The sequence below is a fragment of the Pseudonaja textilis genome, chromosome 5 (assembly GCF_049901715.1).
Source record: "Pseudonaja textilis isolate UNSWEBS1 chromosome 5, rPseTex1.2, whole genome shotgun sequence".
NCBI lineage: Eukaryota > Metazoa > Chordata > Lepidosauria > Squamata > Elapidae > Pseudonaja > Pseudonaja textilis.
In genome coordinates, this window is record NC_141994.1 from 36037042 (window position 1) to 36281934 (window position 244893).

General features: G+C 37.2%; 3 protein-coding genes and 2 long non-coding RNA genes across 10 annotated transcripts; 2 read left to right on the plus strand and 3 right to left on the minus strand.

Annotated features, from left to right (window-relative positions):
* Positions 1 to 376: 376 nt before the first annotated feature.
* PAWR (pro-apoptotic WT1 regulator) lies at positions 377 to 35695 on the minus strand. The gene is made up of 7 exons (XM_026699209.2): positions 35551 to 35695; positions 34408 to 35020; positions 14182 to 14310; positions 11905 to 11939; positions 4713 to 4854; positions 4520 to 4624; positions 377 to 1647 (listed from the first exon to the last, which is right to left on the minus strand). The coding sequence occupies exons 2-7, from the start codon at positions 34864 to 34866 to the stop codon at positions 1561 to 1563; spliced, it is 957 nt and encodes a 318-aa protein (XP_026554994.1). The 5' UTR covers positions 34867 to 35020; positions 35551 to 35695; the 3' UTR covers positions 377 to 1560.
* A 94-nt stretch (positions 35696 to 35789) lies between these two features.
* LOC148125598 (uncharacterized) lies at positions 35790 to 86832 on the plus strand. 2 transcript variants are annotated; one of them, XR_015743830.1, is made up of 3 exons: positions 35790 to 35947; positions 80609 to 80722; positions 86752 to 86832. It is a non-coding gene; the product is annotated as an uncharacterized LOC148125598 (long non-coding RNA). The 2 variants fall into 2 exon arrangements; XR_015743831.1 differs by lacking the exon at positions 86752 to 86832 and adding an exon at positions 81372 to 82785.
* On the minus strand, positions 56908 to 181522 carry PPP1R12A (protein phosphatase 1 regulatory subunit 12A). Of its 4 annotated transcripts, XM_087934504.1 has the most exons (25): positions 181049 to 181511; positions 145311 to 145441; positions 115153 to 115271; positions 112211 to 112370; positions 110183 to 110327; positions 108001 to 108075; positions 106985 to 107073; positions 106665 to 106822; positions 100504 to 100622; positions 90524 to 90640; positions 88666 to 88878; positions 86670 to 86887; positions 85081 to 85248; positions 82660 to 82833; positions 80091 to 80181; positions 77596 to 77793; positions 77318 to 77471; positions 76189 to 76307; positions 74526 to 74591; positions 72186 to 72202; positions 67957 to 68083; positions 67449 to 67553; positions 64404 to 64451; positions 61398 to 61448; positions 56908 to 59020 (listed from the first exon to the last, which is right to left on the minus strand). In XM_087934504.1, the coding sequence occupies exons 1-25, from the start codon at positions 181283 to 181285 to the stop codon at positions 58934 to 58936; spliced, it is 3186 nt and encodes a 1061-aa protein (XP_087790630.1). In that variant the 5' UTR covers positions 181286 to 181511; the 3' UTR covers positions 56908 to 58933. The 4 variants fall into 4 exon arrangements, with proteins under 4 accessions (XP_087790630.1, XP_087790628.1, XP_026554980.1 ...); XM_087934502.1 differs by lacking the exon at positions 90524 to 90640 and having other exon boundaries at positions 85081 to 85245; positions 181049 to 181522; XM_026699195.2 differs by lacking the exon at positions 90524 to 90640 and having other exon boundaries at positions 181049 to 181522.
* Positions 181523 to 205817: 24295 nt separating this feature from the next.
* On the minus strand, positions 205818 to 234402 carry LOC148125599 (uncharacterized). Its single transcript, XR_015743832.1, has 5 exons — positions 234214 to 234402; positions 223899 to 224028; positions 216906 to 216990; positions 209187 to 209296; positions 205818 to 208159 (listed from the first exon to the last, which is right to left on the minus strand). It is a non-coding gene; the product is annotated as an uncharacterized LOC148125599 (long non-coding RNA).
* Positions 234315 to 239770, plus strand: RPS16 (ribosomal protein S16). Of its 2 annotated transcripts, none has more exons than XM_026699169.2 (6): positions 234315 to 234569; positions 234672 to 234724; positions 235551 to 235652; positions 236415 to 236511; positions 237133 to 237180; positions 239558 to 239770. In XM_026699169.2, the coding sequence occupies exons 2-6, from the start codon at positions 234677 to 234679 to the stop codon at positions 239701 to 239703; spliced, it is 441 nt and encodes a 146-aa protein (XP_026554954.1). In that variant the 5' UTR covers positions 234315 to 234569; positions 234672 to 234676; the 3' UTR covers positions 239704 to 239770. The 2 variants fall into 2 exon arrangements, with proteins under 2 accessions (XP_026554954.1, XP_026554962.1); XM_026699177.2 differs by having other exon boundaries at positions 234512 to 234573.
* The last annotated feature ends 5123 nt before the right edge of the window (positions 239771 to 244893 follow it).

Here is a 244893-nt window from a genome sequence, read left to right on the forward strand (position 1 = left end):
GCTAGGCCATTAAAAACACAAATTTTTCAAGCAAAAAGAAAGGTAGCTGTGTTATTCAAAAGAAAAACATCCAGGGTCCCAGAGTAAGACTATCTGTAGTAAGACTATCTGAAAAATCAGAAAGAATCTGTTGGTCTTGAGTTTTTCCGAGCTCATCAGGGAAGTTGATTCTTTTTCCACTTTTCTTTCCTGCTTTTTTTCTTATTTCCTATTTTCCTGATAAACCAGTGGAGGTATTTTGAAAGCTTAAATGCTATATTTAAGTTTCCATACTAAAAAAATATCCTTAAAATGCAACTTTGGATTTTTCTAGCTCATACAGAACAGACAATTGTTACACAACATTGACACAGGCAACTGACACTAGACTACAATAGAACATGCAACATACTTTATTTTAACAAGCATTGGTGTTATTCTAGATGTTTTCTATACTTTTAGAGGGGTGAATAATCATAAATTTCTTTTGTAAACTATATCAATTAAATCTTTTAGCACAATTCAAAAACCCCATGATTCATATAAGAGCTTGGTAGATCATAGTGTTGCAAAATGAATCCATTACTCATTTTGATGCTAACCTGATACATGTTGGATGAAGTCCATTCATATAGGCATGGTTTAGATAAACAGTTTTGGTCTATAGTTATTTGGCCGAGAACACTAATATTCCCCAACCAATGCAAAGATTATATGATTTGTTAAACCATTGCTAAGCAATGATTCCCACTGTATTTAGATCAGAAAACTGCAACTTTATACAAAATCAGAAAGACTTTTCTTAATCCAATAAACTGTGATTGTAATATTTGAAGTTTATAAATTTCAAAAAATGGCACCCTCTGAATTATTCTTCCTGTGGAAACATAAGCTCTGTGTGGTAGTATGCGGCATACAATTTTTTTCTAAAAACTACTTATTAGTTGTGATAATTATTGGTGATTTATTTATGATTTATAAAACATTTTTATCAAACAGCATCTGTACAAGAAATACTATCTACTACTGTCAGTACTTCAGATAAAGTATAAAATAAAATCACAACATACAAGATTTTTGCAGAGTAACACTCTGTAAAATGTTTTGTATCAGTAATGCACTTGCACTTGTTTTATACCTGTTCATATAAAGAACAAATATCTCCCAAAATAGCTATTTTGACCCTGTGTAAACAAATTTTATTCCTATTTCTTCTATTCATAGAGCAGGGGAAAAACCCTCTCCTACAAGTAATTTCCACATAGACTAACTGTGACCTTTGTCATCAGGAATTCTTTAAAAAGCATAACCGGGTCATATACAAAGAAAGACCTAATGCATCTCAATGAGCATCATTTGAATCACTTTGGGAAATTCAAAGGAATGAGCTTAGAAGTAACAGCATCATGTAAAACATTCATCATTTCTCCCTGCTCCTTAATAATAAATACAAAGACAGTTGTTTTCACATATTGCCACAAAGGAAGTATCTTAATCTTGACCCTTAAACATTCAAATCAGTAGTTTCGTATTTCCTTCCTCACTGAGGCTTCCATCTTTTATTTTGGCAGCTTCCATCTTCTACTTTGTCAGCTGTCCAACAACTTTTAACAGTGTCTTATTTTCCTGCTTTAATTGCTCATTTTCATCTTCTATATCATCTAGATCCTTTGAGAAAGAATAAAATAAGATATACTGCTATTGATTAATAAAAGTTCTTTTTAAACATTCAGTTAATAATTCATTCTACAATACATGATATAAATTTTAATTCATAAAACAAAAAAAAATGGTGAACTACAGACTGAGATGGCTAACAAACTGGTTGGGAGTTACTTAGTAAACTTATAATTTATATTCTGTAACAAACCTTTTACTCTGATATGAATGCTTTATATACTTTACTTAACTTTATTGTGGTTATTAACCAGCCCAGGAAAATTGGCATCCAAAGTACCCAACACTAAATTGACAATGTAAGGATAGTAAAGAAAAGTACACATAGACAAAACAAATGGGCTAAAAACCAATTTTTACATCAAAAATATGCTAAAGGACTTGGTCAGGCTACACATATGTAACAAGGAGAAAAAAGATTAAAATTAGCAAGATAAATTTTGAATTAGCCGTATAAAATACAAATATACTGTGAAACGGCTGTGAAAGTCTGACTCACAGACGAACACAATACAGAAGCCTGAGGATGGCAGATGAGATTCTGCCGAAACGTTGCTACAACTTTAAAAGCACAACTATAATGACATGGGAAAATACCCGAACAAAGCTGAATACCATACAAATATACTATATATACACAAACACAATATATAAAAGACTAAAATTAACAGAAGGGATTTAAGAATTATGAATTCTCTTACAGAAACCTGTCAAACCTGAGAAAGATATGGTACAATAACTGACATGGCATGTCCACCCCAAACCTAATGGTTAATGCAGAGCCTAGCTTCCAGGGATGCTGCTCTGGAGATAGCCATATGTAGGCCTTAGAAATCAGGTGGGTTATGGCTAGTGTACCAACCTCCCAGCTGCATAAATACTTTTTTACTGTGCCATTTTGATGGTTATGTGAGATGTGATTCTGCTTTCTCCCAGCTTGGGATCAAAGGCAGCTCAAGATATCTTTTATCACCATGGCAACTGTGAAGCTGATCCAGGATAGAGATGGTCTGACTCACTAAAAGGGTTTCTGCATAAGATCCATTTTCTCCCCCTCTTGAGGCAGTAGTGACATGATCTGAAGTTGGGGACATTGACATTAATCCATTCTCAAATACATATCTCTCTGTACTAGCCTTGATCCCATAGATCTTCAGGAAAGACTTGAAGATCCGGCTTTTCCCTCTCACCCTGGTATCAGGATGTTAGTAGATCCCAGTAGATGTGTTTTGCTCTAGATTACAAAGCAGTTTTGTGGAGCCTTGATTATTTTTAACTATGCATCATTTTATGGCTTTACTTTATGTATGTGCATTGTTAACAACTGTGGCTAAGATGGCAACTATATCTATTCCTAATTTATTGCCCCTTTCTTTTTGAATTGTTATCTTTGGTATTTGCTCTTTGCAGCAGACATTTTAGGCATCAGGATAAATTTTAAAAAAATCTTATTGGTTGTCGGAACTCATCTTACTGGTTGTGGGAACTTGTCTGAGAAATGCATGTTCAACAGCATTGTTTTTTACTGAGCAACACTGAACTTGTCAGCAGGATATTGTTTTATTATTTAAGCAATATAGACACTTCTCATTTAAAAAATGCAGTAGCAATGTCAGGATACAATTTTGAAGTTCACCACTGCTTTTATTTAATGTCTGAAAAAAGTATGCACCATATCTAGGATTCTCAAAAAACAATTTAATTTTACTTTTGTCTTTCTAGCGGGTCACAAAATATCAAAATAATTGTTTTAAAGCAGAGACAGAAACATCAAGATTTTATATAAACACATTCTGGAATGTTTATCTAGCACAAGAACATTCCAAAATGACTAAAAGTATGAGTTACTTGGACTAGGTCTGACCACAACCACTGGCTAAAATTTAAATATGCAAATATTTTTTTAAAAACCAAATTAATTGCATAGTGTGCAGGATTAGTCTCCCAATGAACCAAAATTCCTTTCCTAAATTACAAATCGCACTTTAAGAAGTAATGTCATGTAATATTCAATAAAATTCAAATAAGAAAACATTGGGCACCTAAAACAGCTACTCTGTTATAATTAAAGAACTCATGTTGCATTTCTCAAGAGCTGTTCTTAAGAATCCAGCTAGAATTGGCTATTTTTATTTAATATTTCTAACATGTTTCAAACTGCCTAACAATAAATCAGTAATAATTTATCCATTTGCATGCATATATTCATACTCATACTACTATTCCTTCTGACCATAGGAAACCTTAACCAACATGCAAAAACTAAGTAAGAGGTAATAAGCACAGGGGAAAAAAGGACATTAAAAAAGGAACTGCACCCACAGCTACTTTAACCCAAGAACACTCATTCGTTATGTTTCTCCATAACTTTCTATTCTTGCAAACATTCACATTTCTATCACCTCTGTGAACAACTCCACATATTGTTTTTCGTTAAATGATACTTTTGTGGTTCTCATTTCCATCCATAAATTTCTCACTCATTCCCTTCTTTTCAATCCATTCACTCTGTTTCCTTATTACAATTTGACCCTCATTTAATATCTCTATATAACCTAGCAATCTCAATATACTTCTTTCTGTTTTATACCAAGTCCATATTAATTAATTATAATTAGTTCTACCTCCTCTTGTTTTACCTTCCAATGAGTTCAATTAATCTTTTTTCCCAGTAAATTCAATTTTCAAGTTTAGACAATAAAATGGGCAAAACATATTCCTTTATACAGCCATTTACACTTATTTCATCATTCTTTATTCCCATTGTTTTCCCATGTTCAATTTTTGGGGGGAGGGTGAGGGAATGTATGACTTGTACAAAAATTCTAGGAAACACAGGTAGGTTGAAAAAGCACTTACTTACCCTATTTAATAAATCAATTTCCTCCTTTAATTTCCCAATCAACTCTTCTTTGTCTTGGGCTATCCTCACAAGTCTTAGGTTTTCTTGTCGCTCCTTTGCTAGATCCTTCAAAAAACAAAATTTAAAATATTTCATTTAAAAACAGTCACCCCAATAGACATTAGATTGCAACTTTTAGATTTATTATGCTTACCTTTTCAAGATCATCAATCTTCTTTTCCAAAGAATTAGTTGATACAAAGTTTCCGGAAGAGTTTGCATCCCTGTTGAACCTGCTATAACCTGTCCTGTCTGTACGTGAACATCTATTAGAAACTTCATCATCTGGTGTTGTACTATGAAAAAGTTCAATTTACAATTAACATATTTGATGCATAATAGAATTATCAAAATTATTTCTATATTTCCCATTTTAGTTGTGGCAATATCAATACTAAATTGCTGAAGGCAAATAGCTGCTGGTGTTAAGCTACTTAAAACAAGCCTTTGGAATGACTGTGCTAAATTATACCCATCTTCTTTATTGTATCATGCCGATAAAGCAATTCCACATTAGATCTGTTTTACAGATAAGCATCAATTAATCTGAACAGGCCATAAATATTTCAGTCTTCCAAATGTTCAACAATTTACATAGAAAATTCCCTACATCTCTGTTAGTTGCTATTTTTAGGATGGATATGTTACATTTGATGCATGGTACACGTGATTCTTTTATTTTTGTTTGCATTAAGTTAAACCAGGATACAGAGTATATGTAGGCTGCTAAGCCACAGTCTAAATATGGACTTCAAACAATATGCTACCCATTGGAATACTCTGACTTTTAAAAACACATTTAGTTTTAGGACCTTTATGTTGTGGGAAAGTGATTACCAGCTCTTTCTACAATCATTTTTCTCTTCCACTACCCAATGTATTAATTAAAATATAGGAAGTGGGTACTGTGAGGGACAGAATAAATAACTACAGAAGGTAAGAAAAATATGTCAGGAAGTAAACATTTTTCTGAATTCAAAAATCGTATTACATTCTGAAACAGAAATAAAACTTATGTTAAAATATCCCTATGTTCAATCTAATTCCTCAAAACTTCATAAATGCATACAGGCAGTATGTTCACAGTAAAACAGACAAAAAAATTATTTCAGTCACTGACCAGTAAAAATACATTCAGTAAAAAAAACAAAGCAAAGTTAGCCCCTATTGTCAATGACAACCATTTGTGAGCGAAGCTTATATATAACGTAGCAAAATATTACTCTTTTAGAGAAACAGATTTATCCTGGTTATTTAGCAAATACTTGCAAATAAAAATTATTGGAGCGCCTAGGAAATGTAGATGAAAAAGAAGTAATCTGCTGAATTCCCTGTAGAACTGGCAGTTCAAAAAAACATGGGCTATGGTTTCTATAACACCTGTGTCAGAGGGATAGTGCTGAGTTTCATAAGAAGTTATTCTATATTTCCCTTCCAAAATGGGGGCAGCGTTATACTAAGTTATATATAAAATTCTATTGAATTTTGAAACTGTGATTTAATATAAATACGAATCTGGTATGGAATTAAAATCTAGTTATTTTCAAATGTATTGTGAGGGAAAGCAACAATTACTGTTTGGCCTTCTATTTATGAAATCCTCTGCCTTAATATTGATCTACCTTGATCTAGCCCTAAAAGTCAAAACAGCCTCATTAGAAAAGCCATAGTGGCTCAACTTCTTTTGGATAGCTGTTTCCCAAGACAATTTAAAGTTGTTTGTCAATATTAGATAGTCAGTTCACTGGGCTATACTTTTTTTTTAAATAAAAGTTTTATTTAAGTTTTCACAAAACATACAAATACAAATAAAATATCTTTTTTTGAGAACAGTGTGGTCCCGGGTTATCACTTCTCCATACAGACATGAACTCAATACATATTTACCTTATACATTCTAATCCATATCTTATAACTATTTTCACAATTTTTTTCAATAGCGTTTCCCTTTCTTTACTTCCTATAGCCTTATTTTAAATTATCTCATAAAATTATCTCATAAAATTATCTTTCAAATTATCTTAATTCAATTACATATCTTTTTCTAATTTTTAAAATCTTTCTAATCAATGTTTTTATACTTTTGTCTGTCCTGTTTACAATTTCGTATTATCTTTTCTCATAAAACAAATTTTCCCCTGTAATTACTAGACTGGAGTGTAACATCTTTGTATCTTTTTTCAAATCTTATTTAATAATTTAAGTACATCCTTACAGTTATAACATTCATTTTTTAACCTCTATTTTATAACACATACCTATTTTCAATCGAATTCTGCTTGGTACATTCCCCTAAAATACACACTAAATTCTTAAAAGAAAAAAAGTATCTATGTATATATATCTATGTATATATGTATAACAATAGTAAATGGAATAATTATTCTATTCAAGTACAGTTCTGCCATTAATATTAACAATCTTTTACATTTCTATTTCTTTTAACAAACATTACCTAGTAATATCTTTTCAGTTTTTTTTAAACGTTCTTTTTAAATCATTGAGAGCCTTATTCTCTTTACAAATATTCCACTACACATCAATAGAAATTTTTCCTATCACTTTAATCATCTAACATATTATATAACAATGCTATCCCATGCACCTTTGCAGAATCCTCTCCTTAAGTTAAATTTTAACCATTGTCTCTGTCTCTTTTAAATAGTTTTATACCTTTAATTCTTGTACGTTTTTCCTGTACCTCTATATCTTTTTTCTGTCTTTTGTAGTTTCTTTTCCTTTCCCTCTTCCCTCTCTTCTTCTCCCTCCCCTTTTTATTCCCTTTTCTATCTGATTCTCCCTTCTGTGATCCTCCCTTCTGCTTCTTCCTGATATTATGATTACTTTTCAAATTACTCTTTTTTTTTGGTTGTTGCTTCAGTGCTTAAGTTTTTAACTCCCTTTCCCCCCCTCCCCCTTTCCCTTTTTCACCACTGGGCTATACTTTTTGTCAGTAGAGATATTTATCCAGCGATTGGATTCAGGTTTACTGACTCCTGCTTACCATGTTCTCAGCTCTAAAAGGGATAGAGCTCTCTGCTCCTTTGTTGCTAGTTACTGGCCTTTGGATTTTTGCAGCCCAGATATGATAGCAGTAATTACATAGTACAAATGATAGCACATTTAAGCTGGCTGCTGTTTGCTTCTGATTGCCCTATGCTGCTGTCCTCACTACATACATGCCAGAGATTGTGACCACCAAGTGGGGAGGGGGAATAGTGCTAGCACTAGCAGTGGTACAATTTTTACACTGCCAAGCTTACCTTTTTTTTCTCATAACTATCACAAAACATGGAGTGTTTTGGTTACAAGTTCTACCTAGACATTTTCTTATTTTTTTGAGATTTTTACCCAAGGATTCTCAGATTGCTGAACATTATTTCAAGGATTCCTCCAAGCTGAAGGACTGTCATAACATATTCCAGAGAGTCTATTTTATAATGAAAAACAAAAACAAAAACTAAACCCTATGTCTGAAGTAATACAGTGAATTGTTTTGTGGATGTAGCAAGCCATGGGTTGCAGGATTAACAAGATTCTTTCAAAGTAGCTTTATGCAATTTGGAACTCTTTTAAGATGGGCAACAACTTTTACTGCCCTCAGCCAATAATACCACCTTGGCTAGAAATAAAGGAAACTGAAGTCAATATATGTACAAGGATGAATGTCTGGGGAAGGCTGTTTTTAAAACATGATGACAAAACTGTAAGGAATTTTGCAGCTTAATACTATTACCATATTTGGCATTCCTTGTTCTGGGCTTTATTATCTACAAACAGGAAGTGTCTGTTGCAACACTAAACAAAAAGTTTGTAATTCAACTTTTGAAAGTTTACTGAATTCATATTTTGTAAAAGACCTGTTTAGTTGTTATATGCACTTTACATGGCTGAAGTTTCCCTGTAAAAAGTAAATGTCTTTTGCAGTTCTCTCCACAAGCAATCACATTTTTGCAAGTGTAACATTCTTGACTCACTTCTGTTGACTTGCATTTTGCAATAAAACCTAAAGAGGCAATAAGCACCTGAATCATCTAGAAAAATTAATGTTTTGTAAGTGGGTATACATGATTCTGGTATTTTATATGTGTTCATAATTAGCAAATTATAAGGATAAGTTTTTTTATCTGGCCAGATATTTGACACAAGGATATGTAGGACTTTCCTATTTAAAGGTGCTTTTTTTTAAAAAAAAAAAATCAAATATACACAAGAAAAGTACAATCCTTGGACTAAAGATGGGTCTGTGAAAAGCAGAACTGGTAACTGTGGCAGCATGAAGAGCCAGTGAGTAAACCAGCTCTTCTGTTATTCCTCTCTAGGCAAAGGAGAGGCCTTGAGATCACCCACCAGACAGCTATGAGCAGGGATCTCCAACCTTGGCAACTTTAAGCCTGGAGGACTTCAACTCCCAGAATTCTCCAGCCAGCAAAGGAGAGGCCTTGAGATCACCCACCAGACAGCTATGAGCAGGGATCTCCAACCTTGGCAACTTTAAGCCTGGAGGACTTCAACTCCCAGAATTCTCCAGCCAGCAAAGCTGCCAAGGTTGGAGATCCCTGATTTAGAGCTCTGGGAGATGGGGGAATAACCATCTTGCAGAAATCATGATCAACTCCTCTGAAAGGACACCAGGTTTACATAATTTCTAACTACTTTCAAAAATTGTTCACTAATTGCTTTTTAACTATTGGAAATTTTTATATTGTACTGAGAGATCTGACAGCACTAGGTAAGTATCCCTTCAATCCCGCCAAAGAAACTTTTAACTATAAGTTAAAATAAATAAAATTATTTATTTGAATAAACAGCAAAAAGATGATTAAAGCTTTGATTTCAGAAGTGTAGAAATGGACTAAGGGTCCAGATAAATTTCAAATGAGATGTCGGAGTTGATTATAAAGAACCCTTCCCATGGGAAAATGTTTTTGTTTTGAATTTTAAAAATCATGAAAGATTGTAAAAATTGAGCACTAGAGGGAACTAAAAATTACAAGAAGAGCACTTAAAGTGACCTTACAATTATAGGATGAAGCAAAGTGTTTTAACATTGGGCACACTGAAAGACATTTTTGAACAATGGATCCAGAAGTTAATTTTAATAGTACTTGCCTCTAGCTGATGTCTTAATAAATAAAAAGGATACAGACATAACAAATCAAGAGACAATGACCTGGGTCATTTACCCTATATTAGATTTAGAGAAAAGGCTTCTTAAAACTTTGAAAAAAAATTGTGAAAAGGGACAAAGGAAAAAATGAAAAGAAATCAAGTTTTATGATATTATTTGAAGGGACTAAAGATTAAGATTGTTAGAAATAAAAGGAATATAAAGTGGTGTACTTGATCAAAGTTAAAATTAATTATGGTAACCCTTAATGGACTTTTCCTGTCATCAGAACTGAAATGATAATGCTTTATGGATTTGTTTACAGTTAAGAGATAGAAGATGGGAAGATGATATTCATTTGTTGTTATTTTAAGAGAAAATGATGCATTACTAAAATTGTTTATAGTTGTGATGAATGTGGGAAATCACTTCTTCATAATTTTTTTACTACATTCTTTTCTTTTTTTGCACCTTTTCCATTTTTTCTAAACCTATTCTTTTTATTTATTCTAGTTTTTTTTTCTACTTGTACTAGTTTTGACTGTTGTAATTAGATTATTTAATACAAGTACTACATAAAAAAGGATACCATAGGCCAGTGGTGGCTAACCTTTTTGGGCTTGTGCCAAAAATTGTGCGTGCGGCAGCACCCAGAATACAATGCATGCGCCCCCTCCCCACGTTCCCTGCGCATGTGCATGCAATTCCCCCCCCCGCCACCCACTTACCTGCACTGCGCCTCACAGCTGATTTTTTTTCCGGTTGGTTTGAGGCCTTTTTCAGCCTCTCAGAGGCTTGGAAAAATCCTCTGCAAGGCTTTTCAGGTTGAATTATAGGCCCGTTCGGGCCAATAATTCATCCTGAAAAGCCTTGCAGAGACTTTTACCAAATCTCTGGAAGGCCGAAAAAGACCTCAAACCAACCGGAAAAAAAATCAGCTGTGAGGCGTGTGCATGCATAGTGAAGTAAGTTGGCTGCGGCTCGCTCGCATGCTAGCACAAATGGCTCTGCGTGCCACAGGTTTGCCATCACCACCTTAGGCAATTAATTGTATATCAAAAGCCACTACTAATACCAGGAAGGTCACACTTTCCCCATCCAAGTCATGATGCAGGTCATTCAGTAGAGTGACAGTGCAATCTCACAAAATCAGGCCTTAACCCTGACAGAAAAGAGCCCAGATAATGCACTTTTAGAATGCTGCAAAGTTGATCCATGCAAAATTTATTACTGAGATTCATTAAAACTTCTACTGATGGACAATGAGATGATCTACTTCAGAGCATGGCATACGATGTTCAACTTTCTAGAGCTAAAAAGGAGAATGTCCGATTTTTTGAGAATACTTAATTAAAGTGAAATGGAACAAAAGGAATACTCTGTCATGCTAATGTAATAAAACCATATATTTATAACTCTGAAAGTTATGCTTCTTGCAGATATTATGGACTCCTCTTAGGAAGGTAATACTATCATTATATATGGCTAAACTGTTCTTTTGCCCTTCCAAATAATTTGTTTAGATTGATTATTTTCAGAGTCATGGTTTCTTGGGCATTAGGTACCCCCAAAACAGAAGAAGATAAAAGGCTTTATTGCCATCACTTTGTCTTTATGTTTGAAAAAAATAAAGTTCACACTGTATTATGTAACATATTGTGCTAGTTTTCTCTCTTTTGGATGTCTTTTTGAGATTGTACCCAAGAAACATCTGCTCCCATAGAAGCAAGATTGCTTTAGTCACATTTATTATTACTTTATAATAAAAATAGTTATTGGAATGTTTAGCTCTTTAAAAAATACTAAATATAATTACACAATTACTGAAAAAATAGTGTGCATCAGTAAAAGTAGACTTTTTGTTCCTATGTTGAAGTGGCTTACAGTTTTGATACAGTGACTGTTGGGTGATAAGGTACAAATGAGTAATTAGGGAACAATAGATTAAGAAAGGTTTATTTAGTTGAATAGTAGCACTTAAAAGCAGTAGCATACATATTAGAAAGGTGACCCTATGTGTCCTGAACTGGATACGACTGGAATGCACCTGTATCTAGGGAAAGCTGTGTAATATATTGGTTCTTAGGTATTTACATCTAATATTCTATATTCTAACACAGATAGAGTTCAAAAGACATCTGTTATTAAACCGTTTTAGTACAAAATTTGAGTGTTTGCTTTCTATAGAGTTGTAGTTATATTTCAATGATCAATAACCTACTACGCAATTCCTTACCTTTTGTATCTGTTTCCAATTGTCCTAGAAGTGTCCTGTTAAAATATATTTTAAAAACACAATTAAGTATCTAATATTTATAATTGCTGATTTATGATTATAACTTAAAACAATTAGAGATGTGTGCTTGACATAATTCCAAATACCATTCTTTGATCAATATAAACATCCAGCAAAAAACAGTTTACAATGAGAAACTGCTTCACAATTCTGAAGATTTTTACAGTAGGATCCAGTACATTTGGGACCATGGAGCCCAATGGAAATTCTAAAATTTGCTGAGAATTGTATCTATAATTATTTATCCATAGTCAGATGACTATGTGCTAGAAATATAGAGAGCAATGAGCATAACTCATTTTGAGGCTTAGCTCTACAACAGCAGTTTTGAAAGTGGTGTTAGTGAGAAATGATATTGTATAAATAAAGAAAGGGAATAAATATAACTTATTATATCCCAACTTTGCCTTGAACTGCACTTAAAGTAACTTATGAAAACACCCCCAAATGAAAGATGTAGATAAGCAGAAATTAAAAGAACAAGAGAGCTGACATTTAAATACATCACGTAGTATTGATTATAGGAAGCCTTCCAATAGTTTAATTTCAACTCTGATCATCATTCCCCTGCCAACATGGCCACAGGACAAAGCTTCAAGGACTAGAAGAGATAACTATCATGCCTGATACAAATATTTACAAACTATTTTAGCTACTGTGTCACCATCTCACAAATGGTAACTCTCTTTCTGCAAATAGAAAAATGGGCAAAGAAGCCTATGTATCCGGTCTGTTCTAATATTCTTCACACTTCAGCAACTAGCAATTAGTTCTTTGACTCTTGTAATAACAGAACGAAACAGAAGTAGAGTCAATTTTAGACCTTTTCGTATAGTATCTGGTAATGCAAAGCCTTATGTAATGATGGAAGAACTCCAATCATTACATAGGCAAATCATTATTTATGAAAAGAAAAAAGATACTACTGTAATTAACTAACTAAACCCATCAGTTTTTACTCATTCGAAAACTTTTCCAAAGAAATAATTAAAATTAAAGATCAAAACAAGTTAAAAATATTAATTAGAAGGTATCAAAATTAGTTTGGATGACTATTTAATTTCAACAGATCAGTCACTGTCATTGGATATGTACTTGGTCAAACTATTTAAGATAGTCCTCAACTTACAACAGTTTGTTTAGTGACCATTCAAATTTATAATGGCACTTAAAAAAGGGACTTATGATTGTTTTTCAAACTTATGACCATTGCATCCCCGTGGTCACATAATCTAAATTCAAATCCTTGGCAGCTGACTCACATTTGTGACAATTGCAGTATCCCGGGGTCATCGCCTTTTTCCAACCTTCTGACAAACAAGATCAATGGGGAAGTCAGGTTCACTTAATAACCATGTTACTAACTTAACAACTGCAGTAATTCATTTAACAACTATGGCAAGAAAGGCCGTAAAATGGGGCAAAACTGACTTAGCAATTCTCTTAGTCACAGAAATTTTGGGCTCAATTATGGTCCTACCTTGAGGACTACAATATTAACAGATATAAATTCTGAGATTACAAACTGAAATGCAAAACAGTGAATGCTATCAATAAGGGGATGCTCTAGTAAGGTGGCTGTTCTGGGTTATAACAGTTAACAATTAATTCTGATTTTGATTCACATGAATTCTGTTAATTCATGCTGATTTGAATTTAATTAACATGATCAGAATATTCACAGACGACGCTAATAAATGTAATAGTTAAACCTTGGTCTAATACCACAACAACATTTGATTTTTTTTTTATTGATCCTATTAGAAAGTAGTTACAAGTCTGTATATCTGTGCATTATTTCCACCTCTACTTATATTTCAACCTTGACATCTCATTCAGTTTATTGGAAATTTCTCCAAGGTCTTAATGTTTTATGACCTAATCCTTAACAAATTTGCTTATTGGACATAGCATATGCCAAAAGTGTTGCTAGGTATGCCTGATTCATTCTATAATTATCAAACGCTATATACCATTTTATTTTATCCTTCATGACAGTACACAAATGGTTCTTTGGGTTTTACAAGAGTTGCTATAAAATAATCCAGAAGGCAGAGGCAATAGCCAAAGTTATGACTACAAAATAAATACAAGTTATGATTTCTGTATCATGTTATTCAAAGGCAATCTATAATGCCAGATCAATGTAACAGTGGCACTAAAATCTGTCAAAACAAAAATTAAAGGTATTTGTAGATATATATTACAACATCTCACCTGCAATATATATGAAGCGTTTGGATCCGAAACAGTGGATTCATTTTGTATTGTATTTTGTTGTGTGATTGCATCTTCTCTTTTACGTTCTTTTTGTCCTGCTTCATCATCATCATATTCATCCAAGCTCTAAAATTTAAAAAAAATCCATGTTTTCCAATTTTTACATTAAATCTGAAGTAACATATTCAACAGACTTTGCTATTGAAAAATTTATCTATACCGTACATCAGGGGTCCCCCACCCATGTTCCGTGGTCCACTAGTGGACTGCAGGCTAATCGCCACTGGGCCGCATGAGGGACTGGCTGGTATGCGTGTCCCTGCATGCACATGTGGGTGCTTGCAGCCCCACTCGCACAAGTGCCATAATGGGCACTCGCAGGTGCTTGTCGCCCCACTCACGCATCACCACAAATGTCATGGGTGCTTGTGCACATGCATGCATGTACACATGTGCTTGCCCCATCACAAAATCATCCCATTTTTCCCCTTTCCCCCCACTCCAGGCCACCAACCCAGAAAGGTTGGGGAACTCTGCCCTATATGGCCTTTTGCGTATTAACAGACACCATTCACCCCCATTAAGATGTGTACTATGGATTGGTCTAAAATTTGCGAATTAGTGGTTTGGTTAAATGCAATATAATATTTCAAAGGTAAACTGTATCTAGAAATGTGATCTAGATTCAATGTAAGAAAAGTTCTGAACATAAGTTTGAAAGAAAGGAATTATTAAAGTACAGACATTATAGAATCTTTTAATTAAAACTCCAATAGTTAATTTTAAAAATCATAACACCAATCCAAAAAAAAGGTCAGAGGAACAGCTGAAATCTCAAACTAATAATTAAGTTTTCATACTGGTATTCTGGTTGGATTGTGAAGATATCTAATGTAGTCTTTCCTAAGCTGATGACCTTCAATGTTTATTAAATCTAAGTTGTTATTAAAGTTATATAGACTACATAAAGTTATTAAGTTATTACATTTAAGTTGGTAACTCCAAATCCCACTATTTTCACAACAACATGTGCATGTTTCTGTCCAACATGCATGAAAAGCACCAGTATAATTGTAATTGTTTTACATAATGTTGCACCAATAAAATTATAACAAGTATTAAAAATACATTAAAAGGGCATTGAAATTGACATATCGCTTTAAAACAGTATTTCTATAATAGGAAAGCTGCTGTGATGACCCAGCAGATGGCACAAAGGCAACACCGTCACATGAGTATGAAGAGTCCCTTTAATACATCCAACTTTGCCCCTAATGTCCAGGTTACCTTCGGCTGGAGAAAAAACTCTTCCAAGAACAGTCTTTAAATGGAGTAAATTCAATCCAAAAACAAAGTACATACAAACTGAAAATAAAAATCCACACAAACCATGCTGCAGTAATTAACATATGTCCTACATTTGTATATTAAACAGTCCCATTCAAGTCAAAAATTGATTTCCCTCACAACTGAAAAACCAGTAGGCCAGGGATGGGGAAACTTTTATGGCTCCCTCAGGAATTCTGGGAGTTGAAGTCCATAAGTGATAGAAGAGCCAAGTTTCCCTACCCCTGCACTAGACCATGGTTAAGATCTATGCACGTTACTCTAATCACGTTGAATAAGGGGTGTGAATTAAACATCTAAAATAAAAGCCAGACTTCAAAGCATAAATAAATTATAACTATGAGCATTCAAATTTTTTCTTTACTTGTTGATATTTTTAAAAGCAAAAGTTATTTGTCTTTCTTTAAAAAATAAGATACTTCCAAGAATTTTATATATTTTCCAATTTGACAGGTAGGAAATGAGAGAGAAAGAGAGAATGCTAGGTGTAATAGGGCCAGTTTTGTTTCCCTAATATTGTGGTGTTTTCAAGGCCCATACTTTGTTTCCATATCAGCAAACAAAAGCATACATGACTTGAGGGAAACTAAAATTCAGAAACCTTTTTTAGCAAATGGATTGCACAGTATCGGTCATGCTGTAAGAAATAATCATTAAAGTAAAAACATAACTGAAACTTGACAAGATGAAAGAACATGTACCCTTCAAGATTTTAATCATTTTAAATAATTGTTAAAACTGATTTTAAAACTTCAGATTCATCCAGGATTGTTGCAGGTACAGTGCTGATTCCTACGCTAAACTTATTCCTAAACTGGTTTTCATCAGCAAGCTCTTCCCAAATGTGTAAAATTATTTCAAGTTGTTTTACTTTTGCTAAGAGCTCCTACTAATAGTTATTCCTATGAATTTTTGTTTATATTAAAGAATTATGAAAATATGAAATTGATTCAACTAGTTTTTATTCCATATGTACAGATTTTTCAGCTGCTGTTTTTCCAAACAATACTAAGTAGCAAAAGTTATATTTCTGGCCTCATACTGGGTTTCTTGACTGTAATAACTGTTCTAGCACTACATTTCTGGTTTGAATCAAATTGATGACATCTGATGGAAAACATTAGCAAAACTATGATACCAAAGAACAAAATTTCTTTTTTAATCAGTTACTTTTCATTTCTTTCCTACCTATTTTTATGAGATATTTCTGGCAGACCTCCAGGATAGAAGAGCTGGAGGCTTAATGTGGCTTACTAAAAGATTATCATTTATATTCCTGTCTGTATATAAAAAGATAAGACAAACTCAATATCTGATGTCTTCATGGACACAAACATATAGGGATTTTCTTTAGCAGCAACACTGAAATGATTTTCTATTGATTTCTTCCTCCCTCCACCTTCTAGTCTTAAAAAGCTTCAAGCTTACAGCCTTGTTATTTTCTGTAGGTTTTTCATCCAAGCACTAACCAGGCCTAACCCAGATTAATTTCTAAACACAGATAAAGTTGTTGCTACCTGGTGTCTGGTATAATATAGCTAAATTTCAATGGATTAACTCTATATCTATATACTGAAGATAAAATAATATGAATTCAACTATTGAGTCCAAGGTTCAATACTACTTTACAGCACCCACACCTCTGCAAATAAGCATAGTTAATGCAAAACAGTTTTAGAACCATCACTACAAAAGCACTGTGGTAATTAAAAGTACAATAGCAATGTTACATATTCCATAATAGTAAGTGCAATCAATTTTTTCTGTCTAGAGTACTAAAATACATGCTTAAATTTTTCAAATGTAGAGAATATACTGAAATAATTTATTTTAGAAGAAAGACAGCTGAACCAGCATCTGAGGGTGAAAAGGAATGTTTTCACAGGCAGAGTTAGTAAATACCACTGATTTTAACAGACATTCTTCCTTAAATGGAAGCTAACACTGACTAAGCTAAAAAATATATTTTCCTACAATAGATGTTGCAACCCAGTTATTAACCTTTGCAACACCTTCAGCCAGAATACATAAAAAGCTGAACACTTTATAATTTTTTCATAGTTTGAAATATTCTGTCATTTTTCATTTCTATATGACAAAGAAAAGCTATACTTAAATGTTATCATGGCAAAAACAGTACATAAATGGATTTACATAAGCACCAATCTTACACTCCTGTATGTATAAGCTATACATAATAAATGTATGAAAGAGAACACACAGTCCTTTAAACGTGACATCTCTAAGTGTTAAGAACATTTTCAAGGAATTGGAAATGAAAATTTAGAATATTAAAACCCAGTATTAATATACCTAATCCAGCTGCCTTTTAGTATTAGACTGTTTTAGGATAGCCATGTAATTCAAACCAGTAAAAGGCAGAGGTTTCCAAAACAAGTCTTATTGTTATTGTTTATATTTTTATATTGAAAGTGCCTTATTTAGGGTGACCCTCTGCTGCTGGAAGGTTCTTTAATCTGGCAATGGTTTATGTCAGTTGGATGGGGTGGGAATCTGCTACACTTTCCAATATACTAGCAAAAAAGTCTGTTCCACTCAGTGGATAGGATTGTGAAAGTTGCATATAAGGTAACGTAGGGGAAGTTTAAGCAAAGAGACAATCAAAAACAGGTTTTCCTTCCCCATTTTACTGGGAGAAGCTTCAAAAGGCCTCTCATTAATAATCTCCAGTACGAAGTACAGTTTATTGCTGTGTATTTCTTTACTGCACTACCAGTGACAAAAGGATTAAAATTTAATTGAAAGAATTTGGCAAAACATTATTATCTGAGTTTAGTTGCAATGGAATTCCCTAGGTTTGCAAGTTCTATCTTGCTTGGTGAAGCGGAAAGAAAAATGGAAATGTCTGCTTCCACTTTAGATTAAGTATAATTTAGCGTGTCAACAAAACCAGAAAATATTGTTCATCTTACATACTGTTAGACAAGAAAGGCCAGACTCAGCACCAATATTTAAATCCTTGACTTGCAACCACAGTTATGACCGAATTGCCATTATTGATGCAGTCATAAAGCAAGGTATCACACGACCACATTGACTTACAATGGAAATCCTGGCATTCCTCATTGCATTTGGGAGCAAACAAATGTTTGCTGGAGCTTGCTGGGCCAAGCTGGGGATCAATGTGGGCCTGGGGAGAGAAGGCAGCTGAGAGAATGAATCAATGGTGGCATTCAGCAGGTTCTGACCAGTTCTGGAGAACTGGTAGTGGAAATTTTGCGTAGTTCAAAGAACCGGCAAATACCATCTCTGACTGGTCCCACCCCCATCTATTCTCTGCCTCCTGAATCCTAGCTGATCGGCTGGGTCTACTTTGGTTGCCTTACATAGGAGAACAGAGCTGGAAAGCAGGTTAGTGGGGTGGGGAGGCAATTGGTTTTGCAGTAACCTTCAACCAGGAGTGGAGGGAATGGAGATTTTACAGTATCCTTCCTCTGCCACGCCCACCAAGCCACACCCACAGAACCAGTAGTAAGCAAATTTGAACCCCACCACTGGAATGAATGCTCTCTAGTACTTGCTACAACAGCTGATATTTCTCAGGGCATAGCAGGCTAACCCAGAGCCACAATTCTGGATCTGACTGGAACCCCACAAGGCAGTTAAAGGCAGTAAAAAGACATAAACAGCTAGGGGGAGATAGATGTGTGGGAATGGGAATGTCCCTTTAATTTAAGTATGAGCAGGCTGCCAAATGCCTGAATTTTAATCACGATTGTAAGAATGCTACAATGGACCTAACTTTGGGTATACATTGTACTGTATGCCCATTTTTTCAGCACCATTGTAACATCGAAGGGTCACTGAATAAATTATTGTAAATTAAGGCTCAGTTGTGGTCATACGTTGAAGATTACCTGTATCTGCAATGTACTGTGATAGTAAAAATATAGCTGAAATTCTTCTCAGTGCACATTTTTAGTGTGCAGGTAACATGCTTATAAATTTTTCCAGTTTTATTTGTTTTAATTTTTACTGTAAGACTCTCTTTCATCACTGGGCCTGCCACACCCAAATGGGACACTTAAGGTCAATTTTCACTTATTAAATTGCTTGTAGCAAATACAGATCATTAACTGGACCTAAACAGGATCCAATTTTATTGCCAGTGAATCCAGTAAGTACTCTGATTTTCCTGGGGCATACCTAACGTGAAGTCCCTAAAGACTGGAGCTTTTACCCTAACCTCAGCTTTCAAACTGATACAGGAAAATTCCTTACCCAGAAAGACAAATACCCCTGTGACTCTAGACACAAAAAACAAGGGAGCATGTGCTTCTCCAGAGACATCCATACTAGCCATATCTCATCATTACTGTATAAATACCCACAGCACACAAGACAATTCTACATCTCCCTGCTGTTTTCAGATATCAACTGTTCTACAACATACGATGTCGTTACTTGATACCAACATGGTGCAACGTGCAATGTTGCCAAGTTTATTTATTCATTAGATTTGTGCGCCACCAATCTTATCTAGAATCATGTACTGCAGTGCTCAAAATTCATCAGATCATATCAGTCTTAATATGAGCGCCTCAACTTAGCCCAAAATTTACGTTAAGTTAGAAATTTGATAAATAAGTTATGCCCCATTTTACAACTTTTCTTGCTACAGTTAAGTGAATCACTGCAGTTAAATTAGTAACACAGTGAATCTGGTTTCCCATCACTACATATTCCTACTGCTACATATTCCTACCGAGCAGTATTTCTACTTAAAACATATTAATTGTGCCGGTTTGTGTTCTGGGACTTAAATTCAATGTAGATATTAAGTAATCTAATTCCATGGCCATAATACTATTAGAGGAAAAATAACAGAGATTAAAAAAACTTAATGTATTATTCATCATAACCCACATATTATTCTAATATGATCACTGACTGAAGTAAGTAAAATCTAATCTAATCCACACATTATCACTGTTGGTCTTTTGTTCTAGTGCAAGGTAATGGTTTTAATCCCTCAGGTTTAGCAGGAATAGAAATTCATGAGATGCTGCCCTTTTCTATAGCATGTGATAAGATTTATTTTCAAGGGATCAAGCACTATACAAGAAATGGGAAGCAGAATCACCCCCACAGTTTTACCGATACCCAACTTAATTTGATCCCTCCTTTTCCTGGTTTCAGTTCTAATTTGTCATTAGAACAACTACTATGGATCTGGTATCTCTAAGATCTGGTATCTGAATTTATTTAGGAAAATAAAGAAATATACTGGAGCAGACCCAAGATCTATTTAGAGTGTTTATTGGTCTAGTGTTTCATTTCACAATTAACTAATCTGATATATGTGAGAAGACCACAAACATTATTTGAATACAATTCTGCTTGTATTACTGAAGACTGGCATCAGAGAACACAGTGCACCTGCTAATAGAAATTTGATTATGGTTCATCAAATCAGTTCAACTCTTAGTAATTACCTATATCTTCTACAGGATAATGTGTCCCCAACAACTTCCAATGGTGGACTTTCAATAGTGGATCACTGTAACTGACTCCACCAATCTTTCTTCTTGTTGTTCTTTTCCTTACTTTTCTAATATCTTTTCCTTGAGAACTACCTTATCTACGACTCAAGAGCTACCATGTTTCCCCCAAACTAAGACATGTCCCAAAATAAGCCCTAGCTTGATTTTTACCCGTGTCCAATGTAAGCATTACTCTGCAAAATAAGCCCTAGTTAAGACCCTTACCCACTCCATTGCACCTGGCTGCATGAGATGAGGAGAGGCACATGGGTAAAAATCAAGATAGGGTGGAAATGGGGGTGGGAACTGCCCCATGTGCCCTGTACCCACTTACCTTAGGACAGTTGCAGCCAGGCCTCCCACACCTGCCTGGCCGTCCCACTTCTTCTGCGGCCACTTGCTGAAGGCCTCTGACAGTGAAACAGAGACCAGCAGGTGGTACATGCAACAACCCAAAGCTTGTTTCTCAGCTGCAGAGGCCTTTCCTGAAGGCCTCTGATGGTGAAATGGAGGCTGGGGGGTGAGGTGAGACAGTGAAAGACCTTCCCTGAAAATAAGGCCTAATGCCTCTTTTGCAGGCAAAAAAAAAAAGACCAGGTCTTATTTTTGGGAAAACATGGTTGAACTGTGCATAATGTGTCCAAAATATCAACCGAGTACTATTGTTTTCTTCTATGATACATTTATTTTCAGAAGTCTTCTCATTTTTGAAGAATGTTGGTGGGTTGTACAAGGCTGCTTGATATAGATGCATCATGGCACCTGAGTATCTTTTCCCAGGCTTTCATTGCTACACCAACAAATGCAAATTTTACAGCTTATTTCTGCTGCTTTCTTTACTGTCTTCTTTACTATCAGCTAAACTATCAATAGTTAATCCTAAAAGACATAAGTGAACTACAACTTCTATATTTTTACTGCCAATTCTGGTTGCTCTACTTGTTGTCATTATCTTGACCTTATTTTCAATCTGAGTCACATTTTTCCCTATGTTCTCTGAATTTTCAGCTGTCAGAGTAGCATCATCATCACAGCACATCACTGATGTTTCCTTCATCGGTTTTAAAACCATTCTCATCTTCTTTCAATACCTCTTTCCTCAATACCTCTTTCCTCAATTTGTATTCAAGTATATAGTTAAATGAATGAGTGAACAGCCTTATTTGACTCCTCTGCCAATCTAAAGCCAGTTTTTTTTGCCATATGTTGTACAGACTGTGGCTTACTTGTATTTCTTTTGCTTTCTTAGTTATTCAACATGCATCAAGCAAAAGCTCATATTTTGAACATCTGGCATTGTTCTTTCCATGTAAAGTTCTAATAAATATATTTTGGATTACTCAAAAAATTATTTGCTAGCATATGGAATTAAGGATACTGTATGACAGTTTACACATTCAGTAAGTCTTCCTTTGGCATTGATATATGCTTTGAATCTGTTGGTCATGCTGTTGTTCTCTAGATTTCATGACACCGTTTAATTAGAAATTTTACTGATTCTTCTTATGTCTCTTTCCATATTTATGAAAACATCCATAAATTTCTAGTACCTTCCAATTTGGTAATGATTGGAGTGCTGCTTTAGGTTCTTTTTTTGTACTAGACATTATTGTAATCAGGAATATCTTTAAGTGTTCATTTGAAATCAACTCTCATGACTTCTGGCAATGTTTATACAGATTTTGCTAGTGTATTTAGCCATTGGAAAGAAAAAAACCTGGATCCTACATGCCTTCTATAGGCAGATGAAACTTACTAACTCAAAGTGAGAAGCAGCTGTTTAATAGCTGGCAGTACAGTTAAGAACAAAAAGCTCAATGTGACCCAAATAAACTAAACATTATCTATCTATCTATCTATCTATCTATCTATCTATCTATCTATCTATCTATCTATCTATCTATCTATCTATCTATCTATCTATCTACACACACACACACATACATACATACATACCCAGAATACTATTAATACAATTGAGGTTAATTGATCTAGAAGTTGATATAATAAGATATAGCCAACATGTAAGAAGTGACTACCAATTTGAAAATTATTAACCTTTCTTTCATTAATGCCTTGCTAAGTTTTTAAGAATGCAAATATTTCAACTATAGTAGCAGTGATGACAAAAATATGTTTTTCAAGTTGGATATTCTTAAAAATAAAGAGGCATCAAGCACTTTCCACATTTATAGCCAGGAAGAAAAACAAAGGCTGTATCATCAAGTTACCAGATTCCATGAATTTATCCTCTCAACAGTTCTGTAACACAGCTGTACTGTATTCTTTCCTCAAGATTTTCACCATGTAGTTAGATCACATTTGAAAAGGCACAAACATCTTGTTTTAAGTTCTTCAACCTACAGTGATAAAGTGTGATGTAATATTATAAAGTAGAATACAACACTATAGGGGACACCGGGGATGCCTCAGTGATATTTCAAAAATTAGATAAATATCAGAGTTTTACAAAACCATTTAAAGCTACTAACTTATTTCAGAATCTTAACATTCTGTCCTTATAGACATGCAATGACCAAAGTTTTTTTTAATGCATGTTTTTCTGACAATTCAAGACAAGAAAAATGTATAATGCAGAAAATGAGAAAACAACACCCTCCAAATTATTATCCTGGTAAGGATAAATGTAAAAACATTCATGGTTTCATTCTAGTCACAAATCTAATTTGTTACTCATGCATTTCATAAAACATTGCATTTTTCCAAAAATGACTATTATGAGTTGTTGGTCCTTGTGTCTTCATATTCACATAATAAAAACTCAAGAATTAGATTACAGGTAGTCCTTGTTTAAGATAATTGGGACCAGCGATTTGATCATTGAGCAAAGCAGTTACTAAGTTAAAAAAAAATCACATCATCAAAACTATACTTACTATTTTACTTCAGTTCTTTGCTTTATAGCATCAGAAAGATATAATCTCAAACAGCCAGATGAGCTCAAATAGTGGGGAAAGTTTCTGGAACTTGAGTCAAGAGGAAGCTAGATAAAAGGGCAAACCTTAGAACTCTTTTTCCCCACCCTTCCTCCATAATTATCCTAGCACTGGGATAATGAGCAACAAGCAAATTAATGTTTGTATTTACATTCATTGTAGAGGAAGGGATTTCAAGAGAGTAAGCGCATACACACAATTTTGTTAGCCTAGCCACTTAAGTGACAAAAAGGCCTGTAGTGTGAAATTGATTAGGGTTTTGTCATTGTCAGGCAGCAGCATAGCCTCTGGACTAATGAAAGTCACAGAGCACTTTTTAAGATAAGAGCAACTCAGGAAGAGATAGGTTGTTTAAGTAAACTCTTCACTCTGTGAGAATAAAAAACAGATCAGTACCAGGACAATGTGAGTACTGACTGTAACTGACTAATGTGATTGCAAAGGTCGGAAATGCATACATTAATCAGAAAGTTACTTTTTCATCACCATCATAATTGCAAACAGTCGCTCAACAGGGACTAACTACTGTATTTGAAAGTTTTCTATAATATCCATCAATTTAAAGAGTTTTTAAAGCTGTTTACAAGCAAAACAAAATATGGGTGGAAGCCATGACTCATAGGTATTAAACATAAAGTAGAATAAATATTATGTTCATAAAACATCAATATTTGTGTAACTCAATACAGTTTTCCCTACATATACAACTTGTTATTCTGTCCTATTAACAATCTTGTTATACATGCTCTCGTCTCTATTTCATCCTAAAAACTTGTGAGATTGACCACAATTCTCCTGCAAGTTTTATTTTTAGGTGGGAATTTGAGAGTAGGACTTCTTATATGTAAACAGCATTTTCTGCTTCTAACACAAAGAAAAATAGTCAAATATTTTACAATAGAATTCCATATCCTTTGAGAATGAAGCACTGTATCATTAGTAAAACTGATAACTAATTATCCAAATTTCTAACTTTAAACTAATCATCACAGACTTTCTACAGTAAAAACAAAATTGAACTATGAAGCCCATCATTTAAATGTTTTCAAATTAACATAGTGATGTTTCTTCAATTAATCCCATTAAACAAGATGACCCATTCTGCAAAATATAAAAAGTATCTTTCAGAAGCTGAATAAACTTATCAATACATTGTAATACTGAATCCCTGTAAAACATCATCACCCCAAATAACTTATACTTGGCATTCTTTATAAATGGCTACAGTTAGAACATGTATTCATTTAAATAAACAAGAGCATTATGACTTTAAAACAATATTTGATTTCATGCTTGAAAGAGAAATATGTCTAGTAAGAAATGTATTTCACTACTTTATTTTGAATTGTAAGTTTACTTTAAAATGCATTTTGAGGACATATTTATTTTAAAAAGTAGCATGGAGGAAAGAAAGATGCCTAGCTTTGATTAGAAGCTCACTGAACTGCTGATAAGGACAATTTCTCTCCCCCACTTCTCTCCCTCCCCCTCCCCCTCCCACTCCCCCCAGTGTGAATGTGTGTGCACATGCATTTTATAAATGAAAATATCAGTTATTAATATTTTATTATTATTTTGTTCTTATACCTCATAGGAACCCTACTTGAAAACACAACATTCAGAAGCACAGTAAACAAATAAAGTAGAAATAATCCATCTATTGGTCATTTTGAACAGAATGGATATGAAGTCAGCATTTTTTAATTTGACCTTAATTACAGTAAGGGTAGACATCTTTTTCAGGCATTATACAAAATGATGCAAGTGACACAAACCCTTTTTTAATATTAACTGAGTTCTTATAAAAATGAAAGATCCCTTCTATAAAATTAATAGCTTGAATTACACATCTCCTTGAGCCATGAGGGTCCAACCTTTTGGCTGGGTGAAGAGGAATTGTCTTGGGCTCCATATAAAATATATAATTAATGTATATACAGTAGATCACATAATGTTAGAAGTTTACAATCTTATAGGGCCAACATTACTAGCTTTCCAGGACCACATGCAATCCTTGGGTCAGAGTTTGACATGGCAACTTTAAACCAAATCAAACAATCATATTTAACAATAGCATTGTATATAGCACAAACCCATATAAAAATGAGCTGGCCAGTGAGAAAATTGCTTTTGTGATGTCCAACAACTGTCTGGGCAATAGCTGTTCTTATCAGCTAAATCTGTAGTTTCTCTATTTCACTTCATCTTGACCCATTGTTTCAGCAAGCCCTAAAATACCATAGACACTTACTTCCAGCCCCCATCCCTTCATGAAATACAATGATGTAGACTTCAATGAACAAAGGTGTTAAGGATGTCATAAGACAACTGCTTATAATAAAACAGACTAATATCACTATAGCTCTGGAAATTTATTTTTGTGTTGAGTTTGACAGCCATGCATGTTTGTTGACAGTTTTTAAGAGAAACTAATGCAGAGTCTTTTTGCACCTGCTACTTTAGTTCTTAATTCAAAATGCTGCCTTTGATCTCTGAGAAACAGAACAAAACCCATCTATCTTAAGAAATAATTATCCGATATACAGTAGGTGGCTGAATGTGCTTTTGTAGTAATTTATCATGTTGTTATGTTTTTCTGGTAATGTTCAATTACCTTACAGATCCTTTTGAACAAAAGAAACACAAGATATAAATATTTAGTTAATACTGTTTGCCTAACTAAACATTTGTTATAATTTTAGCACAAATGAATAAGCAATAAAAAGAGGAAAGAAATATGTCCATCCTACCAAAGGGGATGCGACTGAATCTTTATTTATTAAAGTTTAGGAAGCTAGCAAAATAAAGCAAAAGGTATTAATACCACCAGAATGAACTCTTGGTAGAATGATGGTTTGCCTCTTGAGTTATTTTTGACATTAAGAAAGCTCAGCTGATTATGTTATTTATTATGGTGCAGTGTTATTGAAAGAAAACATTTTCCACTCCTCAGGTGCCAAAATAAGCTGGCCAACTTTTAATATTATATTCACTGACAGAAAGTTATTTGTTATTGCTCTACTTTTTCTAAATCTTCCACTATTTTTTCTCATTATTTTTAATTAAATAACAGATATATAATCAAGACCTTCTCCACAAAGATATTAATATATTCCTTTTCATAAATAAAACGCAGATAGTTATGAAAAAAATTCTAGATTTTCAGTAAGAATTTGGCACTGTTTCATAAGATGTGTTTGTTTTTAGGCTAAATTTCTCATTCCTCCTAACAGAGATAATACTAAATGATCTCACATGTGGACAAACTGAGGAATGGATTCTATTCTTATTTATTTAGAAAATGTGATTGGACTTAAGTTGGATTCTCCTCTCATTTTTAAACCTACACTGGTTACCAGCTATTTTCTAGGTGCAATTCAACATGATGGTTGTTACCTTTAAAGCCCTACATATTGTAGGGCAGTTATTTGAGGGATCCTCAATCTCCTTTGTTTCTGTAAATAAATTTGACTCGCTTTAGGTCCCATCAATTAAGCAATGCCATCTAGTGTGAAACAGGCCTTTTCTCTCTCGGCACCTATCCCCCAGATACAGTTTCTTGGGGGAAGGAGGGGGAATTCATTATTATTCCTGCTTAAGAAGGGCACTAAAAACATGTATCTTTCCCCAGGCCAAAACTTAATATAAGCAAAGGATCTTTTTCGCTGTGGATTGGAGAGACCATTGATTATTTTATTATCACTGATGACACCATCTTTGGGGCTTTATTTTTTGTATATTTAAAGCTGTCAACAGAATTTGGTAGACTAGATATATGATTGATTGATAGACAGTCTGAACCCAGTGGCTGGTTTGCATATATTAAATTATTATAGATGGCAAAGGGCAGAAATACGACATTATTGGCTTTTTGTTTCGGGTGTTGATGGCTATCTATTATGTCATTGGCTGTTGTTTCCTTGTGCTGCCAAGTCCTCGGCTCCTAACTATCTGATAAGCTGATGGTAAAGCAGCACTCCTGTTGTCTGACAAGGGGCTCATTTCCCAGGCTTTAATCACTTCCCTGGCTGTCTTTGTACCCACTCAGCCAACAATCTTGTACCTGCTTAGCCAACAAGGCAAATTAAATGCTTTAATTTTAAAAGAATAAATAAATGTAAAGAATAAATTTAAATCTACAGTCCCAGAGTTAAAGTTTACATTTTCAATTAGCTTTCTCAAATCATCATCATAATTTTAGCCATTGTCTATCCACTGCAGAATGAAGGTCTCTTTTGCATGTTTCCAACCTATACGGTCCTGAGCTCTTTTGCCAATTGGGCCCGCAATACTTGCTGATGTCGTCAATCCATCTTCTTTTAGGTCACTTTCATGGATGCTTTTTATCAAATGGAATCTATTTTATTATTGCCTTGGTCCACCTGCCATCAGTTCTTGCTATGTGACCGGCCCATCTCCATTTCAATTCTTTTATTCTCTTGATGATATTGTACACTTTCCATGGCTCTTTCCACTAATCATAGCCAAAGCTTAAGCCTTCTCAAATAGGAGCCACGGTGGAGCAGTGGTTAGAGTGAAATACTGCAAGCTACTTCTGTAGCCAGCTGCCTACTATTTTGCAATTCAGAACCCACCAGGCTCAAGGTTGACTCAGCCTTCCATCCTTCTGAGGTGGGTAAAATGAGGACCCAAATTGTTGGCAGCAATATGCTGACTCCGTAAACTGCTTAAAGAGGACTGTAAAGCAATGTAAAGTGGTATATAAGTTTAAGTGCTATTGCTATCAAGTGCTAATTGATGTATCAAATGTATTTAGTGTTACCATGAGACTATATGGCTAAGCTCTACCTATGCTCTTAGTCAGAGGTGTCAAACTCAAGGCCAAGGGTTATTTCGTGCCCACCCCACCAATATTTCCACCCAAATATTAACCAGGCTTAACTCTGCATAGCTTCTAAATCCAGATAAGGAGTACCAGATGGTAAGCTTTGAACTATTGAGCTAAGTATTGTATCTAAACATTGAGACTCTGTCTCCTGAAGCTGATCTAATTTTTCACATTTGATTCACTTAACACTTGTTCTTTTTTCTCCTCAAAGATGGTGTCTAAATAATTTGGCATCAGCATGACATAAATACAGTTGTGTCAAAAATGACTGGTCCCCAGTACAGCAAGATATCTATATCTTTCAAATCATTTTCTAAATAGAAGCTCATTAGAAGATACATTAATTTCCACGGGCCGTTTTGGTGGGCAGAGTGCTGCAGGAAGCAGCACTTTCTTCACCTTGTCTTTAGCAGCATCTGCCAACTAGAACTAAGTACCCTCCAAGATCTGGATGGCTGTTGCTTAGAAGAGCCAAAAACATATGGCTCTTCACCTGGTCTTTGATGAGAGAGAGTGAGCCCCCTTGTATCACTGAGTTTGTCATCTTTTATCTTAATTTTTTACCTGTGATTGATTTAATTGTAAAAAAAATATTGTTGCGAGCCACCCAAAATTATTGAGAATTGGGTGGTATATCAATTTTGTAAATTATTACTAATATTAAGTCCTCCTCTAGGGCTGTTGGACAGACAATTTTTAGAGACATCTGAAGAAATTGTCAGTTCATTTATGCTCTGCTCCTATACAAGAGAGTCAAGCCCCATAGCAGCTGGGGACTCTACATGTCTTTAATCTCTACATTATGGAATTGAGACTATTTGTGCCAGAAAGTAAGTGTCCCTTTGTCTGGAATAGCTGTTTTTAATGCAAAGGGAAAAAATCCATCTTGAGCCTGTGTCAAATGCCCACCGGGGCCACCCCCACCCTGAGCCATGGCCACCTCGAGCCATGCTCCATCACTATCCCCAGCCCTTCGAGGTCAAACACAATCCTGATGCGGTCCTCAATGAAATCGAGTTTGACACCCCTGCTCTTAGTGGCATTTTCATTTATAATAGTGGGGATATATAAAATAAGCAGTTCAAAGTCAATGGCTGTTTTTTAGTTGTAATTTTATAATTTTATACAAGCAAATAAATAATCACATACACTTATGTGTATGTTCCTAAATAGTACTTTTAAAAACAATTAACAAATTGACAATAATAGAAATCATGTAGTAGCTCATGCCAATATCTGCTAATTATAACTGTTGAATCCCTGAAGACTAAATTATTTATTATTTTATTTATTAAATTTGTAGGCCATCCAGCTTTCTAACAAGCAATTTTAGATGACTAATTTAAAATAAATATGCATGATAAAGAGATAGACAACTTAAAAGAAACTTAGGAATAGTATGTCAGTAGCTATTAGTTGTATATGCAGCAAGAATGTATTAATGAAGCTCCCCGAGATGCTTGTATTTTCCCAGTCACCTAAAAGTTAAGGTATATGCCAACTAGTCTCTACTTAGCTTTAGCAAAAAGAAGTTGATTCATATGTCCTTATACCACCACATCATTGGATTTTCACATAGAAAACAGGTGGTGTTTTATAGAATTATGTTGTCAAAAACAACCAATAGCAGGTTATTTTAATTCACAAGGTGGAATTTCCCACTGTGATCCTGCTTCCCATGTAATAAATTAATACACGGAAAGTTGAACACAAAATATACACTGCTCAAAAAAATAAAGGGAACACTTAAACAACACAATGTAACTCCAAGTCAATCACACTTCTGTGAAATCAAACTGTCCACTTAGGTAGCAACACTGATTGACAATCATTTTCACATGCTGTTGTGCAAATGGAATAGACAACAGGTGGAAAGCAGAGGCAGTTAGCAAGACATCCCCAATAAAGGAGTGGTTCTGCAGGTGGTGACCACAGACCACTTCTCAGTTCCTATGCTTTCTGTCTGATAGTTTGGTCACTTTTGAATGCTGGCGGTGCTTTCACTTTAGTTGTAGCATGAGACGGAGTCTACAACCCACACAAGTGGCTCAGGTAGTGCAGCTCATCCAGGATGGCACATCAATATGAGCTGTGGCAAGGTTTGCTATGTCTGTCCAGGAATTGGGGGATGCTTTAGTCCAGGTGTGGGAGGAGATCCCACAGGAGACCATCCGCCACCTCATCAGGAGCATGCCCAGGCATTGTAGGAAAGCACGTGGAGGCCACACACACTACTGAGCCTCATTTTGGTTTGTTTTAAGGACATTATAACACAGTTGGATCAGACTGTAGTGTTTTTTTCCACTTTAATTTTGAGTGTAACTCCAAATCCAGACCTCCATGGGTTGCTAAATTTGATTTCCATTGATAATTTTTGTGTGATTTTGTTGTCAGCACATTCAACTATGTAATGAACAAAATATTTAGTAAGAATATTTCATTCATTCAGATCTAGGATGTCTTATTTTTGTGTTCACTTTATTTTTTTTGAGCAGTGTACAATATAATGTACTTTAAAATTCCATGTTGTTTGTACTACAGAACAATATCTAGAAGAATATACTGAAGCTTCTAAAACAGGGGTGTCAAACTCATGTTGACACAGTGCCTTCACGTGACATATTGGGACTTTTTTCTCCTTCACTAAACCGGGTGTGGTCAGCACATGACTCATCTGGCTCACAGGCTGGGAGTTTGACAGCCCTGTGCTAGAATATCTGGTTAAATCCATGGTTCTTATGTGTAAATAAAGATGTATGTTGAAAAAGTGTTCATAATCTACTTGTTAAAACATATTGCACAACATGAATTGCTTCCAAGAAGTGGTAATTAAATTCTACATAGAATATTTTTGTTTGTAAATATTTCAATTAATATTTTGAAATATATTAATACTTCAGATATATATAGTGAAAAAGTACATATAAACAAATATGCTTAATATGTATAGCTGCCAAGCAAGTTCATCATCCTTTATATAACCAGATATTACAGACTCATCTAACACATCCATTATTCATACTACAAGATGCTCTATAAGCAGTCTTCAGCTTCCATTCATCCATTCAGCCACAATTCCAAGTTACAGTGCTGCTGAAAAGATAAACATACAAACTGATCCTTGAAGTTCTGGCAATCATAGCACCCACGCAATCATGTGATCCCAATCTGGGCACTCAGCTCATGATTATGACATAGCAAGGAGCTATGATCGTCATTTGCAACCTTCCCTGCCAGCTTCCCACAAACTAAGTAATCATTACAGTAATTTGCTCCCACCCATAGCATACATACACCCGCCCATGCACTGCCTCTGCAGGTCCTCCCTAGTCCTCTACCATTCACCCTCTACTTGTGTACAGCTTTGCACTGGGTCTTCCAAATCCTTCCTGGCCTCCCTAGGGGCACTTTTGTGCTCATTACCACCCACTGTAACCTGAAATCAGAATCCTTTCTCTGGTTTTCTATACACCTTTGTGTTCAAGATCAAAGTCCACATTTTACTTCATCAATGCACCTATGTTTCCCTTTGCTAACCTTTCTATTGTATGCATTCCCATTCATGGCATTCAGTTCACCAATTCTACCTCCCGCAACTATATTAAAGCCTCTGATCTCATTATATAAAAAAAGGCTACTTCTCTCTATTAGAAATTATATTCAAAAGTGTATCTTTCCATATTTCACCTGTTTTGTTTCAAATGGAAGGAATGGAAGGGAGAAAAGAACTAATAAACAGGACAATGACAACAAAAATTGTTTTACCTAATTCAAGACTGGAAAAACTAGTTAGCGGTAGGCAAGAGAAAGTTATACCTAAGTCAAGCTGTTCAAATTATTCACGATCTGTAGATAATAAAAGACACAATGTAGCTATCTTCTAATTGCTATATCAGTATTTTCATAGTAATGAGGGGGGAAAACTCTGATATATCAAATATGCTGAAAAATACATAAAAGTGGGTTTGTGAAGTCATATATTCAAAGAAACCATGCCTTCTATCTTTCAAACTCAAGTCAAATCACATTAGAATAAATAACTAGTCGAAAAAATGACTTTTGGAGGATGGAGCTACTGAACAGTATGACTTATCCAATGGCAAAAAATGAATCAGTTTTCCTTTGAAAGAATTGCAGAAATAAGATGAACTTGGATTATGCCTATTTTCCCAACAGATTTCCTTAATCTAAAGATTCAAATAGATATTGAATTATTTTGCCCAAGATTGTTACAACTTCCTAGACAGCTGCTCTTAGCAGATGCTAGCATGAATATCATAAAAAGTCAAGACTGTTTTCATCAACAGCTCCTCTAAGATTCTCATTAAGTAGCTGTGAAATAATTAGACTGTTGTGAAATAAAGTATTAGATGATTTCAGATGTTATATTCCAGAAAAAAAGGACAGCGGTATTATTTTACATTATTGGAATACTAAAGAGAAAGGATTGTGAATACCGTTTTTTTTCTAAGTTTTCTGCTTTTCCTTTTAAAGATACTCATGTTATTGTCACATGTTTATAACTTTTGGCAGCTTTTTAAATTACTGCCAGAATACATGTAAGTTTTTAAAATAGACAGCTGTATTAGCTAACAAAAATGTTATTTTCTGCTTTTCAAGCCACTGCATACATTACTATTGTAGAGGAAAAAACTATTTTGAACACCGTACCATCTCTGTTTTTACATTGTCTTAAAAATGTTGGTCTCTGTTAAATATAAGATAGTAAGATGTTATAACCAATGCTTTGAAGAAGAAGAAAAGAGTTCAGTACCTGACAGTAACAATATTGGTTATAACATCTCTATTATCTGTTGTATTTTTTAAAAGACCAACATCTTTAAGACAATTTAAAAACAGAGATCAACATTTTTGAAACAATTTTAAAATTCCAAATAATTTTTTGGGGAAAATATTAATTCAGAACACAGTATATGGATTTCAATCATATTTTAGACTATTTTTCATGACTTTCTTAACACTTTACTAATCCATAATGAATTCTTTTAATTTCATTAGAAGTTATTTGTACTTTTAAAAACCTTCTATTGACTACCATGGTTTTTTAAAAAAATTTACCCAAACTCTACAGATCTATGGTCACTGTTGCAAGCCTGTGATATCTGCAAGCTGGTCAAGTAAGGCTGTTCCGGATCCAAGCAGTTTAAGTGACTTCATATAAACACAATAAAACCAAGGCTACCTTCTTTAACGGAAAACAACAGCCCCAACTTTAACAGGCGCGCTAAATCCAGTTCGATCCATTTAGGTTCAATTCTCAAGCCAAAAGGACACAACCACAGAAATGAATGAAGCGCTCTGTGGTTTTAGCGCCTTGAGCAGTTTCATTCCAGCGGCCTCCCGCTGCCCGCAAAGCAATTTGTAAGCAGCCACCCTCACGCACCACCGAGGCAGCCCATGCAGGCCCGAGAGACGGGGAGGGGCCGCCGTCTCGCAAGCCGCCAGGCTCCTCAGGTGCAGCCGAAGGGAGAGGCGTGGCTCTCCTCCCGGGCTGGGCCGCCCTTTCCTCCCCAGCACCGGCCCTCCTGACCCAGCGCCGACTCACCTCGGTGGCCGGGATGTTCACGACACCTGTCGAGCGTCTTTTCTCCCTCAGCTTCCTTTTCTCGATCTGCCCCTTTCCTTTCCGGGCGCTGGGGCCGGAGGAGCCTTTGCCCTTGGGAGCCACTTTCTCCTCCTCGGGAGAAGTTGGCGCCGCGCTGGTTCTGCTCCCCGGGGGCTCCGCGCCTCCTGCTCTGGTTCCGGCTGTCGGCTGGGGCTCCTTCGGAGTGTTTCTGGCCAGAGGGATGCAATTCATGCCGCTGCTGCCATTGTTGTTATTAAGTTCGGCGGCGGTCGCGGTGCTGCAGCCACCGCCGCTGGTGGCAGTATTGGGGGCAGTCTTGCCATCACTCCCCCCGGCCGGCGGTGCTTGCTTGGCCCGCATCTTCTCCCGCTTAGCTTTCCACTCTTCCAAGAAATCGGTCGTAGCGGCGCCGCTGCCCCGATAGCCCCCGGTGGCCATGTTTCAGGGAAGCTGCCGATTCCTTGGCGCCCTCTCAACGAGCCCCGACGTGGCTCCCGACCTTCCGAGGTTTACTAACCGAGCGGACTGGCAAAAGTTGCTGGCCGACAAAGGAGAGTCACCGAGCGGCCTGGGGAGGACTCCACGCAACCCTCTGCAGGAAACAAAAGGGAGCGAGTGAGGCGAGCGCGCTGTCTCCAGGGAGGTGCTCTTCCAGATCCCCAGGGCAGGCCCCCGATTGGGTCTCCCGCAGCCGCTCGAGCTCCGCTCCGCTTCTCTTTTGGCCCGCCCCCCATCTCCGTTTACCAGGAAATCTGGGCACTCTCGGCTACTCAAATCCCAGCCAATTTAATCACACGCTGGAATGGCTGTAGCTCTCACACTCTCTCTACGCGCACCACTCTTTTCTTTCTCACGCGCGAGAAATCTCTCCGGACCTCGGACCTCTCCGCTTTCCTCCCACACCAATGTGGACGGACGATGGGAAGCCTCGAAGACAGGCTTTCCATCCCTGTCTTAACCTAACTTTGTGGAACACGCGCGTTTCTCGCCTTCCCACGGCTTCCCACTTCCATAGCTCCCCCACAGAGCAGTTGTCTTTCCCCAACTCCCGGCTTCGACTAAGTTTTGCATTCATAGTGCCCCAACCAGCGCCGTTAAGCGCCGCAGCAGGCTCCAGCTTACCCTCTGATGGTGCCTCGTAAGAAGGCTGCGGAGGCTGAGGCTTCCCCCAGGTGAGTTGCCTGGTTGCGGCGCGGAACTCACGAAGCGAGTCCCAGAAGACTTAGCAGCGCTCCCGAAACTTTCCGACTTTCTCCCATAGGGCGGAGGGTAACCAGGCGAAAGGAGCCGAGGCGGGAGCGGAAACTGCCGAGGTGGCCCTGACAATGGGTAAAGGGGCGTGGAGAAGCCTCCCTAACCCTGAGTGCCTGGAGAAGTAACTCCCTCCGAGCCGGTTGTAAGTTGAGCGCAGCCGTCCCTGGTTGTTTTTACGACGCCCGGGATGCCTCCCATGACCGCCCAGGTGACAGGCAGTTAATACCTGCGTTCTTCTAGGATGGCATAATTTCTTCCTCTTGAAGTAAGACCAGTTCGGAGGAAATAGTTATCAGGAGTGCAAATATTAGCGTTTCGTTATTAAGACGAGTCCTGTACAAAGTCTGTTAGCAAACAGATCTGCCTCTCTCTCCATTTGCCACTTTAACATTTCGGTATTAACTTTTGGGGACAGGATTCTTATGCGAGCTAAATCTAATTGAAATTAGGCTTTCGATACAGCAGTTCACAGTAGGGGAACCCAGTCTTACTTTACATCTGGTTTTCCTAATTAGGTTTAACTGATAAAACCTTAACAACAGCAAAATATGCCCCATAACTATTTGTCACAGGTTGGATACTTATTTTATTGGAAATTGGTGAATAAAGGGGCATAATTACAATATTATGTACTCTTGAAACAAAATACTTTTCAGTATATTCTTTGCACATGTCATTAGATTTAGAAATGTTACAGTGAAATTAGAATGGATAATTGAGTACTTATTGGGGAAATCAAGCCAGACTTCAATAAATGCAGCTCAGCAAAAAGGTCCTGGTTAGCACTGATGATTGCCTTATCAATAAGAAGCAAATAAGTATCTGTTTGATTAATTAAAACTGAAATTTTATTTGTAAAAGTGTTCTCTTCTGATTAGTGATAGTGTATCATTAGTTTCACAGGCGAACTATAACTTTGTCCTATCTCAAAAGTTACATGGGAATTGATGCTGAAATGATTTTATAAACATTTACTAAAGTAAGATTGAAAATCCTATAGTCTTTGGATATTCCTCCTTGCTTGATTCTGTATCGTTTTGTAATTAAAAAAACACCCCAGTGTTCCATCCTTATATTTTTCCCACATCAGCATCCTTGTGAGGGGGGATTAGGATGAAAGTACTGGTGGTCCTCTGGTTGTAACTACTCAAAGTTCAGTGACTGTTCAAAGTTACAGTAATGCTGAAGGGGATCTTTAGATCCTATTGTGATACCCCATAGTTGTGTGATTGCGATCCAGGTTCTCAGCACCTTAGCTGCTTTTTCATAATTATGATGTTGAAGAAAGTCATATCATATTATCACAATTTCCAGTGTTCCTTGCTGGCTTCCCAAAAAGAAGGTCAGTGAGGAAGCCAATATGTGGTCCTAAGTTCCTGTTTTTCTTTTCTTTTTCTTTTTTTTGCATCTTTATATAGTGCCTACCCATTGCATTTCCACCAGCCATTAGCATCTGTGCACCCACCTATGCTTCTAGTGCCTGCTTACAGTACATTTTTGCAGTACCCACATACCTGCAGCTGTACTCCATAGCACCCACCCACTCATAATGCTCACCTGCAGTTATAACCTATCAACCTGCTTGCCTGGAATTCCTGTTTCTTCCTTCATGGACCTGGGAGTTTTGACAGCAACTCAGACTCAGGGATTGACATTGTACTCAGTTGTATTCCAATCCTGTTTTTCTTTTCTGTTCACAAAATAACTATTGTGTCATAGCAGTATAGCCCTACATATAGCTTCAGAAATCTATTCTATTGACTAAGTTCACATATCACAGAAGCCCAACAATACAGTATATTGCAACCATGGTGGGTATTAATAAAGCAATAAGAAATATTTCAATAAGAAAATGCCCAGCAGTATTCAGAAAGAGGAATTTCTGAAGCATAATAATAATGAGTAAAAACACAGTCTAGCCAAAATACATTATTGAGCACTTTATTTCCTACTTATGACTTTTGGAGAATAAACCACTAACTCTCTCCCTTTGATAGTCATCAGACTTAAAATTACTTCTTAAGCATCAATAGCTTTGAGGTGGCAATAATACATATTCATAGTTTCTTCATGGTATATTTTAAATGTATGTTCTAAGATATTTGTATATTCAATATTTTCTTCATAGTACTTTTACACAGAACAGGAATGCAAAATGTGTGGCTGCCTTTTGCAGCTTGGGAAGATTTAAGGGACAAAATTGAGTGATCAGGATCCTGGCTATTGGAGGAGATGAAGCCCAAATACATATTCTTCCCTGCCCTCTAAAATCAGACTGGTCATCTGGAATAGCCTTCCCTAGATAGTCCAATTAGTTTCATATGTACTCACCTTTCAGAAACTGCTAAAAACAGCTTTTCCAGAGGATACTTGTAGGCTGCTTACCAGAAGCTAGTAAGTTTTTGTATTTTTTAATTTTATCATTATGTGTTATAAGACATGAACTGCCAAGGATCTGCTTATGATTTTGGTATGATGTAAATAAAAAAAAACCTCTTCAAAGATATCAGCAGTAATTTGAATATAAAATTAAAATTACAGCCTCATATACATCCTAGGATTTTTTTTAATAAGCATGAATTAGATCAGATTTCACGATTCTTTCCTATATCTGAGCTCCATCATTACATCTGCATCCATCATTGTAGATCTTTCCCAACACTAAAAAACCAGCATATTTTAAATTCCAAAAACAGTCACTGACCCCATGGTCTGTTATTGATTAACTCAAATACTGTTGTGGTGAGATTGGTGAAGTGCCCATTGCAAAAATGCAGACATAAGATGTTTGCATTTCAATAGTGGTATCTCTTAACTGGAGCTTTTTGGATAACTTTTAAATAAATGTAAATAAATGTAGGTTTTCATGCTCTTTTCACCCACTTCTTGGAATAGTGGAATATAATTCCACGAACTCTTATTATATGTTTCCAGTTATACTAAGGAAACAGCTTGCCCATCAAAGGGGGAAACTCATTCCAAAAGAAAGACGCCATTACAGAGAAAGTGCACTTCCTGGGTCTTGAAAGATGACACTGTTTATCAAGGAGTCTTGAGTCTGCCAGATCATACCAAATAGGCAGAAACCACAGAAGACAATAATAAATCTTGAATCTGATCCAAATGCACAGTGGCAACCATAGGTGTACTCTGGCAAGTGTAATGGTAGAATTCAAAATCTTGTACTACCGGATTCTATGGGCATGGCTTGGTGGGCGCATCAGGGGAAGATTACTGCAAATTCTCTATTCCTTCCCCACCCCACCAACCTGCTTTCCAGCTCCATTCTCCTGTGCAGGGCAACAAAAGAAGACCTAGCCTGGGTATTGGGAGGCAGAGAATAGGTGGGGGCAGGACCAGTCAGAGATGGTATTTGCCGGTTCTCTGAACTACTCAAAATTTCCATTATCAGTTTTCCAGAACTGGTCAGAACCTGCAGAATACCACCTCTGGACAAGTCCATAACTCCACATACTGCTACATTCTGTACTAGTTGCATCTTCCAAGTGGTCTTCAAAGACAGCAATGTGCAGAGTGGGTTGAACCATGAGGTGACAAGGGTGTGAGTGATTATCTAGAAAGATCTCTAGGGAATGCACAAATTGCATATCGCTCCTAATTGGGGAAGTGCAACCCTATCCAGAAGTAATGTTGGAAAATCCCTAGGTCTGAGAGTTTCCAACTGTCTTAGTTGAAATTCAACTGGAAGCAGTTTCTCCCCATCTAGGCCTGTGTAGCTTCCAGGCATTGCAATATTGCATCAAAAGCCTTATTTGGTCAGCCTGGGATTGAAAGATACAATTGGCTATTACTGATGGAGAGTTGTAAGAAGAGCCTGCTTTGAGCTGTATTGATTTGAGATGAGAGATTTGATTGTATTTGTCCTCCAAATGGTAGCAATATAATCCATACATACATTATATAATATTACTATGCAGTATTGTTGATTTCTTAAAAAGCTAAATGCAGGTCTAAACTTTTTTCCAAAGACATAAGTGATACTAGTACAGAAAGTAGTGACATGATTTTTTTTATATTTAAGAAGACTGGATCATGATGGTTTTGTGTACTTTAATATCTTGCTTATTAGTTCCACATGAATATTGTACAAAACTGAACTGAAATTCTATATAATTTTCATGGAAATAAACCTCCCTTAAGCATCTATAGGATCACATACTATACTGTTCTTTTTTCTAGCTCTTAAGGCTACAATAGTAAATCTTGACATAAAATGTCACAAACAAAAGAACAGGCAAAAAAGACTGTTATACCCTTGTATTTGATTAGTGAATTAAATTTTATAAATCAATAAATATAGATAACTTTGTTTAATTTGCATAATGCTGATAACTTAAATAATTACCAAAATTCATTATTATTATAATTTCAAGATAGTCTTGGAGATTTTGAGGAAAATTTAACATAATTATGTAACTGAATGAACAAAAGATTCCTTATTAGAAGTAAATACCACTTTCAAGCAAATTAAAGGTTTTAATCTTTTAATTAATAGAATCAATTCAACTGAACAAAATAACTGTTTTAGGATTAATAATTCAGTTTCCTACTGCATTCCTTCCATTTTGTGTTCCTCCAAGTTGTCCAAGACTGTTCAAATGGCCTCGCAGCTTACATTTATCAGTATATAACTACAGTCTAAAAACCAAATTCTCCCTAATTGCATTTTCTGTGAAGCTATTGTTGGAATCGAAGAACCATATACAAATTTTTTGAAGAGTTTTTTTTCTGAAAATATTTTTGAGGCATTTCAACAGAATTCCTCTCAGAATATAAATTAGTTTGGGAGTAATATTTATTTTGAGAACATTCACCTTTTGACTTGCTGGTCCCAAATGTGGTTGTTCTGCAAGGACTACCTGTACTTCCTTACTCAGAAGTGGTCTAGAATTTGGGAGTTCTCTTAGACTCAGAGCTCCTGCTTGAAAAACAGGTGACATCTGTGGCTTGGGAGAGGAGTTTTGCAATTATATTTCATGTCTCAATAGTGATTTTTCCTGTGTCAGGAAGCCCTTCTCTCAGTCACTCATGGCCTGATCACAGGTTATATGAAGATCTTTCAGGAGAAGCTTCCATTGGTTCAGAATTGTGATAGCCCAAGCAATGATGGATATATTCTGAAAATATTTTGATGATATTACTGCTTTAGGAGATGCATTGGTTACCAGTAGGCTTCTGGATGCAATTAAAGGTGCTGGTTATTACCTTTAAGTCTGTACAAGTAGTCTTTGTTTAGTCAGTGCCTCATTTAGTGGCCATTCACAGTTACAGTGGTGATGAAAAATTAGCTTTACGACCATTTGGAGGAATTGATACATAAAATTAAAGTAACAAAAATAATAAATAATAAGCTAATAGTTCTGTTGTCTTTGCATTCATTTTAGTACTTTCCTTTGTATGGAGGAAATATAGTATTTTTCCAATTGGCAAGAACAGATGTAATGCAAACACATGCCTTAATTTCAAGGCCACTGCCTAACCAAATCACATCCATTTTTGATCCTCATCTATCTGTTAATTTCACCTATGATCATATACATTTTTTAATGGATTGGACTCAAACAGAATGTTGCAATTTTCCTCAGAACTCATTCTTGGGGCTTTCCTTATCATCATTCACTAGGGCATAACCTGGGAATTCCTATTTTCAGACATGGTCACAACCATCTAATGATACCACTTTATCCTTCGTTATAGCTTTTTCATTTATATTTAAACCTGCATTTTCATTTCCATGCATGTATTTATTAACTCTACAAGATCAGACCACCTTCATTCAGATCCAGTACATTTTTCACAAGTTTTTTTAGTTTCACAGAAATCAGTTTCTTATCATTCATCAATTCATACACTTTACTATTTTATCCTTTATATTCCAAATTTCCATCTTCCATATTCTTCAGTTTGTGAGTTAAACCCATACATATTGACGTCTTCTCCCCTTCATGATATTAGTTAATACCAGGCTTGCACATAGAGGGTTTTTTTTAATAAAATAGAAACATAGGCTTTATATAATAGAAACAACTTTATTGTTGCTTTATTCATTCCTGATAATTGAGATTTGGCACAATTTGGGCTGGTATGTTACTTTCCTGGTAAGGCTTGGATTGTTGCAGCATGTTTTTTTTCACAAGGTAGGATCTAGTTTAAGTTCATCTGCCCCATTATATGATTGTTTCCAGACAGCTCTGGAACAGTTTTTTTTCCCCTCCCAAACCTGGTAGATCATCTTCTTGCAACTGGGATGAGATTTGGAATAATCAGCATTAGATATTGTGGCTTTTAAGTGTTTTATGTCCCACAATAAAGCCTGTAGTGCTACATGGTACACAGAGTTTTTATAAAAGATGAAACATAAGATCAAGAATTTTGAACCATATCTATGTACACAGGGATGAATATGTCAGAATAGAGTGGAGATACCATTATACGGCTTATGCTAACAGTGACAGTAGTAAAAAAACAAATTCCTCCCTAGTTGCATTCATGGAGAACCATGAAAGAAAACCCTTCAGGTCTGTTGTGTGGGTGAAGTACTTGCAAAGCACTTCAATGCTATTTGAGCTCCACTGTGAGGCATATGATTGTCATTTTGGAAAACTTCATTTAGATTCATCCAGGGTTTTTAATCATATTGGGCAATAATATACTTAGAATGTATACAATTTAAATCTTGATTATGAATGATTCAGTATTTTCTTATTTACTCTGCTTCCTTAGTGTACTGTTTTCTGAATTTATTTATTTAAAGTGTTTTAATCATCCTCTTAAAAGAGTTTGAGTTACTCTGAAGAAAGCTATGGGTAAAAAAGTATATAGTTTCACCACCATTACTGTTATTAGGTAGGCCTGAACATGAACTACCCAATGAATCCCAAGTCCAGTTCACATATACAATCCAAAAGACCCTGAAGGGCTGTTGCGAATAGTGGGAGAGGCACTATACTGACAACAGACCAACTTGTTCCCGTGGCCAAATTCATATATAAATTCATATACTTGATTATTGCTAGAGTGTTCCTATTGGACACAAATTTCTTTTTCAATCTTAGGCTCATGGTTTCTGTAGTACCTGGAACCCTAAACAGATCGTCAAAGGGTCAGGCTCCCTATCTCTGCCTGATTAGAGTTCAATATTACATGCCAGGCAGGGGTGGGATTCTACAGGTTCGTACCTATTCACTAGAACCGGTTGTTAACATTCTAAGCAGTTCGGAGAACCGGTTATTAGAAGAAATTACTGGCCTAATCCTGTAAGGAAGGCAGGAAGGAAACATTCTGGTGTTGCTTACAGAAACTGCCTCTCCATTAACCCTTTTTACATTCTTGGCAAGACTAGACTTCCTGTCTCTGGAACTTCTCTATTTTGCTTGTGTGGAGTGACCATTTAAAGTTACAATGGCACTGAAAAAAGTGACTTACGACCGTTTTTCACACTTACCACTCTTGCGGCATCCCCAGTCATGAGGCCAGGCGAGGAGATGCGTGCCTCGATGTGAGTGAGGTTGATTTGGCCACACCCAGCCAGTCACATGACCACCAAGCTATGCCACCAACTAAGTCACGCCCATAGAACCGGTTGTTAAAAAATTTGAATCCCACCCCTGATGCCAGCTCTACTTGTTCCTCTTCTACCAAATTATAGATTTCATCTTACTCTTTATAGACTCAGTGTTCATCAGCAACCTGTTTTAGTTTTGCGTTTTGTAGCTGTCTTGCTTTCAGTGCTCCAGTATGTAGTTTTACTGCATCTTTATATTATGCCCAAACTCATTAAGGAGGAAGATGTCATATAGTGGCATATGAAAGTTTTTAGAAATAATATGTTTGTCATTCCGAGTTATTTTAAAAATAATAAGTGGGATTCGAATAATAAAATAACATATAAAGTAAAAAACATATCCTGTAAAAAGAAGTAATTATTTCCATATGTAAGGGTTATATTGTTTCTAACTTGGCAGGTAATTATTTTGCTCTGGATTATAGACCTAGTTATAGAACCTAAAAGCAATCTGGCCACATGTCAGCATTTCATTGCATTGTTTAAAGCCAAAATTAGTGCAGCCCAAATATCTGTTTTTGTGATATAGCTGTAACTATTCTTTTTAAAGACATAACTTTCTAAAAGAATTTGCTTGCATCAGTACCAAGCAAGGGAGCTATTATTTAGGTGTGTTCTAACTTGTTTAATTGCCTCAGCCTTAGACATCACATTCCAGCTGTTGCCACCTTCTAGCTTCAAAGATGAAAATGCCCATGATATTAATATCAATCCAACAGTTATTGGCTCATTTTCAATTTCCATTAGAATCTTGTTTTTACAAGTTTGTAAACACTAACTCATCCATCTCTTTTCACCCCCATTCCATTTCAGTTAACTGCTCTTGGAGCTTTCACATTTTTGTATTAGTTTTCTGGTAAATTTCTGGAATGTTGTTTTTGTATTAAGTTGTAACTAAAGGAACAGTTAAATTGATCTTGGCTAGATCTACCTTTTGTCCAGTTTGTAATGCTTAGCCATTAAACAATTTAAGCAAGATTGGCTAAAAATGAAAACAGTTTGCAACAAAAACACATAGACATGCTCTTAGTCAAACACATGTTTAAACAAAGCTAAAAATATAGACAGAAATGTGAAAGCTAGTTACTGCAAGATGCTTATTGTTAATTTTGAATCTTTAATATGAAAGAGTGTCACTTTATATTAAATAGGAAATTTGATACTGTAAGCTAATTATTTAAACTTTGCAATTATGGAAATGTGAAAAGTAGAAGAAATATAATACATGATTTCTTTTAGTCTAGCACCCCCAAGTTCCCTCTCTAAAGACTGGTTTATTAAATTACAATGGATAGCTTCATGTAACATTCTAAGCCCATACTATGCAACTCCATTATAATTCATCATGATATAAGAACCCAGATTTGGTCTTGGTATTATTACTTGATACTAGCAAAAAAAAAAATGGGTTTCTAAGCTTAGAACTATGCCAATTAAATAAGGCATGTGTAACCATCTAAAAGTCTTCTCAGAAACAAAGTCCAGATTCCATTTTAGATAATTATGGAAGGGGCGTTGGTTCTTACCTGATATGCTTCTTTTCGTAGAGCTGCATAGAGTGTCCAGGTTGGGAGGTGCTCCAGTCTCGGCTCTCACAGGCTGAGCTTGAAGTTGAGGAACGCCTCTCACCATCACGTGGTCCTCTGGGCGCTCCCCAGTTTTGCGAAGACGAGAAGGAAGGCCCTGTTCTCATCCTAACTAAAGAGTGTTAGTATGCTTGGCTGAACAGTGAGGTTCCCCACCAGACGGACTAATGGGTGGGGCTGGACACTCTATGCAGCTCTACGAAAAGAAGCGTATCAGGTAAGAACCAATGCCCCTTTTCCATAGAGCTGCTACGAGTGTCCAGGTTGGGACATACCAAAGCTTGGCGAGTCCTGCGGGCGGGCTCCCGTCTGGGGTGGAACCTCCCCTGGAACCTCGAGGACCCGCTGAAGTACCCACCTGCCAAAGGAAGCCTCGGCGGATGCAAATACATCAATCTTATAGTGCTTGATGAAGGGAGATGGGGATGCCCAGGTGGCAGCCCTACAGATGTCGATTATGGAGGCTTGTGTGGCCCATGTGGCAGTAGTAGCCGCACTTCTAGTGGAGTGGGCGGTGATGCCCGTGGGAACGGGGAGGGACTGAGCCTGGTAGGCTTTGGCAATGGCGGCCCTAATCCAGCGACCCACGGTTGTGGGCGTCACCTTGTGACCGAGAGAAGCAGGTTGGAAGGACACAAATAAGGCCTCTGACTTGCGAAAAGGCTGGGTGCATTTGATATACGCTCTCAAGGCGCGCCTTACATCAAGGGAATGCCACTGTCTCTCCCTCTCTCGAGAGGGATTGGGGCAGAAATTAGGAAGTATGAGCTCTTGAGCTCTGTGAAATGCTGAATTTATTTTAGGGAGGAAAGTGGGGTCGGGGCGGAGGACGACTCTATCAGAGTGAAATATACAAAGGTCCTGTCTGATGGAGAGGGCTGCTATCTCTGAGATCCGACGAGCGGATGTGATGGCCACAAGAAAAACAGTCTTGAGGGTGAGAAACTGTAAGGAAGCCTCCCTAATGGGCTCAAAGGGGGGCTTAGTAAGAGCGACCAGAACCTTATTGAGGTCCCAGGTCGGAAAACAGTGTATGGTCGGGGGGCGGAGATTGGAAGCTCCCCTGAGGAAAGTCCTAACAAGGGGATGATGGGAGATGGAACCCCCCGTGTCCGAGGAGACAACTGTTGCGAGGGCGGCGACCTGACGCCTTAGGGTGTTGGTAGACAGACCCTTGTTAAGGCCCACCTGAAGGAAATCCAGGATCTGAGAGATGGAAGGAGAAAGAGGGTTAATTTGAAGCTTGAGGGCCCAAGAACGGAAGGCGACCCACGTGGCATTATATATACGGGTGGTCGAGGGTCGTCTGGCTGCCAGGATGGTGTCTATAACCTGGCTGGAAATTTTCTGTGCCTTTAGGCGATTCCGCTCAACCTCCAGACGGCTAATTGGAGCCATTGGGGTTTCGGATGTAGCAGAGGGCCCTGGGACAGGGAGATCCTGTCTGGAGGAATCCTCCAGGGAGGGGCCACCGATAGGTTGCGGAGGTCCGCAAACCAAGGGCGTCTGGGCCAATAGGGGGCTACTAGAAGAATCTCTGCCCTTTCCAAGATCAACTTGTGTATCACCCTGGGGATGATGGAGAGGGGGGGAAAGGCATAAAGGAGCCCTGGAGGCCAAGGGCAACGGAGGGCATTGTGATTCTCCGCCCCGTGGGAGGGATATCTTGAAAAAAACCTCGGTAGTTGGGCGTTGAGGGGGGATGCGAAGAGATCCACCGTGGGGAGCCCGAAGATTGAGGCTGCCTCCCTGAAGAGAGAGGGGTGGAGGCGCCATTCTGCTTGGTCCAGAGTGACCCTGCTGAGCCAATCTGCTTGAATGTTTAGGGTCCCTGATATGTGATCTGCCCTGATGGAGGCCAGATTCGATTCCGCCCAGCGGCAAAGACGTTCGGCTTCTCTCATGAGCCTTGCTGACTGAGTGCCCCCCTGTCTGTTGATATGTGCCTTTGTGGTAATGTTGTCTGTGAGGATCAGGACATGCCGTCCGCGTACCTGGGGTAGGAAGCTGCGAAGCGCCAGGTAGACAGCGTGAAGCTCCAGCCAATTTATGGAGCAGAGTTGCTCTGTTGGCGACCATTTGCCCTGTGCCGAAATGGAGAGGATGTGAGCGCCCCAGCCGAGTAGGCTCGCGTCCGTGGTGACAGATAGCCTGTCGGGTTCCTTGAAGTAGTGGCCGTTGTTGATGGCCGGCCTGGTCCACCAAAGGAGGGACGTGAGAACTCTTGGAGGAACTCTGACCCGGAGTCGCGAGTTGCTCCTTCCTGAGCGTTGATACGGCAGCAGAAACCATTGTAGGGACCTGGTATGGAAACGGGCCCAGGGGATAATAGATATACATGAAACAAGCTTCCCCAACAGTTTAGACAATTCTAAAAGAGAAACTGCTCTTGCCCTCCTGACCTCTTTAATGGATTGTTGGATGCTAAGCCACCTGTCCGGAGACAGGAAAACCAATTCCCGGGCGGTGTCGATCACTGCCCCCAAGTGAGTGAGTCGGGTAGAGGGGGAAAGGTAACTTTTCCTCCAATTAATCATGAACCCATGATTTCGAAGGGTGTTAAGGGTCAGTTGGGTATCTCGTTGGGCAGAAGCCCTAGAAGAGGAGAGGATGAGTATGTCGTCCAGGTAACAGTGGAGCCGGACAGGGAAAGATCGCAAGTGGGTGGCAAGGGCCGCCAAAACCTTGGTGAACACCCTGGGGGCGGAGGACAGACCAAAGGGAAGCGCAACGTACTGAAAATGTTGTCTATTGTAAGAAAAGCGGAGAAACTTGTAGTGGGAGGGACGAATTACAATGTGTAAATATGCCTCGGAGAGGTCAATTGAGGTGAGCCAGTCCCCTCGCTGGGTTCCCGTAAGTATAGACTGCAAAGTGTGCATCTTGAATTTGCGGGGGGCAATGTAGCGGTTTAGTCTTTTTAGGTCTAGGATAGCCCTCCAACCCCCAGAATGCTTGGGCACTACGAACAGGTGTGAATAGAAGCCTCGCCCCCATTCAGCTGCGGGGACGGGCTGGATGGCCTTTATGTCAAGGAGGTGGCTAATGGCAGCCTCCATGAGGGCCCTTTTTGCAGGGTTCCTGGAAAGGGGGGAAGACATGAAGAATTCGGGAGGGGAAGATTGGAACTCGAGTGCCAGGCCGAGGCGAATGGTGTCCCTGACCCATGCGTCAGTAGTGATGGCTTCCCATCGATGGGCAAAGTGTTTGAGGCGGCCGCCTATGGGGAGATTTGCATTAACGAGATCGACGGAAAGGCCTGTTTCCGGATCCCCGGAAGGACTTCTTGAAGGAGGCACCTCTTCTGGACCTGTCGGACGGATCCGACCGGTCATGAGAGGGGGGGGTTCTGTAGGAGGGTTGGGAGTATCTGGGGGGAAAGTATGCACGGGGGGAGGGGCGAAAGGAGCCTCGGCGAAGGGAGGGGGAGGGACCTCTGGAGTCGGGCCTCCGAAAAAGAGAGGGGAGGTACTTGCGGTTGTTACGGGTCTCGGCCAGGAAGGGATCGAGAGCCGGTCCAAAAAGTTTCCCCCCAGAAATGGGAGCAGAGGCCAGCTTGGCCTTGTTTTTGACGTCCGCTTGCCAATGTCGGAGCCAGAGCAAGCGGCGAGCGGTGACCTGGGACGAAATGGCCCTGGTGGAGAATTTTGCGGCTTGGAATGTAGCGTCCGCCGAGAACTCGGCCGCGGCCATGAGCTTAGCGATGTCCTGCTGGGCTCTAAGGTTGGCTGCAGGGACATGCTGTTTGAGCTGTCGAAGCCACTTGATGGAAGATCTAATAAAGAAAGACGTGGCAGTGGATGCCCTGACTGCCCAAGCGTCAGAATGGTGAGCGCGGCGCAGGGCCAGCTCGGCTCGTTTGTCCTCGGGCTTGAGTTGAACGGGAAGCCAGGCCTACAATAGGCTCGTCCACGGGGGGGGTCTAGCAAGAGGGAGAACTGCAGATCAAGGTTGAAGAAACGCTTGTCCTGGGAGGTGGGAGGGGAGGGGGCCCTGAGGAGGCTAGCTGCCTGGAGACCATGTCGGAGAAGATAGGTGGAACGGGGATCACATCAGTTTCCACCACGGGTTGGGAAAAAATGGAATCGAGGGGTTCCCCCGATGCCGCTGGCTGGGATGGAGTGGGAGGGGTCAGGCCAGAGGTATTTTTGGCCTTAAATAGAATGGACCTAAACAGGTGCGGCTTGAAGAGCCCCACAAATGCGGGCTGGTCCGGAGTGAGGCCCTCGTCCTCCGACATGTCCCCCTCCAGTGGGTCTGCTCCCGAGAAGGGCTCACTGCCAGTGATGGACCCCAAGTCAAGATCCTCCTCTTCCCCAAAGTGGGTGGGGCCCCCGAGCTCCTGAGTCTCTATCTCCTCCATCCCCAAAGGCAAAGGCAAATCCCCGTGGGATGCTACCTGACCGTGCGAGACCTCTGATCCGCAGAATGATCGAACGGAGGGTGCCTGAACTTCAGGGGCCGCGGACCGTGGGGCCGGACCGGCCATGTGCTGAAGCTCTTGCGCTATCCCTTGCCGGATGGCCAGCTCCATCCATTGTTTCAGGTTCTCCGGAATCTCCACCGTGGGGGGTGGGAGAGGCTCCTCCGAGCGCAGGCCTGCAGCAGTGGGAGTAAAAGTGGCCTCAGGGGCCTGTCTAGGCTGTGAGGATGAGGAAGGAGCAGGGGAGGAGGGGAGAGGAGGGTGGGTGGAGGTTGAGGGAGTGGGGGCGGAAGGAGCCAGGGGCACGGAGCATAACTCTCTGGACCGCCTGTCAATTTCCCTCTCAAGTGCCCTGTGACGCCTGAGGGCATCCCTCTGGGAGGCTTTGGAAGCTTCCTGTGTTTGTTTGCGCAGGTGGTGGGATTTTGACTTGGCCTTCAAGGAAGAGCCACGAGATGTTTTGTCATCTGCCATCTGGAGAAGAGAAAAAAAGGATTTTGATTAATATGAGACGGTTGGCACGTCTGGATGCGGCCTACGGAAGGCCGGGGATCCCAGCGCCTGTTTCACACACCCCTTTGATCAAAAAATTTTTTTTTGTAAACTGCTATTAAAGCTGGGACCTAGCCCAGGAAACCAATCAGCCAGAAAGTGAACGCCCATGCAGCTACCCTCTCCGGGCGGACCGGGGGGGGGAATGACAATGCTGCTACCTCGCCTGCTGGGGGGGGGGGCTGCGGAGCCAACGGACCCTTGGTGTTCTAGAAAAAAACCTTTTGAATAAAGGCCTGAAGGTACCAGTTGAATGTAGGCAGTCCAGGGATCTGCCTAGTGATTCAGAATTGCACGCAGCCTACAATGAATGGCCTCTAACAATGGCGACGGCCATGCGGCCACACTCAAAATGGCGCCGACACCTGAGCGCACCCAAGATGGCGGACGCCATGCGGCGCCCCAAAATGGCGGCTGCAAACTGAGGCTACAGCCAGCGGCGGAACTCTCCCAGAGCAAAGAGAGAGGCAGGGAAGTAATTTTCCCTGAGCTAAGGGGCGTTTGTGGGGGGGAAACAGCGAACGAAGAACAAGGCAGGCAAAAACGAAGCGGCTTCGCACGGAGCGAAGAACGGCATGCGGAGGAGGGGGAGGTGGGGGGTGCAGCGCTCAAAGCGCTGGCTTCTATCCCTGGAAGAAGAAATAAAAACTCCCCCCTTGGAACAAGAAAGGCTCCCTGAGGAGTTCAAACCTTAAATCCACCACGCTGCTGAAGCAAAGGGTCCAATTTCAATGAGTATAACTGAGAAAATACTGATCAGCCAAGAGCTAAGGAACAAACAGCCTGACTACCACGAGGCTGAGCTAAAAACTGGGGAGCGCCCAGAGGACCACGTGATGGTGAGAGGCGTTCCTCAATTTCAAGCTCAGCCTGTGAGAGCCGAGACTGGAGCACCTCCCAACCTGGACACTCGTAGCAGCTCTATGGAAAATATCATGATTTATTCATTCTTAATGTTTATTTTTACTGAATTACAATTTCTTTCTGACTAATAATGCTACTTAACCTAATTGTGTATAATATGCACATACACACTTTATATGACTGAAAGGTTATAGTAAAACAAGTTCCCTTATTTTAGTCAGCTATCCCTCGCTTGTTATGAATAACTCCCTAATAAATTGGGCTAATTATTGCTTTGTCTTACCATTCACAAGTGAATCTTTTTATGTTTGGTTTCAGGGTAATATTTCAAGTGTAGTTATAGGCCTATTTTGTTTGGATTAAGCAAATATTTTCATCTATATCTATGGAAATAATCTATACTGCCTTAGATGTGAAAGGCTAACGGGGGGATTGTGTGTTCATGTGCAAGGGGCAGGGGGGGGTGCGCATTGCCTTCTAGGTGCTGGCATGCAAGCGCGTGAACGCAAGCGTGCACATAATTTTGGGCACAGGAGCCCAAAAAGGTTAGCCGCCACTGTTTTAGTGTATATGGTCCTGGATATATTTCCCATATTTTCCCTCTGAACTGTTACAACAAATCAGAAAACACAAGTTTTCTGATTAATTTTTCTGGCATGTACATATTTGGAGACATTGAAGACACACATAGATTTATCAAATCTTACTTCAATTGAAATCAGTCAAATTGCCATAAAGAATAACACTGTCCTGCCAAAAGAAACATTTAGTCCAGTAGTGATATCCAAATGAAAATGCCTCAAGAATGTACGAGCTTATGGCCACATAACCGGCTTTGTAAAGATCAGATGAAGCTACTTCAGAAGCAGAGGACCAAGTAATGAAAAGTAATGAAAACCAAATACTAACCTGATATTGGCAATCTCTTCTTGGATCTCTCATACCACAAAAATAGATATGAAGCCTGAACAAATAACTCCACTGTGTATTCTACCCAATCTTTTATAAATCTTCAGGGAATGAAGAGTTCAAGACAATTAAAAGACAGTAAAAAAGAAACTTCACAGAACTACAGCTAATTGATTCAACAAGTGTTTGGTGGAGAAAAAAATATTGTGCTAAAGATCCAGTTTATTACTATAAAATTACAATATTGATCTGCTTTCAAAGCATATAATTCATGAGAGAAACAAGCACAGGAGATAGAAACCTCCCAAAGATTTCTAAAAATAACTAGCCAAAAACCTCAGCATCCACAAAAGGTTTACATGGAGTTTATAAGCCATTTTGGATTCTCGTGGGGAATCCCAATTGACAATTAGAATGTTGGAATTTTCATTTGTAAGAAGTGATGACTGTCTAAATGGCTAAGAAAGTGAGCTCCTGAACAACAGCCCAGATCGAGAGAGAAATAACAAGTGTGGTGAACCAAAATCATAATGTCTTTTGAGCATCAATTAGTTGGACTGGCCAATCCTAAATTTGTAGAGGGAGCTAGAATATTTTTTAAAAGGCACATAACAAACATTTATGTTTCCAAACGTTTAATTCCCACATTAATATTCAACTGAAAATGTGAGTCACTTTGAGTTGGTTATAAGATGGCTGGCTATACAAATGTTTTAAATAAAATAAAATACATAATTATAAGTGCACATTCAAAATATCTGTACATATGTACTGCAAATCAATGTTAAAAAATAACCTGAATAAGAATACATGAATATTTGAATAGCCTCCCCTTCAAGAATGTTATCAGTAAATAAGAATCAGGAAGAGGAGCCTGGTGAACTTCAGAACTCACTAGACAACCTCCAGAGTGTCTAATGCCACTCTTCTGGCACCTCTTTGTATGTAGTACACTCAGCATATACTGTATCCAGAGGAGATAGCTCAAGGAAAGGTAGATTAGATTTAAGTGATGAAATAATCCAATACAGAATCATAGCTGCATTTGGAGTTTGTTAAGCATCTATTGTCAACCACAGTAAAAACAGATGACCAGGCACTTGAAATGAACATAAATATTTATTGCAAGTTTATGCTCTCTACCAGAATTTGAACTACTACCTGTCAAAGCAAATTGGTGGCAGAAAAGTGTCAATGGAATTCATGGTGGGCTGGGCTTAGAACTTGTGGGTGCGAAGGGACTCAGGATGGATGACACGTTGGACCTCTCCCTTGCAGTTGCCCTGCTCATCTCATGGCACTTCATGGATACAATAAGTAATTTGCAATTTTCTTCTTTGGTTCAAAAAAAATGCCAATTAACTTGCCCAATAGTGGTAGAAGGCAGCTATCAATGCCATAGGTGGAATTACTTTGGATAAGTAAAGGAATATGACATTGTGCTGCATGCTTCACCCCCCTTTAGTTATTCATGGATTGTTGCAGTACAGATAGAAAAGGAGCAAGGCTAGTGTCACAGCAATGCTTCTATCCGTTTGTCTCCACACACACACACACCCCTTTGCTCCCCATGTAGATGCCACTGTTTGGTAAATATTCACTACAAGTCAAGTAGTTACGGGGAAGGAGGAAAATCATATATCTTCACTATGGTTGAAAACAGTAACACAAACACCCACATCCAAATACTGTTGCTATAATGGTGGTTTGAACTGAAGCAAAATGTGAAATCATAGCCAAGAACATGCACAATGATAACTTCCTACCCAAAAATTTGTGCAGCACTAGGATTTTTGCTCTGTGCAGAAATGTGTGTGATGCAGCAAGATTATGAACTTAAACTTGTATGAATATTTGTTAGAATAAATGAACAATAATTAAGTGCATAGTTGAATGAAAGGTGAAAGAGGTGAATGCAGAGTTGAGAAGGATGGAATATTTTCGTAATACGCCAGTTTCTCTAAATTCTTGTTTCTTTCTTCCAACTTTATCCCATATTTCAAACATGCTTGAAAGGAAATAGTTTGCAGATAATTTGGATTGGAGAAAGGAGGGCAGGGAAGGGTGTGGGTAGCTTCTTCTCTAAGAGTTCTAACAATGATTTTTCCTTAAAAGAAAAAAAAGCCAGAAGACATATTTCACGTAATGTAGAATTAGGCCATAAGACTGAGGATAAGAAGAACTGTGCCAGTCTGGAAAAAGCCAAAAATATTCTGATACTTCAAAACAGTGAGTTTACAGAGACCTAAACTCTCTAACCTACGTCATTAAACACAAAATGGACTGAGTAGGAGAGTATAACATACACAAGCTGAAGTACTATTGGAAACAGCAAATAACTTTTTAGTGAAACACAAGTCATGCCAACTGGCAATTCTGGAAAATGTAGTCCTAACACCGGTGGAGAAACGTTTTTATTATGCATTACTAATTATTGCATCTACTCTTGAATCTGAAAACATGCTAAATTTCAGAACACATTCTGACTTAAAATGCTGTAAAAATGAACAGTTGTTTTTGAGGAAAAAATCCTATTTTGATATAGTATACATAAATACATTTGCTTATGGTACTCTGAAACATCTTTCTCTAGTGATAATGTAACTACTTTTTAAAAAGAAGTTCATGCATGCCACCTGCTGTCCCAGTTTTGAATACCTTTTTCTGCCACGATTTAAAGTTGCTGAAGGGAATGCTTGTTAGCAGCAGCAGTTACAAGAGCAATTTCATTTATTTGTTACAGGAACAGAAATGTATCAGTCTAAAAAAGTACTGCATGGAAAGTTCAAACTCTTCCAGAAATATCCAACTTCGATTAATTCATATACTTTTAATGATAATTATGTTCTTTAAGAACCGATCATTTATTTAAGACAGATTCTAAAGCAGAGGAAGAGCCCAGTTTTGGCAAGATATGATCCATATATTGGAATCATATACTTATATGAGGAGGGAAGGGTTTGTCACTCAAGGCCTGATTCATTTTAAAGAAATGCATATAATCATAGGGTATATAGCAAATTGTTAAAAGGCAAAGTCAGGATTACTCCACAGTCCATCAATGTCTGATGGTAGCCTTCTCTTTTGCTTGTTCAGAGGGCTTATAACACAACCATTTAGGTTAGTAAAACTGCTTCTGAACCAGATCTGACTTTATACCAATGACTCAGTTTAGACTGGGTTCATTTATTTAAGAAGATTTAAAAAGTCTGGGTAGCAGATGAAATTTATCTTCCATGAGTGTTGCATAAACTTTCAACGTAGGTAAAATTCCAGTAGGATACCCACAATTTGTAAATATCAGTTATGCAGTAAAGAAACATTATCCCACCAATCTCTTTCTTTGCTATGAGAAGAGTTGCAGTGCCAGAAGGCATTGAAATTATATTAAACAGATTACCAAATAGTTGTTGTTCCATACAACACTGATTCCTATTGAGCACAATATTAGCACAACTATATTTCAACTAATGGTATTCCTCCTTATCCTGTCAAACTGATAATTTTTGTAATAAGACTGAGGCGATAGGGATATGAAAAAGCATTTGTTTTGTGGATTGCAGGCAGTATAGCATTTATAAAATTATTTTACCTAAACCTAGAGTCAGGAAATTCAAAATACAGTAATTAAAAAACACTGTGCTAGATGGTTCTTCACATACTTACAGCAGAATCATGAATACATCAAATAAGTTTCCAAATCAAGTTGAACTTAAATGTCTGAAATTGTATCTGAACAGCAGGCATGCTTACATTTTTTTAGTATTAACTTGGTGTTTTTCTACTCTCACCAAGTCTGATAATATACAAATGCAAAAAACAATACAGTAGTAATACTAAAAAGTTTGCTTGTTATTGCTGATTTAACTTTTTGTTGCTGAAAAAAAACCCAGAATTTTTTTTGTTGTTTTGCTTTTTTAAAACAAAAATGCTTTGACTTTACTTAATTAAAAAAGGCCCACTCTGTAACTTGTGTTTTTAAAAGGACAATTTGTTTACTGCATACCACACATGTGCTGCTAAATTATACAGTACTCACAACTATGTCTTTTCCCCCTACTTAAGGGCAATTTTCCTCCAAAGCAAAGTTTCTGACCTTGTGTTCTGAGTACGGCATTTATCAGCAGGCGTATTGCCCAACATAACATTCCCACAACACAGGATTTGAGACTTATTCACTATTGCTTCTTTACAATACTCCACTTCTATTAGCTGATATATTAAGAAAACCAGTTTTCCCACTGAAATGATTATGAAATCCAATTCAGTGCAATTGCTATTCAATGTATAAGCTTTTTTTCCTATGCCATACAAGCTTTTTAAATAGTAACTACATGAAAAAAAATACTATTCACTATGTTTTTGGAAATATGCTACATAAATTATGTTTTTATTATTTAGGAATTAGAGATAGCAAAATATTATTTCCACTGAGAAATCCATCGTAATTATAGATTCAGCCTTTATTGATATGTTGGAATAGAATGGGTGCTTAGTGTAGATTAAAATAATCTATATAAAGCCTCTAATAAATTCATCTACAGAATTCAGTTACTTAATCAAGTACGAGTGCACATTTTTTACCATTAGAAAATATAGAAACTTCTTTGCATGTAGCTTGTGCATGCAGGCAGAATTATGTATAATTCTGTAAACCCTTTCTCCAATTGTGGCTTTACCTACATGCTTATCAGTGGTGGAATTCAATTTTTTTTACTACCGGTTCTGTGGGTGTGGCTAGGTGGGTGTGGCCATGTGATTGGGTGAGTGTGACTTTTTTGCAGCATCCCACCCCATTTTTTGGGCCTTCCTGGCCTCAGGGGAGACTCTGGAAGGCAAAAAATGGAGAGGCGGGGTGTGTGCTGCTGTGCCCCCTCCCTCCATTTTTTGCCTTCCTGGGCCTCAGGGAAGCCTGCTGGGCGAAGCAGTAAGAAGCGAGGGGAATCCCGGCACAGCTCTTCATAGGAACAGCTGATTGTCAGGAGGTTAAAAAAAACATTAAGAAGTGACTGGGTGGGCGCGCATCGGGCATCAAGCAGGTGAGGCAAGTGAGTGACTGAGCGACCTGGTTGGGGGCATGGCCAGCCAGAAGTTCCTACCAGTTCAGCGACCCACACCAAATCCTTGCTACCGGTTCGCAAGAACCGGTGTGAACCGGCTGAATACCACCACTGATGCCTATGGATGTGCAAATACATTCTCTAAAAAGTGAAACAGTGAAAAAATGCCCCCTGGTATTATAATGGTAAATAATATTAAACTCACATCTTTCAAATGTATTTTCATTAAAATTCACACATTTGAAATTATTTTATTCATTTTATTTGTATATGTCAAAATACATTTTTTTTTTTTGCAAAATAGTGGGTTTTGCAAAGTTTCATGCAGATGCAAGGTCTGCTCAATACTACCAATAAAATCAATGCAACACAGTAGCCAGTTTTGAAAGAATAAATAACCTATATATAAAAACACTAAAATATTAGAGACATATTTAATCATTCACAGGCATCCAAAACATTACCAAATATAATCCACAGTATGCCCAACCAATCCACAACATTTCTCAGCATGTTGCAGTTACTCAGAACAATTCTCTGCTTGGTTTGTTTATTAGCTTAAGAGCATGAAAGACCATGTCCATCTTTAAAGTTATAAAGATCTAACCTGTAACAAGATACCCCAGAACTATCCTCATACTGTACCTTAGAATCGAGAATCCTGAGCTTGGTAGTAAGAGCAAAATGTTACAACATCTTCAAAAAAAACCTCTTCCCATTCTCACATCTGCCCAGCCCACAAAGGGAACTTAGGTCAACCCGATCGTTCTTCTTTCCACCCCAAAATGAAATAGTTCCCCAAGAAGTAGGCAGTAGAACACAATGACCTTTTAAAATGAAGGGGTACAAATTCACATTTAATATAGTATACAATCAATAATACAATAGCTACTGTAAGCTTTACAATGTACAATTTATTTTAGCGGTAGAACTGTTCAGTGATTTTTAGGCATTAGTCTGTAGGCCAATAAGACAGCTGTATTTAATAGTTTTAAAGAACATATAAAAGCTGTTTCTTTTCTAACAAAAGCTATCTTCATTGGAATACTTTTTAGAAGGCCACTGAAATGTATAAAATGATCTAATTTGATGATGGTTTAAACCGAGGTCCTCTTCACATGGCAACAGCAGTGCAAGTATAAAATAAAAGGCTGGGCTTTCAAATGCCTTTGAAGTTTACTTTGACTAGCACAACAGGTTTGGATGTACTCAAAGATATGTGAAATATAATGAATATGTTCTATTTAAGTTTTATTAAAGTGAACACTATTCAAATGAAAATTGGGAAGGAAAAGGCTTTTTTATAATTAGACATATTTTTGAAGAGTGGTTCCGTAACTCATTTTTCTAAACTTTAAATCATAAAAATGAATATATATTCACTTAATTTGGGGTAGCCTAATTTACTGTATTTGCAAACAGAGAATTTTTATTCAAGCATATCTTGTGTGTCTGAAAAATCCAAACAATATATATTAATATATACAGCATCACTCAGTACCTACTAAAATTAATGTGAAGGTTACAGAATCTAATGTTTTGCACTACAGTCCATTTTCTTTTCTTTTAAAAAAGTGACCAATTGAGGCTAGAGACAAAAAATTTCAAATAATCTATTTTCAGTTGACTTTTTAAAGCATCTTTCATAGAAATAAATGCATATTGCACAACTGTGAAAGCAAAGGTTCCTTGAAACCGCTCTGGTTTTGGGGTGGATGACTGAAAAATACAGGATTAGTTAGTTACACTGTAGTATTTCTAAAGAATGTGTGTCTCTGTATATATAAAGCTGTGAGAATACTGTACAAAGAAAAAATCTGGTACATGAATAATTAGAAGGGAACACACAAATCCAAACTTAGATATTTTTTTAAAAAAAATCAAAATAAGGGAGAAAAACCAGAAACAGTGATGAAACAACAAAATAAAGTAACTGTGATAGCAGAAAGCTTTTTTTAAACATGTTTATGTACAACTAAGGCTTACTGGTTAAATATCTGAGGCTTATCAGGCCTTGAACACTTTCCTTATATGCAGTAGCTGTAAACAAGATTTTTCAGTCATTTTGTCTTCTCAGCAGCTGCTTTAACACATGAAAATATGATCCTGGTTTTAAAAAAAACACACCCAGGTAAAAGGGCTTTTGGCAGAATATCTGAAAACAACAGTTTCCAAGAAATTTTCCCAGGCATCCAGTGACTTCCATGCTATGGTCCACTGGAGTTACTGATTATGTGCAATCCCATGATTCTCTGATGAGAGTAAACAAATTCTATTTGGAAAGCTTGCTGATCACTCTGATCAAGGCCCCGTTTTCATCCTTTAGCCTCTGGTTATCAGCCTTCAGATCTGGTAGCATCTATAAAAGAAAAAAAATAGAACTGTGATATTTGACAAAAAACATTTTTTTCAGAAATAAGTATTTTTATAGATAAATATTATATAATCTGATCATCTAATAAAAGTTCAGAGGGGCCCTTGGTGTTATCTGAGCTTGGTTATTTCTTACACATGTTTCATTACTCAAACTAGGTAACACCATCAGTGCTGGGGTTTGCTCTAAGTTTATATTCTAGTATCTTGCCCTGCCAGTGTTGGTCTTGGGAGATTCTTTGGTAGGGCTGTTTATTATTAGCTTGTTTGACAATTCCTTGACTGGGGTATTGTTCACTTCTTGACTGTTGGTCTGATTATGCTAAATCAGCAGCCCCCAACCTTTTGGGCTTCAGAGACTGGTTCCATGGAGAAAGGTTTTTTTGCAGATTGAAAAAACCTGTTGTTAGCATGCCGTAGATTGGTGCTGGTCCACAGACCAGGGATTGGGGACCCCTGTGCTAAATAATCTATGTAAAATTTAAAAGGGCATTAGCAAAAGCTATGGTTTCTTAACAAATAGGTAGTTGGATGCAGTGTGAAATGAAAATTAATTTGTTCTTTGGGAGAGTTAGTTTGCTCTTTTGTTGAGAAGGCAAGGCTAAGAAGGTTCTGCCTTCTCAGAAATGATTAGGGCAAGGAAGGAATTAAATAACTAACCTCCTTTATATAACATATGCTGGATTTCTGCATAAATATGGGATTTTGTTTATTCTTAAATTAATGCATTTTAATTTATTTTCTGGTTTTGCCTTATTAATACTGAATTCCATCTATATTGAAAGCTTATTTGGAAGATTATGCCTCAAGCGGGCATTTAAATGCACAAGGCAGTAATTCAGATTTTGTGTGTGTGTGATTCAGGGTTTAAGGTTATTTGAGATAAACTGAAAGGCAATACAATTACTGTGGAGTATTGAAAGATATGTATTCATACATTGTTCTTTTAAATGAGGATTACTATTTACAATTTTGAATTCAATGTTGGGGCAATTATAGGAAGGTAACTTTGCCAACTGTATGACCTCTTCATATGACCTCTTTTCAACTTGTGGCCTTGGAGAATGTGAACAGAGTGAATGAAAAAATGAGTGTCCAGCATTTGCTTGCCTGATTTTTGCTCCTTCAGTCTGATTAAATTGTGAGAGTGGATCGCCCTATTGTTGAACAAAGGTACTTACTTTTTTGAAAAGTAATGTATTCTATCTAATTAAGAAGCCAATTATAAAATCTGAACTGAAAAAGCTTTCTATGGCCATATAATCTCTACCATTAAAGCTCAATCTTTATTTTAATCAGAAATTTTATCTGAAATGTGGCACTGAGAATGGTATGATCACCTTGGTAGATGATTGTTGGTTACTAGATGGGGGGTAGGGATGGAATACAAATCTCAGCAGCTTTCAATACTATTGACATGGTACCCTTCATGCTGCTTAGTAGTACTGGGTATTAAGAGCACTGCTTTACAATAGTTCTTGTCCTTTTATCAGTGTGTGTCCAGAAAACAGCTGGAAGACTATTCCTTGATACTCTGATCACTGATCTATGGTGTCTCACAGATTTCTATCTTGCTAATGCTCTTTAATATTTATGTGAAACCACTGAGAAAGTGAAAGAACTGAGGAAGGACACTGAGGACATCCAGCTTTACTGCTTCTTTAACTTGGAGGAAACATTCAGCTTCTTAGGCATTGCCTAACTGCAATACCAGCTGGATAAGGGGAGAATGAAATGCTCTCCAACAGGAGATGACTTTGTACTCCGCCTCTTCTATTATTTAGGAAAATGATAAGGATGCATCTCTTTAGTCAAGTTTTTAACTGTAATTGATGCTAATGTTATTGATTATAATTTCAATATTTTGCATTTTACATCCTGTTCTATTGTTCTAAATGAGAACTTATAGGAGTAGAAAAATGGGCTATACATTTAATAATAAATATAAAAATAGCTGAAATTATGATTCCTTTGTTTCCATAGGGGTAAGAGTGAAAGAAAGAGGAACGCAGAATATTCTTTTGAGTTTTCTTGGGAATATCTTTTTTCCCCCCACAAAGAAATAAATAAAAATGACTGACAACTGTCAACTAAATACCCCTTTTTGGTAGCTTTGGATTATATGGGGATTTCAGTATAGTCTCAAAGCAACATTACAAACTTAATGGCTTGTATTTTTCACAATGGGAATAAAACAAATCATTAATACTATTTTTAAACTAAGCTACAAGAATACTTTTAAAAACTGTAAGTCACAGTGCCATAAATGAATTTGTGTGGTACAATATGTCACTTTCTTTTACAAAAGCAAAATTATATTGGATTGCACTAATATTTTGAGGAATTTAAGAATGTACATTTACCTTGAGTTCTTCTTCCATTTCAGATATTCGCCTTTCTAGAGCTCTTCGTTCCTATAGTGAAACATTTGAAATAATGAATGTATCATTTTGATAGACAGCTCTCATTTTATTGTACTACAGTCCAAGATGTTCACATTTAACCAGAAGCACGGTGAGGGGAATTTGCAAGGCCAGTGATGTGTAAAAACTAATTCCACTTTAAAACTAAGAAAACATAACAAAATGTTGAACATAGTCTATGCATTCTATTCAAGAAGTTATTTGTATAAATGTATACAGGCAATAATTTTATATTGTAAGTCTACTATTATTCCTTTACCTAAATTTTAATTTATAGTTTAAAATACAATAGAGGTAAGAACTCAGTTAAAGGAAACACAAAGCATAAGCTACCACAGACAAGCGAATGTTAGTTCACACACTTTAGTGTACCAGTAATATTACATGTGAGTCCTTGACTTATTCTATTTGTACCAAAAAGCAAAAGCTTTTATAGCTCAAATTTTGGTTGACAATCTGCCAATGCTGTGAGCCCAGTTAAAAAGCATATGCTAAAATCTGTGTTTATCATTCATTTTCAAATGTGAAAGAGAAAAAGCAAGTTATTGCAAAGTGTACATGAACATCTGCATTCTACAGTGTTATGCAAAACAAGCAGCATCAGCTGAGTGTGTAAAACTCTGGTTAGATCATACCGCCCCGTGGATACTGACTCTTGTCGGTCACCTTTCAGATACAAATCATTTGAATTTAGTTTAATCATAGTTAAGTGAATTTGCTGGCATATTTTCCCCAGTTTTAGAAAATAACTTATGTAATACATTAATGATTCCCTGTTATTAGTTTCTAAATTTGCTGGTTACTTAACAAACCGGTAAAAAATGAGTTACTAAAATATGTTCATGTGTAGCAGTGATATGTTAAATAACTGTGAGTTAATTGGCATAAGCCTGAAAAAGGCTTATACTACCCACAGCTACCTTGGAAGAGAAACATAACAAACCCCGTATGAAAACCAATTCTACTCCTGTGATATGGGTACCATAGAAATTACAGCTCATGTTCTTTTTTATTTAAATCCTTTATTTAAATTTCTGGAGCTCTCTGGTAACTTTTATTTACACAAGTTAAACAATCAAGATAATTTATTTTTCTAAAAGTAGCAAAATTTTGCTACATAGGATATATATAAGCTTTGCCCACAAATAGTTGCTAATAGTTCTTGTTGTTAGGGGATAGTTTCTTGTTTGTTTTATTGAATATAATTGTATTGGTCAATGGCTGAAATAAAATGTCTGTCTGTCTAGTATTTTCTATATTAATACATATTATATGTATCTTGGAGGTATAAATGGAAAACATTTTTTAGGCTAAAAAGCTACCCTGTCAGCTAGGTGTATTGAACCTTACATACTGTACTGGAATTAATTTTTTTAAAGGTTCTATATTGTAATTATCTAATTCGGGATTTTCAAACTGGATTCACAGAGAACTTGATGGGTTCTACATGAGACTAAAGGAAAAATATGAAATATATACATTTGTGTAAATATAAACCACCACAAGCATAAGCTCTGCTTTATTGCCAGTTTCCTAACACTGGCCAATTGATCATGGGTCCTGTTTTATAACAAAAGGTGCTATAGACTGAAAAAGTTTTAAAATCCCTGGTCCAGCCCACTGTGCTTTTAAAAATCATGCTGGTGACTGCGACATCCCTGTATGATCCTAGCTGTGGTTCTATTTCTGCTGATATTGCTTCATAAGATTTATTAAATGTTAGTTGGCCAAAATCACTGTTCATATGAATTTTATCTAAGCATAAGCAATTGCTTATACAGTCTGTAGAACACAAATACAATTGACAAATTCTATAAATGAAAATCTTACATTAATCTATGTTCAGCGTATTTTATCACTCTGTTAATTATGGTAAGAAATACTTCATTGGGAAAGAAATATTTTTCACAAAGTTTCTAAAAAAACATTTTTTTAGAATTCTGACATAATAAATTCCTAACTAACATCATTACAAAATTATCTAGTTATGATATCTGAATAATTTCATATATTCTCTAGGGGAGTGAGCGAAACAGAAAAAAATCTGTTTTGAACTTGGAACAAATCTCCAGGTTCTAGAAGTTCTCCTAATGTCTTTCAAATCAGTTCATGATTCGGGAGAAGTGAATTATTTGGGGTTTCAGACAAAATGAAATCTGAATAGGGTGCATCATCTTCTCTCTCCCTTCAGAAGATGCCAAAATAGCATATGCCACAGGCCCACTAACTGCAACCCTCTTTTCCTGTGGCTATTGATATTCCAGTGCAGCATATTTTATCAGCTTATCATCATCATCTTCTTGTTATCTTTTCTTCCTCCCTCCCTCCATTGGTTTAGGATGGTATTGACCATACCATAGAATGTACTTTATATTCATTTCAGCTAATAAGAAAAGTCAACAGGAACATTCCAGGTTGAGAAGTACTTTCATGGAAAAGCTTCTAGGAATGTAGTGTGGATGGATAGGAGTTCCCAAAAATGCACTTGGACATCAGTGCTAGCCAAGGGGAGGAAAGGAGGGACTCTAAAAAAAGTGTGTTGACCATGTCGGTGAAATATTTTACATTGGGGTATCAGTGGTAGTGACAGATAAAGGGAAGGAAAGGGGGAATGTACTGAGAAGATGAGGGAATGGGAAAAAAAGGGGGAAATGTGAGCAGCATGTACTTTGTCTTTTTTTCCCCCTTATAACCATCTCAGCACTGCTGCTTGGGTTTTTCCTCTCCTTCCATTAACTGCCTCTGCCCAGGAACAGCCATGTTCTATTCCATGTATGAACCAAAACACCTAAAACTGCATGTTCAGTTCAGTCAAAGATCATCCAAAACCTGTTGTACAGTTGATGAATTTTGTACATCCCTATTCTTTTCCAATTCAAATTATTATTTTGTAACATTTACACTATAACAATAGTAAAGATAAAAAATAAAATTAAAAAAGCTTACCCTTTTTTCCATTTCTAGCAGAGATCTATCAGCAAATCTTTCCTGTCTCTGAAATACATAAGTGCATGCTTTCACAACAAATTTCATTTGAAGGGAAGTTAGGGAAAATTAAATAAGTTGTTGCATTACTATTATTTTTAACAACTTTTTGTGAGCAGTAGCATGGTCACCAGAATTCCAGGTGGACACTTCCCATATGGAGCACAAATCAGCATTAACTGCTGCTTAGGATCAAACAATGGCTTGGCCCTTGGAAGGAGAAGTAGGTTCAAATGCACTAGCAACAATGAACTTCCTCTCCTTCCAAAGGCCAATGTATGCTTATTTTTCTGAATGTAGAAACATTCTTATGTAGGTGAGCATTGAGTACTACTCATTCCTGTTAGTTTTGCACTCTGGAACAAGAGTTATCTACACAATTCTTACACTTTAACACCATGTCACTTGAAGCCCACAAAGATAAATTCTATCTGCTATGAGAATTACAAATGACTATTTTAATGTACTGATACAACATTTAAGATATATAAAATATTTTTTTTCATTTTCACATACAGAAAGAAGGTAATGCCACCCAAAACCCTTTCCCCATCAACTTCTTAAAAGAAGATACTGAAGAAATAATGTGAACAAGCTCAACTTAGAGAATTCTAGAAATACCTGGGAATTAAGCCACATAGGCTTTTACATACAGAATTTATACTTTTCTCTTTCTTAGCTGAAGTACAGCTACTTTGTTTAGAAGCTACTCATTTAGTGACTGTTTGCAAGTATAATAATACTAATACCCTATTACTATTGGTACCACCCTTGCTTGCCTTTGCCTTAGTCGTTCTATTTCTATTTGTAGGTCTTTGTATTTTGTTATTTTCTCCAATTCTTTCTCTTCTCTTCTGCTGTCTCCAGGCACTGCCACATCCACATCTACATTTTTTTTGTCTTTCTTATCAACAACTGTTAAGTCCAGGGTGTTATGTGGCAGGTGCCTGTCTGCCTGGATTCTGAAATCCCAGAGCAATTTAACTTTTTTATTTTCTATGACTTTTTCTATTTTATGTTCCCACCAGTTAGTACCAATAGTAATAGGCGCCTTGGGTGAAGTCCCAAAACAACTGGAGCACCACTTGAATACCATAGGCATTGACAAATTTGCTATCAATCTATTGTAGAAGGCAGCTTTACTTGGAGCAGCTTCCATCCTGCGGCGATATCTGTAACACCATCAAATATGCAGATTTGCCTATCCCAGGTCCTTGGTAAGAACTCTATAGGTAGACAAAAATGCCAAACCCATTCTGAACATCTGGCTGACTGTGCAATGAATAATAATAATCTGAAGAAACAGTGGACAAGAAGACTGCACAGACTGACTACAAACAAACACAAAATAGCAATAATGGTGCATTAGAACAGGAGTCTCCAACCTTGGCCACTTTAAAGACTTGTGGACCTCAGCTCCCAGAATTCCTCAGCCAGCTTTGCTTTGCTTTGCTGGCTGAGGAATTCTGGGAGTTGAAGTCCACAAGTCTTAAAGTGGCCAAGGTTGGAGACCCCTATATTAGAAGATCTGCAAAATACAATTTGCCTGCAAACAAGAAATGATGGCACCATAAAATAAAGTAATGAAAATGAAGACACTAAAGTGTTATGGGACTTTAGAATTCAGACAAGCACCTCTACCACCTAACAATCTAGACTTAACAATTGTTGATAAGAAAGACAAAAAAAAGCCTGGATAGTGGATGTGTTAATACCTAGAGACAGCAAAATAGTAGAGAAAGAACTGGAGAAGATAACAAAATACAAAGTTCTGCAAACAGAAACAGAACGACTGTGGCAAAAGAAAGCAAAAGGTAGTATCAACAGTAATAGGCACCTTGGGTGCAATCAAAAACCACCGGAGCACCACTTGAACTCCATCCACGTTGACAAATTCACCATCCATCAATTGCAAAAAGCAGCTTTACTCAGAACACCTTCTATCCTGCGACATACCTATAACACTATCAAACATCCATATCTGCCTATCTCACGTTCTTGGGAAGGACTTGATAGATGGATAAAAATGCCAAATCCAGTCTGATCATTTGGCTGACTGTGCAATGAACCATAATAATAGAAATCATTTTCCAAAAGACCACAATGTGCATATTAGGGCCAAATGTTGTGCATAACAAGAGCCTTCAGTGTAAAATTGACTACGGTCTAGTCAGTTTCAGGCAGAAGTACAAGCCCACTGGAGGGTTCTAATCAACTAAGATCACAGAACTGAATTTATTAACTTGCAGTTAGCACTTTTTCAGGAAACAGTGGGCTGTGGAAAAGAACGGCTCAGGACAAGATAGATTATTTAAACAATTTCTCCACCCTGGGAAGGGTAAAAAATGGGTTAGGTACAGAACACTGCATGAGAAAAGTTTATCTAAATGAAATGGCAGCAACCAGTGATCTTTGCAGCATGTCTTTCTTTGAGTCATATATTCACTTAGTAGCAACTAGTATCTGATTTAAGGAATGAATTGCCATCATTAAAGAAGGAGAGGGTTATTTCTCATCTTGTCTTCCATTTTTTCCCCAATTTTGTTTTTTTGAGATTACCAAAAAATGGTCTGTCCCAAGCATTCATCACCATGCATCCTTCATTAATTCCCTCTATCTTTAATCTGTAATAAACTCAATATATTTTCAGATTACATCCCTTCCTATGCCATGTGAATTTATAAACAGACTTATGAATAAATCACCTACATAAAAGTAAAGCCATTTATAAGATTGCCTAATCATAAAAGGTATTTAACTATTTGTGTATTTTGTTTCCAAACCAAACATTAAAAAGTTAGCATGGATATAACATACCATGCAAACAGAGTAAAGCTCACTTCAGCTTTTCTGATATGTTATATGTAATATACTGAATTACTCCTCCCTACCAAGCAAGCTTAAAGCAATACAGGATTTCATTAAAAATGTTGTTCATTGTACCGGTACTATTATATATTTGATTCTCTCCAATACATTTGCCAATGAAAGTTTAAATGTACAAACCTGGGTTGCCTTTTCCAATTGCAGCTTAAGGTCCGTTAATTCCATATTTGTATCATGCAACTGTGCTTTCAGTTTTTCATTTTCAGCTATAATCTGTTCATAAAGCTAAAAAGTATAGATTTTTAAATAAAGTATTGTTTCAAACTTGCAAGCTAATTCTATATTGCCTGAAACTAGAGGTTTTCCCAAAATAATTTACATAAAATACATTATTATTATGTAATAATAATTTAAATGGCAAGGACATTTTATATTAAGGATCCATAATTGGACCATATCATATTCTCTGCAATTCTCTTTATGATAAACAGTATGTGCAGTTCTCCCTTGTATCAAGTGAATGCTACCCCACCCCACAAATAACCAAATATTTTCCTTCCTCCAAATGTCCTTATTTTGATACAGTAATTTATTTAATTTGGAGACATATATGTGTATATCAAGTGATCTAGAAGTATTTCAAAACAATAGAAAAGTTATGATGTGTACTATTATCACAATCAAATACCTTTTTAAAGTCAGCTGTATCTTCTTTTTCTAGTTTACTGGTGTATAATTTGCGATCTTCCAAGTAACTATAACCGGTCCGTCCTAGTACTGAATCATAGCGATCTCCAGATGACCCTGTGTCATATCTTTGAAATGAAAAGAGACAGTTTTGGTTTAATGGTTAAGGCACCACACTAGAACCCCAGGAGACGGTGACTATGAAGACTCTCAGTCATCCAGGTCATGGTTTTTCAGAGTTGAAGAAGCTTCTTGGATGAGAAATAAAATGTCTTCAAAGAAAAACTGGAAAGTCCAGTAGTCTCTTGAAAAAAGCACCTTTGTGAAAGGAGACTGTGAGGTCTAGTCCATAGATAGATAGATAGATGTATGTATGTATATGTATATGTATATGTATATGTACATCTACATGTACATGTATATATATAATATGGCATTCAGCTTTGTTTGGGTATTTTCCCATGTCATTGTAGTTGTGCTTTTAAAGTTGTAGCAACGTTTCGGCAGAATCTCATCTGCCATCATCAGGCTTCTGTATAGTGTTCATCTGTATAGTGTTCATCTATACAGAAGCCTGATGATGGCAGATGAGATTCTGCCGAAACGTTGCTACAACTTTAAAAGCACAACTACAATGACGTGGGAAAATACCCAAACAAAGCTGAATGCCATACATGTAAGTACCCACGAAAACTTAAGAAAAAATAAATAAATATATATATATATACACACACACACACACACATATATAAAACAATAGTAAATAAAACATTCATTCCATTCCAATTCAATTCTAATTAAAAATTGTCCATCCTTTCCTAATTTCATTCTCTCATTCACTTTATTTCATTTATTTATTAACAAACATTCCACTGCATTACAATAAGTATTTTATCCATCATTTTAATCATAGATTGTTTCATATTTTTTTAAATTATTTCTATTTCTAATACAACAATACTATCATATGTACCTTTGCAGAATCCCTTTTTCAATTAAATTTTCACCCATTATCTCTAAATAGATTATACTTTCAATCCTTATAAATTTTCCCTGTTTCTCTATATATTGTTTCTATCTTTTATAACTTCTTTTCCTTTTCTTCTTCCCCATCTTCTTCTCCCTCTCCTTTTGGCCCCCTTGTCTCTCTACTTCTAATTCTCTCTTCTGTGATCCTCTCTTTTGTTGCTTCCTGATTTGTAATTATTTTTGAAAGTATTCTTTTTTTGGTTGTTTTTTCAAATTTTAAACTTTCCCCCCTTTCCTTTTTTTCCCCACATAAAATTACTTGATCATTAAAAATGCCTTCTTCTTTGTCCCAACCTTCTTGTTCTACAAGCGTTTCTTGTTGTATCTCATAGTTCCAGATCTCCATTTCTAAAAATTGAAATACGAAGCCAAAAGAACCTCTTCCTTTTTGTGCATCTTCTTTCTGTTTCTTAAGTTCCATTTTCAGTTCTTCTAAAAGTGATGCCATTTTAAATACTTTTAAAGCAACCACCCAATTGATTTTAGTCATTTAAATCCAATAGCCAAAAATCCAAAAATCACCAAGTAATCCAAATAATCCAAAGCTATTTCTTCATGCTTCTTTTTTCCACTTTCTCTTCCTGAGGATCTATTATTTTGTTACAAAGTTTCAGTTAGAATGTATCTTTTAGGAATCTTGTCAAGGTTTCACTGTAAATTCCTTTTAGTTCCAGGCAATTTCCTCCATTTTTCCAGATCCTTCCCTTTTATTCCTTCCTTTTCTTTCCTTTCCTGCTTTTAAAAGTTTTTGAGTATCCAAAAGTCTTTATTATCCCTTTGACATTTTATTTTCAGCTTAAATGCCTATTGATGTCAAAGTGGATTTTTGTCAATTTCTTACTTAAATCTCTTAGCTGTCAGTATAAGGAAGAGAAGGGGGAAAAAAAGCCAAATCCTTCCCCTTCCCTCTCTCCTTCGCTGCTTCAAAGTCTTCTTTGAGAACAATGTTATTTTTTATAGTTCAAATTCCAGGGTACCTTACGTTGTTGCTTTTTAAGTTTAACCCAGTCAACCAAAACTTTCTCTTCTTATCTTCCTCCTGCACATTCTTTTCTGGTCAAATTCTTCTTTGAGGTGGCCATTTCTGACCACCACTGCAACTGCCTTTGGGAAAGGGAGTAATGGCCAGCGGAGGAGGAGAGATGCAGCTCTCCTCGACCCTGCTGGCGGTCTCCGTCCTCCTCACCACCTCTACGGGATGGCTTAGCCCCGAATCCAGCTGGCTCGGGGAGCTCCGGAGGCAAGTACAGCTTGAAACCGTGCACGATTGCGGATTTTGGTCCGTCGCCGAATAAGCTCAAACCGGAAGTCCCATTATCACCAGCTTTTAAGAAAGCCATAAAGCCCTGCTCATTTACCAAATATGGCTCTTGAATGTGGCTTCCTGTACTTCTTGGGATACAAATCAAAATGGGAATTTATTTTAATTCTTATGTTTTTGCATTTAATTGTGTCAAAATAAAAATATTATGCTAATACCCACCTCAAGTCCTACAACCAAAAAAATTAATGTCATTATAAAACGGCTAATTCACTGCTCTGAATTAAGGATTGGATAAATTTAAATAATAAGATAGTAGTATTAGAGCAACATGATCTCCATAAAGGATGGCATGCTTTTTGTGGGACAAACATGAAAGGACCCATTCGTATTTTTACGGGCATCAAATTAGAGATTCATTAATAACAAATGGGGAAAAGTGAGGAAGAAGCGCTATATCAAATTACCAGACTGGATGTCACCAATGGAAGCAGTGAATTATTCCAATACAATAGAGAACAAAAAGAAGATTAGATACAAGGAACTATTGGACAATCAGGGGAATTTTCAAACAACTGAAAAATTAAAAGAACAAGGTATAATTGTGGATTGGTGGCCATACATGCAGATAAAAACTAGATATAAAAAAGATATGGAGGAATTTGGAATAGAAAGGGAACCCCACAAATTAGACCAAATTTAAATTGGTAAAGAAGAAAAATTTATCACTAGAACTTATAATTATTTATTCCAAGTAGAAATGGAGGAAGTAGTAGTTAAGGGCCCAATGATTGTCTGGGCATAAAATGTAGGTCATAGGATACAGCTAGAAGATAGGGAGAGAATTTGGACCAAGAACTGCAAATTAATGTTATCAACAGCATATAAAGAAAACCTACTTAAGATGTTTTATAGATGGCATTTGACACCGGCGAGATTGGCCAAAATATATCCTGATATGAAACCGCAATGCTGGAAATGTAAGCTCACAGATGGAACATGCTATCATATGTCGTGGAAATGCCCCAAAGTTAAAAAATATTGGGAAAAATTGAAAAAAATGGATAAGAGAAATTACAGGGATATTGAATTTAAGGCAGAAGCTTTTGTGTTAGGGATGATTACTGGAAACCCAAAGAAACATATCCAATACATTGTGCAACATATATTAACAGCAGCAAGAATTGCCTATGCCCAAAGTTGGAAAATGGATGATGTACCTTCAGAAAATATGATAATAAATAAAATACTTGATTGTGCCGAGATGGACAGACTGACGAGAAAACTAAAAGGGAAAGAAGAGTCTGAGTTCTATGAGGTTTGGGAAATGTTATATATATGGTTAGATAAGAGAAACAAGGTTTGATATGGAGAATTGTAAACATTGTATTTAAGTATATAAGTAAGGCTCGACACAGAACTGTTCAAATGTAAATTTTTATATGTATTTTGAAAATAAATAAATAAAAAACCAATTGCAACAACTCCCCTAAAAATCACGTTTTTTCTTATTACTTCTTCCTTTGCTTCGAAATTTCATAATGCAAAATGCAATCCATTATCTAAGACTAATTAAAGATATAAAGTATCCAAGTATGTGTTGTATCAGACAACTATAGGTCTGACAACATTTGATAGCAATAATTAAAATCTTGATGAATTATGTATAATAAACTACTGTTATCAGATTTAATTAATCATTTTGCTTGGTACTAATAAACATTTTATAATCCCTTGAAGATTATGGTCCTACAAGGCAAATGTCTGTATTAGAGCATAATAATATTGCCATGTTTAAATTAGATGGATTTATTATAATATGCATAATTAAAGTTTGATAGAGTATATTTGTTTCCTTAAAGCTTGTATAGCATTACAATACACATATAATAATTTTATGATACTATTTAATAAAGAAATCCAAATAGGAAAATGCATACCTTGAATGGCTGTCACTCTGAAAAATGAAGAAACAAATTAAGTTTAATATATTACACTTATATTTAATGAGAAAACATTAACATAGTGAAAAAACACAACTTCTGAACCAGTTGAAAAAAATATAGATTCTATTAAACGTACCATTTAAGTAAGATTAACAAGGACTGTTTGAATGGTGGAAGAAAGTCTCTGGGATGCCCACAATCTTTACTTAAAAAAATAATATAATAAAATACTTCTTGACTCAAGGCAAAGCATTTTTTTCAGTTTTCCAATCCAAAGTTAGTTCGTCATATAGCTCAGAAAGTTACTATTTAAAGGACCTAGGTCCAAAGCATCTTTAAAGATCCAGAACTCTAGTGAACATGAACCTGGTTAAATTCAACTCTGCATCTATTGTGATTTTTTTATTCATCTATTGTGATTTATTGTAGTACTAAATAGCAATCGACAGGACACATGCCTGGCATACCACAGTGTAGACAGGAAAACCCTGTATTTGAAGATGAATTACTGGCATAGATATCTTTCTAAAGATTGAAGGTTGATTAATTCCATGGTAGGGTTTGCATTTATAGTGTCTTGCTCCCATCTGTTTGGTATTTGCTCTTATGTCCAAATCAATGAATTAGCAAGCAGGGTTGCCACAGCAAAGAATCAGCCCCTGAATTAGTATTATTATTATATTTTTATCCTGTCTTTTAAAAATACATATTTTGATCAATTCAAGACAATAAATCTTCGTCATCAAATACAAATTGTTAAATTTTCTCTTGTCACAAGAAATGATTCTGGGTAGCATACATTCATTAATTAAAAGCTAGCTAGCTAGCTAGATGATATAAAAAAAACTAAAAATATAGGAAACAGGGAATATTAACTGCAATAGTAGAGCCCTACCCAAAACTCCTGCCTTTTGTGCAAGTTGAGCTGACAGAGAGTATCTGGCCCAAAGTCACCCATCTGGCTTTTATGTCTAAGATAGACCTACAAGTCATAATCTCCTGAGTTCTAGGCAGTACTTAAACCAAGCTGGCTCTGAATCCCGTTTTTTTTTTACTCATTTATATTCTTTGGCATCTTACCTAATTACATAAATTTGTGGTTTTAATTTAAATTTTATTTAGATTTTTTTGATGCTTTGGTACATTTCTTTCTAATATGTCCAGAAATACCACATGCTATTTCGACTATGATGATGTATATCCAGTAAAAGGAAAGAAGAGGCATATGCAGTATGTTTTGAATTTGAACTATCCACATTTCAGAGCCATCTTTATATTAAAAGTGCTTTGAACATGAAATTATTACATTTTAGTGTAATATTTGGTTTTAAACTTAAAATATTTTTCCAAGGCTTATTTTCTCTTCGACATTCAAAATTAGGAGTTTCAATTCTGAAATGGGATATTTTCAATTTCAAGTGATTCAGTTCAGAACATTTTGTACATCCCTAAAACCTCTTCACAAGCTGTTCTAAGACACTATAATTCTGGTCCAGATGGTATGATAAGGATTGCCAACAAAAAGAAACAGGATAGAAGTATGTGAACATTCCTCCTGGGTCTTATATAGCCAAAAAAAAAAAAAATCCCATTTAACTTTTATCCCAGTCACATTTGACAACACTATTGATAAAATACTGTAGCTAGATATTTTGGTTGCCTGATATATTTGTTTAATTATATTTTCTAATTTATGGGATATATATATAATCATAATAATTGACCTCAGTTAACTCATTATCAACAATAGTTAGATTAAAATTAATCAATTAACCAATTATTCATAATAAAATTAGATTAAAAGAAAAGCAGAATACACATAGTTCGACTTACAATCAAAACCAAAAATTTCTTTTCCTAATTGAGTTTTGCCCTATTTTACAATAGTTATTGCCACAATTGTTAAGTGAATCACTGCAGTTGTTAATAATATGGTTGTTAAGTGATCTGGCTTCCCCATTGACTTTGTTGTCAGGTCACAAAAGATGATCACATGACCCCAGGGCACTGTAAATGTCATAAATGAGTCAATTGCCAAGCGTGTGAATTTTGATCACATGACCAAGGGAATGCTACAATGGTTGCAAGTGTGAAAAACGGACTTAAGTCATTTTTTTCAGTTCCATTGTAACTTTTAAGAGTCATTAAGCAAACTGTTGTAAATCAAGGACCACCTGTACTTTATTTGCAGTGCAAAACAATGCAAGTATGTCTATTCTGTTCATATACTGGTTTTGGCACAAATCTAAATGCAGGAGGAACTTTATTTGACTAACACTTTTGGAAAAATACAGGATTTTTAATGTAATTTAATGTAAGGAGAATAAAAATTACCTGTGCTTCTTTTTTATTTGTTCCCTCTTCTGAATCAGACAAATGTTCTTGTTCGTTTTCATCACTCTAACAGAGAAAATTCATTGTGATTAATTCACATTTTATCAGAGAAGAGGCTACTAAAATGGCTTGTTGTAACCTTATTTGTAACTTTTTCTAATATATTTTATTTCTGAAAAAAAGTTTAAAATTTTCTCTTTTCTTGCTTGTAAGACAACTTTCAATATAATGTGCAAGCTTTTTAAAAATCTACACTCCCTTTTATGTACAGGTTGTGGGTATATTAGCACTATTCTAGATTTGCCATCTCACTTTCTTACAAGTCATATTTCTCCATTCTGACCAGAAACAATTATTTATCCTCATTATTATAACATTTGACATGATTTATTTTATCAGCCATCTATTTTATAATTTAAATCCATTTTAATAAAATATACAATGTTATTCACTATTCAGTGAATTCTTATTATTCAGATTTCATTAACATTAGGATGTATTGTGTTGATTATTAGCAGAGTGGACATTTCTGCATGTCTAAATTTAATGTTCCATGTAGTTTTCAATGTGTCATTCAAATCTGGTTCAGACTGTTGGAAGACTCTCCTGAGCAGATATTTGAGGCATAAGAGAAACACAGCTGAGAAAATTGTGACACATGAATGCAGGATTTGATAGAGCACATAATAAATGTATATAAATGTTAATGTGATCCAAACTCATATTTAGAATTTTTGTTAATACATTTATAAGCAGCTCAGTTCTGTCCAAAAATTCTCACTTAACTGAGGATTTTCTATTGCACATAAATTTACTATATGATCTATAATCCATAATGATGATAATGAATATAATGATTATATTCCATAATGAAAATAAATATCCTGTTTCTCCAACAATACGGCCTCCCCCAAGAGGAAGTCCCAGCATGTTTTATAGGCATGAAATGAAATTAAGCCCCTCCCCACAAATTAAGGCCTATATTAAAAAATGCAAAATGGGGGGAATGGTGGGGGGGGCTTGCCATTAGGAAGTACTTTTGTTGCACACCCGGATATGGTGCTGCCTGCGTTGACCCCGATACAAAGTGCCCCACCAACGCCGAGGTCAACATCCAAGCCATCGCCTCCCGCCCGAAGATGCAAGGGGGGAGAATTAAGTCACCCCCCAAAAGACAGCCTAGCCATTTTTTCGGGGCTCAAAAAAAAATAAGACCCGGCCTTATATGAGAAACATGGTATATGTTCTGCCTAAACTTCAATCCAATAATTTGCAACAATTCATTCTTACCATTCTTATGTTACAACTAATATCACACCCTTTAGAACAACTTTTTATATTCTAAATAATGTTTTAAAGTCACACTTATTTAAGGCAATGGCTATCAACCAAATTAAACATTGCTTGAAAAATTGTATAATTTACAGCTTTGCTCATATAAGAACTATCATTTGCAAATAGATTGATGATCAATAGCTAAACTACTGTATAGATAGGAAATTGCTTACAGGATATAACCATCTTACTCTGAATATGGACATGACTAGCATAATGAATATTACATACAATTTATCATGTTGTAACATTTACTATAAAACATCTTACTAAGTCTTCTAAATTGTTTCAAAATGCATATTTAAGGATTAGCTTAATATAATCTCACATCTTGAGTCCAAAAAGAAACTCCTGTTGATCTTCGTTTTTCTCTTGGCCGCCGTCTTTCTCTTATTGATTTTGTTTGTGATTTATCTTCTTCCTTTTCTTCTTCCTTCTTATCTGTTTCTAAATAAGCAGTAAACGTTAATGATTTAAAGACGTTCTGAAAGCATTCTGATATAACATATAACCTTCTATTGCAGTTCCTGAAACCAAGACAACATCCAATTTTATGAAAGAATATTTAAATGTTTTTGATAAAAGAATATATAGTTTTTAACACCACATTATTCTCATTATTTATAATTCTTCATTTCAGCCAATTCTATCTTCACAGTGAAATAATGTATATATTTAACCTTGGATATCAAAGTCTTAACATGTTTGCATACATCATGACATTTACAAACAAAAATTCATTAAAGCATCCAGAGCACACTTATTTAGATAAGTATTTGTTTAGCCAGAAGCATCAAGATTTAGCGTGCAACAGACTCTTTGGAGAAAGATTTGCATTTAAGCTAGTTAGATTTGCTTTCTTTTCTATGCGGTTTTCACAAAATAATAAATATCCATTGGTACAAATAAATTTAAGATAATAACAAAATCAAATCTTAACTTTCAAATTGATTGTTCAGCTTCAAAATGCTTTTATTAACTTGTACAATAATTATTAAGCATGGCTGCACAAAGCACATTACATTCCTTTGCCATCATGCATTTTATAAGTGTCTTTACCCTTGAATTAATTTAAGAAATGATAAACATCCAGGTACTTGTTTATTTCAGTGTTCCAGTCTTCAGGGCTGAAAAATGAATCTATGTTAAGGTGACACAATATTTAGCTTCAGCCACAATCTAAAATGCTTTTTTAAAAAAAGTTCCCACCACTCGCCTGAATTAAAGTATGAAACCTATGGCACTTGATGGAAACTAGGAATAAATTTATATTTGATCTATTTGGACCCAATTAAAAATATTTTAACGAAAAAAAGTATTTAGCCTGTAATGCTGTAAGAAGATTTCTATATGCTTTATTAGTTAATAATTCATTAACCTCTCCGATAAACTTTTGAAGGACAGTTTTTTATTGGTAATGAAAAGAAAGCAAGAAAAAGAAATAAAAGAAAATTTACCTCTCTCATTTTCTTTTGCTGTACTTCTTGAGTAAGCAGAAGTTATACCTATAATGCTATTTGGTCTATTCAATTGACTTGAAGAATTAGAAGAAGTAGCTAGTGAAGAAGTTGATGAAGCAGTTGAAGATGTAGTTCTATAACGATGATATGGCTTGTCAATAAAAAAAATCAACATCAGTTTTGAAAATCAGAATAGGCACATTTATCAAAATCATTATCATATTGTTTTAGAATCATCATAACATTTATTTACACATTTTTAAAATATAAAATACCTCCTCTAATGTTCGTGCGTATCTTTGCCTGTAATCATCATCTTTAGTTTCAGATTCTTTCTTTTCCTCCTGTTTTTCTTTGTCTTGTTTTTCTTTTTCTTCTTTTTCTTTTTCTTCATTTTCTTGTTCTCTAGTTCGTGTAGGACGATTTCTACCAATTGTTTTTTCAGCTTCCTGGAGATCAGTTAATGTAACACCCTAGAAAATAATCATCCTAATGTTAACTTATTGCCATTATACCATTTAATGTGTTTTGATTTTCAAGCATGATTATGAAGTTTTTAATTAATTAGTGACATTCCAGGGATCTCTGACAGAAATACTAAATACGCCTATATTGCATAACAATTAAGGATACACATTTCTGAAAAATAGTAGAATGTCATCAATGGTACAAGATTAAAATCCTTTTCCTATTTTAATATAATTCATAAATTTTCATCATTTGTGTTAATCCTATAATTTGTACACAGGCATATCTAGCTAAATTCAGAGAAACACTAATGTGAATATGAATAATGTTATTTAATTAGAACATCATGATTGATTTCACATGGCTTTTGTGATTTTTTATATTTTAATCTATTGTATTTACGCTGCTCATGAGTCCAGCAATCATAGAATACAAATCAGTTAAAAGAGAGGTGTGTGTCCTTAATCTAATTTTATGAGGGAAAACCCAAGGGAAGAGAAAAAAGTGGGTAGAAACTATGGAGGAGATCCCAATGAAAGACTGAAATATGCTTCTACCCCAGTAAAAAGTTTAATAAGATTAATAATATTTAATTAAGACTAATAGAGAGCCAGTTTGGTCTAGTGGCTATGGTATCAGGCTAAAACCCTGCCTTAGACATGAAAACAAGTTGTGTACTTTGAGCCAGTCACTTTCTCTTAGCCCAACTCATCTGACAAGATTATTGTGGGGAAAATAGGAGGAGGAAGTACTAGATATGATTGCCACATTGAGTTATTTATAAAAAATAATAAAAATGGGATAAATATAAGGAAACAAATAAACCTGAAGTGAACTTAAGAAAAAAATATTCCTTGTCTCTGTGCTAAATCACATTGAATTCCCTTCACCTTCCATAGCCTGCTTGCTGACTGGTAAGCAGAGAGAAGAGGTACATAAAACTTGGAGACTTAGGCCTTGGTAGTTACCACTAATTCTTTTCATGGCAAAGCTCCCTTGCTCTGTCAAGGGCTTCTAATATGGGGGACCAAAAGGCAACTTCGTTTCTTTACCTTATCTTCTAATTTTATCTAAAGGCTTTCAGTGGTTATGTGGCCAGGAAGCAAATCTCCAAATGTCATCATACAAAAAAAGCAAGTTTAATGAAATTACAGAAAATAAGCATAATTTTCCTGCTAATTTTAAAGAAAAGAAGGATCATATTAAAATTATTACAACCTCTCTTCAATGATACCCCTACCACAGGCAGCTGGTAAGAAAAGTAATTCAAACAGCAAAACAAACACAATACAAAATATTGACAAAATGGAGCGCAGCCAGGATACAAATCAAGTGTTTCAAAACACAATTATAACTATTTACTCTAGCTATTCCCTCCTGCTCCAAATTCCCTTATGAAGGTTTTTTTTTTAAACCACATCAGTACTTAGCCAATTTCTTTATTTTTTTTTTAGTTTGCAAATGCATCCTTTTCTATAATTGGGTAAAATATCAGCAACTATTGAAATTAAGGCAACATTTTAAAAAAAAGATGATTAAAATTTTGTTTAAAAAATGTGATTAATATGGTAAGACAAATACAGTAGGAGAGTATAAATGTAGCTGAGACTTGAACTATGGAGTCCTTGATGCTTTCTGAGCTTGTTTGTTAGCTTGCAGACTTTTTTGTGATCAGTCCAGACCAGGGATGTCAAACTCGATTTTAGTGAGGGCCGGATCAGGGTGTGTTTGACCTTGGAGGGCTGGGGATGGGAGTGACCTTGGTGGGCATGGCCAGTTTGACATCATTCATTTTAGGATGGGCAAGTGTTAAGGCAGGACTTCCCTGAGACTCTCCCTCACTCTCATTATAATCTCCTTCCTTCCCTTCTTTTTCCTTCCATCTTCATTCTTTCTTCTTCCTTCCCCCCTTCCTTATTTTTCCTTCCACGTGCGCCCCCCCGAGTTCCATTTTTGGTGGCAGAGGCACCGTGGGCCAATCCTTTGTTGTTTCCAGGACAGCCCCACGGGGCAGATCTGAGCACCTTGCGGCCCACATTCGGCCCACGGGCCTCGAGTTTGACACTCCTGGTCTAGACAGTATCTTCAGTGCTATGCAGTGTAATGAACACATTATCTATCCTGATAATGAAATGTCTATGGGAAAACAACAAAGTTCAGACAGCCTCAAGGACTTCACAAACAGCACATTTCAGATCACTATAAAATTCCATCACTTCTTTATATACTGTATATTTTGCCAGGAACTAAAAAATACAAATCACACAATACCACCATTTGTGAGACAGTTAGATTGCTGTACCTGTGTGGATCTTCTGGATTGCCTAGCTTGTCTTGATCTAGCTTTTCTTTGGGATTCTGATTCTTCATCCCGAACTGGAGTGAGGTATGACCTGAAATGAAAGATTAATTATAAAATAATTGAACTTTTAGATAACACACACATACAACACACACACAGATGCACAATTCCGTAAATTTCTTGGTTAAATAGTGCTAAGGCTGCAAATGCCTATGTTGCATTTCTAATTCTTTAATTAGACTTGAAAGGATGTTTGCATGATCATTAAGCACACACACTTAGCTCAACACACTATTTTTATTCCTAAGTACTATGAAAATAATCCACAGGTCCTCAACTTACAATCACAAATAAGACCAGAATTTCTATTGTTAAGTAACGCAATTGTTAAGTGAGTCACACCCAATTTTACTAACTTTTTGCCATAGTTGTTAAATGAGTCACCTGCAGTTAGTTAATAACATGGTTGTTAAGCGAATCTGATTCTCGGTTGACTTTATTTGTTGGAAACTGCCTAGGAAAGTCACAAATGGCGATCACATGACCTTGTGATACTGCAACCATGATAAGTACATGCCAATTGCCAAACACCTGAATTTTGAACACATGACCGTGGGGAAGCTGCAACAGTTGTAAGTATGTGTACCGGTTTTAAATGACTTTTTTCAGTGCTGTTTTGATTTCAAACAGTTAAATGAATGGTTATAAGTCAAGGTTATCTGGTATATATAATTACCACCTAACTTTAAATTGTGATATCATTGTTCAGTCTTATAAGACACCTACAACACATTATTTTTTTAAAAATAAAAAATACTTTGAAAATTAGAAACTTAAATTGGTTATTTGATTCGGTGAAATGTTCATGTGCATCTTGACATGCCAGTGAGAGTGATGAACAAATCAAATGCCTAGATTTTAAAGTTACTTGCTTTTTAAGCCCTTCTTTTACATTAACTGGCTTTTTACATATAAAAAGCTTTGAACAGAAACAGGCATTATATGCATCATGCACCTAATCTTACATGTATTTCATAACAATTGAGTTTCCGTTACCTTTTTTTAATGAAAGGTATTCCTTTGTAAGCTTTGTGCTGAGAAAAAACCCTTTAAGAATATTTATATTTACTATTTACTTCATCATTTTACATTCTTTATTTAGGCATGGATTCTATTGTAGAATGTTAAAAGTTAATTGTAGCTCCGAATATGTATTTGAAGTTTCAGCACATGCACACTCACACAATTTATATGCATACATGTATTTTTGTTGTACTTCAGAATGGTTCCACAGACTCACTGGATTGGATGGAACCTTAGAGATTGCCTTGTCTAACTTCCCAACACAGAACAGCAATTGTATGAAGATGATTGACTGACCCAGTCCAGAGGAAAGCTCTGGGAATGGGAGCTTTTTCTGGATTGAAGCTTTTTTAATTTAAAAACAAGGAAACTAAGTTCCATAAGTTTGTATGATTCTCCTGGGGTAGGAAGAGTCCCAGAATCACCCCACCAGATCCTCCACACAACTAAGTAGACTTGCAAGTAGACTTGGGGAGCAGCGCTCCAAAGTAGCCAGATGAACCGTTCAGCTAAAAGATGGGGCTATATCATTGTGGGCAGGTAACTTTTCAACCATCAGAAAATTTACCATCAGTTTCAAACATGATTTTGGTAAGTTATGTAAGTAGCAACTACACCATTTATTAGATTTTAATATTAATGTTTATTGATTAACACTGCTTATTTAAAAATATACTATGAACGTAGCTATTTAAACAAAATTCTTCCTTTAAACATTACTAATTCTCATCATCATAATCCTTTAATGACCCCATAATCCCTTGCTTTACTAATTTACTAATATAGTAATTAACTTTACTAATTCTAATATTCTTATACAATCTACAAAGTTAGCTCTGTACAGCTACCGTGACACTTTATGCCTTTTAATTGGAAATCACACACACACACATTTTCATTTCAAATGAATAGCAAATGAAGTAACATCATTATAAAAAATCACATATTTTAAGAACAAGGCTATGATATAATTTAATTCAACTTAAAAACCATTTATAAATAATAAAATATTATGATAGAAATGTATGCTTACAGTTTATGCTGACTTATTATTCATAATTTACCAGCCACTAGTTAATTTGTGAAATTTGATTGATATTAATAATAGTTTAATAATAGGATTGATTTAATACTACCTTGAAATGTTAGTTCAATTTATTACAGCTGGAGAATCTCTTTTTTTTTCTTTTTTTTTCATTTCTATTTCGTAGAATTTTTAAATAGCTACTAAATCAATCAAATGCTTATAAAGGAAAAATAAATTCTTCTCATGAAAATTCCTTTCAAAAATCTACAAATAATGAAAGACCATGACAATGGAAACATAAAACACCACTCATTATCTTAAATTTAAAATATCCACAAATAACATCTTATTTTAGAAAAGTACAGTATAACTGAAGAGTGATTTGTATGTATATTTAGCAAGAAGCATACTAATATCTATCTATACAAGAAAAGTAATATTTATATAATATTTACACACCTGCGTCTCTCCCTGACTTCTGAAGATGACACTGTACCAGTAGTAGTTGTAGTCAAGGCAGTAGTAGTAACCCCAGTATTTACAATTGAGGGTGCAACAGGAACAGTCAGTGCTGTAGAAACATTGTCTTTTTCTTTCTCAGTGCTATCGTCAGCCCATAAACGATTTGAGGTACTGCATGATCCCAACAAAAACAACAAAAGAAAGATTTTTAAAAAAATGCAAACTTGCTAAGCTGGGCTTTAAAATTATCCAAATGTTCCAAATGTATTTTACTGGACTATATTTTCACTTTATTTCTCAAGTACTGATATTATTATTATGCAATCATCATCATTATCATTTTTTAACAATCCCCATAATCCCATGCGGGCCAGAGTCTGGGCAACTGAGTGGAACTGAGTGTTTACTGACCAGATGCCCTTCCTGCCACCAATGCAGAATTATATTCAGCAGATATATTCTCATCGTGCGCAGAAAGAGAAATATCTCTCTCTATCTAGGATTGAACTCACAGCCTCCTGATTGTAAGGTGAGAGGTGCATCCCTAGGCCACTGCACCATTCATTTTTTTATTAGAATGCAATGATGCATTGCAATTCTTTTTATGTGAATATTATTTGGATTTTGAGCCAGGGATCATATATAAAATGATGCACTGAAATTTAAACATAATATGGCTAAAATAATACACTGAAAGAAATGTCAAATTATATTAACATGTAGTAATACTCTGCCAGTTGGAGATGCTTTAGATTGGAGGCGGTTGGTACAGTGACAAAGAAGACAATACCCTTCATGTTGCTTGAACCTGTGATTTTTAGTCTTAATCCTTGTAATTTCAATTATTCTTAAATTTATAATTGTTTTTATATTTCTATTTTTATTACACTGTAAGATGCCCAGAGCTTGGCTAGTCTAGTAAAGAGAAGGACCAGGGGAGACATGATAGCAGTCTTCCAATATTTGAGGGGCTGCCACAGGGAGGAAGGAGTCAATCTATTTTCTAAAGTGCCTGTAGGCCAGACAAGGAATAATGGATAGAAACTGAACAAGGAGAGATTTAACCTGGAAATAAGGAGAAACTTTCTGACAGTGAGAACAATCAACCAATGGAACAGCTTGCCCTCGGAAGCTGTGGGAGCGCCATCACTTGAGACTTTCAAGAAGAGATTGGACTGCCATCTGTCAGAAATGGTGTAGGGTCTCCCGCTTGGGTGGGGGGAGATTGAACTAGATGACCTACAAGGTCCCTTCCAACTCTGATTATCTGTTATCAGAGTTGCTTTTGATAGCAAATTGGGCCTCATATTTAATAGTTAAATAAATACTCCAGTTGAAGCTATGTTTAATTTCTATCATCTTCAGTGCAAAGAACTTAGATAAACTACATGAAATTTCCACTTCTTGGTAAGTGAATAAATATTAGTTATCCTCGATCATATCTAAATAATATTATCATAATTGAATATACACACATATTCCAAATAATGCTATGAAAGGGGCAGAAGAGCAGTATATAACCATGGTTTTTATTTTCCCTAATCACAAGCACATACAAGGACCTCCTTCAAATTACATTTACTCATCCTATCAAGTCCTGCAAGAGAGGCATGCTCTGAGTTCCATATACCAAGAAATGTCATCTGAAAGAGCACTTTTTCTATCATGTCTCTGGAACATGATCACCCGCACCCCACCCAGGAAATCAGAATAGCTACGACCCTGCTGTTTTCATAAAGCCCCGAAACATGGTTTTGCCATCAGAGGTGAGGACTTAGAAGTGGGGCAAAGCCTGTGCAGTAGCCTTATTGATGTTTTTATGCGTATGAGAACACCTCTGCTATGGATTTTGTTGGATGGTCTTTTAAAAATATTTTATGGCTCTGAATTTGTAGTTACTCTATTGTTTTGGTGTAGTTTTTTTGTTTTTATTTTTTGTGAGCCACCCAGAGTGAGAGATATGAGATGGGAGGCAATATAAATTGATTAATTAAATACATACACACACACAGGGTTTTTTTAAGGAATATCCCCCCCCCAAAAAAAAAAAGCAGATATGGGAATTACAATGGGTTAATTTAAAAGCTTTTTTCTGGTCTCTCAGGTAGTAAGGTGAAGACTGCCAGAAATCATCCTGGAGATCAATATCTCTGGCAACTCACTTAAGGAATGTTCAAAACCCATAGAAACCAGTGTATTAAATCCATAATATCTTAAGGTACAAATACGTGAATTACACCAAGAAAACAAGAATTTATCTTAGAATCCGAGCACTACTTCAACTTGAGTTGAAAATTGGTTTGAGTGTACATGTGGTATTACTCTGGCCTCAAATGCTTTTAATCCACTTGTAAGGACAAAATCAGCACAAGATTGCAGGCCCAGTATCTTATGCACGAAAGCTCACATTAATCTCACCTGCTTTGCATGGCTGATGTTGCTGAACCTGTTGTGGCCTTTGCAGCAGTGCTTGTACTAGAAAGCAGATTTTTCTGAAGACCAGTGAGAGAGGTAACAGTTGATATAGATGTAGTATTTGGAACACTAGTATTAATCAAGTCATCTTGTCTTCTACCAAAGGAACTGCTACCAAATAAAAAAAATATATTTTTACGCTGATGATTTTTTGACCAAATGCCAATTAAATCCACTAAAAGGAAAAATGATAATTGTAATATATTACTACTACTTTTCCCCTCTTCTAGATGATTACACAGTCTTACCCCAATAAAACAACATGCTTGCATATATCAATGCAATATTGTGGCATATTTATCAATGATATAATTATTAATACTATTTTATATATTTAGTAATAAATATAATTACAACTATGCAGGTAAAAGCAAGCAAATGAAATCCATTAAAGGCATGTTTTAAGAAACCAAAAATTAGTAACTTATATAGTGGTTATAAAGTAATAAAAATTATAAAACAAACTCATTAGTGAAGAACTGATACCTACCTAAAACATTCATATCAATGAAAGGCAATCCTATTTCTATTGTTGCTTCCAGTAACAGGAAAGACAATATTCTTACATTTATTTAGTTCAAAGGTCTCCAAACTTGGCAACTTTAAGACTTGTGGACTTCAACTCCCAGAATTCTGGAAGTTGAAGTTCACAAGTCTTAAAGTTGCCAAGTTTGAGGACCCCTGATTTAGTTCATTACATTATGGAAGACTATTTTTTAAAAAAACCAGTGAATTACATAAAATGTGCCTTTTAGTTATTAATATCAAAAGAAAGACAACTCTAAATTTAATATGATTCCTGACAAAAGAAAAGAAAAAAAAATACAAACCCAGAGAAACACCTTAGAGAGAATAATACCTCCACCCCAACATCTCATATGTGAATATGCTGATACCAAAAGATGGGGGATAAGACCAAAATCAACTTACAGAAATCACTGTAGTAATGAAGTAATTATTATTTTTCATTTATGGAAAACTATTCTTTTTATGTATTCAGTATATATTCCATATATTAAATATATTATTCAATGGTATATTGAAATATATTAAAATAGTTAAATGTTGCTGTTCTTTAAATTTCTCTTTTGTTAAATTATACTCAAAATTATACACTCACTATATAGCGCCGTGATGGCGAACCTGTGGCACACGTGGCACAGGTGGCACGCAGAGCCATTTGTGCGGGCATGTGAGCTCAGACAAACTTATCTCACTGCGCATGCCTCCCAGCTGATTTTCAGGCCTTTTTCAGGGAAGCCTCTGCAGCCTTTGAGGGAAGCCTCTGCAGCCTTTGGAGGCCAAAAAATAGGCCTGTTTTGTCACTTCCTGTATTTCCAGAAATACCAGAAGTGACAAAACAGTGAGCGCAAGCAGGCACACAATTTTTGGCACAGGAGCCCAAAAAGGTTAGCCACCACTGTTCTAGTGCATATGGTCCTGAAAGAAAAAATGTTAATATTCTTTTACAATCTTGCTTTCTGCTAATCATTCTGGAAAATACCTCATATTATAAAGTGTTATTTATTTACCTTTTCTGATAGCTTGAATTTAGTGATGTGGTACCTTCATTTGAGATATTTTTCTTTGCATCTTCTTCCCATTTTCTTCTAGTATAAGAACCACTACCACGTATTATACTGGCTGAAGAATCCCTATTCTCTTTCTCTTCAATATCTGATGTACTGGCCAGCCGTCTTGGTATTGTAGGTGCCACATATGCAAGCCTGGTTGTTTTTGTATCTCTTTCCTGAAAGAATTTTTTGAAATAATATTTCAGTTACAACCAATTTAAAGTTTTATATTTTAAAGAACCAATTTCCTTCGTGCAATATGTATTCACTCTTAATATTTTCCATGATAAATTTACAATTTCTTCCAATCAATTTTACAGAAGAGTAAGCTAAGTTTTTCATGAAATTTATCGAGGGACTAGGTATCTCATGCTCTTCCCCTAAAGTACCATCATCAGCTGCCCATGCTTCTAAACTGGACAATCAAGCCAGATTTTGAACAACAGAATTAATGTACCTAAATTTAACATTGGGTCCCAGAATAAGGAGAAAATAATATCAAAACATTTCAACCTTCTGGGACACTTCATTATAGATCTTCAAAGAAGCCAGTTTGGAACAAAGAAACTTAATCAGCATGAATAAGCACGAAACTGCTAAACTCACATGCTTCAAAAACTTCTGGACTCGGCGTGTGTGTTTTCTGTCTGTCTTGTCTATCAAGTGTATATGACTATCTCAGAAGATCTCAATAAACACAATGAGTTTTAAACAAATTGCAACAGTTGATAGGATACTTGTTTTCTGCATCTCATAACTAGTCTGTTTCTTTTCCCCTACTGCAATCCTAATTTAAATGCTACATCAATTTAGCTATTCCAGGCATGAGAATAAGTGAGCTGTAGTTCAGAAAAGCCTACACCTTTTCATAAAATGAAAATTTAAAAAGATAGTACCAGACTCCTCCTGATTTATACTTTAAAATACTTATAAAATTAAAATCTAGAAAGCTGATTACTTGCTAAACCTAAACTACACTCTCAAACTTTTGAATAAGACTGTTTTATTACATTGAAAGAAATCATAAAAACTTTGTATGCATATTAGTAACAAGATATCTGGGGAGAGATGGAAGAGATGTCACAATCTTTCTGCAAGACACAAATCTGCATATACTAGAATTAGAATTCTTGTATTGGCCAAGTGTGTTTGAACATGGAAGGAATTTGTCTTGGTGCAAATGCTCTCAGTATAAATAAAAGAAAACATACTTTCAACAAGAGTCAAGAATCATAAGATACAACACTTAATAATAGTCATAGGGTACAATAAGCAATCAAATCATACTAGGAAACAGTCAATATAAATCGTAAGGATACAACTAACAAAGTTACAGTCATACAGTTATAAGTGGGAGGGGAGGGGTGATAAGGAGTGATGAGAAGATTAATAGTAATAGTAGTGCAGACTTTGTAAATAGTTGGACAGTGTTGAGGGAATTATTTGTTTAGCAGAGTGATGGCGTTTGGGAAAAAACTGTCATTGTATCTAGTTGTTCTGATGTGCAGTGCTCTATAGCATCATTTTGAGGGAAGGAGTTGAAACAGTTTATATCCAGGATGTGAGGGGTCTGTAAATATTTTCACAGTCCTCTTTTTGACTCGTGAAGTATACAGGTCCTCAATAGAAGGCAGTTTGGTAGCAGTTGTTTTTTTCTGCAGTCCTAATTATCCTCTAAAGTCCGTGTCTGTCCTGTACTAATCAAGAATCAAAGAAAAATACACAGAAAGATACTGGAAGCCCTGCTCGTCACTGAGGTTTTATGTTTCAAACTGACTTTACCGTTCATGCAAGTAAAGAACTTAACCCATAAATTGTGGGCATAAAAATATGGTCTGAATTTTCATAGTCTGGTTGTCATTCAAACATATACTACTTTGGTTTGAAATCACTACCAAGAGTAACTTAATTAACAATAATTTAATTATGATGCAAATTTGGGAGGAAAAGTTACCTTGTCTTTGTTATCTAATGAAGATGACAATCTAGGGCTTGAAGCTGAACGTATAACACCTGTTGAATCTTTTTCTTTCTGAGTTTCTTTGCTAGCTGTAATTTCTGCCAGAGCCCCATAACTGCCAGTCTTTCGAAGACCCAATCTCCAAGAAGCAGGAGACTCATCTTTTCGTTCTTCTTCTTTGGGAGAAATCTTAGTTGAAGTTGGAAACTGCAAAACACAGAGTTGCTTTTTTATAAGCTTGCTTCCAAGCACCCACTGTGCAGTCAAACATTTAAGAAGGGATATGCACAGACCAGAAAACAAGAAATTCTAGAATCTCAACAACAATAACAGGTTTTCTGCTCTGTTCACTGACAAGTATACATAAATCAGAGAAATAGCATCATTCTGCTTAATTACATTGCAACCATCTTTAATACCAAAACAAAGAATATTGGCTAAAATATAAGTTTCTGTGTTACACAATGAAGGTATGATACACAATCACACAATGCACACTTAGAGAACAGAAGTTCAGGCAAGCAACTATATTTTTTGCTTTGTGGAGATTATGAAGATTAGAACTCTGCCTTGTTCAAACCACATTTACACAACATGGATGCTATATTTAAGGAATATAGCAATTAATCTTTGCATTCTTCCACTTATCTTTATAAAACCTTAAAGATGCAAAAATAAACATTACAGATGACTCAGAGGATCATATACAGTAACTATGTGAAGCCTGGTTCAAAATTACATAAAATTGGTTTCCATATAGATTATCTGGAAACTAATTCTAGCAAGCCTCTTTTAAAAAGGGGGAAAAAACCTATTAAAAAATTATTCTGCTGTATAGTGCAGTGTTGGTATGGTGTCGGGGGTTTCCGGTTCAATGTGTGAACGGTGAAGGATGTGTGTTTGTGTTTATTTTCATGGTCATAGTCATGATGTGCACTGAAGATGGTGTTTGTTTTTGTTGTACGAGGTGCAATGACAATAAAGTAATCTAAAAACTAAAAAAAAAACTCTTTAAAATGTTCTGCTACCCAGGACACTGTTCCCCATCCAAGGAATGCTTTCCAAATAATGCAATAGTGAAAAATGGATCATCTTCAAAAGTATTGCTTTGTTAATACTCTTATCCTCCTTCCAAAAATGAAAGGCAGGGTTTCTTCCTGGCCAATCAGCAGCAATGAAAAAGTTTAATAATTAAAGTATAACTATGAAGATGCTGGATCTCCTTTGGCCAATAATATTGCAATATTGGCTGGATTCATACATTGCACTGAACTGTGATTATGATGTATCATAGTCCGTGAGTAAAATGCAGGGGTCTGGACTGCAGCAGTGCAAAACATTAAACCATTAATGTGGCTTTGCATAGTGTATAAATGCAATATTTCTGGTAGTCCATAGAATAATTTGTTTGATGCTTTATTTTATAACAAAAATATTTATTTTAAGCTGAGAAAATAAGGTCAAATAATGGGGATGAATGCAAACAATAATTGCTTCTGTCAAAGTTCAAGAATTTGAGCTTTTCTTTGGGTCTATAAACAGGTCACATAAGACACTCTAATTTTCAATCAATTTAATTCTATAATTCTGTGCTTTATGGAGTTTTTTTCAAATACAGATTTTATATTTCTGGAGAAGAAAGAAAAGCTTCATACCATTGCCTGAGCAAGTTAAATTTTCAAAATAACTATTTTTTTTTCAAAGGTTAGCTTTAAATGTTGCACTATGAATACATACTTGCCATGATTCAAAATAACACTGTTTAAAATCATGCAATTACAATATCAACATTTGAGTTAGCAGTTGTTATTTGGCAACTTGGAAAAAGAAGCTAAACATACAATGCCCTCACCAGAGACTTTTCACCTTTACTTGGCACAAGAATAATGCCAGTTCTATGTAAGCCCTGCCTCCATGATGTAGGATCTACAGAGTCCATCAAAGGCATGAGAGGAGAGGGAGAGTCATACTAAAGCCAATTGGGACAAGACACACAAAAGAGATATAAAGATTGAAGGAAAAAAGTGGTGTTTGCCTTAAAAAGCTACATGCAATTGTACCCTGTTTATTTTTCACAAAAATGCACTAGACACTTTGTTTAAATTTATTCCATCAAAAGTCCCTAGTGACAATAGAATTAATTATTAAATTATAGAACTAAAATATATTAAAATGTTGGTGTAAGGATTCACAAAAGTTTTTCCTCATCCCTTGACTCTAGACACATTCTTGAACGAAGAATCCACTTTAGTACTTCCAATGATGTTCAACCATACAGGAAAAGGAATAAAGAGGAATTGGAAGAGAGGGAAAGGTGAGAAAAGCAATATAGGAAAGTAAGAAGAAAAAGAGTTGTAGAAGAAAATTGATACTCATTTTCTTTTTCTGTTTTCTTTTTCACTAAAGATCAAGTTTACAGAGGCGTGGATAAAAGTTCCCTTAGTATTGCAACTAGATGTGGAAATAGTTGAAACCTACTGCTATGTTATATATTAGCTAACATAATTTATGCTTTTCCATATTCACATAATATATAGAAAAGTAATGATGTGTTATGTTCTGAATCTAAACCCAAAAGATGCTTCAGATTATATGTATCAGTACCTCATTAAAAAATATACAATAGCTGTGCTTCCCAAGAAAATAAGTGTTCTGTGTAAGAAAGTGACAAAACAATGTAAGTTTCAGAAAAGGTGTGAACATGCTTCCTTTGCTTAAAAATATTTTCCCTTGGACTGCAAAGTTATCATGCAAGAGCAGATAGACACATCTTCTTTACAGAAATGCCAAAAGATGCAGTAAGCATGCTAAGAAATGTTCTGAAACATATTTTCAGCTTCAAATCTGAAGCACACCATATTCCTAGAGAGTTATTGCAATTTGCTGAGACCATTGGTAAAGGGTATCAGGAATTCTTACTCATTAGAGTTTTTCTTTTCTTTTCAGGTGTTCTCAAATCTACTGACAGTTTTAACTAATTGACAGATCTCTAAATTGAGCAGGCTAAGAACTGACACAGTAGTTTTCATACCCAGCATCTAACAAATCTTTCTTTGTATTTGGACAAAGGAAATTAAGGAAAACCAAGGATTGTATGTTAGACTGGGAAACTAAAAAATATTATAGAAAGAAATGGTAACTATTTCTTAATTATTGCCAATGCATATAGCACAGTAAAAAGCAGTGTTCACCCCAATTTATAGCATTTAAGATTTCATTTACTTTATAGTTGGTAAGTAATTCAAATTCTTGTTCTTCAACATATAAGCAATACAAAAGCTACATATTTGTTTATGGCAAAAGTATGTGAACCTCCAGGATTATAAATTAGTTCATAGGGAAAATTAGAATCACTCAGATCTTTACAACACATCTTTGTGGAAATGTGTCATGCTTAAAGAAAAGTGATTACAGGACCTCCAAAATATTGTTGCTACTGCTCTTAATGCTAGAAAAATCTAACAGTCCACTGTTAGGCAGATGGTAAAAATGGAGATAATTCAGCAGCACTGTCATCCTTTCCTAGAGTGGTTGATCAACCAAGATCACACCAAGAGTAAGGTCTTAAAGGTAACATCTAAGGAACTAACGGCCTCTCTTGCATTGGCAAATATTAGTGTTTGTGAGGCCACTATCAGGAAGATACTGAGCAATAATAATGTGCATGGTAGGATTGCAAGGAGAAAGTTATTACTCTCCAAAAAGCACATGGCTGCCTATCTACACTTTGCAAAAGACTGCATGGCTGAGCCAAATGTCTATTGGAAGAATGCTATATAGGTGGATGAGACCAAAATGAAGTTCTTGGCTTGAATGAAAAGCATTACATTTGGCAAAAGACAAATCACTGCATTCCAACATAAGATCCTTATCCCGTGTGTCAAACACATAGTAGTGGTGGTATCATAATTTGGGAGAGCGGACTTCCGGTGGCAAGGCAAGGACGGTCAGAGGGGCAGAAATCCCCTCGTGATTCTAGCCTCCCTTTTCTTGAGTTTGGTGCGATCTTTCGGGGTGCTCGAGTCTTGGAGAGACCCGTGCCGGTGTGGGGGAACCTCGGGCTGCAGTGTGGGGAAAGCAACCCCCCTGCAACGAAGAGGAAGCCCTCCAGAGCCCAACGATCAAGAACAGCCTCCTAACAATGGAGGCTCCGAAGTCCGGACTGCCACCGATGGGAAGAAAAAAGTGAGTGAAAGTTTGCAAGCTCGGGGGGAAAGAGAGTCGTGGCAGAGAAGATATTTGACTGACAATAGACTGATTTCAGGCTGTTAAATACTGTGTGAATGCCAGCTGTGAGCTTCAAGACGAAGCGGCTACAAAAGAATTGGTTTAGTGAATGTGAAAGAGCTTGGCAGGCAGAAGAGTCGGAAATAAAAAAGAAGTAAAGAGAATTTTGGAAGTCTGAAGATCAGCACGGGGGCGATTAAAAGACTCTATTATCACTAACATTTGGATTGAAGCTATTAAATCGGATCCAGAAGCAGAACGAAGCCGATCGGGGGAAAGACAGAGCAACGCCATAGGCAGTATCCAGAACGCTGAACGCTGAAGTGATTACAACAAAGTAACAGATCTAACTGTCTGAAGGGACATAATCTAATCTATAAACTCTGGGAAAATTGAGAACAGGTCCTAGCAGAGGAGACAGTTCCTTTTCTATTCGAAGGAGATCAGAACAATTGATTTAAAGAACATTAAAATATAAGTAAAAGAGGAAGTCTTTAAACGAGTGGGAACATTGCTTACTGGCAGCTGTTACTCAGCAAATCTTCATTTGCCATTTCCGGTGTGCTAGAAGTGGAAGCTTCCAAAGTGAAAAGCGGAAACAAAAACTCTTGTTTTTGGAATTTTCTTTTTTCTTTTCCTCTACCCTTTTCTGTGTGTACATACTTACTAAAATAGCCTCTCTTCTTTCTTACTTGTTGATGGTATGCTATGTTGAAATATGCTTGCTCTTTTTTTTTTTTCCCCTCTGATTTCCTCTTGATAAATATGTACATTTAGTAATGAAATATTAGAGTGTTAAAATATTGGATTAATTTAGTTAAGTTATTATTAATAGAGATTGTTATAATTTGAATGGGAATATAGGGGAGACAGTAAGAATATTAAGCATTAGTTACTTAACAAGCTTAGAGCTCTCTAGACCAATATTATATTTCTTTGTGTGGGTTTATCTGTGAATGTAATATATTTTGTAGTTAAGGTTACTTTATATTGAAGTTAAACTAGAGAAAAATATATACACTTTACTAATTAGTCAAGAATATAGCTACTTAATAGATTGATAGTTCTTGGTCAATTTTAGTTACAGAACTAAGAATACTGAATGCCAATTTGGAATAATATATTTAATATTGTACAACAACAAAAACAAATTTTAAAGGAAATGACTACTACAACTACCACTGCTTTGAAATCTGGTAGGAAGGTTAATCCCACAATAATGACTACTTTGACAACAACTTCACCCATGGCACAAAAAAACAATAGAGGAAACACTACCAACAGAGAAGTCAACTAGCATCTCGAATGCGAATATCCAAGCAATGTTCCTAACTTTACAGGACTCATTGACAAGATTGCAAGAAACAATGATTAAAAACCACAGTGAAACAAGGGCAGATATCAATGAATTGAAGGAAGAAATGGGGAAACTAAAGACAGAAATGAAAGCGGACATTTCCAAAATAGAGGATAAAGTGGGGGTGTTGCAGCAGGCCTTGGAGAAAAACGAAGTTATAATAAAAGAAGTAGAGAAAAGAACCGAACGAACAGAAAGGGAATTAGAAAGGGTGGATGAAGATCTTAAAAGCATGAGGAAAGAAATGGAGGACTCCCTTGTCCTCCTAGAAATGGACAAGGCAGCAACTTACCTAAGATTCCAAAATGTGACAGAATCAAAAGAAGAAGACCTGGAATACTTGATGGCAGAAATACTGGCCGGTTTATTGAAGATGGATAAAGATGAAATTCAAAAAGAGTTTGATGAAGTCTACCGGGTCAATACAAACTATGCAAGACGCCACAATTGTTCCAGGGAAGTACATATACGATTCACTAGAAGATGTGTTCGAGACATGATATATAGAACCTCAAGAGATAAAACTATAACCTACAAAGAGAAAGAAATTGTGATTCTTAAACAGATACCGAGGAGAATAAGGGAACAAAGGCGTGACTATAAATTTCTGGCAGCATATTTAAATAAAAAAAGAATCACATTTAAATGGCTTATTCCAGAAGGAATGTTAGTGTCGTGGAAAGAGAGGAAAATCAAAATAGATACTATGGGAAAAGCCCAGGATTTTTACGAACGGATGGTGGGCCCACAGGAGCAAAGTAGTAGGGAGAAATTGGATACAAAGTTTCAAGAAGAATACAGTGGACATAAAAATAGAACTGGAACGGTAGGAAACCAAGAAAATACCTATCCACAACAAAAGACAGAAGGAACTACATCAATACAAGCGCAAGAAGAGAGAGGAATTGTTACACGACAAAGAGCAAAACAAAACTAAATAGATGGGAGAAGAAAAAAATTACTATCAATAAACATAAATGGTTTAAATTCAACAATTAAGAGAAAAAGGATATTATCTAAATTAATTAAACATAATGCAGATATAACGTGCCTGCAAGAAACCCATATAAAGAAGAAGGATGAAAAATATTTAGAATGCCCGAAATTAGGAAAATTATTTACCACACCAGCAGATGAGGAGAAAAAGAAGGGAATCGCAGTATATGTGAAAGAGGATTTGAAATCTGAGCTAATATGGTCGGACTTAGAAGGAAGGACTCTGGGTTTGCAGATCTGGATTAATGATATTCCAATTCTTTTAGTAGTAATATATGCCCCAAATGGAGACCAAAAAGAGTTTTTTAAACACCTATATGGAAAATTGGTTGAATTGCAAAAAGAAATATTTGTATGGTAGGGGACTTCAACTCCATTGCTGATTTCCAAAAGGATCACAGTAATGCCGGGAAGAATAAAAAGGGGAAGAGAGAGTTCCCAAGATTTGTAGGGAAATGATGAAAGAGCTAAATCTGATAGATATATGGAGAAGATTACATCCTGAAAAAAGACAATTTACATTTTATTCAAATCCCCACCAAACATGGACATGGATTGATATGGCATGGATGAGTGGAGAGATAGCAAATGAGACAAAAGAAGTGGAAATTTTGCCTAATGAATGGGCAGACCATAATCCAATACAGGTAATATGGAAGGGCAGGGCAAAACCAAAGAAAAGATGGACCTTAAACACTCAATTAATAAGAGAGAAAGAATACATCAATAAATTAAAGGAGGAATTGATTTTTTTTATTAAAGAAAATGATAATGGAGAAACCACGAAACAAAATGTCTGGGATACGATGAAGGCGGTTATAAGAGGCACAACAATCTCTTATAATGCTAAGAGAAACAAGGAAAAATATTCCCAACAAAACAAATTACAACAGAGAATTAAGGAGCTAGAAACCCTTCTACAAAATAACCCAAAAGAATCCAAACTGCAAAATCAGATAAGTATAGTCAAACACAAACTGAATTTAATTGATCAAGAGAAAATGACTATGAATTTGAACTTAACCAGACAAATCTATTTTGAACATGCCAACAAGCCAGGAAGATGGCTATCTTATAAATTGAAAAAAAAGAAAGAGAAGAGATTGATATACCAGTTAATAGATAGCAAAGGAGATACATACCAGGAAATAGAACAGAAAAAAGAAATCATTCATAAATACTTTGAAGATTTATACAAAAGAGAGGATGTCAGTGAAGATAGAATAAGGAATTATCTAGATGAAGTAAAGGATAAGGCAATTGGGGAAGAAATGGCTGAACTATTAAATAAAGACATTACTGAATCGGAATTGAAATCAGCAATAGAGAGCCAGAAAAATAATAAAACCCCGGCCCAGACGGGATCCCAGGGGAGCTGTATAAGGCAATAGCAGATCAAATCGGACCACTTATGGTGGAAGTTTTTAATGACGTTTTACTAGTAGCTAGGATGCCGGACTCATGGAGGGGGGCACTGATCTCGCTGATCCCGAAGGAGGATACAGATCCCAGATATATAAACAATTACAGGCCGATTTCACTCTTAAATACTGATTATAAAATATTCACTTCTATTATAGCAAACAGATTAAAAAGATTGCTAAACTTGTATATACATGAAGATCAAAATGGATTCCTTCCAACTAGGCAAATAAAGAATAATCTAAGAATAGTATTAGACATACTAGAATTTTATGAAGCCCACCCAGAGAGACAAGTAGCACTCATGTTTCTAGATGCAGAAAAAGCTTTCGATAATTTGAATTGGCAATTTTTAATTCAAAAAATTTATAATTTGAATTTGGGTACCAAATTTGAAAATATTATAACAACTATATATCATACACAACAAGCTAATATAATAGTGAATGGGGAATGCACCCGCCCAATAAAGATAGAAAAAGGAGTGAGACAGGGTTGCCCACTCTCTCCCCTGCTCTTCATATTAGCATTAGAGACATTATTAACACGAATTAGGCGGAATTCAGATATAAAGGGATTAACAGTTAAGAAAGAGGAATATAAATTGCAAGCGTTTATGGACGACATGATTTTCTTCCTTGAAGAACCAAAAGACAGGGGACCAAAATTGATGAGTGAATTAGAGAAATTTGGAGCAGTAGCGGGACTTAAAATAAACAAAAAAAAAACCAAATTAATGACTAAAAACCTAACAGAAAAACAGAAAATAGAACTAGAAGAAATAATGCAGATACAAGTGACAAAGAAAGTGAAATACTTAGGAATTTGGCTAACCCCACACTGTAAGACACTTAAAGAAAACAATTATGATAAACTGATACATCAGGTAAAGAAAGATTTAGAATCGTGGGGGAAACTTCAAATTTCACTACTAGGCCGAATTGCTACTATTAAAATGAACATTCTCCCTAAATTTTTGTATTTATTCCAAACGATCCCAATTAAATTACATAAAAAGTTTTTGAAGAACTCAATAGAACAACCCTGAAATTTATTTGGCAAGGGAAAAAACCCAGAATAAATGTAAAAGCAATGCAGGATATGAAGAGCAGGGGAGGCTTAGCATTTCCAAACTGGGAGTTATACCATATGGCCACCTCATTAGTTTGGTTGAAGGATTGGGTGAATTTAACCAATAAAAGAATACTATTTCTAGAAGGCCATGATTTACAAAGGGGTGGCACGCCTTTCTATGGGACGTAGGGAAAACCAGTCAAAAATATTTCCATAGACATTTATTTAGAGACGCACTATTAACAATTTGGAGGAAAATAAGGAAAAAACATTATACAAAAGTACCAGTATGGATTTCAACAATGGAGGCAATGATTCACCCAAACAATTTGGAGCTTACCAAAATGATTAAATACAAAGACTTATTAGACCCACAAGGAAATTTGAAACCAAGGCTGGATCTTCAAGAGCAAGGACATAAAATTGATCAATGGGTTTATCTTCAGATTCAAAGCAGATATAAACAAGACAAAAAAGAATTCGGAATTAATAACAAACCGCAACAGTTAGATAAAATTTTATTAGGATCAAATAAAAAAAAACATAACAAAATTTTATAACTACTTATTAGAAACAGAACTAGAAGAAGAAATCGTAAAAGGAAATATGATTGCTTGGAGTAAGAACGTAGGGCGCAGCATCACATTAGCGGAATGGGAGAAAGTTTGGGGCAGAAACAATAAGATTACCAAATCGGCAGCATACAAGGAAAATCTTTATAAAATGTTTTATAGATGGCATCTCCCCGCTTTGAGGTTAGCGAAGATGCACCCCAACATGAGTCCGCATTGCTGGGAGTGTAGGAAAAAAGAAGGAACCTTTTTCCATATGTGGTGGTCTTGTGCAGAAACCCAAAAGTATTGGAAGAAAATCAAAACTTGGTTGGAAGAAATCACCAAAGAGCAGATCGAATACAAACCAGAGTCCTTCCTACTAGGGATTTTTGATAAGCAAATTTCCAAAAAAACCAAATACATAACAATACACATTTTAACAGCGGCCAGATTAGCCTTCGCTCAACATTGGAAACAACACCAAATTCCATCAGAAGAAATGATTATTGAAAAAATCTCAAAATGCGCAGAAGTGGATAAATTGACTTTGGCGCTAAAAAACAAAGACACTTCACTATACTATGATAGCTGGAATTGTTGGTATAATTGGATTGACCAAAGATAAATAATATATTATAAGGCATAAAAGAAAAGTATCAATACATAATAACGAGGTAACGATATAAGTTAAAAACAGGTGTGGTTATATGACACAAGTTAAGGTGATGAAAACAAAAGAAGATCTTGCAAACTGTTGAAATAAGAATACTTTTAATCCTGTAACCTCTTTCTTTCTTTCTTTTCTTAAAATTCTTTCCCTCTCTTCCTCTTCTCTCTTCTTTCTTTTCTTTCTTTCTTTCTTTTGCTTATTTGTGTATGTATTGTGACTGGTTTTAATTGTAAAAATTAATAAACTATATTTTAAAAAAAAATAATAATAATTTGGGAGAGCTTTTCTGCCTCTGGAGCAGGACAACTTGCCCTCAATGATAGAACTGCGGGTTATGAAATGTTTCAGCATATTCTATAGGCAAATGTCAGCATAACTGTCCATAAATTGAAGCTCAAGAGAAAGTGGGTCATGAAGCAACATAACAATCCAAAGCATAGGAGTCGTATGACCAAAGAATGGTTAAAGCAGAAGAAAGTTTGGAATGGGTAAGTCAAACTCCTGACTGTAATCCTATAAAAATGTTGTGGAAGGACCTTAAGGAGGCAGTTTATATGAGGAAGCCCACCACCATCCCTGAGTTAAAGCTGTTCTGTAAGGAAAAAATCAGCTACAATTCCTCCAAGCTGACTTTAGGACTGATCAACAGTTTTCAGAAATGTTTACTTGCAATTATTGCTGCTCCAGGGGGACATATCAGTTACTGAAAGAAATGATTCACATACTTTTACCATTCACAAATATATAGCATTGAGTCATTTTCTTCAATATTATTTTCAGTATTATTATTTTTGACTCTTTTGTTTAACTAGGTTTCTTTTACCTAGTTGTAGGACAAACCATTTTAGATCATTGTTTTCAAAAAAAAATTGACAATCCAAAAGGGTTCACAAACTTTTAAGCACAACTGTAAACATTAGGCACCAAAATTTCCCCTGAACTTATGTGTGCGCATTCTTCACATATAGCACATGTTTATTTAAACATTGCCACTGCACAGGAACATTGCCACCATCATTGTCCACCTAAGTGATTCTTCTGAAGACGATTGCTTCCCAGTTGCTAAAGGGAGTGAAGAAGCATCAACACTAAGAATGGAGACTCTTCCATCCAATAATCTATTCTAGGCTCCTGCTTTTCTATTACTTTGAAACAGAAAAGCAACAGATCTGCTTCCTGACAAAAAAAAAGAAAAAAGCCAGGGCCGACTGTAGGCCTATGACTTATGGATTACTTTACTTGACAGTGACAATTCAACAATACTTGGTATTTCTTCTCTCAATGGAAGTCAAGGCTTCCCAACAGGAAAGTGGGAAGTGTTGGCACTGCAACTCCCAGAATTAATTTGAGGAGCTATGATATCTGCAAATTCTGGCAGCTGCAGTTACTAATACACTTGTAGGTGCCAGACTGGGCAAAGTGTCTTATATCATCAGACTGAAAAAAATGATTAAAATTTTGCTTTTTGAATAGATATGTAATTACATATAGTTAAATGTTAGTACTAGTAAATGAATAAAAACATATTTTACCTTTTTAAGAGGGGATGTAGGTGTTACTTGACCAGTAGGAACAGATGGTGTGGTTACAACAATTGAAGAAGCTTGCACATTAGTAGTACTTGAGTTATTGACTGTAGATTTGTTCTTTTCTATAAAAAAATCATTCACAGTTTATATAATATAAATGTTGTACTCCTCTGTAGCTATCCCATTCTCTCAAAAGGCATTTGTTTAAACCTCAAAACTAAAGAGTTAATTTTGTTAAGAAATTTATTTCTAATTATTGTAACTACTCATAAAATTATCAACAAATAGCATTTATGACAAATTCTCATGGTTCTGGCCATCCCTGCCATCACAAAATTGTAAGCCAGTGCTTGTTGCCCATCTCACAATTATGATGTTGCAACAAGCTATGATCACATGATCATTATTTCTGATGTTCTCTGTCAGCTTCCCACAAAAATGAGAGAAACCAACAGGAATCTAGAAGTTGTGGTCATGTTGGTTCTCACTTAAGAACCTGCATAAACTTTGTTTAATGATGGCAACCAGGACTGTTGGAATTGCTACCACTAAACAACATGGTCATGTGACAGTGTACTTTTATAAAAAGTCATAAGCTATCATAAGTCACAGACTACTTGAAGTGGCTACTTTTAAACCAGAAAACAAGATTCCAAATATCTTGCAAGTTGAGGAAGAGGAGAGGAAGAGAAAATTATGAGAGGAATACTCCCCACAGTATATTCTTATAGCAGAAAACTATATTTTGCTATTAAAAACTGATTAAAATATTATATCATTCCTAGTACTAATTAACAATTGAATACAATAAGAAAAGTGTTGTTTTAATTAATGTATTCATCTGCTAAATTCTGAGTAGTGGATGGATATTTACAATAAGCATTTAAGATAATAATACAAAAATGATAAAATACAGTGCACAAAAAATAGTGCAAAAGTCTATAAACACAAGAATAAATGTCTAGAAACATAGGCTAATGGTGATGAGTAGGATTATTTTCTTCATCAAGTTCACAGTATACACAGCCTTAATAAAGAAAATGATACAGAATTTTAGGACATTTTTAATTTTTGGAGCCTATTAGAATCTGAATGTACTGGACTTCCGGTGGTGAGGTCACAGCGGAGCGGAGCAGGAGAGTGATCTCTTCAATCCTGTATTCAATTTTTTGTGCTTGGAAGCTCTGAGGCATCGCAAAGCTTGGAGAGACACACGAATTAGAAGGGAAGCCTAGGAGCAAAGTGGAGGAAAGCAACCTCCCACTGCGACAAGGGGAAGCCCTTTGAATCCGGCGCGAAAGAAATCCAGCATCTATGGCAGGTCAGAAGCTGTGACAGCCAGCTGCAATCGGGAAGCAGGAAAGTGGATAAATGCAAGACATCAGAAGAAGAACAGCAGACTGGGACAGTTTTTAAGAGGTGAGAGAAGAGAGCCCTGTGAAAGACTTTGACAGAGGGAGTCTCCGGAGTGAGTCAATACAGCGGCTAATTGGCGGGGGATAGCGGAGCGAAAGGGAGAGGAGGAAACAGAACAGTTTGACAGCTGAGAGAGAGCACCGCAGAAGAAAAGACCGAGACTCTGAATAAAAACTTAAAATTTCTGTGATTTGGATTGATTACTAGTAGAGCAGAAAAGAGACATTAGAGAGAACAATTGGAACTTTAATGGAGTACAGTAGCTGAACAGAGAGTGGAACCATTTTGATAGAAAGCTGTGACTGTGCAATTTGAGAGTAAAAGTGACTAAGTAGTTAAAGATGACTGAGGAAACAAGAAATGAGGAAAGTAATGTGATGGTGTGCAGAAAAAAGGGAAAAGAAGAAGGAAGAAAGAAGAAGAAAGCTGAATAATTTCTAAGTATTAAATTTAAAACTGTATATTGAAAAAAAAATCTAAAGCAATATATATATATATACATATAGCTGATTGCTTGCAAGAAGAATTAATTTATGTATCCTATTTCATAGATTGCTACATTCTTTATAACTGCCAAACCCTATATATCCTTGATATCTTTCCACAATTTGATTCCTCGGATAACAACTCATTAATTAATTGATGTATAACTAATTAATGGCTATATATTGATTCATAGACTTAATTGAACTATAAGAAAGTTATAAGATATAGTATATAAGAAAAGAAAACAATCAAACATATTTATCTATATTTATTGAATTATATGTTTACTATATAAGCTATATTTAGAATTATACTTAATTTATTTATTAAAAGGATTAAATAAGATCAGAAAATTAAGAGGGTTACAGACTATCATAGATTATAAATAATGATATTTAGTTTTACATTGTTGTATAAATACATATATATACATATAAAGTGTGCATAAAATTAAGGAGAGACATTATTAAATATATTAGACCATGTAGTAATAAACTGAAGGGATTAGAATAAGTTAAAAGGGAAGAGATAAACATAGAAAACGCAGAAGGGAGCTGATACAACGGATGATAATATTGAAAGACTTTCTCAAGAAAATAGGTAGATTTGGGAAGCCTAAGATGTCCACCACGACAACTACTGCTAGGATTGGGAAGAAAACAACATCCAACCCAACATCAACAATAACATCACCAGCAGGACAATGTTTGATAGAGGGCATGCTGAATCCTGAGAAGGAGAGTCGGGTATCAAATATGCAAACAATTCAAATGGTATTAACAACAATACAAGAAACGATGGTGAGAAACCATGCAGACTTTAAACTGAAATGGGAGAAATGAAAGGTAAAACATGGAAACTAGATGAGAAGAAAAGTACAATCCAGCAAATGGTAGTAAAGATGGAACATAAAATGAAAGCAGTGGAGGCAAAGGTCAAACAAATGGATAAGAAAGTAGAATCAATAGAACAGAAATTAATGGGAGAGAACAGGAAATTAGAAGAGGCATTTGCATATTTGGAGATGGAAAAGGCTGATTTCTTCCTCAGATTTCAGAATGTAACAGAAGAAAGGGGGGAGGACTTGCCCAAATTAATGGCAGATCTCATAGCAGAAGCATTACAAAAAGAGGGCCAAGAGGTTCGAAGGGAAATCGATGAGGTATATAGAATATATACCAACTACACAAGGTGTTTTAGACTTCCAAGAGAGGTTCATATATGATTCTCAAAGAAATAACTGAGAGATGAGATATACAAAGTGACGAGATGAACCGCTGATATTAAAGGGAATAGAAATTGTAATGTTGAAACAAATTCCAAGAAGAATAAGGGAACATAGACAGAAATACAGATTCCTGGCCACCCAACTGAATAATAACATCCTGTTCAAATGGCTCATCCCAGACGGAATGTTAATATCATGACAGGATAAAAATTTTAAAATAGACAGTATAGAAAAAGCGAGGGAATTCGTTGAAGACCAGAACAGAAAAGAGGAAGTGGAAAGTAGGAGCCAAGAAGAAGATTGGGTGGAGGAAAGAGAAACAGAACAAGAGGAAAGAGAGCAGGAATAAGTGGAAAGAGAAGGCGTAAGAATGAGACACCAAACGAGAGCAAATAAGCTTCAACAAGAAAAAACTACAGAGTAAGATGGCAGAAGAAATCAAATTGATTTCCATTAACATCAACGGTTTAAATTCACAAATTAAGAGGAAAAAACAATAACTAAACTACAGAAATTGAACTTAGATATTATATGCCTTCAAGAAACACATATCCAGAAATATCAATTAGACAATGGATAGAAGAAATCACGAAATCAGAAAATTGCATTTAATCCAGAAACTTTTTTATTAGGTATAATAACACAAAAATGCAATAAAACAGATAGATATATTATGTTACATATATTAACAGCTGCAAGGATTTCGTACTCACAACTCTGGAAGGAAAAAAGGATTCCCCCGGAAGGCATGGTTATAAAAATAATAATAAATTGTATAGAGATGGACAGGCTAATGATGAAAATAAAAGACAGAGAAGATTCAATTTATTATAGGGCCTGGGATGCCTGATACAAGTGGTTTAGAAATAAAAATAAAATAAAATGGAAATTAGGAAAAGAATGAGGGAATATGTAAATATACCATGGAGAAGATTGAAATGTAAGGATAAAATATACTGATTTATAGTAAGAGTAAGATGTAATGGTAAAGGAATAAGTAAATACATATACTGAAAAATGTGAGGAGATGAAAAAGATGTCTTGATGTTGATAATAACGTATAAAGTTTTATTTTATGTTTTTAAAATTTGGAAACTTAATAAAATTTATTTTAAAAAAGAATCTTAATGTACTATTTTAATGCTTTTTAATAATCTCCAGATATCATCAAATATCAGTAGTGGAATTCATAGTTTTCATGAGCTGTAAAAACATGACTGGAAACAATTTATGCTCCACAAATCATGGTTGTCAATCTCTGATGTGAGACTCGGGCAAAGTGGAATGTGACTCTCAATTCCAAATGCAACAGTTGAGAAGGCACTCTTTTATGTTTTACAATTCTTAATAAAGACATCCAGAAAAATAATTGACTATATGGAATATAATTATATACAATATGTCAATATATAACGGTAAATATATTTTAAAAACTAAGCAAGTATTCAACAAATTGAAGTACAATCTAGTCTCAGTGAATGGATACTGAATCACATTAGAGGAGAGTGAAAACCTGACAATTAGGGAGTTACTTTTTCATGTTCTGCACATTTAAAAAAAAATATTCCTAGTGCTTTTCATTTAAAAATGAAATATTGATGTATTGAATCCTGTCTATATACATATTATGCAAAAGAGATAGTACAGTAGGCCTCTAATCCATCTAGAATCTTTTTCCAAGTACCAGTACTTACAACAGACCTCTGAATCTACCTTATAATAAATAATTGGAAGAAAAAAGAAAGTACAAGTTTGGAACATAGAGATTCAGCTTCAAGGAAAAGTTAAGTTCTCTAGCATGCCAAATAAAGTATGATGAAAGTCCTGTTGATATTTTAAAATCTCCAAGTTTACATAAATTAATTCTTGTGTCACAGTCATATTTTCCTGGCACAAGACTGCATAGTAGGAACAAAGAAAACAGCAATGAAAGTCATGTAACTCACGAAATGCTGAAGTGATGACTCTGAACCTTTAAGTCATTCATATATATAGTTCATCAAGATTTTCAATATTATATTACTATAATTAAGTGAACTAAAAGTATATCTTTCTGGTTTGTTATTTTAAAATTAATCAGATTGTTCTACACAGCAAAATCATAAATGAATTTTGTAGAAGTTTACAAGGTTGAAATTGTTCTGCCACAACAAAAGTTAATTTTCCAAAGCACAGCCTTAACAAGAAATATCTCAAAGGCCAATTATGCATTACTTTTTAAATATTTTTTTAGCTATAGATTAATTACTAAACTGCTAGAAATAATTTTCTAAGCTAAGCTTTCAGTATATTCACTGCAAACTGCTTGTGCATTTTTTAAAAAATAGCATATCCAGTATTTTGTGTATACATTTGATAGATTATTCTTTATTATTAAGATTAAAAACAACTAATCAAGTTATTAGTCTACAAAATAAACAAATGACCAATGTAATTTGTATAAATAGAGCACTTTGAAGCATATATTTCCCACATCCATTTGTTGAGACTTTCAACAAAATAATCTCAACATGCATCACCATTGCTCACTTATCTTTCAGGCCACATTTGACCTTAAGTGATTTGAGACAGCAATTTTAAACAAACTAACTTTAGCAATGCTACATGTTTTTGCAAAATCAATGCAACCCACTACTATAGAAGTCTCTTTATGATAATGTAAGTGCATGTAATCTTTGATTTTTCTACTCTTGCTGCAAGACTTCTTACTCATTTTGTTTTCATGTAATATATCACCTTGTTTTTCATACAGTTATCTAGTTCCTAATTACCTATTTGTGAAGCCAATTGAGCTGTTCAAAAATTATGTAAAGATGTTTTAAGAACATGTAAAATGTAGTAAGATATAAACAACGATCCGTTCAGTATAAGCTTTATCTAAAAAATTAAAATCATTTAATGCCTTCCACCTGTCCCTCAGCATCATATTATTATGGCAGCAGCAAACATAAAACAAGGAAGAAACAAAAGTTACAATAAATTAAAACGAGGTAAAAATAAATAAAAAGGTAACCAAAGTATTTTTCCACATTACCTGTTTCTGCTTCAGATTCTGAATCTTCTTCCTCATCTTCTTCACTAGAGCAACTGGACTCATCTTTTTTTCCTTCTTCCTCCTCATCACCCTTTTCTTGTTCTAAGGACTCAATGTTTGATGGATTCTTGTCTTGCTCAATGATCAAAGTATCTTTACTGGAACATTGATATTATAAATATTTATTTATTACTTTTAGGGGAAAAAACTAAATATCAGTTGATACTTTGTTTGATCCACGGCATATTCTAGTTCAAATTTGTGTAATCTTAATCCTTTTTTGCCCCTCTCCCAATGTTAGTTTTAGTTTAGCTACTTACTTTTTAAATGATTTTTGAGACTGATTATTGTCCATGTTTGCTGTTGTTTCAATTAAAGGTGATTTCTTCTCCTTCTTCTCACTATGAAGCTTTAACAGAAGTTAAAATACTTAATTAGATTTTTAATTATTACAAGTAAAATTTACTAGGAAAATTCCAGTATTATTAATTCAAAAAGTAAAATCTTTCAAAACTAATTTTCAGCATAAAAAGCAACACTGACCTGAAGCAAACAAACTGTCCTAAAACCATCTCCATCTCATAAAAATAAATAAAATAGAAAAAAGTAAAATAATGCCAGCTCACAACTAATACATAATTTTATTAAGCACTGCTTTAGAAAGGATCCAGAAGTATTGTTAAGAGAAACTACTACGAAAGTGAAGTTTTTGTGTTTGGTAGCAGTAGTAATATAATGATCTCTGTAACTTCAAAATAGCCAAGAACAGGCAGTTATTAGAAAATGGAGTCTTGGAAGTTAATATCCAACTCCCTGAGCAGAAACAGGTCATATGTTGCTGTAGCTTAATATGGAGAAGGCACTTTCTTACTCACAGTGGTATATCGTAACAACTTATAATATGGGGCCACAAGCTATAGCTGACAGCTAAAGAAAGCTTTGGAAATAAGATGGACTAATGCTATTATGTTTAAACTTCTTCCTGATGTCTTGTAAAGCTAAAGGACCAAGCTGTGTTTCTCTTTTGAGAACAAGGAATAAATACAAACCTTTCCATGCTATTTAAAGTAGGAAGTAAATGTGGCCTCAGAAAGAAAAATACAGAAATCCAGATTTTTTTTTTTTAGTAGCATGCTCAAAAGTCCAAAACATTACCAAGACATAAGTTTAGTATATGCAAAACATTCTGTGCAGTGGCTATTAAAATATTCTATTTAAACAGCTCTTAAATTGAACTCAATATGAACACGGATGTCCTTTTGTGTTAGTTCTATATATTCTAATATGAAGCTTCAAATTGGTTCACATTTTGTTCTTGCACACTGAAAGAGCTTACCATGTTTTGTTTCTTTTGAAGCTCTTCTAAATAGCCTAATATGTCTTCATCTGCTACATCAAATGCTGTTTGACCCTACAGAAGAGGAAAAAAACACAGATTATGGTGCAATTAAACTAATAATCACAAAGAGCAAGAATTTGTCAGCAGGAAATCTATTAAATCTGTTGGCTGTAGATGCCAATGTATCCTCAACTGCTTCTTGAAGTACCTGCCAAACTCCCTCCCACGATTTGAACCAAAAAAAGAGTGAAAATTAGCAATCATGTTAACTGTAGCTCTGATCACAAAATCTTATAAAAGCCATGAATACATTCTAAAAAAATTAAATTCAGAGGTGCAGCTTAAAGCTTTGTTCTGAAACATCATCAGTTTTCCCATCATCCACAAAGAAAATATATATATATATTGGCATAATCTGGGGATTCTGAGAAGGTGGCAGTCATGGCCAGGAGATTCTTTATACAACTTCAAACTGTCCACCAGTTTCACTCATTCCTGGACCAACATGCCCTTCACACCTATGCCTTGGTTTTATCTAGACAACTGTAATGTACTCTACATGGGGCTGCCTTTGAAGAATAGCCAGAAGCTTGAATTGATTCACAATGCTGCAGACCAAACAGTTTTGTGCAAGCCTAGATTTGTGCATGTATCACGTCTTTTGTGGGAGCTACGCTGGCTGCTGATCTGCTTCCTGGTACAGTTCAAGGTGCTGATTAGCACCTACATGGCTTTGGGCCAGGCTACTTGAAGGACTGGCTCTCCCTTCAAATCAAAACTTCATTATGGCCATCGACTAGCATAAGAAGAGTAAAATACAAAGAATTATTAATTTTAAAAGCTAAAAATTCTAAAAAAATATCATATAAAACATAAAAAACAATATATGGAAAACTAGATCTATGAATCCCTAATCCAAAACTTAATTGCCTTTTCCCTATTACATACACCCAGTCCAACAGGGTGGGAAACAGGATATGTCCCATTGATTAGGGATGTACATCTGGTAGGTCCACAAAAAAGTGCCTTCTCAGTAACAGCACCTTCTCTATGGAACATCGTTCACCCTGAGATACAGTTGATCCCCATCCTCTTGCTTTTCGAATGGCCCTAAAAGCATGGCTTTGTCAGCAGTCCTGGGGACCACAAATGAAGATGGAGCCAATCAAGTGGCTGGTTTGCTTGTGTTGTTGTTTCTATGGGGGTCAAATAGAGATTTTTATGGGTTTTTATTATGTGGTGGATTTTTAAATGTTGCAAGTTTTCCAGAGTCATGTCTGTGTGAGTTGGGCAGCTATATAAATTTGTTAAACAAACAAACAAACTGGTGTTCTCAGAGAGTTATTTCCTGAACCCACCCATATATTGTGGCTGATCTATGTTCAGTGACATTAATGAATAAGTAGAAATAAGATGTGAGAATACAATAAAACTAAATGGCCTACTTGATCCAATAATAAATGAGAATAAGAAGTATCTGGTGAGTAAAAAAGGGTTGTTTTGAATACCTGGTTAAAACACAGATTACAAATGACCTAGGAATGAATAAAAACTTGATTTTATTGTATATGAAGAAATAATATTAGTGAAAGATACAAGAATAAAAGACACTACATTTAAGAAGACTATTATTTGGTAGCCTAATGAGTACATCTTTGGAAGCAAGAACATAGAAGAAAAGAATAGAAAGCAGTAAGAGTATAAAATGAGTGCAAGAAAAGAAATTACAAAGGTGTTTCTTCCACTAGAATGAATGAAAGGTGGATGTAAGAAAAAAGGATGTCAAAACTACATGAATCAAGATGCAAAGAATATTATTGAATGCCATCGAAGCATAGGACATTTTGCTAAGAGGCAACATGAACAAGAATGCTTGTTTGGATTATGAAATGAAATAAATTTGAACAGTAAAATGATGAAGTGAAAGAATTCCTGAAAAAAATGTATATATAATTTTAACTGGGACTGTAGCAAAGTCACAAGTGAAAACTTAAAGTGTGGTAAAGCAAATACCATAAAATATTTGCATAAGTTTTAAGTTGCCTTAAAACCTTTTAAAAAAAATAACATAGGTTCTGCTTACTGTAGTTCAGATATACAGCTTAAATGTTAAGGAAAGCATTAAATAATATCTTGGTTATAGTTAGAAGCTGTGAATTAAGTCAAATGGAAATCTTACCACTTTATTGACAGTTTCCATGTCACACAAGTTTTCAACTAGTATTCGACATGCTTCTTCTTTTCCCCAATGAGCAGCTGCATGAAGTGGTGTCCATCCATCATAATCTTTAATATTTACATCATACCCAGCTTGTATTAACAGCCTATTAAGTTAGAACAGGTAACATGACTGAACTAAAAGATTTTAAGTGTTTCAAGAAATACTACAAGGAGGACATTTACAGATCACTGTACATTCATATTCAGAATTGTGTCAAAAACTGCCCTCTCAATCACTTAGTATCATCGTCATCACTATTGTTTTCATTATTACTATTAATATTTTCATCACAACTATCATACCCTACATTGCTATTATTATGAATACAGATTGGCCTCATTTAGTGACAGCAAATGGGACTGGCAACTTCATCGCTAAGTGGAAAATCACTTGGCTGCAACTATGCTATCTTTTTTCCCACTTAATCTCTGCAGTGCCAGGATAGTCAAAACTGACAAGCTAATCAGTTTGACACCTCTGACTTTTTTTTTGCTTCCTAACCACTCTCCCGCTCTTTGGAATGCTCACTTGGGCACTGGTATAAGTAGTAAGAATGAATTTTTGTTTATATTTACATTTAATGGAGAGGAAGAGATTAAAATGGGAAATACACATTGAAAGCAATTCACTGGCAGTCACAAGCACACTCAACGAACAGTTAATACTCTCTGTCTTCCTTTCCAATCTCTTCATTCTTCAAGAAGAAGAGGGGGAAATGACTCAGGTAGAGACTGCCTACTGAAATATCTTGTATGGCCTCTCAAAGAGTGGAAAGATGGAGAGGAGAGGAAGGGATTATAAAAAGGTATATAGGGATTGCTTTCAATGTGTATTCCCCATTGTGAGTTCATTTACTCTCTTGGAGTCCTTCCTTTCCAACATCTCTGGTCTGCATGGGAAAAAAAAAGTAAACAATAGGTAGGCATGGGATATACTGACTAAAATGGTGATCACAGAACTATGATAATCACATGACTGAGGGGTAGCACCTGTGGTAACTGAATGATAATTAAATTATGATCACTATCACCATATTATTGTTATTCATTTATCACTAGTAATATTATCTTTATTACTGTCACTATTGTCATTATAATTTTTGGACGATCTGGGATTCCATACCATTCAAGGCATATACAAAAAGAGAAGCTCAAAAAACATGAGGCAGACCCATAAGAAGATGGAGAGACCATATCAAAGACACACTACAACATCAATTAACAATGATTGAGGCTGCTAGAAGAGCAAGAGCCAGAACTTTCTATCTCCCTCGACACTCAAAACAGAAAAAAAGGAACTAAAGACTGGCTTCATTATTAGTACTATTTGCTGGTTTTTTATTTGCTTGTGATTCTCTGCTTACTGCTACATTTTCATATAAATAATAGTTGCAGAAAAAAGAAATTGCAGCATTTCTAATTGCTTAGCTATTTTTTATATATGCCAAAAGTGAAAATAAACTAGAATGTAAAGTCTTATAAAGATTTGTGGCAAAAAGAATAATTTGAGAGTGTTAATATGAACTTCTCAGATTTGTCACAAACAATGAAATTGTAGGTTATCACTGAACTTAAGTAGAAAATCACAAATTGCATCACATACATTGCAGATTCACTTAATTTAGAGTGAAAACAAGGGAGGATGGATTCTGAGAACTCCACAAATATCTAAGAAAATGGAAGAATAGATATGAGCTGAATATTGTCTTGCCCTTCCTTGGTCCACAATTTTAAGCTATTGTGAAGCATTAATAGAGTATGCTAATTGATACCTCATACCCAACTTTCAAGATATTATACTAACAATTAAGAATGAATGAATGAATGAACATATTCATTCATTCTTGACTTGCTATGTGGTTAAAATTTCAGCATTGACTGATTATTTGTAATGATTAGGAAAGCATTTAAAACCATATATGTAAATCTAAGCGTTCACAGCAAATTTTAAATGTGAAATCTGAATCCATTCAGAAGCTCAACTTACTTTAAGACTTCCGTATACCCTTTAGCAGCAGCTACATGAAGAGCTGTACCACCAGATTTTGCATGCCGAACATCATTTATATGACCACTATTAAGCCACTGTCTAGCATCCCTAAGCATTATTCGCTCTTCTTCTTTCCGAGCTGCTTCTATATCAACCCCTAAAAGAATAGAAATATATTCACTTTAAAACCTAGACACTTATTATTTAAACTGCATAAAATTCATCAACCTTTAAACAAAACATTGGATAATTCCCCTCCAGTTCTATCTATTCTGTAGAAGTGATCATCCTCAACATTTTGGTTGCAGTTTGAGGCAGAAAACAAAGTTCACACAAATATCATTCTCTAAAAAGGTAGGTATTATACAGACAATTATATTTTTAAAATGCAATATAGGATCTCGTTCAACAAGCTGGACTAGGTCAAGATACTTAATAACAAGGTGAGGCAGAATTACAAACTGGAGATACAAGCTGAGGTCAATTTTCTAACACATTGTCCAGACAAATATGCATTTAATGTAGGTAACAAGACTTGTACAGTCTAAGATCCAAAGTAAGATTTGCAATGTCAGTAGTTTCCATGTTAGCAATTAGTTTCTTATAGATCTGTTTTCCAAGATCTTAATTTCTTTTAACATTAAAAACTTGAAAACGTCAACGTTTCCTTTCATGTACTCATCCACCATGAGCTTATTATTTCTGAAGCTAAAAATTTTAAAAACTAGTAGCAGTAGCCTCTGCCTCCCTTGTCACTCCCTTTTTTCGAAACATGTATTTTCTTTCTAAACCTCTTTTTATTAAACATTGGACATTACTGAAGTTGTATATAAAACATTGAATTAGCTTTTTGCTCTTGCATTAATATGTCCATCTAATTATTATGTTTACAGGTAAAATACAAATGTATAATAAATATCACGTTTAAAATTACCTAATTACTTCATAAAGATTAAAAAGCCAGAACAGAACAGCAGTCAATCTTAGGATATAAAGGAAAATAGCTAGAAAAATGCACATAAATAGATATTGCAGCTTCAAAAATAAATCAAACCATTGAATATTGCTAAGTTTCTTCATTTATTTATTAGGTCTCAGAACTAAATAAAAACAATTAAAAGAAAATACTTTTTCCAATGGTCCACATACTTTGCATGTTAATTTGGTAGTCAGATTAATCTTTCTTACTAATGGACTAAAATAGGAAACCAGTTCAGGTTGTATCCAATAGTGCTTTACGGTTTTAATTGCCAGGATGTTAAAACATCACTTTAATATGTCAAAATGCAATAGACAATTCATGGTGACATTACATTTTTACCTCAGATCAAAACATTGTTATCTCTTATATCAAATCATAAAAGACTGTAATATTCTCCACTATTTCAAGCACCATTATATATAAGATGCATTTAAATAAGCAAAAATAAGCAAGGCTCCAAAATCCCACTTACAGTACTGGTAAAAACAGCATTGACTCTTATAGATTATATTTGTGGGAAACTGGCATGTTTTAATATCTAAAGTTCAAAGATTTCTCAAACTGACACATTTTATTAAACTATTTTAAATGAAATTATGTTTATAATATATTTGCCATGTCTTCAAAACAATTGTTTTGGTTTCCCACTTATTATATTTGGATGGATATTATCATTATGTGATACAGTATTGGGAATGCTCCACATCAAATGCTGCTAGCAAACATGCTATGCTACCTTCAGAGCTGAAGTGGTTCTTTTACTGTCATTTAGATTAGAAGCGCACAGCTAAAAGCCCCAGCATTACAGTTCTTCCCACCAGAAGTTTGGCCATAGCAGAGTTCTGTAAGTTATTATCACAGTAATTTTTATGTGACAGAAAGGAATATTTTAAAATATTGAATTTTAATTAAATGATCAGATTATGCTCAAAACACTAAACATAGTCCCAACTATTAAAGAATTGTATACAGTTTTCCTATTTTACTCAATACAAACATGTATTGTAATGTCAATAACCAATCTGAAATATTGTGTATTTTTCCTCAGTATTTTATCTTAAAAAATACTGACTGCAATTCAATCATTTTTTTTAATGTTAGAAGATAAATGTCAATGGCTAAGCTCCCATCTTATCAACCAAGCTGGGGGGAAATCATTTAATTTCCAAATTTTAAAATACTTTGCTATCTGGAACACGAACATAGTTTTTCGAAGTATTTTTCTTACATACTGTTATATCCCAAAGGGAAAAGAAGCCTACATTCAGCATCGCCTTTCTCTATACCTCCACCAAAATATACAGATAAAAATGCTATGTTAATTCATAGTTCCTCTACAAAATTAAAACCTCTAGAAAAGATATCCAAGTGATACACTTAAATATATATGTATATATTATATGTATATGTATTTTATATGTACAAGTATATATGTGTGTGTACATGTATATATATTTATATGTGTATGTATGTATTTATATTATGCATGTATGTATGTAATTGTATATGTATAAGAACATATTGGATACAGACAAGATTCCAATAAAGATCAGCATCTGGGCACAGAAAAAACTCAGTTTTCATAAAACTAATTTCTATCAAATGAGCACCCTATTTGCAAAAATTAATTTAACTCATCTGGTTTATAACTACATGCCATTTTGTCTCCTATTCCTGCTCCTAGCAAAAACAGAGCAAAGAAGCAGAATAAAAATGGGGAGGAAAAACCAACTGGGAAGAAAAGGAAAAATAAGTGAGAAGAAAGAGTTGCAGAGAAAGAGACGAAAGAAAATAGTTACAGAAAACTCATCTTCAGTGCTGATACAGAATTAATGAATGCTGTTATATGGATTTATTTTAGTGTTCTATAGTTAATTTTCTTGTATCATTAATTTTCTTTACAATATGGAATTTCCTAATCGTTACACATAGTAAAGCACTAAATTTTTATTTTTACCTTGTCGATTCACTTCATTTTGAAGCAATTCTTCCATTGCTTCTTCCTCAGCAATATCTAATGGAGTGTTTCCTTCACTGTTTACAGCTCCTACATATGCTCCTTGACTAATCAGGTATCTGTTAATGGAAAGAAGAAAAAAATGACAAATATGCTGAATAGTTTTAATGTAAGTATAGATTTTTTTTCATAAAATAGTAAAGTATAATCTGTGCATATGGGGAAAATTTGTAAAAGCTTTTAATAAGATTATCTCAATATAGTTGGGTCCTTAATAAGACCCCCTTAAATTAAATTATTATGTTTACAATTCTTCTATATCCTGTAGATTCTGGTCCTTAAAGTGGTGACAGTAAACAGCACACATAGTATATCCCATGCAGTATGCTTTTCCTGATATTTTTTAAAATATTGTTATACTTAAAAATAAACATATGGAAGGCTAGCATAATGCAAACTGGAAAGACTGAAATGTGGCTTTCTTTTTCAAAATGTTTCATAAACTCTAAATGAATCCTTGGAAAGTAAAATGGTACATGTGTGTATTTTTCTCTAGAAAAGGTAAAAATATTTGCTAAGTATTAAAGGGCATTTTGGGAGATTATGGGGAACACATTTACTAGGTTCATGTAAAATCATTTTGTGAGAATGACCACTATATGAAGTTAGATGCCTATAGTTTCTGTTCAGATCATACAAATTTTTGCATATATGAACTGAAAATTCTTAATGTGCTCACCAACCCAAGAAGCTTGAAGACCCCTGCTATAATCATTCCGTTAATATTAATCAGAATTAAAGAATAATCTTATTTTGTTACAATTTGTACATCATAAAATGTATGAACTAAAAAAATCTTACAGGTCATTGTTTTATCCCCTCTTCTTAGTCAGAAATTTAGGGACCACTTAACACAGGTAGCCATTTATCTCCATTAGAAAATGAAGGAGAAGGAAGGGTTTATCACTGTTTAAAAAAATATTCCACTGTTTCACAGTTCTTATGGCCGGGTAGTTAATTTTGACCTATAAATTAAATTACACTAGACAGTCTTTCAGAGCATTATAGACAGCAGTCATTTTATCCCCTCTTCTTAGTCAGAAAGGGCGTTGGTCTTACCTGATACCCCATTTCTCTTTGGGTGGAGACAACATCCAGGATTAGGATTAGGATTGGGTAGACCTCGTGCTGCTATCTGACTGGATTGAGTCTGTGAGGACACTTCCATTACCAACGTTCCCCAGAATTTGGCAAAGGAATAGTGACAGACTGACGTGTTTTCTTGCTGATGTTGTGCTCCACTAGATCTGGAGCAGACCCTCATTAGGGTGGGACTGGATGCTATTGCCATGCAAAGATAAAAGTCGTATTAGGTAAGACCAATGCCTCTTCTCCTTTGTCGTGGAGATAGCATCCAGGTTGGGACATACCAAAGCTGGCTGTCCTATGGGCAGGCTTAGTTCGGTCCAGATCCCCTAGTAAGGGTAGACCTTTTGAAGAACTCTCCATCCAAAGGCTGCCTCCGGTGAGGCAAAGGAGTCTAGCTTATAGTGCTTGATGAACAGGGATGGTGAGACCCAAGTGGCCACCTGGAAAACCTCTTCAAGAAAAGCCTGAGTGGCCCACACTGCCGACATGGCCGCACTTCTTGTGGAATGGGCTGTGATGTGAAGAGGTACTTCAAGTCCCGAGGACTAGTAGGCTCTGGAGATGCACATTCTGATCCACTGCCCCACAGTCGATGGAGTGACCTTGCAACCAAGGGTAGAGGGTTGAAATGAAACAAAAAGGGATTCCAACTTTCTGAAGTGGGAAGTTCATTTTATATGTGTACGAAGGGCCTCCATATGTCCAGAGTGTGCCATTTCTTTTCAAATGTGTGGACTGGTTTTGGACCAAAATCAGGCAATATAAGTTCTTGGACCCTGTGGAACCATGAGTTCACCTTTGGCATGAATGAAGGGTCCAATCTCAAGACAATTCTTTTGGGGTGAAAGATACAGGGTTCCGTCCTGACAGAAAGTGCAGCCAAATCCAAAACCCATCTGGCTGAGGTGATGGCTACCAGGAAGGTCACTTTATACAACAAAAATTGCAGACAAGTAGATCTGAGTGGTTCAAAGCGAGCCTCAGTCAGCGAATGCAGTACCTTAGAGATGTCCCATGTGGTGTATCGATGAATCACTGGAGGTCGAAGATTCATCGCCCCTTTAATAAATCTGTGGATGGTCAGATGCCAGAATAAGGCCTCCGTGCCCCCACCAGAAAGTACACAAGACAGGGCCCCCACCTGCTGTTGTAATGTGTTGAGTGACAAGCCCTTTGTCCAGTCCCTCTTGGAGGAAATCCAGCACCTGGGCAACCAAGACCGCTGCAGGATCCAACCCAGATTGGGAGTACCAGGCACAGAAAGCCCTCCAGGTCACATTGTAAATACAATTGGTGGAAGGCCTGATACAACCATCCAGCAAAACAATTAAAACAATACTTAAAAGTAATTAAACTTAAATATAAATAAGATCACAGGATGATGCATGAAAATCACACAAATAATACAATGACTTTGCAGGCTCCCTCTTCCAAGAGACTGCAAACCTCCTGAAAAAAAGATACATTTTAAGAGATTTCTAGAAGTTCCAAAGAATAGATGCTATAGCAGAAAAGGATCATCTTCTAGATTCCATCAGAGTGTACCTTTTTAAATGTTCACATATTTCTCTGCAATTTAGTATTTTGTCCACAGCAGATTTTAAACTGTATGGCATATACTTTCCTGGGACTTTGATCTACTTTATCCATGGTTCATATTCTCCAACTGATCAGACTCTTATAAGCTTCATCCTGATGGCTCTTGATGGTTTGGCCATTTGGCATTTCAATTCCATTACTGTTGGTAATTTTACCTGGATTTATTGCTACTACAGTTAATCCTCTACTTACAACCATTTGTTTAGTGAGCAAAGTTATAACAACACTGAAAAAAGTGACTAATCACTATTTTTCACATTTATGATTGCAGCATCCCATGTTCACTTGTTAAAAATTCAGTGATTCACTTAACAACTGTCTTGCTTAGCAATGGAAATGGATGTTGGTATAATTACCTGAGAACGCCCTTTCTATCTACGCTGCAAGAAAGTCCAGGATGGGTTAGTCTCTTCCCTATTACATCATAGAGCGCATCTGCCTTGTATAAAAAAGCCAGCCTCTCGCCAGATCCCCAGCTTTAGGCGAAGCTACCTGACAGACTCAGAGTGTCTATGGAAGCAAATAATAAACAAGTTAGAAAGTATCCGCTCCCTGCATGCACCGGACATAACCAGGGTGAGGCTGGACTCTCTTGCAGCATAGATAGAAAGGGCATTCTCAGGTAATTATACCAACACCCTTTCTCATCCATGCTGCGCCGAGAGTCCAGGATGGGACTTACCAAAGCCAACATGTCCATGGGAGGGCCCATGTCCGGTCTGATTACTCCATTTGTGGACCATCCTCTGAAGCACCCTTCGTCCAAATGCTGTATCCACTGAAGCGAAGGAGTAAATGCAATAATGTCTAATGAAGGGTGACAGAGACGCCCAAGTAGCCACTCTGCAGATCTCCTCCAACAAAGCCTGAATATCCCAAGCGGCTGAAGTGGCAGCACTCCTGGTGGAGTGTGCCATTAGGTTGTTAGGCACCAAAGGGATAAAGTCTACTAGGCTTTGGCAATACAGGACCTGATCCACCTGCTTAGGAGGGGAGGCCTTACAGCCCATCGAATTGTGGGAGAAAGACACAAACAAGGCCTTGGTTTTTCTGAATGCAGCCGTTCATTTGATGTAGATACGTAAGGCTCTCTTAACATCCAGTTTATGCCATTTATGTTCCAGATCAAGAATAGGATGAGGACAGAAGTCTGGTAATACAATGTTCTGGGCTCTATGGAACCAGGTATTATTTTTTCGGACAAAGGTAGGGTCTAATCGAAGAACCACCCTGTTGGCATGGAAGGAACAGAGGTCCTGCCTAATAGAGAGAGCTGAAAGCTCCAACACCCTCTTAGCCAAAGTAATGGCAACTAGAAAAAACACCTTAAAAGTTAGAAACTGAAGTGACACTAATCTAAGGGGTTCGAATGGAGACTCCATCAAAGCCTGCAGCACCTTGGGAAGCGCCCATGTGAGATATCTGTGGACCACTGGTGGGCAGATATTAGAGGCCCCTTTTAGGAACCTACACACAGAAGGATGATGGGACAGTGATGAAAATTGATCCCAGTGGAGAACGGTCAACAGGGCCACCACCTGGTGGCGGAGAGTATTGGGTTTATCAGGTGAGACCCTTCTGCCTGTGACCAACACCCCTGGGCCATCTCACCTTCCAGAATGGCCCCTAGTGCTGGAAACTGGCATTCATGGAAAGCAGCAACCTGTCCGGCTCCTTGAATGGATGTCCCTTCCAAAGGGCAGGAGACTGCCACCAGAAGAATGAGAGTAGAATCTGCAGAGGGACCTGCACCCTGGAGGAAGAGTGGCTGGTGCCCACTCATTGAAAAGGGAGCAGGAACCATTGGAGAGCCCGAGAGTGGAGTCTCACCCACGGGACAATACCAATGCAGAAGATCAGTTTCCCCAGCAGTCTGGAAAGATGGGCCAAGGGAACTCCGCAAACACATCAATTTTATAGTGCCTGATGAAGGGCGATGGAGAGGCCCAAGTTGCTGCCCTACAAATTTCATCTATTGGAGCTTGCGTGGCCCATGTTGCTGACATTGCTGCACTTTGTGTGGAGTGCACAGTTATGCCTCTAGGTACAGGAAGTGACTGAGCCTCATACGCCTTCGCAATCATGCCTCTCAATCACCTGCCAATTGTTGAAGGTGAAACTCTGCGCCCTTGGGTGGTAGGTTGAAATGAAATGAAAAGAGCTTCCGTTTTCCGAAATCCAGTAGTACAATCTAAGTAAATGCATAGGGCGCGTCACATCAAGCCGATGCCATTGGCATTCGAGTCTGTGAGTTGGTCTTGGGCAAAAGCACCAACTCCTGCGCTCTGTGGAAAGTGGAATTAATTTTTGGCATGAACGTTGGATCTGGACGGAGGACCACTCTGTCATGGTGAAATATACATAGGTCTTTTCTTACTGACAATGCAGCTAGTTCAGAGATTTGTCTTGCTGATGTAATAGCAATCAAAAAGACTACCTGGTATGTCAGAAAATGGAGACTCGTCATCCTCAGAGGCTCAAAGGGTCCCTTTGTTACAGCAAAGAGGACCTTGTCAAGATTCCAAGTTGGATAGAGGTGAATCACCGGGGGGCATATATTTGTGGCTCCATGAATGAAATACGAATACGAGGATGATGTGAAATATCACCCCAGGAAATAACCGAAGCCAATGCCGCCACCTGCCTTCGCAACATGTTGGGCGAAAGACCTCTGTCCAGACCATCCTGCAAGAACTCCAGTATTTGTGCCACTGATGGAAAAGTGGGTTCAATATTGAAATTAGCACACCACTTACAAAGTATGTTCCAAGTGGCATCGTAAATGCAATTTGTTGATAGACGTCTGGCCGCCTGGATGGTGGAAATGACCCTGTTGGAAAATTTTTCGACCTTCAGACATCACTGCTCAATCTCCATATGGCAAGGTGGAGCCATTGAGGATCCGGGTGTTGAACTGGACCGTGAGATAGAGTGACTCTGTCTGGTGGAATCCTCCATGGTTCCACTAATGACAGATCCCGAAGGTCTGCAAACCACGACTTGCTGGGCCAGTATGGTACTATTAGCAGCAGCTCCGCTCTCTCCTCCAGAAGCTTTTGGATCACCTTGGGGATCACTGGAAGAGGGGGAAATGCATACAGTAGGCCTGGTGGCCAGCGGCATCGAAGGGCATTGATATTCTCCCTGGGTTGGGTACCTCAATATGAATCTCAGGAGTTGGGCGTTGAGAGGTGAAGTCACTGGTTGTCCAAATCTCAGGGCTGCTTCTTGGAACAGTGATGGATGTAACTACCATTCCTACTGATCGACTGTGGCCCTGCTCAGCCAGTCTGCCTGGATGTTGGAAAGACTGGAGATATGCTCTGCCCTGATGGAGAGCAAGTTCCTCTCCACCCAAAGGCACAACTTCTCTGCCTCCCTCATCAGTTAGCCTGAGTGGGTACCCCCGTTTGTTTATATGAGCCTTTGTTGTTACGTTGTCTGTTAGAATCAGGACATGTTGGACCGAATTAGCGGAATGAAACTGAGAAGAGCCAGGTGGATAGCTCTGAGTTCCAATAGGTTTATGCTGTATGATTGTTTGAGAACAGACCAACATCCTTATGCCATGTGGTGTAGGTAGTGCACTCCCCATCCTAACAGGTTGGCGTCTGTCGTAACGATAGATCTGTTGGGTTCCTTGAATAGGGAACCCCTGTTGATGAAAGGTGTGGTTCACCAATGGAGAGATCTGAGGACCTTTGGTGGTACTAGAACTCGTCAGTAGGAAGTGTCTCTTCCTGACCTTTGGAAGGGCAACAGATACCATTGTAGGGTTCTGGCGTGCAGCCGGGCCCAGGGAACAACAGAAATACAGGAGATCAGTTTCTCTAATAGTTTAGATAACCAGATATGGGGTACCCATTTAAGGGTCCTGATCTCCTGAGCTAGTTGTCTGATGCTCTCTTGTCTGTCCGGGGAAAGGAAGACTTTTCTTTCCATAGTATCTATAATGGCTCCTAGATGAATTAGGCGAGTCGATGGAGTTAAGTGACTCTTAGCCCAGTTCATAGAAAACCCTTGGTGTTGAAGAGCCTGAATAGTAAATGGGGTATCTAGTTCGGCCTGACTAACTGATGATGACAAGATTAGAATGTCATCTAGATAGCACTATAAACGGATGGGTCTAGCCATGAGATGAGCGAGTGCTGCTTACCACTGCAGCCCAAACTAACTCAGGAGGTTTTACAGCTCTGCTTTGTCCACAGCCTCCCTAAGGTAGTGCCGGGTCCCCGACGCTGCCAGAGAGTGGATCCCCGCTCTCTAGCTGGCACAGCTCAATTGGAGCCCCAAGAATTGTGCCAGAGGCTTTTAATTAGCCCTCTTTCTCTGCTAGCCAATCGAGAGTCCGCCCGCTCTTACTGAGGCTGCTGCTGCTTGCCCTTTTAAATGCTTGCCCTTTTAAGCACTAAGCAGCTATGTGGGGCTTTCCCGGCCTGGTATGAGATCCTGGCTCTTTCATTTACTCGTGGTTTGCTGACTTTCATTCTTTCTCTTTTTCCTCTTTTTTTCCTCGAAGAATCCAAAGCATTATTACTATATTTTCTATCTTTCTTTCTGAGCACTCTCTCCTCGTGTCCTCTTTGCATGAAGACAGAGGCAAAAACTGGGCATGCACAGTGGAAAGAGGGCTGGACTAAACTTTGATTGACTCCGTCTTTAAGCAAGAAAACAGGAGACAGTCCACGCTTTGGATTCTCCGACCCATACAACTGACAAAAGGAAAGCTCCTACTTGCTCTTCTGCTGTGCTTTTGCAACAATAACAAACTGCTTCCAAGACACAAAGCTCGATTGAGACAAAGGAGCTGAGTCAAAGCTGGGGATCTGGCCAGAGGCTGGCTTTTTATGCAAGGCAGACTCAGCTCTATGACATAATAGGAAGGAGTCTAACCCATCCTGGACTCTCGGCACAGCGTAGATGAGAATTTTGGGATCAATTTTTATCATGTCAAGGACTACCTGTAAAGCACATGTCTCCAAGTCCCATCTTAAACAGGCAATTAAGGATACCTCAGACATTGGAATTAAAAGCTTTCAAAGGCTTTCAGGTTGCTCTAATAGTATTGCCACATAAGATTTTACACACACACACCACATTCCCTACAGCTAAAATAATAAACAATATATCATATTTCTCTCTCATTGAGTATCTATGTGCAGTCCTCAAGATTAACTTCCAAGAATTGGAATTAATTTCAAGCTCTCCCCATAATTTTACCTGTTTACAAATAAGTTGGAAATTTTTATTTTTAAAAGGTTCAAGAATAGAACATGCATATTACAGCAAACTTCCCTCTGGCTATGAAAAATGGAGAAGCCGTCAATTTCAAGTTGTTTTCCTCCCAATAATTTTACCTGCTTCCAAATCAGCTGGCAAGTTTTATTTTTAAAACCTTCAAGAATAACATATATCAGCAAATCTTCCCTCATGAAATGTATTGTGCTAATATATTGTGCTACCTCTTCCCAGAAAAAAAGGCCTCTCTTCTGTTGCTTTCTCGTAAAGAAAAGAGTTCCCAAAAGTTACAAAACAAATACTGGCTGGATAAATTTGAAGAACAATGGAAAAGGCTGAAATTTGTCTTGAACCCAGAATTAAACTGAAAGGTCAACATATTCCAGAACTCATTTAAGAATCTATGTGAACTTGCACAGGTGTTGAGAACATGTAATATCAGAGGACTCAAAGTCACAGCTGTATGTGACCTCAAGTTATTTTCTACAGTTCATGACCATACTTGGGCAAAAATAAGCTGGGGCGAGGGGGGAAATCTGTCTCTTGGCCGGTAACTATTAGCTCAAAGAAGTCAGGATTTCTTCCTCATCGTTTTCATGGGTATAACAAATGAGGTGAAGGCAAACTAGATGATTGGACTAAGGGAAGGATGGAGGGGAAAATAAAGTGCCAGTTCATTGGTAGCAGAAAATAAAAACTGTCTCACATGTTGTATACTCAAAAGAAAAATACTTTTGCAGTCACCAATCTCAGTTGAGCTCATCTTAGAAATAGTTCCACACCTAGGGATAAAGACAGCTATCTCTCTAAATCTACAACTAGCTATAACGTTAGATACTGTATAGATAAAGTATAAGATGCGCCTAGCTTTTGGGGAGGAAAACAAGAAAAAAAAGTCTGCCTCTGCCTCCCAGAAATTTGTCTCCTTGCAGCAAATAGCCTGGTCAGCTTCAGCACAGCCTGATTAGCACAAGCAGATGATTGTCAGTTGGATCAGCCTCCTGACAATCAGCTGTTTCAGGCTTCAGGGATCACCCTTGCCTATTGCCCCCTCCACACGCCCCATTTTCAGCCTCCACATCCTGTTTTCAGCCTCTGCATGCCCAGTTTTCAGCCACTGTGTGCCCTATTTTCAGCCTGTTCTGAGCAGTGGGAATTGGAATGGGTGGAAAACAGGGCTTGTGGAGGCTAAAAAGGGGGTGCGGAGGCTGAAAATGGGGTACGCACAGGTGGTCATAGGCAATGGTGATCACTGCAGCCTGAAACAGCTGATCGCCGGGAAGCCGATCCAACCGACAATCAGCTGCTTGTGCTAATCAGGCTGTGCTGAAGCTGACCAGGCTGTTTGCTGCAAGGAGGCAAACTGCTGGGAGGTAGAGGCTGGAGGGTGGGGGCCAGCAGGTGGGCAGAGCTTCAGCAACATTCACTGTATAAGACGCACAGACATTTCCAGCCACTTTTGGGGGTGGAAAAAGTGCATCTTATTCTTAGAAAAATACAGTATATCTCACAATGTGAGGCTAAGGTTACAGCTGCACCCTTCTTTTCTGTCAGGGCATAGTTATGCCACTCTTTCTCATGATGACAAGCTGACAATCATCCTTTTGCAGAGGGAAAATATATATTTGGTAATACAGAAAATAAGTGAAATTTTGTTGCTGATGAACTATTGAAGATGCTGACTCTAAAATGAATTAATTGATCAGAGTGTTGTAAGGCGTTTTATGAGTAAATTTCAGAAGTTATTTTTCTACGCAAGAGAAATGTTGAGCTCTGCCATACAAGAATAGCAATTAAGCATTAATGTATTAACATTACTAAGACAGCTGCAAGCAATTAAATTTCAGGTTAGCAAATATCTTTAAGAAATGCAACACATAAATTATCTATTAGTTTCTACGTAATAGGAATTCCTGTACACAAAAAACATACAGAACTATTTTGATTTGCCAACTAAAATAACACTGTTATAATCCTAAGGACAGAATATGAATTTTTCATCAACCCAGGAGTCTATGGGAAGGAAAGGTTTGCATTTTACATTAACAATTTGACTTTTAATTATGAAGTATATTTTATTTAGCATCACCATGAGGTCAGTATTTATGTTGCAAGCATCTTTCGTAAGATGACATATGCATAATGTACATTTAACTTTTGATAAGATAAAAGTGGGGAGATGAGACATGAATTAGCAAATATTTCAAAGATATTGGTTTCCCAACGTGTACTGGATTCCAGAGAATTGTGCCTTGGAATTCTACTCCTAAAATACCTTCATCATAATGGTTCATCAGAACTTGATAAGATACAAAAGACAATTTCAGGAAACCAGGCATTGTTGGATTTGACAAAAATTACTGTGGCAAATTTGAGGCCAAATTGTTAGCTCAAAATCCTCTGCAATACACAAGCGGGAATGTCCAGGAATCAATCTAAACAAAAATTCTGGGATCAATTCTCACTGCCTCCAATGTAACTGCAAATGCCCTGCTAAGATTTGAAAAATAAATTATTGCAATCCTGATAAGGGCCTGGAAGATGGTGATGAATTAATGGTCTGGAAAATCCAGTGTTTTGTAGCTTTGCCCATTTAAGATGCAGAGAAAGCCTTGCAATGCAAAAGTTTGCACTCTGTTGGCTTTCAGCACCATTCCGAGTTAATACCTACTCAGTCAAAGAATAAAATATATGGAATTTCAAGCTAAAGTTAACAATAAATGTCTACATCACAAAAAATAGATAAACAAGAGCATTTGAGAACCAGAAAAATATTCAGAGATCCTTTCTCTCCTGAGGCCACGGACAACCTTCTTCAAAGCCAGACACAATAGCTTACCATCTGCTTTGCTAAAAGGCAGACATTCTAAAATCCATTAATTGAGCTCACCTGTCTATGTAAGTGGCAATGAGATCATAACCATTTCACATGGATTATTACATTGTAAATTTTACAGTAGTATTATGTCTATTTATATTCTGTCCTTAATAAATAAATTCCCAGGAAGATAGAATTATTCTATCAGAAGACACAAAACCCACTATTAGCTGCATGGCAGCCAATTGTTGCATTACTGCAATGAAAATAAGATATAATCCTGTTCAAGGCTAATTCGTTTTCACTTATTTCTTATTTAAGATATTAATATATTAATATGTACATCTGCAATCCTTTATATAACTTGTTTTAAAAAGCATTCATTTTTACTTTACATACTGTAATAAAAAATCACATTTGTAGAGATTATTACTATACATAAAAACTCCCTTTATACGACCCTATAATCCTTTAATTTGGGGTAAAGTCAGGGTGACTGAATAGAGCTCAGCATTTACTGGCCAGATGCCATGCAGAGTTTATAGCAGATATTTTTTCTTTGTGCCCTAGAAGAGAAATATCTGCTGCTACCTAAGATTAAATTCGCTATCTTCCAAGAGGGAGGTGAGTGTCCTCACCATTAGGTCACTATGCCGCTCATATTACTACTATACTTATCCAACATTTTATGTTGGTATTTACCTTAATTCATTTTGATTTGATTTCTTGCATTGTATCTATTTTATTCTTCTACTGATCATTGAGTGAATAAATTACTGATTCAATGATCTTAAATTGATCAGATTGAAGGGATAAACTGAAAATTTGTGTCATTCCATCTATCACAGCCACTAAAAACAAATTATTCAGATATTGCACAGGAGGCAAGAAATAAATATCAGAGAAACACCATTTGGCAAAGCAGTAAATGTTAACATCAGTAAACAAATCATGAGTGAAACGTCCCAACTAGGGCAATATATCTAAAATTACTGCATAATTAAAGCTTCAAAGTCCATCAAGAGGTCCAAGAAAATTAAAAGGTCTTTATTCTTCCTATGTTGTTTTAAGTCATAATGCCAAAGGCACTTCTGGTACTCAAACAAATTCTTATACCTGATAGTGTGAACATCACAAAAAAGATCAGCAAAATTTCATTTCATTTAGTATTCACTTACACGACATTATTCCTTATGCTTTTCATGAAATCAAGGAACAGCAAAAGCATTTGAAATTGAAGCTCAATGTATCCTGAAAAGCAGCTAATAAATGCAATTTGAAAAAACTAAGAAAAAGTAATTTTACTTTTCCAAATTAATACTTAATTTTATTAATACAATGAACTTCGTATTTAAGCTACATAAACAGAATAACTTAAATCACAGAATTAATGTATTATAAAAATACTTATATATAAGCAAATGCAGGCTTGTGTTTTAGCGATGAAAACCATCCAAGCAAAGTATTTAATAATAAACTAGTGTAATCTAAATTTATTTATTTACAGTCCAAGACCACATCACAGAATTTAAAAATGCTGTTCAGCATTAATACATCTTAAGTAATAGTGCATACAGACATAAAAGGAAGAAGCCATTGTTAATTATTCATTGAAGGCACTAGATTATTTTATAAGCCAAAGATATGAATAAAATAATTGCTTTTGAAACACTCTCAAAATGCCTCTATCTCTTCATCATGAGCGGAGTTTATCTAACTCAGGAGTGAGTGTATTAGCTCTGATTACCAATGTAAGTACAGTGGGCACTTTAAAAGAATGTGAGAAAAACTCATATGGAAGGTTAGCACATTAGCTAACTATCACTCTAATAGGGTATAATCAATGGAAAGTTTTTAGATCAAAGGGAACAGCCAAAAAGAAAAATAGTCTGAAAAAGAAGTATAACATCAAGGAGAAGCAGAAAAGAAAACTACAGAAGGGAAAATTAGAGAGAGAAGGGTATAAAAAAAGGGATGAGAAAAAGGGGGGAAGATAGAAAGGGAAAGAACTTATGAGGGACAAAAACAGGAAATAAAGAAAAGTTAAGTAATAATGAAGAAGGGAGGGAAACATTTCAATTGTTCTCAAAGATTGATAGATATTGAAAAGAAACTTGAAAGATTTACAAGGTTCATACCAGTACTAGAATGATTTTGAATAACTATTTTGTGCTATGTTTTTAGAATTTTTCTTTTTACATTTTCAAGGGGAAGTACCAAGCAGAGTCTGAATGATGAGATCTACATGATATAAAATAGATATTAGAAATTTGAATGTTATAATTTTAGAATGCACAAATTTAATGTTTGAGATTTCATATGATAATAACAATAAGATTTAAAGGTGTTGCACTTCGATTGGCAATCATAGGGGGAATTTTGCTTCTTAAGAATGTTGGAAGAGAACATATGAAATTGTAAACAAGAGAGATGAAAGTATAAGTACAATGAATAAAAAGATATAGAAATTTAGGTAAAAGAAATACAATTGAATAAGAAGAAAATGAGATAACCATAAAAGAAAATTAAGAGAAGTAAAGGGAGAAATAGTGAGAAGTTGGAAAAAGAGTAATAAGATATGAAGATGAATACGTAAGATGAATATGCATATGAAATTGTGTCTGTACGGAAATGTGATAACCCGAAACAATGCTGTACTCAAATAAGATGTTTTATTTGTTTTGTTAAAACTCAATAAAACTTTATTTTTTAAAAAATGCTTCAATCTCTTCATCATGAGTGGAGTTTATCTAACTCAGGAGTGAGTGTATTAGCTCTGATTACCAATGTAAGTAGAGTGGGCACTTTGAAAGAATGTGAGAAACAAACTCATATGGAAGGTTAGCATATTAGCTAACTATCACTCTAATAGGCTATAATCAATGGAATGTGTGGATGACTTTGGAGAACGAAGGGAAGTAATGGTCAGAGAAAAACGTAGGAAGGACCTGCCCTAATGGATCAAGCAGTTAAAAGTGAACGCAGAAAACAGGAAGTTTGTACATTCAGACTTGCCAGATTCTATTACAATAAAGTAGAATTAGTTCATCTTTATCGTATTAATTCATCTTGGGATGGCTGAAAGACACATAGAACTTCTATATGGATTAGGAAAAAGTCCCTTCTTTGTGAGGTATGTAGAATTTTATAGAAGTAGTTGTGGTCTGTCTAGGAGGAGAGAGCAATTTATCTGTATGGAAGATAGGAAAGTTTGGCTTGCCTATCTGAAAGTCTAATTTTCCATTGAGCTGTCTCGAGCGTCCAGGTTGGGAGGAGCTCCAGTCTCGGCTCTTACAGGCTGAGCTTGAAATTGAGGAACGCCCCTCACCGTCACGTGGTCCTCGGGCGCTCCCCAGTTTTTTGCTCAGCCTCGTGGCAAACAGGCTGTTTTTCCTTTGCTCCGGTCGTTCAGCATTCTAGGCCTCTCCTTCTCATCGCTTTCTACTGGATCACCGGCAGGCAGCGCAGGACTTCAGGTTTGAACTCCCCAGGGAGTGTTTTTTAACTTCCGAACTGTTTCCTTAAGGGGAGAAAACGAGCGCTTCGAGCGCTGCCCCCCCCACCGCTTCGTTTGCCGCCTAATCGCTCCGCGCGAGGCCGCTTCGTTTCTGCCTGCCTCTCCTCGCTTTAGCCGCCGCCCGCCCCGCGAACGCCATCTAGCCCAGGGTACGCTTCCTGGTTCTCCCAAAGGTCAATTTCTCTATTTTTCCCTGGGAGTTTACCGCCGCTGGGGCTGCCTCCGTTACTTGCGGCCTCCATCTTGGGCCCCCTGTGGCGTCCGCCATCTTGGGTGTGCCCTGGAACGGCCGCCATCTTGTGAGTGGCCGCATGGCCGTCCGCCATTACTAGAGGCCCTTTTACAGGCCGCAGCCTTAACTGATCATTAGGCAGCCTGGGACTCCCACGTCTCAGCCTGTCTTTCATTCTACCGACAGGCCTCCTGCAGAAATAGGGCCCGTTGGCCCTGCAGCCCTTTCCCCAGCAGGCGAAGTAGCAGCTCTGCCCCCCCACCCCTTCCCGGTCCGTCCGGCAGGGGTAGCTGCCTGCGTTCACCTTCTGGCTGATTGGTCTCTGGCTAGGCCCTGGTTCTGCACTCAAACCTCTATTTTAAACAGAAAAATTTTTTTGACTAAAAGGGGTGTGTGGAACGTGCGCTGGGATCCCCGGCCTCCATGTAGGCCACATCCAGACCTGGTTTCAGCTTACATTATTCCTTCTACCTGCGGCCCCAGGGTCATTGGTTTTTATCTGAGGCCTACCAGTAGGCCGCATTGTTTCCAACTCCTGGGCAGATCCTGGGACTGCTCAAATACTTGCAATCCTGCCTAGGTCCCTTCCCCGGTTCGCCCGGCAGGGACAGCTCGGCGTTTATTCTGGCTGATTGGCCCCCGGGCTAGGCCCTACTTCCCAACACGTTGCAGAACAATTCTGTTGCCTTGACAAAAAAAGGGGGTGCAATACGAGCACTGGGAGTTCCAGCCTCTGCTTAGGCTGTACCCAGACCCGTTAACCGCCTCGCACTAACCAGAAAATTTATTTCCTTTTTTCTCTCCTCTCCAGATGGCAGACGACAATACCTCTCGTGGCACTTCTCTGAAGGCCAAGGCTAAATCCCACCACCTGCGCAAACAGGCACAGGAACCATCCAAAGCTTCCCAAAGGGATGCCCTCAGGCGACACAGGGCCCTCGAAAGGGAAATTGACAGACGCTCTCATGAGTCAAGCTCTGTGCCCCGGGACCCTTCCGCTCCATCAACCTCCACCCATCCTCCTCTCCCCTCCTCTCCTGCTTCTGCTTCTTCCCCACAGCCTGGACAGGCCCCTGAGGTCACCTTGCCCACCACTGCTGTAGAACTGCGCCCGGAGGAGTCTCACCCACCCCCCATGGCGGAAATACCCGAAAACCTAATGCAGGCTATGGAACTGGCCATCCGGCAAAGGGTAGCGCAACAGATGCAGCAGCTGGCCGGTCTGGCTCCGCGGCCTGCGGCCCCCGAGGCCCTAGGATCAGCGGCCTCACTTGGTCAGGCAACTCCCCAAGGGGACTTAACCTTACCTTTGGAGATGGAAGGGATGGAGGCCCAAGAACCCGGGGACCCTTCCCTCTTTGGGGACGAACAGGACCTTGACATGGGGTCCATCATAGGCAGCGAACTCTTTTCGGGAACAGGCCCCCTAGAGGGGGACATGTCGGAGGACGAGGGCCTCTCTCCAGGCCAGCCCGCGTTTTTAGGGCTCTTTAAACCGCACCTATTTAGGTCCCTCCTGTTCAAAGCCAGGACTACCTCGGGCCTGAACCCCCCTCCCCCACCACCGGCGGCAGGGGTTCCTCCCGACTCTCTCTTCTCTCAGCCCGTGGTGGAAACTGAGGTGATCCCTGTCCCGCCCATATTCTCAGACATGGTCTCTAGGCAGCTGGCCTCCTCGGGGCCCCTCCCCCCAACGCCCAGGACAAGCGGTTTTTAACCTGGAACCGCAGTTCTCCACCCTGCTCGATCCCCTCCCCGTGGACGAGCCTGTGGTAGGCCTGGCTTCCCGCTCTACTCCCAGCGAGCTGAACTGGCCCTGTGCCGCACTCACCTCTCTGACGCCTGGGCAGTCAGGGCCTCCACTGCCGCGTCTTTTTTCACCAGGTCTTCCATCAAGTGGCTCCAGCAGCTCAAGCAGCATGTTCCCGCAGCCAATCTCAGGGCGCACCAGGACATTGCCAAGATCCTGGCCGCGCCGAAGCTGCAGACGCCACCTTCCAGGCGGCAAAGTTCTCCACCAGGGCCATTTCGTCCCAGGTTACCGCCCGCCGTCTACTCTGGCTCCGCCACTGGCAAGCGGACGTTAAAAACAAGACTAAGCTAGCATCAGCCCCCATCTCTGGGGGAAGTTATTTGGACCGGTTCTCGACCCATTCCTGGCCGAGACCCGGAACAAGCGCAAGTACCTCCCTTCCCTCTCTAGGAGGTCTGACTTCAGAGGTTCCTCTCCCTCTCCTCGCCAGGGTTCTTCCCATTCCTCCTCCTTTTCCAGATACTACCGATCCTCTCCCTACAGATCTCCCTACCGAGCGGAGCCGGATGGGTCCGGAGGTAACTCTTCCAGGAAGCCCTCCCGGGATCCGGGAGAGGTTCGCTCCGTCGTTCCCGATAATGCAGTCGTCCCCAGGCGCTTGCTTTAAAAAAAAAAAAAAAAGGAGAGAGGAAGGAGTGCGAGAAGGCCAATCTCTACTCCGACCTCTAACCCCTGCCTGCAACAGGCTCCTACCCCAGGAGCACTCTTGTCCCCCTCACCCTGCCCTGGGCGACTGGTCGGCAACACATCTACCCCCATCCAATGCTAGCTGGGGCCCCTCCTTGCGCTCCCGGTCCTCACACAGATCTCTAGCCTTCACTACTACTTTTATCCCCAGACAAGGCAGCCCTCGGCCAGCTGGGTCCTTGAGTAAAGTCGTCCGCCTCGCCATTGGGCGGAACCGAACCTGGCTCCCCCGGGGCAGGCCGCTGTTCCGGGAACTCGCTACGTCCAGGCAATTGGTTCCCCGGGGCCTTCCTGATCCTAGCAGAGGGGCCCCTCCTCCCCTCCTTCTCTCTGTCCCAGAGTTCTCCCAGGGGAATTCCCAACACGGGTCGACCTTCCCAGTCTCTTGAATCACGGTTCCAGTGCACATCTGTTGGCCTCCTTGGCGGGACTGCCTTCTGGACAGCTCTGCCTCCTCTTTAGGCCCCTTGTTGAGACATTCCAACCTCCAGGGGTTCCTCCTGTTGGGCATGCCTTCCAGCGGGTCTTCAGGGTCCCAGGAGAGATTCTATACCAGATGGGGCCCCACCCGCAGGACTAGCCAAGCTTTGGTATGTCCCAACCTGGACGCTCGAGACAGCTCAATGGAAAAGGGGCGTTGGTTCTTACCTGATACGCTTCTTTTCATGGAGCTGTCGAGAGCGTCCAGCCCCACCCGTAGGCCGTCTGGTGGGAAACCTGGCTGTTCGACCGAGCAATCTAATATATTTCTTTTTCCTGAGTGTGATGAGAACAGGACCTTCCTTCTCGTCTGCGCAAAAACCTGGGGAGCGCCCGAGGACCACGTGACGGTGAGGGGCGTTCCTCAATTTCAAGCTCAGCCTGTAAGAGCCGAGACTGGAGCTCCTCCCAACCTGGACGCTCTCGACAGCTCCATGAAAAGAAGCGTATCAGGTAAGAACCAACGCCCCTTCCCATGTACTCTGCTTAAGTTCTACTAGTATTTTTTCTAGACCTAAGCAAAGAGTCTAAACTTTGATCCTGAAAAAAAAAGAATGTTTATGAGGCAAAATTGCACTATAATAGTAAAATTATGAAGTAAATATTTAAGAGGTTCTCTTTCCATAGCTCTGTATGGTACTTTTTAGAGTTCTTTTAAATTTTAAATTTAAAACAAAACATTACAATCTGATGCAGACAATGAAACATATCCAACTTATCTGATGCTATTCTGTTATCTTTTTTTCCTCATTTGCTACTTCATTTATTAAATTTATATGCCTATCATTGATAAGGTAATTCTGGGTGATTTACAAACATAAATATACAAACAATTACAATTTTAAAAAGCTATATATAACTAGAAATAAGGCCATGGACCGCAGGGGTGTTCTTACCCATCAATCACCTCCAGCAATGAGTGCCCCTATTTTTTCCTCCTTAGAAGAGTAAATTAGTTTGAACTGAGCTAAACTGGATTGTTTTCTCAACTACCAGATCAGTTTCAAAACCTAGATTTATGGGTAGTATAATATTGACACTTTTAAACACTTTAAATACAGACCAGAAACATATATTGTATTAATCTTGTGTTTTCAGACAAGTGAAGGCAATGTTTAATTTTCCCAAGAAATGTATAAGGGGCTATTCCAGAGGTGGTATTCAACCGGTTCGCACCTACTTGGGTGAACTGGTAGCAGTTATTTGGCATGGTCGCCGAACCAGTTGCAACCCCTGGCTGGCCACGCCTCCAACCCAGTTGCCCGGTCGCTCACTTGCGATCACTCTCCTAGCTTTCCGTTCCCCACTTCCTCTTTCTCCCCAGGGGAAAGGAAGAAAGGCATGGACACTGCAAGTATCGTTTTCCCCTTGTGAGTAAAAGTGTCAGGAGTAAGGAGGAGTGCAGTCTGACAGAGGGGGTGGGGGAATCCATTCAAACCTTGGAGAAATTGAAAGGAGCTGCTTCCAAAATGCTTGTATGTTAAGTGCTGTGTGTGTGTGTGTATGAGAGAGAGAGAGAAAGGAGAGAAAGAAAGAAAAAAAAATAGGAAGAGAGAGAGAGTTAAAACTCTGTGCTATTGTTTTTAATTGTTCCATTATTTATCATGTGTTAATATTTTACACTGTCCCCATACCTAGAGTGATTTTTCTGCCTTTCTTTTGCCCAGGGCTGCCACATATTTTTCAGGGTTTACATGAATTCAATGTCAATAGTCCAGAGCATAAATACACATGTGTTTAACAAGAGTTGAAAAGGACTTGGAGGTCTTCTAGTCCAACCCTCAGCTCAGGCAAGAAAACTGAGGATGCCAAACTCTGAGTAGAAATCCTGGGAAAGGTGTCAGAATAATACTTAGAAGGGACCTTGGGGTGAACCCTATACCATTTCAGAGAAATGGCTGTCCAGTCTTTTCTTTAAAACTTCCAGTGACTGAGCAGCCAGAACTTCTGGAGACAGGCAGTTCCACTGGTTAATTGTTCTCACTGTGAGGAAGTTTCTCCTTAGTTTTAGGTTGCTTCTCTCTGTTCAATTTCCAACCATTGCTTCTTGTTTGCCTTCTGCTTCTTTGGAAAATACATTGTCCCACTTTCTTTGGGGCAGCCCCTTAAAAGCCTGTTGCCTATCACACTCTTGAGTAAAGCATGTGAGCCATTTCCTCCTTTCAGTGGTCCATGAAAGTACATCTATAGTATGCAGATAATAAAGTCAAAAAAGGTGAACAACATTTTTACAGAACTATAGATAAGTTGAGGCTGGGAGACAAGGAATGGCTGGGAGGGGAGGGGCCAGGTGAGGCACCCCTTGATGTGAGTGACATTGAGTTGGCCACGCCCACCCAGTCACACGACCAACAAGCCATGCCCACCAAGCCACACCCACCCAGTCACATGACCACAAGTCACGCCCACCAAATAAGCCACACCCACAGAACCGGTAGTAAAAAAAATTGAATTCCACCACTGGACTATTCAGATTATTTTTTCCAAGATTATTTTTTAATTGTATAATAGGCAGGCTTCCAGTTGTTAGGTTAAAAATGGAAACACAATCTGCATCAGCTTACTCATTAAAATAATTCACAGTTAAAGAAACATACTGTGGATTGTACATTGTCCAGGAATTTGTTTCAGAGTGTCACCAATGTTGTTTCCATAAGGATAGAAGTACGGAGTGCCCTTTATTCCTCAGTGCTAATATATAATAAGGGGATATTACTTCTAGTAGCTTCCTAATGTATTTCATTACTTTCTGAAAAACTAAGCATAAATTCTAAGTAAAATTCAAGCACTAGGTCCTTATAAGAAAAAAATTAATGATCTACTTCCTTTCATGAGAATTATATTTAGTAAGGCAGGTAGCTATGTGGCACTTCTTCACTGACCTGGTTCCTGCTTTTTCTGCTTCTTCTAGAATTTCCTCTCCACACAGCTCCGTGCCTTATCACTAATCAGCATAATCACTATCCAGAAACACTTTTTCTGAGTGCTGAGAATTTTTCCTATGCATGATTTTTGCCACTCACTGCTGAAAGGAGAAAAGACTGTGTTCCTCCTTAACATACAAAGAGTTAGAAATGGTTCTTCCTTCTCCCTTTGGCTCAAAATCGGGAGCCTAATAGGAAGTAATTATTCTTACTGTTCTCAGCATTATTTAAACCAGCAGAGATGTGTGCATTTGTGCATAATCTAGTTTCACACAAAACTCACAATGCATAGTTTTTAAATTATATACATCCAAGCCTTTTCAGTACAGTACAAACCCAACTCATTAAATTCCCCAATATCAAGAGTCTTAATGTTGAAACAAATTTAAAACTTCCAGACCAAATATAATTCCCACTCAAAATGATACCTGATTGCACAATATACAGACAGCATATTAAAGGTTACATTTTAAGTTAAGTTAAAAATATTTATCTCTAGAGATCTGAGATTAAGACTTAATCATCAAAAATTGTATTTAGGGCATTTTGGATTACCCAAAAGAATGTATTTGATTTGATGAGGTGTTCTATATTGTAAATGTATAAAATTTTCAGGTTCATTTACCATATGATCATTTTATATCTTCTTAGTATAGTACGTTAATATATGTAAACATAAATATATGGAAAATTAATTAAATGTTAAACATTTTGATTTGATATTGATGCATACTTAAAAAATAAAAATCTAATAAAACTTTTTTAAAAATTAATGTTCCATTTCTTCCGTAACATCCATTTTTTTACAAAATGTATAGTTACTACTAAACTTGTAGGGGGCTGGTATATTCCATTCACCAGTAATGGGCGCCCTCAGCTTAAGTTTCAACGTTGTTTCAAGTCTTATAGATTTGATTAATCCAAATTTAGTTCAATTTATGGAAGCTAAGTCAGCTATTCAAGTAGATAGTTCCAGGATTTTATAATGCCTTTCCCAAAACAACACCTGACCAATTTAAGAATCCAATTTTCTATGTTTTAAAAGGTCTTTAGCTTTTCTCCCCTTGGTTTCTTTCTTTTGGGTCTAAGATTTTTCTCTCTATGGTTGTTCGCCACTTTGAAAAATAGTTCTAAGAGTCTCTTTTCCTGGATTTTCCTCTTTCTTTTTTTCTTTAAAGTTAGGATCTAAATAAAAAAGGAATCTTCTCACCCAGCTCCAGTCACTGTTCATCTACACCACTCCTGCACATTTCTTTGTTACTTCGGCTGTCCCAGCTTCGTCCTTCCCCTCACTGAGGGAGGGGGAAGAAACCCTGAGTCCAGCAGGAGAGTTGCTGCTTTCTACGACCTACAGGGCATCCCTCTTCTCTTCACCATTCCTACAGGGTGGCTTTAGCACCTTTCAAAGCCCTCCAACAGGGAGAACTCAGCGTGGGAGCATGGAGACCCATGACATCACCGAAATGGAACATTAATCTGATGTGAAATAAAATCAGTAAATGATTGTTATAGGTTCATGTCAAACATTTTAAACTTTTCAAGAATACCAAGAAAGTCATAAAAATAATACACATTTGAACACTTCAGTTGTATTAGCATATAAATGTGATGCCCTGTGTGTCAGAAAACAACAGAGAATGAAAATAGAAGAGGTAATGAATGTCTGTAGATTGAATAGGTAGGTGAGCAATCACTACATAAAAATATTGATGTGGTTCAGTCATAGCAACAGATAAATGATTATTAATCAATTATTAATCAAGTAATTATTGACTATAATTATTAATTATAATTAATTAGTAATCAATTTCATAAAGAATAAATGTTGACAGGAAGGGAAAGACTAAGTCATTCATAGATAAATGGAGCTTGCAATATTCTCAGGCAGAAAGCATGAGCAGTTTAAACAAAACGCAGGGTAAGAAACTGTGAATAGATATGGTGGAAGAAAAGGATGGTCTCATGCCTTTTAAGTTATTTTTCATATATTCACTAAATATATTTCACATATTAATATATTTCATATATTCACTAAATATATTTCACTATATATTTTCTGCACTTTCCATAATGTGACTCATCCTGTAATGGAAGGTTATGATGGGTATGTATAATCTGTTGTACAGTCAGTGTGAAGACTGATTGAAAGTCACTTTTTTCAACACCATCTTAACTTAAAACAGTTGCTAAATTAATGGTCATAAACACAGGGCTACTATATCATCAAAATCAAAGCAAGAAATGAGAGCAACTTCAATTCCAACTGTTTTAATCAAAATAAATACTATGGGCCTATTTCAAAGTGATAATTGAGAAAATAGATAATTTAGAATATATTAATCTGTAAGTTTCAATATTTTTCAATGCAGCTGAACTTTCAAGCTGTGAAAATGCAATCCTTATAAATAAGCTTGCTCAACATTATTCTGACACACGAAGTAGAGAATGAAAAAGAAAACTGCTAGGACCAATTCCTTTTAAGGACAAACAGGTTTATAGCTTACTGTATAAAATATAAGAGGCCCAGGTACTTAGAAACTTTGTCCTTCTCAAATCCATTCTTCTTCATATGGATAGCCAACGCAATACAACATAGAAGCTTAAATCTTGGGCAAAGCTGTTTCAGACACCACATTCTTTGTCTGTGCAATTAATAGCTTTTTCCTTAAATCTAGTTATAATCAGATTCCATTCATATAAGAATTTATAGCAGTACCTTCTTAGTGTATAAGAGAAACAAAGAGCCTAACATTCATTTCTATAATGCAAAATTCATCATATAGCAATATTGCAATACCTGGTTATTCATTGCAAACATAAAAATACACATTTTTAATTGTACTTTTTATCTTCTGTGCTCAGGGGAGGCGGGAAAGGGCATTGGTGCTTATCTGATACACCCATTCTCTGTGAACTGTGAAGAGCATCCAGGCATGGGAGGTGCTTTTGTCTCTCATTTGATAGGCTGAGCTGATTTCTGAGGACACTTCTCCTTGAGGCTCCTCCTTAGTGTCCCCAGTTTTGGCAAAGTCAAAGTGATAAGTTCATCGTCATTCTCCTTCATCTTTGCTCTGCAGACTTGGCCAGAATTGGACCCACACCAGACAGTCTCTGAGCAGGGCTGGATGCTCCTCACAGCTCACAGAGAATGGGCGTATCAGATAAGCACCCTACGCCCCTTCTCCAGATGAGCTGTTCAGAGCATCCAGGCATGGGACATACCAAAGCTGGCGTGTCCTACGGGAGGTTCTCTGTCTGGTTTGGAGTCCCCCCTTTTTATGTGTGGACCCGTTGCAAGACTCTTCTTCAGAACGCTGCTTCCGCAGAAGCAAAACGTCCAGCTTATAGTGCCTTATGAAAGGCAACGATGAAGCCCACGTTGCCGCCTTACATATTTCTTCGATCAAAGCTTGAGTCACCCAAACAGCCAATGTTGCAGCACTCCTAGTTGAGTCTGCTGTAATACCAGTAGGTACAGGCAATGATTGAGTCTCGTAAGTCTTCGTAATCGTGGCTCGCAGCCATCTGCCAACTGTCAATGAGTAGCAGGTTGAAAGGAGACAAATAGCATCTCCATCTTCCTAAAAGAGGCAGTCTTGTCTATGTAGATTCGGAATGCACGTCGTACATCTAATAAATGCCATTGTCGCTCTAGACCATGAGACGGTCCAGGACAGAAGTTGGGGAGTATCAACTCCTGTGTTCTGTGGAAGGCCGTAAAATGAAGGAAATGAAGGTTGGATCTAGGCAAAGGACAACTCTGTCAGAATGAAAATTGCAGAGATCTTGTCTCACTGACAGGGTGGCTAGCTCAGAAATTCATCATGCAGATGTTATCGCTACTAAGAACACCACCTTGTATGTGAGTAGATGGAGATTCATGGTTCTTAGAGGCTCAAAAGGTTGTTTTGCGAGTGCTGCGAGGACCTTATTTAGATCCCAGGTGGTGTATCTATGGACCACTGGGGGTCTCAGATTAGTGGCCCCACAGAGGAAGCTGCATATCCTCGGGTAATGAGGGATCATAGGTCCCCACAGGGAATGACTGATGCTAAGGCTGCCACCTGTCTACGCAAAGTGTTTGGTGAGAGTCCTTTGTCCAAACCTTCCTGCAGAAAGTCCAGTATTTGAGCCAACGATAAAGAGGTGAGGTCTATTTTCACCTTGTCACACCACCTGCAAAAGATGTTCCAGGTAGTGTTGTATAAACAGTTCATTGAAGGACATCTGGCCGCTTGGATCATTAAGATGATTTTATTGGAGAGCTTCTCATCTTTCAGACGTCTCCACTCAAGTTCCATACAGCTAGGTGCAGCCATTGTGGGTCCAGATGTTGAATTGGACCCTGTGTGAGTGAGACTCTGTACAGCGGGATTCTCCATGGATCTGTGATAGATAGATCCCTGAAATCCGTGAACCACGGACATCTGGGCCAGTATGGTGCCAGCAACAATAGTTCTGCCTTCTCCTCTAGAAGTTTCTGAACCACCTTGGGAATCAGTGGGAGGGGAGAGGAGGCATATAAGAGACCTCGAGGCCAGTGGCAGCATAGAGCGTTGACTCCCTCCGCTCCTTGTGTTGGGAATCTGGAAATGAACCTCAGGAGCTGTGCATTGAGGGGTGAGGCAAAGAGGTCTATGATTGGTTGGCCGAACCGATGTGACATCTCTTGGAACAGTCTCAGGTGCAGGTGCCATCAGGATGGTCAACAGTGGCCCTGCTCAACCAGTCTGCCTGGATGTTGGACTGTCCTGAGATGTGTTCCACTTTGATGGAGATCAAATTCCTCTCTGCCCAGCGGCAGTCTCTCTGTCTCTTTTATTAGAGATCTTGAATGTGTGCCCCCCTGCCTGTTTATGTGGGCCTTTCTGGCTACATTGTCAGTTAGAATGAGGACATGTTGTCCCTGAATCAGCGGTAGAAATTTGCGGAGGGCCAGATGGGCTGCCCTCAATTTCAGCCAGTTTATGTTGCAAGCTTGTTCTGTCATGGACCAGCAGCCCTGAGCTGTAATGGACTGACAGTGTGCCCCCCATCCAAATAGACTTGCATCTGTTGTGATTGTCTGTGAGGGTCCTTGAAAAGACAGCCCTTGTTGATGTTTGTTGTGGTCTACCAGTGAAGCAATATGAGAACCTTTGATGTAACAGTGACTTTGGACATGGCATTGTGCCTTCCTGATTGTTGATACAGGAGCAGAAACCAATGAAGAGTTCTGGCGTGAAGCCGGGCCCAGGGAACAATAGAAATGCATGAGATGATTTTACCTAATGGTTTGGATAATTGGGCCAGGGATACTCGTCAGAGAGTCCTAACCTCTTTTGCCAACTGCCTAATGCTATTCTACCTATCCGGTGAGAGGGATACTCTCCCAGCCACTGTATCAATGATGGCTCTCAAATGCAGGAGGCGAGTTGATGGTGTCAAATGACTCTTGGCCCAATTTATTGAAAAAACATTCTGTTGGGAGAACCTGAAGGGTGACCTAAGTATTTAGTTCAGCCTGCTAGCTGGACGATCACAAAGTTAATATGTCATTGAGATCAACACTTAGCTGAACTGGCTTACTCCTAAGATGGCCTGCTAACACCGCCAGAACCTTTGTAAAGGTCCGAGGGGCTGAAGCTAGGCCAAATGGAAGAGCTATATACTCGAAGTGGTGGTTATTATAACAGAATCTCAGGAATCTGCTACGTGTGGGTCTGATAGGAATATGTAAATATGCCTCTGTTAAGTCTATTGACGTTAATACATCACCTTGTCTGATACCAAGAAGGATTGATTGCAAGGAGCTCATCTTAAATTTCCTGTAAACCAGGAAGCGATTCAGGCGTTTTAAGTCTAGAATTATTCTCCACCCCCCTGAACTTTTGGGGACCACAAATAGATGTGAATAAAATCCTTTCCCTTGTTAATTCAACGACACAGGTTGGATTGCACAGATCTCCAGAAAATGCTGGATTGCGGTCTCCCTAAGAGTCCTTTTGGTAGGATCCCTTGACACAGGGCACATCATAAAAATATTCAGGGGTGTGGAGAGGGTCTAGAGAGAGACCTGATCTTATGGTCTCTCTGACCCAAGCATCTGATGTAGTGTATTCCCATTGATCTACCAATAGCCTTAACGTCCTCCTATGGGAGAGTCGGGAATGATTTTACTTGGGGCAATGAAAGGACTTGTTTTCCTACCCCACAAAATGACCTTTTGTTTTACCCCCCTCCTATTTCTGTTCCCGAAGTCAGATCTTTCTGAAGGAAAGGGCCTTTGTGATCTTTGCAAATAGGATCCTTGATGGAAGGGACGAAAGGAACCCCTCCAAAAAGAGCAGGAAGGTCTACTGTCAGTCTTGTGAAAAAGGGAGGGGAGGATCTTTTTCTTATTTGAGATTCCATCAGGGGCAGATGCAGGTTAGCACCAAACAGTTTGTCCCCTTCAAAGGGGGTGGATGCCAGCTTCCACTTTTGTTTGATGTCCGCTTGCCAATGTCAGAGCCAGAGTAGGAATCTTGCAGTGATTTGGGATGCTATGGCTCTTGAGAATTTTACCAAAATAAATGTTGCATCTGCAGAAAATTCTGCAGCAGCCATCAAATTGGCTATGCCCTGATGCACCCTGGTGTTTGATGAAGGAATGGAATCTCTCAGGTGAGGGGGCCATCTTAGGGAAGATCTGTTAAAGAATAAGGCGGCTGTAGCTGTGTTAGGAATATAAGTCACCTAACAGGTATTTGGTTTAGAAATATATAAACCAGGATAGACATTTTAATACTGTCTCTTTAAGGGAATGCAAGAGCATGCAATTGGGTGTGGTTTCTCAAACGGCCATAAGATGGAGCCAGAAACCTGGGTTGTTTGGTCTTAGTCTCAGAAGAGAGTGTGAGTGTATCTCTGTTTCCTTCTGTTGGAAAGTATTGCCGTTCTTCCATTTTTCCTAATTGACTGATATTCTGGATTTGATGTAAGTCTGATACTGAACTGTTTTTGACACTGGACTTTGTTACTGGATTATTCCTGGATTGAAACCTGACTGATTTACCTGTGGATGACTTTTGGACTGCTTGTTTTTGAACTTTGCTTAAACCTTTCTGGAAGTAAAAACCTACATTTACTGTACAGTGTATCTGTGTGCTGTGTATGTGTATTATTCAAACACTAGTCTCAAATACGTCTTCCTGTATGCACTCATTCTCCTAACGGGGAATTACCTCAACAAGCTGCTCTGATGGCTCATGTGTCTGCTTGATGGGCCCTGCAGAGTGCTAATTCTGCTCTTTTGTCCTCTGGTTTGAGAGTGTCCTCCGCTTTGCTAGGTATAGTGGAGGAAGATGCTAGAACTACCACAAGTTCATCTACATTGGGGGCTAGCAGGGAGTTAGAAAATTCTGGCGCTAGATTGAAAAACCTTTTGTCATATCCCGTTGGATTGGGATAATGTGGTCCACTGTTGTGGTCCACTGTTTTTGAACTAAATCAGTGAACATCTATGGGACTGGTATGACCTCCTCTTCAGGGACAGGCTGTGAAAATATTAAGTTCATCCGATTCCTCCTGCACTGAGAGTGGTTAGGAGGTAAAGATTGGATTGTCAAGGTGTGCAGTGTTTTTTGCCTTGAATAATAAAGACTTAAATAGGTGAGGGCGGAACAGCCCTGTGAATGTGGATTGATCAAAGGCTAAACCCTCATCTTCTGACATATCCTTCTCTAGGTGTTCTACCACGGACAAAGACAAATCATTGTCTTGAGAGGACACTGACACAATTTGTTCCATCTCAACTATTTGGTCCTCCCTGTATTGCATGACCTGATCGGGCATGTGAGGTATTGGAAGATCCCCCCCCTCCCCGTAGCAACTGAAGATCATGGTCAGGGGCTGCTTGACGTCGCCTTGCCAGGAAGGTTTCTTGCACCCCTGCTGCAATACCTTATTTAATAGGTATCCAAACCATCCAAACTCTCATCTGTGCAGAAATTTCTTGTGGAAGAGCTTCCGCTGCACAAAGTCCCGCTGCTGTGGGGGTGAATCTAGCCTCAGGGACCCTCCGTGGTGCAGGTATTGCAGTTGAAGTGTCTGCTTGGTCTGGCAAGTTGTTGCTGTCCCTGGACATTGACAGATCCAGGGAAGGAGCTGGAGTGGAGCTTTGGGCAGGGGTGGCTCTATGAGATGTTTCTTCTTTTCTGCCTCACAAAGGCACTTTTTCAGATGTTTTTCTATTGCCCTTTGGCGTCTCTTGGCGTGTTGCTCAGCTGCTTTGGAAGGCTTCCTTGAACCCGTTGTTTTGTTCTGGGTTCTGGTCATGGCCCTCCTAGCTGCCGCTCTAGAGCTTGAGGCAGTGGAACCGATAGAACTGCCACTTGCCATTGCACCCCCAGGATACATTATATTAAGAGGCAGTTGGCACGCCTAGGGGCCTGCTCCAGGAATGGGCAGGGAATCCCTCCAATGTAAATGATTTAACCCCTTTTTAAAAATTATTATTGTTGTTGTTGTTGTTATTATTATATGCCAAATGAAAAAAAATTGAAACTCATTTTAGATACACCTTGATTGCCCAGAGTAGTTCAACTGTATGACACTGGGCCTGCAACAGCTTTAGTGCACAAGCGGTCACAGGCCTGGGTGCTAGCTACTGTTGTGCTGTTGTTCGATTTGAATGTGAGGGTTTGTCAACTAATCGTTTCAGCAAACTTTTAGTTTTTGTGATTCGTTGCTGAAACCCCTGCAAGATCAGCCCTGTTAGGGTTTATCTCCTCACACCAGCCTATTTAATTAGGCTAAGCACTGAATGCCTCTTAAAAGCATTTCAAGTTTGTTGAGGGCAATTGCAATTATCAGCTACTTAACAAAATGGCACCAGCCGTTATTTTTGGCACACAATAGTTCAATAAGCAGAAATAAACCCCAGAAATAGCTCAGGAATTAGAAGACTCGAAATCACTGTGCTGGTTAGGGGTGATAGAGCTGATACCTACCCCTTTAATTGAGGTGTTTTAAAAGGGGGATAAGCCTCTGGCTGTTTTTGCCTTTTATTCTTAGGCCCGATCGCGAGCCTGTGCTCATTGCGCCACAACGGCCCTTTGCTTGTAGCCTGGCAGCCTGTCGACTTGAAATAAGCCTTATTTTGAATAAAACAGGCACTTTGGTCTATTGTGGTGACTCTGGCCCTAGATTGAAATGCAAAATTCGAGCCTGCACTCGGAACGCTGTTCCAGCCCTCGCTGAGGATTTGAGAGCTCCAACAGCCAACTAGTGTTAAAACAGCATCAGGAGCTCTCAACAGGTCTGAAAGGAAGCGCAACGATCATAGGCAGCCAAGGGCTGCTTTCTGACCTCTTTAATAGTTTCTTCTTTCTTTCTTTTGTTTTCTCAATCTCTTTCCTAAATTCCAGCCAAGGGAAGTTCCTGCCTTGTTCGAATGAAGGCTGAGCAAAAACTGGGGACATTAAAGAGGAGCGTCAAGGAGGAGTGTCCTCAGAAATCAATTCAGTCTATTGATTGAGAGACAGAAGCACCTCCCATGCCTGGATGCTCTGAACAGCTCATCTGGAGAATGCTGTGTTTCCTTGCTATAAAGACCCCAATTTTCATACCTGACAGACTGCTGGAAATATTTTTTGTGTTAACTCTTAACTGGCATTCACTGTATTAAAAGTTCACCAGACATTTAGAAAGTTATATCAAATAAAGATAAACATTCTTACTCTGCTATATCAAGATATCCACAGGAAGCAGCCGCATGTAGAGGTATCCAGCCTTCATTGTCAGGTTGATTAATGCTGGCTCCATTTTCCACAAGAAATTTCACCATATCTATGTTATCATCTATGCAAGCCTATAAACAGAGAAAAACGGTTAGAGCTGTACAAGAGATTTGCCAAATATCAGTCTAAAAACAGAGAAAAAGAAGTTTTGTCTGTCACCAAAGAAGCAAAATAAGCATTCCTTTACATATGTAGCATATTGATGCATGATGCATGAATTCATCTATGCTTCCTTTATTTGTCTTGATTTTTTTTAAAAAAAGGCCTTGCTAATTCCAGTTCAGTTTGAAATCTGCTACTTATTTTTATATATAATTGACTGGTAATTTCTATGTTAACTTGATAGCAACTTTAGAAATTTTAAATATCCTGGAAACAGTCTCCACTTAGTAATATACATGAGAGAGGAAGATTAAATTATCTAAAATCAAACATAAGTAAACTTTATTCAAATTATCCATTATGCCTTTTCTCCTAATAACCTTTACTCTTTGACAAGTTTGCAAGAAATAAAAACCAGATTCTATAACTAGTTTGTATTTTTATTTATTTAAAACCCCATCTCACTATCTAAGTAACTCTGGGCAATTTACAGATTTTAAAAGAAAGACATTCAGGTTTAAACTATCACTGAGTAAGAGAAAGTAACACATACTAAAGGACATCATACCAAATCAGTGTCACCCAAGGAAAATAATAAAACTGTGTTCTGAGTCAATTTTCCTTTAGGGAATTTAAATCAAATTTAAATTTTAAAGTTAATAAAAAAAACTTAACCAGCTTTTAAATTTGAATTAGATAATACAATTTAAGATGTTGTCTTGTCTTATAATTTCATCCCTGAAAACCTTCTATATATGCACCAATGTATTCAGCAAATTCTGAAATTCTATTTTACTTTTTTTCCATTATTATAGAAAGAAGATAAAAAAGATGGGTGTTTGGCAAGTACTCCATCCTATTTTCTAAATTACTCCAAATCTAAAAAGATTACCAGCTTTCAATGGATTTGGCATCTTTGATCTTTTTTTGTGTGTAAAACAAAACTAATAGTTTTGTAGATTTCAGCACAGATATTTAAATATTTAATGTTAGGGGTCTGTGCCCAGACTCTGGTCAACACAATTCTCCAACAATAGCTGCATGTTCCAACTTCTAATGTTGGCATTTTCACTGTACTGTGAAATGCACTGAGACAGACAGATAAACAGGCAAGCAGGCAGACACAGACTTCATAAAGGAATTCTTTAAAATAACAGACTTACGGTTATCAAAATTAATTCCTGCAAAATACATAGCTTAAAAACACACCATATGAAATTATTTGTTCTTTTGCCCTTCAGGTAAGTAGGTATCCAACAATGCTGTATGCTATACTGTTATCTTCTAATTGTAATGCCTTTAGGATCCCCCCAAAAAAAACAGCCTAAATCAATCACACACAAATGAATCTATTGCCTCTAGCAATCTCAATACCTGATTTAGGGAATGAGCAATTCTTTTGAAATAATGACAAAAACTGCTTGTGAAGAAACTCTATACAATTTCAGAGAAAAAAAGGCATCAATTTTTGCAATTATGCACCCAAAGTTCATTTTGATAGATGGGCAACTATTTAAATTTGTTTTATAAATATTTCATATTTATTGCCAACTTTTGTTAAAATTATTAAGCTACAGCTTTAAAATTAAGTCATAAGGCTCCTTGCCTTTAAACCATCAATTCAACATTCAAAATAAACTATAATTTTTAATAACCAGAGTTAATAATCCATAGTTTGTATTTCACACAACTGACAATTCTTTAGAGCAGTTTCCCTAATTTTGTTTTCCATTTGTTTGCTTTAAAAGTCTCTAAAAATACCTTTATCATCATAGCCCAGAAATATAGTCTGACAATACTTAGCCTTGCAAATCAAAATATGCAATCTCATTTCAAACACAATTTTCTGGTTTGTTTGGATAATGAAAAACCATGAAGTAATTCTAATCATATCATATAACAAACATGATTTGTATGATGTTCAAATTAAGCTTAGACTTCAGGTACTCTGTACACATAGTCCTCAACTTACAATCATTCACTTAATGACTTTTTGAAGCTATAAAGGCATTCAAAAAATGATTTATGATCTTTTTTGCACACTTTTCACACTTACAATCATTGCAACATCCTCATGATGATGTGATCAAAATTTGGACACGTGGCAACTGGCATATATTTATGAGGGTTGCTGTGTCTCAAGGTCACGTGATCACCTTTTGCAACCTTCTCACTGAAGTCAGTGAATGGGTGAGTGAGTGGAGGGCCAGCTTAACTTAATAGACCAGAATAGACTAGAATGCTTTATTGGCCAAGTGTGATTGGACACAGAAGGAATTTGTCTTGGTGCATATGCTCACAGTGTACATAAAAGAAAAGATACAATCGTCAAGAATCATAAGATACGTTACGTAATAATAGTCACAGTGTACAATAAGCAATCAAATCATACTAGGAAGCAGTCAATCAAAATCTTTAGGATACAAGCAACAAGGTTACAGTTATACAGTCATAAGTTAACGATCATGTTACTAACAACTGAAGTGATTCACTTAACAACTGTGGCAAGAGCGGCCGTAAAAAGGAGGAAAACTCCCTTAACAACTGTCTTGCTTAAGCAACAGAAATTTTGGGGTTCAATTGTGATCGTAAGTTAAGGTCTACCTGTGTGTACAGGTAGAAACAAAACTAGAAACATACTTTTAAAGTGGTTCAAAAAAATCAAGAGATTACATCTATTTAGAACAAAATATACTATGGTTTTTGCTATAAGAAGCAACTGAGTAAATGTCAAAAAAAAAAATCCTATTAGAACACCTGAATTTTATATGGGCTTGATCAGTCTTTTAATTGATGGCTGGTGTGTACAGACTATTATTTAACATCATTTTGAATGTGATCAGTTAATTCTGAGTACAAGTATATCTCTAATTATAAGAGGGTGTGCATACTTATACAGCCACATTATTTTAAGTTTTTAATTGTTATTTTACCTTAAAAGATTTGTTTGTTTTTCAATTGAATTATACTTCTTATATGTTATGTAAAAGATGGAAATTTTTTTGAAGTAGTTTATTTTGGTTTGACATTTTTACATCTAAAAAATAGCATTTTAATAGGGATGTATAGAGTGTGTAGGGTGTGTTTATATTATCCACTATAAGCAGAATATTAACTTTTTAAAGGAAGACAAATCTCATTTCACATTATATTGTATTTCAAACCAGAATCCTGATTTAAAGCAATTTTTACTCAATTTCTAAATACTGTACATCCCACATCAAGTAATATGTTGAGGGTCTAATTTGTTTAATTAACATTGTTTATTTTAAATCCTGAAATATTCTGAAAATGAAATTAAAAATTCTGAAGAGGGGGAGAAGAATGAGAACGCAGGAGTATTTTACTAGGCTTACATAACTTTCCACTAAGCAATGACTTTGTTCCATATGAATATAAATGGTCATATAAATGGCTATTGGCAGGCCAAAATCACAAAGTTGGAATTGAGATAATTGGATTAAAAGTCTCCATGCAAAGTGATGTCATTTTCCAAAACTTGGTACTGTGCAGAAACTTTGATACACAACAGTATTATGCATTTAATATGTATGTGCAATCACAAATTTTTCTATGTATCTTTATGCCTACATTTTAAATTCTAGAATGCTGCAGTTCTAATGCAGAAGATTAGCAAACAGATATTATATGGTTAAAAGCAACTGTAATTTCTCTCACTTTGGATGGGTGCCTTCAGTTCACTGCAGTGCAAACTAAGTTGACCATATAAGGCTCTGGGATTCCCATGTAAAATGCTCAAATACATTAACTCTATATTTGCTAAAACAAAGTTAGCTTCAAGTGTCTACCTATTAGCACAAAAATGTACAGTACGAAAATAAAATAATTTAAAATTTTTCAATTTAAAGAACATTTGGAAGTGATCAAAGATGGATAGGGAGCATTAGATTTGAAAGTAGAGGAACACCCTGTTTAATACTATAACAGCAGTAGCAGTTTCATCATATTTTGTGTTCGTTCACTGATGTAGAATTATATTAATTTAAGGCTTTCTACAGTAAGAATAACTATGAAAGAGAGGTCCATACAGGAAAGGAAAACAGAACTAATCTGCTTAATGCAAAGAACAGGGGACCTGCAGATCTAAGTCATTCAATTTTTTAAACTCTATTACAAGCATTCAGTTCAGACCTCAGCTAAAGTTATCTATCTCCCTTGATACCAAATGCTTAGGAGAAAGAAAGGAGGATTTGAGATTTTAAAAAAAATGTAATCCCACTTACCACTTGTTTCAACCTACATATTATCTCTACCACAAGTTAAATAGGTACAAAAAATAGAAAAAAATTGTCTATCACTGTTATTGAATCCTTATGTATACTCTCTCAGAAGTTTCTTAAAATTGAGGCAGGAAATTATAAAGTTGCAATAATTGAGAAAGTATAATGTTCAAAAATTCTGAAGAGCACTGAGTAAATAGAAACTTCTTTCAAAAAAAGTAATGATTGCCTTGAACTTTAGAATCCTATATTCTTACTAAACATAATTATAACAAAAGTAAGTCTCATGTCACTTAACAGATGACACATGTATTAAGCCTGTGCTGTACATTACTCCTATTTGGGGAAGTTATACAGTTGAATTGAAAGAGCAATTCAGTTTAATGCTTGACTCAAAAAAGTGAGGCACTCCATCTCCAACAGCACCAATCAAAGTACTGATGCAGGTCACTTCTCTTCCGTGGCCCCTTAACTGGATGTGGTGTTGGCTTCTGCAAACATGAATGTGTGAGAAAAAAAATAGTAAAAACTTGAAAATAACTGCTTGAATATGTTTGGTTACACCAAGCTATTGGCAAGTATCAGATACTTCCACATTTTACAAAACAACCTCAAAAGACACTGAGATCAAGGCTTCAATCAAATACTCCCCCAAGACTGCACTCAATTGTATTTATGTCATATGTGTACTCCATTCGATTCAATGAAATTTGTTGGGATTCCCCCCCCCCCCCCAGCATCTTAGTTGTGTTAAGTCTTTTGCAGCTATGATGACAAAGAGTATTGTTCTTCAATAGTTAATAATCACAGCTTTACAGAATGCTATCCCACTTCTTGCTATATTTGATAGTGTGGAAGTTTTAGATTCCATACCAATAGTGTAATGTGACAGTTTTATGCAGATAGTTTTGTATATCAAATAGCAAACGGCCTATATCGCTTGGAATCTCAACCTGTTGTCAATGTTGTCTTAGAATTTCAGTTAATATTTTGTCAAAATGAACCCATGTTTATGTTAGTGCAAATGATAAAGCACACTTAACAATGTAAGACACTTTAAAAAATACAAGACTTCACTAGTTTCACACAGATTATTGTGTGTGAACCAGGAAATATAAGGATTCTATTTTTCAGTCCCAAAAGAGTCTTCAATGTTGGCAGATGCAATGGTACATAATGTAACACAGAATGATTCAGCGATATAACACTGAATCCATCGAGTTGTATATAGAACTATCTATCAGGTTTAATTCAACACTCTTATCTCTAGAGCTTCTAGATATTTTTATAACTTTTTTATATTTTCTGGGTCATGGGTAGTATGAGAGAAAATATCAATGGTATCACAAAATGTCAGCAATTTATAAAAACTGCCCCGATAGACGTGAGTGTCACAAACAAGTGTAATTATGCTGAAAGCTTAGAAGTCAGAAATAAAAGGCTAAAGTTTCTCTTTTATTCAGAATAAATTTTACATAACACATCTCTTTTCCATTAATCAAAATCCACACCCTGAGCATATATGTCCAGCTATTTTCTTACACAAAACTTTTTATACATAGTACCATAAGTATTCCTCTCACATAAAGAACATAGCAATAGCATATATATTTACATACTGCTCCATAATGCTTTGCAGGACTCTCTGAGCAGTTACAATGTCCCCATATTGTGCCCCCCCCGCCAATCTAGGTCCTCATTTTATTGACCCTGGAAGGATGAATTGAACCAAATCAACTTTCAGGTGGTCAGGATTGCAATACTGCATTCTAATCACTGAGCCACTATACACTATGTGAGACCTCATACACAGTGGGGAAAGAGATCTATCACTTTTTTCCTATTACCAGTATTAGGCTCTGCTCTGAAGCAATGCATAGACTAATTCTACTTCTCAAATATTTTTACAATGAAATTAAAAATGTCAAAAAAATGTTCTTAGCAAGATTTTTAAAGTCACAAAGAGATGTCCCTCACCCTACCTATTTTCATTTTATGCTTTTAGAATCTGACTCGTCAAAAAGTAGCATGAAATAATTCATTCATTCATTCAACGATCAAATTTATATGGCCTCCTATCTCACAAAGTGATTCTGGGAGGTATGCAATAATTGGATTAAACAATAGATATATAAAGCCAATTATTAAAAAATCATAATTAAAAAATATAATCATCAACTATAGAAGGGAGTAAATGAAACACTATAATAAAACCATCTTATAATTAATTCTAAATAACTCTAAATATTGAAAGATAGTTGACAGAGATATAAAAGAGAATATAATGAATTTTATCAGTAAAATTGTTTTCAGCTCCATTAGTGAATTTATTTAGATCAGGCCTGTCAAACTGGCGGCCCGCAGGCTGGATGCGTCATGCTGGGCCATGCCCACCCCAGCTCTGCAAAGGCAAAAACCATCGTGATACATCACATGACACAATCAAGTTTTACACCTGTGATTTAGATCAATGATTTTTTTTCAGTTGCTAATTCCCTAGCAGAATTTTAAAACTAGAAAATATAGTTATTTTGTGTATCTTAATTAAGAGTTCAGGTAGTACTTTTATGTTATGAATTTGCTAAAATATTATCTATGCATAGTGATGCAAGAGTGGACAGGGCTGAATCACAGAAATGACTTCCAACTCATAAAAGCAAGCTTTTTTGTTGGTTGGTTGGTTGTTTCAGCCTATATAAATATATTATTCATAGTAAATGTCTTTAGCTAATGTCATCAATTAGTGCTGGTTTAATAATATTTTCATTATTAAGGATCACTTTGTTTGGGAATCTGAAACTGCACTGAGCAGGATGATAATGCAAAATATTTGACTAGAGACTGTGTCAAATACATGACTAGAGCCAAACTTGCCTATTTTTCCTTGGTATTTGCTTTATTTGTTAGTTATTTGAAGTTCTCATGTCCCAGGACCCCTCCCCAGTCAAATGACTGTAATTTGGGCAATTGACAACCAGCTTGCATTTATAGCCATTTGCAGCAGGACATGGGTGCAGTTTCCAACAAAAAACTTCCCATAGCAAACAATGAGTTTGCTTAATGATCATTGCATTCACTTAATTTCTGTAAAAACAGCATAAAATTGGGCATGGTCACAAAATGGCGGGCTCACTTACAGTAGAAAGTCAAGGACAACTTGTTTCTCAACCTTGGAACACCCTTTCAGGAAAGACAGCATCAGATGGTAAAGACTGTTTGTCTAGATAAGTCAGCATGCTGAACATCTTATTTTAATTGTTTGTTTATAACATGCTTAATTTATAGGTGGTTGTCTTAAAGACTAGCTAAGTTTTTGAATTAATTTGCACATATCTGAGAATGTATGCTAAAGTGTTTTTCAGAAGATGTATTTAATACTGCATATATCAGAATTAAGAATCCAAACACATTTTCTTTGACAATTGACTCAGTATTTATTTTATATAAATTGCTTCATTTATTCCAATATTAATAAAATAAATGATTATTTATTTATGACTAGACTATGTTTAAAAACAAATAATTACTTGAAGCAAGACTGATGATCAGATCTTCATCTTGTTATTCTAACATATACTGAAGCAACTACTAAATGAGGTATTTTAATAAATGAGTTCTTTTCAGTGTGTGATCCTTTAAAATATGAATTTCACCTGTTTAAAAAACTTCATTGCTGTATAGGGTTTTTAAGAGTCTATTAGGAATTTCATTTCTAGACAAATGAAATGCAATGGCATCTCAATTTTTTACTTTATCATCATAAATACTGAGCTACACTGCTGATGTTAGTTGAAGAGCAGTATTTTATTTTTCATCACCAGTAAAATTTTAATCAAATATTAGTGTCTGATTTTATACTATTGTACATAGCATTCAATAACACAAAAATTGAAAGAACATTAAATAATACGAATAAAAAAGAAAGGATAAGATACATTTTCAGGTATAAAGTCTACACTCTTTCTGACAGAATTTTTGTTTGTTTGTTTGCCACCTCAAATGCTAAGATCACTTTAGTAGCCTGCATGCTAGGGTTAAAACTACTACAAAAGTAATATATTTTAACAATCAACAATAGCTACCAGAAGAAAATTGTAAAACCCCAATCCCAGGGCTTGCCTGTAAAGCCAAAATTTTACATCTTGATGAAAGCTTCAAAGAGACACGGCCATATGAACCTCAAAGCAACACAAGTTTCAAGTAGAAGGCACAGCTAGAGAGATGGACTTTCTAGATCCCACTAGCTGATAGTACTTCATGGATAAGACCTAAAACAGACCAACTTTTCCAGATTTTACTAGACAAGCAGGAATAACTGGAGAAAAATTGTCTTATAGGTAAATAAAATCCTTATTGTCACATGTTAGCAAAATAATTCTTTGAATTATCCAGCGCAGAATCCTGAATGAGAAAGAGATGCCAAATGTTCATGCTGGTTTAGAAAAGGCCAAGGAACATTAGACATCATTGCTGATGCCTGCTGGATAATTGAGCATACAGTTGCTTCCTGATTTGTATAGGCTGACATGTAAGTTTCTCATGCAGGCAATTAGATGTTCTGCGATGCTCTTTTTTCCAACTTCTTTCCACAGCTTGACACGATGAACCCAATCTAAGGCCCTTCTATAATTAATGAAGCACATTGTGGCTTCTTTTTGATATTCTTTGGTTTACTCAATTATCCAGTCTCACCCTGTGGTAAGATGAGTGGCCAATAAATTTAATAAAATAAATAAATAAAATTCCCTATGGCACTGTATGGAAGTAAAACCTAGACTTTGAAGAAACAAGACAGGAAAAGTATTGACTTTCTAAATTTGGTATTGGAGAAGATCATGAGAAAACCAGGATAATCAAGAAAACAAAATAATGGGACTTCCGGTTTGAGGTTCTTCAGCAACAGGCCGAAACCTTGTCTCTGCGAGGCTTCGATCCGTGCTCGCCACTGGAGCGCCCCGAGCCGGCTGGTTTCGGGGCTAAGCCACTCCGTAGAGGTGGTGAAGAGGGGGGAGACTGCCAGCAGGGTTGAGGAGAGCCACATCTCTCCTCCCCAGCTGGCCATTACTCCCTTTCCCGAAGGCGGTTGCAACAGGTCAGAAATGGCCACCCCAAAGAAGAACTCGGCCAGAAAAGAATGTGCAGGAGGAAGATAAGAAGAGAACATTTTGTCCGGGTCAAACAGCAAAAGCAACAAATAAGGTACCCTGGAATTGAAACTGTTAAAAAACAATAACATTGTTCCCTAAGAAGATTTTTAAGCTGCGAAGGAGAGAGAAAAGGGAAAAGATTTGGTTTTCTCCTTTTCCTATACTGACAGCTAAGAGACTTAAGCAAGAAATTGGAAAAAAATCCACTTTGACATCAATAGGCATTTAATGCTGAAAAAAAAAAGTCAAAGGGATAATAAAGATTTCTGGATAATTAAAAGCTTTTGAAAACAGGAAAGAAGAGAGGAAGAATAAAAGGGTAGGATCTGGAAGGGAGGAGACTGCCTGGAATTTAAAAAAAACTTACCGCAAAATCTCAACAAGACTTTCAAAAGATACATTTTAACTGAAATATTGCAACAAAAACCCCAGGAAGAGAAAGTCGAAAAAGAAATAAGAAGATATAACTTGGGACTATCTGGATTACTTGATGATTTCTGGATTCTTGGTTATTGTTTTGAATGACTAAAATCAATCGGGTGGTTGTTTAAAACTGTTTAAAATGGCTCCACTTTTAGAAGAACTGAAAATGGAACTTAAAAAGTACAAAGAAGATGCACAAGAAGGGAGCTTCTTTTGGCTTTGTATTTCAGTTTTTAGAAATGGAGATTTGGAATTATGAGAAACAACAAGAAATGCCTGCAGAACAAGAAAATTACGACAAAGAAGCAGCCATCTTTAATGAACAAGTAATCTTAGATGGGGGGAAAAAAGGAAAGGGAATGGAAAGTTTAAGATTGGGAAAAACAATTATATGTGGTTTTTAAGGAAGTATGATATTTAATTGAAAAGAAGTGTTAAAGATGTTATGGTTTTAATGATTATTAATGATAGAACTGAACTGGAATGGAATGAGGGTTTATAATTACATATATTTACAATCTTTCTTTCTTTTTAAAAGAATATAGTATTATAAGAATGTGCCAAGCGGAATTCGATTGGAAGTTATGTATTATATTGAAGGCCATAAACTTAAGGTATATATTGAAGTTTAAATAAGAGTTGAATGGATGTAATTAAAAGATATAAAGGTGTCATACTCCAATTAGTAACTAAAGGAGAAAATTTGTCTAATGAGAAAAGATAATATGAAATTGAAACAGAACAGACAAAAGTATAAATATAATGATTTGAATTGAGATGAGATAATCAAAATAAAATTGAGAAAATTAAAAGAGGGGAAAAACTATATAGAAAATGTAAAATAGTATAAGATATGGAATAGAATACAAAAAGGAGCATGAAATTGAGTTTTGTGTCTGTATAAAGAAGTTCAACCCGGGACCATGCTATTTTCAAAAAAGATGTTTTACTTGTATTTTGTGTGTGAAAACCCAAATAAAACTCTATTTAAAAAAAAGAAAACAAGATAGTGGATCAATGAACAAATTAATTTAAGAGTTTTCCATAGAGCTGTCTCGAGTGTCCAGGTTGGGAGGAGCTCCAGTCTCGGCTCTCACAGGCTGAGCTTGAGATTGAGGCACGCCTCTCACCATCACGTGGTCCTCCGGGCGCGCCCCAGTTTTTTGCTCAGCCTCGTGGCAGTCAGGCTGGTTTTCTTTTTGCTCCTGGTCGTTCTAGCACCTTGTGTTTTCTTTTTTTGATCAACTTGGACTCTCAGACAGCGCAGGAAACTGAGGTTTGAGCTCCCTAGGGAGCCTTTTTCTTCTAAGGGGAATTGTTTCACTATCCTTTTAAGGGAGAATCCAGCGCTTCGAGCGCTGCCCCCTCCGATTGCTGCCTTTTCGCTCCGTGCGAAGCTGCATCGTTTCTTTCCTGCCTGGTTTTGTTCTTTGGCCGTTTCCCCCCCACGAACGCCCTCTAACCCAGGGAGATGCTTCCCTGCCTCTCCCAGGTACTTCTTTGTGGCCTCCGGGCCTTTTTAACTTCTCCTGGGTGATAGCCGCCGCTGGAGATTGCCTCGTCATTGCGCCCTCCATTTTGGGCTCCCTGTGGCGTCAGCCATCTTGGGAGTGGCAGGAGTCGCCGCCATCTTGTGTGTGGCCGCATGGCCGGGCGCCATTTTTCAGAGGCCTATAACAGGGTTTTTCTTAATGTTTTATAGGCAGACTCCAGACTGCCTATATCCTTGCCTGTTTGCACTTAGTTTCTATCAGGCTAACCAGGGTTAGTTGGCTCTGTAGCCCTTCCCCCAGCAGGCGAGTTAGCAGCTCTGCCATCCCCCTTCCCCGGTCCGTCCGGCAGGGGTAGCTGCCTGGCGTTCAACTTTTGGCTAATTGGCTTCTGGGCTAGGCCCTGCTGTGCAACAGCCTCCTATTTTAAATACAAAAAATTTTTTGATCAAAAGGGGGGTGCGAAACGTGCGCTAGGATCCCCGGCCTCACGTAGGCCGCATCCAAACGTGCAACTGTCCGAGGACCCGTGATGGCACTTTACCTTAAAATTTTTGGTTGGTAGCCCCAGGGACGCCTGCCACTGCTCGAGGCCTACCTGCAGGCCGCATTGTGTTTGATTCCTGGGCAGATCCTTGGAATGTCCAAATCCCTGCTGGTACCTTGCAATCCTGCCTTGGTACTCCTCTAGATATAGGAGTCTACTGGCTACACAGTCTCTCCCCAGCAAGGGAGGTAGCAGCTCCGCCATCCCCTTCCCGGTCCGCCCGGCAGGGATTTTAGCGTCCATCTTTGGCAATGGCTTCTGGGCTAGGCCCTACTTCTCAACAACGTGCAAAGCACCTCTGTTGCCCTTGACCTAGGGGGTGCGAAACGAGTACTGGGTTTCCCGGCCCCTGCTTAGGCTGTGTCCAGCCTTGTTAATCACCTCACGTTAATCAAGAACTTTTCCTCCTTTCTCCTCTCCAGATGGCAGACGACAATGCATCTCGTGGCACTTCCCTGAAGGCCAAGGCTAAGTCTCACCACCTGCGCAAACAAGCACAGGAAACATCCAAAGCCTCTCAAAGGGATGCCCTTAGGCGACACAGGGCCCTTGAAAAGGAGATTGACAGACGCTCTAAGGAGTCAAGCTCTGTGCCTCTGGACCCTTCCAATCCCACTCCCTCTACCTCCACCCATCCTCCCTCCTCCCCTGCTTCTGCCTCTTCATCGCAGCCTGGACAGGCCCCTGAGGCCACCTTCCCCCCGCTGCTGCAGGTCTGCGCCCGGAGGAGCCTCACCCACCCCCACGGTGGAAATCCCGAAAATCTCAAACGAGCGATGGAGCTGGCCATCCGGCACGGGATAGCACAACAGTTTCAGCAGCTGACCGGTCTGGCCCCTAGGCCTGAGGCCCCCGAGGCTCGAGAATCAGCAACTTCGCATGGTCAGGTAGCTCTCCACGGGGACTTGACCCTGCCCTTGGAGATGGAGGAGATGGAGGCCCAGGAACTCGGGACCCTACCCTCTTTGGGGACGCAGGAGGATCTCGAATTGGGGTCTGTCGTAGACAGTGAACTCCTCTCGGGAGCAGGCCCCCCAGAAGGGGACATGTCGGAGGACGAGGGCCTCTCTCCAGGCCAGCCCGCGTTTCTGGGGCTGTTTAAACCACATCTATTTAGGTCCCTCCTGTTCAAGGCCAGGAATACCTCGGGCCTGAACCCTCCCCCAACCCAGCGGCATCGGGGGTTCCTCCCGACTCCATTTTCTCCCAGCCTGTGGTGGAAACCGAAGTGATTCCTGTCCCACCCATATTCTCTGACATGGTCTCAAGGCAGCTAGCCTCCTCGGGGCCTCCTCCTCCTCCCAACGCCCAGGACAAGCGGTTTTTCAATCTTGAACCGCAGTTCTCTACCTTGCTTGATCCCCCCCCTGTGGACGAGCCCGTAGTAGGTCTGGCCTCCCGCTCAACTCCCAGCGAGTCCCTCAAAGCTCTCCAGCCCGAGGACAAACGAGCTGAACTGGCCCTGCGCCGCGCTCATCTCTCTGATGCCTGGGCGGTCAGGGCCTCCACGGCCGCGTCTTTTTTCACCAGAACCTCCATCAAGTGGCTCCAGCAGCTCAAGCAGCACGTCCCCGCAGCTAATCTCAGAGCGCACCAGGATATTGCCAAGATCCTGGCCGCAGCCGAGTTCTCTGCAGACGCCACCTTCCAGGCTGCAAAATTCTCCACCAGGGCCATCTCGTCCCAGGTCACTGCCCGTCGCCTTCTCTGGCTCCGCCACTGGCAGGCGGACGTAAAAAACAAGGCTAAGCTAGCATCAGCCCCCATCTCTGGGGGGAAGCTATTTGGACCGGTTCTCGACCCATTCCTGGCCGAGACCCGCAACAAGCGCAAATATCTCCCTTCTCTTGCTAGGAGGTCTGATTTCAGAGGTTCCTCTCCCTCTTCTCGCCAAGGTTCTTCCCGCTCTTCCTCCTTCCCCAGGTACTACCAATCATCTCCCTGCAGGCCTCCCGACCGATCGGAACCAGACAGGTCCGGAGGCACCTCGTCCAGGAAGCCCTCCCGGGGATCCGGGAGAGGTTCGTTCCGTCGTTCCCGATAATGCAGTCACCCCCAGGTGGCTGCCCCCTCCCAAAAGAAAGAAAGAAAGAAAGAAAGAAAGAAAGAAAGAAAGAAAGAAAGAAAAGAAAGAAAGAAAGAAAGAAAGAAAGAAAGAAAGAAAGAAGTATAAAAACGAGGAGAAGGAGAGCGAGAAAGCCAATCCTCTTCAGGCTTCTCGCCTAGTCTGGCTCCACTCTGACACTTAACTCCTGCAAAATCTCTTTCTTCAGCCTTGCCCAAACCGTTGGGGAAGCCTAATCCTCATATCTGCCTTACCTCTCCATACCAAGACTCCCGGTAGACCATACGGCTCCCGGACGCAGGCTCATAGTCTGGAGCACCCTTGTCCTCCTCACCTTGCCGCAGGGCATCTGGCCGGCAACACATTTATCCCCACCCCATGTTAGCTGGGGTTCCTTCTCTGGGCCCCGGCCCACAGCCTCATAATCCAGATACACGGACCCTCGCCCTGGTCCTCACTACTACCCTTAGTTCCCTCTGGGGCGGTCCTCGGTCAGTTGGCTCTTGAGCAGGGCCGACCGCCTCGCTCTGGGCGGAACCAAACTTGGTCCCCACTAGCACAGGTCACAGTTTGGGAACTCCTTACGTCTCCCCTCCATCACTCTGACCTGGAGTTCTCTCAGGGGGTTCCCAACAGGGTCTATCCCATAACACCCTAGGGCGTCCCATCGCCACCCTCGCAACGGTGACCCTCCGGTTATTGAGGGTGCCTCCTCACTCTGGCTAGGTCTTCTCAGGGAACTTCCATCCTCGCCTCTGCCCGGGCTCCTCGCACCGGGTCCCTAACAAGGTTTTGGCCGCTCTACCTAGTCTCCTTGCCCCACGGTCTCAGTAAGCATCCGTGGCATCCCGGCAGGGCTACCTTTAGACAGCCCCGTCTCCTTCATCAGGCCCTCTCGTTGAGGCATTCCAACCTCCGAGGGGTTCTCCTGTTGGGCGTGCCCTCCAGCGGGTCATCAGGGTTCCAGGAGAGGTCCCATTCCAGACGGGAGCCCGCCCGCAGGACTAGCCAAGCTTTGGTATGTCCCAACCTGGACACTCGAGACAGCTCTATGGAAAAGGGCGTTGGTTCTTACCTGATACGCTTCTTTCGTAGAGCTGTTGAGAGTGTCCAGCCCCACCCGTAGGGCCGTCTGGTGGGAAACCCTGCTGTTCGACCGAGCAAACTAATATTTTTTTCCTGAGTAAGATGAGAACAGGACCTTCCTTCTCGTCTTCGCAAAACTGGGGCGCGCCCGGAGGACCACGTGATGGTGAGAGGCGTGCCTCAATCTCAAGCTCAGCCTGTGAGAGCCGAGACTGGAGCTCCTCCCAACCTGGACACTCTCAACAGCTCTACGAAAAGAAGCGTATCAGGTAAGAACCAACGCCCCTTCTCACTTGAGGTACAAATGACCACAAAATTATCCTATTTGGACACATCATGCAAACACCTAGCACTCTGGAGAAGGCTCTAATCCTGGGAAAGGTGGGAGGAAATAGAAAAATACTGGAAGCAAGGTAAATAGATTTAATTACAGTGACAATGAGTGCACTACTGGAAGACCTGAATAAGGACAGATTGTCATGAAGAAAATTTGTCTATGTGGTTGCTAGGATTCAGCAACAACTTGTTGAAACATGATCAATAATCAGTCAGGTAACTAGAGATTTATCATTAAAAAGGCTGGCAGTTAGAGATGATTTTTATTTAGAATCTTTTCTTAAATAACAACTTTGCCATTCCACTACTTGTAAAAGTGAACAAAGTTTTAACTTTGCACTAATCAAAAATTTATTATTTTTATTTTATTTATCTAAAACATTTATGTTTTATCTTTAACCAAATCTGTGCATCTCCCTTTACAATGTTACCCTCCTGTTTTCATTTAGTTTATAAAAATAATTCTTTCTTGCAGTCTATATTTTACTATTCAATTGCAACTAACCTCCTTGAACATTTATGTCACTGTTCTTTCAGAAGATAAAAGCTTAACTCATTATGATTATTCGAAGTTTTCTTGGAAGCAATATAGACGTGGTTTGCCATTGCCTTCTTTCTTTCAGATGATGGCATTTAAAGCATCAATTGTAACCCAAGGATATTTATGAGCCACAATTTTATAGCAACTGGATACTGATCCAAAGTAAGATTATTAACATTTTTTCCACAAGACAGAATAAAAATTATGAAGTGAAAAGAGAAACTGAAGTAAAAGTTTTGTCAACTAGTATACCAAAGATACAAGCTGAGCTCACACATTGTGCTTAACCATAATTTTGTGGAAATGGTTTTGACTCGTATTTCCCATTAAGCCATAATTTACAATTTATCGGCAATAATATCTGCAACTAATAATAAAAAAGGATTTGTTTTTTTTACTGCAGTTACTAGCAGCATGAGAAATTATAAGCTGCCCAGAATTATTGAGATAGGCAGCTATAGAAATTGAATAATCATATAACCCATCATAAGTCATCTATAGAACACTATTACAAATTCCGGTTTGTTGTATGGCTGATGATGAGACTTCTTAATGGAGACGCTGAGGGAAAGCTGAGAATGAATTGATTAAAAGATTATATGAGGCGAGGCGTTCAGAGCTCTGGGAAAAGTCCCTCAAAGAGACTGCCTTAATTAATTCACAATAACTGTAGCTGGGAAATTCCTATTTAGTTTCCAAGTTTTTGTGTTAACTCTAGACTAGCATTCAGTAAAGTATCTTAGTGGAATACTTGTTCTTGTTGCATTAGTCTACCAGTTATCAAGGGAATGAACACCTCCATTTTATGGAACATTGTTCCTCTGGATATACTGAAGCTCCTTACTTTACAGATTTTCTGAAAACAGGCCAAAGTATCATTTGGCCTTAGGTAAAATGAATGTCCCCTCATAATTATTATTAGTTATTTGCTTTTAATATATAAATGTTGATGTACTTTGCCAAGTTAGAATTGAGACAAAATATATTATTAAAATAAATTATTATAAGAATGGAGCCATATTACTTGTATTTGATTTCACAAATCTACATATATTTATAAATGCAATTTAATTTCCAGAATCAAACAGTTTTAAACATCCTAAGCTATATTTTATTAAAGGGTTCTCTGTGAACTGGGGAAACATCATGACTAGCACAAGGATGAATCCACTTTAAAATATACAGATAATCTTGAATTAGACAACTGGGATAAAAAATTAAGTGAATCATCCCCAATATTATGAAACTTTTTTGTGACGATTGTTAAGCAAATTGCTGCAGTTGTTAAGCGAATCATACGGTCATTAAGAGAATCGAGCTTCCTCTACTGACTCAGCATATTCAGAGCTGGCTGGAAAGGTTGCAAATAGAGATCACATGACTCTAGGACACTGCATCTATCCTAAATCCAGGCCTGTTGCCCTTAAGGAAAATATTGTACAAGTTATGTTTAAGATTTAGAACAGAATTCTAATAACAGTAGGTTAGTATTTTATCACTGCAAGTGAAGGACTAAGACTCAAAACAATACTTGCCCAAGATTATGTAATAAATTACAAAAAGAAAAGAAATGAACCACAGATATCCTGAATCAGCCCTTAGTTTCCATTTCTATTGTGGAAAAGTAACATCAAATACCCAGCCCAAGACATGGTCAAAGGAAACAGATGTCATTTATCTCATTTATATACATCTACTGGATAAAAATTCCACTTCACTGATACAGTTCAGAAAAAGTACTACTACCCTTTGGAACTGCATTCCTTTGAAATTCAGTTAGTCTTAATTAATGGCATTTCAGTGAGGTCTTGAAAGATCTGCCCTCTCCCCAGCAAAAGTATTGCACGACCCTGTCCTGAAATGATTTGGAATTATGTTATGATTTGCCCTAATTATCCTGTATTGTGGTGTTTTGGTTTTTATGATTTTAATCATTTGCAAGCTACTCAATGTTATTATTTGTAAACTGGGTGGCCATATAAATTGCCTATATAGATTAAGAAATAGCAAGAAAAACATATTCTAAATCTTCTCTTGTCCCATGTATAGTTATTTAGACCCAACAACTGAAGCATTCATTGTCCCTCCACTAATGCCATGACACTATATATCAAGCTCTCCCTCGGCAATACTCAGCAATGGTATTGGACTATAACTTCCTTAATTTCCATACTGGCTATCCAATAGTTATAAAAGATGAAAATGATGTACTCTAACAGATTGAAAAGGATTAGTATCCATCTTCCCAAAAGATTAGGAATCTAATTTTTGTGAGTTCATATCATAACACTGTGCTTCCTTGGAAGCTATTCAAGAACTTTTTCCTTAAATTCATCAGAAATTGCAAAATTAAGACAGAATTGTTTATATGTGTGCATACATATTCATATGTATGTATATATTTGTGTGTGTATATACACATTCATAATACATATATAGGTATATTATGAAATTCTACACTGCAGCTGATACAATTTTGAATTAAGAAATGAAAGCATGCTAATAATTATTTTTCAATAAAATAAAAAAAATGTACTTCACAAATGAACACAAAAAAACAGTGGTTATTTAGTTGCATTCATATTCAAATAATGAATATGTTACTATTCTGGCAACATTATTAATCCTTAAACCTAAAGAGCCTTAACTATAATACCAGATGAAATCCCCCGAAAAAAAAAGGAGTCATAAAGCTGTATTTAACATAGAATTTACTTTATTAGAAAATACAAAACAAAAAAAACCACAATCATGTGAAAAAGTACACCCAGTAAAATTTTTGACATTTTCAATGTATTTAAACATACAGATACTTCATCTGTATTCATTTTAACAATATAGGAGGTATAGGGGTATAGTAAGAGACAGGTTTATCTAGTGGTTAAAGTGGTGTCCTAGAAACCAGGGGACTACATTTTCCTTAGGCATGCAAGTTGGTTGTATAATTTTGGGCCAGTTACTGTCTCTCAGCCAAACCAAAGTCACAGGGTTGTTGTGGGGACAATAGGAATAAAGGAATATTAGTCATGTTTGTGGCCTACACAGAGAGGGGTGGGAAGGAGTGGGGAGAGAGGGGGAGAGAGAGTGAGAGAGAGAACAAAATTCTTACTTACATGTAATATTAATCTGTTGTGTAATTTAAATTTTTAAAAAATCAATTTTTAATATGGAAAAAGTACACACCTACATTTACCACTGTTTCAAATACCTAAAGTCAATAGCAAATGCAAATGGTTTACAGGGGTCTTCAAACTTGGCAGCTTTAAGACTTGTGGACTTCAATTCCCAGAATTCCTCCTCCAGTCATGTTAGCTCAGGAATTCTGGGAGTTGAAGTCCACAAGTCTTAAACTTGCCAAGTTTGAAGACCCTGGGTTAGAGCATTGTTAAAATTTGAGAGGAATTTTTCTTATTTAAACCTCCAGCAATTTAATTTGGTTTCCTCTTTGTTCTTGAAATGTATAGTATCTAGACTGCAAGTGCTCTCTGGTGCCTCCAGAAAGATAGTTAAAGATGTTGATGCCTACGAGTCTAGTAAGTTATTTAGAAAGATTGCCAAACAGATGGACATTAATCATCAAGTGGAAAAGATTTCAACTTTCAACTTGCCCAGGCCAAACCATTTCACAAGTTCATCCTAAGAGGAGAACACTAAATACTGAAAGAAGTTTTTTAAAACCCCAGAATTTTATCATGTGACTTATAAATAATTTTACCACTACTGCTGTCAAAGTGCTTTAGTCTACCACTAAACAAAATTAGCATAAGTTAGATCTAAATGGGATTTGTGCCAGGTCAACTTTGCTGACAAGAAAGAAAATTAGGGCAGGATTAAAATTTGCTCATGAACACCTAAGGCAAAGAACAAGCCTTCTGGATTTAGGGATATGGATGTAGGAGCTACTTCCAGTATGGTTGGCATGCTCACATGACACCCCTGCTTCATAAGATGCTCTGGTTGCCAGTATGCTTCCAGATGCAATTCAAGGTGTTGATCATCATAAATAAAGCCCTAGATATAAGAGGGCCTGCTTATTTGAAACGATCTCCTACAATTTTCCGTCTGGCCAGTAAGAATTGACTAGGTGGATGCACTTTGGACTTCTTTGCTCAGTTTAATGTTTTGGAACCCAGTAAGTATACCATCAAGGACTGGGGCACTTATGTAGGAAACAAAAACAAAAGCACAAGATTAGAGGACCAACTTAGATACTGTCAGGAAATTACAGTAACAAAGCCAGTTTAAGAAACTACAGTACTAAAGCCATTCACAATTTCAATGTTTCTACAAAAATGCACAAAATATGGGAAACAAACAGAATGAATCTGAAATCCTAACAAAGATGAAGAAATATGATGTCATAAGCACTATTAAAATTTACCAGGATAACATTTATTACTGGTAGCCCTTGAAGGTATAATTTATTCAAAAGGAACTAAGCAGCAGCAGTTGTGTTGAATGTAATGAAACATATACCAAAACAGAAATCTAGGAATCATAGCATGGATAACCTGAGTATGTTTATAAGAATCTTAAAAGTGATAAACAAAAGTGACATTGTTATTAGAGTTTATGATAGATTAGATGAACAGCAAAAATATGGATGAGGATGTTTTGATGATGTTAGATGATCAAACTTTCAAAGGAATGTATTATAGTGACAACAGAAGATTTTAACTACCCTAACATGAACTGGAAACTCAACAGGTCAGAGGTCCAACAAATTCCTCTACTGTCTTGCTAATAACTTTGTTAGCAACAAAGTAGTGTTTTACCCTCACTAACAAGGCATAATTGGTGGGAAAAGTAAAGATTTCTGGAACATTGGATAACGTTATTCCTGAGATCAAGATCAAGAGTAGGAGGAAGAGAAAAATTAGACTCGTATACTGAATTACAGAACAGATTTTGATGAATTCAGAGAAAATGAGTGAAAGCCAAACTATTTAAATCCTGAAGGAGAAAAGTCCCTTAAGAATGGGAAATCCTGCAAAACAAGGTATTGAAAGTACAATATAAACAATTCCTACTAGAATGAAAAATGGAAGACATTTTAAAAAATCTAGCATAGATACACATAGAGCAATCTAAAATATTAATATAAATGAATATGTAAAGAATGTGGAAGCAAAGGCATATACCTAAAAGGAACAGCTGCCAGAAACTATAGATTTTATTGCAGGATAAACTGCAGATTCTGTTAAGGCCTGTCAAAAATGTTCAAAGAAGTAACATAAAAGTCATTTATAACAGGGGTCTCCCAACCTTGGCAACTTTAAGACTTGTGGACTTCAACTTCCAGAATCCCTCAAAGCTTATCAAGGAATTCTGGGAGTTGAAGTCCACAAGTCCTAAAGTTGCTAAAGTTGGAGACCCCTGATTTATAGGACAGACATTTGTACTTATATACATACTGTGGAGTTGTTGGTGTGGAGTTTACTTGCTTGCTTGCAGACATTTCATTACTTGACCACATGATTTCATCAGCATTAGCACTGATGAAGTTACATGCTGGGGTAATGAAACTTCTGCAAGCGAACAACCAACTCAGAGAGCACCAACAACTGCACAGTTCAAACTTGAGTTACATATGCTCTCTTTTGTTTGTAGATATTCATTTTATAAAAGGCAAAGAGGCTATAGGTCTATTGAAAGACGGAAAGGTTGAACTGATACTTAGTAGGTGATAGTGAGAAAGAAAAATGTCTTTTAAGTTTTAATGTCACTTCAAAGTGAAACAAAGCTCTGATTGTATCTAGTTACCAGTGAAATGATAGAACTACAGCTTAGAAGAAACAAGAAGGGAAAATAACAAGTAGGGTCCGTGGTGGCAGTGGTTAGAATCAAGATGATCCCACCTTGATTCTTCACTTTGATTTTAGGGAATCTCAGATAGGCTGTCTTATATACCACTATAGTTTACAGCACTCTCTAAACTGTTTGCAGAGCAGCATATTGTTCCCCCAACAATATGGGTCCTCATTTTCCAACCTCGGAAGGATGGAAGCTGAGTCAACCTTGAGCCAGTCAGGATTGAACTACTGGCAGTAGGCAGAGTTAACTTACAATACTGCATTTTCTTTCTTATCCACTCTTCCTTCCCAAGGCTAAGTTATTTATTTCATGATTCTTGCATTCTTTTTCAAGGTAATTTCCATACTTCTCACAACCACTATTTTTGGAAATTCAAGGATAACTGGTGAAATTCCAATAAATTGTTATTATAAAATGTGTATTTGAATAGGAATCCAATTCACAAAATTTAATTCACATTTAATTTATGATAAGTGAAAAGCAGTCTAACCTTATAACCTTTTTTTATTTAGTTGCTACCTTAATAGATTGAGGAAATGCTGTTACCATAATATACATCAATGAAGTATCTGACAAAGTCTCTCGTGAAGTTCTAATTAATAAAGAGGTAAATTATGTCTTAAATGACCCAACTGTTAAATGAATTTATAATTGGCTAACTGACCATAAACACTATTTTCAATTATCTGCACAAAGGGGTAGATGATACAAAGCTGTGAAGGGTACCTAACATTTTAGAAGATGCAAATATTAAAAAAAAAAAAAATACAGACATGCATGAACAGTGAAATGATTAGTCCTTGATCTACAACTATTCAAAGTTATGTCAGTGTTGTAACTTACAACCATGCGCTTATGGCTGTTGCAGCATATCTATATTCATATAATCAAAATTTGGGCACTTGGCAACTGGCATTTATTTACAACAGTAACAGAATTCCAGGGGTCAGGTGATCTCCATTTCCAATAGGGAAGCCAGTTCACTGAACAACCATGTGATTCATTTAACAACCACTGTGATTCACTTAATAGGGCAAAAAGATCATAAAATTGAGCATGAGTAACTTATCAACCCACATCACTTAACAATGGAAATTCAACTCTGAACTGTGGTCCTAAGTTGAGGATGTTTTGTAGGTTGAAATTTTATCTGAGAAGAAAAAAAAAGCATAGAATGGTGGAGACCTGGATTTGTAGAAGTGCATCTAAACTAGGAGTGTCAAGCTCAAGGCCCACAGCGCCTCTGCTAGTGGCTCCCTCGCAGCCCATATTTGGCCTGGACAGCCTCCTGCAGCCATCTGCTGGCCAAAATGGGCCACTAGGGCCTCCAGAAGCCTTCCCTGGTCCATTGCTGGCCAAAATGGAGTCTCTGTGGGCCTCTCTAGGCCTGTTACAGGCCAAAATCGATCCTCTGTGGGCCAGATTCAGCCCTCCCATCCCATTTCCCATGCCTTTACTGTAATTACTTTTTGAAGAGTTCCAGAAGAGGCTGACCCATGTGGCAGAGAAGCCAAAGTCTTTTATTCAGAAGACTGAGAGAAGGTGAGATAAGGAGAACAGCTTTCCCACCTGAATAAAAGGCCAGCTTCTCTGCCATGAGGGCCTGCAGACTTGGGCCAGTCTGGCCAGCAATGAGAAACCTCCTGCTTGCTGCTGACTGGCTAGTTTCTTGAATCAGCAGCTTCAGAGATTGGGCCATAGCAGCCAATCAACAAAGGGCTTGAAGTTCAGCCTGATGAGACAAAGGAAGCAAGCTCCTCATTGATTGGCTGCTGCTGCTGCCTCAATCCCTGAAGCAAGAGGCTGCTATGGCCCAGGCCGGGCCCCAGCCTAAGTCTTTTACTCAGAAGCTGGTAAAAATGTTTTCCTTAGATTTCACATTCTTACAGCTTTGCCATCATCTGAATAAAATACTCTGGCTTCTCTGCCAGTGAGTCAGCCTCTTCTGGAGCTCTGGAGATTTTCAAAAAGTAAGTAATCCATGGGAAATGGGGGGGTAAGTGGAAGCAAAGCTACTGCTAGAAAAGCAGGCCCAGTCTGTGGGGACCCGGCAGGGCAGGATGAGGGTGAAGCAATTGTGGGGACTCCAGGGGAACATGAGGTATCTCGGTGGATTGGGGAAGGGCTTGGATGGCCTGCTGCAGCACTAGGCCCCGCATGCTCTTCCCCACTCTGAGATATTTCTTATGCATTTAATGAGCTGTGCATTTGATTAACAATGCATTGGGGAAACCAGGGAGTGATCATGCTCATTTAATGTCATTCAATCAAAAAAATCCTTGGGATATGAATGTAATTGGCAGGCTCTATTGCATTCATAACTCGAGGATTACCTGTATAATGAGAATGAAAGAGGGTCTCAGGGAAGTCCTGCCTTAGCACTTGGACACCACAGGTGCACCCCCAACACGAGTCCCGTGTCACACCATGACCATGCCCCCTGGGCATGCTCTGGCCCCAGCCCACTGAGGTCCAAACACAACCCTGATGCGGCTCTCAATGATATTGAGTTTGACACCCCTGATCTAGACATTCTATTACAACTCAAACTGAGTATGCCATGCTGCTGCTAAAGATGCTATTAGCTATTTTGGGATGTATTAACAGAAGTATCCAGTCTGGATCATTAGAAGTAATTGTTCTACTGTATTCTGCCAGTACAGTTCTGGGTTCGTTCCTCAGGCTATGAATCTATCACCAGTTTAATTAATAAAAGTAAGCTTAATGAAATCAGTCTGCTTCAATACAGAAAGGCAATTTTTCCAAAATAATTGTTTTTCACAAGCTAATGGCTGAATTTAGATGCCATACAATTTTTTCTTTAGTTTGTACCTAGTATGTGTGAAGTTAGCCATTTGTAATTTGATGTTTGTGATTTAAAATGCAATGTGAGAATGTAGCAAATTATGACATATTTAATAAAAAGTTAAATAATGACTTAGCCTAATATGTGAGCCTACTTGTTTTATACTTGAAAACCTAACTCATGGTTTGCTTGTTTTGAAATCAATTTTTAATATTCAATAAATATAATATAAAGCAATAAATGATATGTTTTCCAAAGTACAGTCTTTTAGTTTTTTGAAGAAAATCTGATATTTAGTGAAAGAAGAAGCAAAATAATGCTTCTCTATATAAAACACCAACATAAGGGAAAAAGAACATGAATAAGATTGATACAATACTGAACAATTAGGCAATTATTTCCGGTTACGTTTTAACTTCTAACTGAACCACTACATATTCATTGCTTAACTACTGAGAACAAAAACAGAAAGATTAAGAAAATCTTGTTTGGCTAGCTAATATCAACAGTGTTGATGTTAAGAATTGAACCTAACAATTCAAACTTAATGAAGATGAAAAGCATCCAACAAGTATGGGAATTTAGTCTGCAAATTATTCTCAAAAATTTGAACTATTTTGCTTCTAAATATAAAAACAACATGATATTTAAAGATGAGCTAAGCTTCTGACCAGACAGTATAAAAGAGGAACTCCATACAAAAAGCAAGAGACAGAGCATCCTTTCTGTTTTTGTCTTCCTGCTTTTATTACTTTACAAAATTTAAATTAATATAGTTAGTGTTAGTCTTATAGTTTCCTAAATCCACTTAATGACCATAGTTCTGTGAGCAGATTACAAATTTCTTCTAAAAGCTCAGAGACATATAAAAAATTGAGGTAATTAGAAAAATAATGAAAACTCTACTTAAAAGAGGTAAAATTTTACCATCTTTCAGTCTTAGGCTTGATTAAACTACCTGTTCAAAAAAACGACTAAAAATAGACTTTCAAGTTAAACATACACATGCACATACACACACAATAGCACCGTGTAGCAAAATATGATAAATACAGACCTTCTGGATCAAGATAAAATAGTCTCATCTTCTATTAACTTTTCCCAGTCTGATACCTTCCATGTTTGCTGTGAATTCCAAGAACTGCAATTCAGAAAAATCTGAAGTATGGCAAGCTAGAATTATTGTTACTCAATCTTCTTTTACAGCAAGGGTCTTCAAACTTGGCAAGTTTAAGACTTGTGGACTTCAACTCCCAGAATTCCTCAGCTGACATGAGAGGAGGAGGAATTCTGGGAGTTGAAGTCTTAAAGCTGCCAAGTTTGAAGACCCCTGTTTTACAGATTAAATTTGTAATTTGCGTGAATTATATTCTCACTCCTTCACTTTGTATGCATTCTAATACTGTTCTCCCCCAAATTTAAATTTCATATATAAATAATAGAATCTGAGCAGGCAATGACATGAAAAAAAGGGTTTTGGAGTCATAGTGGATGAAAATGTTCAGCTGTTATACAAAAGCCAAATTCCATGCTTGGAATCATTAAGAATGGAATTAAAAATAAAAGTGCTGATATAATAATGCCCTTGCATAAATCTATTGTCATATCACAAATGGTGTACTTCATATGGTTCTGATCACCCATCATAAAGTTATTACAAAGCTGATTAAAATGACAAATATGAAGCTAAAATTATCTGGAGGCTGAGATAGGTTTCCTGAAAGGTTAGAGAAATTGAGGCTTTAGCTTGAAATGAAGAATAATAATGGATAGACATGACAGGATTTTATAAAAGCATGCATGATAGTTAACAGATAACTTGAAATGAGAACAATGTTTTTTCCCATTCTTACAACAATAGATTTTGAACTCATTCACTGAAACATAAAACAAGCAGATTAAGAACTCAAAAGAAATCTTTTTATATAGCACATACTTAAATCGTGGAATTCACTACTAATACTTGTAGCAATGACACCTAGTTTAAAAGGAATAAATTCATGCAGTATAAGACCAACAATAGCTGCTAATAATGATAGTTGCTTAGTATTTCCTAAATCAAAAGCAGTAAGTTTTAAAAACTGGCCACTGGGAATAAGGTTAGTGACAGCAGAAGGTTACTGCCCTCCAGTGCAAATTTATGAATTTCCCAGCAATTACATATACAGAACTTTGGTACAAGTTGAAATAGACTGGCCTATGGTTTGACAAATGTATCTTTTCTTTTATGTACAGAGAGCATATGCACCAAGACAAATTCCTTGTGTGTCCAATCACATTTGGCCAATAAAGAATTCTATTCTATTCTGAGAGCTCTTTTTATATTCTTATGTATTTGAAAATATGTCTACAGCAGATGAGCAATAATATTATTTTCATTTTGTGACTTACTATTCTTTAGGGAAAAGTCTTACGAAAGCATGTAAACATATTTATCAATATTTCACCAATGTATTTTTAACCAATATATGATCCATATTACAAAGCATTGAAATTGGTGTTCTACTATCCAAAGCAATTACTTATTTCAACCAAAAAAGTAATTACAAGAGTATAATCATAACCACTTAAACATTAATACAAGCAACATGATCTGCTCAGTCAAGTAGTTACATGGAATTGGAACTTTACTATGCCCAACTTTATAGTTTTTATTTGTCTAGAAACCATTTGGCCTTCTGTCTGCTTTGGCTTTAATTGTGGATGGCGAGAATTCCTCTTCAGGAGTAGTCTGTGACCTGGGCATCTTTTTGGACTCACAGCTACTGCTAGATTTGCAGACAGATATTATGGCCATGGGTTCCTTTGTCTCATTTTGGCTGAAATACCAGCTGTTGCCTATTTGGGTTGGAAGGTCTAGTAACATTAATTCAAGCCTTTATTTTCATGAGGCTGCTTTACAATGCACAAGGCTATCTAGAAACTATATCATGCAAAATACAGCAACCCATCTGCTGATAAATAAAAGCTGCAACAGATGTATTGCAGGTATTACATTGGCTTCCAGATTCAAAGGCCAATATGGTCTGGCTCCGAGATATCTTCACTACCGCCTCCTCGCAGTGAAATTGGATATGGATGGTCACTGTTTGCCACATATGTGAGAACCTAATGGAGACTGGGTACATGGTTGCCTCCTGTGGACAACAGTTTACCCAAATTTCTAGTTGGCATTGTATTTTGGGTTCATTTGTATTGTAAATGGTAGTGAATTTGTTCAATGTGAATATATAACCATTTACAATACAAATGAACCCAAAATACAATGCCAACTAGAAATTTGGGTATATATATTCAATCAATATTTACTGCCCATGTATTTTTCTAGGACTAAGCCTCACTAAATGCAGCTTACTACTAGAACTTACTACTGACACATAGAAGAACCAGGGGAGACATGATAGGTCTTCCAATATTTGAGGAGCTGCCACAGGGAGGAAGGGGTCAAACTATTTTCTAAAGCGCCTGTAGGCCAGACAAGGAATAATGGATGGAAACTGAACAAGGAGAGATTTAACCTGGAAATAAGGAGAAACTTTCTGACAGTGAGAACAATCAACTAATGGAACAGCTTGCCCCTGGAAGTTGTGGGAGCGCCATCAGTTGAGACTTTCAAGAAGAGATTGGACTGCCATCTCTCAGAAATGGTGTAGGGTCTCCTGCTTGGGCGGGAGGTTGGACTAGATGATCTACAAGGTCCCTTCCAACTCTGATTATCTGTTAACCATTAGATTCCAGAACTGCAGTGTTATACTTATTTTATGACATGTTACATGAAAAATCTCCAATACAGTGAAACTTTCATTAATACATTCTTTATGGAATCTGGAGGTATAACAAGTTTGTGTTTTGTTCCCCTTCTTTCAGAGAGGCTAACTGATTTTTTTCCCCTAATCTTACACTCAGGATCTCCCCATGGAGTTCTCAGAACATAAGAAACTACATTTGTTGGTGATGCTCAGAATTACTACATTACTTTCTTGCTATTCAAGGATATTTGGCCACAAATACAAATGAGATATATTTCCTTGTTGTTCTAACAATATACTGACATGCTACTAAAGATGGTGACAGCTGAGGAAAACCTCTATTCTACGCCAGAGTTTCCACTGACTGTCATTTCAGGAATGTATCTAGCAATACATGACAACTTGGAATGTCTCCGCCTACCAGATAACATCAGAACATGCACTGCTTACTACAAGTTCTACTGCTTTGTAACTCTCTTAGAGTTGCCTTTTTATGGTTAATAAAATCAGCAAAACAGTTATGGTAGTAAAGATTTGAATACTTGAATGCAATAGTGTGGCATATATGCAAATAATTAAAGAAAGTTGTGAACCTTTAAATTAGCAGTGTTCCATTTAGAATTTACATTTCTTGAAATAATTTGGAAGATTCATTTACACTGAGCTAGTTAATTAAACTGCTTCCTAAGTTAGTATTAATGAACACAACTAAACTGTAACACTATACTTATTACTAATGATGACAGACATGTCTTTTCTTTTGAATTTTCTCTTTCTACATAGTTTTTCATATACATTTCACATATATTCTATATATTTGATGTATAGTAGAACATGAAGATAATTTAATTTTATCTCCAAACAAAAAAGGATATATGAACTGTTCTACCAAGAAATATTTTTCTGAAACATTATTACATCTGTATAGAAGAAAAATGTACATATATATACTTATTCGTCCACCAGGATTATACAATATACGTAAACTTATACTCTCAAGAAAATGTTATAGTGTGCCTCTTTTTATATAAGAATCAAGACACATTTGTGCTAGCTTTATGTATCAGCCTACATTCATCCCTGTTTTGGTAGGACTATATGAGTATTGTATACAAACTGTGGGCATTTTAATAACTGATTCAATTTGTTTACTGAAGTGTACTACTTTTCTCAGTCATACTATGAGTTTATTATACTTCAATTTTCATTGTATATATTCCCTGAAATATCCATCTTAAAATCTTCCATTATGAATATGAAATCAGATTACTTACTTTTTTGGAGCAGCTATTCAGTTTTCAACATGAAATAATTTTGGAGTTAATATAAATGTTTAAGTGATTGTTTAAAGTTGCGAGAGTGTGGAATTAGGTAGACTTATGATAGCTTGCAGTTGCAGCCATTGCAGTGTTTCTGCAGTCAATGACCGTGATTCATATGCTTGGCAACTAGTTCACAATTACAATATCACAGCATCCCATGGCCACAAGGTTGCCATTTCAAGGCTTTTCTGCTGGCTTCTGACAAGTAAAGTCTATGGGAATCCAGAAAGAGGTTGTGAATGACAATCATGTGGCTACAGGATGCTGTGACTATGCAGGATTTGCCTAATGACAGCAATGGGGACTGCTGCAAATGCAGAGCTGATGATCCCAATTACTGCCATTAAGCAAGGACTATCAGTATTCTTGCAGATCAGCTAGTTCTACTATATATATACTGAGATGCAAATGACTGTAAGTTATTTAGCCCACCCTAAATATGCATAGACACAGATAATTATTTGATTTGATTTTATTTGTCTATAGCCATGATATATTTCTTATTGCTTTTAGCTTAGCATAACATATGAACACAGCCTTAGTAAATCATGGTTTACAATATAGTCTTTTGAAAGCATCCAATTTTGCTTCTTCAATTAATGATTGCTTAGGTTAATATGGGTTTCCAGTTATTCTGTGGTTGTAGAAGCCACAACATTCATCTATTTTTCCTTCATTCAGTAGAAAGACCTTTCTGATATTACAATCTTACAAAAGCCTTTATTTTTTTACCCTCAAAGAACCTGTTGTTTTACCTTACAACTTTAGTATACTTAAGAGTTCTTGGAACATCCAAACGACCTTGTCTTCTCCATTCCAGATCATGAAAAAGCAGCTCCAAATTGCTTGATGAGGTGGGCACAGACAAAGTTAATCAATCAATCAATAAAATATAAAAAGTAAAAAGTAAAATAATTTGTGACCCCTGAAGCCGTAGTTGGGGCACAATAAACATTCCAAAGTAAGTTTCTGAATTATTTTTATATGACAGAAAAAAAAACAATCTTACTTAATACAGCAATAAGATCTCATTCTAAAAATGAGATTGCACTTTTGCTGAAAAGTATAATTTTAAAGCCTAAAATTTGGACATCATTTCTAAAATGATGGAATTATTTTTTCCAGCTTTAAAACCAAGGTGTTCATCCAACCCATACTTAAAAAATAGTAAATAAAATTGCTGAAATCCTGAGATAAATGAAAATTAATTCAGTTTCCAATTTCCAATAAAGATTTTGGTGGTACACATTTAAAGCAAAGCACATACCAGTAATTGTTCTGTGAGGAGATGGACACTTTCTAGATGGGATACATATATAAGGTAAAATAGGATACTTTGGAAGTTAATTTAAAAGGCTGTATCTACCTCCAGCCCCTTCTGCTTCTACTACTACCCTGTTTCTCCAACAATACTGCCTCCCCCAACAGGAAGTCCCAGCATGTTTTATAGGCATGAAATGAAATCAAGCCCCTCCCCCCCAAATTAAAGCCTACATTAAAACATGCGAAATGGGGGAGAATGGTGGGGGGGGGGCTTGCCGTTAAGAAGTACTTTTGTTGCACACCCGGATATGGTGCTGCCTGCCTTGACCCCGATACGAAGTGCCCCACCAACGTCGAGGTCAACATCCAAGCCGTCACCGCCCACCTGCCCAAAGATGCAATGGGGGGAATTAAGTCACCCCCGAAAAGACGGCCTAGCCATTTTTTTCAGGGCTCAAAAATAAATAAGACCCAGCCTTATTATATGAGAAACACGGTACTATTATTACATTAAAAATGAAAAATAATACAAGTGTCAATAGTAAATGATAAAAATCTAAACTTGACATTTATTTTTCTACTGCTATATTTATATATGCTTAAACCATTAGAATAAAGTTACTCTGAGAATAAACTGCTTAGTCAAAACTAAATTATTCCTCCATAATTTATTTACAGTAATGAATATTAAAATTACAAATATATTAGTATTTGGACTTTTCTAGAGTACCTAATCTATATGATAAAACCAAATGTTTAGAAACTCTACTTTTTCACTTTTGGAAAAAAAATCTGTTATGAAGAAGATGGCTGATATTTAAAATAGCACAGTTCCATATCTGATTTTATAGGTACACACAGAAAGAGTACTCCCAACACTAACTCCCCATTCTTTTTTTTTCTGAACTGCTCAGTTATTCCTATCCTGTCTTATGTAAAACAGACATTATTGCAATAGAAGAACTAATAAGAACTCTGTATATGATTCTTGATATAGTTAATAGCACTTAGACTTATATACTGCTTCACAGTGCTTTAGAGCACTCTCTAAGCGGTCCTCTCTAAGCAGTTTACAAAGTCACCATATGGGTCCTCATTTTACAGATCTCAGAAGGATGGAAAGCTGAGTCAACCTTGAGCCGTAATGCTGTAGTTATCAGACTCAATGGAACTACATATAAGTTCATATTTAACATAATTTGATATGAAGGCTATTGATTAGTGATAAGCTTACTGAGTCTTAATAGCAGATATTTTGTAGTAGATATCCTGTAGAGTTAAGAAAATAACTCTGCAGGATATAGAGTTAAGTTATAACCCTAACTTATATCAATCAGTGTAACATATACATACTATTTCAAATCAATATAACTTACAAGCAAAAACATTTAGCTTTAATATTTTTCAAACAAATGCAATTCACTAGTATGCTACCACCATTAAAGCAACCAGCATCTTATTATCTCCTCATATACATAGCAAACAGCACAAAATGAAATAATTGCATAGGTGATATGTTTTTCATTAAGTATTCAAAAATCGAAAAAATTGTAATAGTGGGGTCCTGTGATTTCTTATCATAACATATAAAATCTAAATTTCATGTGAGATGGACAGCAATCTAAATTTAATAAATAAAAACAGAGCTTGACCTGTTAATTATAAAGCAAGTTATACAAACTATGAATTGTTATTTCACTGTTTCATGGTCAAACGTTTCAAAGTATCACTCTAATCTGTTCCATTTCTACTGACTCAGCATTGCTATCTATACAGGGTAAGTCCCAAATTGGAATGAATATAAATAAAACTATTATCTATCCTGCCAATGAACATGGTCTAGTTCATAAAAAATGCCAAGCTCCAATAAGGTTTATTTGCTTTTGGCTTTTTTTTTTCAAACCCACTTGAAATAGATAACTATGGATTAGCACACTGACTTAGCAATGTATGTGAACAGAGTCTCATGCAGCCTAATGCATATAGGCACAGAGAAGCTCCAAAAGGGAAATATTTAATATAACATTTAATATTATATATTAATATATAATTCATTTACATTTTTCTCAGAATCTAACCTATTAGATAGTCATGTTCACGTCTAATCAGAATCTCAACTGTATTTGCAAACCCAGAACACTTTTTCAAGAAATAGGTTACAATTATTGCACAATACACTCCCAAAACATTCTTTGCTTCTGTAGCTTCCAACCTAGTGACTAGTATAACACAATGCTCTTAAAGAGAACTTCAGCTGGGACAAATATAATAGTTGTTTTCTAAGCAAGCATTATAATACATGCCTTTATACCATCAACACTTTGCTTCAAGGCACAATTCACAACATTTTTTACCACTGAATGTGCTAAACAGTTTAAACATAAATGGCTATCTCCCTGAATATATGTCTATCTCAATTGTAGTCAGGTATCATTTTCTTAATCACTATGTCTTCTATATGCCAGATTATAATTGAGTTTTAAAATAGTAAATCTTGAATCCCTTACATTCTGAAATCCTGTGTGTGAAAGTAGAGCTTAACAAAGTTCATGTGATTTTTAAAAAAAATTAAACAAGGCTAGATCAAGTTAACATTTGGTTGGAGGATTGCCAACTATTCTAGGAAGTCAAAAAACAACCCAGAAGGAAACAGCTATACTGTTGTAAAAAAACACAAATGTACACATGTGTTTTTTCATGTAGCCAACTTGACTTGAATGACTCTGCCTTTTGAATTAGGTCTTCTTTATTCCTCTTTTGCAAGATAGCAGAAATTCTGTTATTGCTAGGCCAATTTTTATAATGTATGTCATCATTGCCTTAATAAATAATGTACATGATTCATGAAATTCCAAATGTACCGAACTATGTAACCAAATAATAGGATATAATGCAAAGACAGAAAAAACTAAAAAAAATAAGCCTGCCAAGCTCATGTCACAAAAGGGGAGAAAAGATTTTTTCCCATTTTTTTTTCCTCTTATGGGTTTTAATGTAACATCAGTTCCTCAGCCTTAAGGTTTGCATAAATTTGCTAATTTCTTGAGAAGCCTTGAGGAATAAGAATGATATAGGTCCTAAGGATTGTAATGTTTTTTTAGTCTTCTTCATATTCACAAAACTTTTTTTTCTTCTATCACATAACAAGAAAGTATTTGTAATACTGTTTTCTCAATAAAATCCTAACTAGCAAGAAAGACCAAATATGAAATTCTATTACATGTATACTCTAGAGTGGGCTTACTCTCAGTACTGCGTAAGCTAATAAAGTCTAACACTACTATGTAGAAAATGAGAACATCATTACTTAGCTTTAAAACAAAAGTGGCAATCTAGAATACTGTTCAATTCATTTTGTAAATATGACATGTATATATATTTAAACTAATTAAATTATATCAGAAGAAGAGTGGATTTAATTCAAAAGACAAGATCCATTATAAATCTTGCATAATACTAAGGGCACAACATATATGTGTTCAACTACCTTGAATCAACTTATCCATGAAAGCTTTCTTCTTCCCAGTGTCATCATCAAGATTTTTAAGTACGGACTAAATTGAAATCTGTTTCATAGCTTAATAAAGCAATACTTGTTAGTATACTGCAAAATGCACTTTTTCTAGTCCCTAAAGATATCCTAATTACTACATCTTTAAGGAACTACTAAGACTACAACCCTGCTAAACAAAAATCAAGCTGTTGAAGTAATTAACTTGTTTTTTAAGGTATAAATACATATATACACAAAGTGAGTTTATAATGTTATTATTTCTCCTGGTCTGTTAATAAAATCTACATCAACTCAAGCATCCAACATTATCTAGGGATTGCCACAGTCTTTCCTTATTTGGCTAACATCTGAGATTCCAGTCAGACTCCTATAAAACTTAAATGTCCCCAAAGCATCCATTTTGAGAACATTTCAGAATCAGTTTATTTCTCATCCTTCCTCAACTGTCATTTCTGGAACTCTTGCGAGAAAAAACCTATTTTAATTTGTAGTAATGATTTTATAACTTTCCATAAATAATAGAAAGGGTCCGAGTAATGGGTTCGAGTTCATATTCCATAATGTAGAGTCACCACCAGGGAAAAAAAAAACACCAAGCAGCAACTTTAACAAATTAAGAGCAGCATTTAGTAGGGATGTGTTTAGGCGTTCAACTCATCTGCAGCCAGCCATTAAGGACAACCCCTAAATTTTCCCACTCTAGCAATGGTGATCACCCCCCATCACTTCACGAAGTTACCTCCTTCGTGAAAGGACTCGCCTCGTCCTTAGCCCTGTAAAAAAGAAAAGCTTGGGGGAGTTCTCCATTCTTCATCTGTCCCCCTTTTCTAGAAGAACTAAGTCTCTCTGAAGCCCTAGGGCAGCGAAGGAAAGAAAAGGCGACCACCAAATGCTCCTGTCTCTTGGGGGAAAGGCAAGGCCCGGCCTTATCAGCAGGTACAGCTTAGCCAGCAGAACCCAACATCCCTGGGACCCAAACAAGGATGTTCAACAGCCGGGCTAGCTCCCCACTAAAAGTCGGGAGGGGGGGCAGGAAGGCAGGTTCCGACGCCGGGCACAGCCCTCCTCTCAAGGCGCCCAAAGGCGAGAAGTTCCGGAAGCACCCTAGCCAGACTATCCTAGGTGGAAGAAAGAAGCAGGCCTCAATCTCATCCCGGGCGGCAGAGCCTCCTCCTTCCCAGCAGAAGCTCCTGAAGCCCTGCCCCGGAGAAATGGGACAAGGAGACACAGACCTGGTGCAGTGCCGCGAAGCCGTCCACATTCGCGTAGTTGATGTCGGCGCCGCGCTCCAACAGGCGCAGCACTTCCTCGGTGTCGCCGCTCGAACAGGCAGCCAGGAAGACGGCGCTGTCGTCGAACTTCACCTTGGTCTTCTTGCGCTTGACCACGGGCGGCTCCTGGTCCGTCTCGGAGCCGATCCAGCGCTTCAGCTGCTCATTCCGTTTCTGCTTGGCGTCCGCCATCTTCATGCCCTAGTCGGGTCTCGTCCCTTTTCTCCCTGCCTTTCGCTAGCTCCTTTGCTTCAGCGGAGCCGCTCCGCACCCAGCAGGAGGCGGAGAAGCAGAGCACCGCCTGTATCCCACAGAACCTCGCGCGGCCGAATGCTCGCTCCTTTGCTCCCCCGCCCCACTCCCAGCGCACCAAAACGCCGCCCTGCGCTGCCCGCGCGCCTATCTCGCGCTCGGCCGGCTAGCGGAGCTAAGAGGAAAAAGAGGGAAAAGTGAAGCGCCCGGCTTCCTTAACAGAATCTCGCGATATTTTAGAAGAGACGCGGCGGCCGCGCGTGAAGTTTACTTTTAATGGACCGTTGGCGATGAGATCTCGAGGGGGGCTTCTGTTAAGGCGGTCGGGAGCGCAGCCTCACAGAACCTTTTACCGAGTGGGAAAACCCGCTGCTCTCGGATAGCAAAGCTGTGGATAGTCTCGAGGTATCTTAAAGGTCACCGCGATAAGGCAGACACTTTCAGCTCACTGAACTATGCGACATTATCTGAGGAAAAAGCTTAGGAACCTTAACCCCGCAAAGAACCTCGTTGAATATAAAGGCTCAAAAATCCGTGGGATAAATTCATGTATAAGGATATGATATAAATTTAATCATCCGCGTTGTAGTTTCTCTTTATCTACAAAGCTATGTAAAAAGAGAAGTAAAGCAGCAAGTTTCCTCTGTGGAAAGCTAGTGGGACCTTTTTATTTCGCGCGTTTCCTTTTAAAGCAATGTTTCATTGTGTCTTTTTCCTCTGACAGCCTGGAGTAGAATGAGGCTTTCTTTTCCATATAGTTACCACAATAAATTATATTGTATATCCCTGTACTTTATTTCAAAAGAAAGTGGCACTCATCGCCCCAAAATAAATGAATGGACAAATTCATTCCGTGCAGCAAGGAATGGACAAATTAGCATATCACATTTGGAAACGAAAACACATAACCCTGCAGACGATGGAGGTGCAATTCTATTTACTACAGGAGGAAATTCATGTGATTAGGGTGCCCACTATTAACATTTACTGTTAAAGTTTCAAAGTTTGCTGCCCAAAACTGCATATTTTTCAAAAGTAGTGTAAATTAGGTTTTCTTCCTTGTTGATGTACAAATCCTTGTTGCTTTAGAAATTGTTCTTACATTGTTAATATTACATCTTAAAGAAAAACTATTTTCTATTGTGAAATTAAATTTAAACTTTTAAGATTAAAACTCCAATCTTTTCAGTATGTTGTTTGTGAGAATGTACCTTTTACAGAGAACAATTTGAAGAGATTAGTCCATAAAAATACCTTGATCAAAATAAAACAGGCTTCTGATTTAATACAGATCATATGATTAAATAATTGAGTCATACTGAAAGTAAACAGCACATTGCTTGAAATAAAGATACATAGGATTGGTCTGTTAATCCTATATATAAAAATACATTTTCTTTTATGTTTAATATTTTAAAATAAAATCTGCAAAAGTTATATCAACAAGTCATCCCAAATTTTCTATAGAGTAAAAAAGTTCTAGCCATTTCTTCAAAACATTTGACTGTTAGATTTATTTGGAGAAGATATTTCATTGAATCACATATTAAAAAATAGAACTATTTACACCTCAAATGCTTCAGGGAATTGAAAAACCCTAAAATATGTTTCTTGGGGAGATGCTATGTAAATGTAGATGTGTGTCCCAGTGGTTCCTGGCAGCTTTCTTGAACTCTTACATAGACTTCTGGATTTTACAGCTCCTGGGAGAGACTTAAGGCCTATTAATCTGGCAATTAAAAAAAAAAAGTCCAGTTTACCATCATTCATTTTCTGGACACTGTAATGTGGAAAAAACGAAGTTGCTACTTCAGAACATTCTTAGACAAGAATGAAACACCCCCATAAAATAGCACAGGTTTGCTATTGTCTTCTTTCATCTGTTGAAAACAAGGAAAGTTGGCATCACAACTAGGAGATGTGTGAAAAGAACTGAGGAAGGCAAAGTGCTAATGGTGAGGCCAAATGGCTGCATGGCAGTTCACTAGTAACCAGAAGGAAAGGGATATCCCTGCATCAGTCTGAAGCACAATATACATTTAGGCACAATTATTAACAGTCATAGAATTTCATCCCCAAGATAAAGAATGATAAAACAATTTTGAACTACCCATTCATGGGAAGGGAACAAGGGTAATTTCATGCCATGAACAATAGATAAAAATTGACGTTGGGGTGTCTAGCTCCGTACAATAGTATTATATAAATTTGGAGCATCTTAAGAGAAAGCTACACAATGACACAAAGTGCCTCATAGACAAATCATTTCTTGTTAGCTAAATTGAAATCTCCATGGCATAAAGCAAATCAAAATTTGATTTGCAGGCCTAATACTGCATAATTATGCCTGTTAAATTGTTTGATTCTAACTTACATATCTACCTCTAAGTATACAATTAAACAAAATTGTGTTTAGGCACTTTGCTATTTTGTACTAACATGTACAATTTGAAGCCTCAGGGCTATATAGATTTATCCCAGTTTACTTGGGTGAATGGAGTCCTTCCAAAAGTTATCACTAAATATCATGACAGAAAGAGGAATTATTAACTAGATGACCAAACATACAATTAATCATTATTTAATTTTATAATGAAATGTATTTATCAAATTTATACAGCTACCCATTTCCCCCAAAGCCAAAGGGGACTGGCCAGTCAACAGCTATAAATTAAACAGCCATGCTTAAATAAAAATCTAAAAGCCGCAGTAATAAATAATATTTAAAAAATACAACCCTGTGAAAGGAGGGTAAAAATGGCCTAGTCAGTAATGGAGCCAATGGAACAAATCATGATTTATTTTTGTGCAAGGCAAACTTCAATTTTTCACATTAGTAGGCACAAAAAACTATGTCACAGAGCAGAGCTTTTATCCATGCGTGTTCCATATGAACATTCGCTTTTTGAGCTTCGCTAAACTTCTACCAAGCAGATGATTTTATTAATGTCTGAATCATTCTTATTTAATATTATAAATAATTTGATAACTAGCCACATTTTATTTATGTAGTTGTATTTCATATTTCTGAACTATTCATCTCCATTAAATTAATAATTTATAATTGGCTGACCATCTGCACTCCATGTGTAGCCCCCAAGGGAACAGCATCTACATGGAGGGAAGTATGCAGTGGGGTACCCCAAGTTTCTGTCACGCCCAATACACTTCAATATCTTTATCAATGATTTAGATGATAGATGGGGAACTTATCAAATTTGCAGACGACACCAAACTGGCAGGAATAGCCAATACTCCATAAGATAGGCTTAAGAAATGGAAGGATCTTGACAACTTCAACTTTTGGCCCTATCTAACAAAATGAAATTCAATGATAAGAAAAGTAAGATTCTGCATTTCAACAAGGAAAAACATATGTACAGGTACACTATAGGTAGTACCTGGCTCAATAGTAGTAATTGTGAGAGGGATCTTGGTGTCCTAGTGGAAAATCACTTAAAAATGAGCCAGCTGTGCTGCAGCTGCTACAAAAGCCAACACGGTCCTAGGCTGCATTAAAAGAGGGATAAAATCAAGTTCATGTGAAGTGTTAATACCACTTTATAATGCTTTGGTAAAACCACATACTACATCCAGTTTTGATTGCCACAATATAAAAAAAATGTTGAGACTCTAGAAAGAGTGCAGAGAAGAATAACAAAGATGATTAGGGTACTAGAGGCTAAAACTTAAAGAATGTTTGCTGGAATTGGGTATGTCTAGTTAAATGAAAATAAGGACTGGGGTGACATGTTAGCAGTGTTGCAATATAAGGGGGTTGCCACAAAGAAGAAATCAACATATTCTCAAAAGCACCTGCAGGCAGGACAAGAAGCAATGAATGGACACTAATCAAGCAGAGAAGCAACCTAGAACTAAGGAGAAATTTCCTGACAGAACAATAAAGCAGTGGAACAACTTGTCCCCAAAAGTTTTGAATGCTCCAACACTGGAAGTTTTTAAAAAGAGATTGGACAACCATTTATTTGAAAAGATATAGGGCTATGATGGCAAACCTATGGCACAAATGCCACAGGTGGCATGTAGAGCCATTTGTGGCAGCACACGAGCTGCAGGCAAACTTACCTCACTGTGCATGTGCACACCTTGCAGCTGATTTTCGGCCAGTTTGAGGCCTTTTTTGGCCTCCCAAAGGCTTGAGGAAGGCTTCTGCAGGCTTTTCAGGCCAAAAACTAGCCCCGTTTCATACTTCCTGTTTTTCTGAAAATACCAGAAGTGATGAAACAGGCCTAGTTTTCGAAGCCTGCAGAAGCCTTCCTTAACCCTCTGGGAGGCCAAAAAAGGCCTCAAACCGGCCGAAAATCAGCTGTAAGGTGCAGTGCAGATAAGGGAGCAGTGAGGGTGGGTGAGTACGGATTATGCACGCATGCGTAGGGGGTGTGGGGGGCGTGCATTGCCTTCTGGGTGCTGGCATGCAAGTGCGAGCATGCAAGCACGCACACAATTTTTGGCACAGGAGTCCCAAAAGGTTAGCCACCACTGATACAGGGTTTCCAGCCTGAGCAGAGAGTTAAGACTAGAAGACCTCCAAGGTCCCTTCCAACTCTTATTCTGTTATAAAATGTTTAAGAGAGTTCCATGTACTGCAATAATACCATAGTTAAAGAGTTTGTGGGTTTCAACAGTCTTTGATAATATTTTTTCTGGTTTCAAACATTTTGAGACAAAAATGTAACATTCAGTACATATGCATATTCAGATTTCTGCAATAGATCTTTCAGAGAATTCTTTGCTTTGATAAAGATTTGAAAGAATGCCTTCTCCCAAACAGTACTTCGTCTTCTAAAACGGAAACAGTCATGTTTCTCTGCTTTACACTGCTCTGAGGTTTCTCACACCGTTTCCTCTATGTTTGCAAAAAGTGTTGCTTGTACTGTATGTGTGTGCTACGCATGTGCAGGAGTTTCTCCTATCTATTACAAGCGGCAGACAAGATTTGTGGGCAGCATGAAGAGCCTCATCAAAGCAAATTATGTTGCTTCTTTATCTTGATGGGATGCATTGTATTGCTTCTTGGAGAGGAACATTGTATCATCTTTGCACCTCAAAGTGCTACACTGAGGCATATCAAAGTCACCCCACACAACCTATTTTCAAAGTAACGTTTATCATGTCTGTAATATTAAATTAATCCAGAGGAATATTTTATGTATAAAATCTATAATCAGTTAAAAAACATGTAGGAGAGATATCTTGGAAATCTTCCCTTAGTTCAGAATAAGGCAGCCATTCTGTTGACAGTTCAGCCAATAAAACTGCAATACAGTTGTACTATGTATTTAAGAATCCTGTTTTGATGGGAATGGTACATAATACTAGTTCTTCCTGTTAAAGTCCTAAGAGCCATAACATAAAGTCAGTCAATTTTGAAGGTTTTTCTCTAACTGCTCTTATTATTAAATAGATTATTTGTTTCTTTTGTTTTGCCTCAAATCAAGAGCGTGTATGGGGAGTTGTCCAAAAAAGTCCAGATGTTGCAACTGCACAACTGAAGCCCAACACCTTTTATGTGAATTAAGGGTGGAGTTTCAATCATATGGCTGCAGTGGCCATTTTGATTTTCTCCCTGAACCAAATAGACAACTCACTGCCAAGATACATTGTTTTAGCTTGGCTTCAGTTTGAAATCCATTTGGCACTTTATATTGAAGGATGGAAACTTCATTTGGCATGAGTAGATCCTCTCATACATGTGTTTGCCCTATGATTTAATACTGTAGCTGCTACAGGGCCTTCTTCCATTTGCTCAATAACTTATTGTAACTTTAGCATGCCAATTACAGTTCTTCATGTCAGTGATTTGACAACTCTTTTCCTTCCCTAGTTTACATCACACTTAGACAAGTATAACACATTTTTGAAAAGCAAATACAGTGGGAAAAGTACTACCCTACTAACATTGTATTGAACCTTTATTCCTCCAGTAGTGCTTGCCAAGTATGTTCTGGTTAAATTCAAGAAAACTAATATCAGCTTTAATGCCGCAAACAGCTATACATCAAATCAAATACATAAGCTATATATAAGGAAATACCTGGCTTGTTGTGAAATTATCTAGTTATTAAAACTTGCCTGAAGTTAATTTTTTGATTTTAAGAACTGAAAGGCCTGTTTGTCTTTCTATTCATAAAAGAGTTTTCTCTTATGCACTTCTGAAGTACAATTAACTTCTTACCCTAAAATTTTGAGAAGGGGTTTTAAGCTATACTTTAACTGATCTTTGAAATAGGTTTTTATGGAATTAATTTATTAAATATTTTGTGTTCATTGTATGCTTTTATAGCTGCAATATTGTTATTTGGTCTTAAAGATCTGATAAAAGTGGTATATAACAAATAAATTATTAAGTAATTGTATAGAAGGATAATTTGTATTTTTAATGTGGCTTGAATGATTTCAATTCCTTTCTGTCTTCTTTTGAAGACAACATTTTAAATAAATAACAATGTTATGACATGAGTTCAGAGGAGTTGTCTTTGTACAAAAGAAAAATATAAATATTTACCACACGTGTTTTTCAAATAATGAACTCATTGGATTTATTAAAAAGATAGCTTTATTAAGTACTTTTACATAGGGATAATGAAATTTGCCAAATTTGAAAAAAGTGAAATTTCATCAAATTGAAAAAAATTCCTTTATGTTACTCAAGCCAAGAATTATTTATTTGTGAAGCACTAATCATATTATTGGTGCTTAACTTATAATAGAACATGCTTTAGTGCAGGAATATATAAATATTTTTTCCATTTTGTAATAACAAAAGTAATATAAATAATAAATAAATGTCCGTAATATTTTTGTTCTGGAATGCAATTTTGCCATTTTAAAATAATACATACTTTAAATAAATATATAACTAAATAAAATAATAAATACTGTAATAAATAAAAAGATAAAACTGCTGCATATAAGATGATATTATTTTTATTGTAACATCACTGTTCTGTCCTAAAATAAACCATGTTTTAAAAAATTAAGAATAGTACATTCCTGTTGGCTAAGAGAAAAACAGACTAAGGTGTTGTAATATTAACTAATAAGGACTTCTAAATTTAGTATACAGCAAAATGCATCTTGTTTGTGTCAGTCTTCTGCCCTCAGCCCTGTTTTAAATCCACCTTCAGCTGAAAATTCGGCTCCATTTTGTCGAAGTGCTGAAAATAGGACATGTGATGGGGGGAAAAACTCTAACCATTAACTTAGAGGATGTAAAGTTATATCAAGACAGGAGCTGTCAATATGTACATGAAAGGAAAGATTTTTTCCCCTCATAATTTAACAAGAAGGAATATCTTAGCTATGGGGCTTTTTATGTCTAATTCTTGTTTTTTGAGGGTGAGCCTCTTAAATTTGGGTATTTTTCATTTGGAGTAAATACAGTTAAATTCAATCTCACTGATGTCAGTGTCAGAAAAATAAATTCTAAAAATGAGCATAAATTATGAAACATTACTCAGCATCCAATCAGAATAATTAGTGTATAATTATCCATGGATGATAAGTAAGATTATGTGATATACAGGATGAAGCTATTTCTCTTTGGCTACATGGTGCTCAATTCCATAGCTCAAAAGACGGATCTTTGGTGACAGAATCATAAGAAATCAAGAATATTGAGACTGCCAAATCACTCTGCCTCATCTTATACTAAACAAAATTGAGGCAGAGTTATTTTCAGTTTCTTTCTGAGGCCTGGACTGAGTAATATTTTCTGAAACTTCCTCATTGATAGTTTGCTAATTCCTTATCCATTACTAAGCCAGGAACATAGGAGCAATCCACAATCATGCCTTATAAATGATAAAAATATGGGTTTGCCTACAATATTACTTTATTTCCCTTTACCTTACCTCCCCCCCTTCCCTCTCTCTCTGATTCTGATGGTAATGAAAGTATCTTTGATTTAATACTTTGGCTCATCAGGTATGAAGGTATTACTAATAATAATGTCATACACATCTTCAAATTATATTCTATTATGTATAATGATAGCATTTTCAGACTTGTGTATGAATAAACTAACTAATATTCTTAGTTAAAAATTGTGTACTTTTAATACTTGTTATGCTTTATTCCTGATGCATTAACATTGTGAGATGCCAATACAAATCCACAAAGAAAATATCCATCCTTATTAAACTGATTATTTTGGGAGAAAATATAATATGTCATTATTTCATCTAACATGCTACATTATGTTTGGTGGGATTTATCCTGTTTTCAGTTAGATATGTGTTATCCAATGTCTTTCCACCTCATTTCTATCTACCACGTAGAAACTTCTATTTGAATATAATTTGCAAGAGTTCTAATTTCAAAAATCAAATAATCTCTCAAGAGAACCTGTACTGTATGTATTGTCACCAGGTATAGATCATATTGGTAAAGGTCTGTTGCTCAGTACTAGTCTATAGCATATATTTTGCATTCATATCATCCTATTTAAAAATCTAGATCATCCAGTTATAAAGATAAATATTGGAAATATTTCTTTATGAGATTTTGAAGTTGTTGAGCTGGATTAAGTAGTCCAAAAAAGATACTGCCTTATCTACATTCTTCACTTTTCTTGTAAAATCTCTACAGCACTCTGTCATAATCATGCTGAGTACAGATCTTAGCATGTTGACTAAAAATGAAATACGTTATAGTCTATACAGCTGACTGATGCCAGGTACTTAAGGCTGCTGTTGGGTTTCTGAATTCATACAAAATGCATAGATGTTATTTTTGTGAGTCCCTATACATGTCAACAATTCATCCAAAATATACTATTATTCCTTTCTCATACCAGCCTCTTATCCTAATTCATATTTTTATTTAATTAGCCTGTGTACCTTTAATTGAAACTGTATATATAATTGATATATTATATAACAATTATATATATACACAGATGTGTGTGTGTGTGTGTGTGTGTATATATATGCATTTGTGTAACAATCACACATACATACATATATATCAATTATATATACACAGATTATAGACACAGATGATTTATCTAAGTGGTAGTATGAAAGATATAGCATCATGTGTTGAAATGTATTTGCCTACATCAGCAAAATGTTCAGTGCATTCAAATGTGAATCAAAATACCATTGCCCAAATGAAAAATTATAGAGCGTGGTGATCTCACTGATTTCGACAAGAATTATGCAGCTACAATTTGAATTACATTGTAAACTTATTGAGATATTTCTAATGCTACTGCATGCTGCCTAAGGTGGGTGTAAACTTGTAGATGCTGCATAAAAATGAGTCATCATTAGAACTGTAACTTGTATCATAGCAACATTTGAATTAGACTAGCAGCAAACAATATTCAGATTTATCAAGCAAATTCACTTTTGAGTAACCCTCTTGAAGGAACTTAATTTAAAGCAAAAACCTTGCACAAGTTTTGAAACAAAACTACTCATACAGTTTTTATCTTAAAGTCAAGGCAGTTTTATTCTAAAAATTATTAGGAAAAAATACTCATTTATACATCTCTTCTAACTAATTTAAGCACTCAAAACAATACTTTCAGCTTTTCCAGTTCTGATGTACACTTCTTCAAATGGGACTAAGGCACAATTGGGAGGAGTGCTTCTGGGACAGACAACTTCTGCTCAAAGAGCAGGTGACCACCATGTCTAGGATCCATCTGGTATGCCAGATGTGCTCTTTTTTGATCAAGGACCCCCTTCTCACAATCACTCAGCTTGTTTCTGAACTACTGTTTTGTGCAATTATCATACAGTGAAAATTACAATTGTAATAATATTCCTCCTATTCAGTTAGTCCATAAACTAGTCTACTGCAATGCTTGGATTCACACTGCACAGCAAGACAATTTATGACTTACATACTATAAAGCGTGCATACCCAGACACAGAATATATTTTCAAAGTCCACTCCTTTCATTTTTCCAAATCTGTTATGCTTCCTGACACTTATTGGAAAATGTGCTTTTATTAACATTTTCATGGACCACTTTAAATCATTTTTATTGTAAATAGGGCCAGTCTATTTCTTTAGCTGCTGCTCATTAGTAACATCCTGCTCTTCCCTGTGTAACTTGGACATAATATAGATTTTCTACTATAAGGTAGATTTGTCAGTTTTCTCTATAAATTATCAACTTTTATAAATGATAGTAATATTTTTTCTTTTGTCCTTTTTAAAGGCACTTAAATATTTAAACTTACCATGCAGGTTCCATGTGTTTAATTTCATTGTTTAATTGTTGCATAGTTTTCCAACTATGTAGCTATTAGGGGAAAAAATCCAGACTGAACTACATTTATGTGCTGCCGTTTTCATGACAGGCTAAAATATAAATTGTTCCTGTTATGTTGCTGAAGGTGTGTGTTAAAATGCACAGTACAGTGACAAGCACTCCTTTTATGAAACCCCTAAGGACTCAGAAAAGACAGGGAAAACATTCTAGAATATTTAATTTTATTTCATAATTATTTCAGTTCCTATAGAAGATTACTATGATTTTAGTTTTACTTAGGTGTTCAAAATTTCAGGCTTGCTGTATATCTGTTCTTTGTGATAATAGTAGTTAAGAAAAATCAACAGCAATTTCTCAATATTCTTTCTAAATGTTGAGCATTTGAATGACATAACTACTGGTTTTAAGTAGAACAGAATGTATAGTTGCATGATCTAGAGGTGCCATTTTTGCCTCTAAAGTACCTCACAATAATGACATTCAAATATAGGATATATATTTTAGGAGCATATGGGAAGGTAAAGTGTTTAAGTTTCTGTTAATACATTTTTTTTAAAAAAGACCCCCAAATGAGACAAAACAAATGCTTCATTTTTTGTGATATCATTGTTATTGCATAAGCTTCCCATACTCTTGGAGGACTAAATGAATGAAAACATGGAAAACTGGAAAAAACAATGCTTCTCATTCCTATTTTTGTATGATGTTTTCTAGAATATCAGATGGTGGTGGAATTTGTAACATAAAATTCAACTCAGGATAAAGAAATAAGAAGAGGTAAAGAGGGCAATCATATAGTTCTTTCAGAGAAACTATTTCCATTTATTTTCAACTTGAATTAATAACATGTTGTATATCCTATATGTTTGTTTCTTTTTTTCTTTTTCTCAGTAAATGTTACAGAAGATAAAGTTACTAATAAATATAACCTATTAGTGGTTCTTTTTTTTACTTCCATACCATCTTCACTGAAGTAGTTCTAGATATCAAAGACCTAAAAGCATTTTTTGCAGATATATCTCACCTTTATTGTTTTTATAAATAACTCAAGGTGGGTAATGACCTCTTACTCCTCTACCCCCTCCAACAACAGCCCTGTGAAATAGAGAGAGCTGGTAGGCTGAGAGAGAATGATTGGCCCCAATTCACCCATCCAGCTTTTATACCTTAAGGTGGCACTAGAATACACAATCTCCTGAAGTTTAGCCCACCTAGTGCCTTAACTACTAGACCGGACTGATTCTTAAGTCATCATAAAAATTACGATCTTTAAGGTTATATCGTTTGCCTACACTATGCCTATAGCATACTAATACAATAACCCTTATGGAAAGCTTGCATTAAGTTCAATACTGCTCTAAATTCTGGTTTACTAACCAAAGTTAGTTGACTACAGGGATCTACTTGTTTAATAAGGATTTATGCTGTGTACCACTGTGATACAAATTACAGCATTGCTTTTTGGCTGCTAGTCAGAATACAAGTGTGTATCAGTTTGGCAATATTTCTACCTTCATATGCAAGAGTGAAAGCTGTCTTAATTCTAGAATTTAGCTTCAGCAATAGAAGAACATTTGCAAATCATTCTATTAAAGGGTATGTTCAGAAAGAGACGTAAATAGAGACTGGAATGTCATTACTGAAGTTCTCATAGTTAATGTCAGCAGAAGAGCCCCTATATGGAACGACTGCCTTCTTATGTACAGTTTATCTGAGGACAACTAGCAATCTCCATTCCCTAAGGAAGGCCTAATTACTAAGTCTATTACAGAATTTCTAAAGGGTTTGATAGAAACAATGCAAAGTTTGAATGTTGGTTTAGACAAAACAAAATCTGGCTATGCATGTAAAAAATAAAGGAGCAGCAAACCCTTTAAATTTATTAAAAATAAGTTTTATTATTTCATAAATGTTGGCCATACAGTATACTTTATGTATCCATCTAGTCATCAGGAGATAACCTTTTCTTGAGAGATACTGCTGTTTTTATCCCAAGTGACACAGACTACTTCTATAATTTAAGGGACTTAATTCAGTTTGAAAAATCAGTTCTGTACTGCATCACTTGAATGTGATATACAGAGAATTGGACTGGTGTGTCAGACTGATCAGAAATGTTATGTACTATACAAAGAAAAAACATTGTATTTTAAGGGAAAAACCAAGGTAAATCAGCAATATGCTATGTACTCATACCATAAATACAACAATAATTTTAAAGACTGAAGTTCAGGCTTTGCATCATGTAACAAATGAACATTCAGTGATTATTTCATCATTACAATGAGCAGCAGAGATCTGTTTTGGGGATAATGTGCATTTGAATCATGCAAAACAGGTAAGTATCTCCTCAATGCTATGGTGCTGATGAAGTGCTCCCCATCATAGTGATGAAGCAAAGTGATTTTCCTTATCAAGGTGCTGTTGCCTTGAGGTCTCACCCATCAGGTCCATCAACCAGGAGAGTTGAATTTATGGTGTGCATGTGCAGAGCTTCTTCTAGATACTTGAACAGCTGTCTGAAAAGCTAGAAAAGACATGATGCAAAGTGACCTTAAATCACTGAGCTTTTAGAAATTTTTATTTATTTGTTTTCTGCCTTTATTATTTTTATAAATCACTCAAGGTGGCAAATATACCCAATAGTCATTTTTCCTGTTGTCTCATTTAGAAATGTCCATAAAAGTTCTTCTTTGAACCTTGAACAGCCCTATTACTGTATATGTATTTTGAAAATCATGGGAAATATTGATTGTAAGAAATGGAAAAAAAAAACCCTCCACAGCATTACAATACTTGCCATTCAAAACCTGCCAAGTAGTTTCATGTATCTCTCTTTCCTGAACAAGAATTAAAACAGAATGCAAAAGAAATTACTGACACTTTTTGAGGGACAACATAAAAATTAAATTCAAAACATGTATTTTAATTTTGGATTGCTGTATTGTTTGATCTCATGTTTTAGTGGTTATGACTCATGACTTAGTATACTATGTGAATACTGCCAAATGTAGACTCAATAAACCATAGTTAAATAAACAATAGCTTAACTGATGTGTGGACACCAGAGCTACCATATCTGGGCTGCAAAATTCTGAAGAATTCTGAAGCAAAGCACTGGAATTCTAACTATTTGCTGCCATTTAGTGGTTATATGGATTTTACAGACACAATAATTGGGCAAATACATGCTAGAATACTGACTTAGAAATCTTTTTTTTTCATTTTTGTATATAGTATATAGTACTTAACTTTGACTATAGTACTTAAAGTGCTCTACCAAAATTGTTTTAAAGAACTTTCACTCTTCTATTTATTTTGTCCAGCTATTATAAGATAACAGGTATAAGTATAACACAGTTATGAATACATGAAATGGATACATATCAGAAAAATAAAAATAAAATAATAGGACAGGGACGGTAGGCACGTTGGTACGCTTATGCACACCACCTACAGACCTCTTAGGAAAGGGGTGAGGTCAATAGTAGACGGTCTCCTTAATGTTTTTTGGGTTTGGTAAAGAAACCACAGAGTCAGGTAGAGTATTCCAGACATTTGATGGGTTTCAAAGACCAGTCATTGTGCAGGGTGCCAAGATGCCTGACCACATACGAGGCATTTATTTACTTTTATACCATTTTTACAATCAAGGAAGAGTAGCATAGATACAGCATTTGGATTGGAGAAACCCCCCAACCAATCCTTAAGAATAGTGGTGAGGTTAGTAAGATGAGATCATTGTGTCAGGTACGGGGCATGGGACTTACCAAGCCGAAAGAGTGAGATCATATACAGGATCTCAATGGCTACTACAACATTGACTACTCTGTTGCTGAAGTCGTATTTCCTGCAATCAAGTTTGGTGCAATTTACCTTGAGTTTGTATCTATTGTGTGCTCTTGCATTGTTATGGTTGAAGCTGAAGTATTAATTGACAGGTAGGACATTGCAATATATAATTTTATATACTATACTTAGAACGGATCGAAGGCAGTGTAGTTCTAGGTTTTCTAGGTCTAGAATTTCAAGTCTGGTGGCATAAGGTATTATGCAATGAGTAGAGGAGTGGAGAACTCTTGTGAAATATTTCTGGATTTTCTCAACTGTGCTAATATCAGATATGTAATGCGGGTTCCAGACTGATGAGCTGTATTCAAGTATTGGTCTAGTAAATGTTTTGTATGCTCTAGTTAGTAGTGTGATATTACCAGAGAAAAAGCTACGTAGGATTAGGTTAACAACTCTTAATGCCTTTTTGGCTATGTAGTTAGTGGGGTCTAGCACTTAGATCATTAGAGATGAGTACTCCAAGGTCCTTGACAGAATTGGGATCATCAACAAGGTCTTGACTGTATGCAGCTTGTATTTTATTTTCTGATTATTTTTGCCAATATGTAAGACAGATAATCTATTTGTTGAGATTTGAAGTTTCCATTTGTTTGACCATTCTGATACACAGTTGAGTTCTTTTTGAAGGGTAGCAGTATTGTCGGTGGTGTTGAATAGCTTTACATCATCAGTGAAGAGAACGCAGTTGCACTTAATGTGATCACAGAGGTCATTTATGTGGAGTATAAAGACAGTTGGTCCTAGAATACTGCCTTGTGGGACAGTGTCCACAACACTGCCTTGACAGGTACAGAATTTGATAGGACACTCCCAATTTTGACCATTTGTTGTCTGTTTGACAGGAATGCTTCTATCTAGTTATGAAGGTGTCCAGAGATACCATAAGATTTTAGTTTTAGGAGTAGTTTGTTGTGTACCACTGAATCAAAAGCTTTATAGAAGTTCATGTAAATTGGGTCTATTGCTTTGCCCTGATTGAGTTGTATAGTAGTCCATATGTTTTTGCAGTGTAAGAGTTGCAGATTCTAGACAAATAGCTCTTCAAAGCTTCATTTTGTCTGTGACAAGAATGATGTCTTGTTTTCTTTAATACTGTATGTCCTGGTAGTACTTTAAAATGATTGGAAACAAAATTAAAGGTAATATGTTGCCTAGCAACATTGAGAAACAAACATTTTATTGTTTTCTTATAATTCATCAAGTTGCACACTGTATGCAAGTAAACCAACTCTATTGCAAAGATAAATTAATTGTCCCTCTGAGAACATGCTTTAAGTTTGACTATTGGAATCAAGCCAGTTCTTTTCAAAGCCACCTGAGATCCATTAATTCCTTATGGAGCAGTAGACTCAGCAAGCTCCTTCAGTTTACCCTCCATGGGTAAAACTAATCTGCTTGCTGAGAAAGATTTCATGGCTTTCTTCTTTTGAGTCATCTTTATTAACTATTACCATATGTGGGCTACTTTATTACTGAAGCTACTGGGATCCAGAGTACATTAGCAGATTAGAAGCCCTGCATAAAGTGATGCAAATACCATGAGAGGGCTTGAAGGAAATGGAATAATTATCTGCTACTTGAATCTAGGATCATTCTGTATTCAATAAGGGACATATTTATATTTGCAATAAATACTGTGTGTATTTTGCTAACTGGAGGTTTGCTTACAGGCTCAATAATTTGCCATCATTCTCATTAAAAAGAGTACATTATGTATGGTTTGTTTTGTGAAAAATATTTAACTGATATGTGTGCAAAGATCAGGAAATTTCTTTTAAATTTCATTCTTTACAGCACAAATAGCTTATCCCAAGATCTTAAGAAGGACTTGATAAGTGAATAAAAATGCCAAATCTAGTCTAAACATCTGGCTCATTGTGTGATGAAAAACAAATTATTAAATTTATATACTACCCAACTCTCAGCATTGGGGTCTGAACAAAACTATGCAAGAGGTTAAACTATTCAAGAGGTCCTGGATTTAGCTTTACAGAAGTAGTAAAGTAGAAGGATTGATAACAGCAGCCTCTAGAATAGACCTTTTCAGTTCTTATCTATCTACACAAATCAACTCAATTTTTCTTAAAATAATATTATACTCAACAAGCTTACTGTCTTCCCATGAGTGGTACTGAGTAAAGGTATGTGTCATCATTACAAGTAACGATCTTAGGGAGTCACTTTTTGCAGGTTGAAGAGATCCTTTATGGTGTACAACATATCAGCAGTTGGAAAGGTAAATTATTTAAACTATTCCTATATCTCTTTCCAAGATTACCTGCCACTGTGTCAAGAGTATAATAGAATATGCACTGTACATTTTATTAAACTGCCTATTGAACCAGATTATATACCTCGGAAGTTGTGGGAGCGTCATCATTTGAGATGTTCAAGAAGAGACTGGACTGTCATTAGTCAGAAATGGTGTAGGGTCTCCTGCTTGGGCAGGAGTTGGACTAGATGAGCTACAAGGTACCTTCCAACTCTGATTATCTGTTATATTAATATCTCTCCTTCTTATTAACCATTTAAGCTATTTTGTGGGAGAGAATATGTTATCTTTATTAGAAAACAATTCCACATAAATCTTTTAAAAGATCAAAGACTTTTATTTAGCCATATAAATATGAGTTGAGTAGATTCTATAAGATACTCAGATCCAAAATCATGTTTCTTTTTTATCATGCAAAGTGCCTCATTTACCAACATTACACTGCACAACAGCAAACCATGACTATTTTCAACTAGGTTTGTTGAATAAAACAATGTCTGAAATCACAAAGCCACTAAATCATGATTTTTGTCAACTATGATATATTGACAAATCATAATGGTCTGTTTCATGCATTATCCACAAATAAACATAATGTAATTGAAGTAATAAAAAATGATAGTCACTTGTCTACATTTTTTAACTACTATGGTATGATTTTTTTCTTCAAGTATGCCTGATTCTGAGAGATTGCCTGGACAAGTCCCTGCAGTTTTCTTGACAAGGTTTTCATAAGTGGCTTGCCATTTCCTTCTTCCTATGGTTGAGAGAAAGTGACTGGTCCAAGGTCTCTCAGTTGGCTTTGTGCCTAAGGTGGAATTAGAACTCACCGTCTTCCAAGTTTCTAGTCTGATATTTTAACCATTTCAGCATTAGTTCAGACTATAGTAGAATATTTTATAAACAGACATTTGATTCAATAGCGCAAAGATGATGATGAGTTGCAGTCTTTTGTTCTCATTTGTACCCCTAGGGGCAATTTGTTCCAATTAGTACCTCAGCAAGCAATCATTGCTGTACAGATCTCTGCTTGTATTCCTTCCCAAGCCAGCTGACTCAAAATAATACAATCCCATGAGTAGTGGATCATGTACAGCAGTCTGTATCCTTTCAACAAAGATCTATTGTTAAGGCTTATTTTCTGTTTTTTTTTTTTTTTAAAAAAAATAAAGCCCTTTTTTCAGATTCAGAAACATTTGACTTTTCCCAAGAATGCTTGTGATATTTTAAAGACAGCCTTTCTCACGTTGAAATAAGAATATGCAGAATCAGTTCTAGTCATTTCAGTTGAAATAACCACCAAGTGTGTTCTATGACATATTCCTCCTGTCCCCGAGAAGAAAATAATCTCCAATGTATTTCATTGTCATCATCAGTTTATTAGGTAAAATGCTCTATTGTGCAATTGTTTTGCCAATTTTACATTTCCTCTCAATTTTAGCAAGCATCACTTCTTTACTTTTACCTGCACCACCCAGATGGATATTTATTCATTTGCTTGCTAGAGGTATGTATATTCTGTCCAGAAGCAAAAAGCACTTTTAAACCCATAACAAGAGACAAATAATGTTAAGGAAAACAGTTGATTCAAAACCATCAGTAGGCTTCCATACCTGAAATGTGAATGAAAAACTAGAGTTAAAGCTGCTGAGAACTGCAGATCTGGGCTATATGTTATGCTGTATCTATTAAACAAGTGTTTTGTTTAAGGTTAGCTTAGTATATCAGGTTAATCAAGGCACTGTAATTTGTAAACCATGCTCTATGGCTTAAAATGTAAACTCAGCCAACTGTGATTTATTCAATAATCCATGGTCAAGTAAACCACTGTTTAGCACGATATATATGAATTAGGCCATAATCAACTCATATCTAGAGTGTAAAAAGTTTAGGAAAGCTGCTTTACATCCAGAATGAGAGCAACTATGATTTCTTCAAGGCCACCCATGGTGTACTTGGCTAAGGTCAACAGGTCTTCAGTCTTAATTTGCCAATATGCAGTGAAAAAGGACAGTGTAACAATATTCATAGAGAATTTGTTGTATCACTGAGCAGAAGCTGGTTATTTGGGGAAGGGGAAGAGTAGCTTCTGAATATAAAACTTTAATATGATAAAGTTTAAAGGGAAAAATAAACCTTTTTTAAAGCATTTCATTTTGCTGACAGCATACAACCATTTAAGTCAATTCCAATGAGATTTATTGCATTAGTAACCGCTATTATGACTTCCATACATCTTTTCCCCATGCAAATAGTCAAAGTAACAGAACCACAGAAACAGTAACTTTCTCTCGTTTAATATCTGAAATGAAATATAGCAATAGGATTTAATTTCATAATGTGTAATCTATCATTTTTCCTGTTCTTTCTGTCACTCTCCAAAGTTTTCACTCCAATTATATAATAATACTAAAGTCCAGGCCAGGAATAATATACTGTACAGAAGCAGCGTTATAACTTTGTAATATTATACAGTATTGTAAGCAGAAAACCAATTGGTGAAATGGTTAAGGCATGAAACTAGAAACTGAGAGACCATTAGTTCTGCCTTAGCCAGACTGGCAGACTGCGAGTTCTAGTCCTGCCTTGAACACAAAGCTATCTGGGTGATCCCGGGCCAGTCACTTTCTTCTACCTTAGGAAGGAGAAAATGGCAAACCACTTCTGAGAAACTTTGCCAAGAAAACCACAGGGATTTGTCTAGGCAGTCTCCGTGAATTAGATAAAATTGATCTGAAGAAAAAATGTAAACAAAAAAGCTGGTATTTTTTTAGGCTGAAGGGGAAGCAACTGAATTTAGATGCATACAGTAAATAATGTAACATTTTGTTTTACTTCTCGAGAAAAATATCCCATTCTTGGAGACATATCTGGATGTACAAGATTCACAAAACATGACAGAAATATTATGTAACCAAATTAAATCTCCAACTTACAGTAATAAAGCAATTACCAAAGAAAAATCAAAACATTTACCATACAGTAAAAGATAATTCTATACAACATGAATGTGATGGCAAACTGACATTATTTTGGCTTAATGTTCTTGGGACACATTAAGTTAACTCAGCTTTTATGTTTATGAATTATATTTCTGTGTTGCTGCTCTGTAATGCCTGGAAATTGTATCTTAAGTGGTTCCATGCATCATTGCCAATTTGTGTTACATGTTAATATTTAAACCCTTTGTTTTAAGATGCTGGAAATCCTTTTTAAAAAGCTCATATTCTAACTTCCATGCTCCAGCTTCTTGGCATTTAGGCAAATTTTGTCCCTAAATGTAGAAGCCACTGCAAATTGTACATATGAAAAATATAGATCAATACTTTCATGCATTGCAACAAGAAGAGATCAGCAGCAGACATTTTTCCCACCTGGGCCTCTTCTAACTTGATGCTAGGCCTGACAGTAATCACAGTTTTCACTTATTTACATTCCAACCACTCTCAGTGCCTGGAAGTATTATCTGCTGACCAAAAGTAACTCATGTCATTTCTATATAGACTGGCTACTTATGATGCTGAGCTACATAAACAGTTCGGAGCTCCAAAAAGCTCACCTTCACATAAAGAAGGATAGGATTACATATATAGATGAGATCTTGCTATATTGCATTTAGTGGAGTTTTTAAAGATATATTCTCAACTGTTTATATCTTTAAAATGTGTGGTATTTATCAAATTTATACACTGTCCATCATTATCTAAGTAAGTGGCTTATAAATAATTTACCTTGAGACATACTGAAATTAAAATTCTACAGAAAATAATTTAAAATAACTATCTATTAATTCAGTTGTTTTGATTATAAATTCTTCCTTCATTGTGGAACTAATTTTGCTTACAGACTATGCTTATTCTGTTTGGAGTTATATGGAGATAATAATTAAGAGCAAATAATATGCTTTTTTTAGAATTACTTTTTCTCCTTATAAAGGATAAAGATATCCAATGTTTATCTTAAATCCAAAACTTTATTCCACAACTTATATGACTTTTAACAATTGTACTTCTTTGGCTATTTCCAGATGAGATTTTTAAAAGATTTGTCTCATACCTGTATACATATTTGCAGGGGTGGGATTCTACCAGTTCACACCTATTCGCTAGAACAGGTTGTTAACGTTTTAAGAAGTTCGGAGAACTGGTTGTTAGAAGAAATTATTGGCCTAATCCTGTAAGGAAGGCAGGAAGGAAACATTATGGTGTTGCTTACAGAAACTGCTTCTCCTTTAACCCTTATTACATTCTTGGCAGGATTAGACTTCCTGTCTCAGGAACTTCTCTGGAATTTTTTCCCCTCCTTTGCTGGTACTTTGCTTGTGTGGAGTGACCATTTAAAGTTACAATGGCACTGAAAAAAGTGACTTATGATCATTTTTCACACTTACGACTGTTGCAGCATCCTCACAGTCATGAGGGGCCAGACGAGGAGATGCATGCCTCGATGTGAGTGATATTGAGCTGGCCACGCCCAGCCAATAATATGACCACCAAGCCATGTCCAGCCAGTCACATGACCACCAAGCCACACCCACCAACTAAGCCACGCCCACAGAACCGGTTGTTAAAAAATTTGAATCCCACCCCTGCATATTTGTTGTTTAAAGTATAAACAAGATTGTTTACTTTCAGCTTTTGTAGCAAGGATATTTTTGTTCTCTGAAATCCATAGTCTTGGTCAAGTTATCCAATGGAATATGGCTGAGTAGAATAGAAGAGTGGATCTTGTTTTCTCAACAGAATGATGAAGGAATCCTGACAAAACATCTAAAAATTTTCCTTCTATACACAATGAAATATAATGGCTTTCTATCAGCCCTTTGAGATAGGCCCAGTTAGGAAACTAACTCTACAACTTTGACTGGAAATGTATTTATTGATACAGGCTATAGCAATAGAATTTTAAAAGCTTAATTGCATTTTCTCCTCTTTCCTGCTTATACCCCAGGAAGTTAAGACAGGGTCAATCTGAATTTCTTCCTAATATATTCTTTGTTTCTGGGACTTAAAGTATGTTTTTGTAACCATCTCTGCATAGTTTCTCCAAATAAACCTTTGTGTCTCTAAACACTGAAATCAAGACTTTTTTAATTCTCTAAGTTTCTTCCCTACATTTTATGGTATAATTCAATCATGGAGAATAAATTTAGTATCATACTCTTTTGATCCAGCAGACTTAGTACAGAATATTTTACCCTGTAAAGCATGAATTACTTTGCAAATCAGATTAATCAAAATGTGTAGTTTGGAAAACAGGAGTTTACTTTTCATCGGAAAAATGACAAGTACATTTTATTGTGTGATTATGGTACATCCTTCATCAAATGCTACAATGTATCCAGACAGTGCCTTTTTCCAGTAGTAATCCTCTATCTTTTTTATATACTGTATATAATTTCCTTTTGAAACTTTTATCCCCAAACGATAAAATGACAGAATAGGTGCTCACGAGAGTTGACTAAATATATTTTTCTGTCTAAAGCAAAGAACAGAATGGTATTTCTTCCCATTCCACCCATTTTAACCAAGGAGACAAAAAATGATTGTTTTTTTCCAACTGCCTGATTTAGGGAGTGCAGGGAAAACTGCACAGCATAGCTATCTAGTGCTACCAATTTCTACCACCCAGCATTTTTCTGAATGAGTCTCCCATCCAATTTGTAATGTACAGCCAACTGTGTTTTCAGTGTCTTTTGATTATTAATCTGATTTATAAACTGCCTAACTGCAAAGCAAGTCAGATGACATACAAAAAATTAAAAACATATCATAAAACCAGCCCAAGCCCCCCCAAATAATCTCAATGCTTTATTTTGTTTTTAAATCTCAAGTCACCACTTTGGGGAAATATAGAAACAATTAACATTTATGATGTGTTGATAAATTGCCTTATCACAAAGACTGCAAAAGAGCTTTCCTAAAAGATTGGAATGCATTAACAGAGGGATACAATCGAGATCAAGTGAGGTACTAATACCACTGTATAAAGCCTTAGTAAGACCACACCTAGAGTACTGCATCCAGTTTTGGTCACCACATTATAAAAAAGATGTTGACACTCTAGAAAAAGTGCAGAGAAGAGCAACCAGGATGATTAGGGGACTGGAGACTAAGGCATATGAAGAACGATTATAGGAATTGGGCTTGGCTAGTCTAGTGAAGAGAAGGACCAAGGGAAACATGATAATGGTCTTCCAATATTTGAGGGGCTGCCACAGAGAGGAAGGGGTCAAGCTATTTTCTAAAGTGCCTGTAGGTCAGACAAGGAATAATGGATGGAAACTGAACAAGGAGAGATTTAACCTGGAAATAAGGAGAAACTTTCTGACAGTGAGAACAATCAACTAATGGAACAGCTTGCCCTCGGAAGTTGTGGGAGTGCCATCACTTGAGACCTTCAAGAAGAGATTGGACTGCCATTTGTCAGAAATGGTGTAGGGTCTCCCGCTTGGGCAGGGGTTTGGACTAGATGACCTATAAGGTTCCTTCCAACTCTGATTATCTATATCTGCTATTCCAGAAAGCAGAAGTGATAGAAGAGAATCGGCCTTTAAGATCTCATAAATTAGTATTATTTTGTTGATGGGAACTAGAATATACCAACCCTGCAGATTCTATAGGACAGGCAGAAAAAATTGGATAAAAGTCACTCCATAAATATTCATGTTCTGAACCAAGATGACAACCAACCTTTTTAATTAGACCCAGAAGTCAACTGGTAGTCGGTGCAGCTCAGAAAGTATTACAAGGGTTAATAAGTTATGCTCATAACTACTTGTCCCACCTATGAGCCATTATTGTGTTGTGGTCGTCCAAATAAAAGTTGATTAATATATGATTGATCCCAACAAGGGTCTGCTAATCCCAGAAAGGCATAATTGGTTTATTAAAATGGAGCTATACAAAGATCCTCTTGCCCATAGCCGTCACTTGCTCATTGAACAACAGCTGCAAGTTCACAAGGACTTCCAATACCATTTGGAAAAGTACAACCTCATCAAAAACTGAAATTTGAAGCTCGCCAGAGATAGAGAGTCCTTAAATTCATAACCTCTAATTTGTGCTAAGATTGTACTAAGTCTAGCCTCTACTTCTCACTCCATCCAGATCCTAACAACTTACTCAATACCTGTTGTGGTTCGCTGGCAGCAGGTGCAGATGGCCGAGGTCTCTGAGAGGAGGACTTGGATGAGGGGCCTGCATGTGATGCAGGGATGGATCCAGGACTATCGGAGAGTGGGGTGCTGCCTTTGGAGCTTGTGGAGTCTGGCAACAGTGATGCAGAGGACCCCGAGGAGCCTGTGCCCAGTGCACGTGCGCGCAGGGCTGCTCGAAGGAAAGAGCAGCTGCAGCAGCACGGGGACTCAGGAGTAAGGCTGCAAGGTGATGGCCCCTCCCATAAGGGATAAAAGCCAGCCCTCATGGGTTGGGTTCTTTGCAGGAAGCAAAGAAGTTCTTTCAACTCCAAGTTCTGTCTATTCTGGTTTATTTTTGGAGACTTTTCGTTTTGGATATTTCCCTGCAATTAATCTTGTGTTCTTGGCAGCCTTTCACAACCTTGAAAGGGCTTGCTTTTATCTGGGACAATTAGTTTTAATGACTCTTTGCTGTGAATGAACAGAATTCTGACAGATGCATTAAAAAGGTTTGCTTTTATATATACTTTGTGTTTGATTTGAACGAGGCTTGGGTCAGAACAATACCATAGCTTTGTTGATCAAAGATCAAGATATATGACTAAATATTATCCCTATATCAATACCTAACCCCGTACCATTGCATACAATCTGGCCCAGCACAATTATGTGGAGACATTGAACCCTGAGAAACCCTGCAAAGCTAAGGCCTCAGATTGAGTCACTGATCATGGAGAAAAAAAAAACTGCAATCCAGTGCCTCCAATCTCCAGCCTTCAAGGAGAGTCAAGGATATCATAACTGATTATATCAAAATCCCTAAAAGATCAAGGAGGTACAATGAGTTTTCCATTGGAAAGAATGTGTCTCCATCATTATCTTATTATCGAGTTCCATATCGGAAAGATGTACACTACAGCATATAAATTTGATAAATAAATAGTATGTTTATTATGCTTTTGTTTGCATTTCATAGAAGAAACAGGGCTGCTGTAGGATGAAGTTTCAAGTTAAGGATGGAATTCCAAAAAAAATGTAGTTTTTTTTTAAATAATGTATGCAGATCAATAGAATTATGTTGCTGGGAAGAGAGCAGACATAATATTCTATGGAGCTGTAATGTCTGAGTCAAAAAATAAAATCAGGAACATCTGATAACTAATTAGGTCCATTGGTTTATAGAGCTTCATTTTCTACTGAATCTTTTGCAAAGCAGAAAGCAGCTAAATTTGACAAAATGCAATAGTTATCTGGTTGACAGTTAGGAAGAATCCCAGATTTGTGGCTGTGGAGTGAGCTCCTGTAAACATATTCACTTCAAGCACAGAAACGAATGGGAAGGTACATTTAGCAAATTTCCAGTTTCATTCCAGAAATGCTATGTTTTCCTTCCTTTGAGGTTTTCAAAAATCTTGATTTTTAATGGGAAAAGGTACTTGTATACTCATTTAAAAATCTTCACTTTACAAGCAAACATATACTGTATACTGAAAAAAAATGGTTTTAAAAAAATACAAACAAGAATCAGAATGTTTGCTTTCATGATCTTGAAAGAATACGTAATCTTTCTGGTTCCCTAGCTAGGCCTCCCATTAATATCTACACCACTTAACAGGATGTTTGTTATAAAGCTGCCAGGTGGAAAGGAATTGTATAAAGAAAAAGGATATCAAATGTAGGTTGATTCTTAGAAAACCCCATTAGCCTTATTTTAAAATACATGGCTAAAATAGGTAATGACATAATGGTAGGAGATAGTTCACTGAAAATGCTGGCCTGATGGACAGGAGTGCACTGAAGGCTTATCTGTGGAATGCCATCAGGGATTAGGTTCTGGAAGCAAATACCAAGCAGGAGAGGAAAAAAAAACGTATTGTTAAATATGAATGTAAAACAGCTGCTTCTATAATGACTCTTTTGGAATATCATGAACAAATTTCTGTGCAAGCAGGTTGCCTGGAAGACAGAAACAAAATATTTGGGATCATAGGTTACTCAACATTATCAAATTTCTAAGAATGCCAAGAACATGAAGACTTTCTTATCCAAAGTGAATTAAATCCACCTGCCTTTGAACAATTAATGACTGGCTTTGACCTGACTGGCTCTCTTGCAGTGCAATTTTTTACAACATGATGAATTATATTGAAGATTCCCATCTTAAAGACCTCCAGAAAAATAAAATCCCAACTTAGCATTGAGTGGCATTTTAAGGCTTTGCATCAGAACAGAATCACAAAGTTCAGAACTTTATAGCTTGCTTTGAGATATAAAAAGGATGAAAGAATACATCCATGTACAATGGAATGAAAATATGACACATATTTTGCAAATCAGAAATTCTTCATCCAGTGCATTGGGAACAATTGAAACAGAGTTCCTAGGCTCTGCTGGCTGGAAATAGTGGAAATGTTAGTCTATAGTGGAATAGCACCAAGTAGAATGGTTTGATAAGTTACTACCATACTCCACTTGACTTTCCTCTTCTTGAAAATTCATTATCAGATACTAAGGAAAGTACTTTTGTCTTAGGCTAATATACCATAACCAAAATCCTAAACTCATCTAAGAAGTATGCTTCAGCCCCATTGTTTAATCTACTCCCAACGTGAGATCCATTTCTCTCTCTCTCTCTTGTTCAGTTATATACACCACAAGTAAAGTAAAATGCTTAAATTTTGCAGATCCAGAAATATATATTTAACAAAGTAGTGATCTTTAACAAAGGTGGGACAGCTTTACTAGATTATCATCACAATCTTTTTAGGTTACTGTTTTAATTTTCTTGTGACCAAATTTGTTCTTCTTCTCAAGCTTCCTGCAGTTTTTGCTGCTGCTGTAGTTAGCACTGAGTCCAGTGCTGAGTCTTTTTAAGAGCTGCTGAAAATGGCACTTTTGTGGAAACAGATGGATTGAGTGTGGCTGTGAAATGTCACCCCAACTATATATCCATGACAACCAGAGAAATGCCAGACAATTGATTTGTCCTCCTCCTGTAGGGAAGATGATGCTTCATAAAACTGGTAGGCGTGAAAAGGCTTGCCTACATCCATCCTAACTCCCCACCAGTTTTTTTTATTATCTGTAAAGAACATCTATATTCATCCATGTGCCATAGGCAACTTAGCTATTGTGTCTCGATTTCTTATGAATTGTTAAGCTCTGCATCTTATCACTGAGCATTCACTTACTTGCTATACTGTACTTATGGGACTTGTGCAATGCATCCTTGCTGTGAGTTGGGCAGTCATAGGTTCACAATAGAAAACCAAAGAATTCTTCATTCTTTGTTACCCAGATTTTATTCACCTTGTAAATTCAAGTAAATAAGAAATAAAGGAAAATACCAATTATTGCAATACATGGAATGGTAGTTAACAGCTATCTTTTCTAATCCAGCATAGAACCTTCTTTATTTTGGGAACAGGTCTTTTTCCACAATGAACGAAAAATCCCTAGAGCTTTTTGAGAAAATGCTATCTGTTAAAAACCCCAATTATTTTAGTATATATTGTACGCTGAGGTGGAAAAGAGACAATTGAACTGAAACATTTACGTCCTTTAAATGCCATAAATAATTCAACAGTCTAAAATCTGAAGCAAATTTAAGCTTTTCCCTGGTGAACAGAACATCTCTTCCCTTGTTTACCTGGGAAGTTTAAGTAGAGCCGTGATTAGAGCAATGAAACGGATGTTTCTGGTGAACTTGTGAAGTAGAGTCAAACAATACAAAAGTGTTAACTAACCAATATCATTAAGATACATCTTCTCCACCTTCTCCATTTTGTTAAAAAAAAATTCCTCAAGTCCTACCATCTATTGAAATGTAGAGATTGATAATCTATGAAGCATTTTCTTGTCACTGGGTCCCATGTGGTCCAGTTTACTATACTTTCAGCTTCAAACTAATGGTCATTTATTCAAGCTTTTAAATTGTGATGGTCAAAATAGTTTTCATTTGCTCTTTGTTTTTATCATTTTGTTTTACACTGCATTATATATTGCTCCTTTTTCCTTTTGTTAGCTTTTCAGATAATTTATCTGAAGTGAACACAGGAGATATATATGGTACTTAAAAACAAAGAAATGCAATCCTTTTTAAAATCCTTGTAGTCTTTATTAAAGTGTGCTCATAATTATGCAGCCCTCTGGACAGAGGCCTATTTTAGTCCTATCATTCTCATGTTGCTATGTAATTGTATTAACTGTCTGAAGTCAATACTGTACTTAGCTTTATCCAATGAAATATGTGGTGTGATCATCTGCTAAATTCATCATAATGCTATACTTTTCTGTAATTCAGGAGGAAATAAGTGCTATGTATTAGCATACTTACCTGTAATTGGTCGATCTGTGGCGGCAGGAAATTTGAAGAGCCATCATTGGTCATAGCCGCGAGCAGCCTGACTATAAAAAGGGCTGCCGCAGTTTCTTCGGCGCTCAGTCCTAGAAGGAAGTAAAAAAAATGACAATCATGCTAGTGTCCTGATCTCCTTCCCACAATCTAACATAGACGACGAGGGTGGGATCCTGAGACAAAGGGAATCAGCGAGCACATGGCAACCGATGAACACTGGCAACGCATCGAGATGAAATGGACGGAAACAACATGCCACCTGCACTGTTCGATTCAGCAACCGAAGACTGGGAATCGTACATCGACCGATTCCTCATGTTCCTCGAAAGGAGCGACCTCCACAATATATCCAAACACAGGAAAAGAGCTGTCTTCCTCACTCATTGTGGTCCCGCGGTATTTAAGATGGCCAAAGCATTAGCAGCACCCACCAACGTGGAAATGATGGCCTGGCCAGACCTGGAAAGAATACTTAGGGCTCACTACACACCAACTGTTTCCTGCCTCATCAAAAGACATGAATTTTATCAGCACAACCAAAGAGAAGGCCAGAGCATCGGCAATTTTGTCACAACGCTGAGGGACATTACCAAAGCATGCGAATTCCTAAACATGGATGAAGCCATTAGAGACCGAGTGGTCCTGGGACTGAGGGATCTTACACTCCAGGGTCGATTATTAATGAAACCTAAAATAACAGAAGAATCTACCGCAGCAGAAGCAACGCAGAAATCAGCAGCCGCCATGCGGAAAATGAACAAAGTGCAACCAGAAACACCAAAAAACACCACCCCAACCACTGAGTCCCCATCGGAAGACGGCAAGGAAGAAGAAGGGCTAAATCAACTCTGGTCAGAACAGGGCAGAAGGGACCAGAATGGAAAAAGGAAGGAATTCTGAGTGCTGTTCCTAGATGCAATCTGCAAACATTGTGAATGGCAGGGACATATTGCTAGGGCATGCCGAGCAAGAAAGAACTAGACAAAGATGGAATACACACACACCCAGAGAGAGGGAGAAACAAGCAGGGAGCCACTGGAACCAAGACAACAGAATCAGGCAAGGGAAAGAGACAAGCAATGGAAGAGAGGAAACACACCAGAGGGTGACTATCGGACACTCCAACATGACAAACACCAGGAAAGAATATGTCCAGGTCACAATAGAAGGAAGATGGAAGTAGACTCAGGCTCATACTTATCAATGGTATCATGGGACACCATAAAAAGACTGATACCAGGCATAAGCCGGGAAGGACTCGAAAGACAAACACTAACGCTGGAAGACTACCAGGGGAACAAAATCCCCATAGAAGGTACCAGACAATTCAAAGTAACATTCAAAAAAATATACCAGAGTCCATCCACTAACCATAGTCAACCGGAATCGACTTAGCCTATTGGGACTCGAATGGTTTGCACCATTAGGGATCGAAGTCACAGGGATAAACAGCATCACCGAGACAGAGTGGGAATACAACCTGATGGAAGAATTCTGGGACGTGTTCGATGGAGAACTGGGCAAGTACTGGGGGTCCCCAATTTCCTTTATTCTAAACCCAAACATAGCCCCTATTAGACTGAAGGCGAGGCGGGTTCCTTTCACACTAAAAGCAAAAATCGATGAGCAATTGGATAAAATCATCGCACAAGGGGTTTTAGAACCAATTGACCATGCAAAGTGGGAAACCCCAATTGTTGCACTAATTAAACCTGATGGGTTGGTGCGCATCTGCAGGGACTACAAAGCAACACTTAACTACACACTCCAACAAAGCGCATACTTGGTTCCAGTGGTGCAGCATCTATTATATTCCTGGGGGGGGGGAGGGGGAGATATTCACGAAACTAGACCTCACACAGGCATACCAACAGTTGCCCGTTGACCCCTAAACAGCGGAAGCCCAGAGAATCGTGATGCACAGGGAGGCATTCAAATGCAACAGATTACAATTTGGGTCAGCGTCACCCCAGGAGTGTTCCAGAGCTTAATGGAATGCCTATTGCAAGGGATAAAAGGGGTGGTGCCATACTTTGATGATGTCCTGGTATCAGCCAAGGACAAAGAACTGCATGACCGCCTAAGGGAAGTCCTAGGCAAATTCAAGGAGGTGGGACTAAAAGTAAAAAAGGAAAAGTGCCAATTAGCTGCCAGCAAAGTTGAATTCCTGGGATACCTTATAGACAGCGAAGGAATCCACCCCACAGAAAATAAAGTCAGAGCAATCAAGGAAGCCCCCAGACCTGCGAATAAAACTAATCTGCAAACTTTCTTAGGACTAATTAACTTTTATAACATATTCCTACCACAGAAAGCAACCATTGTGGAACCACTACACAGGTTGCTTGACAAGAAAGCAACCTGGGCCTAGGGGCTACAAGAAGAAAAGGCATTCCAGGAAATAAAAAACTTGATCACATCAGACCGCGTACTAATACAATATAGCAAAACGCTTCCAATAACACTAACCTGTGATGCATCACTTTTCGGCATCGGCACTATACTCAGCCATGTATTACCAGATGGAAAAGAAGCACCCATAGCATTCTATTCAAAGACTCTGTCAAAGCCGGAGTGGAACTACAGTCAACTAGACAAAAAGGCATTGGTTGCTGCACCGGAATAAAACGTTTCCATTAATATATCTATGGGAGAACTTTCACACTAGTCACAGACCACAAGCCACTCCTGGGCATCATCTCAGGAAACAAAGCTACACCTAATATACTGTCACCATGAAGGATGCGATGGTCGGAATTACTGCCTGCCTACAACTTCAAATTGATCTACCAACCTTGAAAGGACATAAATCATGCTGACATGTTCAGCCGTTGCCCTCTACCTGACATAGAAGACGACCCAGCACCAACCACATCGACCCTTCAAATAGAGACATTAGAAAACCTATCCATAACAGCAGTAGACATCGCTAGGGAAACAGCTAGAGACAAAAACCTGGCATGGATTTTAAATTGGGTAGGAAAAGGATGGCCAGAAACCGAGATCAATGAGACCAAACCGTTCCAGAATAGACAAACAGAACTCTCAACGCTTAAGGGGTGTGTACTATGGGGGGATCGGGTGGTCATACCGGAAAATTTAAGGAAATGCATACTAGAATTGTTAAATTACACCCGGGTATTTTAAAAATGAAAGCCCTGGCAAGGAGTTATGTATGGTGGCCAGGGATGGACAAGGAAATAGGGAATTGGGTGGCAACATGTAAAAGCTGCCAGGAATCGAGGCCAACACCCCCCACAGCACCAAAACACGAATGGGAAACACCAAGAGAACCATGGTCAAGATTACATATTGATTTTGCACGCCCAACCAAAGGACACACATTTCTAATAGTTGTAGACGCTTACTCCAAATGGCTAGAGGTAAGCATCATGCACTCCATCACAACAGAAGCCGTCATTTGACAGCTCAGGAAACTTTTTGCAACACATGGATTGTCGGATTTAATTGTTTCCGACAATGGGCCACAATTCACTGCAACAACATTCAAGGGATTTCTAGCACAACAGGGGATAAGGCATGCACTGACAACGTCGGGACACCCAGCCACGAACGGAACGCATGGTACATTACATGAAGGAAACATTACAAAAGCTGGGGCCTGGGGACACACACAAAAAAATAGATAAGCTACTAAACATTCAACACATGACACCCAGTGCCACAACAAATAAAAGCCCAGCAGAGTTACTAATGGGGAAGAAATTAAGATCACACCTAGACAGACTACACCCCACATATAGCCCAGAAAAACCAGCAGACCCCTCCAGTAATTGCGGCATATTTCAAACAGGGGACACAGTGTACGCAAAAAATCTCACAGGAGAACCACTGTGGATACCAGCAAAAGTAACCCTGATAACTGGACCCCATTCGTACAGAGTAAACACTGCAGACGGGAGAAGCTGGAGGAGGCACATTGATCAGCTCAGATCTAGAGTCATGAAGGGGGAAACCAAACAGACCCACGGAAAAGGGGGGAGACCCCTCAAACAAACAAAACAAATCCAGGGGAGGGGGAGACCCCTCAAACATGACCATAGGGGAGGGGGGAGATCCCTCAAACAAGCAAAATACAACCAGAGAAGAGGGGGGAGACCCCTCAGACAAAACATACGTAGGAAGGGAATGGGAGACCCTCCACGAGCAAGAGAAATAACAGAACAAACCCTGACAACTACGCAACTTACTAACACTAGCCCCGGTCGGGAAATGCTAATACGTACCTGAGACCAGGGAAGAAGATAGGTGGGGAAGATGGGAACAGGTCCAGAAGGATAGCAAGGAAGCAGACCTCACTGCTATCCAGGCTATAACTGCTATTTGGAATAAATTTCTATCAAAATGTCTTACTGCCAATCTGGAAATGCTACACAAATATATATGTATAAAGTTCTTTATGGAAACATTAATGGGACTTTTAAAAGTTACAAGTTATTTTAAAAAGTTATTAAGTACACAAGTTGTTACAACACTTCTCAAAGGAGAATGTCTTAACTCAATGTTATTCAAATTTTCTGCAATCATGCTACTGAATAAACATGTAGATAATGCAAGACCCTTCTAATAAATAAATGTCCCCTATTAATGTTTTCATTTTTAAGTTCACATTTTTAGTGACTAATATGATTACTTCAATTTTGTCCATTTGTAAAGGTACTTTGAAATAAATTTTCTATCAAAAATTGAATCCAACTATTATTTACCACTTGAATTATTGTATGTACCCAATGCCACAGTAACAACTACTTTTACCACAAACTTGCAGGTCAAGAATATTCTTCAAGAAAAATCTCTGAGGACCAAGGAGTTACTAATAACTGATGCACAGCCCAATGAAATCTCATGTTTAAATATGCTTATATTTCCTATTTTCTTATTTCTTCTTGGGCTGCTTGTCAGAGTTCACATTTAGTTGAGTACAGGCAGACCGAAGATGGTGACGCTGCTCTCTCCTGATGGCTATTGGCAGAAGTGGGAAATTAATGCTGAGGAAATTAATGATTGGGCTCCTGCCAGGTGATTGTTAGTACACATCAAGTTTCTTCGAATAACCAACTGAATTGGTTATTGTACTAGCAATGATTGATTACAAAAGCCAATCTCTTTAAGTTCTGATTAGCAAGATTTACTAAGGAAAATATTAGAGTACAATGGAAGAATTCCAGAAAATACTATACTTTCAGATAAGAAAACTACATGTGGTGAAATTAGTGCAGAAAGGGTTCTAGATCTTCTGCTTTCAGTGTCAAAGGGAAGGAAGTTTGTCCTTTTTATGAAGGAGGTTGCACTTGTTGATTATTTTAGAAAGGCTATTGAGAGTGAGGGTGAGAATCAGTTCTTATAGCAAAGACAGATTTGCAGGCTGATTCTTGGTGCATGATAGGGAAGCAATCTGAGACAGCTAGTAGACTCTAAGAGTTATGAATGTAGTGGCTGCAGCAAACCACCTAATGGATCACCAAAGTCCTCACTTTGAGAATTACTAAGGATTATTTTAAGTTAATATTTAAGTTAAAACTTACAAGAGCAGCCAGTGCATTAGAAACTTTTCAGCTTTTAAGCAAGGAGGTAATTTTATAATAACTTTTCACCAACTTTTCCTCTAACAGAATGAAGAGGAAATCTACATGTCTATATAGTTGTGGATAAGTCATAAGCTCGGACCATGAGCCTTCAGCCTCATAAGTCATAATTCTGCACAGTTTGGAAGAATGATAGCTTTCTCCTTTTGTGATTTCAGTGGGCACATTACTGTCAAGTTGAAGTAATGAATTGCTGACCTGGATTTACCCCAATAATACTCCTTCTATAAATATAACATAATAATTTGTATATCTCAGGATATACAAATTACGTTCTACATTGTTCCAAATACTAATACTGTATACCAAAGCATCCTTTCTAATCTTAATAATTCAAGGCCATGGGCCAGATCCAGCCCACAGGGTGCTTAGATCTGGCCAGTGGGACCGATCTGGAAATAGCAAAGGACCAGCCCGCAGTGCCTCTGCTAGCAAAAATGGGCCGCAGACAAGGCCTGCATGTCCCCCTATAACCACTTTTGGCCTCCGGAGTGCTGCAAGAGGCCTTCCAGGTCCAAAACAGGACTTCTGGAGTGTTGCAGAAGGCCTTCCAGGCCCAAAACAGGGCCCCCGGAGTGCTCCAGAAGTACGTCCTTGACTCAGAAGTTTATAAAAGGGAGGAAAAGTTAAATATTTTAACTTTCATGCTTGCAGGATTCTGCTACTATAGTCTATCTCAATAATTTATAGTTTTACTCTTCCTGTGGAGTCAGTTTCTTGATCTGGTCTCTCTCTTATAAGGTGATCAAGTAGATCCAGTAAGTATTAAAAAAACAAAATCACAGAAATGTACGTCTCCCTATTTTTAGAAGTTTATGAAACCACTTCTGTAGAGGTGTGGTCCTGTGTCACACCCACCATGGTGACACCCTCCATGCCCCCCCGGCCCTCCAAGGTAAAGCCCAATCCTGATGTGGCCCTCAATGAAATTGAGTTTGACACTTTTGATCTAAGGACTTTTTTGCCATGTCAGAAACTATAATGGTATGTAGGAATGACTTGAGAAATGCGGACAGAAATGTCCACAGAAACAAAAGAGGAATGGAAAGTGTCTCAGAAAGGATCATCTGTGGTTTTCTGAACAGTAAAAGTAAAGGAGGAAAGAGATGCTTACCATGTTGCAAGATTATGTTAATTGTGACCTTATAATAAAGGTAGTGTTAATACTCATGGCTTGTGCTTCTTGTCTGAGCCATCTCAAGGAGTTAACAGAAACATTCTAACAACAGCTGGAAACTGAATCAGTAATTAGCCAGAGAATACCCAAAACTTCAGCAGTTCACAAAGTCCACAACTGGAGCCATGACAATCTATGAACAGGAGAGAAGCAGATTCAGAACCACAAGACTCATTTGCAATAGTTCAGAGAATTCCATGAATAGGTCCAAATGCAGTCCGAGTGAATGCCAATCTAGAGTCAGAGCCGTTTCCCAGAGAGGAGCAAAAGCTTAGATTGTTGTCCTCTCAAAGAGGCATGCGGAGGGCCTTTGCCCAGCTTTCTATAGCTCCACGGATACATTGGGGCTACATGCCCTGCCAATAAGTGGCCCTTTAATATCTGGATCTAACCTATTAACAGAGTTGGAAGGGACCTTGTAGGTCATCTAGTCCAACCCCCCCCCAAAAGCAGGAGACCCTACACCATTTCTGACAAATGGCAGTCCAATCTCTTCTTGAAAGTCTACAGAAACTCATTGCTTCCTGCAGTGACTATCGATGCACTGGTCCTTCAGGCTGCTGGTCTATGAGGTCTGTCTTTTTAATTTCTGATGTAGGGAATTCACGTGAGCCTATTACACAATGGGCCTTCTCTGTAGCTTCACATCCTGTAGAACAGCTTTCCCCTGAGACTGTTTTGTTGTGCTTTCATAGTTTTCAAAATTTGGCAGCAGGCCCTAAGTGCAGTGGAGTCATGTGTTCACTGGTAGTCTATTTTCTTTGTTATAACTATGGAATTGATTATTTTTCTTGAAGTGCATGTATTATGATCTGGTTTTGCATTTTGTCCTATTATTCCTAAACTTGTTTTAATTCTAATATTAAATTACCTTAGTGAATGATGCAGAAGAGAGATAACACAGCAATTACTTACAGACAATTATGTGACTCAGTAGATCTTCTGAGTACTATTGCACTGGGTTGCACACAGTTATTTCATAAGATTTATGGGATTTAATCTGGAAAGGAAAAGAACATAAATTACTTCCTGCCTTGCTAAGAGTCAGAGAAATGGACACACATTAAATTATCAGAAAATAAAGGAATTATGATTTATGCCAGAGGTGTCAAACTGGCTGCCCATGGGCCAGATGTGTCACGCGCAGGTCACACCCACCCCAGCTCCGTGAATTGGAAAAATGTTGCAAAACTTCACGTGATGGCAACATGATACTGTGAGTCTGACACCCATGATTTATGCATTATACTAAACCATAAAGTTTTGGTTTTAATATATTGTATAACCTCAGCCTGTGTGGTTTTTAGATTATTGTCTGTAGTTATGCAAAATCACCAATTGTACTTTGTCAAAATGTCTCCTTCCATCCCTGATTTAATGTTTCCAAGTATATCCTAGATCAGGGATGTCAAGCTCATTTTATAGAGGGCCGCATCAGCGTTGTGTTTGACCTCAGCGGGCTGGGGTGGGTGTGGCCTGAGTGTGGCCAGCTCGATGTCACTCATGTCGCGGATGCCTGTGGTGGCCTAAGGACTCTGCCAGAGAAAAACAGGCTTCCGAGCTCTGTTTTCTGCAGCGACGACCTCCTACAACCCTCTGCCAGAAAAAAACAAGCTCCATTTTTGCTGGCAGAGGCACTGTGGACCAGTTCTTCGCTGTTCCCAGGGTGACCCTGCGGGTCAGATTTAAGCACCCCATGGGCCGGATCTGGACCCCAGGCTTTGAGTTTGACACCCTGCCCTAGATGATAAAAAATACTAAAGAAGGTCCTTGGAGTAAAGATTATTCAAAGCCAAATAAATATTGAATGGATTGTTTAGGAAACTACCTGCACGTTTCTCAGTTGCTGAGAAATAAGCAGCCACCTTACCAGTTCACAAGAACCTGTTAGAAAAAAACCTGGAAAAATCTCTGCCCTAATGAATTGAAATACAAGTTGGACATAAATTAATCCAGCTGTTAAATACATTATTCTTTCAATAGAGTTTTCACAATTATCTGACTTTTGCTTTTGGCTGAATTTACCTCCAAGTCCTTGACAACTGGATTCTTTGCAGTTATGGCTTGATGTGCATTCTAATTGGAAACCAGGATCCAGTTTGCTTCTCCCTGACACTCCCCAGATCTATTGTATCATAATATCCAAAATTCTCAGCTAGTCTATAGATAAAAATGTCCACAACTGGATTCTAGGTATATCATTGATATATACTTCAGAATTATATTTCCATCGCATGTAACATTTACACAGTAGCTCATTTATTATTTTGAAAAAGTGGAAAAACAGATTCAGAGTCATATCTAGCTGTAGTAATTAAACGTCTAATAGACAAAGAAAGCAGGTATACCAAAAATTGGAGAAACTATGTAAGAGAAATCACTTTCTTAGCAGATTAATTTTATATATATATATATATATATATATATATATATATATATATATATATATATATATATATATATATATATATATATATACACATATCTCAAATTTAACAGCTTTGCAACATGACATTTGCTACTTTCTGTGGATGCACCCATAACACTTATATAACCAACACATACATGAGAATCAACTTGATATGGTGATTATGGCATCAAGCTAGAAATTGAGAAACCACGAGTTCTAGTCCTGTCTTAGGTATGAAACCAGCTGGGTGGCCTTGAGCCAGTCACTTTCTTTCTGCCCCAGGAAAGCGGCAATGGCAAACCACTTATGAAAACCTTACCAAGAAAACTGCAGGGTTTGTCCAGGCAGTCTCCAAGAATTAAAACACAATTGAATGGAAGGGGGAAAAAAAACACATTCATGGATTGGAGGTTACATTCATAAAGCAGTTACAAAGATTGGGATGATTTATCAAAGGGAAGAGCTCACAATATCTGTTCCTGAGAAGTTTATCAAGGTGCTGGTCAAAAATCCTTACAAGTTCTGCATATTTACAGAGTAACTCCTGCAGCTCAGAATTAGAGGAAAATGGAGCAAACTAAGGAGCTTAGAGTGATCCCCTGGATTTTTGTAACTGGTTCATCCATACTGTACAAGCTTAGGTTTATCCACAACCACAAGCAGTTCCTAGACACAAGGAAAAAAACATTATCCAACCTTGAAAAAAAAGACACAACGAAAAAATCTGAACATCCAATAGCTACAAACCACATCTCTACCCAACAACCACAACTCAATCCACAACCCAATCCACAAAAAAACATAAATCAGACAAATAATGATATCCCAATCCTCATCAGAGAAGCTGTTGAACGCAAACAGAAATGTCCAAACGCCATCTTATTTGGTGTAGGAGACATCAATGACAATGATGACATCACAACTGTCCGAAACATCATCAGTGATTATCAAGCATCAACCATCTCCCCTGATGAAATACTTGACATTTCCCGCATTGGCCGAGAGCTCAAAAACAGAGACGGCTCTGTGGGCCCATGCTTCTGCAGGGTCATTTGCAAAAATGAATCAAGCAAACATAAATTCAATTATACTATAAATTCAGTTGCCAAAAGCAACACCAACCATAAGAACCTCCGTTCTTGCCCTGACCTAACCATACAGCAACATGCTTGCTCCCGTGTACTCTGCACAGAACTCAAAAACCATCTAGACAATGGAGAGAAGGACCTGTACATTGACTACCGTGCTGACTGTATCAAACGTAAGTCACACAACTGGCAACTCAGCTTTAACCTTCAACCACAATCCTACTTCAACCAATCCACCATCATCCAAGACTACGCCCCTAACTACCTCAATTCCAACTACAGCTGGCCTTAAATGCAAGCTACTCAATGCAAGAAGCCTTGTGGATAAAATACCTGAATTTCTCCTCCTACTAAATATGGCTAAATTCGACACCATCTCTCCCTGACTCCATTATAACAGTAAGAGACTATCATGTTTACCCATCAGATCGTGAAATTTGTAGAGGAGGTGGTGTTGCTATCTTCTATAAAAAGTCCTTACATCTAAAAAACATCCAAGTTACCCAGGTGCTCTTCCTGAGACCCTCATCTGTGAACTATCCTTAAATGTCACATTTCGATTCTTACTATGTTACAGAGCACCTGATTATGACATCGAACATGTAAACAAGCTAAATTCACTACTAACATGGGCAACATCCTGCCCACACGCTTTTCTCTTTCTTAGTGACTTCAATCTACCTCATATTAACTGGACCCTAAACGAATGTACAGCTGAACCCATACATGCAACCTTCTACAATGCTGTTACAAATCTGGGACTGGAACAACTAGTAAACAACAATACTAGACTTAACAACTGCCTCAATATCATCTTCTGCAATAGTTTGAATTTAATTTATAGAATACAAACTAAAAGAACCCTTTTCCAACAGTGACCACAATATGAATGACTTTTGTCTCAACATACGTCCACACAAAAATCATCACAATGATGTAATCCCCAATTATAACTTCAAAAAAGGCAACTATGATCTTAAAGACAATGATCTGTCATCCCTTGATTGGCAATCTCTATTCACTGGATGCAATACTGTTGAAGACCATTATAACATATTTTTACTTGAAGTCAAAAGAGTCATCAAACTATATGTACCAATAACAACTCCCCCCCCCAAAAAACAAAACAGATTACCCATAACAATAAGGAAACTTCAATCCAAAAAGAGATCACTCTTGTGGAAAAATAAATCTGGTCACGTTGCCAACTTCAAAAGTCAATACAAAAATTTATGCCAGATAAAGACTGAATGTACCAATTATCACATTAAACAAGAGGAAAACCTTCTACACACCAATTCCACTTGTGCTTTTTACAATTTTGTAAACAACAAACTAAAAGACTCAAGGTCCATTCCACCCCTAATAGGATCTAATGGTAAAGACTGCAATGACGACACTATTAAAGCCAACATCTTTAACACATTACTTGGCTCAGTATTTGTAAACAGCAATGGATCATTCCCAGTATTTCCTAGCCGAACCACAGAAAACTATAATGATCTAATATATACCAATTTTACAGAAGACAATGTTGAAAAAGCACTACACAATCTAAAACCATCTCTATCTATTGGACCAGACGGAATATGTGCCTACTTCTTAAAAAAGCTATCTACTGCCACAGCAGAACCTCTAAGCATAATCTTTGAAAAATCTTTCAGGACTAGCTCCTTGCCAAAACTATGGTCACAAGCCACGGTCATCTCCATCTTCAAAAAGGGAGACCCCAGACTAGTTGAAAATTACAGACCAATCTCCTTATGCTGCATCACCTGTAAAGTCATGGAATCAATTATTAACCAATCCATTATGCTCCATTTAGAGACAAACAACCTACTCTCTAATAAACAATTCATTTTCAGAAAAAAACTATCCTGTAATCTGCAACTCCTACACTGCAAAAACATGGATTACACAACTCGATCAGGACAAAACAATAGATGCAATCTACATAGACTTCTGTAAAGCCTTTGATTCAGTGGTACATAACAAACTACTCCTAAAACTAAAACCTTATGGTATCTCTGGACAACTGCATAACTGGATAGAAGCATTCCTGTCAAACAGACAACAAATGGTCAAAATTGGGAGCGTCCTATCAAATTTTGTACCTGTCAATAGTGGTGTCCCCCAAGGCAGTGTTCTAGGACCAACTCTCTTCATGCTCTACATAAATGACCTCTGTGATCATATTAAGAGCAACTGCGTTCTCTTCGCTGATGATGTAAAGCTGTTCAATACCACAGACAATACTGCTACCCTTCAAAAAGATCTTGACTATGTATTAGAATGGTCAAACAAATGGCAACTTCAAATCTCAACAAATAAATGCTCTGTCTTACATATTGGCAAAAAAATCAGAAAATAAAATACAGACTGAATAGTCAAGACCTTGTTGATGATACAAGCTCTGTAAAGGATCTTGGAATAATCATCTTTAATGATCTAAGTGCTTGAGCCCACTGTAACTACATAGCCAAAAAGGCATTAAGAGTTGTTAACCTAATCCTACGTAGCTTTTTCTCTGGTAATATCACACTACTAACTAGACCATACAAAACATTTGGCCGACTAATACTCGAATACAGCTCATCAGTCTGGAACCCACATTATATATCTGATATTAGCACAGTGGAGAAAGTCCAGAAATATTTCACAAGAAGAGTTCTCCACTCCTCTACTCGTTGTAGAATACCTTATGCCACCAGACTTGAAATTCTAGACCTAGAAAACCTTGAATTACGCCATCTTTGGTCTGATCTAAATATGGTATATAAAATCATACATTGCAATGACTTACCTGTCAATGAATACTTCAGCTTCAACCATAACAACACAAGAGCACACAATAGATACAAACTCAAGGTTAATTGCACCAAGCTTGATTGCAGGAAATACGACTTTGGCAACAGAATGGTCAATGTCTGGAATACTCTACCTGACTCTGTGGTTTCTTCCTCAACCCCCCAAAACTTTAACCTTAGACTGTCTACTATTGACCCCACCCCTTTCCTAAGTGGTCTGTAGGGGGCGTGCATAAGCACACCAACGTTCCTACCATCCCTGTCCTATTGTTTCTTTTATTTTTCTTATATGTACCCATTTCATGTATTCATAACTATGTATATACTTATACCTATTATCTTGTAAGTAATTGACAATTCAAAATAAATAAAATAAATAAATCTTGGGGAAAGGGACGCTATTTCAAATTAAACGTTTATCATTTATTAACTAGCACTTAAATCTCTGCACAAACTAATCTGTGAGGTTAAATATGTTGACTGGGATGAAGAGAATTCCTAGGGGCTCTAGAAATGGCAGGGCTCTCATATTTTAATGTATTTCATCCATACATTTATACACTACAGGGTAATAACAATATAACTATAAAAGGTAAAATATGTTGGTAAAATACTACATCCTGTTGTTTAATAGGATATATAACTACTGAACTAAGCTGCTGTCTGTGCATCTAATCGTTTTGCCATCAACCTGGCATGTAAATTGGGAACAACTCCGTCCAGAATAAATAAATACATGCAAGTAGTAAAGCTTCATAAGTACAGGAAAAGAATGAGAGAAAATCTCATAGAGTTATAATCAATATCAAGTAGCAAAGTCATGCCTTTCCCAAATACCTTATACGGCTATAGCCAGCCTTAGTCACTTCTTGCCAATTTATTTTCCCTTTGTGTTGGTGCTATGGTAACTCCTCTCAGTTTATTGTTGGCATACTTGACAGAGAAGTTCTCAGAGGATGAATTCCTTGACCTTCCCAGATGCTGCTTATTTGGAGTTCAGAAGCTTGTTTCTTTTTATAGGCAGCAAGTTATACTGGGATTTTCTTACATATGCAAATAAATCAGCATGTCACTAATCAAGCAAGAAGCAACCAGCTTTTAGCATCTGTTGCTACTTTATGCTACTTCTTTTTAAATATTTCCTAAAATATTTTTATTTTATGACTTAAAGCAGAAGTAATGCTAAAATTTCAATTGTGCTTCAATGACAAATAAAATAGGCAACCTGGACTAATTAAAATGCTGAATGTAGCAGTGTTGAAGCAAATGTTACAGTTAGAAAAATAGAATGAAAAAGGAATTTGGAGATTATCCCACCCAGAATTTCTTGATCAGAGTTGTATAGAACCTTAGGGTTCTCTGGGATGTCACCAAGAATTCCTTGGGAGATTATGAATTATTTAAAAAAAAAAAGCAGAGACCAAATAAAAAAGTGGGTTGGGCAGCCAAAGCGTGTACAGGCCCTGGATGGGGTTGGGATTACACATGTGGATACAAGGGGGGAGAAGAGCAAAGCACAAACTGAAGAGGAGGAGTAAATGACGAGAAGAAGGAGGAGGAGCAGATAGTGAAAGTGTACATGTGGGAGAGATGGTGCCAGGACCTGTATACTGGGGTTCTCCTTGCCAGCGCGTGCCTGCCTTTCTCCAGGTGCAGTGGTCTGGGGGGCTCCATCTCAAGTGAGTGCAGAAAATCTGTGGTTGGGCTAGCCCAGGCATCACCAGCAGCAGAAACTATTCATAAAGGGGGAGGGGGAGAGGGGGAAAGAAACACTTTAAGAACACTGTTAATTCATACATACAATGTTTAAGAACACTGTTAATTCATACATGTAAGAAATGTATTTTTGTAATTTCTTGTGTATACTTGAGCCAGATTGGTAGGGGTTCCCTGAGGTCCAAAAAACATTTCAAGGGTCCTCTAGGCTAAGCCAGCCCCCAGCCCCCAGCCCTATGCTGGACCTCAGCAAATTGGGAACTGGGCTATGCAAGTGGCAGACGAGCGTGAAGCTGCATTTATGCAAGTGGTGTACAGGAGTGAAAAACCATCTCTCTCCGCCCCATCACCGTCAGCACCAGTAGATCCGGAAAATTTGGGGACCACTGCTTAAGGCTCAAAAGTTTGAGAAAGACTGATCTAATCCAACCTCCTGCTAATTTTTATGAATCCACTATTATGCCATACTTGAGAAACAGATATTCAGTTTTCATTTAAATCCTCCCAGAAGAGGAAGGAGTTTGTTCCACTGCTGATACAGAATCTCTCTACTCAATTAGGTGGCTAAATTCAAAAGACATGGATAAGGCAGCTTTAAAAAGGAACATTTAGCAACAAGATTTTTTTGTTGGGAGACAGCAATAATTCTACAATTTAAAGTTTATTCTATGAGGTCATCAAATTCTCAGGCTTATCATGTTAAATATCACAAACTACCTGAAATTTTCTCTCTTCACCAGTAACAATATAGACATTTTATATAATTTGGATTTATGCATCATGTTGCATCATTACAAAATAAAAATAAAAGCACAAGATGATTCAAGAATCAATTAAGTCCAACATTCTATGTTATTTGTTGGCTAAGCATTTGTGTGAATGTTACCAATTGTAACTTATTCAGGAAATCATAGTTAAGTAAACATAGTTTTGTACTTGTTTGAGCCCATGGAATATCAGACATGTAAACAGTAGTGGGCTCAAAGCCCAAACCCAACCAAATATCTTACAGTGCAATTTAGCATGAAATGTGTCTGCTGATAGTCAACACAACTAATGGCTGTCTTATGCTTAACTTGATGAATAAATGAACCCATTTTCTACAATGAATAATAAACAATCAAATATGATTAACCCAAAAAAACCCTAACAAAATGATGGAAAATACCAAGAATAAAACTAAGCAAATTCTAAGGGAGTTTAAAATGTTGACTTTGAAATGTTAAATGGTTTGGGGAAAGGCTATGTGAAGGAATAGTATTACCTCATAAATGTAAGAATTGAGTTTGACAAAATTTCTGACTCCAAGATCTCCTTAGGAGAAGGTCCATGATATGCCATGGTATTTATTTCTAGGAAAACGCGTAGGCTAAATGTAGCTGTTTTTCTATAGTTTAGGTAGGATGGGACTCTGTTCTCCTATGGTATTAGGTGTCTTGCACTAAGATACTCCTTCCCCTTTCTCTTCTTCACAATCTCAAAGCCTCAACTGCCCCTCTTTCCTGCAGTTCTGATCAGTTTCTTACCCTAGATACAGAGGTGTGTCAAACTGGCAGCCCACCCGGATGCATCATATGCAGGCCACGCCCTCCCCAGCTCCGCAGAGGCAAAAATGTCACATGACGCAATCAAGTTTGATACCTGTGCCTAGAAGCTCAATGCAAGATAAGTTACAATATGCATGAACTCAATGGAGGAGCACAAAGGCAGAAAAGAACAGAGGGAGACCTAAATTGCTGGTTCCCATTTAGCCAGACCCCTGAATAGGAAGGAAACCCACTCTCTCCTTGTATCAGGTGATTGTCAATCTCTTGCAGTTGATTAGGAACTGAAAGTATTCTTCTTCCTTCCCAGGTCAGAGCACCCTCGGCTTGTTTTTTCTAACTCACCTTCCCATCCTGGCAATTATATGTTACTAACTTACTTTTCTAAACAACTAGTGCATATGAGGCAGATATAGATATGCACTACATGGCAAACAAGCAAGTGAATTTTGACATCATAATGCAGATTTAACTTTCATATTGCATAATGACATTGAGGACAAGTACATAAGTCACAAGGCTTATTTATAAGCAAGCTCTCTGCTTATAAATGACACCCAGTAATGCTTACCTAGTGTCTACATTATTATGCTTTCAGTATTAACTGAACACATTCTTTGTTTTCTCAGAGGTTTTTAAAAGCTGTTTTTCAAAAAATATTTTAACAGCTGTTAGAACTGCTGATCTATTAATAATAATAGTAATAAATTATTATTTTGTAAATAATTTTACTTTTAATGATTTTAATAAAATACAATTTTATTTGCTGATAATTTAACTATACAATTGCTATATTAGCTCTTACATTATTGTACAATATATTTTCAATATATCTTTATGTTAACCATAAAATTGTGGTTTTGGCACAATTTAGAAATATAATACATAAATAGTATTACAAGACTGGGGAAGCCCACTAATCCTGCTGTGAAATCACTACAAAGAGGGGAGGGGAATGAGGCAGGAATGGTGATCTGGAAAATTTCATTTTGACAGCACTTATTCCAGACTTGCCATTATTTAGAGTAAACCCTGGAAAGGCCTTGAATTTTTACCTCAGGTGGAAAGATTACAAGTCTAAATGTAATAGTCCTAAGAATATTGACAAATCTTTTCATAGCTCCTTTTAAAGGTTTTAATAAGAATTTTGCAGTTTGAAATTGATGGTGAAGAAAAATTAGAATCTTGGTTGCATTTGGTAAAACCCATTTCTTTCTAAAAACTGTTCTATTGGTTTTCCTAAGATACATGCACCAATAAAATTTTCCACAAATACCATAACTTACATAAAAGATTCATATAATGTGTTTCTCTGTATTAAAAACAACAATTCTGCTGTACAGACTAAAGCATTGAATCATTTGGAGATTTAGCATCTTTCTTCAGCATTCAAGGCCCTCTAGTGCCAACATCAGAAGTTGCAATTTATTTGTATAAACCAGAGCCCAATGATTCCTATGCATTGGAATTACATTTTGATCAAGCAGAAGCAATTATCAAGCTTCATTCAGATAATTATAGGTATCACATTGTCATTTCCTTTTGGGGCTTTTAATGTTCTTTCTTTAATCTCTGACAGCATAATGCAAGCTTTTACTTCCTTTGTTTGTTTTTTTCATTTATACTTAACACAGAACTACCAAGTTACATTATAGTTCAGTCCTATTGTATTCATATTGATATATGTTCCAAATGCAACGAGGCTTATTCCCAAATAAGTATGAAATATATTTCAATATTATTTTTTCACTGCTCAATTGTCTGACAACCATAGAACATGTCATCTGTTACACTCTGCATCCCTAATCAGAATTTAAATAAAAAAACCCTTCCTTTCTTGGTTCCATATTTCCTTACAATGTTCAGTGCTGCCTTCTTAACTCTTTTTCCATTCACCCTTATCTGCTGTCCAATCTGTACATATGATCTAACATTATACCTCCTATTATGTTACAGCTCACCACTTACCCTCCTAAAGCTTATATGTTTATTAAACTAGGTGAGTCTACTGAGACAACTAGGTGAGACAACAATTAGCCTTTCAAGAACACAATATATGTTGCTCCTCATAGACATGGTAGTTAAAGAAGCAACATTACTCTTTTAGACTTCACACTAGCAAAGAATAAACATAGAAAAATCCACTCCAAATGCTACTTCGTATTCATTTTTTTAAAATGGCTAAGTTCTGCCTAACAAACAGAAGATACAAAAGCTATTCACAAGTAATGTTTATAAGCAATTAGATTTGCGAAGCATCTAATTGCATATGACATAGCCAACTATTTTTTTTCCTGCTTTCAAAGTCTTCACTGGCATGTTCTCAAAAGACCACCACTTCCCATCATTACTTTACAAACAGCCCATACTTTAATGGTTTCCTTTTCATGCTGACTAAAGATGTGGCAGGAAGCCACTGTTACTAAATATATTCATCTCTCTATCTGACAGTCCTGACAGGACAAAGCAACTTGTATGACAAGGAGCCAGGGTAAATGCAAAAAGCTAATATAAGCAAAAATATAGTCCTAATCATTAATTTGATGGCAAACAAATGATTTTTTAAAAACCCTGTATAATTGTAAAACAGAAACTTATGTTGAGTTTCTAAGTATAAGATGAAAATTTGATTTTTTGAGGATCATGATTAAATGGAATATTTTAAAAAATAGCATGAATAGGGAGGGTTAAGTTTTAGGAATGTTTTTGTCCAGATGAAAGCTTGTATTTTTAAAAATCTTGATCTAGAACAGGTATGCACAACCTGCAGGCCATATGGGCCTGGATAGCTAGTAATGCAGCTCCATAAGATTGCAAACTTTTAACATATTAGGTGATTTGTATACATTAACTATATTACTTATTTTATATGTGGCCCAAGATAACCCCTCTTCACTCAATGTGGCCTAGGCAAGCCAAAATGTTGGACATCCATGGTCTAGAGACAAAACAAACCACCCAGGTTTCTAGAGACATTCATTTCTGTGCATTTCAAGTATGCTATCTACATCCTTGAAATACACAGCATCTAGTATCATGGCTACTTCGAGGTTTTGACCATTTTAAAAGAATTAATGTCCTGATTGCTCTTCTTCATCTGAACACTCAATCATACAATTACAGTTATTGCCTTTGTTGAATATATTGATTCTGGTACATAGCCATTGACTTAAACAAACAAAATAGTCATTGAAGAATGAAAAACCCAATTTACTTAACAGTTGTTCCCCAAAACAAAGAGGCTTGTATATGAATACTATGGCTAGTATAGTAATATATAATATCTAGAAAAAAATGTAGGATCCTCTCTATCATAGAATACAACATATATTGGAAATAGACAGCATGTGTTGCAGAAATTTTACACATGATATCCAAAATGTAATGTGAAAGAGCATGCTATGACATAAAAGTATGATCAAGATCCTTTTTTGATAGCACTTTCTATATCTTAGATGTTGTTTGGCACAATACAGAATGCAAGTTATTATTTTTGTATCATTTGATTGTTATTTCAATAAGGTATAACAAGAATAAAGGAAAATATTTTATTTCATATATACATACATACACACACACACACACACACACACACACACATACATGTGTGTGTGTGTGTGTTATTCAGCTTTGTTCGGGTATTTTCCCATGTCATTATAGTTGTGCTTTTAAAGTTGTAGCAACGTTTCGGCAGTATCTCATCTGCCATCATCAGGCTTCTGTATTGTGTTCGTCTCTGAGTCGAATATATATTCGTAGATTTTCACAGGTACAGGTATGTAGGTCTAGGTCTGTTCAGGTCTTTTCCCGTGTGACCCGAATACACCTAGACCTACATACCTGTACCTGTGAAAATCTATGAATAAATATTCGACTCACAGACGAACACAATACAGAAGCCTGATGATGGCAGATGAGATACTGCCAAAAGTTGCTACAAATTTAAAAGCACAACTATAATGACGTGGAAAATACCAAAAAAGCTATATATATATATATATATATATATATATATATATATATATATATATATATATATATATATATATATATGTATGTATACACACATATATATATATACACATATATACATACATATACATACACACACACACACACACACACACACACACACACACACACTTTCTTTTAAGACTTTAATTCTTTTAAAATGTGAGGATTTCCTTCTACAGTGCCTTATGATTATTTTGTGCTGAGTTTATGACTGGCCCAACATTATCCAGTCAGTTTCCACAAATGAAAATGGACTTGACCCTTGCTCTCTGCACTACTGGTCTAAAACATTTAGCCATTCTGTCTTGCTCTATAAAACATTCCTATTCCCATAATTAATATTCAGAAATGCCTTTTATATTATTATATCTAGAAAAACATTTTGCTTGCACAAATAAAATTATTTCCTCCTAATCTTATGGTTTGATTAAAGATTTGAGTCTTTGGAATATTCTCGTGTGGGCCCACATATGACCATTTCTTTACAGACTCTGCAGTTGTGTAGCATCATTCTCATAACAATCTGGATTTACCATTTTTTTCAGAGGATAAGACACACTTCCCCTCCCCCCAAAATGGGTGGAAGTGTCTGTGCGTCTTATACAACGAATATTGCGGGGTGGGGAAGGGGGTTGGTGCGGTGCCGATCAGCTGTTCTAGCATGGACCGCGGCGGTGACAGCAAATGGGCTGCAGCAGCTGCAAATGGGTGGCAGTGGCGGCAAACAGGGCTGTGGCGATGGCGGCAGCAGTGGCAAATGGGCCACAGTGAATGGGCCGCAGTGGCGGCAGCAAACAGGATGCAATGGTGGTGAACAGGCTGGGGTAAACGGGCCATGGTGGCAGCACAAACGGGTGGTGGTGAATGGTCCAGATGAATACCAGATGGATGCTGGGAGGCAGAGGCAGATTTTTGAAAATTAATATAAATAGAAAGAGCAACATGTTCAAAATCCACACACTCTCTATATGGATTTTGGACATGTTGCTCTTTTTGTTTATAGTAATAAAAAAAAGAGGCAGATTTTTTTTCTTGTTTTCCTCCCCAAAAGTTAGGTCCTTCTTATAGTCCGGAGCATCTTATACTCTGAAAAATACAGTAACTCATGGCCTATTTCTAATTGAAGGAGCTTCTATTCAGCATATTTCCACATATTCTGTATTTGTGTAATTGTTTTTGATTTTTCCTGTCACAAGCAGATGAAATGAGTAACATGATAGCAAGAATCGTCTCAGTAGTACTGAACTAGTTTTAGAAAAGGATGTTATACCCATAGAAAAGTATCCATTCTCTTGAAATAGGCAGCGTAGGTAAATGGACTATAATGCTATGATGATATCATCAACCAAGTTTCATATATCTGTATATTCATTCAAACTTTCTTTTGAAAAAAATAGCATTATAGTGGCCTCACCTTCCAAACAAACAGCTTTATCCTCATTGTATAGTCTGTGAATAATGTTCCCCCAACAGCAGATAATCTTGTTATACCAGTATTATTATACTGCAATCCAGGCTCTTTTCTCAGGGCCTTTAAAGCTTGAAATGATGTTAAGGGGTAAATTTGGTATCAACTAGTGAGTCTCCTATGCCTCATTTCCTAACACCTAATTCCACACAACAAAAGAAACCAATATATAGTAGTAGCACTATGACTTTGACGATGCTTCAGTAACCTCTGGGATTAATTAGAACTGCAAAATATAAACAATGTAAATATTAAGAGCCAAGTCACTAAATTAAAATAATAAGTGCATAAGAGGCACCTGCATATAAACATGTAATCATGTTCATGTTTTTCAGTGATTGTGGTTGCTTCAACAACTCCAGCTTGGTTTATGCTATATTTTTTATATAACTGCATACAGTAATTATAGATTCTGTTCAGTTGGTTGTCCTTGAAAGTATTTAGTGGCCTTTTCAAAATTCATTTATTGTGATTCATGACTAACATATAAAGTAAAATAAGCTCAATTATAAATGATTAAATGTAAACAGAACATTCAAGTTGCTGTATAATTGTAAACAGTCCACAGTTCACCTAATATACAGATTTCTGTATATACATTTAACTATCTGTACCTTAATGTTACAAGCCATAACATAAAATTTGTGAATCAATATTATTTCTGACAGAAGGAAGAAAATACAAATTGCTATAACATTTTTAAAAGCAAGAATAATAAGAGAAACATTATAATAATATATACTACAGAGTTCATTCTTTCAACCATTTCAGGGAGGGGCAGAGACATTCAACAGAGTGCTCATGCAAGTTTCCCTTCCAGTGCAGTAGAAGACATCAGAATGAATCAGATATAAGACTCCCTTATATATAGAGATTATAAGATTTATTTATATATTTATCAATCAATCAATCAAATTTACATGGTCACCCATATCATAAGAAGTAATTCTGGGCAATGTACAATAAAAATAAACATGCCAGTCATATATAATACACACAATTTTATACAGACAATTCAACCAGCAATGGAGCCATCTCAATATCTCGCCAGTCCCCTGGTCCTGCAGAACTTTCAGAAAATAAGGAGGGGGGAGCTGATTTCACTTTATCGGGAGAATGTCCCCTAAGGCAAGCAACATGTCAAAAAAGGCCTTAGACTGTCCACTATTGACCTCACCCTTTTCCTAAGAGGTCTGCACCAAGGTGCCCACCGTCCCTGTCCTATTGTTTCTTTTTATTTTTCTTATATGTATCCATTTCATGTATTCATATTTATATTTATACTTATACCTATTATCTTGTAAGCAATTGACAAATCAAATAAATAAATAAAAGCATCCCTCTCAGCTAGATAGAATGAGTCAATCAGCTGTAATGAGGGAGAGAGGGTGTCTCAAATAACCAAATATAATTTATAATACCGGTATTTATATTTACAATTTAAAGAAAGATTTGAGTGTTCAGTAATTTTTGTTTTAGGAAAATTCCCAGTTGCAACAATAGCATAAAACAGGAGTCCCCAAACCTGGGCCATGGCCCACTACCCCAGAAGTGGGCCATGGAAATGGAAGGTGAGCTCACACACACATCCCCACTTGCCAGAGCAGGCAACCACTGTGTATGTGCTCCATTTGCATGAGTGGCATATGTGCACGGAACCTTCCCCCCTCCTCCCCCGGGGTGGGTTTCTACCAGTACTACCTCTGTAGAACCGGTAGCTCTGAAGAGCAGCAGACATAGAACTGGTTCTATGTCTGTTGATGTTTTTGCCCACCCACCCACCTGGGCTCTTACCTGATCTTTATTTCCTGATTTTTCAACTTCAGCTGCTGAAGACACAGCTGCAGTTAAAAAAGCAAGAAGAGGGTTGTTTCAAAGGCTGCTTCTCTGCAGGCAACTGCTGATGACGATTTACAGGCGCATGGCTGGTAGCCTGCAGGGATGCTCGTAAATCCCGAAATGGTAGTTAACCCTGTCGTATCCCCCCCCTGCCTCCCCCCGCTTCACAAAGCTGAAAAGGTTGGGGAGCTGATACAAAATCAAGCTTCTGATCATCTCTGATCATCTCAAACAGATAATCAAAAGGAGGGGCGGGATATAAAAACCTGCGGGTTTTTCATTTAGCATTTCCATCATCTGGAGACAATCTCCTCAAGGCAGAACATAAGTTTGAGCTAGAATCTGATTGTGTGAAATTAGGTTTGAACCTTTATAGCAGCGGTGTCAAACTCAATTTCACTGAGGGCCACATCAGGATTGGGTTTGCCCTTGGAGGGATGGGTTGGGGGGTATGGTGGGTGTGGCTATGGTGGGCATGACACAGGATTGCACCTCTGCAGATATGGTTTTATAAACTTATAAAAATAGGGAAGCATACATTTATGATTGTTTTTTTAAATACTTATTAATACTCCGGTTATTAAATGAGTGGTTATAAGTCAAGGACTACCTATGTACAGGCATACTGCATTACTGTGTTATGTATCTTTCAATTGCTGAGGAGTGGCATCAAAGTTATTCATTGTATGATTATGAATTTTAATTAAAATTAATTAAAATTTCCATATAAGCCTATTGTAAATTGGTCAATGTGGCAAAAAATGAAACCAGTATATAACATTGAGACTGGATCTGTACCTCTACACCACTGAACATAAATGTCTAGTATGTTTGCAAACTGAACTAAGTAAAACCCTGCTAAATTACTGCAGGTATCATATCTCTAGTCAAGCAAATAATAATCATCTCCCTTGTCTAATGGAGGGAGATAAGCTAAATCCTGAATACAAGATCCCATTATACGGGCTAACTCAAGTTACCTGTTACCACCAATGTGGCATCAGGACACTCTATTATTAAATGTCGGAAATTTATACCAAATATCTTGAATTCAAACTTGAAGTTCAAGAGAAAACATACGAAGTGATTATCTTATTGCAACAATAACTAAACTTAACAAAGTGGGCCAAAGTTAACTGGTCAGATGGTTTCAATTTGGCAATACTGGTCTTTTAACATTCACCTAGATTTGAAGCATGCATTTCCGCAAATGTTTACTCATGGTTGGTGAAGTGACGGGCTTCTCAAACAAGTTTTCTGGGTCTGCATAAGACGCCGAAACTAAGCTAAGCATACCGGTTAGTTTCCCACAGCGTAATATGCTAAAGTGCAACTACCTAATAGATGGTTCCGCCAACTGAATACAACTTATCCATATCCTTCACAGCCACCTCTTCATGCTTAAAAGGCAGGGATAGAAATCATATCCATTTAACCGGGGGGGATGGGGAACTGCCAATAGTAGGAGGAATGAATGCAGACTTGACTCCCTTTCAGTCACTGAAAGATAGCGCCGACAAGCCGCCCCGCCCTCAGAAACGAGAGTTGGAAGACAAAACAGAAGGCAGAGCGGCTGCCGGAAAGTGCGGCGTCGCGCTTCCGGAAGTGATGTCAACCTTTTTCGGCCGAGCCGGCCCCTGGAAAAGTTAATTGGGAAACCCTGTTCCTTCTTTCGCGGCTGCTTTTGCAGAAGGTGGGTGGGTGTCGCTTTTGCTCGTCTAAGCTTTGCCGTGGGGGAGGGGTGTCTCTGTCTGGTCACTCACTTTCTCTGTCGGTTTGTCTTTGTCTCCTTCAGGCGCCATGCCGGCTAAGGGGCCCCTCCAGAGCGTTCAGGTTTTCGGCAGGAAGGTGAGGCTCGCGTGGTTGTTAGAACGGGGCCAAACTCGGTGTCTCCTCTTCCGCCATAAAAGCCGAGAAATTGAAGGGGAAATGGGATGTTCTTGTTGCCCGAAAGTTGTCTTGGCCCGGCCGGCTTTCCGGCGCTGAAAAGTATCCCTCGTTTCTCATTTTCTGTGCGCGCAATGCCACTCCTCGACAGCCACGTTTTCCCACTTGAGTGGCGGGATTTGGCCTAAACCTCGGCGAAAGGAAACGGGCTCCCTTGGCGCTTTCTCTGTTCCGCGTGCGGCGCTTTAAGTGCGGCACGTGGGATGGAAGGGCGGATAAGCTGTTAGTTTTATTCTGGGTGCAGGGTTGCTTGCGGGATATAAAGTTGAAAATAGGGCACCACAATTCCCGTCATCCTTTGCCGTTAACCAAAATGACTGCTACCGTAGGAATTGGTCGCTTATCTTTCGTGAGGCCCCATTCTGGCCAGAGCCTGAATAGGCAAGGCTCTTCCACGAGTTCATGTTCAAATACCCAGAATCAACCTGAAGGCGAAATAGGCGGCAAACACATTTAATAAACAATAAATGTTTGGCATAAGTTCAGTGGCTCAGCAATAGAATGCATTTATCTCTAAAAATTCTCATTTCATCTTTCTTCATGGCAATAAGTGAAAGTGGGATTGATAAAAGTTGATTGGTTTCAATAGCAAGATACAGTGATAATGGTGATATGTGTAGGGAATATTTATGGATGTTTATACTTGATGCAGTGCTGACAATGCTTATCTGTCTTAAAGAGTATAACTTTGCCTAATATTTTTATTACCAAACCAACCCCCATTTAGAAAACTGCTACAGCAGTTGCTCACTGCAAAAGAGGAAATGGGCTTATTAAGGTCAATGGACGGCCTCTGGAAATGATTGAACCCAGAACTCTCCAATACAAAGTAAGTGATTTTCTTTGTATGTATAATACATTTTGTATTAACTAATAATTGTTTCCTTTAGTTCCCCCCCCCTCTTTAAACACTTATAGTTCTGGTGAAATTCAAGTGGGTTTGAGCTGTCCCTTAGCAGTTTTGTAAAAGCCTTTTGTTACTCAGAATCCTTTGCATTGTCATTAAGGTTCCAATGTTTTACATGCATTTTTGGAGAACTAGGCAAGAGTTATATTGATGTTTGTTTGATTCACTTCTATCAGTAGTACTGTTTAGTCCTGGTACACAGTGCTTTTGTGCTGGAATATAGTAATTGAAAGCTGTAAAGCAGGGGTCTTCAAACTTGGCAAGTTTAAGATTTGTGGACTTCAACTCCCAGAATTCCTCCTCCAGTCATGTTAGCTCAGGAATTCTGGGAGTTTAAGTCCATAAGTCTTAAACTTGCCAAGTTTGAAGACCGTTGCTGTAAAGCATTGAAAGCAAATGAAATGGTTCTATTTCTGTGTAATTTCATTGCAAATTAGTTGTAACTCTTGGGAGGAGTTATTTAAGGATACTGTGTTGGAATTTAATGAAATAATTGTTAAGATGGCAAGAAACAAGTTTTCTTAGATGAAAGCAGTATTTACTATAATTTGACTTGGTGATGTAAAAATAGTACATTCAAAGAATACTGAAAGCCTGTATTCTATAAATCTAATATATGTTTACTTAGACATTTCTGCATTAAATGGGAAGCTTGTTTAGGACTAAATGCTTTTTGTCTCCCAGCTGCTTGAACCAGTACTTCTTTTGGGAAAAGAGCGCTTTGCAGGAGTTGACATAAGAGTCCGTGTGAAGGGTGGTGGTCATGTGGCCCAGATATACGGTATGAGCAGCTCATATTTTACAAGCAGAAAAGTATATTATTAAATGTATCAGCTATCCAAATATAACATGTATACTTGTAAAACCTGTTATCACCTGTGTTAGTTTATTAATTTTTAACCGGATGTTTCTAGATGTATTTTACTGGTCCCTAGCTAGAGTGATTGATGGTCCACCTGATTTACAAGTTTAAGGGAGTCTGCTATATTGTATTACGTGATTTGGTCTGTAGCAGTTATTTGTGTTTATCATTGTTTATACATATGTATAGATTTCAGAGAGCCAGTTTGGTCTAGAGATTAAAGTGCCAGACTAGAAAGCAGGAGACTACTACTCCTGCTTGAAATTTTAGCCTTGAAAGCCAGCTGGGTCACTTTGGACCAGTCACTCTCCACCCAACCCACTGGTTGTTGTGGGGAAAATAGGAAGGTGGGTTAGATATGTTTGCAACCTTGAGTTTTTTTGTAAAAATAAAAGTGAAATACAAATAAATAAATACTAACATAAATCCAAAGTATTGCTCCAAAGACTTCACAGTTAATATATCTGACTGAACCTTTACTAGCAACGTGCAGCATTTTTGTTTCAACTTGATGTTTTATTTTACTTATTTCTTCTACAGCAATTCGGCAATCTATTTCCAAAGCACTGGTGGCTTATTATCAGAAATGTAAGTTTTCATTCACTTTATTTTTTTGCTATTTTTTCATCTTTTTTTTTTTTGTAAATTTTATTTGAGTTTTCACAAAGAGAAAAAAAAATAAAAATAAAACATCTTTTTTGAAAGTAGCGTAATCCCAGGTTACATTTCCTCGTACAGACAAATTCAGGTTCATGCTCATTTTTATATTGTATTCCATATCTTATTACAATTTTACATTTTCTGCATAGCTTCTCCCCTCTTTTAATTTTCTCAATTTTATTTTAATTATGTCAATTCAAATCATTGTATTTATATTTTTTGTGTGTCCTGTTTCAATTATCTATTATCTTTTCCCATTAAACAAAATTTCTCCTGTAGTTACTGATTGGAGTATGACGCCTTTATATCTTTTAAGTTTATCCATTTAACTCTTATTTAGGCTTCAATATATACCCTAAAGTTATAACATTCAATATAATACATAACTTCCATTCGGATTCTGCTTGGTACATTCTTAAAATGCACACTATATTCTTAAAAAAAGAAAAAAATATAAATATGTAATTAAAACAACACATTCCATTCCAATTCAATTCTGTCATTAATATTAATATTCATTAAAGTCTTAACTTCTTTAACATTACTTTTCAATTAAATATCATACTTCTATGGGAACAATTATAAGCTTTCCATAATTAATTCCCTCCCCTCTTCACTTATATTTTATGAAACATTAACTAAAATGTTCCCGTTCCTAATTCAATTTTCTCATTTATTTTATTTCACTTAACATTTCACTAAATTACACTATTTTATCCCTCATTTTAATCATACATTGTTTCCAATTTTCTAAAGTTATTTCTATTACTAATATAACGATACAATCTTATGTACCTTTACAGAATCCCTTTTTCAGTTAGATTTTCACCCATTATCTCTGAATAGGTCCTGTTTCTCTATATCTTGCTCCAGTCCTTTGTAACTTCTTTTCCTTTCCTTCTTCCTTCTCTTCTCTCTCCCTTTTCCCCCCTTGTCTCTCTACCTCTATTTCTCTCCTGTATTCCCCTTTCTGTTGCTTTCCAGTGTTAAACTTATTTTTCGAATTATTTTTCTTTTCTTTGGTTCTTTTTTTAAGTCTTAAATTCTCCATTCTCTTTCCCCCCTTTCCTTTTTCTTCCCCACATAAAATTACTTGTTCATTAAAGATGGCTTCTTCTTTGTCCCAGTCTTCTTGTTTTGCAGACGTTTCTTGTTGTTTCTCATAGTTCCAAATCTCCATTTCTAAGAATTGAAAAACGAAGCCAAAAGAACCCTTCCCTTCTTGTGCATCTTCTTTGTACTTTTTAAGTTCCATTTTCAATTCATCCAGAAGTGATGCCATTGTATAAATTTTTAAACAACCACCCAATTAATTTTAGTCATTCAAATGTAATAACCAAGAATCCAAAGATCACCAAATAATCCAAATACACGCAAGCTATTTCTTTTTGCTCTTTTTTTTCACTTTCTTTTCCTGGGGTTACTGTTTAGTTACAAAGTTTCAGTTAATGTATCTTTTAGAAGTCTTGTTGAAGTTTTACTGTAGATTCTTTTTAATTCGAGGCAGTGTCCTCCCTCTCCCAGATCCTGCCCTTATTCTTTTTCTCTCCCTTCCTGCTTATGAAAAAAAAAGTGTCCAGAAATCTTTATTATCCCTTTGTCATTTTGTTTTATTTTCAGCTTAATTGCCTATTGATGTCAAAGCGGATTTTTCCAATTTCTTATTTAAGTCTCTTAGTTGTCAGTATAGGGAAGGAGACAGAAGAAAAAAAACACCAATCCTTTCCCTTTTAACTTTCCTTCACTGCTTCCGACTCTTCTTTGGGAGCAATGTTATTTTTTTGTAAGTTTAAATTCCAGGGTACCTTATTTGTTGCTTTTACAATTGTAACCCGGTAAGCCAAAACTTTCACTTCTTATCTTCCTCCTGCACATTCTTTTCCGGTCGAGTTCTTCTTTATGGTGGCCATTTCTGACCACTGCTGCAACCTCCTTCGGGAAAGGGAGTAATGGCCAGCTGAGGAGGAGAGATGCGGCTCTCCTCAACCCTGCTGGCGGTCTCCCCCCTCTTCACCTCTACGGGGTGGGTTATCCCCGAAACCAGCCGGCTCGGTGCATTCCAGCGGTGAGTCCAGACCGAAACCGCATATGATCGCGAATTTCTGTCACCGAAGAGACGTCAAACCGGAAGCCTTTTTCATCTTACTCATGTATATTTAAGCCAATATTGACCATATAAATTAAGTGCTGCTTAAAAGATTTTATTTCTTGATGCTTTCTGTAAGTTACCATTTCTGAGCAATGTTATAGGATTGATTAAAACAATAGCTTCAAAGTCTAATACAGTTGTTTTATTTTTCTCAAGATGTCGATGAAGCTTCTAAGAAGGAAATAAAGGATATCCTCATCCAGTATGATAGGACCTTGTTAGTTGCTGATCCTCGACGTTGTGAGTCCAAGAAGTTCGGTGGACCTGGTGCTCGTGCACGTTACCAAAAATCCTATCGTTAAAACCTTTTTTGTCTATTTGAAATAAAGGATAAAATTTAATAAATAACTTGTGTTTCTGAGAACTATATTTCAGTCTGTTTTTGTGATGTTTCAGGGGAATGCTTAAGAGTTAGTTTTAAAATTATATTAGCTTATTTCAGCTTCTGTCTTTTAGTGCGGTCTTAAAGGTTTACTCAACATGAATTATAACTTAATTAGACATAGTTCCATTAAAATACAGTAAATTGGGTATAAAAATACAGTAAACACTTAATTCTATCTGGTGCGAATAAGAAGTATGCCCTATTTCAGTTTCTTTGGCTTCACTAATAGGCTTTTCTCAAAACTTGCAGGAACGAAGTCCTCCATTCAGTGGATGCTGTAGATTGTGATCCTAAACTCAATAGTAAATACTTTTAACGCAGTCTAACAAAGCATATATGTGGAATTCTGGAGACAGTAGTAACATAGTAATTATCTTCTAATAATTAGAATTACTAAGTTTTGTTCATATAATTTATTTTCAAATTACAGAAATATGTAATGTCTCATGTAATGTATTGCCAGATTCTATATTTACCAGGTATTTGTGGTGTTAACGGTTAACAGGTGTTAACACAGCTTTGTGGTGCACAGAGTTTTCAGTTCTGCCTATAATTCCATCTGTAATGAAAAAACAATATTTAAACTAACATATATATACATACATACACACACACACACACACATATTCCAAATACCATTTTCGTCGTGCTTTATAGTTCCTTTGATAGCCTAATCATTGTAAAGGACTCTGATTTTGAAAAGTTAAATGAGGCTAGGCCCGATTAATATTTGGATGAGAGATCATAAAGAAATCTTTGAGCTTAAGACTTTATTGGAAGAAAAATCCTGGAAGAAAGCAATAGAAAAATGCTTCAAATTTAGTAAAAACAACACAGATGTCAATTCATTAGAGCTTGGGGGAAGATAGTGATATATAAGAGAATTAGGTGGAGACAAAACATCATATATCCATAATCAGAATTGATTTTTCAACTGTCCTAGTCTATTGTAAAAGGGAGAATAATTTTCTGTTCGAGAAAAATTACTAGTGATTATGGAACTAAAGTGCCTCATTTATTTGGTTTCACATTTTCCTAAATAATTTACCATCTTAAGCAGTGGGCTTTTCTACTTCCATATTATGGTTTCCTAACTACTGACAATAGAATTCTGCCACATTCCAGAACACTTCCTATCCATCTGAAAAGAAAAATTAATAATCTCAGTGTTCTGGGAATAGGTGTATACATTTGTATGCTGTATGTTTGTATATTTTTTAAGTGTAATGCAGGGGTCTGCAACCTTAAAACACCCAAAAAGCCATTTGGACAGTTTCTCACAGAAAAGACAACACTGGGAGCCACAAAACCTGGGTGGGCATGGGCAACTTAACTTCACTCCCACCCAGTCACATGTCCCCTAGCCTACCCAGGTTTTGTGGCTCCCTGTGTTTTCTATGGGAAATAGGTCTCTCTCCCCCTTCTCTCTCATTCCCTCCATCATTTTCTCATTTCTCTCTCCCCCTTTCATTTCTTTCTCATTTCTTTCTCTTTCCCACTTCCTTTCTCTCCCCTTCTCTTATTTGTTTCCCTCCAGTTCTCATTTCTTTCTCCCTCTCACCCTTTTCTCTCAATTGTTTCTCTTTTCCTCTCTCATTCCCTCCATTTTCTCATTTCTCTTTTTTCTCCCCCTTTTTCTCTCCCTTTCTCTCATTTGTTTCTTTCTCTTTTCCCTCATTTTCTTCCTCCAGCTCTTTTAATTTCTCTCCCTCTCTCCCCCTTCTCTCTCATTTATTTCTCTCATTCTCCCTCCATTTTCTCATTTCTCTCTCATCACTCATGCGTGTACAAGTGGGATACCCTTCTGGACCAGGATCACGGCAGCGGTTGTAATGGCAAGTACTGTCGCCACTGTGCAGTCATGTGCATAGTCGGCTGTGCTGCCCAAGAGAGCTGGAGCTCTTCCTGCATCTGCGACGGCTGCTCCTCCCTGTTCTTCCTGAGCTGACATGAAGGGGACCACAGCTGGTGCTGAGCTGCCAAAAAGGACATGGAACCGCAAAATGCAGCTGGTTGTAGTCATTAGGGTCGCTTCAGCCACGCGGCTCTGCAGAGAGGCTTGTGCAACCGAGTTAGCCAGTGTCTTAGGGTGGAGAGCAGGTTACAAGACTGAGTCGGCAGGGAGCCGCACAAGAGGGGTCAAAGAGCCACATGCGGCTCTGGAGCCACAGGTTGCCAACACCCGGTGTAATGGAATAGAAGGTAGAAGATTCCAGTTGCAGATCAGAAACATTTTACATCACAGGACACAATGGCTTTTCCACACAGATGAGTTAGGAAGATAAAATGTTTTTTGCTCATCTTTTTGAACAATTTTTCAGTGTTCTGTCAAAAAAACAACTAGCTAGGCCCAAACATTTCTGCAATTTCAGCAGTTGCTGATTAGTGAAGGAATAGAAGAAACCAGAAAATGAGCTGAAGGACCAAATAATAGATTTGGTACTACATTCCTACAAGTGTTAACAAACATTTCCAATTGAAGGAGCATCCTGTAAAGTCAACAGAGAAAGCTTTCTAATGCTCGTCAGATGGTAAAATATATTCCTATATACTAAGTTGATTCGCTACCAGACTTGTCCCCCTTGTTTCCATTGGAATGTTGCCTTATAGGTTGTTAATGAAATGTATCAAATGATGTCAAGTAATTGGTAAGGATGTTCCATCAGAACTGATTTAAACTTGATATCAGTTTGAAACAAAATTGATCTAAACTTTATTCTATTTGTATACGGTCAAATTAATGAAGACCCTTAATAGTTTTTAGCAATGTAAAAGCACTCAACTAATTAAAATGTCCATGGTAATTACAATTAAACTTGAGAATTAATACATAAAAATATAAGACAAAATGGAATGCAACCATTTTTTAAAAGTATCAACAGTTAACTAGTCATCAAATGCCCAGAAGTGGATTTCAGTGTGATTCTTGATTCCAAGGGAGGCTTTTCCATAAGGGAACAGTGACTGAGAAAGCACCAAAATGTGATCCATAGTAGTAAAAAATCTCTATAAAATAGCTAAGTATCAGAAAAGCAAATGTAAAAATCAATCTTAAATTACCTCTTTGGTGGAGACAGAGTGAATTGAAAATGGTCCAAATGCCATTAATATTATTCTAGATTCCTTGTGAAGAATACTAGAATGTCAGAAAGAAAGAAAAAAACTACTTGTTCCTCTTTTAAGTCAGGGATTACAACTTGCTTGCTTGCTAGTTATTGGCACTCTGAAAACATTACATTCTTAATAATTTTTCAAATACTTTTCTAAATGCTTGAATCTTGAATATATAAATAATAGTGGATAAATGGATTATATATATATAATAGTGAAGACAGTGGATCCTGATTGCTGGAAGCTTCAAAGATGACATGCAAAACAATCTCTTTAAGTATGGTGGCTTGGCAGGTCTGCTCTCCCCAAGCATTATAAAGGATTGATTCAGTTCCACAGAGGAATAGGAGCGTAGGGGGGCTCATGTAACTAATACTGATACAGGTTGCCATGCATTGCTAATGAGAACAGCCTGGCCAAAGCATCTGCAGCATTTTCAAAGCTCAAAAGCTGTATGCAGCAAGCTAGTTTCATTCCCCACCACTACCTAACATTTCACTTTATCAAACTGGAAAGAGCTTGCAAATGATAGTGACTTTTAAAATGCCTTCCTAATTAAGGGCACCAATTTGGACCATTTTTTTTAACCTTAAACTGCTGCACTGAAATGAATGTAGTGAGAAAAACCAATTTCATGACACTCTGGCATATTTTGGGGGTTCACATTCTGTTTTTAACTTTCAAAGGTAAGTCTTTGTTTTGTTTTTAAATTTAACATTGCTTAAAACATTTATAAATATGTTATTTATTTCTTTTTACTTTATGGAAAAAGTAACATTTACAAAAAGAAAGAAATACTTTATTTTATCCTTTCTTTGAAACTAATGTTAATTATAACACTATTAAAAAGAGGGTTCAAAGATATTCTTTGGATTAACAACAAGACCAGTTTTCTAAGAACTAAGTCCTATTGTGTCCATAGGGTCTTACTAATAGGTTATATTCCACATGTGCTAGTCTTCTCCATAACAATATTTTTTCTCATAGTAGCTAGAAACTAGTTAACAGCAATGGGTTAGCATGTCAGAATAAATGTTTAATTAGTAATAGCATTCTATGGATGGTTTTGTCATTCTTATTTGGTTTGGTAGTTGAAAGAGTACTTAACAATATTCTGTTTTGAGAAAAATGTTTTAATTTTAATAACTCCAATTAAAGGCTGCCTTTAGAGCTCAGATTATTAATATAAATTTCAGAAGAGTGTGAGAGAGAAAGAATGATTTTCACTATTTTTATACAATAGAGTCTATCTGTGAATTACATCTCCTGAACAGAACTGCAAGGTGAGTTTGCATTTCTGTTTCTTGATAATAACACATTCATATTGGGGAATACAACACTACACTAATATTTAGAAGTTTAAGAATTTTTTTAAAAAACCTATAAGCAAAGCATTAGATTAGAAAAGTTGCTTCAACAACGTTTCAATAATGTATGTGTTATTCAAAGCATGAACTGTCAGGAAGGATTGCCTAAAGATATTTGTATAATGTACCCAACAAATTTATAATTTCAGAAATCCGTATAGGGCACACACTTTTTACATTTGAAGGAGTATGATTTTGAGATACAGCTTGGAAACTGAGAAATCTCAGTTAAGAAAAGTCTTAATTGTACTAGCATGTTTTGAGAACATTTATGCATTTTCTGTTAATACTTATTTAATGTGGATCCCAAAAATCAAGCAGAGGATCCCTTAGCTATTGCCTTAGATTCATCTATGTTTCTTAAACTTTTTTTCACTCAGGGTTACTTCCCACTTTTAAAAAATAATGGAGGACTCCCAAAGAGCTTTTGTTTTTATGGCGTGTATTTTTTAAATTTGCCATATTAAAATCAAAACTGATGCATTTGTTGCTGTTACTGCTTTTCATGATTGATGGGATTTTAATATTGTATTTTTTAACATAGACTGAAAAATAACTGATTTTTCAGACCTACAAAGGGTTCTAGTACCACATTTTAACACTGCCTTAGGTCATGTATGTCTAGCTTG

What these genes read in the sequence shown, in the direction of transcription:
- PAWR (XM_026699209.2), bottom strand. Translation starts at nt 34,866, where the DNA reads ATGGCCACCGGGGGCTATCGGGGCAGCGGCGCCGCTACGACCGATTTC. An exon ending in TGAACATCCCGGCCACCGAG is followed by an intron (nt 14,311 to 34,407) that starts GTGAGTCGGCGC and finishes TTTAAATTTTAG; the next exon opens with AGCTTGGATGAATATGATGA. An exon ending in AGATTGATGATCTTGAAAAG is followed by an intron (nt 4,625 to 4,712) that starts GTAAGCATAATA and finishes TGTTTTTTGAAG; the next exon opens with GATCTAGCAAAGGAGCGACA.
- PPP1R12A (XM_087934504.1), bottom strand. Translation starts at nt 181,285, where the DNA reads ATGAAGATGGCGGACGCCAAGCAGAAACGGAATGAGCAGCTGAAGCGC. An exon ending in CTACATCCCCTCTTAAAAAG is followed by an intron (nt 90,641 to 100,503) that starts GTAAAATATGTT and finishes AATTGGCTTTAG; the next exon opens with TATGACTCTCCCTCTCCTCT. An exon ending in CATTAGATAACAAAGACAAG is followed by an intron (nt 86,888 to 88,665) that starts GTAACTTTTCCT and finishes AAATTCTTTCAG; the next exon opens with GAAAGAGATACAAAAACAAC.
- RPS16 (XM_026699169.2), top strand. Translation starts at nt 234,677, where the DNA reads ATGCCGGCTAAGGGGCCCCTCCAGAGCGTTCAGGTTTTCGGCAGGAAG. An exon ending in TTCAGGTTTTCGGCAGGAAG is followed by an intron (nt 234,725 to 235,550) that starts GTGAGGCTCGCG and finishes ACCCCCATTTAG; the next exon opens with AAAACTGCTACAGCAGTTGC. An exon ending in TCATGTGGCCCAGATATACG is followed by an intron (nt 236,512 to 237,132) that starts GTATGAGCAGCT and finishes TTTCTTCTACAG; the next exon opens with CAATTCGGCAATCTATTTCC.